The sequence below is a fragment of the Pagrus pagrus genome, assembly GCF_965226575.1.
Source record: "Pagrus pagrus genome assembly, chromosome: 3".
NCBI lineage: Eukaryota > Metazoa > Chordata > Actinopteri > Spariformes > Sparidae > Pagrus > Pagrus pagrus.
This window is the reverse complement of record NC_140187.1, coordinates 26,212,975-26,498,833: the sequence shown is the minus strand read 5'-3', so window position 1 is coordinate 26,498,833 and position 285,859 is coordinate 26,212,975. Positions and strand designations below refer to the sequence as shown.

General features: G+C 41.8%; 16 protein-coding genes and 2 long non-coding RNA genes across 37 annotated transcripts in view; 6 read left to right on the top strand and 12 right to left on the bottom strand.

The window, feature by feature from the left end:
- dnah1 (dynein, axonemal, heavy chain 1) overlaps positions 1–23,969 on the bottom strand; it is a 30,097-nt gene extending 6,128 nt beyond the window's left edge. Inside the window, 71 exon segments of the mRNA XM_084348666.1 lie at positions 476–634; positions 928–1,108; positions 1,110–1,153; positions 1,156–1,170; positions 1,173–1,370; positions 1,476–1,627; positions 1,767–1,962; positions 2,099–2,324; positions 2,455–2,588; positions 2,674–2,823; positions 3,176–3,295; positions 3,457–3,582; positions 3,951–4,082; positions 4,650–4,841; positions 4,977–5,144; positions 5,260–5,451; positions 5,537–5,722; positions 6,016–6,126; positions 6,227–6,418; positions 6,558–6,729; positions 6,869–7,077; positions 7,308–7,443; positions 7,796–7,992; positions 8,179–8,409; positions 8,559–8,737; positions 9,024–9,053; positions 9,146–9,319; positions 9,481–9,638; positions 9,726–9,886; positions 10,073–10,213; positions 10,303–10,404; positions 10,528–10,686; positions 11,054–11,173; positions 11,277–11,471; positions 11,562–11,739; positions 11,831–11,985; positions 12,128–12,219; positions 12,314–12,500; positions 12,620–12,706; positions 12,916–13,065; positions 13,154–13,267; positions 14,214–14,319; positions 14,430–14,618; positions 14,694–14,807; positions 14,947–15,110; positions 15,282–15,422; positions 15,526–15,705; positions 15,814–15,919; positions 16,293–16,414; positions 16,531–16,695; positions 16,807–17,019; positions 17,328–17,581; positions 17,690–17,888; positions 18,034–18,189; positions 18,393–18,534; positions 18,663–18,745; positions 18,852–18,971; positions 19,166–19,391; positions 19,493–19,686; positions 19,832–19,982; positions 20,211–20,509; positions 20,909–21,120; positions 21,237–21,394; positions 21,501–21,756; positions 21,885–22,046; positions 22,146–22,278; positions 22,372–22,522; positions 22,745–22,919; positions 23,073–23,151; positions 23,270–23,446; positions 23,886–23,969. Of these exon segments, the coding sequence (XP_084204792.1) occupies positions 476–634; positions 928–1,108; positions 1,110–1,153; positions 1,156–1,170; positions 1,173–1,370; positions 1,476–1,627; positions 1,767–1,962; positions 2,099–2,324; positions 2,455–2,588; positions 2,674–2,823; positions 3,176–3,295; positions 3,457–3,582; positions 3,951–4,082; positions 4,650–4,841; positions 4,977–5,144; positions 5,260–5,451; positions 5,537–5,722; positions 6,016–6,126; positions 6,227–6,418; positions 6,558–6,729; positions 6,869–7,077; positions 7,308–7,443; positions 7,796–7,992; positions 8,179–8,409; positions 8,559–8,737; positions 9,024–9,053; positions 9,146–9,319; positions 9,481–9,638; positions 9,726–9,886; positions 10,073–10,213; positions 10,303–10,404; positions 10,528–10,686; positions 11,054–11,173; positions 11,277–11,471; positions 11,562–11,739; positions 11,831–11,985; positions 12,128–12,219; positions 12,314–12,500; positions 12,620–12,706; positions 12,916–13,065; positions 13,154–13,267; positions 14,214–14,319; positions 14,430–14,618; positions 14,694–14,807; positions 14,947–15,110; positions 15,282–15,422; positions 15,526–15,705; positions 15,814–15,919; positions 16,293–16,414; positions 16,531–16,695; positions 16,807–17,019; positions 17,328–17,581; positions 17,690–17,888; positions 18,034–18,189; positions 18,393–18,534; positions 18,663–18,745; positions 18,852–18,971; positions 19,166–19,391; positions 19,493–19,686; positions 19,832–19,982; positions 20,211–20,509; positions 20,909–21,120; positions 21,237–21,394; positions 21,501–21,756; positions 21,885–22,046; positions 22,146–22,278; positions 22,372–22,522; positions 22,745–22,919; positions 23,073–23,151; positions 23,270–23,443 (11,025 nt within the window). The 5' untranslated portion in view covers positions 23,444–23,446; positions 23,886–23,969.
- A 167-nt stretch (positions 23,970–24,136) lies between these two features.
- Positions 24,137–37,691, top strand: LOC311254729 (netrin-4; the record flags this gene model as incomplete). Of its 4 annotated transcripts, XM_084348651.1 has the most annotated exons (11): positions 24,171–24,240; positions 25,346–26,124; positions 33,607–34,097; positions 34,470–34,790; positions 35,095–35,221; positions 35,341–35,529; positions 35,744–35,960; positions 36,087–36,214; positions 36,816–36,884; positions 37,030–37,200; positions 37,344–37,691. In XM_084348651.1, 10 exons carry the CDS (start codon positions 26,106–26,108, stop codon positions 37,478–37,480), a joined length of 1,869 nt encoding a protein of 622 aa, XP_084204777.1. In that variant the 3' UTR covers positions 37,481–37,691. The 4 variants fall into 4 exon arrangements, with proteins under 4 accessions (XP_084204775.1, XP_084204778.1, XP_084204777.1 ...); XM_084348649.1 differs by lacking the exon at positions 25,346–26,124 and having other exon boundaries at positions 24,137–24,251; XM_084348652.1 differs by lacking the exon at positions 25,346–26,124 and having other exon boundaries at positions 24,151–24,240.
- A 496-nt stretch (positions 37,692–38,187) lies between these two features.
- On the bottom strand, positions 38,188–40,555 carry chchd4a (coiled-coil-helix-coiled-coil-helix domain containing 4a). Its single transcript, XM_084348665.1, has 3 exons — positions 40,397–40,555; positions 39,824–39,922; positions 38,188–39,394 (listed from the first exon to the last, which is right to left on the bottom strand). The coding sequence occupies exons 1-3, from the start codon at positions 40,416–40,418 to the stop codon at positions 39,033–39,035; spliced, it is 483 nt and encodes a 160-aa protein (XP_084204791.1). The 5' UTR covers positions 40,419–40,555; the 3' UTR covers positions 38,188–39,032.
- Positions 40,556–43,658: 3,103 nt separating this feature from the next.
- LOC311254728 (protein NLRC3-like) lies at positions 43,659–58,936 on the top strand. 3 transcript variants are annotated; one of them, XM_084348646.1, is made up of 11 exons: positions 43,659–43,950; positions 44,701–44,884; positions 45,034–45,153; positions 46,246–46,448; positions 47,370–49,218; positions 51,768–51,938; positions 52,590–52,763; positions 53,120–53,293; positions 54,989–55,162; positions 55,554–55,720; positions 56,883–58,936. In XM_084348646.1, the coding sequence occupies exons 1-10, from the start codon at positions 43,863–43,865 to the stop codon at positions 55,717–55,719; spliced, it is 3,303 nt and encodes a 1,100-aa protein (XP_084204772.1). In that variant the 5' UTR covers positions 43,659–43,862; the 3' UTR covers position 55,720; positions 56,883–58,936. The 3 variants fall into 3 exon arrangements, with proteins under 3 accessions (XP_084204772.1, XP_084204773.1, XP_084204774.1); XM_084348647.1 differs by having other exon boundaries at positions 43,864–43,950; positions 44,735–44,884; XM_084348648.1 differs by having other exon boundaries at positions 43,864–43,950; positions 44,705–44,884.
- A 699-nt stretch (positions 58,937–59,635) lies between these two features.
- On the bottom strand, positions 59,636–65,076 carry LOC311254733 (protein transport protein Sec61 subunit alpha-like 1). The gene is made up of 12 exons (XM_084348663.1): positions 64,955–65,076; positions 64,020–64,087; positions 63,849–63,914; positions 63,656–63,734; positions 63,298–63,429; positions 63,038–63,147; positions 62,550–62,703; positions 61,538–61,698; positions 61,221–61,418; positions 60,898–61,089; positions 60,732–60,808; positions 59,636–60,633 (listed from the first exon to the last, which is right to left on the bottom strand). The coding sequence occupies exons 1-12, from the start codon at positions 64,959–64,961 to the stop codon at positions 60,447–60,449; spliced, it is 1,431 nt and encodes a 476-aa protein (XP_084204789.1). The 5' UTR covers positions 64,962–65,076; the 3' UTR covers positions 59,636–60,446.
- A 12,936-nt stretch (positions 65,077–78,012) lies between these two features.
- On the bottom strand, positions 78,013–100,405 carry LOC311254732 (inositol hexakisphosphate kinase 2-like). Of its 5 annotated transcripts, XM_084348659.1 has the most exons (10): positions 100,307–100,328; positions 99,631–99,698; positions 97,513–97,580; positions 96,275–96,427; positions 83,831–83,976; positions 83,092–83,569; positions 81,436–81,670; positions 80,583–80,764; positions 79,960–80,135; positions 78,013–79,452 (listed from the first exon to the last, which is right to left on the bottom strand). In XM_084348659.1, exons 6-10 carry the CDS (start codon positions 83,348–83,350, stop codon positions 78,811–78,813), a joined length of 1,494 nt encoding a protein of 497 aa, XP_084204785.1. In that variant the 5' UTR covers positions 83,351–83,569; positions 83,831–83,976; positions 96,275–96,427; positions 97,513–97,580; positions 99,631–99,698; positions 100,307–100,328; the 3' UTR covers positions 78,013–78,810. The 5 variants fall into 5 exon arrangements, with proteins under 5 accessions (XP_084204785.1, XP_084204786.1, XP_084204784.1 ...); XM_084348660.1 differs by lacking the exon at positions 83,831–83,976 and having other exon boundaries at positions 83,092–83,572; XM_084348658.1 differs by lacking the exon at positions 83,831–83,976.
- Positions 100,406–113,683: 13,278 nt separating this feature from the next.
- On the bottom strand, positions 113,684–130,459 carry LOC311254730 (G-protein coupled receptor 22-like). The gene is made up of 2 exons (XM_084348653.1): positions 130,145–130,459; positions 113,684–117,763 (listed from the first exon to the last, which is right to left on the bottom strand). The coding sequence occupies exon 2, from the start codon at positions 117,650–117,652 to the stop codon at positions 116,099–116,101; it is 1,554 nt and encodes a 517-aa protein (XP_084204779.1). The 5' UTR covers positions 117,653–117,763; positions 130,145–130,459; the 3' UTR covers positions 113,684–116,098.
- A 2,059-nt stretch (positions 130,460–132,518) lies between these two features.
- Positions 132,519–138,382, bottom strand: cidec (cell death inducing DFFA like effector c). 3 transcript variants are annotated; one of them, XM_084350014.1, is made up of 6 exons: positions 138,274–138,382; positions 135,760–135,828; positions 135,523–135,667; positions 134,662–134,811; positions 133,762–133,952; positions 132,519–132,946 (listed from the first exon to the last, which is right to left on the bottom strand). In XM_084350014.1, the coding sequence occupies exons 1-6, from the start codon at positions 138,309–138,311 to the stop codon at positions 132,766–132,768; spliced, it is 774 nt and encodes a 257-aa protein (XP_084206140.1). In that variant the 5' UTR covers positions 138,312–138,382; the 3' UTR covers positions 132,519–132,765. The 3 variants fall into 3 exon arrangements, with proteins under 3 accessions (XP_084206140.1, XP_084206142.1, XP_084206141.1); XM_084350016.1 differs by lacking the exon at positions 138,274–138,382 and adding an exon at positions 136,000–136,162; XM_084350015.1 differs by lacking the exon at positions 138,274–138,382 and adding an exon at positions 136,040–136,162.
- A 125-nt stretch (positions 138,383–138,507) lies between these two features.
- LOC311255493 lies at positions 138,508–142,959 on the top strand. Its single transcript, XR_014622377.1, has 3 exons — positions 138,508–138,597; positions 140,591–140,623; positions 141,885–142,959. It is a non-coding gene; the product is annotated as an uncharacterized lncRNA (long non-coding RNA).
- LOC311255492 (uncharacterized protein) lies at positions 140,637–141,877 on the bottom strand. Its single transcript, XM_084350017.1, has 2 exons — positions 141,748–141,877; positions 140,637–141,192 (listed from the first exon to the last, which is right to left on the bottom strand). The coding sequence occupies exon 2, from the start codon at positions 141,176–141,178 to the stop codon at positions 140,801–140,803; it is 378 nt and encodes a 125-aa protein (XP_084206143.1). The 5' UTR covers positions 141,179–141,192; positions 141,748–141,877; the 3' UTR covers positions 140,637–140,800.
- A 1,671-nt stretch (positions 142,960–144,630) lies between the features above and the next one.
- Positions 144,631–156,849, bottom strand: LOC311254965 (tubulin monoglycylase TTLL3-like). Its single transcript, XM_084349058.1, has 27 exons — positions 156,759–156,849; positions 156,314–156,485; positions 155,998–156,162; positions 155,162–155,248; positions 154,973–155,076; positions 154,703–154,874; positions 154,560–154,615; positions 154,328–154,456; positions 154,123–154,237; positions 153,912–154,007; positions 153,637–153,829; positions 153,401–153,549; positions 153,081–153,324; positions 152,222–152,481; positions 151,906–152,081; positions 148,894–149,034; positions 148,709–148,795; positions 148,194–148,323; positions 147,734–147,932; positions 147,373–147,452; positions 147,148–147,263; positions 146,734–146,877; positions 145,883–146,043; positions 145,693–145,778; positions 145,511–145,599; positions 145,275–145,350; positions 144,631–145,179 (listed from the first exon to the last, which is right to left on the bottom strand). Exons 3-27 carry the CDS (start codon positions 156,104–156,106, stop codon positions 145,115–145,117), a joined length of 3,264 nt encoding a protein of 1,087 aa, XP_084205184.1. The 5' UTR covers positions 156,107–156,162; positions 156,314–156,485; positions 156,759–156,849; the 3' UTR covers positions 144,631–145,114.
- Positions 156,826–159,673, top strand: hmces (5-hydroxymethylcytosine binding, ES cell specific). 2 transcript variants are annotated; one of them, XM_084349055.1, is made up of 7 exons: positions 156,826–156,897; positions 157,537–157,745; positions 157,954–158,097; positions 158,210–158,422; positions 158,737–158,891; positions 158,996–159,188; positions 159,302–159,673. In XM_084349055.1, exons 2-7 carry the CDS (start codon positions 157,557–157,559, stop codon positions 159,488–159,490), a joined length of 1,083 nt encoding a protein of 360 aa, XP_084205181.1. In that variant the 5' UTR covers positions 156,826–156,897; positions 157,537–157,556; the 3' UTR covers positions 159,491–159,673. The 2 variants fall into 2 exon arrangements, with proteins under 2 accessions (XP_084205181.1, XP_084205180.1); XM_084349054.1 differs by lacking the exon at positions 156,826–156,897 and adding an exon at positions 156,904–157,383.
- A 2-nt stretch (positions 159,674–159,675) lies between these two features.
- LOC311254964 (ras-related protein rab7) lies at positions 159,676–166,673 on the bottom strand. Of its 2 annotated transcripts, none has more exons than XM_084349057.1 (6): positions 166,306–166,673; positions 163,441–163,503; positions 163,106–163,232; positions 162,157–162,375; positions 161,439–161,567; positions 159,676–161,301 (listed from the first exon to the last, which is right to left on the bottom strand). In XM_084349057.1, exons 2-6 carry the CDS (start codon positions 163,491–163,493, stop codon positions 161,206–161,208), a joined length of 624 nt encoding a protein of 207 aa, XP_084205183.1. In that variant the 5' UTR covers positions 163,494–163,503; positions 166,306–166,673; the 3' UTR covers positions 159,676–161,205. The 2 variants fall into 2 exon arrangements, with proteins under 2 accessions (XP_084205183.1, XP_084205182.1); XM_084349056.1 differs by having other exon boundaries at positions 166,310–166,673.
- Positions 166,674–168,692: 2,019 nt separating this feature from the next.
- rpn1 (ribophorin I) lies at positions 168,693–174,844 on the top strand. The gene is made up of 10 exons (XM_084349617.1): positions 168,693–169,054; positions 169,783–169,847; positions 170,547–170,853; positions 170,947–171,156; positions 171,245–171,437; positions 171,633–171,732; positions 171,832–171,970; positions 173,224–173,343; positions 173,487–173,732; positions 173,813–174,844. Exons 1-10 carry the CDS (start codon positions 168,815–168,817, stop codon positions 173,993–173,995), a joined length of 1,803 nt encoding a protein of 600 aa, XP_084205743.1. The 5' UTR covers positions 168,693–168,814; the 3' UTR covers positions 173,996–174,844.
- Positions 174,845–176,292: 1,448 nt separating this feature from the next.
- Positions 176,293–256,343, bottom strand: LOC311255219. 5 transcript variants are annotated; one of them, XR_014622341.1, is made up of 4 exons: positions 256,220–256,343; positions 255,843–255,957; positions 218,485–218,513; positions 218,272–218,321 (listed from the first exon to the last, which is right to left on the bottom strand). It is a non-coding gene; the product is annotated as an uncharacterized lncRNA (long non-coding RNA). The 5 variants fall into 5 exon arrangements; XR_014622338.1 differs by lacking the exons at positions 218,272–218,321; positions 218,485–218,513 and adding an exon at positions 176,293–176,742; XR_014622339.1 differs by lacking the exons at positions 218,272–218,321; positions 218,485–218,513 and adding an exon at positions 204,296–204,341.
- On the top strand, positions 183,743–197,040 carry gata2a (GATA binding protein 2a). Of its 3 annotated transcripts, none has more exons than XM_084349512.1 (6): positions 183,743–183,997; positions 188,320–188,750; positions 189,492–190,064; positions 192,622–192,767; positions 195,049–195,174; positions 195,828–197,040. In XM_084349512.1, exons 2-6 carry the CDS (start codon positions 188,522–188,524, stop codon positions 196,122–196,124), a joined length of 1,371 nt encoding a protein of 456 aa, XP_084205638.1. In that variant the 5' UTR covers positions 183,743–183,997; positions 188,320–188,521; the 3' UTR covers positions 196,125–197,040. The 3 variants fall into 3 exon arrangements, with proteins under 3 accessions (XP_084205638.1, XP_084205637.1, XP_084205639.1); XM_084349511.1 differs by lacking the exon at positions 183,743–183,997 and adding an exon at positions 187,978–188,061; XM_084349513.1 differs by lacking the exons at positions 183,743–183,997; positions 188,320–188,750 and adding an exon at positions 189,236–189,412.
- A 1,647-nt stretch (positions 256,344–257,990) lies between the features above and the next one.
- On the bottom strand, positions 257,991–281,699 carry LOC311254868 (uncharacterized protein). The gene is made up of 48 exons (XM_084348866.1): positions 281,566–281,699; positions 281,204–281,233; positions 280,544–280,567; positions 279,531–279,691; positions 279,265–279,369; positions 278,977–279,139; positions 278,748–278,858; positions 278,429–278,557; positions 278,125–278,241; positions 277,187–277,355; positions 276,963–277,088; positions 276,668–276,849; positions 276,364–276,549; positions 276,108–276,247; positions 275,048–275,208; positions 274,793–274,819; positions 274,618–274,686; positions 273,665–273,778; positions 273,278–273,479; positions 272,986–273,158; positions 270,827–270,938; positions 270,567–270,699; positions 269,560–269,784; positions 267,467–267,502; positions 267,323–267,346; positions 266,548–266,705; positions 266,361–266,465; positions 266,120–266,282; positions 265,787–265,897; positions 265,065–265,193; positions 264,711–264,827; positions 264,456–264,624; positions 264,091–264,216; positions 263,715–263,896; positions 263,404–263,589; positions 262,072–262,211; positions 261,773–261,933; positions 261,605–261,634; positions 261,452–261,496; positions 261,176–261,208; positions 261,027–261,071; positions 260,801–260,830; positions 260,675–260,698; positions 260,180–260,293; positions 259,900–260,101; positions 259,160–259,335; positions 258,939–259,050; positions 257,991–258,830 (listed from the first exon to the last, which is right to left on the bottom strand). The coding sequence occupies exons 1-48, from the start codon at positions 281,677–281,679 to the stop codon at positions 258,689–258,691; spliced, it is 5,733 nt and encodes a 1,910-aa protein (XP_084204992.1). The 5' UTR covers positions 281,680–281,699; the 3' UTR covers positions 257,991–258,688.
- Positions 281,700–282,539: 840 nt separating this feature from the next.
- On the bottom strand, positions 282,540–285,424 carry mustn1b (musculoskeletal, embryonic nuclear protein 1b). Its single transcript, XM_084349572.1, has 3 exons — positions 285,271–285,424; positions 285,015–285,138; positions 282,540–282,948 (listed from the first exon to the last, which is right to left on the bottom strand). Exons 1-3 carry the CDS (start codon positions 285,277–285,279, stop codon positions 282,833–282,835), a joined length of 249 nt encoding a protein of 82 aa, XP_084205698.1. The 5' UTR covers positions 285,280–285,424; the 3' UTR covers positions 282,540–282,832.
- Positions 285,425–285,859: the final 435 nt, after the last annotated feature.

The window sequence follows — 285,859 nt, the reverse complement described above, 5'->3', positions numbered from 1 at the left end:
CTGAGTTCAGTATAGATCTAAATTGAGGACAGGGTGATGCAACAGCTCAGCATGAGCCAGTATTCTAACTCCTATAATTGCAAGTAATGTGATAAACACACGCTTACACTTATTGAGCAGCCACAGGGGTAGTGTGTTGCCAGGAGAAATGTTTGATCGGCCACTGGGCTTTAGGTTTATGGAGGATGAGACTGCATTTATCATAAAACCTGCACATGATGTTAATGTGATTGTTTTCTGAACTCATTTACAGTGTCCCGGAATCTAGCATCTATGATCGTGTTATGGTTACATTGTCCTTGCCCGTGGTCAGAAAAAGAGAAAACAATTCTCACCGAGGTGGCCATTCTTAATGAGACAAATGAGAATGGCCTGGTTCTGCAAGAAAGTGATTTGCAGTGGCTTTTCTCCAGAGTAAGACAGAAAGACTAAGAGAGAGTGAGACAGAGATCCCAAACATCCCCCCGGCCCTGACCTGGCCTTGGCCCAGAGAGATGGCACTCATTTTCTTGGAGAACTGCATGACGTCAGCAAACTTGTAGAGGTCAGCAGCAGGGTCAGTGCCAGGGGACAGGACGAAGATGAGGGGGGTGGAGGGGGACGACTCCTTGAAAACCACAGACAGGTCTGACGCCTGACGAGGGAGAGATGGAGAAAGAAGGCGTGACAAGCCATGACTACTGCTGTCACATACCATACAGTAGAGCAAACAACCAGGAATTATTTTCATCTTAGTTAGCACAGTTAATTTTGTATTCATTAAACAATGTTTGTACTGCTGCAGTGACCCAGCCAAAACAAACTGAATCATCATTGCCATGGTAATATTACCATACTTCTAAGCTATTGTCACAGACATTAGAATAACTATTGTGTCACAACATACGTATAGGCTTTAACATCAACATTAATACAAGAGGAACCCACCTGAGGTTCTATGAAGCGCTGACCCAGCTGAACTGATACAAAGTCCTGCAGGCCTTGAATGAGACAGTCAGTCCTCAAACAGCGCAGGACCAACAGCTTCTGGAATGAGTCCAGCTTTGTGTCCCAGTCTCCTGGGAGGGGCTCCCTATAGGCAAACATACATGTGCACACCTTGTCAGTTATTCATGGCGTCTACACAGTACAAATGAAGGAAGGTATTTTCACACAGTGGTTATTTATGCGTGCCTGTGAGGCTGGTTGCTGTCAAAAATGCTCTTGAAACCCTGCAGATGTTCGGTGAAGCTCTCTGCCAGGTTGCTGAAGTTGTCCAGAGCGCTGAGGCCCTGGATGTCCTGCCAGGCACGCTCAGACAGCCAACTCCCTGCTGGGTTTGACAGCTCTTGGACGGGCATCCCTCCAGATAGTAGGTAGCGCCACTCAGCCTGCCACAAAGACACAACATAAATTTCAGCAGACCCAGATGAACTTAACTTCATACGGAAAACTAAAGAGAGGAGGGACGGACTTCAAACTCCTGTGTTGCTCACCATATCAATTTTGTTCTCATTCATCATGATGCGAGCACACAGGAAGAAGGCGAACATGAGTTTGTGCTTCTCAAACAAGCTGAGGCACACGTTGCTGTATAGGCTGAAGGTGAAAAACTCATTGATGTTGGCGATTCTCCTCTCCACTGTGTCTGTGAGGCAGAAAAAGTCAGTGGAAGCAGAAAAGTATTTTTAACATCTGGTTACAATGTCATAAAACAGTCCAAATGATTTTTCCTCCTGCACAGGCAATATTTTGTATATAAGCTTTCATGTGGAATGTTTTTCTACCTGCTCTCTCAGAGTTGGTGATGCCAGCCATGAAGATGCCAAGGAACCATTCCAGGGAGTACTGGTACATGGGGTCAACCTTTGACAGTTCTGCTACACAAAAGAAGAGGATCTGTGTGCGCACAGCCACAGGCACATACTCCAGACGTGTGGCATTAATGTCCTGCTCTGTCTGCTCTGCCGCCATCACTTTGGCCTGCCAATAAAAACCAACCTTGCGTTAGTAGAAAATCCAACAATAGACTTACGAGTCTCATGGCACAATGTATAATTATGAACTTCATGTAAGGCCATTCATGATATTAGCAGTAATAGCCCTCCCACTGTCTGACCTTGATTTCTGCAGCTTTGGTCTTAGAAGCCTCCAACACTTGGATGATCTCCTCGTTGTCCACAGGGTTCCCCTCTGTGGAGCTGAGTCGGAACAAGATCTCATCCTCAATTTCTTTTAGCTCCTGTTTCATCTTGGCGTTGCTGATGATCAGCTGGTTCTTAGCCTCCTCCAGGTCTGGACGTTCTTTAGCCACCAACTGGCCCAGCAACTGGTCCTCTAGACCACTGGGAATGCACAAAATGCACATTGAAAAAAAAATAACCGGACATAATTAAATAGAATCAAGTTTCTCACCTCGATTGATTCTATCCGGTACACAGTCACAACCAGTTTTACCTGTTTTAAATGTGTTACCTTGGTGACAGGGTGAAGTTTATCAGTGTGACATTGGTGGAGACCTCCGGAGAGTAGTGTGGGTTCGGCAGTCTGGTGGTGATGTACATCTTAAAGCCTTCATGGTAACGGATGACTGAATTGCCCTTGAATGTCTAAGGGCCAAAATGTGTAAATTAATCGCTGATGTTTGTGATACTTGATGTTTTTTGTAATAAACGTGTGTGTGTGTGTATTCACCTGATGCAACAAGATAGGTCCTAGAGCAGGATCTAAATCCTCTCCTACATTTTCCAAAAGGCAGGGTTTACCGAAGCAAATGGCATTCTCAAGGCTGCGGAGGAAGTCCTGGTCACTTAGCTTCATCACCTCCAATCCATTGTCCCGCTCCTGGGTGACAACAGGAAGCAGGTATGAATGACTAATGAATCAAATATAGCTACAGACACTTAGACGCTTTACAGAGGAGTTGTTAGTGCTATGGTATAAGATATATCCACTGTTTGCCACACAGTCAAAGCAGGCACCTGGGTATGTGTTAAACCTTGTTCAGCAATATGAATAACATATGAAAGTCTGCTATGTCTACTTTTAAAACTGGTAACTAAAGTACAGTTACAAGCTATGCATGTGATGTGAAGAGGTTTATTAAAATCTTGATATGGCCTCTTCTCATGTCTTTTTGTCTCACCGGCACCCTCTGCAGTTATGGTCGGATCAGCACACAGAAAAGTGTCCTCACCATGTTTTTGATCCACGTGTTGGCTTGTCCCTGAGGATCAATAAATAGAGCCCAGCGCAAAGAGTGCTGGGCAATCACACCATTCTCCACAGACAGGTTATCCTTTGGCAAGCCTGATATCTGTGCACACAGGAATGACAAAGTATGATGCCAATAATGGTACTAAAGTTAATCTGAAAAAGTATACAAAAACTAAAACTGATGTTCTGAATATTAACAGTTCAAATCTGTCTTAAGAGGCTGTGACCCTGAAGGTCAGCTGAACACACGTTAGTTCTGACCTGCCAGGAGTGGATCTTGACTGGATCTCCGAAAGTGTTGATCAGGTTGGGTTCGTCAGTGTGTGGAACATTTAGCTCTTTGAAACAATGAAGCCACTCGTCTGCCATGGCTGCCCTGTACTCTCCCTACAAGAAAAATACACAATGCACCTTCATGCAAATCATACAATCATGCGGCAGATCAGATCAGCATATATAGGTTTAAGCGTAGGAATACACAGACGAACAGTGACACACCTACTAAAGCTTTGGGTTTTTTCAACAATTATTTAACGGTCAATTAACCATTATGTTTAAATTTCATGACTGTAAAGGGTCTGAGTTTAAGTTGAGTTAACTGGAACAAGAAAAACAAAAGCTGACAACTTTCCACCAGGAAAGCTTAACAATATTAAATCTTTAAAATGCGTCTGATTTTGATCGAAAATATGTGTACATGCAATCAATTATGGGAAATGTAAATTTATATTATGTATTCATGCTCATGCACTTACAGTGAAAGGTCCCAGGTATGCTACATATGCTGCAGATAGAAGCACATCGCCCGCCACGTTGTTGACCATATAATCCAGATGTTGCACTGTTTGCTTCCAACGCACCTTCTCATCTGCCAGTTGGCCTATAAGCTGGAGAACACGAATCCATCATCAAGACATGACAATCAAGATTTAATTAAATTATTATTCTCATTAGACATTACACTACATTTGACACTGCTTATACAGTATATATTTATATGACATTATGTATGTATTACATGAGCGCGTATGTCATGTTATTATAAAGTTTAAGATGTATTGTTTGGTTATATGTATATATTTCTATTTGTACTTAATGCCTGATTATATTCATTAGCCATGCATACTATTCTGCATTTATTTCAAATATAGTGTGTAAAAAACTGAAATAGTTTTTCCTTTTTGATAAATTTGCAAAAATGTCTAAAATTCTGTTCCGCTTTGACATTATGGTTTATTGAGTGTAGATTGATGAGGGGAAAAGACTAATTTAAACAATTTTAGCATAAGGCTGCAACATAACAAAATGTGAAAAAAGTGAAGGGGTCTGAATACTTTTGAACACACTGTGTGCACACTGATTTCGCGTAACATACTCCAAACTCTCTTTTCTGTTTCCTTCCCCCTGGAGATCAATGCAGTGTTGTTTTATTTTATCTTATCCCTCCTTCTGACCTTCTCTGTCAGGACGAGGCGGGCCGCAAGGTGTTGATACTTGTTGTCCAGCTCGTCTTTCTTAGCCACACAGTCCTGGAACTTGGCCTGCAAAGTGGCTCTGACACCCTCCATCGCTGCCAGCTGCTCTTTGGCATCCTCCAGGGTGCGTTCAGTCACCACTAGGTCCTTCTGGGCCTCCTGGAGGGCTTGCTGTACAAATATTTACATTTTTAATATTTAGATGACTCTCTTATTTAAAAAAAAAAAAAAAAAACATGTAAGTGCATTCCTGGCCTACTGTACATGGATTTTCAAGACAACTCAAATGTGAACTTCAGTTTTTACCCTTTTAGGCTCCACAGCCTTGACCACAAAGTGATATACATGCATGGCTCGCACCCACTGGCAAATGGAGGCACAGGCTTTGGAAACCTTGGCAATGGAGGCTGGCTGGAATTCCTCATTATCCATGTAGGGCTGGACTGAACTGATCACGTTATCTGGGATGTTGTCCTGCAGAAATTGTTAGTGGGAACTTAAACTCAAATCTCAAAGAGACAATAACAACATACATTTTACATTATACATATAATGATACAGCAGTAAATCTACTAGATATGTGTTCTACCTTATCATACTTGAAGAGGCTATCCAGAAATTTGCCAGGATCTTGTAGCAGACTCATTCCAGGTTCCCAGTAGTCATCGACCTCGGTGCCAGGCTTCTCTCCTGGTACCTTTTTGGGCTTGATGCCCTTCATAATGCAAACTGCCTCAATAACCAGCTGCACCCCCTGCGGAGGTTGCTGCATGCCTCGCACCTATGGGAAAAAAACGATTGAGGAAAATCAACAATGTAGTACTATTTGAAGGATATCTTACCCAATCATTATCAGAATCCCTGACCTCAGTGACATTATTCCTGTTGAGTGACTTGAGGCTGGCGAGGGCAGCATCCAGTACTGGCAGAGCCTCACCCAAGTCTCTCTGGGTGTCTGCTGTGATGGCTCCTACAAAACGGGCTCCCTCTGAAGCTTTGGCTTCCTCTGCCTGCACAGACTTCCGGGTCTCCTCTGCATCCACTGTGTGTTTCTAGCAACACGAGTGTAAACCAAGGTCCATAGGTTATAAGCTGGTATGCTTCCCAGACACACAGCTCATGTCCATATATGGGACATTCATTTTTGTGGGACATTCACTATTTTTGTATTGATTTTCTGATTTTCTGTATTGTGGTCAAGAACACAAAATCATCAATATCAACATTTGTAAACTAAAATAAGGACACTTAATGCAAGTCATATCAGTGTCTAGTGAATTCAGAGACATACTATACATTTTTTTTATGGCTCAAAAAATGTATCATTCTATTTAGTTTCCCTTACTTTGATGGTCTCCATAGTGTCTTCAGTGTCCTTAGCAGCCTCCTCCAAGAGAGCCCTCATCGCCTCAAGCTCCTCCTGCATCTTACTCACATCATCTGCTGTGCTGAAAAGCTAGAGGATCACAGAAGAGCAGATGGTTCCATTAGTGCACAAATTAATCATATGCACAAATTTAATTTCTTTGATTTTTTTCCCCAGTCCAGTGGCTTGCCTTGTCCAGGCCAGTCTTCATGCGGTGGCGAGCGCTACACAGTTCTTGCTTCTTGCGTCGAATGAGATCTGAGAAGATTTTGAGCAGTTCCAGGTAGCTCTTGGGTGTGACATAGTTGTGTCGAGAAAGCTCAGCCAGGTACTGTTCACATTTCCTGGCTACCATCTGATGGATCTTCACACACATCAGTGTCTAGAAAAGGCAATCGATTAAGGTGAGGCCGTGCTTAACATCTTAACGTATTTTAGATTTTTGATTATTTTATTTTTTATTTTTAAACATTAATACCATTAATACCTCACTGACACACAAACACAGACATCATCCTCACCAGTCCCTTCATGGCTGTTGGGCTGGCTTCTAGCTCAGGGAGCTCATTAAGAAATGATGTGCCCACAACCTGCAGAGCCTCCTCTGGCCAAGCGTTGAACCAGTCTATGGTACAACATGTCACCAGCGAGGGAAACTGCCTCAGCCGTGCACGGAATACCTCACCGATAGGACTGTGGAGGAAGAAATGAAGAGATGTGTGAGTAGGGGAAAGGGAGAGAATAGGCTGAAATACGATGAAAGAAGAAGCTTCATCCACTTCTTTTAATTTGTCTTTTTACAAAGTGAACAAAACTTTGTACAGTTACGAACCTCATGCAAAGTACAGTGTGGATGTTGCTGCGGACCCGCCTGATGTAGGCAGCCATAAGGTTGGTTTTAGTTGGCTGCTGGCCCAGGTCTTGCACCACTGGCTTCATGGCTTTCAGAATGCGCTCCTGCTCGTCTGTTGCATACAGGTAGGGAACATCCCCAGAGTTCAAAATGTTGTTGATATCCTCCAGGAATGACTCACTCGTAATCTGGAGGATTAAACAAAGGTACTAATGTGTAAAATGCTTCCTTGTCCTCTGGAGAAATACATTATTTTAAACTTTTAGATCACTTAGATCTACATTTAGCTTCTTTGTTTATGCTCTTATTCGAATTGACTTACAATAAGTACCAGCAGTAAAACAATATTCCAGTGATGCTGTTAACCTATCACACACAGAGTATACTGTAGTAGGTGAAAAGAGAACACTATTGATACCTGTGTGTCTACAAAGAGGAAGGTGATCTGCTTGTCCTGAAGGCCAGCCTTCAGCATGACGCTTTTAATATCTTCTCTCCACTCTGTCTGACCATAGTTCTTAGCCAGGTCAATCTGGAAGCACTCATAGTCTGACCTGGATAAGAACAAAGGCATGACGAGGACCAGGTCACAAGATACTTAAGGGACCATACTGATGTTCCTGTATGTTCCAGCACATCAACGATATATTATACGGTTGAAAAATCTTTATAATCTCTCTATAATGTGCTGAAATGAATGGAAAAAAGATGCTGCCTTTAAAGTAGGACATCAATTTAAAATGTGTGTATACTTTGGAAAAAGGTCAGCAGTAACATAATATGTTTTGAAAACATGCAGAACCCAGCAGTGAGATGCTTTAAAGGAAATATTTGGAGATAAAAACTTTTTTGAAAATTGTGTTCAGCCTGCAGAAATGAGAGATGTACAAGGTGTGGGAATCTCACATATGTGAGGCCAGCTTAGTGAGCGACTGGCGCCCGCTTCCACCCACTCCAAGCAGCAGGGCATTGCCCAGGGGCTGGCGCAGGATGCGACTGATACGGCAGACATGCTCAATGGCGTCCATGAAGAGCACCAGCTTCATCTTGGTGGTACTTCTCTCGTTGTAGTCTCCCATGTATTCCTCCACCACTTGCTTCAACTAGATGATATAATACAAGAGTAAAAAAGTTAAACAAAAAATGTTTAAGTACTCAGTTACCCTCTTATGCTGTAGAGTAGAAAAAACTGATTAAGAAAATGAAGCACTTTCACAAAGTACAATATGACTACTCATAAGCCAACTGCTCATATGTTTAGCATCAAAGCACTGTCTGTCGCCACTCACCTTTTCCTTGTCTTGTATAAGTGTGTAGACTTTGTGTTGTGCCTCAGGATTCATGAAATCTCCATACAAAACAGGTTGGCAGAGCACCACCTCTTCAAAACTGCAGTCAAAGTCGTGAATGCAGTCCTTCAGGAGACTGTTTAACCAGTCCCTGTCCTCCGCACACACCAGGCGGTCCTGGAAAACCCGGCAGCTTTCGTGGTACCACAGCTGCAGCAGCTGCAATTTGTCCTAAATTTACAGAGGTAACAGGACTTTCATACTGGGGATTTTGAGGTATGCCTTTTAATCCCTCTAACATTTCATGTCAGTTTGAATTTGAATTTGAAATTTTTATTTCATAATGGTAATGTGATTATGTCAAATTAATTTGATTCTACCTCTATCACTCCAGCCTCCGCCATGAGTATGCCCTGAAAGACTTTTGACAGGTCTCTGAGGTTGAAGGTGTAATGGGACTTGGCTGGAGTTGGGAGGAGCTGGGAGGTGATGGTAGAGTAGACTCGGATAGTAGCGTCTACAAGAGACTCATTCAGTGGCTGGATAGCTGGCACAGGTCCTGATGAAAAAGAGCAGGATAAAGGAGAGAAGTGATAACATTAAAACATGAAATTCATATGAAAATCTATTTACTGAGCCAATGTTTAATCAGAAGACACTTCTACAACCTTTGGTCAACAGCTGTTGTTTTTTAATGTGCTCTATGACTAAAATGAATTATTCAGATGTGTTTTGTATCTTCTTATATCATGCGAACTATACTAACTCATGCTAATGCTATTTAATGACATTTTTACACACTTTGCACTTTTTATCTACTTTGTTTCCCTGTGTCCTTGACTTACTGCCTGGTTCCTTTTTACTCATATTTCCATCTGAAAGAGAACAAACATTCAGTGAAGTAAGTTTTTATTTTCAGAAACTAATGTAAGTGGTCTGTACCCTTCAACACCTGTCTGAGACTCACCCATCCAACTGCCCAGAATGGTGGAGAAAATCGTTTTCTTGCTGGCATCCTCCATTTCAGTGAAGGACAGGAGATTGAAGTGGCGCGTGAAGCGCTGGGTGATGGGGCTCCGGCCTCCATCTGGAGGTCCCATGGCACAGGCAAAATTGATGTCCACGATGTGCTTGAATGTCCCTGTGGAGAAAGGACAGGAAGACAAAAGAGAAGTTCAATCTAATTAAATGTTTTGCAATTTATGAAAATTAAAAGTCCCGAGGTATTAAAACAGGAACATTAACATTAACAGTAATATGTTAGGCATGAAGAAACAACCCCTAACCCTGCAGTATTCTCACCTATCTGTTTCCTGTCATACCAGCCTCCATGGTCCATCCACTGCCTCAGCAGTTCAATAGGAGGCTGAGCACCATAGGTCTCCGACATGGGCATGTTCAGGTCATCAATGAAGAAGATGAAATACTTCCTTATTGGGGGTCCAAACACACCTTTCCACCTGACACAAAGGCACATGCATCATGACTCACAAACAAACATAAATAATGTGAAGCTGGATTGACAGTCTATAATAAAGCATGCATACCTTTTGTCTAGTTTACTGTCAATGTAATCTTGAGTCTGGTTGGCTGAGGTGCGGGCAGAGAACATGAGGAAGTGTGTGATGTATTCGGTGGGCATGTTCCTAAGAAGCTTGTCTGACATGGTCAGGGTCTTTCCTGTGCCAGTTGGACCAATACACAGCACCTGGATCACACACACGATTATAAATCATTCATTTTCAAGCCTAATTTAGTGTCTTTTTAAGTGCTTCAGTATAAAATGTTTACAGTTTTTACAAACAAGCGATACTGTTTGGATATCTTCTTAACTTTTAATTCAAACCAAAGTATTTGTAGACGTGTGAAGATCAACTACAATCAAAGTACTCACAGGTTTTTTGTTGGTCAAAAGCATATCCATGAGGAAGGACATTCTCACTGTGTCAGCAGTGGGAACGATGATGTCAGCATAATTTGTCTCGGGGGTGATCACAACACTCTTTGCAGATTTCATCCAGCTGACCCACTGGACCTAGAGCACAAACAAAATGATGAATGAGAGAAAAGCAGAAATGCATCTGATGGTCTTTGCTGCATCAAAGATCTGTATGACATGATTACTTTTCTTTCCTCATCTTCATCGTCATCCTCGAAGTTACTAATCCCTGCATCATCGAGCCTATAGTCATACACCAGGGCCTCCTCTGGAAAACACAAGTGAATCTGAAGGAACAATGCATTTAATTAAATGATATCACTGTCAAGAAATAATCCAGCTGTCAATACAAATCACATTGGAAATATTTTGGTATTTGGATGCGATAAAAGGAGAGATGATGATATGACCTTTTCTTCTGCCATCTGGTTCTTGAGCCAGGCACTGAAGCGCTTACAGCTGGCTGCATCTCCTGTGGCGCCTACACTCCACACCAGAGAGAAAAAAAACCAGGGCTCGATCAGGTCCTTCAGCTGGTCCAATTTCTTCTGTGGTGGTGGCCTCTCATCCTACAAGACGGTAAAGAATTGTTTAGGGATCACAATTAACAAAATTAACAAGCACAAATTTCTTTGAAGTTTTCATCCCTCTAAAGGTAAAATTAGTAACTTCCTTCACATTAGTTTACACTTGTGACGTTGTTGTTGAAATGCAGTGAGTTTCACCACGTGACCACTTAGATGTATCATTGAATAAATTCAACATATTTATTAATGCAGATTAAAAGATAACGTTGTATTTTAAAGTAGCTTGTACTCATTATTTCTATATACTGTAATAGCAAATGTTCAAGTTGCTAAAACCAGCATAATTGCAATAAAATCCAGGTATATTATTTTATTGAGATTCTTTCTAACACAGAGAAGCTGCACACACCTCTTTAGTGTCAAAAGGACTGAAGAAGCAGTCCATAAGTTTAAGCAGACTGCAGGTGAGGTTGCTGTCCAGGGATGTGATGACCTCCTTTACTGATGTGCGGACAAATGTTATAGAATCCTGTGTAAAAGCACAGAAAAATAAAACAAAGGCAGTACAGTCTTTACAATATCAGAATCTAATCCTTAAGATTCCCTGCTGGGTTTTCTCAGTTATGTCTCACCTGCAGGAACCTGGAAAACAGGGAGTCGAGCTGCTCTGTGTACGGTTTCAGGGCTTCAGGGACCCGCTTCAGCCAGCATTCTGTATGAGGGACGAGGCCCAGAATACTGGGCTCCAGGTAGACCATCCCGCAGCGTGACACTGTGGCGGGAGAGGCCACTGCCAAGTCTTGCACCTCAAACATCACGGTCATCGCCTGCAGGAGGAAGACACAAAACGTCTGAATGCACATGGGACAGAAGACGATAAAGAGACAATAATTAAAACCATGAAAACTCAAGCTTACATCAGTGAGCTTTACGATTTCCCCGGAGCTGAGGCACAGTTTCTTGTTGTCATCCAGCACAGTGTTCATGTTCTCAGTCCATACAGCATCCACTGGCCCATCAAACATGTACCACTTTTTCTCTTTGTCCATGGGTGCTGCACCTCCGCGAATAAGAGATGAGAGGATACCGTCTGTCCTATTGGGTCAGAGAGAAACTGTGAATGTATAGTATAAGTCTGACCTTTTTTGTTCGCTCTCTAGTGTGTGTAGAAGAAATCATCACTTACCACTTGTGTGTGAGCAGGTCATACTCCCCATAGAGCTGTCCCATGGTGATAGACTTGGGGTTGAGGACATATATCTGCACTGCCTCATACACCCCACCACTTGTGGAGGGCTGGCCCTGTAGAGCTGTTATTGCCGCACCTAGTACCTCATAACACTAACACACACACACACACACAAACACACACACACACACACACACACACACACAACAGTAATACTTAAAAACAGGACTATACACTGGTCTGGATAACTGTGAATAAATCTGTAAACAACATAGTGACAAGTAAAAGACTCACCTTGGTTTTACCTGATCCAGACGGTCCCACCAACATCAGGCTGTGTCTCACCACAGTGGTCTCATACAGCTGAATACACTTTTTAATATACCCTGCAATCACGACAATTCTGTCATCCAGTCATCCTAAGAATACAGGAAATTGCTTATCTTAAAACATATGCTCTGTACATCAAGACACACTAACCATCCACATCTTTGAGGTTCTTCTTAGCGCAGACATTGCGCATGGACTCTTCCAGTGTGCCATATTTGATTGGCTCCTGTTTTGTCTTCAAGAAAAGATCGGACACGATGCCGTTGAAAAGCTTCAGGTCATCTTGTAAAAACTTTGGTACATTGACATCTTGAATGGCCTGCAGACAGATTGACTCCTGGGAGACGAAAAACGATGAGAGGTCGGTTTAGAGGTTTTCAAAATGTGTCAAAAAAATGTGTCAAACATGTTTTCTTTTACTTTATTCCCATCAAAAGCAAAAGAAACATTTCTCACCTCATTCATGTCGGGATTTTCTCTCTTCAGGTTTCCAGCAGCTGAGATCACAGTCTTCACAGCTCTCATGCCAAAATCATAATGATCCTTCATGTAAACAGGACCAAAAGTCAGCACAACTTCGTTATTCTTATATACACACATGCACACATTTACACATCTTTTCATCTTCTCAGGAATATGTTCACTTCTTAACTGTATTTTATGCCAGTATTCTACACTCTTATTCTGTAATATGATAATATGTGAAGGTCAAACTAATTCTTATTTTGACCTCCTCTGAATCCACCAAGTACCTGAGAGCTCAGCTGTTCAAGGGAGAGCTTGAAAGTGGTGGTGATCTTCTTTGAGAGGACTTTGGCATCACTGAAGCCAAACGAATAAAGGGAGATCTCAGCTATCATGGCGTAGTCAGGTACCATCATGGCCACAGGACGAAAAAGAGCCTGCAGATGATTTAATCTAATCTGTTGAAACCCATCTGCTCATCATCAGCATTACACAGTTATTTAAAACTCAATTATGATTTAAAACCTTGAGGTTGTCGGGCAGATCAGTACGTCCAGCGTAACCAGGAATCATAGTGATGAATACAGCACAAGAAGGGACAAGAGGGATCTCTGTCCCCTCAAACACAAACCGCTCTGCCTAAAAGCACAACATACACACAGTTATATTAGAGATTCATAGACTGCTGGTTTATGTGTTGAATACAGTGTTCTAATAAAGTCTTTCCTTACTATTCTGTAAGTAAAAGCAATACTGCTTTTGTTATTCCAATCTTTTAAAGGCAATTTGTTCAATCTTAAAACTATATATTGACTAACTTTTCATTTGTTTTATTGACTTTCAATGCAATTTTTAAAAAATGTAAAAAAAAATTGAAATGTCTTAACTTGGTGGAACAAACTGTAGATGCACTACTTGCACTACTATCAGTTGAAAATAAAAGAAACGTAGCCTTATGCATTTGGGAGTTTTTGTTATATCTTTCTTGTTGTACCGAATGTGTACTGAACCGTAACCCCAGTACCGAGGTACGTACTGAACTGTGACTTCTGCGTACTATACCATGGCAACTCTATTGGTACAAACATTTTTCTAACTTCATAATAGAAAAAGTACTCAATTATAAGTAAAAGTTGATTCCAAATTTTACTTGCAGCACCTGGCCAATTTCAGAATTTAAACTATTGACATCATTGACTTATATTCTTTAAAACTTATTTCACCTTTCTTTATTGGTGAATAGTGTAATCTCCTAAAATGCTAAAATTAAAATGCAACTTTAATGAAATGATTGTATTTTTTGCATACAATAATCGATTCTGTAATTCATGATATTGAACTTTTTTCCTTATATCAAAGAGAACTTACTGACACATTTCAGCAATATTTATCATTTCGTAGTGATATAACCATGTGTGGCGCTTGATTCAGATGCGTAACATGCAGATTTTTCTGGTCCCTGTGTTGGTTTTTACATGACACTTATAAAACATCTCCAATTTACGAAAGCATTACAAACATACTTGTTCTGTTCAGAAGTACAGTAGGTACCAATGTGTGAACTTCTATTGAATCAGCTTCTCACCCTTTGCTGTTGGGCCTTTTGTATAGTGGTGATCTGTTGTGCCACCACAGCCAGCACTTCCACATCAATACGATAAAACTCATCAAAGCATGCCCATGCACCAGAGCTGCAAAATGGCAGACAAATAAAAGGCAGCATGAATGTGATTGATGGAAGATTTGTGATATTTAACAGCAACACTGACTTGGAAGTCACTCTTAAATAACTGCCTCTCACCTGGCAAGTCCTTTGAGAAGCTTTCCCATAGCAATGAAGTCGAGCTGATCAGAGCAGTTGAAAACAACTGTCTGGATAGCCAGAGCCTTTCCCAGATCTTTTATGGTTTCTGTCTTTCCTGTACCTGCTGGACCTGCAGGAGCCCCTCCAAACTTCAGGTGCAGAGCTCCTGTTAGGGTCAGGTAGCATCTGAAAGAGGCACAAAGTAGTGTGTTCAAAAGAGTATATGACATTCAGGAAAAATCAGGGTGGTGAACTGACTACCTGTCAGTGAGCGGGGTGATGACCAGACGTCCAGAGTTACCAAGGTACTCATATCCATACAAGAACTCTGCATTCACTGCACGGATGTACAAGTCATCTTTTGCCCAGTAATATCTACAAACAGTATCAGATCAGTATCACACTCATTCTGCTCCCACAGTATTGCAAATGAGAGGAAAGAATAGACTCCAATATCAGGATTGACAGAAGTAAAAAGTGGAAAAAATGTAGAACAACAAGACAAACAGATAACCTGAGCTGGCTGATCCACTCAAAGTCGTTGATGCTCGACACCTCCTGCTCCACCAGTTTGGCCGTGACATCCTTAGCATGGACCTCTATGACGATAAGGGCAGACAGCACAGCTCGTTCCACCTTTGACAGACCTCCTCTCACTAGCTGCACCAAGTCACCCAGCTCCAGACACAAAATGGAAAATGTTAAGCATGTCAGTATACAGTTTTTTTTACAGTGTGCACAATGTTCAGAGCAAATATTAATAGAAGGTGTATATTTTTTCAATTGATATTGAATTATTAAAGTGTTATTTAGTTTGAATATTACTCTGCCCTTATACAAAGTGCATACCTGTGTCTGTAGCTGGGGATAAAGGCGGTTGGCCAAGTTTCCTTGCTCTAAAGCCTCAGACACCGCCGCAGTCCAGAAGACCTGACAGCCAGCTATCACCACTTGACCAGGCCACGATAATACCCACTCAGCATGAGGTTGCTGAGGGGTCAAGACAACAAACACAGATCTTACAAAAGCTGGACAATTAAATATGGCTAGAAAACACATCATGAATATTAAAATGAGAGTCAGGGTTGCAGACCTCAGGGTAGACTCTGAGTGAGCGGTCAATGTTATCCCTTAATGTGGCCTTCATAGATGTCTCGACGTCCCTAAGCCAGTCTTCCACATTCCCGGTAGGCAACACAGGCAGAAACAGCTTCACCTCCTCCCCCTCTCCAGAGTACATATGTGTGATCTGTAGATCTGACTGGAACTGAAGCTAAAAAAGTTGAAACAGAAGCCTCAGTTGCATGTGGTATGCATCTTACACTGTCAGCAGTATATGAGCAAAGTTCAGAAACATTGTGTAGAAACAGTCAAAACAAACCCGTGCGATGTTCTCAAAGCATTTGAGCAAGTGCGGTTGTATAGCGGAAGGATCTTTGGTCTGGGACAATATCTCCAGGAGCTCATCATCTGACAGGAAGTAAAACCTGCAAACAGATATACATTGTACAGTACATTGTACTAAGTCTTAAAATAGACAGAGTGTAATAATTTAGAAAGGAATCTCATTCCTGGTCAGAGTTCAACCACACACCACTGATGGTCTGGTTATTATACATATCATCGATGAGTAGCCCTTACTTTTTTAAGAAATGTGCTTGTTTTCCTTTTAGTATCATAGCTTCCCCCACCCACATCAACTAAAGCAAGTTTCTCGGGCCACTCAGTGTTGGTTAGGAGGTGGTATGATATAAAAAAGTTGACATCAGTGCACACCCTCCACAGGGAATGGTATGTGGAATTAAAAGAGGTCAATCTGTCAACATCAGAAATTGAGAGCCAGGGGAATCACAGGCTCACCTGGGGAAGGACCCTTGTTTTGTCTCCAAGTACTCACTGAGACCCTTTTGCACCTGTTCCAAGAGTGCATTGCACTCTTTCAGTTTGCGTAGTAGACGGACATCAGAACAAAACTCAATCATCTAAAAATAAACGCAGAAGCACACATTTATAGTTTACGACAAGCAAATGAGCATCATCATCTCACTCAGAAAAAAAAAAGTCATCCTTTAATATAAAGTGTTTTGGAAGCTCTGACCTTTCTATTATTAAAGGCATTTTTCATCACTCTCCTCCATGTTCCTTCCATTTGCTGGTATCTTTTTCCTTCCATAGGCAGCTGCTGGTTAATATAATCAGAGCTGAAGATGGGCTCCAAGTTGAGCCAGGAGCGCTGGCATGTCAGCCACTCCTCCAGTACATCCTGCAAGCACCAGAGGAGGGCAGTAGCACAACATCAGACACTGCATGATAATCATACAAGACTCAAGACCTTTTGTGAATTTCTATGGTTGTGTGTATTGTGTGTATGTACTTGAGTCATTTTGAGCTTGCTTTCCCAGGCGTTAATGCGGCTCTCAAAGGTTTTTTGGAAGGGAGAGTTGGACATGCTCTGCGTCATGACAATGTGGTCATCTAGCAACTGGGACATTTCATTTGGGCTCTTCAAGATGTAGGTGCCTGTCTCTTTGTAGGGCAACACATCAAAGACTACTGCCGACCACTGTTGCTCTATCTTTTCCAGGGCCTGAGTGAGAAGTTGTAAAAAAAAGATGCAGCCACATATTCACACAATAACAGTGAGCATTAGGAAGAAAAAGTAAGTAGAGATGCCTTGAACCAAAAAAACACTCACTTTGCCTCTGTTTCACCATCTATTTGCTTTCATCATGAAAATTGCATTTTCAACCATGATGTTGACACAGATAAAAATAAGCTGGCAAAATTCTGTCCAAACTTTGAACTTCGACAGTGACACTAAATTCACTGCACAACCTATACCTAACACAAAACTTCATATACTGTTTTCAGAATGTGACTCCTGTTCACAGATACCTGTTCAATGGTGTACTCTTTCCAAGCCATCTCGCTCACATGAACTATGTCATCCACGTGGTTCTGTAGGCCAAGCTCCAGGCAGCGGGAGAAAGGCACGTTGGCTTTGGGCTTGGCATCCATCTGAATGCGTTCTGAAAGCATCTGCCAGTGGCGGCTCCTCATCCCCGGGTTCCCCAGACCACGAATCAGAGGGATGTAAGGACGGAAGTCTTCAATCTTGCTGCAGATTACAGCTGCTACCAGCTGGCAGTCTAGTGTCACGTTAAAATAAAGAAAGTGGGCCAAGAAAAAAACATGTCAGAAAAAAAAAATCACACTTCAAGTTGTAAGGTTTAAATGGTGATCAATGTGTCACCTACTGGGAATGTCCTTGAACTGTTTAACACATTTGTGCATGGTGTTGTGGGTGTCTGTAACTTTGCGCTCAAGCTGCTCAGGATCAATAGAAGACAGCGGGCTATTGAGCCAGCTCTCATGCCAAAGTAGCCAATCAGAGGTGGTGGTCCACAAGTCCTTAAAAGGCTGAAAGTCCTTCACCAGCTTCTGCAGATGATCATACTGTAATAGACATTTACATGTCAATTTCATAAAAAGTATGACAAATGTATGATCTTTCCCAGTTTGTTCAGTTCATAACAAGGAGGCATCTAGTGATAAAATTTATCTCGACATCATTTCACTTGATGGATGCTCTTTCACTTACATTAGTGACAGGAATACCAAACAGACGGTCTCTGGTATTGTAGGTCTGTGCCATTGTCTGGTACTCCGTAAGTGTCTCGCATATGCGCCTGACCTCGTTGGCCACCTCTTGGGCATGATCAATGTTTGCATGGCCCGCAAACTCAGCAACCAACATCTACAACAATTTAGCACCAAATAACATACATTTACTTTGCTGTTCCTTAAAAAATCGAATTTCTAACATTCCTAAAAAAATACAAATCTTCATGGAATTGTACTTTCAGATGCATCGAAACAAGGCTTCAAGTTCAGGAACTGTTTCCGAAAATCCTCTCAAACTCATCTCTGACAAAAAAATAACTTGTTTTCTCAGCTGACCTTTAGAGATTCGAGGCGATCCTCAAAGTTGTTCTGATCGACCAGCTGGATCTTATGGAAGCGCTCCTCATCTTCCACATGCTGGATGGCTGCTGCTTCCATCTGACTGACAATTTTTTGAGGCCATCCAATAGCTGTCCATCTGGGCAGATTAGCAACCATGACAATCACTAAAAAACTATACATCACTCTGCATCCCAGACAAGAACATACAGATTAAATTTCAGATATGTTTTCACTTGGCACTTGGCATAATGATTTTCCACTTACTTTTTGTTCATATCCTCATCTGTGAGACAGTAGTAACATCCTTCTAATAGCTCATAGTCTGGCAGGGTCTTGCCAATAAGTTCCTGTTGTGAACAAATTGAAAAAAATGTAATTAAATCAGAAATATTGACAGAGTAACACTTCACATGACACTCACAGAAAAAGCCAGTTCATGCCTTCAATGTGCACCTTGTAACTCTTGATCTGCTCTGGGATTTGCTTCATCCAGTCCCTCTTTTCAGTCAGTTCCTCAATGCTGGTGGGCTTCTCACGTAGCTTTCGACTCATTATGTTAAACTCTTCACATGCCTGCACAAACATACGCAAGATATAAAATGTATAATTCAATTTAAAAAGGCAGGAAAAGGTTGCTGTCAAACTGAAGTAAATGTAGGTTCCATGTAAAAAAAAAAAAGATCAAAACAACACCTATATACAGTAGTATACTGTATACTGTATAATCAAATAGTGAATTGTTTTGGGCCTCTGAACAAATGACTTACATCATCAATCTGCTTGCGTAGCCTAACAGCAAGGTGATCCAGCATTGTCTTGGCTAAAGCCTTTCTTTTGTTAGAGAGAGCCTGACGTACAGCTTCCACACGGACAAAAAATGGACCAATGATGATGGAGGATGGCAGGGAGTGTTCTAGCTTCTCCTTTTCTTTGAGATGCTGCTCCACCTCTTCCTTCACTTCTTGGGATGTCTGTTCCGCACGCGTATGAGATCTGGCAGAGGAGATATAAATGACTCCAAAGCATGCTGAATAGTACATAAATCTGAGTGACCTGCATCTGTTAACCTGTGGGAGAACTTTAAGCAGACTTACTCGAGAAGGGTTTTGATGTCCGAGTTGTGTAGCTCCAAGTGTTTCTCATACTCAGCAGCATAAGCCCTGAGAGGTATGGCTGCTTGTATCAGAGCATTGCGGACCTTCTCTCTTTGCTCATTTACTTCTGGTTCCCACAACCTCACTGACTCAAGCAATGAATCACCAACGATGGACAACTTCTGCATCACAAACTGGAACAGACAAGAGAGGAAGAGTGCACTTGTCAATATCATCTTTCATGGATGGGGGAACTTATCATGAACAAATTTTACATCCTTGTATTCCCATTTCTAATTTAATCCTTCGTAACTCAGGTGACTGAAGATTTTCTTTTACCTTATCAAGTTGCGGTATGTGGTACGTGGCCATAATGCCCTTATCAAACAGGTTAACAACAGATGTCTCAAAATTCTCCAGAGGTGTGCTGTAATGAACCCCAGTCTGATCCAGAACCAAGTCCAACAGGAACAGAGCATTCCTCTTTGGCCTAATTATAGAGAATGCACTTATATTAACACAAAGGCTTTGTCACACTCACTATCAAACACTCATTTAAACAGAGCAGAGTGCATAATGTAGAACTGATTTTCAAGATCGAGTAACAGAAAAAAAATATACAAAAACATATGAGCACAAAAGTGTGTGAAGAGGTTTATATAAATGTGAATGTGCACCCATGTGTGCTTATATTTGCAAGAAGTGCGTGTTATCCTACTGGTAGGGGCTAGTGATGAGATTATTGCCCCAGACTAGTTCCTGAGGACACGTGAGCACACTGTGACAGGCGTCCAACAGCAGCTGGGTCAGGCTGGCCAGCGAATCCTGCACGAGGAAGCGCAAGGAGTTCTGCAGGTTGAGGTGCACCGCAGCCATCAGTCTGTACAGCTCGGAAAACTTGTACGACTCCCAGTTAGACTCATTGATGTTGTAGGAGCCCTGGCCTAAACTCCGCAGGTTGGAAATGATGATGTCGCTCAGTGTTGCTATCCATGTTTCCCTGAGAAACAGGTTAATCTGGAGAAGAAGGAAAAGATTTGATGTTACTTTATTCAAGTGAAATTCAAGTGTCTGCTTTATCTGCAAGGATTGTCTCTCTGGTAATTCCCAGTAAACATTATCAAAAAAATTGATGCATGGCTTGTACAGGACTCTTTTCCTAACAGTACCAAAAAAAAGTAAAAGTAAAGCAAAGAGTAAGAGTTGACATTGTTAATCTTTTTTTAAATGGTTTGTCCATGGATAAACCACAATTGCCCTGGCCGCCTGTTTTAGCATAAGTAGCGATTCAATTTTGGTGCTACGTGAGCAGTGATTACCAGGCAGTCAGACTATGCATTCAAATTGCTATTAAAAAGAACTGAAAGCTACTAGCCAAGTGTTGGCAGAAGAAAAGCTACTCAAATACTATAATACCTGAGTCTGGGTTTGAGACTGCATGTTTTCAAACTCGTTCAGTCGCAGTGGTGTAATCGAAGTGATGTTGAACAGTCTCATGGTTTCTACTTTGTTGCAGTCAGCCCATATTTCAGATAACACACGGATCACCTCCGGCTTTGCTAGCAGGGAATTGTTGATAAAAGCAGCTTGGTTCTTCTTAAAGGCAGGGTGAGGAACGGGAACGCACCCTATGAATAGATGAAACACAGCAGTGTGTAGATTGTGAGGGTGAATGCCAGGTATACATTTCTTTGATTTTGACCCCATTGACTCAAACAAATATAGACAAGGCTAACTATGTTACCTTTTTGAGGAACAAAGTCAGGATCCTTCTGTGGCAGGGTGATGTGTGAAAACTCCTCCGGATGGCTCATCACTAATTTGTCAAAGCTCATGCGGTTCATTGTACAGTCATACTCCAGTTTGACCTCCTTCTCCAGGTCCCCTATACACTTCTCCAGACTGCACACATTAATAATCCCTTTATTCAGCCCAGTTCAAATTTCAACTCAGACAAATCTATTACAAAACAGATCATAGTGTACAAGGAGACACCAACATTACTTACATTTCTAGCCTGAGGCCAGGGGTTGAAAGGGCATGTCTTTTGATACGCTGGAGACTGAGGGTATCAAGAGATGGGGTTCCCCTCCAGATGGGCATGCAGTCCACAGACAAGTGGTAGAGAAGCAGAGCTTCTGTGTTCTCCCTCCAGCGCAGGGCAAACTGGATACGTTCCATAAAGACACGTGGATCCTCTGCACTGAATAACAATCTGATCCTGGGTACCCAGTACTTAGTGCCTGGTAGCATGTCATTCACTCCTATGCAACAGAGGGAGATGGAAAGCATACATACATGGTCAACATGACAAACAGAGGGTGACAGAGATAAGAGGAAATTATGAGACAAAACTGTGTCATGCAGAGAGTGCAAAGACATAAAAACCAACCAGGACATTTGCTCTTTTTGTGTTTGTCAGTTGGAACAGGATTTCCTTCTTCATCTGTCAGTTTGGTGTTTTGGTGAACCTTCTGTACCAGGTACTGGCATTTCTCCTTACTATAGTCAAGAACACCAACTAAATGCCAGCTGTACTCGTGGGAGGAGCTTTCTGAGTCCTCTTCAAATGAGAAAGATGAGAGTAACCATTAAATAAAAGTAACTATTGTCTATCCACTGTTTACACATTACATTTTTGAGGATAATTTACCAGAACGAATTTTGTTATCTGTAGGTAGCAGGGCTTTTGCAGGTATAGGTTTTCGATCTGGAGATTGTTCAGCATAGCCCAGGGTGAGCCAGTCCTCTGGTGTCCAGCAGTCATAATCCTCATTGTCAAATATCTAAGGGAGAAAAACAGGAAAGATTAGTGTGGAGTGGTTTGTGAACCGGGAACCCAAATTCAACAGAAAAGATTGCAGCAGTAACAGACTCACCTCCAGGGGGAGGTAAGGTGACACAGGAGTGTCAGGTGTAGTTGCATGCTCGTCACTACTGCTCTGATGTCTCGGCATCAGGAGATTAGAGTTTATGCCTTTTTCTGCCAGGAGTTGTTCAAAATCTACATTTAAGTATTCCCTTCGACATCTATAAAAAACAATACAGAACAGTATACAGTCTTAATAGCAGGCTGTCAAATAAACCAATTCATGGACCCCATTAAACCAGCTACTGTACAGCAAGAGAATATTGCTCACTCCGTTACTCAGTCACATGTGACCAGTAAATCGGGCCAAAGAACAAAAAGCTCCACAGCACTAGATGAAGTGTCCTCTTCTGTCATACATGGTGTACACAAACAGTGCATACCTCTCTACTGCTAACTTGCGAGGAATCTGGCCAGGAACGGTTTGGTAGGCGATCTGGATCTTGGGTTTATCTCCACCCTGGCAGAAGTAAGAAGTCTGTGGTTGCTTTGAGGTTGCTCCTTGGTTATCCTTTTCAACAAGATTGTACTGTTCGGATGGAGTGTTAAAGGTAGTACCTAGGAAAAGATTTTATGCACAGCATATAAAATAAAATGTTGTATTTTAGAAGAGCACAATATGCTCCTCTTATAAATGCGTATTTAGCATATCAGAAAGAATGACTGAAAATGCCTGCATCCCTAAAGATGTCATCTAGCACAGTATCTCACCTTTTGTTCTCTTGAGATCACTGAACTTGGGGATGGGTTGCTGTGACCTCTGCTGTATCCCAGGACTCTCTGTACACGACTAATGAATAAACAGTTAGTCTTGGTTTTGGTCTTGACATAACAGAAACTCACACATTGCTTCATGATAAAATGTCTGTGCGAATTTTTAGATGTCTGATTTGCATGAGCTTACGTACTTTTACCTGAAACTTGGATGAAGTGATGATGTCTGAGTAGATGCCCTTCTGTTCATTCAGATAGCATTTTCTGATTGGAGGCAGTTTGAACTTGTGAAGAGTTGGAGACTTGGGATCTCGAGGTTTGGTGGGGGGATGAGGCACCAGCAAACCAGGCAAGTGTTTCCTGTCCATCTTCTACATCAGCAGGAATAGAATAATTTATGTATGAACAACTAAGCACGGATGCAATCCTGTTACTGTTTCCAAAAACTCTTGACTGCATATGGACTATTGCCTCAACGTGCTTTAGCTTCATGCAAAATGTGTGTAAAAACTTTAATTAATGTTTCTTTCTGGCCAAGTAGCGCTTAACCCAACTAGTTCATAATCTGTAAAGGAGAATAGGAGATTAACAACATCCAGCGGTTTCTGCTTCCGGCCAAATTACTACAAAACCTGCAATAATAATTCCGCGTTAGCTAGTTAGTATGTTAGCTAACAGTGGCTGAAAGCTGTTCCGACCGTTTGAGTTTGCCAGCTAATTGTTTGAATTGGTCCCATTAAACTATTAAGTACGCAACGTTTGCTGCCAATGAATTTTTGTAAACAACAGAAAGCAATTATTTTAACATACCTCACTGTTAATTTTCTCATAAGTTGTGGCCTTTATGACGTTAAATACTGACGAGCTGAACTTTTCCAATCTCAGTTTCTTCCAAGTGGAAGTTAACTACCGGTATGTGACTGTTGTACGCGGCAACGGTTGTCATGGAGACGAAGATGTGTAGCTCCGCCAACGGCAGAGAGAGCCAGAGCAACACGACAGAAGAAAGTAGTCCTTCACCGACAAGAAGGAAGAGCTTTTAACAAAACCCTCTCTGTTTAATGAACACAGTTTCTGGGAAGCGAGGCGAGAGGAAAAACAGGAGAAAAGAACCAAAAGAAGGTCAAAAAGACGAAATGATAGCAGAAGGGAATCAGAGAAAACTGTACGTAGAAGGTAAAGATAGAATGTAACTGGCGTTAAGTACAGTTAGTTACTCAGGTAACCAACTGTAATAACGTGAAGTGGGTAACGATATTTGTTGATAACTGATTAGACTATTTCAGTTTTGTGTTACTACGAACAGTGTGCTATTCACTCCACTACATTATTTGACAGCTGTTGACACTTTAAACACAGGTTTATGCGTTTAATAGCCTACAGATCATGCTACGAGTTTATAAAGTAGGCCTATATTTTAACTGTTGCTCATAGTTAAGCCTATACCTCCAGCAGACACACCATAAAAATTCTTCTAATAATTAATAAGTAATTCATCAGTAATCCAGTCACAGGTTCTGATAATATTCAACAGTGGCTGATACCTTTGACAGTGGATAACTTCATTTTGCTGTCAGTACTTTCATGTCTAGAGATTACAACAGTGTTTTTATACTAAAAGATCTGCATACTTCTTTTACCAAGTAAGAAAACCCAGAGTGAAGCCAGGCAGGATGGAAGATGTGAGCAAAGAGTAACCCTAGAAGTTAAATTCATAAATTCCATTAGTAATTAAATTATGAGCCTATCCCTGTAGAAAATCACTCTTCTTTTCTGTAGTAGTTGTGATTCATTCAGTAAAACCATTTCTCATTCAAAGCAGTCGCACAATCCTGGTTGTCCTCTGAACAGAAAAGCTTAAACTGGATCTGAAAGAAGAGATAAAAGTAGAATAGCTATACATTTTTTGGATCATTTGGATTGATATGTACATATATCTTAGACATTTTGAGCCTCTGGGAGATTGGTACCCATACTGTGTGTACATTTACGTAACCACCACAAAAAGTTCACATGACACTGTTCTCCACAGGTCAGCACCAGAACAGTCACATCCCATGCTGTTACTGGTGAAGATAGTGATGCTAATGGCAGTAATGATAAGCTAACGGAATTTGATCGGAATGCACACTTTTCTGTTCCTCCATCTTCTCCTTCCACGCTCATGACAGCTTCAATGTGTCCACAAGGGGGGAAACCCCAGTGACCCATGCGATCTCCACACTCCTGGGTCACAAGGGCATCATAACCTCGTCTGTTTCCCATGGCAGATCACAGGCATCATGCACTGCGGCCCCTGCTCCTGGCCCCAGCCTCTTCAGTTGAAACCCATCAGAGCAGCCTGAGATTGGGTAGCCAAGCACAAATGAATAGTCTCATGTGTCTCGACCCTCACGTGTCACTTTCAAAGGACATGCTGCCACAAAGACAGGGACAAATTAAGGTGAAGAGGGCACTGATGAGTAGCTGAAGAGGTGTAGTCTGTGGCTGGGATCGTGAGGACAGGAGGGTCGAGGTGACGTCACTGTAATTGGCTGTGTGAGACAGTCAGGAACAAAATGCTTTACAGTGGAGCCAAGCACACAGAGGGACTTAATGTAGATGCAGCGGTCACTACTCAAGAAAGGCCTGTTGAATTGTTTGGTTAGAGGTCTTCTGCTTCATTGGCTTCTTCTCTATGGAGCTCAGTCAAAGCGATGACATCACCCACTGAGGAAGCCCAAACCAAATGAAAGACTTCCCCAAGGGTCCAAATAACCCACATCTAAAAATGACATTATCATATCAGAGTGGTCTCAGCACACAAAGCATCCTGCAGTCTATTAATCACTAGCACATGTCTAATGGTATCGATTAAATGAGTGAGGAGATGCGGGCCGGAGAGGTTCCAAAGAAAACCTCACAGGAACCACAAGTCTCTGATGAGGTGGTGGTACTCAAAACATGGTCGCCTACCAATGTTTGGTTGGCAGTGCTGCAGCCATCTCTGGGGCCAGGAGCCCACCACAGTGATGGGACTGGATCGGACAGATGTGGCCAGCAACTCCGGGTGAGTGGAACTGATTAAACCCTAACAAGCTTTGTTACAGCTTTGATCCGCCCTGCACTCGTCTATCCCTCACTTCTCGCTCTAACAGTCCAGCAGGAGATAAAATGCTGACATGAAAGATCTGGCTCGACATCAATTGTAAAGAACATCAATATTAGTCACTTGTATAATCACCCAGATGTATAATCCCTCCTCTACCCTCTTCATCCTGAGATCTTCATATTAATCATCCACTCCTCTTCCTCCCTCTCTCCTACTTTTACAGTATCAGGATGTTGTGAGGGTCATGCCTTTGTGAATACAACTCCCATTTTACGCTAATGACATCAGCATGTGCTGCTAACTTTAGCTCCTCCTGAGGGCCAGATGTTGGCTCATGTGATCAAACACTGGCTTCCCTCTTACTGTCACATTGTTGGGCAAGCCAGGAGGGCTTAGCTGTCACACATATTTCCACATACCTCTTTTCTCCTGCAGAAACCCACAATCCGACCACAAATGTGGGCACACCCTTGAGTAGCAGTTTGATTTTATTTTTGCATTTGCGCCACAGGAAGGGAAACATACGAAGGAATGCTATAGTTTCCAGTAAAGTCTCATTAAGCTTTCGTGTGAATAGAGTGTAATTTTTGCTTAGTTGTGGCAAAAAAGTGTGAAAAACATGCAGGGAGCTTTTGCCACAGAGCAATAAAGTCTTCCTCCTGATTGGACACTATGGAGCTAGGAACAAATAGAGCTCCTGGACACATTGTAAGAATCATCTAAACTTACCACTTACAACCTAAAGCCCATCCCTGCACTCCATTTTCAAAGCACTTTGTCTCATTTAAAGGGCATCTGAGGCGGGCGACAACACCACTGTGGTCAATAAATGTCACTGGTGTAAGTCCATAGATGAAACAGAACCACCACGAGGGCAGCAAATGTCACGTTAACATCACAGTGTTTTGTGGCAGTACATTTTACAAGAGCAAGAGGAGACATTTCGTACGAGGCTGCAGATTTGATTTTTGTCTGTCCGGTCATACGAGGTACGGTTGTTTAATGGTGACCCCTGTGCTCGGCTATACATTGAAGTTGCCGTCATGGCTCGGGTGACTCACAGGTGGACTCTTGGAAGCCCAATAAAGACTTTTTTAATGAGTTGAGAAGGGCCTCAAAGCAGCAAAATGGCCAGACATGAGAGACAGACTGGAACCCCCAACCTGTGGAACAGGACCTCAAACAGCTGCGTTTGATTTTTCCTCTCATTTGCTCCATTTCTCAGTGTGACTTTTAGGAGGGGAACCAAAGTCAGACAGCACGGGCCATAAAAATATTCAATGTCGAGGAAGAATCTCAATGATGAAGAACTAAAACTGTTTGTGTGGGCAACCCTGACTCAAAAAAAGGTGGGATGCTGTCTAAAATATAGATTAAAACAGGTCTTTTGTTGCCCATGTGTCAACTTGTTTGAAACGTGTTGCTGGCATCAAATTCAGAATAAGCATATTTACAAAAATCAAGGAAGTTGATGGCGTCAAACATTACAAAATATTGTCTTGCTGCTTGATCTCTAACTTTTTTGGAAGCAGGGTTGCATTTATGTGAGCACAAACACGTTTGTGGCTCCCTGCATCTAACTGAACTCCAATCAGTGTCCAACATTGATCCCAGCCTCATTGTGCTGACGTTTGACCCCAAGCAAACTTGATGGCGGTTAGCTTCTTCCAGCTAGTTTGCCACTTTTTGTACGGCACTTTTCAACGTGCCAAACTACAGTTTCTTTGAATCCACTGGAGGTCTTTGAGACGTTTCAGATATGAGCTGGAAGAGTAAGAAAGCAGCAAGCGGAATCTGTAACACATGTTTCTGTGTGTTTTTGTGGTACAAAAACCAGTGTGTGTGCTGGCATTCCAGTTTGTCTTATGTGGGTGGTCGATGCAAAGCCAAGAAAGAGTTGTCAAGAACTCGTGTCTTTGCATGTGTTTGTGTGTCAGAGTGACAACGTGTTTATGTGAGCGAACCGGTGATGCACAAAAGTAAATCTTGAGCTTCTTAGCTGATGACATCATAAACAGATTTAAAGGAGTCAGACAGGGATGCAAGACTGGAGGAGCCAGTAGTGAGAGCGTATGTTTGCGAGTGCGTTTGTGGGTGGGAGGTGACGTTGTTGTCCAATATTAAACAGGAGTTTCAGCTATAAATAAGTCATCGCCTCTCAGCTGAAGCCACTCTTTAAAATTCCGGACATTCCTCCTTGTTAAGAATTAATAAAGAAAAAATGCTTTGGCATATTTTCCCGTCACTTACACACACGTGAGAGTATATGACCAAAATTATTCCATGAACAAACACCCACAAATCCACACAAGAGCTCACAGATGCAAACATTATTGGTTTGGCGAGCTGCCTGAGTGCCTCAAGGAGGCCTTGACTTGTCATCCTGCCTCATCTTGCCTCTATCACTTTCTGCTCTGACAGTTTAATCTGTGTCATTCATCCTCTCACATCAAAGAGCCAACATGCAATCTGAACCTAGCATGCCGGCAGATAAGTGCACTCACACACCAGGTAGATGCCCACATGCACATGTGAAAGGGGCACTATGTAATTTTGGAGAAGAAATTCAAACTCAGAATTTTAATATTTACAAAATCAATGAGGTAATAAAACAAACTCATAAGTATTTGTCTTTTCCATTACTGAATAAACAAGTTGTTCTCAGAAGAAAAAAGTGTTTGAATCCGGAGAGCTGGCAGGGTCCGCCAAATATAAACAAAGTAAAACAGTGTGAAACTGCGTTGACCTTTAATGATGATATATCAGAGCAACAGACCAACTCAAACTATCCTCAAGAAATACAGTCCTCTTGGCTTTATTGGACTTGAACTAGACCTTTGCAGTTGACCTATGACCTTGGCCTCTAACCTCAAACTTTGGCAACCAACACACTTAAGGGTAGTCGAAGTATTTAAGAATAATCATTGTATGATTTTGAAGTGTGCGACTGTGTTTCTTGGATCAATATATCACACATTGTGCTGTAAACCTGTGAGTCTTTCTTCAAATATTCGACAGGATCACACCCCATTAACCATGGCACTTACTGGTTGCTCTTGTGGCCAGTAGATAACGTCATATGAGATCCTACTGCGCGTCGCCATTACAAACTGAAACACATTAAAATTAGACTGGCATAATCTTGATCGTTGCCAAATCCACATCCACTAACTGAATAGATTTGGAGAACAAACTGAGGCCTGATCGTGTTGGCCTGGGTCATTTAAGGAAGCAGCCTAATCCTCTTCATCCCCGGAGGAACCTATATGAGCTGACATGTAGAACACAAAGACCCAGGGAAGACGTGGAGATGGCAAAGTGTGGAGAGACACTGTGTGCTCGACACACACACATATGAGCAGCCTGGACAAACACTGAGGATTAGAAGGGCGGGAAGGGGGAGTCCCTGTTCGTCTGACCCCGGCTCTCTAACCCCCGGCCCCCATTAAGCCCTGTAAATGACAAAAAGAGGAGCAATTAGAGAGGCAGTCATGGGGCAGGTAGGAGATCCCGGTGACCTTCTCCTGGCTGGTATTTGACCTCTCACAGCTGGGGGCCATGATGAAGATACATGCTGAACATTGACAGAAAGTATTCGCTAGAAGGAATAAAAAGAAGTTTCTTTCAGCTCTGGGAATGTAACACGTGTTGAGAACTGCGGTGTGGATTCTGTTGTTTATCCTGCTTGATATTCTCCAAACAAGAACTTTATTGGATGCGGCCAGCTCTGCATTCCTACATCACAGAAAATTACCCTTAATTACAATTTACTCAATTAAGAATCCAATGTGTTTTGCATTTTGGAGCCAAAATGAGCGACCAAACGTAGTTTATTTGCACTTGAGCTGCTCTTAAAATGGTTTATGGCTCTGCTGCAAACCTTGACCTCAAACCTCAAACACTTATATTTACTGAAACCTGCAGTTTTGCTGCCCTTGCAGAAATCAGATATCACACATACAGTAAGAACTTCTCCCAGAACCAGCCCGATTCTCTCAGTGAAAGCAAAACCACAGCTGGACCACACTGATGATCTGACTCTATGTTTTATCCATTATCCCTCCTCCTTAAACACACAAAAGCACACAGGTCCTCCCATCCTGCAACCTGTGAAAAGATGGGAATCTCATTTCCGTGTGTTCCCCTGAGCTGGAGCTTGACTGTAAATCAGTTCAAAAGCAGTCACAAACTATGTATGCCTCTAACATCACCAGATAACAGCTAATCCCTCATAAACGGCATCGCCCTAATCTCCTATAAAGCTATTCTTAGCATATACTGCACCACTGGAGTGAGACGAAAGGAGAAACTGTGAGATGAGAGAAGATGGAGCAAAGCCTCTGGGGTTTTTATTATGTGGAGGCCTACCAGACACTATAGCTGGTGTTAGAGCGCAGAGCAGGAGGATGAAAGGAAATACCAGCGTGGGGTGAATGAAGACAAATGTACAGCGGATGGAGATGGAGTGATATATGAGTTGAGAGATTAAGGAAAAGGGGATAAAAACTTGTGAGATATATTTAAAATCAATACAGATGGACAAACGTCAGATTAATGAGGATTGATGACTGGGACAAACACTGCTGGCTGCTCCTTCTAAACACCATATTGTACTTTCTGTTAGAAACACGTAACACACATCATCGGCACATATGTCATCCCTCAGTGATTCTCTTTTTGTCCTCCACTCTGGGGAGAGCTAGCAGGCAGGTCTGTAAACAATTTGTATGGCATTAAAGACATTTATGGAAACCAATCCAATTCTGTGCGTCTCTTCCAATTTTCTGAGCCGCCTGTATTTGAAGTTGAGCCATAAAACTGAAGAGACATGTTGTTTATCCTCCAACTCTGAGGTGGGGGGGAATACATCAGGCTCAGCGAAGGGCCTGACATGTGTGGTTAAAAAGAGTCTAAAAAGAAAGACTGTCGTGTATCAGGCCATGTGTTTATTTTCCACTGTTATAATGAAGAATGGCGGAGCAGACAGATGGGTGAATTCTTTCCTCCTGTCCTAGTCATTTGCATGAAAGTCCAAGCTGTCAGATTCTTTTGGTGCCACAATGCGCCATCAGGCTGCAAATAACTGCACTGAGGACTATTTTTGTCTCCCTGCTCAGGTTTCTTCCTGCCAGACTTCAAAGAGACCTGTAACTTGGAATTACTGCCGCTGAAAAACAGGAGGGCAGGAGCAGATAAACTAATTTCCTTGGCCTATTACGAGGCCCTGGTTAGTGGAGGGACCTGGTGTAGCTGGTATGCGCTGTGCGGCTGGTACACATTAACGAGATCGTGCAAGGCGCGAGTCTGTCCTCCTCTGCGCACGAGACTTTACAGAATCCCGGTGGATGAAAGTGTGGAGGAAAATCTTCCGTTTGGTTGAGTGTTGTTGTTGCAGTACAACGTCCTGACAGTGTGTGTGTGTGTGTGTGTGTGTATGTGTGTGGGCGGGGTGGACCGTGGATAAATAGAGCGCACACTCCTCTCCTGTGCGTAAACGCGTAGAGCGCTGGACTTGGCCGGGACACGGAGCTCTCGGGTTGGCTGTGAATTAATGGAAACAACATTAATTAATTAGCAAAGCAAAGGGTCTATCAGTTTCATCTGTTCCGCCTAAAACACAGATGATTATTATTGCGCAAAATGGAAGAAGACAAGCATATGTCAAATGGAGATAAGTAACATTTCGTTCGGTCTTGGACAAACCAGTGATCCATATTTTGCTGCAAAGGGAGCGCACAAACCACGTCAGTCAGAGGGATGTCCTAGCTGCTCCTGAAGATGCTCTGAACTTCTCTCAGCGAGGATTTTTTCAACATTTTTCCTTGCAGGACATCGGACAAATACGCTTTGCGCATTGCGTAATTGGCAGGGAAATGCGCTTGTCCGTTCCATAGGCTCCACATAATGTTGGGACTAATCTCTGCTGGAAGGCGTTTATCGCTCCGTGTATGTTGTAAACACAACAGGAACAAGGATGAGAGTCTTTAGTATGCTTGGCAAAGGTCGACATCAGGTGCTGGTGGTGCTCTGTTGGCTGTTTGTGGTTGTGACGCGGAGCGGAGCAGGTGAGGCGCACCGTCATCATCATCATCATCATCATCATCATCTCTGCTGCAGTTGATGATGTTTCTCTGAATCAGTTGCGTCACTGTGGCTAAACTTGCCTTCTCGTTTGACCTCTCGTGGTTAGGCTATAGGATCGATTGGGCAGACGGAAATAGTGACTCATTATTCATGCAATTGATGACCTAATGATTTCTTACGCTTCGTCATTTGCAAGGTGACATTTTATTTGTTTTTGGTGACCTAACAGTGAAGTAAAGGTCATTCATGATAAACTCGATAGTGCTGCTGCCTTGTGTCCATTACATGTAACCTGAGAGTATCAATGCTGTCAGGGAGGAGAGAACAGGATTCTGTGTCACATCAGAACAAGCATCAGTGGCACAATGGTCAGGAAAATTAAATATTCATGGCAGACACAATGAAGAGGACTCCAGTTTTGTCCATGATGCAGGCATGTGACTCGAGTCATTTGGTCCAAGTCTCAAGTCATGTATTTCTGAGGAAAGTCAAGTCACAGGTTGTGTCAAGATAACCGTAACCTGTCTAATGATGATATTATTGGCAATTGGTATTTGACAATGAATTGAATTTCATGTCTCATGTTAGGTCAAGTCTTTAACGTCCAAGTCGAGTGTCAAGTCTTTTATTTTCTGTCATGTTGTGAGTCACCAAAACAGTGACTCAAGTCCAGGCCACAATTACTTGAGTCCAGTGTTTTACCTAAAAGTCATACTTGAGTCAAAGTGAAGATATCAGTATAGTATTACTTTGGTAAAAGTGAATGTCACCTATATGAATAGTACTTGAGTGAAAGTCCAAGTCTAAGTATCTGATATTTAATGCATTTAAGTATCAAAAGTACAAGCAAAAGTAAATACATATACATACATATATGTTATCATTTATGTTAAGTATATACTGTGTACTGATTATTGGTCTGGTTGATTATAGGATCCAATATTCAGCATCTTCTGATCGGAATCAGTGTTTCATTTCTTATTCAACTGCCACTAAAATATACATGTACTCTCTTTGGCTCTGATGCAGCATGCAATCTGCAAAGAAACTAGCAACTAAAGTTATCAAATAAATGTAGTGGAGTCATAAATACAATATTTGCCTCCAAAATTTAGTGGAGTGGAAGTATAACGTGGCAGAAAGTAAGTAAGTAAAGTACAAATTCCTCAAAATTTGATTTAAGTACAGTACTTGAGGGAGTGTACTTGAAGTTATATTCCAGTACTGCTCGAGTCTGCCACGATGTAAGTGCTGGAAAGTGCTTGTTTTAGAAGCCTTTTTATGTCACCCGTAATAAAACTGGTATAACACTGATCTGAATGCAGATATTTTCTCTAACATCACCCTCTGCATCAGTTTCCAGATGTGTGGACCATGCCTGTAGTCCACCCATAGGGAACCTGGCGAGTGGCAGGACCCTCTTCACCCTCTCTAGCTGCTGTGGGAACAGCTCCTCCAACAGGAGCTCTTGCCTCCATCCTCCTGTGACCCCCCACCTCTGTCCCGAGGACACCCACCCTTCAGCTCACATGACTGATGACCCTTTCTTGCATCCGGATACCTGGTGGGCATCAGGTGCAGGCACCACCACGCAGGAGCAGCAGGATGAGATCCGGTTGGACCTGGAAACACAGTTCTGTCTGTCCCATGTTGTTTTGGTGTTCAGGTCACCTCGGCCTGCTGCCATGGCTGTCGAACGTTCAGCTGACTTTGGAAAGACCTGGGAGGCCCTTAAGCTCTTTGCACACAATTGCAGCATGGAGTTTGGTCTACCTAATGATTTTACTCAGCCAGGCTCTTTGTGTACAACCAGATACACCAGCGCTACACCCTGCAGTGGGGGAGAGGTACAGTAAGAGAATATGCAGAAAGATGCAATTTATTATCTTCAGTATTTGATATAGTGCTGACAAGTGCTCTTTATTGTTGATTAATACCCAAATTTCTTTCTCATTAATCAATTTGTTATTTGGTCTCTAAAATGTCAGAAAATGGTGAAAATGCCTAAGATGATGTCCACAAATGTCTTGTTTTGTCCACAACCCAAATATAATCAGTTTACTGTCATAGAGGAGTAAAGAGACCAGATAATATTCAAGTTTAAAAAGCTGAAATCAGAGAACTTGGACTTTTTTTTAGCTTAAATCGATTGTCAGAATAGTTGGTGATTCACAACTAATCAATAAATCATTGCAAATCTACTCTTTTTCTCCTCCCAGGTAATATTACGGACATTGGACCCCATCAGTGTTAAAACACTGGACCTGTACAGTCCGGAGGTCCTCGCCCGCCTCACCATCACTAACCTCCGCATCAGACTGCTAAAAGCTCAAACATGTCGGGCACCTGTAAACCGCCCTGTAGAGCAGACGAGCCCCACACCCTCAGATCTGACCTCCACATCCACCACAGAAAGCGCAGCCTCAGCACCTTACGCTATTTACACTTTACTGGCTAGAGGAACCTGCCTGTGTCATGGACATGCAGAGTATTGTGTACCACACAACAGCAGCCAAGACACAATGAAGGACAGTAACATGGTGAGTGTTTTTTGTGTGTGTAGGTGTGCTTCTAAGTTAAGAACAACAGTCAGTGATAAAGAGACTCTGAGTGAAAGTCTCTGTCAGTTTCCTTTGGCCTGTGTTCTATTACAGCCTTGTAAAACACGTGTCAGGATGTCAGGTGCAGATGTAAAATGTACTTACTAATGGAAAAGTCACCACTCTTTAAGGCTTTTGATTGACCTGCTGGATCTATTTTAGATTTATAGATCTAGACAGCAGGTGTCTGTAATGTCTGCTAATGTAGGTGAAGTAACTGAGCAGCCCCAGATGTGTCTTCCAGGTGTCTGGCAGGTGTCTGTGTACTCACCACACAGCAGGGGAGCACTGCGAGAAGTGTGCCCCGCTCTACAACGATCGTCCCTGGAGGCCTGCCAACAGCAGCAGCGGGGAGTCCAACCCGTGTCAGAGTAAGTGAGTCAGTGGATACTCATGTTGCTGACTCATCACTCCTCCTCACCCTGATGCCCTCACTTTGTCTCTCTCTCCTCTCTCTGACTGCTGTCATGTCACTCCTCTGTGATTTCAGGGTGCCAGTGTCACGGTCACGCCGATAGCTGTCACTTCTCTCAGCGGGCATGGCTTTCCTCCGGTGGCACCAGTGGGGGCGTTTGCGATGACTGCAGGCACAACACTGTCGGGCGCAGGTGCCAGCGCTGTCGTCACGGCTACTACCGCCACCCATCCCTGCCCCTCAACTCCCCCCACGCCTGCACAAGTAAGACACAAAAAAGGAGAGAGGCCTGGATTGGCTAATGTGTTTTCAATGGGTCAGAAAAGCAAAATGAAGGGGCTTCCAATTCATTCAAAGTTAGGGAAAATGAAACAGAACCATAATGTCTTATAGCTCCATCTGCTGGAATATGTTTGTAAAGTCATAACTTGAAAAAAAAAGAGGAGAAAATCTAATGTCTCACCTCTCTGTTTCTCAGGCTGCTGGTGTGATCCACAGGGATCTTTGCCTCCTCGTGCTGGAGAGGAGGGACCCTGGTGCCACCCTAGGAGCGGGCAGTGCCACTGCAAATCTGGTGTAGGGGGCACAGCCTGCAGCCACTGCCTGCCTGGCTATTGGGGTTTAGGGGAGGAGGGCTGTAAACCCTGCGCCTGCCCTCACAGCTGTGATCCAACCACTGGGCAGTGTTTGGACAGGTTAGTTATTTGCTTAATCCACAGCCAAATTCTTAACACATCAACACAGAGGCTAAAAATTAAACTCAGTGTGGTTAATTACTAACAGTGAACTTTGACCTGATGGGTTCCATTCTGCTTTTGCAGCTACTCAAATAATCAGGTTTTCAATGTGCCCATCGGTGGAAAAATCCCTGATCTGGATCACATGTTCACAATTGAAGAGGAGGTACAGTGGTCGAAGGAGCTTGCAGTCTCTGCTCTGCATTACACAGGTGAGTGCTGTAACAATACACTTAGGTCTGTCAGGATAATTACTTTTTTTGGACGATAATTGCGATAAACAATATTATTGTCACTTTAAGACCATTTTATAACACTGATATAATGACAACATAATAGCTTCATAATACGTACATCCTTTCAAAGAGCAATGAACTTTAAATTCTTTAGAATATCCAGATATTGGAATAAGAACGTATAAAACATTCAAAAATTTTAAAAACAACAACAACAAAAAAACATAAATAAAATAAAAACACACAACCAACACAATAAATAAAATGGACTCTCTGGCTTTATTAACATATTGCACAATAAATATTAAACATTTGGCACATGTGTTTAGTCTTTCTAACTGTAAACTGTACTGCCATACCAGTTTGTGCCACTTTTCCTTGGGCCATGTCCGAGGTCATGTCCATATATCATATACATACGATAACATATGTATGATACGTCTGTAACGTTATTATCATACTGCTGTGTCATCCATTACCTGTGACGGCAATCTGATTTGCAAGCCCTCAAACTGTGGGATCACTGTTTCATACAGTGCAATTATGGATGAGAGCATAACTCAGTGTCTGTACGCAGGAAAGTGTAGCTGTAAGGAGAAGAAGCTGCGAAGTGTTTCTGACCTCTGTAAGACCAAACATGATTACGGTGAGAAAAAAAGTGCAATTTTCACTTGTTTAAAAACTGTTTTTATAAATTAACATATATTATATTTATGATTGCTGTGGCTATTGCCTCTAATTACCTTCTCAATCTGCTGTCTGTCTTTTTGTGTCTTGATTACCCATGACAGTAATCAAGGCCAGTGTGCTGTCTGCTCATGACAAAGGCAGCCACGCAGAAGTGCAGGTAAAAGTCCGTAAAGTCCTTCAATCAGGACAAGTGGCGCTCAACCTGGGAACCGTCAGCATCTATCCTTTGTCCTGGACCAGCCGCGGCTGCACCTGTCCTATTCTAAACCCAGGTAAGACATGTTATATATAGTTTGTGATATACGCACAGATTTTGAGCCAACCCAACAAAGTTAGAATATATAATACTAACACTAGAGGGATACATTCAGAATTAGGTTTAAATCAATTTAAAATGTCTTACCTTTCTCACCAGGTATGGACTACCTGCTAGCAGGCCCAGAGGAGGCCGGGACAGGCCGTCTGCTGGTCACCATGCAGAGTGTGGTGGTCCCATGGACACCAAGACTGGGTCTACTTATATCAGAGGGCCTGAGGAATGGATGTCCATGAATTATATAATCCAAAAAGGCAGCTCGCACTTCAGAGGATTTCACATGGACATGTATGCATCAGTGCAAAAAAATACCGAAAAGGGACAAAAAACCACTGGACAACATGTTGAATCATCAGGGGGAATTATCCAGGAGTCACACTCTTGATGAGTCAAGGTACCCACAATGTGTGGGTGTGCAACACAAAATAAAGACAGATTGTGTGGTCATTAAAGGCTTTATTTGCACTTCAGATTAATTTTTCAGGGCAATTAAAGCTGATAAGCATTCTAGGTTCAGGTCTAGTTCCATGTTGGTAAATACCTCGATCTTTCAAGATTGGTGTCTAACAAATTTCTTCATCAATGTTTTATTTTTTATTTTTACTGGCGAAAAGCAATGTACAAAAGATTAAATATGGGACCGGCCAGATTTTCAGTTCAGTTCTTTCAATATCATATATTTGTGTTATAAATTGTAAATATATCACTTTTTGAAAACTAAATCTATATAATTTGGGTTCAATAAAATGCTTACATTCCAAATATACAAGCAATATAATGACACATGATGGTGTGGCTCACAGTCACTCATTTCTGGTAAATCTTGCCAATTGTAGTGATTCAAGCTTTCATAAAACTGAGACTGTCAATGTGTGAAGACAAAAAATGATGGCATAAGAGGGTGTCATGCTTTGACTGTAAAAGGACAAAAGGAAGAGAGAAGTTGAGATTGTTCGATGGTCATTTTAATCTGGACATTGTTGGACAGTGGTTTGAGAAAAACCCATCAAGTCTTTTAAGGCCTGAATGACACCGAATGGTGACGACAGCACCAAACCATAGACAGTAGACAGTGTTAAGACAACATTTATGCAGTGACAAACCACTTTGGTCTAGGCCAGATACAGAGATAATTAATATAAACAACGACCATTGTTCATACGGCAACAGATGCAGATGGAGACCCTGAAGTTTCGACAAACACAGTTACAAACGTGTTACTATCAATGCAATGTTCACTGAACAGAAGCTGTGACAGTAGCTTTGTTTTCTTCCAAATGATCTGTGTTTTGGTCTTTCAAGTGATGGAAAGCAAATAGATTCTACTGTAAGAGTCAAAACTGAGTCAAGGTAGAGTCTTAAGATCTCTGACAAATGCAGTTATTAGTGACAAATCAGTGCCAAGTTGACATTAACAGGACAACACACATAATGATTGTTAACAGCTCTCCTGTTTGATATGAGAACACGCAAATTAAATTAAATTTCTATTGCATATAGAGTGAATTTTTCAGCTAATGTCCCTGCAGCAAATAGCTTGGCCCGCTGTCATTAAAATATATTATTCAATGATATTTAACTGTGCAGCAAACAAAGCAGCCTATACGTTTGTACTACATTTCTCTGCGTTCACAAAGTCCTTGCCCCTGAGGGTCAAAGCTATGTCAGTAAACCCTCTACGTTGGCTTAAACAGGAGAAGAGACCAAACAGAACTCATCAAGGACAGTCTTTATGCTGGGCAGTGCTTGTACTCAGAGAACAAGAGCCTGGATGAGAAATGAGTGAGCTTAGCTGGCAGTCTGGTCATCTGTAGTTGACGTGCTGTCAGATGAGACAGCCGACTCAGGTGCTGAAGAGGCTGGGGTAGAGTCAGTTTCAGGGGGTAAGGCAGAGCCCTCAGTGGGGGCGTTGGAGGCAGAACCAGAGTTAGACTCTGCTTTATCTTCCTCCTGAGGATAGAGCTCTGGGTACCTCTGCATGCACTCCTGCATATTACGGAAGTTGTCGATGCACTCTGAGCCCTTCACCTCTTCCTTACTGTAGTGGAAGCAGGAAAAGGCTTCTTTGAACTGAGAGCCACAAGGTCCGCTGGCCATGCCGCCCAGGCACGGGCAGTTCCAGTTGATGTCTCCATTTGGCAGGATCAGACCTAAAGAAACAGGAAGCCAGACAGAAGTAAATTAACAGAATACATTTATGAGATAAGGAATAGAGACAAAATGATACTGTATTTTTGGGACCAATGCCAATAATAAGGTATCAATACATGGGCCGATATTCTTAAATACACAGAAAATACACATTAATACACATTTTTTGTAATGATCCCTCCAATTTGATTATAGAACATTTGTGAAAAAGATACACATGTCATCTAGGCAGGAATAAAGTTCAGTAATAAACTTATTGTCCAAAAGGACATCAGTGCACTGAAACAGGAAACTTCACTGTCAGTTTTCTTACTGACACATATTGGACAACATATATGCTGATATTGATCTATCTGTGACAGGCAGATATTGGCCAACCGAGATATCGGTCAGATCTACTTTTTCCCCACACAGACTAAATGACTGACCTTGTTCCTCATAAGGGTCATCTGGGTCCTCTGCAATGAGCTCAGCGTTGCTGGGTGTCTCATGGTCTTCCTTGGTCACAAAGATGATGCGATCTTTACCTAAATAACAAAAACCACAACAACAACATGGATTATAATACATTCTCAAAGTACAAACCCCGAAAACCCGGTGCAGGATATCATGTGTAATGCTATTTACTTCTAATACCACAAGTAAAGTGTAGCTGTACTGTTCGCATGTCAGTGACCCCGCGGGACGCAGTATACAAGCACCCTTAACTTGGGTTAACCTGCTCTGCGTTAGCTAGCCCTGACAGTCTCAACAATGCTAGTGACTTAAAATACGTCTCAAAATACTGCAGCACCTGTGTATTATGCCTTTACAAAGCCAGACGCTATTATATACCCATGTTTACTATTGCTGGAGGCTTAGCCTCCCCGCACCTAGCCCGGTGGCTAACCTACTGTTATCTAAATGAACGCTGTTTCTAGAGAGTTAGCCTAGCATGGTGGCTCGCTCGGTGACATTGCTCTGCCATGGAGTAAAAATGAATGAAATAAGACCGTCATTACCTTCTTGCCTGCAGTATGACATGTCTGCCGGTGTTGCTGTACGGCGAGCCTCGTACTCCGCGGTAAAAGATGACCAGTGTGACAGAAATTACTCAACAACTGCGAGGATTTCATTTGACAGGCTACCCGGCGTCCAACAGCCCCGTTATCCCCTCTGACCTGTCCACATGTGGGCGCACAATAGTGACGTCACCCGGTCTTTTGCAAAAAATAAAATTAAAATTAAAAATAAAATTGAAATAAATTAAAAACAAGACAACAGATATATCATAACCGCCTTTAAAGTGTAATAAAAATGTTTTCCGTTTAATTAAACTATAAAATGTCTACAATAATTTCCGCACTTGTATGTTTATATACGTGTGTTTTATGTATATAGGCTACTGTATGTGTTTTAAAAAGGGGGAAATAAAAATGCATTGTGTTTGAGAATAATCTTAAATAAAATGATATGTACCAATTGAAAAAACACAAGAAATTATGTTGCTTTTGAGTCTTTAAAAATGTTTCAGAGCGATGATCATCACAGATTCAATTTATTAGTGTCAGGATGAGTCTCAACAAATAAAACCTGAACTACATGGATTAATTGAGGTTTATGTTCCTTTGTAAAGTATGTGACTTTCATGGTAGAGCAGCAGTAGATCAACTAATATATTGAACAGACAGATTTTTGTTGAATGTAAGATGTACTGCCATCTGCTGGCAGTGGACTTGATGATGGACCTCACAGGTGATCATAGTGAGGATTAGGATAACATGGTGGTGGTGCCCATGTTTTCAGTCCTCTGGTGTTTGCAACAACATGAGCCTAAAACTAACGTTTTTTGTAATCAATGAAAAAGCTACATGTTTCATTACTTTCAAGGCGGACCATTAACACACCTTAAGACATTTCATTAACTGGTCACAACAACAAAGAAAACCCCACATTGTCATTTTACAAGATTCAATATGTAAGGGGAGCCTCTCTTCTTCCTCCTTCGCCTCAGGAGGGAATCTCGTCTGTGATGAGTGCTCGCCTTCCTGATGTTTAAAAGTGTTTTTCTGTGGCAAGTGTCATGTTGTTGCTGTTGTTGTTGTTGCTGCTGCTGCTGCTGCTGCAGATAAGATCCTTAACTTTACAAAATAGTAAGCTGACAAAAACTTGTAAAAAAGAAAATAAACACAACTACTTAACCCACCGATAACTACATAACAAACTAAATAACTTAAAAAACACTTTCCGGCAAACGGGTAACCTTCAGGGATCATTCCCTAAAGGATGTTTCTATGTTCTAGAAACGCTCCCCAAAGGTTCTCTGCAGTTATTTATTTATTTAATTATTTTACCATTTTCACAGAACCTTCCCCAAAGGTTGGCTAAAGTTTTTTTTGTAACTTTCAGAGATCCTTTAGAGAATGTTCCCTGAGAGTTCTCTGAAGTATTTTTGTGAAACCGTAACCTTTAGGGAACTATCATTGTTGTATATTAACTACAAAAGTAGTTCACTCTCAACATTAGTGCAGAGTTTATTTTTGATTGTTAGTATGTTTTATAGATACCGAAGTTCAATTGATTGAATGTAAATCAACTATAACCTCCTTCATAGACAGTTATGGTAACTGGTGAAAACTAATGCAAGAGCCAAAACTGATCTACAGTATCATCCGTGCAGTGTGGAGCTCTCTTTTTTTAAAAGGTGACACATTCATCATTTTATTTTGGGTTACTACTAGAATAGGTTTATATGCTTTAATGCTCAGAAAACACACCAGTTTTCTCTTCTTAGGGTCCTCTCTGGGCCCCCCTCAATCATGGGCCCCTAGAATCCGTCTCCTTTACCCCCCCTTTTCGGCGCCCCTGGTTCTCCCTCTGCCTGAAACGCTGTTATAGCTCCTGCACACTTTAGCTGTGCCGCTTCACACCACAGTGTGCAGGTACCATGCCAACAGGAAAAATACTTTAAGTGTCTGTGATGTGCTCACATACCCCAACATGGACAAGAAGACAGAGCTGATGTGTGTAGTTGTGTCAGCACTTTATCATGGTGTAAAAATAATAAAGGGTGCCATGTTTGGCGATGCCTCCTGAGGGTCCACTTGTTGATGTGTAGCTGTGATCGTCCATTCACTTTATTGACAGTCAGAAATTACACTCCTTCAGCACCTCGTTTGTCCACAATGATTAAACACACAGAGCATCATCACCGGAGACCATCTGGAGCCTTCACAGGCTGCAGATGGTCGAACTGTGGTTCAACCTACTTCTTGTGTCTCCACTGTTGTTGGATGAGCCCAGTAGATCCTTATTAACTCCTAAACCACCAACATAATGGTTCGAAAAGCTTGTTTGTGCCATATTTATTTCAAAACACTGACAAGCTGCAAAACCTGCAGCAGCTGACTGATTGTGAGTGTTTGACCCTCCTCTAACCTCTCAGATAGTTTTATGTTGTTATGTTTTGCATCACAGAGAATGTAACAACGGTTAATACACATTGTACAAAACAAACACATAACCGGGTGAGGGAATTCTGTGTCACTTAAAGCCTTAAAGCCATTTCTCTTATGCTACTGTATCCAAAAAAAGTACCAGAATACATGACAAAATATCTTATCTACTATGTTAAAAAAAATCTTAGGGGGAACCTCCATTAAAATTGTCCCACTGACATTTAAATGTTTCCTACACCTGGACTACAGTCTAATAAATATCTAATATAGGCAATGGATAATACATTTGTTTTAGCTGTGATTATCAGTTATTGAAACAGGTAGTCAACATTTTCTGGGAGGAAGCTTCTCTGATGGTCATTCCACAAGATTCAAGGGTCCCTCCTCAGGGCTCTTGTCAGAGAACCTTTAGGGAGCTTTCATTATTTTATATAAACTGCAAAAGTAGTTCACTCTCAACACTATTGCAGTTTACTTTTGATTATTATTATGTTTTACAGAACTGGGACAAACTTCCACAGGGGCTAACGTTCAAATGCCATTTTGCTGATGTATTCAGTGAAAGATTTGGGGACTGCTGACATTTAATGTCTGTGGGTTAGGTTAGCAGAGGTTGTGTTGTCTCTTGAATCGAACCACCAAATAGCTTCAACATGAGGCGAGTGCGGAAATTCCGACTTCCTACTTGCAATGGAACGCAGCATCGGTCGCGCTGCGAGTCTTGACCGACAGCTTACGTGATTATGTGATTGGCCTCCGCAGCGTGACGTCGGGCTGCGTCTCTGCAAATGTGACTGACGCTTCCAGCGGTACATACCGTCATGTGTAGGTAGAATACCAGCGGCATACCACTCGAGGGATCGGTATATGCCGTTTTTTTCGCCGCAGCTGGCTGCTTTTTTTCGGAGCCCCCTGCGGTCAGCACCGCCGCAGCAGAAACATACTCCTCAGATGCATCTGAAGAGCTGCGTGTCCGCCGCTCCAGCTGATTTGATCCCAACGAACAGGCCCAGGAGAGCAGGGCGTAAAAATGAAACTGAAAGTTATCAGACTGCAGGTCAGACTCCATGTTGAGTGTACAGAAAACGAGGAAGACGGTGGAGAAAAAAGTATGAGAGGTGAGTGTTAATACAGCATGTGTACTATTTTACTGCCGTTTGCTCCCTGTGGACTGTAGAGGAGAGAAATGATAGAGTGAACTCAACAGGTTGATTCATCTGTGACACAAGGTGACACAGATATACACAGAAATTTTTTTGACAAATAGTTTTGTGCTCAAAGTTTAAAAATGTAAAACAAAGATGGAACAATGACGTATGACTATAATGGAATCTGGGAGTCACAGGTTAATTTTAACTGTGCACATTGTGAAATGACTTGTACGTAGGGAGGGGACACAGATTTTGAATTGATTAACTTATAAAGTTAACTGATTTATAAAAAGACAACCTGAGTTTAACTATCTCAGACTACTACTGCTAACTAGCCTACTAATTGTATCGAGGGAGAAAGTTCATGGTTTGCCCAAACTGAATAATTCACGTTTTAAAAATACGTTTTTTTTAGTTAGATTATTGGTGTATTTGTTCAAGGTAAAGTACACATACCATAAATGTCCTAAAATCTTTAGGAAATATATCATCAATATAGGTTGTGGTAACATTCAGAGCCCACTACTGGCATTTTTAACAAGTCCATTTTCACAGTAATTACAGTTTTTAGATTAAACACATTCATTTCAAGGCACATGCACTAAGTGTCAGCACTTGTCATCAGGACTCATTAGGCTATCTGGTGCAACCTCTTGCAGTCTGTAATCTCTCTGACCGTCCCTGTTGAATGCTGGAGTTAATACACATTCTGTTCAGACAGCTCACAGTCAGTTCTACTGTTACCTCTCAGACTGACTTCAGACCAGAAGATGAGTGTTAGTGTGGAGGAAGAGGAGGACAGAACAAAGTCTCCAGTGTCCAGCTGTCTGTCTATGAAGAGTGACTGGTCCAAAGATCTACCTGAACACTTCAGTAATGAACCTGGACCCTCAGACACAAAGTAAGAGAACTGACCAGATCTATTTCATAATCAAGAGTGACAACAACATCACACATCCTGTTGTACAAGTTGCCCGAAAGTGCGATTGTACATCAGCAAATGTATCAAGGATTCATGATATATGAATAAAAACATGTTGGTGTTTGCAGAGATCAGTGCAACAGACAGAGAGCAGTGTCTCCAGTGTCCAGCTGCCTGTCTGTGAAGAGTGACTGGTCCAAAGATCTACCTGAACACTTCAGTAATGAACCTGGACCCTCAGACACAAAGTAAGACACTGGTTTAATTTAAACTGACCTGATGGAAGATGATGAATTGAGGAGTTTATTTTGATTTCCTTATCAAAACACCTGAGAACCACCATTTCAGAACATTAAGAATACGTTCATATATTTGCTCTATTGTTGAAGTTGTTGTAAAACTATTAATAATCAATAATAATATAAATTAATGTAATAACTGTTCTGAGTGAATCTGCTTTGAATGTGTACAGATACACATGGCCGATACAGCAATGCTGCAACAACCTGACATAATGTTTTGGACAAGGAAAAAAACAACGTATCATCATTAAGTTGTAATACAACAAGTCTTTATGACATTTAATGCTGAATTTACAAAATGGCACAAATAATGAGTAATTTGCTGTAGCAGCTGTGCAAAGTTTATTAAGTTTCTTCTCACTCAATAACTCTCAAAATTGAGCAGTTTTTATACCTCTGTGCCAACGACAGTTGTGGCTGAGGCATTATATTTTCTGGTTTTCTGTCCTTCCATCATGAGTGTGATATCTCAGAAACACCCAGAGGTTATTCCGACAAAATTCTACACACTGTCTAATAGGATACAATGATGAAATGATGACATTTCATATCCTAAAGGTCAAAGGTTGACTTCATTGTGACATCATTTTCTGCAAAAACACTTATTTTTTATATTTCACAAGAAAATCATCTGGACTTGAACCGGTGAAATCACTGTTTCATGCTTTGACTGCTTGTCTGTCACAATTATTTTTACCACTTCTAACCTCATTTCAAAGCTGGCTAACTCACTGTGAAACAGTGAAGAACATAATCAGCTCTCTTTCATCGAGGACTTTTACTGTGAAGAAGCTGCAGAAAGTGTTGAGTTTGTATTGATAACAAACTACAGGTACATCACTAGATGTGTAATGAGACAGTCGGAGAGGAAAAGCAGTTGATTGTGTTAATAAAAGCAGGGGAGTTGAAGTAAAAGGGAATTAAAGAAACAATCATTTTCATGATTTTTTTTTTTCTCACTTTTATTGTTCTCTGTGATCATCTGATATTTTTCAACAATCAACAAATCATTTTAGTAATAAAGAAATGTCTTCACAGAGGAAGGAAGAGGAGTAATGTTTCTGTGGAGGAGCAGCCGTCCTGCTGTGTTATGTGTCAGGACATCCTGAAGGATCCAGTCTCTACCAGCTGTGGACACTGGTTCTGCAGACAGTGCATCACTTCATACCGGGACCAGTTTGCTTCACCTGGAGACTCCTCCTGTCCTCAGTGTGGAAAAAGATCCAGATGTTTGTCCACTGGTAGGGGAAGGTTTGGTTCTTAGCAGTTGATAATTACTAATGGTGACTATTAAGACAATAATAAATAATATTATAAATCAATAATTATGGGGCACTCTCCTGGAACCAAGGACCAATAACCAAACAGGAACCTGTCTCAAAGGAAGGATGTTCACTTAAAATGAATATATTTATGGAATATTAACAGCTGTTACCACAACACACATGCACAGATAATCACAGTATATGTGTATGTACAGTGTAAAAATTCATAATTCATACACTAATTCTGACAAAATTTCACATAAATGTCTTATTGGCTAAAATGATGAACTGACAACATTTGGCCATCGTTTAACACAATAACTGATGAACAGGCAAGTTCAAATTCAACTGGTCAGCAGCTAATACTCACTCACACTCGCTCAAAGACCCACACAAGGGAAATCAGTCGGATGCTTTCACAGGGGAACAAGGCAAACTGGCACCACGGGAGAGGAACACTGAAACTAAATACTCGTGACAACAAGGGGAGATTGCAACTATATTTTACATTTGGCCAGATACTGAAATGGTGACACTAATCTTGGGTGCCCATCTTCTTGTAGTTGGACAGTGTGACAGAGCTGTCTATCAGTCCTCTGTGCTCTTCTGTAAAAATAGTCTATAAGTGAAGACAGCATATTTCTTACTGTAATATAATATAATGTATAACTGTGATAACTTCCATTTCCCCAAGAACTACATTTGATACCTTTTTATAAAGTCTTCACTACATATGTTGCCTCCGCTGTGAGATTCCTCAGAACTGGAGTTTGAACACTTTACTTCTTTATTGTATATGTTTATATATTCTTAGGATTGTTTTTTATTAGTAAGGAAAATAATCACCAGATTGTAACATTTTCTTTGTTTTGTCTCAAACTTGTGTCTCTTTTTTAGTGAATGTTGATCTGCGGGAGGTTTTAGATGAACATAAGATCAGTCTGAAGAGGAGATGTGAACGTGTGACTGAAGGAACTGATAAAACAGGAACTGGAACCCTCCTCAACAGGATCTACACTGAGCTCTACATCACAGAGGGACAGAGTGAAGAGGTGAATACCCAACATGAGGTGAGGCAGCTTGAGACAGCTGCCAAAAAGAAGACCTTCAGTGAAACTCCAATCAAGTGCCACGACATCTTTAAAGCCCTCCCTGACCAACAGAGACCCATCAGAGTCGTTCTCACGAACGGCGTTGCTGGTGTTGGAAAAACCTTCTCCGTGCAGAAGTTCACCCTGGACTGGGCAGAGGGCTCGGAAAACAAAGATGTCAGTCTGCTGATTCTACTGTCTTTCAGGGAGCTGAACTTGATCAGAGATGAGCAGTACAGTCTTCTCATGCTACTCCATGTTTTCCATCCAACATTACAGAAAGTGACAGCAGAGAAGCTCGCTGTCTGTAAACCTCTATTCATCTTTGATGGCCTGGATGAAAGCAGACTTTCATTGGATTTCCAAAACAATGAGGTCGTGTCTGATGTTGCACAGAAGTCATCAGTCAATGTTCTGTTGACAAATCTCATTCAGGGAAATCTGCTTCCTTCAGCTCTCGTCTGGATAACTTCCAGACCGGCAGCCGCCATTCACATCCCTTCTTCATGTGTTGACAGGGTAACAGAAGTACGAGGCTTCACTGACGTCCAGAAGGAGGAGTACTTCAGGAGGAGATTCAGTGATAAAGATCTGTCCAGCAGGGTCATCTCACACATCAAGACCTCCAAGAGCCTCCACATAATGTGTCTGATCCCAGTTTTCTGCTGGATCACTGCTACAGTTCTGGACCACATGTTGACTACAGACCAGAGAGGAGAGCTGCCCAAGACCCTGACTGACATGTACTCACACTTCTTGCTGGTTCAGACAAAGAGGAAGAGGCAGAAGTATGATAATGGACATAAGACGAGTCCACAGGAGCTGACAATGGCAGACAGAGAAGTTCTTCTGAAGCTGGGGAGGCTGGCGTTTGAACATCTGGAGGAAGGAAACATCATGTTCTACCAAGAAGACCTGGAGCGGTGTGGTCTTAATGTCACCGAGGCCTCTGTGTACTCAGGAGTTTGTACGGAGATCTTCAAAAGAGAGAGTGTGATCTTCCAGAAAACAGTCTACTGCTTTGTTCATCTGAGCGTTCAGGAGTTTCTGGCTGCAGTCTACATGTACCACTGTTACACCAAAGGAAACACAGAGGTACTGGAGAACTTCCTGGGAGACTGGAGGGAGAGTGAAAACAGCAGCCAGTCTGTGGATTTAATTATAAGGAGAGCATTCGAACGATTGAACTTATCCCTGGATGTCTTTCTCAGGACCACCGTGGAGAAATCCCTCAAAAGTAAAAATGGCCACCTGGACCTGTTTGTTCGCTTCCTTCATGGCCTCTCTTTAAAGTCCAACCAGAGACTCTTAGGAGGCCTGCTGGGTCAGACAGACAACAGCCCAGAAATTATCCGACAAGCCATCAACAACCTGAAAGAGATGAACATGTCTAAGATCTCTCCTGACAGAAGCATCAACATCTTCCACTGTCTGACAGAGATGAACGACCACTCAGTACATCAGAAGATCCAGGAGTTTCTGAAGTCAAAGAACAGATTGAAGGAGGAACTCTCTGAGATCCACTGCTCAGCTCTGGCCTACATGCTACAGATGTTAGAGGAGGTTCTGGATGAGCTGGACCTAAAGAAGTACAACACAACAGTGGAAGGACAACGGAGACTGATTCCAGCTGTGAGGAACTGTAGAAAGGCCCGGTAAGTCCAGATGTGATCAACATTATAGAGCAACCTAAACTGACACATGCACAGTGTAAAAAATTGACATTATCAAAGTTTTCATAAATGAAAATTAATCCTGCTTGTTGAAATAATTATGCTTGTGTTAAACTACAAATGTCTACAATCATAATTTTTGTGCTATAAACAATAAGCCTAAACATTTGACTAGTGGTAGGACTGTATTAATGAAATATACATAAAAAGCTGTTTTCTGCTTATATGAACGCACAAGTGGCTATGACTGGAGCCGATACCAATACTAGGGAGCAAAAAATTCAGATAGCGATATATCAGCCAATTTTCTTATATACACAGAATCTGTACGTAAACACACATTTTTTGCAATGATCCCTCAAATGTGGTTATCAAAAACATATGTTTGCAATGGAGGCAGGCAAATATACAGTTAACAATAAACTTTTTTGATATCAAATCAAATCAAATCAAATCAAATTTTATTTGTATAGCCCAAATTCACAAATCACAGTTTGCCTCAGAGGGCTTTACAATCTGTACAGAGACGACACCCTCTGTCCTTCGACCCTCGATTCGAGTGAGGAAAAACTTGCCCCAAAAAAGGCCCTTTTAACAGGGAAAAAATGTCAGTGCACTGAAACAACAAACTTCACCGGCAATTTAAAAAAATATAAATTAAATTATAACATCATTTAAACTAATTAAAAGTGTATTTATATCAGCACATATCGGACAGCATATATGTCAATATCGATATATCTGTGATAGTCCAATATCGGACGATACTATCAGACTTTTTGTTTTAACAGTGTATACTGTGTCTGCACTATGTTTCTATAATGTGTCTGTTTATTTGTAGCTTTATAAACAGGGACACCGACACCTGAAACTACATAACTTAAAGTTGATGTTTTTTCATTATAGCTTTCAATCAGTTACTGTTATAATCAGATTTCTTCTAAGCAGTTTCTGATCCGTTTCACAATTTATACAATATCTATAATTATTGTTTGATTTAAGAGGATGTGAAGGGAGCCCAAAACACCCCCTCTCAATCCTCATTAAATGTACTGCAACTAGTTTTTTAACAAGTTATGAAGTCTCAATAGTCTCAATGTAATACTAATGCCTCTGTATGACCTACATAACTAATATGAGCAAGAAAATTGGCTATTTCTGTATGATTATTATATCTGGTAGTATTTCAATGGAAAATTCCAAAGCTACTGCAGTGTTTCTTAAATCTTGTCCTATTATATTTCCATCTGACCATCCTAATGTAAGAAATGCGACTACAAACTGTCAGACAATGTGTTTCCCTTCTGCACTATTTCACAAGAGGAACACTAAAGGCAGGATATGCAGAGAAAACAGCAGCACACATTTGCACTGTGGTTTTCATTGCAGCCACAGTCTTTGTGTATTTAGCAGCTGATTTCCTCAGACAGCAGCTGATGACACAGTGAGCTCCTGGGATGGCCTCCAGGGTCATTCTGCCAGTGAAGGAGAGCTCAGCAGGTTCAGTTCACTGGAGGATTCTAAGTGCTGTATTGTAGGCAACTGGAAGTGTTTCAGTTTTACCTCTCATCCAAGAGGCTTCTTCAGTTCTAACTAACTGGAGGGGAGTTGCAGGCTTTTAAACCCTGTGTGGGAGTGTCCTTACAGAGTTGTCAGGGCCAATTGTGGGTCGTTGACCCAACCGGCCTTCATGGGGGTTGCTAGGGCTAGGTGAGCCCAGGTGTGAATGGTTGTTAAGCTGTCTGGGGAGGGAACTCAGTACTGTATTGTCGGTGGGTGATAAGTGATGTCTTAGGCCACCTCCTCTGTTCAAAGACAGTCGTTCCAGTTTGACATAGATTAATTATTTTACTCCTCTTTCAAACCATCTGTCTTTTCTGGCCAAGATGTTTACATTGTTGTCCTCAAAGGAATGATTTTTCTCCTTCAGATGTAAGTGGACAGCAGAGTGCTGACCAGAGGAGTTGGCCCTCCTGTGTTGTGCCATTCGTTTGTGGAGGGTTTTTATTATCACCAAGCTCAGAGAAGGAATTATGTTAAACGGTTAAACTCCACTTGAGAAAAGTTTGTACTGATGAGGAGGCAATAAAACTAATTTCAAAAAAGATAAAAAGCAGATGAGGTGACATAATAAAATCCATCAAAGATGCACAAAATGCAAACAAGCGCATGAGGTAGATACATACACAGTTCTGTGATTTTCATTGAACATCACGTTAAAGTTTAACAAAAACGAATCACAGCATGCTGTAAATCAACATCTGACACATGCTTACATTACAGCTACAGCACTTATGTCCAAAAACAGCAATTTGGGGTTCATTATTTTCCTCAAGGACATGTCAACATGTGTACAGGAGGAGCTCAAGTTTCAAACTACAAACCTTGTGATCAGCTACTGACCAGCTCAGGCTGACCAGCTGAGCTATAGCTGCTCATGTTGTGCTTTTGGATGTAAAATGCACATATTTATTGTCATAGTAAAGAGTTAGATTGTATTATATTTTAAATGTTATTATCTGTATTCCCAGACTTTCTAACTGTGGACTCTCAGAGACTCACTGTGAGGTTGTGGCCTCAGCTCTGAAGTCAAACCCCTCCCATCTGACAGAGCTGGATCTGAGTGAAAACGACCTGAAGGATTCAGTGAAGCTGCTGTCAGCTGGACTACAGAATCCACACTGCAAACTGGAGACTCTGAGGTCAGTTCATGTGTGTTTGTTTGTGTACAGTGTAAATCTACCAAACTTAGATCCATAACAGAAGGTTTAAATTCCCTTCAGTTGTCTTCACAAATCACAACAACAGTTTTAAAGTTTGTCAGTTTGAAGTTTGGTTCAGAATTGAGTTTGTACTCAAATTGGATCGGTGTTCGTGAGGAAACTGTATGATTTATCCTTCAGTGTGCTGTGAAATGTGAAACATCAATATATATTTAAAAAAAAAATAAGTTTCACACTTTGTCTTTTTAAAAACATAATCTTTACAAAAAAGATTTTTGTATATCTATAGGAAACATCTCTCAGAATATTCAGAAAATGACAAATGATTGTTCTACAAATAAACAGAAAGGAATGAAAGGAGCAAAAGTAACATCATGTCTAATTTGATTATTAATTTTCAACATGTTTTTAATCTGTGTTGACATGAACAGGTGTATGAATGTTATGCTGACATTTGTAGAAGGCTGACATTATGATGATCCACTATAACACAATGACAGTCACTCAACTCATTTAAGAGAAAAGCTAATTGATTAGGACACAGTAATGTTGAGCTGCACATTTCAAACCTGAACACATCTAACCAGTTTATAAATGGATTTTTATCTCCATCATTTATTCTTTATTCAGATTGAGTGTCTGCAGTTTGTCAGAGATAAGCTGTGCTTCTCTGGCCTCAGCTCTGAAGTCCAACCCCTCCCATCTGAGAGAGCTGCAGTTGAGTGGAAACAAGCTGCTGGATTCAGGAGTGAAGCTCCTTTGTGATTTTCTGCGGAGTCCACACTGTGGCCTGGAGACTCTGAGGTCAGTTGTGTTTCGAACGCATGATAATATAAAGTACACAAATACAATATTAAATAAATAATTATTCCCTATTTCAACTAGAATGGCACTCAGTAGAGTGCATACCTCCAAAAATGCCTAACAGTCCCCTTTAATTCAAACAAATCAGTTTCTGTGAGGTTTTATTTGTGTTTGGTAGTATTAATATGCTACAGTATTTTACAGTTTTGAACCTGCAACCTGTTGGGTTCAGGGGTTTCCATTTTCTAAACTTATACATTTTAAACGCTCTTCAGCTCTGGACAGATTATTTAACACTCAATGACTGCAAGCAGCAATATTGTCTTCTAAAGTTATATAATATTTTCCTTATTCAGATTGTGGAAATGCAGTTTGTCGGAGATCAGCTGTGCTTTTCTGGCCTCAGCTCTGAAGTCCAACCCCTCTCATTTGAGAGAGCTGGAGCTCAGAGGAAACAACCTCCAGGATTCAGGAGTGAAGCTGCTGTGTGATTTTCTGGAGAGTCGACACTGTAGACTGGAAACTCTTGGGTCAGGCACCATTTTTTACTTCTGTACTCAGATTAACATGACGTGACAATTGAGGTGATAATAAACTGCAGACATATGGCTGATAATATACTGATCTCACTGTGGCAGAGCAATGTTGAGCGGCACATTTAAAACCTTCATATAACAAGAAAAATCAACACCGGATAACACACTCTGAACCTCTTAAACTTTTGATTTTTACATAAAATGATAATATAAAGTATGAGAGACTGAGAAATGTACTTATTTGGAGTTTTTTCTTCCAATCACAAGAGACGTTAATGAGAAAGGAGAATGGTTATTATGGCAGATAATCTGTGATGATGAAGTTTTGACAAAGTCTTTGGTTCTTAGACTCTATGGGGAGATTTGTGTGCGCTACACTTAGCAGCAGCTAGAAGAATCCCCCCCAAGAAGTTCAGACACTGGTGGTGGCTGAAGATTCTGCCAGAAATGGTAGGCTGATGAGGCTGAAGAGCAGCATGAACTAACTACAAGCAGAGTGAAACATATTTATAAAAGGAGCAGCTGCAAGGTGAAAGGATTGGACTTTCTTTTCAACTTCTCTAAAGCTGTAGCCACACAATAACAGGAACTAAACCCTATTGAGCTGTTGTGAGAGCAGATTGACCTAAGAAGTGCCCATCAAGCCAATCCAACCTGCGGGATGTGCTTCAAGAAGCATCAAGTAAAACATTTTCAAATTGTTACAAGTAGAAATCATTATTTCTAACCTTATTTAACACTTGTTTATCTCAGGAAATATCCAGGCTTCTGGCAAAAATGTCAGTCTTTGACCTCAAAATAGTAACTGTCAAAAACCTATTGTTGTTCTTTATTTCCTTATTTACACTAGCTTTGTGCATATGAAATAGTCAGAAACAAGTGCTTAGGTAGAAAAACAGCCTACTCAAAGAGCAAAACACATAAAACTACATAAAGTTGCATAATATCCACATTAAAGGATTTAAAAACTATAATAAACTATACAATACTGAATTTGAAATCTCATTGGCTACATGATGCATCAGTCATTCTGAGGCTGGCATGTTATTGGCTTAGGAGAGAGGAGAAAGACGAGTGAGTGGGTCACTTGTCTACACGATCACTCATTGGCAATTGTAGGCTCTAGGGCGGGCTTAGAAGCTGCTACCTGCTCAAATGAGCTGTCAATCAAACGGCTGCCATCTCAGGATTACTGGTATAGAGGGATAATGGCGTCTACTGTAAAATAAGAGGATTTTTTGACAGATATAAGCATGAAAAAGCATCTGTGATTGTGTTTTTTTGTCATTTGGTCACCATCACATCATGGAATACTGTTTTGTACTAAATATGTTACGGAAATGGATCAAGTGGACATTTGGGAATAAGAGTAGACAGTTTTTGTTGGACTACTGAAACACCCAGATACTTGAGTGAGTTGGCAAAACTTTGTACATGCTAGTTTGTTAGCTTGTGATGGGGCCTCTGGTGGAACTGGCTGAGTTAAAGAGCTGAAGTCAATATGTCCTTATTGAAGTAGCAGCACCTTGTCATCAATATTAATTAGAGCTCTTTTTCACTTTTTGTGTTGTTGAGTTCAGGTGTTTGGAGTTTTGATTTTCTTCTTCAGCTCTGAACAGATTAAACTTTGACTGATCTCAAGCAGGAATATTGTTTTTTATAGTAACATGATGTATTCTTCATATTCAGACTGAGTGGCTGCAGTTTGTCAGAGGTCAGCTGTGCTTCTCTGGCCTCAGCTCTGAAGTCTAACCCCTCCTATTTGAGAGCGCTGCACCTGAGTGACAACATGCTGCAGGATTCAGGAGTGAAGCTGCTGTGTGATTTTCTGCGGAGTCCGCACTGTAGACTGGAGACTCTGAGGTCAGCTCACTGACTCTTAATTAACAATTGAACCTAATATGTGTAAAGACATAGCTCACTGTTAGTTGTAAAGTAAATTAATGTCACATCACATCTGTAGACATAAGATCTTCTGCACTAATATTTGTTTTAAATTGATAAAGTGTTAATGATAAAGGTTCATCTTTGTTGACATGAACAGGTGTATGAATGTTGTGCTGGCATTTGGATGATGTCTGTAGAAGGCTGACATTATGATGATCCACAATAACACAATGACAAAGTCACTCAACTCATTTTAGAGAGAAGCTCGTTGATTAGGACACAGTGATGTTGAGCTGAACATTTCACATTTTCATATCTGACTGGATTATAAATGGATTTTTATCTCCATCATTTATTCTTTATACAGATTAAGTCGGTGCAGTTTGTCAGAGATAAGCTGTGCTTCTCTGGCCTCAGCTATGAAGTCCAACCCCTCCAATCTGAGAGAGCTGGAGCTGAGAGGAAACAACCTCCAGGAGTCAGGAGTGAAGCTGCTGTGTGAGAGAGTCCACACTGTGGACTGGAGATTCTGAGGTCAGTAGAGGGTTGGAGTCAGTTCATGCTGGTTTCGGCAGTATTGTACTTAAAACAGTAAGCAGCTAAGCACAGATCCAGTTTTTATTGTTTTCCCTTAGTGAAGCTTTGAGAGGAGAATGATGTCAGACTAAGATCAGTATGACTGCAGCTTGCAAATCACTGGATCTTATTTCAAAGATCCATCATTACATTTTATAACCACCCAGATAGCAAAATTGTACCAGACGTGTTTATCCGGCTTACATACTGCATATAATAATGGCACTTGGGCGGTCCAATCCTGTTTGCCAGATCTGTGCCAAAAGCAGGCCATACCAGGGCCACATGTCAGCCAAGAGCAAACCAAATAAACCAGAACTGGCCCAAGTCTGGGAATAGAAATGAACTGTGCCCCAGATTTGGGTCAGTTCTTGTTTATTGGGTTAACTCTTGGCTGACTGGTGGCCACAGTATGGCCTGCTTGTGTGACTGATTTTTAACAGCTTAGAACTCTAGAAAAAATAAATGTTGTGGCCTCAAGTTCTTAGTTCCACTAATTGACGTCCCTACCGCACCCATGGACTTGGCATTAATAGAAACACATGCAACACTACATCCATCCTGTCCTAACACACATTTATAAATCTGGAGAATAAAAACACAATAAGTTAAAAATGTAAATAAATCAAAAAACATTTTTAAAATTCTTTTTTACAAACCATTTGTGGTTTAGGCTTAACTTCAGTTCCTTTTTCGCACTCGTGAAGCTTGATGTTTTACTTGAGGGTACACAACCTGCTAAGTAATGATGATCTTGAGATCACCATGTATCAACAACCTGCTAACGACTCAGCATGATGCACTACTTAACAATGTACACCATTTTAGATCCACCACAGGTTTCCCCTGAAAGTGGTTTAACTGAACTGGTGATGTGAATATTTTCTTTCTGACTGACTTCATTTGGCCAAAATTAAATGCATCATGGCACATCCATTTTTTTCACATTTGAATAATGTTTTAATTTCATCATGGTTGAAAATAATTGTCTCTAACTTATGTTTTTGTTTCTTGTACGTACATGCAGACATACCATTATAACTATGCATATACGATTACATGTTAAGTTAGATTTTTTTTATTATTTCTCATGCATTTTACATCAATTTCTTTTCCTCAGTTCATCCAAACATGCTGAGTCTGACACTAACCCAAAGGTCCTGGATGGACCCTCAGGACTTCAACACTGAAGAGTTCCAGTTCCCAGATAAACGGGACCAAGAGGACAATGACTTCACTGCACTTAAAAACACTACACTAAAACACTTGGTTTTAATCTGGATCCTCTGGGAATAATGAGGAGAATTGGTGGCAAAACATGGTTGGAAGCTGGAGAAATGGCAAAAGACACTTTTGAGATGTGAGATATATATACTGTAGTTTTATTTGTTTACTTTATTTATTTGAACAACTTCCATGACCAAGACCAAAACCTACAATGAATTGATCCTCCGAACATGTATTGTCTGTGTGTCCAAAACCTTATACAGTCATACATATATCCACATACATAGCTTATTTCTGTGTGCCATGGAGCTCCACAGTTGTATAACAACTATTAATAACACATCATTGGGCCACATTGTTTCACTGGATGACATGTTCAGTCATTAACACTACCATTATATTTGTTTATAATGACAGAAAAGTATAAAAGATGGAACAGGCTTGTATTAAAGTTCATTATTATTAATGTCATACTTCCAATGTCATTATTTATGTGAGTTAATGGCAACCCTTACTAATAGCCAGAAAACTAATCAGTTGACGATGAGAACTTGAAAGTCATTGCCAGAGACTATATGCCAGTTATATTGACACTTTATTAAACTATAGCCATAATAACAACAAGATTTGGATGGACCATTGCTAAAGGGTTAGGGTGGGCCAGACCCTCTTAAAGCCCTTTGCTTCTGTTACCGAGCATCTACCGAAACACCAAAAAATAAATAAACAAAAGTAATGATGGCTCTTCCAATGCTTTAATTCGTATACACATTTATTTAAAAAACTTTTTTCTACGTGTATAAGAAATGAAGAGTACAAAAAAAATCATAAAAGCCTGACTTACTTAATGGTAAGTATTTGAACACTTTCTCCTGTTAATTTAAAAAAAGAAAAAACAGTTAAAAATATCTTTTAGAAAGACTTTATAAGAAGGCTTCAAGAGGGTCTTAAGAAATGTTTCATTCAAATCTTTTTAAAATCATTTTTGTCATTCTTCTAATTTCATCTTTAAAAATAAAAAGTAGACTGTTACAACCACACTGCACCACAGGACACTCCTGGAAACCCTTCCTTCCTCTGCCAATCAAACTTTACAACTAATCTACCTGAAGTTGAGAGACAGACAGCAGAGGTCTCTTGATCACTCTCTCTGGATTAGTCTACAATCATTACTAATCTATCTACTAATAATGATTTCTCAGGTAATAGTGGGACATAATGTCTAAACTCATAACCATAATGATGAATGTGAACTGAATTAACCATATACACTTACCTGTACTTCAGATTTGATGTGGTACACACTGTGAGATAAATTCTCAAATGTCCCTTCTTATTTTGATATATTGATCTTACCTATGAAACTTAACAATATTAATACATTATTATTCATGTAGAGTGACATATTATTGTTTGTGTTTCCTACATGAGTTCTGTCTTGTGATGTTATGAGTTTGCAGAATATGAATGGATATATTCATGTATTGAATATAGTATAATGTGCCGTGAAAAATAACATAAAGGAACTTAGGTAAGGAGATCATCCTGAAGGGTGTTGCTAAAGCCTCGTCTGTGTACAAGTGTTTTGACCTTAGTTTGACGCAAGCCAAGTATATAAGAAGTTTATGTGTATCATGAGATAGAGGTGGAAATGATTGGAATAGTGTTTTGAGAAAGATCATATGTAATCTTGTGACTGTTACAATTGAATGTATTATTTTTGATTATTACAAATGCTGAGGAAAGACTGCCTTTTCTTTGAAGGCAATATAAAGACACGATACATTCCAGTCATCAAAGAGGCTTATGTACAATACTTCAATTCACTGTTGCTCTTTTTACTTTTTTCATGTTTCATTGTTTTACAACTTTAATCACAGTGGACTACTTAGGCTGCTTTGACTGTAATATGGATGGCATCTTGTGTCTAAAACCTCTTTGAATTTATAGCTTTCATCATGCTTAAATGTCTTCAAGTAAATAGTTAAATATTGTATAATATAATGCTGTTACAGGGTGTGAACAGTTGTTTTTTAATTGCCAACCTGTTCAGCAAGTTTGCCAACTAGTAAATACTATTGTGCAAAAAATAACACTTTGGGGAGGGAAAAAAATCATTAGTGGACGACTCCTTGATGCTGCCTTTATAAGAGCATGCACAAACAAATGCACTCTCAGTGTGAAAAGGTCCTCGGTAGAATCAACTCATTTTCTTATTTCTTGGTCGTGTGATTTCATATTTTTGGAGGCAAACTTCTATTAATTAACCATTGATATAAACATTTAATGTAATTTGAATTAGTTGCTGTCAGAGAGGTATTGGCATATGCACAACTAAATAACCCCTTATAAATGTATGCTTTACTCTGTTGAATTATCTGAAACAAGTTTATCTATAACCTTAGATAAATAGACCTCTAGTGGAAGATACAGCAACTGAACTAAACCACAGCTGAGACATAAACTTAATACACCAGCCCCAGTAAGTTGATAAATGTGTCCAGGCAGGTTGCGGTTTGTTTTAGACCATGTGGTTGCTACGCAATGTTATTCGTCATTATTTGTCATCCAAATAAAATCTTGTAGTCATCACAGAACATGCCAGGGCAAAACACAGCAAGGACATAATAGGAAGCGAAACACAAGTGTGTTGGAAAAAAAATCCTGTTTTTTTTAATAACACAATTATGTCTGTTACATAAAGTAAAAACCAAAATGAGACCCCTTTTCTTCCCTATCAAACCCACCCTCATCCCGACCACCTCGGCAGTATTGTGCAGCGATTCAGTCTGGGAATAAAAGAGCATGACGACACAGACAAACGGCTTCCTTTGAGGGCCCAGAGACAGAGGACAAACACTGTGCCCTACATAAGACTGAGTGAATACAAACATAGTCCGTCATTTAAAATATCAAAATAAATGTAAATAAAAACCACCAACAGCTTGTCTGAGATTACCAGAAACCTTATCAGGAGAACAAGCATATTTTATTTATACTTTTCACATCCTACTATAGGCCCCTACAAACCTCAAGCATGACGCTACCTGTGATTAATGACATGGCTTTCTTTTAACTCCTCCGAAATGTCCAGGCACAGTGCTTTCTGCTTGAAATAAGCACCAACATGTTGTCGCCGTCTCTGTGTTTAGTGAACTTGCTGTGATGAACAATGCCTGAGGCAAGTCAAAGACAGCACCTCACACTTGTGTGCTTTTAGGCATTCTTGAGCTGATATACAGTCTTTGGGATCTGAGGCAGCCTGCAGAGTGATGGGTATTTGCTATTGGAGTAAAAGGACTGAAGAGACACAATACTATGCGCAACCCTGGGAGTAACCAAAACCAATTTCTCAGCATTGACATGCTAGAGATGTATGATGGAAAACAAAGGTGGTAAATAAAATGATTGTGGGTGGATGCCTTGTGTCTGATGTGTGTCAGCAGCTTGGTATTTTCTAGAATAGCAGTGCTCCCATGCTGCCCACTTCGCTCTGCTCCTTCACAAAGATTTCAAAGTACTGGTAGATGATGGTCACAGCCAAGAGGATTCCTGTACCCGAACCAATGGCACCAAGGAAGTCAGCCATAACGGACAGCCCTCCTATGCAGAGGCCGCCAAAGGCAGCAGCTGTGGGGATGTACCTGCAAGTAGAAAATCAATTATACATTGATATTCAGGCAAACAACTTTCAAAATGCTGCAGATAACAAACATTGAACCTGAGACTCTTTAGTTTGTACCTGTTAAGCTCATGAACCATGGAGGTCTCTCTGTGTCCCCTCATTACCATCTGCTGCTCCTTCAGCTGCTTTGCCACCTGAGGCACACAAAGTGAAAAATGCAAGTTATTTTCAAGTGGGACAGGCACAAAGTAAGTTGCAAATACCTGTACAAACACAAACTTACGTCTTTGGCAGAAGATCCTGAGACCTCAATCCAGGTCTTTGAGAAGAAGGCGCAGGAGCCCAGCATGAAGACGATGTAGATAACGGCGTGAACCGGGTCATCAAGAACAGAACCAAATGACTCTGGAGGAGAAAGGTAGTAGCAGAGACCTCCGACTGGGTAAGCCCGAGCTGGTCCGCCACTCGTGGCGTCCTACACAAATAAGTTTTTGTTAGCAAGATGCTGTATATCCATGACAGAGCCCGACTGTACCCTTTTAATGAATGGTCTACTTAATACAATCTCCTGGTTGCAAAGAGGTGAAGCAGCCATCATGTACTTACAGACCAGGTTCCCAGGAGGTTGACGAGGAAGTTGCCGCTAAAACGCGTCGAGAGCATCTGAGAGATGACGTAGAGATTGGAGACCAGGGCAGACTGCAGGATGATTGGGATGTTGGAGGTGTAGAACAGTTTGATTGGGTAGGTGTTGTACTGACCACGGTAGCGTGCTGACTTGATGGGTAGGTCCACCCTGAAGCCCTGGTGAGATGACAATGGTGCCAATCAGTGAGCGGATATTTGTTTCACAACATGTCGTCCAATTACTGCAACAAGCAGGTAAGACACTGGACTGTGTTTATTTGATGTTGCCATCTCACCTGAAAGTATATGACCACTGCGAACACGAAGACGGTGGCGATGAGGTTCATGAGGTTGGGCAGGTTTTGTCTGTAGAAGGCCTCTCTCAGGGCACGCACCTTGTCCGTGCGGGTGGCCAGGAGATGGAAGAGAGCAATGATGGCCCCCTCAAACTCAGTACCTGGATAAGCAACAGGAGTCACAGGGTTAGCCATTACAATACAAATGAAGATTCATAACCAGTGCTAAAATGTATTTGTTCTGGCACAGAATCCAGAAGTCTTTTTGACAGACAGGGTTGTAAAAATCTATTACTATCTATATAATCTATTGTTTTCACAACCACAAGAAGCAGATGAATTACTTTTTATTTCCTGCAGTGACAGCGAAGGGCAATAAAACACCTGCCTTTACAGGACAATATGAATGACACAATTTTATAGAATTAGTTAATTACAGTTAAAAATTCAGTTGACCTGCTGTAGCCTAGCTTGAACTCAAACCTTCCTCTTGGTCCACATGGACTTAAAACCGAGTGCTCGTTTGAGCTCAATCAAACACATCAAGGGAAACTGCTGCAGAGGTGACTGTCATTAGGTTTTGCGTCTTAACTTCAGACAGACAACTTCTTATGGCCATTTTAATTTTGTTGTGAGCTCATGCTCTGTTGCCACACTGGAGACTGGAAGTACCAGTGCCACTTGATTAGAGTTTTGAGGTTTATCCTGAAAGTACTTGCTCCACCTGGAGGAAATCCTGCAGCATACACCAAATCTGCACCAGGAGCACAGCTGCACCCCACTGTGGCAGTACTTGTCACAGATATGCTCCATTGCCTCCAGTCCATGGCTTTTCAACATACTGTCAGGACCCAATCATCATGTACATGTGGTTTGACAGTGTTGCATGTGAATAACTAACGGTTGGGTAGATGAATTTTTGTTCATAATTTTTGACAGATTAGAACACTGAGGGCCAGTCAATGACAGGAAATATTAGGTCAAAGCAACTTCTGCTTCCCAGTACCCATACCTCTGCCAGTGTTGACGGTGGTGGGGCTGAAGGCCTTCCAGACGATTGTCTCGCAGATGTTGGTTGCAATGAAGAGAGAGATTCCCGAGCCCAGACCATAGCCCTTCTGGAGCAGCTCATCCAGCAGCAAGACGATCAGACCTGCAACAAAGAGCTGAAGAAGAAACAGACAGGAGGTTTGTATAGAGCAGATTCAGGCAGACAAACAGCTGTTTATGACAAAACATTATGACAGACACAATAAACCATTCACTTTCTGAATTTTATTTGTGCCTATGTCACAAAGGAAGTTTAATCTGAGTTTATCTGCTTCCTACCACACAAGAAACCTTCAAACCAGATTGGATAACATACTACTATTTCATACATTTGACTAAAAAAAGCATAAATTAAATATTCTAGACTGACAAATAACTTATTTTAGCAGGTTATCCAGACACATGATTACACGTTTAGGCTAGAGAGCAGCAGTGAGAGTTTTTTTTAACCTGGATGATGATGAGCAAGCATATCCCAGCACCCATCTCTGAAGGATCTCCATACATGCCTGTCATAACATATACAATGGCCTGTCCAATGGTGATGATCATTCCAAACACTGCAGAAAGACAGAACAAAAAAATGATTTGCAACCTTGCAGGAACAGCGACAGCTGATGTTACTGTAATCTTAACAGTGTATTATGCGTTTCATCTTCAGTTTCATGACAAGACCTAAAAATAGCAAATGCACTGAGTAGTAGACCTACATTTCTGAGCTCCGTTGAAGAGGGCTCTGTCTTTGGGAGTGTCTCCCACCTCAATGATCTTGGCACCAGCCAGCAGCTGCATGATAAGGCCTGAGGTGACGATGGGTGAGATACCCAGCTCCATCAGAGTACCTGGAGGTACAAGGTGAACAGCATTAGTGTCAGTTAGTACAAAAAAGCAGCAGTGCCTGAAACAATGTGCAAGGGTCTACGACCTTTGGTTTATCACAGGTGATAATGAGATTAGGTCAGGCCTGATAACAACATTAGAATTAGATTATTTCTCCTTGTTGGAGCTGCAGAAAACATAAAAAAACTCTGTAATCACGCCGTTTTGAAAAATTTACAATTCAGGCACCTCTGTTTGAAGCAAGGATTACTCTCATCCAGTAGAAGGGATCTGCTGAGTCTGATGACATGATGCCAAAGAGAGGAATCTACATTAGAAAGAGGGAAGAAACAGTTATACAACAGCGTCACAATCCACTATCATCAAAAGCAGAACCACTGGGTCGGCTGTTTCAGAAGTCTATTCATCAACAGATACTAACCTGGCAGCACACCAAGAAGATGAATAGTGTGATGGCTGTCCATAGTACTTTTTCTCTAAATTGAATCTGTGAAGATTTAAAAAATAAGAAGATGTCATTCATATTCAATCATACACGCACAGTGCAGAAATACTGCTTCTTAATAACATATGTTCAAAGACTAAAGCTTACCTTTCTCTCTGGTTTCTGGATTTCTGGCAAGACCGCACAGAACGGCTTGATCACCTCCAAAAACTTAACTGCAAAAAGAGATTAACAGGTTAAAGACAAAAATAACACTGCGATTACATCACACTTAAGATCAGCAGCTTTTCTCATCAATGTTGGCATTATTATGAGTTATTGGTCTTCTGAAGCCAGGTTAGCTTACATGCTACGTCATCACTAACAATCAGCTGAACAGCTGGCAGCGGTCAACTCTCAAATGCAACAACAAGCAGCACTTTCCTAAAAGTGTATGAACATACAACTATACACTTGAGCAGGGTTGAGCGTAACACTATCCTGTGTGCAGTCATTTTATACCGCTTATGACCTCGCTGCTGCTTATGTTTGGTCTATGTGTTGATCAGCTGTGCCAATCACTGAAATTGACTTTGACAGCAAAGCGATTTAAAGCCACCTAAAGTAGTTCCTGGCCCTCGACTACACAATTTGGCGAATCTGTCAATGTCCTCACATGGAAAGCGAGAAAGCTCTTTCACTTAGTCTTTACAGTAAAGTACCTGAGATGAGCAGCTCATGCGGATGCCGTTAACTACCGTTAGCTTGGTGCTAACTAGCGTTCACTCACTAGACGAGTGAGAAATCACTTAAAAACAGGAAGCTTTGAAGTCTAGTTGACAGACACTAGCAGGATGTTAGGTATGGCCTCTGATTGTGAAACAAATCACAGTGACGTTAATTACTACATTTGATCGGAACAGAAACTTCAAATTAGCTCCCGTTATAAGCTAGCTAACAACTTGCCACCTAACCTAACCAAGGTTAGCTAATTAGCTTGCCGACGAGCGCTTTCTTGCCATTAATTGTTCGAGGTTAAAAAAGGACAGCAGGTATTTTAGTTCACCCTCAACACGTGTAAACAAGAGAAGAATGTCACTTACTCCCCATGGTGTCCTTAGGCCGACTCCTGCCGTGTTACTGGTACCAGTTTGACTGCTCAGTGGAGTCAGTGTGGCTCCATCCAGCCTCTCCGTAAGAAAAGAGAGAGCAGTAGAGACACGTCACCAGAAAGCCGCTAACACACGTCACTTCTCTGAGACACACACGCACACATGCACACACCGGTCACACTACACACTGCAGGTCGTGCACGGGCATATCTATCAAGACTCGTTATTTGAGCTTATTAACACAACATGTCAACTCGGGAAGAGCGTGATTTTAATTTTAAACATTTATAATTCAACAGCCTGCAACACACAGACCTCCCATCCTCCAGAGGGCGCTCTACTGCAGACACGTCAGGCTTCATGCGTGACCTCTCCTTCCTCCTGAGAAACACCTATGAACGTGTGAATATGAGCAATATACAGATTAAGGCCAAGATTTGATGAAAACAAGTGGCGAGTGTATACTGTATTACTCGCAGCAGACCAGATGATCCACAACGTTTTTTATTTTTTCAACTTTTTTTTACACAATGCAAGAAACAACAGGTAGTCCGTCATTTAACACTAGAAACAAGGCTTGCTTGAGGTAAAAACATAAAAAGATTAATAAATAGATCAATAAATAAGCAAACAAAATCAAAATAAAACTAATTACACATCATCGTTATTACACAAGGCTCTAGTTTACAAAGCTTTAGAATGAGTGCAGTATTTTATTGTGTCCAGGCAGGATTTTAAGTAGGATTTGAAGACAGTAAGTTTGGGTTTCTGTTTTGCAAATTTGCTGATGCATATGAAATTTGGCTAATAAGGAAATAAGATGAATAACATACATAAATAAAAATACATTTTAATTCTAATTTACTTTTTTAAAAAAGGTTAAAGGTTAAAAAATCTGAATAAAGGCACAGTCCCTAAAAAAATGAGTTGTTGTTTCATCTGCGTGGTGACAAAAGAGGCAAAGTGGATCAACATTTAGCATATATTTTACATTAACAGGAAATAACTTTTATGTTATATTTTCCGGGACACGTCTTGTACCTTTTTTGCAACAGAAATGGACCAGCAGTACCCAGCAGTTATCTGCCTTCTTCTTGCATCATTAGATTAGCTCTAGATGATTTGATCAAGATACAGCTTGTAATCACATTATGCCTGTGGTTTTAATGACTGTATAGGGTATTGTTCCATGGGGTAATTTGTTTTCTCAAAAGCAACCTTATCTCAACTCTCCAGCTGTGGCACTGCAGGAGCATTGTGGATTAATGACACAATGAGACTGAAAAAATTCGGTCACTGTCCAAATGTTTGTGTAGCTTACCAAGTCACAACAGAGGTGAAGCAGTAACTGAAGAATTGGGTACAGTTTAATTATTGTAATAAGCCTCCTGCACACATGCAGTGGTGAGATGTAACTAAGTACTTTTATCCAAATACTCTACTTTCTACTTCTACTTAACATTTCAGAAGCAAATATGTCATTTTTACAGTACTACATTTATTTTACATATATACTGTAAATATAAATGTTGAAAGTTTAGCCTACTTGTTTAAATGATGTTATATATTGACTTCACAAGGGTATATTGTGGACGTGAGATAAACATATATTACACAGAGTATCAATATTTACTATGTGAAAGTCTTCCAGTATCTGATGACAGGTTATTTTACAGTTTATTGTGAATTGGACCCTGGTGTGTCTAGGTGATTCACTCAGTGTCTGGAGTAGTTGATATATTATTTTTATAGCATTATTACAAATGTATCTAGAGGAGATTAGAGTGTATTCAACAGCAGTTTAATAACATATGGGGCAGAGTATAACTATTTATAAAGATGGGAATATCCATCATAAAAATTGTTCATCACATTGATGCAAAAATCTTGTAAATCCAGCATTGACAAAACATAGTGTACTGAGGTATAAAATAGTGAAAATAATATTCACTGGGGCAAATATTCTGCATAAAAAGGCCTTTAACTTTCGATACTTTCAGCAAATTCTTCTTATAATACTGCTGTAATTTTTTGATGCAGGACTTTTACTTTCATTGGTAGTCATAAAATATTCTTCCAAAAGCAAGAAAACCATTAAAAAACCATAACACTATCTGGTGTCACATGTGGAAAATAGCACACCGGATGTTTTCGTGCTTGTGTTGTTAGAGAGCTGCAGTGATGCAAGTTTCCTGTCTGTTTCACTAGATTCAGTTTCCTTTTTGATCAGGATTGAAGGTCACATATTACATAAATGCACCTTTATCACTTAAAATAAGTGTGAAGTTGGCACAGTAAAGGCCATATGAAAAGTATTTACTGTTAAAGGTTTAAGCAGTTTAAAGTTAAATTATAATGTGAAAGGAAAATAACTATTAAGTGGACTTTTTACAGTTTTTCTCAATTGCTAAAACACAATTTCTGAAACCTTGCTCCATTTTCTGAAAACATTAAACACAAAACCTCAGCTTCAAGCACTATTAACAAAACCTCTGACTCCTCGTGCAGAATGAAACTTTCGCCTCAAAACAGATTTACCTGTGCCCAAAACCAAACACTGCTCTCAAATCATAAACAAAGCGTTCAAAATGATATACACTATCAAGCAGTCAGTAAACAATACACCAAAAAATAGAAAACACGTTGTTCAAAACATATAGTTCTCAGGGAGAAGTACATTTTTAATCTCAAAACAAATTTCATATTTTTCCGTCATTGTCTTTTGATGAATGAAACCATGTTCTATCATAGTAGCTCAAAATTCATCAGAAATTATACTCTGCTTTGCTCTTTGCAATTTTTTTTGTTCTTCCTCCTCCTTGTACCCCTATTTTTACAGTACTGTACCCTGCATCTCACAAACGTGTAATTCTTGTTCTTTGTTGATATGAACCTGCAACCAGTCAAAATCTATTGAGCAGTCAGTACTGTAAACAAATGGAATGGACTTTCTCCGTCCCACCTTCAACAACCTGTTTGCTCTCTGAACTGGCTTATATTGGTTGTTTCACATGATTTGAAACAAGTGAAATCAATTTTGAGTGGTTGTGTTTAATCAATGATATGTGTTCTCTATTTGTATTTGATTGTTGCCACTTGTGTTTACCAGTATGGGTGACATGTGCATTAGAGTGCAGAATGTGTTTTGAGAATGAGAATGTGTTTAGAGTTCTGCTGAAAAGTCTAAGTGAGATCTGCAAATTGGGTTTTACCATGTGAAATGGTTTAAGGTATTGACAACAGACTGCACAATTAGCTAAATGAGTTCAACTGCGAACTTTGTTCAGCCAATGGGTTTTAGTGTTTTAGCAATTGAGAAAAACTGTAAAGTGTGGTGCCAACTTTCACAATGTATTTAGGTTTTTCTCATGCTACCATCTCACCACTAGAGTTCAGTGTTGTTCCAGTAGAGATATTCACCCTGTGTGTGTGTGTGTGTGTGTATTGTTGGTGTTGGTGTGTATGCATGATGTTAAGTGGAATTCAATCAGATGAAAACAAAGAAAAACAAACCAAATAACACAGTCTCTAGGATTAGAGGCTCAATAAAGTACATAAGTGTAATGAGATTTCTTGGACGTCATATTCTGGGACAGTGATTGTATTGAATGCTGATGAGCATATTTGGCCGCACTGTCCCGGTGGCACACTTAGCCACTGACCCATAATAATCAAACAACAGCGTGATGATGACTGGGGGCTCTCAGCCATCTGTACTGTACATGTGATCAACTTCGACCTACTATCATCTATCTCTTGATTTGTTTTTTAGCAGAACTCACACACACATACACACACACACACACACACACACACACACACACACACACACATACACACACACAAAGTGGTAAAGGAGGATGGTTGGGAGTCTGCTCATCTGCCCCCAGATAAAGAGATATTTGTTCATGTGGTTACATAATGACCACAGATCTGTGGGCTAACACAGAGGTGAGGTGATACCACACAGGCCTCCTCCAGTTGCTGCCTTTCACACAGTTTTGAATAGACAGTTATATTCAAGATCTTATCTTCACTGTCAGCCACATGGAGAAAAAAAACCACCAATAACATTTTTGTTATTTTGTGTTTTTGTGTTACACAAATGTCCGAGTGGATGCCACGCATGAGACAGTTAATCTGCAGTCAGTGCCTTAATGATCTGAAGAAGATGAAAAAGACTAATAATGTGCATTGTTTTCACTCAGTATTTTTCTTCAGAAATGTTTTAGTTGTGCGTATTTTTTGCAAATAAGGGAAACCTCAATGATTCTCGAGGCTTAAATAAAGGTTTGAATTGAACTGAACAAAAAAATACACCATGTGCAATCAGTGCTTCAGTGCCAGCTAATGTAAAAATAGTCTGAGGCAATGCTCCGACACATATCTATTATCTTTTTATACAAAAGGAAAACCCACGCAAATAAAACATGAATGCTGATCCAATTCCTTGATGACTCAGTAATGTTTCCCCCTCCAGTATATCTGTTCCTGTGTTTACCTGTTGAGGACATCGTGTCTGTCTGCAACCTTCAGTTATGTAAACGCACAGATGAATCAGTGTACACTTAATACATGGACCCGCAAGGCCATAGAAACAGACCCAGGACTACACTATTTACATTCTGAATTTGCGTAGAGTAGGACATGTTGTGCCTCAGGCTCGGCTGCTTTAAGACAAAACTTTAGTCTGACCTCATGAGTCAGCACTATGTCCTTCAAATTAATATAATAAAGTTTCCCCTTAAGCCAACTCTAAGGACTCTATTTAAATCATGCTATAAAAATATTCTTTATATGATCACAATCATACTAATGAGATGAATGAATTTTTTTTTTTCGCTAAAAGAGAATTATGACAAGGTGATTATTCAGTAAAGTTAATGTGGCACAATGTCAGTAACTCAACATGTCAAATTAAATTAAAGGGTAACTCCACCACTTTTACACATTAAAGTGTGTTTGAAGGTCTGGGGTAGTACTACTGCATAGGTAAATAAAGTAGTATAAAGCCTTTTGTGGCCCCAGATGAAGCTGCACGTAATCTGATAAATTGCCTCCAGTGATGTCACTCATTCGCTAAGTTGCATTCTGGGTAATGTAGGCACCAGGTTATGAAAAGCTGTCCACTCTTCTGGCATTGCACTCCTATTACACTGTTCGACTCATTATGGACAGTTTAAAAACAAATGATCAAAATTGACACAGCAGTACCAGAGATATCATATTTTATTATTCCACAAAATATTCTTCCATTTCAGAACCCGGCGCCTACATTACCCACAATGCCACTTAGCAACTGCTGACATCACAGAAGGGAATTTATCAGATTATATGCAGCTTCCTCTGGAGCCACAAATGGTGGTATACCACTTTTAAAAAAAAAAAAAAATCACTGTCGAGCGGTTCAAAACCAGAGACATGCATCTTACGATCATATAAATCAAAGGAAAGCAGCAAATTTTTAAATTTAAGAATCTGTGAGTCACCACATTTGGCATTTTTCCTTTAAAAATAAAAATATTTGGGGTTTTTTTGGCTGATTGTTATTTGCTCGCTAATATTTGGCATTAGCTTTATATTTCTTTAGAGAAGGCAGAATGTTTTGTTTAAGACCAAGCTGCAAAGTAATTTGTAATTTTGTAATGTAATGTAATGAACTGTTTGACTGCTGCAACTGCATTTTTGGTGTCTTGTCAACCCATGAGGTTTGGGCACTTTATGTGCATGACACGAAAAAAACCCAAAACAAAATCAAATCTTTAGTTTCTTGGCCAAAAGATGATAAAGTTTTATAAAGAAAAGCAAAACAGTGGTTGAGATATTTGAACTACTCATCTTACTAAGACCTTTAGACATAGGGATACTAAAAGATGATTAGGAAACTGGAAATATGGTTGAAACAAATTAAACTGAATGACACTCTTTGATACCACTACTTTCTTTCCATTGTGGCTGACACGCAGCAGAGTATTTAAAAGGCTACTGAGTCAATAACTTCTTTCTCAATGAAAGCAAAGGCACGGCCTTCTTAAATCACACGCTACATTTGCATAAAAGATTTAAGAAGCAGGACTCATTTGATGTGTTAATTAACTTGTGCCACTTCTCACCACAAACTGCCATGAAATACATCACACATCATTTCATCCAATCATATGTGTTCTGACCTCATTTTCAGTAACAAAACTGACCTCTACACATGACCAGACACATATGACTCCACGCAGTGATGTTGTGACATGCAGTCAGCCTGAGGTGTGAGAAGCTGATGTCGGTGATGTCGGTGCACGGCTAGTCGGCGAATGTGCGTCTGTTCCGGATGAGTCAGACTTTTTCTTTCTTATTTTTAGAGATGAGTAAATGTAAACAGTGAAGTGCTCCTGCGGGCGTGGAGGCATGAGGGAGTTTTAGTCAGCCAGTGGGCAGGTGTATCAGCAGAATATGGATCAGATTATCAGGAACAAAATCACACCTCTGTGTTCTGCACCCTTTGTTTTCTTCCCGTTTAATAAATGGCCTGTCAGTGGACACCAATCTACTAGCAGCAAGTGCTTAACATATGTATGCACAGCTTGTGTACATATATAGATGTGTGTGGAGTAAAACTCTGAGATAATCATGCCACAGTCCTGAGCCGTTCAGCAGCTGGGATGAGCATTAACACACATCTAGGCTAAAACACACATACACACAATACTATTTATGTGTATGACCCGCTTATGTAAACCCAACGATGACGATAGAGGCATGTCCACAAGTAGTCGGGGACGGGGACAGAGATCTCAGTTGGTAGGATGGACAGAGCTACGGTTAATCCTTGGCTGGACTATTTGGATTTCATAATACATTTCTCACCATGTCTGGCACCTGTCTATCACTGACACCATGCCAGACTGTGGACAGCAGATGATCTGCTTGGAAGACACGCAGCCAAACTGTTTAACAATGGCTTTATGTTTTCACAGTATTCATCTGTTTTTCAACCCTGAACCCAAACTGTTGTAATCCCAACTAATCCAATCGAGGCCGGGCAGTGTAATGTAACACCCGTTGACCGATTCACGAGGTCAGAAAGTCTTTCTTCATTTGAACTCCATGGCTGAGCTTGAATAAAGTGTGTTCAGTGTTAATCTGTGCCTCTAATGGTTCATTAAAGTAATTAAGAGGTCAGTGTAAATTATTTTGACAGACTGGGCTGGCATGCTGTGGGTACGACAGAGGCCTCGGGCCAGCTCCAGCCCCGACGCATGGTCAACAGCGTCACTGCCACCCTTATGTAACACTCTAATTACATCTTGGCTCCATTTTGCTTTCCCTCACTTGCCCTTGACGTCCATTTTTCTGCCTTTCTGTGACTGGACAAGCAGACAAAGCCTCTGTACACCGTGTCATCATTTGCTGTTCTTATTAACAGTCAATTTGATGATATTTACTGGATGAAGGTCCAGTTAGGATTAACATGGTTTAACTGCAGAGGCTGCAGCATCGGAGAGGGCAGGGATCAAGTGTAGGGATTTTATGAACTGGGTGATTTAGTTTGGAATTGGATAATGGCATGATTTTATCTTCTGGTGAAAAAATAAACATTGGTTTTTGTTACATCATGTTCCAATATTTGTTTCATAAATCATTCCTGGTAGCATTGTAAATTGCCTATGATTCAGTTTTTTTAAAGTGCATTTTAAAAAAATCTTTATGTAATACACTTTTTATTTATTAAAGCTGACCTGATGCTTCAGCTTCAAAGTTAATTCTCATCCTTTGAAACTGAAGAGGACCCTTTTTTTTCTCCGTTTTTCCAGTCCACTGATCCACTATCCAGCTTAAAAAGATTTAACAAAAGAAAAAACATAACTCGAGGTCCACTTACTAATTTTTTTACTCAGCTCTAAACCACCAGTTAAATTGCTTTGAGTCACACAAGTGGCATGTCTAAAAGGATGACAGTATCAATTGGTCCCTCTTCATTTGGTCCAGACTGAAACATTTCAAGTTACATTTTGAAAAACAGTGTGAGTGATTTCAGCAGGAGCAGCGTCAACCTTTATTATAACATTGACATAACAAAGTTAAATATACAGTGACACTTTCAAATTATTGAATTTAACTCAACTGGGGTTGAATGAACAATGCAGATTTAGCTGTTAACTTTAAGATGAATAGTAATAACTTATATGAACCTTTCATCTGACACCATCACAAGGGTCACAATCTAAATTAGTTGAGTACTTTATGAGCTAACACGTGCACAACTAATCACAGTCTCATTAGCCTCAGTGGTAGATTGTATTTCATGCTAATTAGCAAATGCTAGCATGTTTAGATGCTAAACTAGGGTGGCAAAGGAGTTGCTAAACATCACCATGTTAGCAGTGTCACTGTGAGTATGTTAGCAAAGACATGTGCATTTAGCTCAAGGCACTGCTGTGTCTAAGTAGAGCGTCACAGATAAGCATGACTGTAGCCTCTTATCCTTGTTTCATAATTGTAACTCGTGTCTGTGTGAGTTGTGACATGTTGGCCTGATTAGAAGACCCTTGGTGGCAGTTTAATCAGGGCAGCAAATGAGAGCTGAACTTAAAAATAGATATTTTGTACAAAATTAGTATGTTAAATGTCTTTGTTAAACACTTTTCATCATACTGTATGTGTATGGGACAGGACGGAAAACTTGTTTTCCTACCTTAGGGGTGCTCAGAGCTTAGGGTGTGTCTTACGGCTGAAGATGAAGTAATAAACATTTTTTACAATTTAATTTGAGTTATTTATTTGTATCTGATGGGTCCAACTTCTAACAAGGCAGCATTGAGGCAAAACCTCCAGCATGAAATCATATGTACACCACACATTTTGATTGAAAAGCACAGGTGAGGGGATCGATGCGAGTACATCACTAAGTCACTGAGCATCACTTAGAGTCCAGTTGAATTCACGAGTAAGAAACAGAAAGGGTTTGGCACAGTTGTGTGACATCAAGGGGTCTTTTCCTGTTGATCAGTGCCTAAAAAGCCACATTAAATCCCCTTTGATTCAATGCTGAAAGACAGAAAGTAACCAAACCAGCAGTATTTACATATTCCACTCAAACACCATAGTGGAGTGTTGTGGGTGGATCTGTCTCCTCATCACACCATCCTCACACTAAAGCACAGCTGCTGATAATCTCCCACAAACTGACCTACAAACCAACTTTGCCCGAGCAGGTGCACACATACACACCTCACTGGTGGCTGAACTCTAATCAAATCATATACAGATTTTTAAGCAGGTCAGGAGATTAATCCCCTCAGCCATCACCATCTTAATCACATGAGAATTTCTTTTTTTCCTTTTGTAATCTTTATGGGCTCAAGCTGCATTCTCTACATTCAGTCTTTCATCTCCCCCTCATTACATTATCGACCGCTTTATGTAACTGCCTTTGTAGAGCCTGTCACCACTGTAAGCTCAGTTTAGCACCTGTCAGACTATGCATGGCCGTAATTATGATTCATGCAGTTGTCTGTTTATGTTGGCAAGTTTCCTCCTTATAACTAAATATAAACACAATGTACAACATTGTCTCTTTGCCTACAGTACGCTGCTCATTTTGGCATTCATAAATAATTCTCTTTTTCTAATTCCAAGTGTAAAAACTGGAGGCACGTGTGTCTTGATTGGAGGAGGCCAAATTTAATCCCTGCAGTCAATATTTAAAGGTAGACTTTCATCAGAAATAAGACACCCAGAAAAAGACATCCAGTGAAGTGCTTTTGTTATGCCTGATTGGTGCTGTCTTCTATAAATAGGGAAAACTGAATAGCACCCTACGTTGGCCACAACAGTGCTGACTGGTTTCAATCCCCACTCTGTCTTCAAGCCTGAGGCAGCAGCATCCACTGCATGCTTGTACGCTGGCAAATTGTGTGACGGGACAATGGAGCATTTTTCAGACGGCAGTGAGAGGACACAGTGAGACACAGTGCTGGGGATCACATGTGGGAGGCATGGGGCAGTTACATGCACACCATGTAGGTTGGTTATTTCGCTTCTTAATCCAATACATCTATGAAAAATAAAATAGGGCAGACCTGTGTGATATTATTAGGCCGTGCTGTGTGTGTGAGCATATGAAAAACAGAGAGGATGTGGGCGAGTTTATGCGAGAAGAATTAGGCTTGAATTATGTAGCATCTATCAGGAATCATGCAAACATTCAGTGTGAGAAAATTAAAAATAGATTTACACAGGGTATGAAACACAAACAACTGACGCAAGCAAAACGCAAACACCCAGAAATAAAAACAGAAAGCTCATCACTGTTTGTTGTTGTTTGTTTGAGTGGCTGTCAAGGGAAAGTCCTATAAACATGAAATATCCAAGAGGAAAGTGGAGCTGTGGTAGTGAAACACAAATTAGGATCTCCACATGTAGAGACAGTCAACTTCCTGTCAACAGTGTAATAAGTGCAAGTGCTTCACAGTTATTAGATAATCCTGAGTCTGTTGATAATAAGTGAACCGCTGAGAGACGAGGAAATGAGTCGGTCGTGAAAAAACAAGGAAAACTCATTTTGTGTCTCGCATGACCTTGAACCTGACGTCAGAGGACTTTTGCAATGCAAATTAATGGATTTTTTGTTTTTGGAGGTGACAAATACATCAGTCATAATGTGCTGTGGATGAAAGTGTGCACCAGTATTTCCATATGTACGTAGGCGTGTGTGATGTACAGTGAGTGACTGCTGCGATGGAGCAGATATGATGAATGAGCAGAGTAGTGACAGACTGTATTAATATTTTGATGTACAGGGATGTGACTCTCGTCGCTCAAAAAGCTATGACACTATTTCATTCCCAGTAAAAGGCTGCTGTTGCCATAGTGATATTAACCGCTGTTATGCAACTGCTCCACTTGCAGTGGCAACCTTCACAAAGCAACGGGCAACAAGGACGCACATGCACACGCGTGTCACACAGTGGTATGCGAGCACAATGGTAAAGAATAACTGAATCTTCAGTGTGCATGTGGTTTAATATACATGTACATGCACACAAGATGATGACAGAATGGGATCATTCAGATGGTTAAAAGCAGCCCACTGACCCTGAGGCTGTTACGTAACATTGGCTGCCAAAGCAACCCCCTCCTGCTCTTCCCAGCAGAGTGGCGCTGGATGAGCTTATCTTCTTCGTCTCACCTCCTCCCATCTATCAGTTTTTCCATCAATCACACGCACGTCCTGCTTCAGGACTGACTGTGGCTCTGCAGCTGGTCACTGGCAGTTTATTAAACACGGCAAATGTGGTCTGAAAGAGGCGTGTAAATACAGTATGTGCTCAAAAAAGTCCCTTAACCCTGCCCTGACCCATCCTCTTAAAGATTAAAGTGTCTGGGTTAGCCTAAAGGGTTTGACCCTTGATCTTAATGTCCTAAACCACTGCAGGATTACAGAATGAGCAAGCTGAGAATGACATACATTATATAAAGAGCATATGTTTTCACAGTCAACCAATGAGGTCAGTGAGAAAACAGGAGCCTACATGTTACAGTTAAGCATCAGGACCAGTCAACAGCACAGAAGTATTTTAACTCAAATATTTTAAATAATAAAGCCAAATAAAAACTTTTTTTCATAATTTATGGGAAAGATATCTGCAAAGATCATCATACATACCATATTCAGTATACTAAAATCTTCCAAAACTGTTCTGATTACCCATGTTCAACAGGTTGTTTCTGGGCCTTAACACTGATTTGATAAAAATATGGATCAAGTTTTCGGGCCTAAAAAGTGAAGCCAACACAGAAATGCCTTAAACCTGCTACTCTCGCAAAAAATCTGATTATATGTAAGATTATGAGAAAATGACCCTTCTTGTCATTTGAATTATTACCTCAGTCAACAGTTTCCAAATGAGTTTATGGTCTCATTTATTTTCAAGTCAATACAGAATGATGTCCATTTCATACATTATGGTCCCATTAAGAGTAAAATAGACAATAAAGCAGAGTATGTTTTACGGTGTGGCTACGTTGAGATTGACAAGTCGCTATCAGGGCACGTCTTCAGTTTTCAATCAGATCCAATCAGGATATCCTACCCAGCTCCAATGTCTCGTCTAAAAATGGTCACTTCTGGCTCCGAAGAACAAGGATGGTGACGGCCGTAATGCCAAAGTAGTCTGCAAACCATTGGGTGACTTCATGCTGGGTTTACACCTGTGTTCTCAAAGTTTTTATGGCATACCCCCCCCCACCCTCCAGATCCCAAACCACTGCTTCACGGGCAGTATGAGTCTGTATATGTCAGACCACATGGGATAACCTATTCACGGCTGAAGCCCAGCAAGCATGTGACAGCTGAACCAAGCTCACAGGCTCCATAATATGATGAACTCTAACCAAAGTGTGAGAACAAAATCAAGATGAAAAAGCAGTGAAACAGATTTTAACTGTGTCAGGATAATATTTAGGCTCTAATTTAACAAAATAATAAAGTTAGTAGCTGTAAATTAAAACATCAAACATTAGAATATTACTTTATTAGCATATATAATATAAACTGCTCTTTATATTTCAGATACTGATTTAAAATCCGTGTGTCAGATGGATGTCTGTGCCAGTGGTTTGGTACATTCCAGAGAGACAGACACTGAAGTGGTAATGGCCCGTGCTCTCTGTTGACACAAGGTACTCTTCACATCACCCACAGCTTGTGACTCTGAGAGCAGACTGTTCAGCTCTGCTCTGTCTGCCTCAGACTAGTTTGAGTTGACCAGGACTGGCTGAGGCAGCTCAGGGTGGCGTCATCCTCCTCCTGTAAGAACAACCCCCCGGCTCTATTTTAACATCCCAGCAACTAGTATGAGCGAAACCCGTCGATTTGTTTGAGTGAATCTTGTGTCTTGGCTGCACTCCACAACATCAAGTGGTGTATCTCCAGCAGGAATCACATCCCAGATATTTACATGAAATTTGATTGCTGCGACATTTAAATTTCAAGTCTGTGATTTCTTTCTTCAAGCAAATGATTGAAAACCAAATCAGAAAGAGGACGCAGATGCTAGCACAAACCCACGTCTTTAATTCCCCCCAACAGACTGTGGACAACACAAACATACAAGATAGAGGTATCCAAACATGTCAAATAACAATATTAATCCATATCATTATTGTAACATTAATAACATGGAATGTAGTACTCTCCATTCACATTCGTTTTTGAACTTTTAGTTTATTTTATGAAACATGTCAAATAAAGAAATAACTCTATATCATCTGTCTCTGATAGCCTTATGAATATAGTCTCTTTGAGTGAAGATGAACAAGGAGAGAATGATGGCAGAATGAACAGGCAGAAGAGAAGAACGGAGGGTGTGAGCTCACTTCCTCTCCTCCCATGGACTCTGTCCTCAGACACATACGACTCCTGCTCCCTCAGGTAGCCCTGTCTCAGTGTCAACACACACGCTCAACAGAATGTGTTTCAGTGCATGTTTGTGCGTGCAAAATGCTGATACTTTCTTTGGAATCGGACACAAGGAAAACATTTCTACTGTCTCAAGGCTTCAAACTGCTTTTATTTGCTGCCTACCCTTTTTTGTCCTAACTGGGTTAAAGAGAACGATGGCAATGGGTAAATCACTGCATCAGTCACACGGATGGCTCTTCTATGTTACGTGAAAATCTGTTTCATATTCCGAAGACGGAAACACACGACAGGAACATCGAGAAGCACCAATGGCAGAAACAAGGATGGGTCCAATGAAAGGCCAGCTACAAAAAGGTCGAATTTTGAAGGGGAGAGGAAAAATATCTCTCCCCTTCTGTAGTCCTGTCCTGCTCTTTTCTTCCAAAGGTTTTCAGTCTGTGCTGTGGTTCTCCAGCTCAGAGATAATGGTGATCAGGTTCTGGAGACCAAAGAGGTAGCCACTGTCCAGGCCCTCGTACACCACAGTGTCTCCTTGGTAATGTCTGCAGGTGGTGTGGGCAAAGTCTATCATCCTCACATCCACCACGGGGCCGCGGGGCTCTGAGCGCGATAAGCGAGCCTGGCCGACACCCGAGCTCCCCCCACTGCTGCTGCTGCCCTCGCTAGATGTGGAGGGGCTGTGAGGAAAACCAAGTGCACCTGCTACTTCACCCACCTCCTCTTCCTCTTCCATTTCTGGTTCAGCCTCCGGCTCTTCATCCTCATACTCTTCCTCCTCCTCTTCGTCTTCTTCAGAGTGACCGTCCTCTGTGTGTTGGCGAGTGTGTTTCCTGTGAGACGCTCCATCATAGATGATGAGCAGGGAGCTGGAGTAGAAGCGGTATGATTCACAGGCTTCCAGGGCAGCTTGCATGTCTCTGAGCCTTTGCAGCACCGGGGAGAGGAGTTCACGTCGTAGACGGCGTCCACTGTGGAAGAACTGGAACAAAGCCTCCTTGAAGTCTGGCAGTGTCAGCCTGCGGCCATGGAACTTGCTCATGAACATCACCTGGCCCGTATCAGACTGGTATACCTGAAGAGACGGAGAAACATGGATATTAGGAATGGTGACTAGTTTCCTATGTTTGACTATAATCTTGACTGGCCAAATAAAGTTTTATAGTCAATTTACTGTTAATTGTACAACAAATGTCTTCTCAAATAGTTACCACCAATTTCCCTGCCATTTGTTACAAGGTAGATTCCTGAACAATACTTGGTAGTCAGGTATTTAAAGGGATAGTTCCAAAACAAGACAGACAAGATATAATGTGTTAATTAAACAGCTTTAGAGTACTGCTCTGTCGATTTTGTAACTCTTGAACAGACCCAAGCTTTTTCCCCCGTTCCCAGTGTTTGTGCTAAGCTACCCTATCCAGCTGCTGGTGGTGGTCTTATATTCAACAGACAGATATGAGAGTGATATAGATCTTCTTATCTAGCTCTCCCAGAAAGCTAATAACCATGTTTCCAAAAATGCCCAACTACTCCTTTAAGACAAATCCATTAACACTGAGGCCAGTCTTGGCTTGAAGCTCACCTGCATGCCAGCAAGGCAGACTCCTAAAGAGGACGCTGTGCTGCTCTGACACTTTCGGATCTTCACTGCCTTTTTTTCCTCCGTGGCATCGTCTCCATGCTGCTGTGTGCCCATCTTCAGGTCCAAGACACATGGCATCGTGTGCTGCCACGTTAGGTTCTCCAGCAAAATGAATTCTGGAAACTGAGTCAAGGAAGCCAGAGTCGAAAGTCGCTGACTAATCAGCTTACAACTGATAAAGTTAAACTGAGAACACTATGTAGTTTCAATGCACATGGATAGAAGGTTATTATCATTGTAATAGGTACAAGCAAGTCACAGCGATATCATGTGACTAATGGGAGTGCTTTGGAAGCACGACTCCACCAGACAAAGACATTGATAGCTAGACATTGTATCAGCTACATGCTGGAATCACTGATAATCATGTATAGGTTTCAGCTGCCTGTAGTTAGGCAGGTGTCCATGTGTCCTGGTGGCTCAGTTGGCTGGGACACACGCCATGTCCTCTGGCAGGGAACCACTGAACAACTAATCCTGCCTCTCTCCACTGTGATACTGAATGTTGGCAAGAAAGAAATGTAAAAAAAATACAGTGCAGTCCTCAGGCAGTGAAAGGATACTGTACTGGTTGTGATGCTTGGCGTTCTCCTTCATCTTCTGCAGGTGATGCTGCTGACACTTGAGGCTCCAGGGGTTGTGTCTGAGCTGCACAGCGTTACTGTGACTGCGCTCCAGTCTGTAGTATAGCACCTCGGTCTGCCGCAGCCACTCCAGCTCCACGTCCTCCTGCAGCTTGTGAAGACTGGACGACAGAGGGAGGAAGAGACACATCAGTTGAAGGCACAAAAAACAAATTCAGTATCTGCTTGTGTACATGGTTATAGTATGTATGTGGGTAGTAGGGCAGTGATGAACTGTTACTTTGGATATAAAGAGGCAGCCAATGGAGTAAAGTCTTTCACTTTCTATCATCCATCAAAAACTAAAAAATCAACCTCCTCATATTTTCATCCTTCCAGTTGTTAGCTACTCAAGGCCAGGCACCGACCAAGTTTTGTGTTTGTGCGTATGCACAGACTTGCATCTACTGCAGTTATGTAACCCTGAGGCTGTGACTCTCCCTCTGGCTGCCAAGGCCAATGATCAGCCTCTCACAGCATTTAGAGCCAATTTTGCCTTAGGTTGAATGTGTAAGTCAACGTGTGCGTCATCAGTCAGTTCATATCAGTCTTCAGACTACAGCTTCACCATTCATGGAAAACTAAACATCGCTTTAAATACATCCTTGTGTAATCGTTCTGAAGTGATCAATGCATCATGTCCAATTCAATTTACACAAGCCTCGATGGAAGTGTGAAAGTGACTCACTTTGCCCCCGCCTGCTGATGCATCGACTACACCTTCTGTTTTATCATGAGTAACAGGTCCCTCAGTGTACTGCTGTCTCTTTTGGGACATTTTCCCACATCTTACCCCTTCTCTTTGTCTTTAGTGGTGTTGCGGCTTCGTCCATCTTTGCTGTAATTCTTGCTGTCCACGAGCAGTGAGGATGATATTGTCTTCCCCCACTTGAGCATCTCGCTTTTGGGCTCGCAGTCAGCCAAGGGGTCCTTGTTCTCGAGATCTGCTGCTGGGTCACTCTGGAGGGGGTAAGCGATGAGGCAAAGGTTCCCTTCCTCATCCTCCTCGAAGCTCACTGACACTACACCTGTGAGCAAGAGGGAGATAGAGGGAGACAGAAAGACATCTGTTAGACATTTGTGTCGGAGAGCAGTGAAGAGAATATGTCTCACAATAAAGCTGTCAAGATAAAGCAAGCTCTCAAGTGCTAAGAATCTCTTATCCCCATCTTTCTGCTTTTTGGCAGCAGTTACACTCACAGTTAGACAAAACTATGACAGACGAGAGAGGATGGGGCAGAGTTACTGAGCACTCAAAGCAACACAGAAAAGGACAGAATGAAAGAACAATCAATAAATAAATCAATATCAATATGCGGGCATTGTTTTCCCATACACACAAAAACAAATCATGCTACTCAGAGAAAATAGCAGCCCAAACACAAATGACACAAGGCTCCAAATTTAAGTCAGTTCAGTTTATTACCAAAAAATTTATCTCACACAAAATGATGATCATTATACATATATAGCACACAGAAACCACTACACACATGCACAGAAAAATAGATTCAATGCTAGTCAACAGGCTTCAGAACACAATAAATAATAGCCTGTGGAAGCTAAGGTCCAGGAGATTCCCAAAGCCTGTCTGTATCATAAACAGCCTGGTTTCCCATAATATGGCTGAGGGACAAGGCCAAAATAAGGAGGAGAGCAGGACTGAGAGAGTAGTAAAAATAAAACTAAAGAGGTGACAAGGGAAAAAAAGTCAAAATGGCACAGCAAAGGAATGGGGAAATGGATAACATCAGACTGATTTAACATTTTTTGTTGAGGCATTGAGAAGGTGGATGTTATGTTATGAGTTAATCCCTACCACAGTGGACAAAAAACCCCTGAAGAGTTTACTGTGAAATGTGTTAGAAGATATAGAGGTGACATGATGAACTAGTCCAAAAGCCTCTGTTTGCTCTTGCCACTTACTGAGCTTAATCTTTAAAGATTATATAAAGGGTTTGGTCGGGATTTTGTCAAGTTCTGCTTGTGTTGACCTTTTCAGATGACCTCATGGTCTCTGCCCAGCAGCTTGTTAGATTTCTGGATTTGAGCGAGGAAGAATCTCATTTCGTAGCCTTATCATGCTGTTTGTCGTGTGCCAGAAAATCAAATGGGGGGGGGGGGGCAAATCTGTCTTACCTGTGTACAGCCTCCTACAAAGAGCGCATCACAACTGGGTGGCCTGTTTGTAGGAGGCTCGCTTGCAGTCTCAGCTGCAGCACCCTCCTGTGGCAGAATTTGGACATGCTGCTGGCAATCAACAACACTTGGGCAGTTTCCAAATATCTCATAAATCACTCTATGCAAGAATGCAAGGCAGGCCTGCAACAAATCAATTCAGATCTGACTTGCACACATGCACAATGATGAAATAAAGAAAGAGAGATGCATAACAACACACCAAAACACAACAGCTATACACAGGTTAGAAGAGGTTAGTGTGCATTACCTCTGTACTGGGGGGTGAACTTCCTCATTGCAGTAGGCAGACTCTTGTAGAACTGATGTTCTCGGGGTATGAGGGGCTTGCAGACGGTCTGCTCCCCGAAGCGCAGGACGCAGCAATGTCCCCCCACCTGGTGTACAAAGGGCTCAAGCATCACCCCTTTCTCCATGTAGCACTGCTGGTGCTGCACTTGCAGCTGGTGCTTTTGCTTTTGCTCTGCATCCATGGCCTTCTGCGCCTGAGCCTCCACAGCCGGACCCATCCTCCTCTGGCCCTGACCACACTGCCGTGGGCATTAGCCTCCTCACACACGCACACACAATGTGGTGGGGGCCCGATCTGGCAAGGATGCGCACACACCGACTCGCACACTGCAGATCCACAGAGGACTAGTTGTGGTATCTCGCATTAATTATTCCCACGATGTCTTCAGAAGCTGATGTTGTGATGATGATCTGCGTCGCTTGTGCTGTGAGGGATTCTGCTGGTCGAAAACAAAGGACAGGAAGGAGGAAATAGAAGAGAAAGAGAATAAAAAGCCGAGATTTAGTGGATATTTAATTCCTTTTAAGTCCTTGTCTGGCAGTTGTTGTAGCTGAGTAGAAACAGAGAGCCACAGAAAGTCCTTTAAACGCTGATATTTGGACAGGTGCTGCAGTGGCAGATAATGCAAACAGAGACAGATCCTGCTTGTGCCTCCACTGCAGACTGGATGCTCTCTGACAGCTGAGAGCTGGCTCACCACTGGTAAAGCTCTCACAAGCCCGACACTCGGACCGCCCCTATCACAAGCAGCCTACCAATCAGGAGCACCAAAAGCAGGTTGTTGGGTGGTAACCCTTCGAGGGAAAGGAGCGAGCAAACAAAGACTGGGTGGGAGGGGGGAGTCTGGTGGAAGAGAGAGAGAGAGGAAAGAAGAATAAAAACAAGAAGGGAGAGCAAAGCTGAACCTAGCGATTTCTTCTCTCTCTGTGTGTCAGCAGGGTTTGAACAACCTGACAGAACAGGCAGCATTAGTTCCTCATTTAGAGAGAGGTGTAGGAACGAGTAAGGGATAGAAACACAGAAACTGACATGCAACACAAAACACACAGTAGACAAATATAAACAAACACAAAGTAGTCACATATAAAGTTACTGACTGACTACACTACGAAATAAAGACGGCTTCATCTCAATGTTATCACACTTAGTGTATGTAGATGCACTTTTGCAATATTTAAACATCCCTTGCACACAAAGAAATACATAAAACTTATTTAATGTGTGTCCGACAATACCACGTTTAAATCCTTAAAAAACAGCACTTAGTCCTTCTCTCTCACTAAAAATTCTAGAAAATATGAATATGCAAATAATTTTCATTTCAAAAGTTTGTCTGCTGGACTCAAGACGTCTCCTACTTCACTGTCAAGTCCATTTAAAGTTTCTACAACACAATATATGCTGAATATTGGACCAGGATTGGCTTCCAAACTATTTGTGATGTCACAAATCATGCTCATAGGCCCACGTCTTAAAATCAGATTTTCACTTAGCACAGATAAAATTGACACTTTGAGTAAAAAACAGCCTTCTAGTGTCAAACTCTGCTCATACATTAATCTACACAGTGAAGCTCAAACATTCAATTGTAGGGACAAGAAGAAAAACACATTTTTGACTGGATAAGTTTTTTACACATTATGCATTTTACACTGCATAACAGGGTTAGACAGGTAAAACTATTTTTATATTTTTATCTGACTGGAGTAAATATGTAAAATACTATTTGGTTGATGGAAAAATCAACAAGTAAAGCCACACTTATCAGACAAATTCAAACAAGACAGTTGACCAAACTTGATAGGTCAAACAGTTGACTGAAAAAATGACCTAAAACTGGAGAGTGAAGAGGATATCAATTGTACGATTGTCTTTTAAGGTGGCAGGACATCTTCAAACATGCCATAAATATTGGAAATATTGTAATAAAATCCAGAGCAAGTTGTGGTTATTAAGAAAAAAACAACCAAGAGTTCATCTTTGTTGTAAGCCAGAAAATAAAGACAGATCTTTCAAGTCATACCAGAGCAGTACTACAACCTGCTTGAAAAGGTTACACCACTTATAAGATGTCAAAATACCAATTACAGGGACTGCATCTCTGTAAAGGAGCAACTGATGGTCTCTTTGAGGTTTTTGGCAAGCACTACCTATTAGGCAAGCTTAATGTGGTCACAGTCTGAAAGCAAAACACACTGCATGTAGGCAATATGAATGAGGTTACTGCTAATACTGGGCATGAAGGAGGTGTGTTGCTATGGATTGTGTATACTTTATGCCTCCTGTCAGGGCAATTGTCTGAAAAGCACGGCAAACTGACCAAACTTATTCAAACATGGACAAACAAAGATTACACAAGTTAAATCTGACCAAAAATCTCCAAACAAGGACAGAAGGCCATGGCACAGCAAACATAACTCAAACCCTCCACAGCAAAGTTAATTCAGCTCAGTAAGAGTTTAAAGGGTTAATAGAGGTAGTAGAATATGGAGATGTAAACAGCAACAGTGGTCAGGATGTGGTGCTATGAAGATAAGATGGGGTGACCTGAGGTGGTTGCTGAGAGCTCGTGCTGCAGCCAGAGTGGAAACTATAATCCTCATCTCGCACTCTTCAAGCCCTTCTTGACACAGATTATCGTAGCAGCCAAAATAACATCTGATTAAGCCAGTCACTCACTGCAGGCTCCATTCATGTGAGTTAACTGCTAATGGGAAAACACACTAATGAGTGCACGCTGTGTTATAACAAACATACGTATATGTTCAGTGAATGGCTGCATGTTTGCGGGTGTTTAAATATCATCACGTTTTTTGTGTAAATGCAAATGTGTGTTTGCCTGCTTCCATGCATGTTTCTGTACATTATAGTTGGATGATGGCTGGTTGTGCAGGGAACAGAGTCAGACAGCCAAGCACTAATCTGCCTCTAATCCTGCCTCTTGGAACACAAGAGGAAAATAGGCCATGACAAACAAGTAGAAAATAGACATAGTTACACTTAAACGCACGTATGCGTTGTGTACAAACACCTCGAAGCTTTCTATGTGATGGGCACCATAACGGACAGATCACTCTGATAAACATGCCTGCTTGGTCTCAGCAAGATAACATACTGTAGATAAGATTGTCACATTGACTTCCTGTATTACCTCATTTTGTGTTTCAAGAAAGCCCAATACTGGAGCTGGACCAATAAATCAATTAGTTGTCTAATTGAACAAAACAAGATGTTTGAGGACGTCATTTTAGGCTTTAGGATCAACATTTTTCAGCATGTTGTAGACCAAACAACCAATCAATCGAGAAAATAATCAACAGATTAATCTGTTTGCGTTGTCAGAAGGCAGCAAGTGTAAAATTGCGATTTAATTGTGGAAAATTAAAACCTATTAACCCAGGTTAGATGTAATCCCCGAGCTTAAGATCATGTGCCTGTCTTGCAGCGTAAACATACAGCTATGTCAATGTCGCCACCTGTATTGCATGCTATATTGTTGTTGGAAATGACAGACAGTTGGCAATGTCAAGGGGCTTACACTGAAATCAGGATAACCTTGGAGACAGCAGAGTGATATAGCAACAACCACTGTGGGTGTCATTTACATCCACATTTAAAGCAATACGACACATACTATTTGAAGCTCAGAGAGGTCAGACCCTGATCTGATTCACATAAACAAGCTCACAGACCAGCTGGCACAAACACAAACAATCACGAATGTATGTATATCAAACATTTAAGCGATTTACAGCATACGCAATAAACCTTTAAATGTGTGAAGAGGTATTCAACAGGCACATGATGGAACATGAAGCCCAAATTGGAAAGTAACTGAGAACCGTGCAGAGGAAATGACATACTGTAGTGGAGGAGAGACAGGGAAGTGAAAGCCATGACCTTGAAAGAAATAGGCTGAGAGCAGCACGGGGTAGTTAGCAGGGGCTCTTCACAGTGCTGGTGAGGAGTGTGCCAGTCATAAACAACAATGCTTGATATACAGCCAACAGGAAGTTGGAGTCCAGCCCCTCATCTCCACACAGAGCACAACAGGCGTGCCGTTCGAAGAACACCTCCTGACAAGATGAGAGTTTTTCCAGCCTTGACAAAAGCAAGGGGACAGATTTGAATCTGTCTAACGAGGTCAAGGCATGACTTTACAATTGGATTTCAAAGTCCTTGGATCATGTGCTCTCTTCTTCAGTCTGGTAATTGTAGGTCAGTCAATTACAATTTTAGTTGCTTCTGTGACAACTAGGAAGTGAGTCTGTATCTGTATCTGACACTACAAAAAGTGGATCTCGAGAATCACCACAGTTTGTAGGGTGGGTGCCCAAGATTAGACATTATTGAAATATGGTCACAATCTTCCCATCTGTTCCTGAGTTATGACGTTGAATAATGGCCTGAAAAGTGTTTTTGCGATACATTAAGATGTCATTGTGAAGTTGACCATTGGCCTTTTGGATATTAAATATCATCACTTCATCATTTTAAGCTTGACTGAATTAAAAGGGACTGTTGGGCTATTGCAGTTAGTGTTTGAATACTTGACTTAAGGCCAAAAACATGTGTGGAGGCATTAAAAATTAAAGGTCACATGCACAGTTTACTACACATGTATGTCTTTGTCTTGTAGGGGCAACTGTAGCCCCACTGGGGACACCAGCAGTGATGCAAGATTTTATCGCAAAAAACACACAAAAAGGTCCAGAAATTAAACCTGAATCCTTCTTCCTTGCTGTAAAGGTGAAGCGACTGTGGCACATGAAGCCTCCACTGCAATATTTTACCTTAAACGTCTTTGACCTGGGCATTAACTTCTGCTCCACATTCACAGTTATTCAGAGTCATGGAGACAACTGTTCTGCTATCCTCACCATGATCAACACGTTAACGGAGATCAAAGTACTCACTTAGCAAACTTAATCTGGGAGCTTTCATCCATCAACAACAAACGGAGAAGCAAAGGGGACAGAGAGAGCAGGTATGTCACTGAGGTTATCAAGTGGGTCGATCTTTCATTGAATCAAGGCTGCAGCAGCTCCGGAAGGCTTTACAGCACGTTCTGGCATCCTAGAAATGTGATCGGCACATATGACTGTATTAACAGGACCCGTGAATGGAAGGATTGCTGGTGGGGGTGGGGGGGCGGCAGTGTGTTTGCCCTTGTGTGGCTATGCACCTTGGAGGAGGAGACTAACATGGAGGTGCTGAGTGATTCTTGATAGAAAACAAATGTAGGTATAAAGGCATTAGAGGAGGACATGAAGGCACACACACAAATGCATTTGGATAGTACTTCAAGTAAACACAACACAAACAACTAATCATTTATACATAAATGTGTCCAAAAAATATTATGTGTGTTTTTCTTTCATGGCTTTTAAGACATGTAGTAGTTTGTTGTTTGTTTTTGTACTGCTGACCTTCTCGACCTCAAGAGCCTTAAAAGATTTAGGGTGAGACAAATAATCTGAGTGAGGTGGCATCAGTCTGGATTTACCTCGACTTATTTACGCCGAGGGGAAATGTGCATGACACATCGACTCATATTCATGCACGCACAACACTCAGAAGACATGATGATCACACATGCAGACAGGCAGGAACAGAGCAACTAATACACACAAATCACATACAACAACACACACACACACACACACTCTACCTCTGCTGTTTTTCCAAGCCTAACACCTGGCATTGGTGCAGTGGAAAAAGGCTGATCTTATCGATCTGCAGACTGATCAACTCACATGACATCAAACCAGATAAACCTGCTAACCAAATCCCCATGGGTCACCAAACACCTAAGCCCCCCTAAAAATACCACATGCTGTCAGCAATTCAGCTGGGTGGCTATTAATACACCAAGTCTGCTCCATGCCAGACTCAAAAACAAATAAACACAGGGATCACACAGGAGGGAAACAATTCACTGGCGGCCAAGAGGGCAGACATAGAAATCATAGCTGAACACATAGGTCAAGTCTTGGTGACAGATCATGGCTACACCTGCAACGACCCCATGACTGTACAGACGTGTCTACCCTGTTTGTTTACTTTTTGAGCTTGTTGTCTCTATTATGCATGTAAATATACCTAAACAACATGCAACAACGCTGAAAGAAGATGATGTCACATAAAAGCAGTAACAAAGAGTACAGAAATCCCACCTGTCAAAATAAGTTTGCCTTCAAAGGCTGAGCTATTCAGAGCCAGTAGTTCCATCAATACTTCAAATACAGTTAGGCTAAGTTAATGTTGTGTATTTCCTGTCATATGAGTCTATTGCTGAGGACTGTATGTATAATAATGCCTAGATCAGTACCATATAAGGGAAAAAAATTAACTTTGACAGCTAGAGAAAGGGGAAGACTTCCTTGCAGTCAACAAGAATGTGTGTGTACGTGTTTAGTATGGGTGGGGGGTGTCAGTAATGAGGTCATCCCACCCTCACCCATCCTGGACTGGTTTCCTGTCTAACATCTCTAGTCTCTTCCTGAGCAGGAAGGTAAAAGATGCTAAAAAGAACAGACAGAGTGAGATTATGATGAAATGAGTACCCGGGGCTTTTGCCGTGATGATTGGCCTAATTAACTTGTAAATGAGAAGTACAGCACCAAAAATATCCTATTGCCCTCAATTAGTCCTTCACTCCTGTGTTCTTCTCCATAAACTATGGTGAGTGACAACTATCACTGGTAATAATATTGTTAAAGAGTGCAATATGTAGTTTTGGGGAAGACATTTTTATCAGAAGAGAAAGATTTTCATTGACTGACATTTTTATGCCCAAACAAACTAAATAAACAAACATTGTTTTCATGACTGCATAAATTCAATCAACAAACTGACCTTAAAGGACAGGACAATTTCACACTGTTTTACTTTTGAAGCTATTAAGGAGTAAAATATTCCAATGTCTATATATCGGCAGATGTACATGCATTTTTTGCAATGATCCCTCAAATGTATATCTGTCGAGATCTAATCTTAATACAGCTGATAAAGCTGGTCTTATTTCAGGAGCTGTATTACTCCACTGTAAAGTGATGTTTTGATTTGACATGGGACAAGAGAGGTAGTTAAATGTAGTTACAGACTAGGCATGGGACAATATGAAAATTTCATGTCACAATTATTCTGTCCAACATAATTGCTATCCGCTATATTATCCCGCTAATCATCAAATAATCTGAAAACTTTAAGATAACAACTAGAAGTTCACTAAGACATACTGGAAACACTTTAACCTTACATCTTATTAGGAAACAAATATTTTAGCATCACAGGTAGGACACATTTATTTAGAGAATCATTAAAAAGTAGTCGAAAGTCATAAAGTCTTCCTGTACAAATAAAGGACAAATAAATGGTGACAACCTCATCTCCCTGTTGTTTTTTAAGTTTGGAATCTGTAGTATTTACACATATCCAATTTAACTTTTTTTTTTGCAAGGGATATAATGTGCAAGCCTGGCCTTCAGCCATGGTGACTAAGCCTGGAGGCTTAAGCAATCCAAAATAAATCAGGAAACCAATATAGAACTGTATGTCAGTGAGCTAGACAGCTTTTTCTAATCATCCATGTGAGGATATTCATGATGACGATCGGAATCCGCAATAAAATCTTTTATTGTCCCATCCCAATTCAACAGAATTGAATTATTACATCATATTTAATATTAATATTACCCTTGAATTACACAGAGCTGTCATCACAGAAGATAATGCTAGTCACCTACTCAAAGAAGTAGCATACTGAAATAAAATGGATGACTACGAACAGGTGGATGTGTTACGTGTGTATACACCAACATTTAATGGGGACATTGAGCAAAAGACATTCTTGGAGCAGACACTTTGACCTGCCAAACACAGGTATATTTAGCTAATAGCATTGATAATGGCTGTATCCAATTTGGGTCTGCCAGCTCCATGGCCCTGGTACTATGCATGCCAACAGATTTACTGGCACACTGATATCAAATGGGGCCATCAATAATGCTGTTACACCTGCGCTACCCTTGCCATCACAGCAAAATTTCAACACAAGAACTAATATAGGAAGTGGAGATGCATCATACAGAAGGGGGAGTTTGGACTGGCAGGCCAGTGAAGACGATAATCGTTGATAAGGAAGATAGGTGTGGAACTGAGAGAAGTATAACTAGAGCAAGCACGAAGTGGGAGGCAGGCAGGATGAAAGCTGTGGGGGCCCTGAGGAAAGGGACACGGATATTTGTTGAAAAAGACACCAATCTGCTGACTGTGGTAAGATATCTATCATTAATTATACAATTATTTAGATGCACAACTCTGCAAAGGGAGCAAGGGATGTGCTAGCCTTCAGAGTATTGCAAAGGTGATGGATGTAAGAAACCCCTCTGTGTTTAAAACACTTTAGTCTTAACAACAGGACAAACAAAAAGATTGACAATGCCTCTCTTGTAGACCATATAAGGAGGTTTTCTTAGTATGTGATGGTCCAGTCGTACTGCCTAACTTTGTGACTGATGGTGAGTCATTGAATTAAGGGACTGTTTATAAAGCTGTAAAGCTCGGCGACACTGGATAGAAAATAGGGATGTGGACGTCACACACTTCCTGGATTCATGCTTAAACCGTCCACACTTCTCAGAATCATTAGACAGAGACTAAGCTGGCTTCAGTCCATTGACACAATTCAGTTGCACCAGCTCCAGTCTGGCAGACGACTGCTAACTGGCTCTTACACCACGGCTGGATGCCTCAAGCACACTGTAGTTTTATTACTGGAACAAGCTTCAACATTCACTGACAGCAACGCAAGGCGCAACATGACTAATTAATTCGTCAGTGAGCAATAATGCATAAAAAAAATCTGAATTCCTTAAAGATTCCCTTCTTATGCTGTTCTTCTGTGTTTAACGACAATTATTTTCATGTGTGTCACATTTACACAAACTGGAAAAGTGACCTTGTACAGTGATTACTTAAGTTGTTTTGGTTTTGGGACCTTGCTCCAACAAGCCTGGACTGGACTATTTCCATGTCCTTTTGGCTGGTTTGCTCCTCTGCAGCTGAGGAAGGTCAGAGGACATTGGCACACCCACACTCTCTAGTTCAGTTTCTAGGAAGCTTCATAAATGGGACAGCAGAGCAGTGTTTTCTGTCCCCTAACAGCACTATAGCTTATTTGGAAGAAAACCTCTGGCAGACTGCCTCTCATACGGACCACGCTCACACAAAAATCTGAGATTCTGTTCAGAGGAAAACAACAAGTTATTCTCATCACAACAATTGGCCAACAGTTATGCAGCAAATGAAAAAAAGACTACAACATCAGTCATCAGTAACGTGGTTTTCTTAATGTCAGGCAAATTTGGACTAAGCAAGGCTGTGGGCAGGCAAATTTTAGGTCAACCCAAGATATCCATTATAATCGCTCTGAGTTTGGCAGGGACCTTCGAGTTGGGTTACATCGTGTGAGCAAGTGATACCTGTCGACATATCAGTATCACAAGCACCTAGCCAAGGCCCGTGTTCGGTTAATCCTGTAGAGAGGACCATTCATATATTTGCATTTCAACACCTCATCCATGGCCTTTACAATCAACACCATGATGAAGAGTGGACATCTGAAGGCCTGTCAGGAAAGACAAAACACAACATACAGCAGATGCTGCAGTTGCAACAACACGAGCCAAGTAAATCTGTTGATGTTTTGAAGGCAGCGTTCCATCCAACAGTAATTCATCGCTAAAGGTACGTTTGTATGAAAGAACTGAATTGAGTTGCCTTCAAACATGAGTTCCACATCTTAACCATAAATCTCAAATGCATAACCGACAAGGAGCACTTGCTTTATTTGACTCTAATGGCAAGGTCTCCATGTTTGAGATTGTTGAATGTACACAAACAAAACACAAACACATCTGCACTGATGGCTCAAATATCATTCATATGTGGTTTTGCCGTTGTTTTAATATAATCAAATATACTAAATTTAGGAGTTTGACCTTGACAGCACTTGTTATCATAAGTGAAAGTTCTGGCCTGTTATCCATTCTCATGGACATTAACAAAAGTTTTCATTAAAATCGGTAAATATCAATGATTGGATCTAGATGTTTTCTAGAGTTTGTCAATATATTACAGTACCTATCAATTAAGATGTGCGTGATAGCAGTTGCAGATATTGTATTATAATAAGAAGCAATTTGAAGATGTCACTTTGGGCTCTGGAACATTAGCTTTAGCTTGTCTTAGCTGGCCTTAGCTTATAACAAGCACACAGCAATGATGCTAAAATCCTTATTGCCTTCCTGTCACCTGCAGTGGAGATGTAAATCAAATCTGCAACAAGCATAAAAGGTTTGAGCCTGACCTTCCTGCAGATAAAGAGAAAATGCTCTTGTAAAAAGGAAGAGTACATTAAGATGTGCTAATGTGGAGGAGAAATGGTCAAGGATGCTAATCAACACAGGGGACGTGACAACACCTGCTCTCTCATCGGAAGTTCTCATGCTTTAAGCCATTTAGGATGTGTGTGTGCGCGCGTGTGTGTGTGTGTGTGTGTTTGTGTGTGTGTGTGTGTGTGTGTGTGTGTGTGTGTGTGTGTGTTTGTGTCAATACAGTGTGTGAATCCCTGACATTTCCTCACCTCCGAAGTGTGTCAACTCCCACCATCGATCACCTCACATGAGGTGACAGAATGGGTGACAGGATGGACGACTGTGTGTTTCCTCTGGCACGTTGGCACATCTCAAACACTAAATATAAACCCACACATCTCCCTTACCATAAATAACAGCACTTATACACCTTATCGCACACTATTAAAAGCTGGGCACTGACATAAACACAATGGCATGCCCTCAGTGCCACTCTCCAGACCAAAGCCTTTTCCAGACACTCACATTGTTTTGAGAGGCCAAATAGAATTTGGATGAGGCTATTTTTCACCCAAAAAGGGCAGGTTTTTGCAGTGGTGACAGCACACTGTCAAACCATGTGCATCTATTATGTCTTTACAAGGATGGGATGGGAAAGTGCCATACTTATAATAGCAGATAACAAACAAATACAAAGGAAAAGTAAATTGTCTGAGTCAGACTGGGTCACTGATGAAGGAACAAGGACAAATAGGACTGCAATTGTGGGAGAATGAGTGAAGCCTACTACAGCATAGACTGAAGGAAATGTGAAACCATGGCTTGAAACCTAATATCATTATATTAAAAGAAATGGGATCATTGCCGTGAGAAGACAAGCAATTGCTTCGTCCAGGACATGTAATACTTTAAATCAACTCAGCCTGCAGAAGGGACACAGTTTGAGCTCCTGCTGACTGCTATCCAGATGAATATTAATCTGTGGAAAAAGCCCACACGTGCAGAAAAACATAATACGGTAATATAAGGCTCTAAGATGGAGTACAGTTACAGCAACTTAGAGGCTTGGTGCAGACTGACCTCAAGCACATGCTCACATACACACACCACTTCACAACATGGATACACACCGTAAAGTTCGTAAGTCTATTTATTGTGACAGAAATGAGAGAAGCTCTGGGTTATCAGACATGAGTCTTGTGTGTGTTACTCTGCCGGATAGTCTGACTCTGCTGTGCAGTCTACTTGCAGTGCAGGCTGACACTGAACTCCACATCTCAGCAAAAGGAAAATAAAACAGTCCTATATACTGTATACTCACAAAAATATCAAAAATGGAGAAATGTTTACACCTATTTTCGTTCCTAAACAGAAAAAATACAACCACAGCTTCCAAATAATTTTTTTTCTCTTTTACCATAGTAAGAGCTTAATTGCATCATTAAGTCATCATAAAACACGCTTCAATCAAACTGAACATAAACAAAATCACCAAAACAGTCACAATCACAATTGGTTATGCCGAAATTAATCCTCCTTTCACCAAGTAACGTGTGAAGATATCCCAGCTCCACGCAATTCACCCATTGCTGATGCTCGACTCTCTCTCACTCTCTCACTCGACTCTCTCACTTCATGCTCTCCTGCCATGTCTTCTCATCCCTAGTTGCTACATCAAAGATGAACAAGTCCAGTACAGTGAGCAGCAGTAAGTAATTATGCGGCCACTTATAGTTTTGGGGCTGCCTTTGAATTCTGGCCATTTTTTTCCCCAAACATTAAACCATTAAATTATTCCCACAGTAATGTATGCACTTTAACACATCATTAGTAAGACACTTAAAATATATCCATTATTCTTATCCAAAGCAAGCATTAGTGATTTTAATGATGTTATTCCATATAACTTAATTAGAAGACAAATATGACGCAGCTAGTACTGAAACTGTAAGTAGGTCAAGAACAAACCATGAATCCTATCATTACTATGGTCACCCACTGCTATCGTAACGTAGGAAGAATCTCAATTTAATGTGGCCTTATGGTGGAGGTTTTCTGAGGTATCTAAGTAGGGCAAAAGAGGGTGACTGGGAAGAGCCATAAAGCTCCACTGTAGCACAGGTGAGAAAACAGTAGGATGATTTATAGTGCGGTCTGTGATGAAATGCATAGTGTGTTTACAGACTGTGTGGGCAGGGACGTTGGCTGATGATACAAAGCTGAGTGGGCTGCGTTGGCAGCAGTGCAGCAGTGTGTTTCTGTGCCATAGACAGCTCTGCACTGCAGTGCTAGTGTGTGCACGTGAGGAAGAGTGCACATGTCAGAGGATTACAGAAGAGCCCATCCATATCCCCCCTCTAAAGGCACCTCCCCTCTTCAGACAAAATCTACACCCCTTGCTGCACTAATGCAGACCTCATTTCAACCCCTTTGTCATGTGAACATCCAGTCCTAAATCTCCCTCCAAATAGCAACATTTATCCACATAAAAAGCGTTTTATATCCTCAAACCAGCTGTCTACCCTGCCATCTAACATAATGTAGACAACATTCGATTCCCTACAACAGAAAAAAAAAGACACTCACTTTCCCGGACAATATTTTGTCTGCACCCTTTTGTCCTCACATCTCTCCTTATCACCTGCAGTCCACTGCAGTATTCCCCATTACCATCTCATCAATCACTTATGTTAAAATTCAGAAACCTTTTTGACTCTCCTCCCCTCACTCTGTCTCTTTTCCCCTGAGCTAAAGTTCTGTACCTGGATAATGTGCAGTGCAGGTGACACAAAAGCAAGGTGGCAAAGAGGGCGCTGGGACTCCTGGGGTTCGGGGTGCTGGGCCTGATGATGGTTTCTGAGCGGGTGCTGATTGGAAATGCTTGGCCTTGTTCCAACAGGCTGACTGGAGAACACCTGAGTCCCACAGAGAGATAGAAACAAAGGAGAGCTAAATGATGCACAGTGGAAAAATACTGCTGACTCTTCTCCACAACACTGCTGCAAGAAAAAAAAGTACACACCTGCATGCAGAACACATACACACACTCCATCCCTACAGCAACAAAGATAAAAAAAAGTGCTTTGGAGTAGAAGGTCGCTCAAATATGAAATTCCTCTATCTAGGACTGACTGGAACCACTTGCAGATTCCAGGGTTGGTCATTTTTTCGGTTATGTTTCCAGACTTAAATCTGCTGTGCTGAACTTTTATCTCCCCTTTCATGTAGTGAGAGCAATATCTCTGGTATACTACAAAAACATAGATTTATCTGCTGGTAAAAGGCTAAATCAGCATTGTGTGAACTTGTTTGGCTAGGACTAGGCTAGGAGAAATGTAACGGTCAAGTCCCAGACTGCAGGTTTCAAGTTTGACAAATAAAAAACATTTATCATTTAGGGCAACGTGTAGTGATTGGAGACCTAGAGACAGAATCAAGCCCTGTCAGATCACTTCTGATATGATGTAACACATTTCTTATAAGACATGGATGCTTGTTAAACTCTAACAGAAGGTCACATGGCTATAATTTCAAAATCAGACCAAGAATCTACCCTCGATAACTTCCTTGTGAGGCAAATTTACATCGGTCATAAAACAGGGCATTCCGATTTTAGGTACAAATCCATCCATCATGCCCAACCCTTACTTATGTCTACTCAGAGCCAGGATAATACTTGGCATCTACATGGACTTTCCCAGCGGGCTGGTGTTTAGTTGCAATGTAGTGGACCATAAAGGAACAGCTCATTCCCAGCTATATATAGGATACAGTAGCCTATATACCTGATCTGGACTGTATGCCCCTCCAAGTCCAAACTTACATAACACTAGCATGACCTGGCCTATTAACACCACACCTGAGACACACTCAGGGTCAGATGGTGAGGAGGAACCCACAGGGAGGAGATGGGGGAGACTGGTGTCAGAAAGTAAAACACTAGTAGAGCAGAGGGAGGTTAGTTGCAGACATGTGATAGTCAAGAGAGGTCTTTGCCTACCTGAAGCTCAAACACCTTTGGCCTGGCTTGGTACGCTTAAAGGACGGCCCCTGCTTGGTTCCCTCCTCCTCCAAAACACACAGAAACACACAATAAACCACATATGCGCATAAGTTGCTAAACTAAAGGTCAAACAGGTTAAACACACAGAGAGACACAACAAAAACCAAACCAAACCCAAATACAGAAACTGTTGTTTCCATGCCACTGACCTCTTCTTCCCTCGCAATGTTTTCGCCATCAAGGAGTTTCTTATGTGCATTTCTCCAGCAGCCAAACCCAACAACCCAACTCTCAACGAGTATGTGACAAATTAGAATTCATTCTACCTAACTCTCTCATGCCCAGTAGGAAGGGAACAGTATGTTCCTCAAACACAGTGCACGCACACACTCACACACACTGAGTGCAGTTGAGCAAATAAATTTCAGAAAAAAATGGAGCAGTCAGATGCAGGACAATGATGGAAAGACTGAGGCAGTAATTCTCTGAATGTTCGGGTCCTGCACGTGAACCACAGCTGGAGACTGCACAGGGAGAAACTAGGTCCTGTATTGGCAAAAATAGCATAAAAGAATGAATGTAATATCAAGAGAGGGACACGTCTGTGGAATAGAGAGCTGTGAGACAGAGAGGCTGAAAATGTGGAGGGACAGTGAAGGCAGACAGATGCCAGACAGACACAGATATGGAGTCTAAACTAGCTAACAGTGCCAACAACTGCTTCGACAGTCCAGCGATTGTGCGAACAGAGGTTAAAAATACACTCAGTAATCCCTCAACAAAAGGGCACTTAATGAGAGTCTCCCTGGATGGTAGGATGAGAGCTAGAGGGAGTGAGGTGGAGGGAGGAATGCAGCTGGCAAAAGCCCAGGATTGTGCCATGGATACTCGGAGCAGGTCGGCTCCTCATCGAATGGACCGGCTTCATGCATGGTGCCCTCTCAATGACAAATACCACGCTCCACTTCTCTGTCCAACTGGTTTTCCCCGACCTTAGAGGAGAACAATATCTCTCCTTTCAAACTGGGCTCACAGCTACTAATCAGAAAAATTAAGCCACTGATGAGATTATCATATGCCAGTCTCAGGATTAAAACTCATCACACTTTCCATGGCGACTAGCTGGTAAGTCCCAGCCATGAAGGAGAACGATAGCCCTGAGAGTCGCCCTGTTGCATTGGGGTTAGTCCCTGAATTATTCAGAAAGGTCAAAGCTTTGATACTTGGGCCTCAAATGTGGTGCCGGCAGTGTTACTTTTTCTGCACAACACAACCCTAACTCCTAAGTTTTGATCTCAGAGGGAATCTCATCTGTACTGTGTGCCAATATGGACCAATTGTTAATGTAATAACCACCTTCCTTCAGGCAAACAGCCTGGGAGAGGCATCAGGGATCTATTTTAAGGTTTTCTGGACACAATGCATTTGTGTTACTCGATGACTCCCTTCATCAAAGAATGTTTTTGTCATTAAGCCAATGACTGCTGGCCAATTACACATCCCAGTGTGACCTCATCAGCCTGAAAGTCAAGGTAAAAGTATGTGACCACGTGTCTGTTACAACCTTAAGTGTATAGACCCAAAATAGAAGCACTGACAAATGCCCTAAAAAGGTTCAGATACATATACAAATAAAACTCAACTTGTTAAAAGCACCCTGGTTAGTTTCCCAGCTAAAGCCTCTAAATCCCAGTAAGCACAATGCCAGCCGACATGGCAGCATGTATGAGTATGTGTAATATAAGAGCTCTCAGATCAGAGGTTTGGGAGATTAGCAGGAGCTGAATGATTGACTGCAAGAAGCTGCATGCCTAAAGGGGGCAGAGAGTCGATGATAGCGTACTGTGGCTTGAGACTTAGGGTTAAATGAATGAGAAGCAGCGCCACAAAGACAAGACCTGCTGCAATACCTCTGACATTACAGGGAAGGGGCACTTAGGTATGTTAAGCACTGTGGTTTGTTATGCAAACTTACATATTTGCCATAACTTGAAATATTTCAAAGTATATCCAGCTCTGATACAAAGAAAAAACATGTTCATGACTGCATTCAAGAAACAGAAGTTCAATATTTAGCTCATTATCATTTGGTTACAAAACACTTGGATGAGGTACCTTTTTTGCCTTCTTCAGAGACTGACTCTTCATTAGGGCTGAGGCTGGACCCTAAGCACATATGGTGGCTGGGGGGGAGAGGTGGAAGAGAAATTAACAAATTAAATGCTTAAAAGTAAAAGCAAACTAAACAGCAGTCTAGAGCTTTTCACTGCTTTCTGACATTTTTCTTTAGAAAATAACATGAATTGATTAAATAATTGAATAAAAGAAGTATTAGTTTCAGCCCTATGCCAGAGAGCAGGCAAATACTCGCACAAACCTACCTATGTTACCTTCATGTTACATGAGTCATTATTTTGGATAACATTGTTACCTTACTGCCGACAAACTGCTTGTTGGTTAACTAGTACTAACGTCAGCGTTATATCGTTTAATCTTTGCTCCCTTACTTACACTGTAACCAACTAACGTTACACTTTAGAAGCTCGCTGTCAGCTAACAGTATACACCGCGGAGTTAGCTGAGTTAGCTAAATTATCTGTCATCATCTGTCTGACTAACGGTAACCTTGGTTACGCAGTTAGTGTTGTGCCAAAACTGGTTGGTTATGTCGTAAGTAACGTTACGGTGCATACACTTCCCGTTACTTTGAAACTCAGCTTCGGCAAACTATCCGAAAAGTTTAATTTCTAATAGGTTAAAGACTGAAAACTCTGCGAAAATGTAAAATTACCTCTTCATCAAGTCCTGCTTAACGTGGAGCCCTCCTTCGATTTCAAGTGTGTATTTTCCGGTTTTGGCAGATGACTCTGATTGGCCGAGGACTCCGGAAGTAGCCGTTAGGATGGCATGGCAACAAGGGGGTGGGGGCGTCGGATGCCAGTAGTAAAAGTAAAAAAAATGTAAGAACAGTGAGGAGGTTAATAATTAGTACAACATGGACGCACTCTTTCTTTATTATTATTCTCTCGCCGCTTTTTTGCAACTTCTTCCACATTCTTCAACGTACAAACTTCATTCAAACATCAAAATACTCTTCTTAATTAGGAGTGGAGTGCTTTTGTCTTTCTCAGTCATACCTTCCATACTTTCTGAAATATTCAGCGTTTTCCGTTAAAAAAAAAAAAAAAAAAAAAAAAAAAATCAAAATAAAGTCCCACATTTTCATACTTTCACAGCTTTTAAACTCATACTTTGAAACATTCAAATGATTCACATGTCATACATTTTGAGTATTATTCAACCTTTACATCCCTTTACAGCTTTCCAAAAATATTCAACTTTCTTTGAAGCTTAGTTACAATGGAAGTCATTTAGGAAACCCTTCCAACCCACAAATCTTCAACCTCTTCCCACTTATTCCTGCATTCACATGGAAACTCCATTCAAACCTCAAACCTTTCACAATAATTTGGGCTTTCTCACATTATATACACTTTTCCATATCAGCTTTACATTAATATGTAAAGTTATAAATGCAGGCCTCTCCATTGTGGTACTGTTACTTTGTAGTATTTCTGTTCACCACAGCATGAAGAAATCTTTACACAGAATGCGTTGGCAAACAAGACATCACGCCCTCCTTTTGCACTGTGCAAAGTGGTTGACAGAGGTGATAACGGGGGTGATTACATCTTTTATAAGGAAAAGTAAAAGAACCTCTTTTTTTTTCGGTCTAATCATGTTGTCACATCTTTTACAATGGTTGAGGACCACAGTTACATAACAGGTCATGAACTTGCATCTGCAGGGAGAGAGAGTGGGGGGGAGACAAGCTTCCAGGCTCCAGACAGATATCAATAGACAAACGCTTTAAAGGGACACTCAATCCTGCCAGGAGGGTTTGCAGTTTCTGTGTGTCTGTGTGTGTGCTGGTGAGAGAGTGAGGAGGAGGAACCTTCTCATCTGAGAGTGTTTGCTTTCTGGACCCAACCCAATCTCAGTTTCTCTCCCCAATGCATTACTCAGCTTCTATTTTAAATTTCCTAATTTTCTAAGCCTTTGACAGCTTGTGGGAAAACCACAGATGCACCACCCATGTGAGAAGAAACACACACATGCTCAAACACACATGGACAATGATACACATATTCGTGCCAGAGAAGGAAAGAACCAGCATGGCAAACACAGCAATGCTGTCATTGGAAAGTGTGACTGCACTGCTGACACATGTTTGCATGGTGCATTCAGTAACTAGCATAACCTCAGTGACAGTCATTAACCCTTGTGACTTCTGTGAGCCGAAAAGCACAAGAAGGTAATGTGAGAGTGAATGTGATTACGTGTTAGTTTGCAGACTGAGGAAGTCTACAGGCAGAGCTGGAAACTGGACTGGTGCACCTGGTTGTGTCTGTCTCCAGTAGATGATGTCAATGATCCTCATTCGGCTTGGAAAATGCAAAGCAAGGGGTCAGTAAACTGTTCATACCCTTTGTGTGCTGCTACCCTGTGTGTGATCCTCCAGATTCAGTTTTAGAAGCAGAGAACAGACGATAGGAAGATATATTCAATCTTGAAAAAACAATGGGAAACCTTTATTTGGTACTCCCTAATAAAGTGCATGTTTCTAAATGAATTCAGCAGCATGTGAAATGCAGAAATCAGACACGACTTGATGAAGGATTTTATTTTCCAGATTTTTTAATACACAAACACTTGAAGTTCAGCCACAGTGTTGGGCGACGAGAACAATGATTATGAAACTTTATCAAGTGAAGCTTTGATTCAATGACGTAGATCAGCACCCAGGCATTCGCAAAGGTCAGCACAGTGCGGAGAAAGAACAACACCAATCTGAACGACAGCATCTGCACAGATTACACAGAGAAACAAGCCTCCCCACTGTCCTTGGAGCCAGTTCAAGGAGCAGTGAGTGGGTTCGTTACTTTCTACTCAGTCGGTCTGAGAAGACAATGCGTCCTTTTTTTCTCAAGGACAAAAGCGAGGTCATACTCTGTCCCCTCAGACAACCTTCTCTTGTCACACTTGGACTGTATGCATCATGGTGGGTTATGTCACAGGAGATCGGCTACAAGACCGTCTTAGAAAATGTGCTGGCATACTTCTCCCCTGTAGGCCAGATCTCTCCAGTTTAGGGACAAGTTGTTATGCAGCAACCAATAAATATCAATTACTGTGCTTTCTATCATCTTTCACTTTTTATTTGGACTGTTACGCACCACAACGCCAAGGAATTCTCTTTGTATGTGAAAACCTACTTGGCAACACATCTGTGTCTGATTCTTATTCTAATACGCCAAAAATGTCTTAAGCCAAATTAATTTAAAGGGTTACGTGACATGTGTAATCTTGTGTCAACAACTGATGTCATTCATCAACATGTTTGGCAATGTGGTGATGATGACAGTGGGTTGAGGCATCCAACAGCGGTGGATTTCTGGTGACTTTTCATACATTTGTGAGTACACTAGTATGTGTAGAGTACCAGATATTCAAGAACTGTTTGCAGGGCCAAGAAAGGCCGGGGACTCCAGTTAGAAAACTATTCTTAGATTTATACTTGAATGTAGTTGTAAAATAATTTCAACAGCCTTCTTCAGAAAAGATGCCGAGCATTAAAAACCTTGCTTAAGCAGGTTCTTAGTGATCTAATCAACTTAAATTGACAGCACTTGGCTTGCGATTTCCACTTAAATAAAGACAGCAGAAATGAGGGTTAGGTCAGGAATAGTCATGAGGAAAAAGATAAAATATGGCTTTTCAGAAGACACGTGATGGAAGAAGGGATTGAAGCCAGGCACACATATTATTCAGTGGACTAAAATGTGATAGCAAAACATGCAGTTTGGGAATATTGTTGCAGCTGCACTTAACAACAGAGATGGGAATTGTGGAGTCATCAAGTCATCTCCATGCCATGTATTTGTTCTGCTCAGTCACTGAACCAGGTGCATTCACTAATTAGCTCACCTTCCTGGCTGAAGAGCTGTGCTGATTGGACTCAGCTGGTTTAGTTTCATATTTGTCTCTTTTGTGCTTCTAACTTAACTTTTAAATTATTTTATGTCTCAGTGTGCAGCACTTTGGCTACCCTTGTGGTTTTTAAAAATGTGCTATATAAATAAAGTTGATTGATTGATTGATTGATTGATTGATTGATTGATTGATTGATTGATTGATAGTGCATGAACAGAACAAATACATGGCATGGAGATGACTTGATGACTCCACAATTCCCACCTCTGCTTAACAAAAGAGCAACCATGAGTACTAACCATGAGTACCACAAGCATCTTCAAACTAAACCTTTATTTTAATTTTAACTACACAATAAAGTTTCATGACTGCATGTGAAAAGATTATTTGATCCTGTATGTCCAGAGATAATGACTGTAGGTCTGCTAATCCCTCATACCTTTAATTAATCGTTCCCGTCACATTGTTCATAAAGCTCTTGCAAAGTCTACTATGGGCTTGGAGGTATATGGGTCCCAGCCTACAAAGCCCCTGCATAACCAGCAGGATGAGATCATTTAGTTTAAGTAGGTTTGACAAATAACTACTTATACAAGCTTTACTGCTTAAGTTAAGCTGAAGATCAAAATTGATCACAAGTCTGTTTTTTATAAATGATTTTTAAGTTTCTAAAAAAAACCACAAAAAAAAACGCTCATATAAACTAACCCTAACCCACTGTACACTATCTGCTGAGCAGCAAACAGACAGAATTAGTGATTAATTAATACCCATATTGAGGCATATTTCAGTGTAAATATTGGACTTATATTAACAAGGCAGCCAGAAACACAACTCCAAATGAACGCTGACATTGCTTTAAGGACATTGTCTAAAGGGGACTGTTAAAATCACCTTCACAAACTTTATATGGTCCCAAAATGTCAATTTTGTGTTAACAGCTCGTGAAAAAAAGGTAATACAACTTTCATTTGTGGGAAGTAGTGTCCATAGCTGTGGTAATAATATTAGAGAAATCAGCAGTATGGAAAAACTGCACACAGCTGTCTAAACCAGTCTCATCCATCACACAGCATCAATGCAACTATAAATTTAATGCAACTATAAATTTGAAGGCCTCAAGAGAGTCAGACTGTTTGATATCAACAGGGAGATTATTCCAGAGGAAAGGGGCACAATAGGAAAAAGGCCCTGAAGGCAGCTGACTTTTTAACTCGGTGGAGAGGATCTCCATTCTGAGACTGTGAAGCGTGTGATGGGAAGATAAGATCAGACAGATATGAGACCATTTACAGTTTTATACGCCATCAGAAGCAAAAAACTGATCTGACATGGATATGAAGCCAATGAAGTGAAGCTAAGATTGGTGTAATACGGTCAAATTTTCTATTTTTAGTCCGGAGTTGAGCTGCAGCATTCTACTCTATGAAAGATATATATATATATATATATATATATATATATATATATATATATATATATGAAGCAAGGCCCAAAATGAACAGACAGTAATAAGTCATCAACCAGTCTACTACGTAGGGCTCAACCTGTTATGTAAGTGGGACAGAAACGGGGAAATTCTGCTGGGAGGAAGTCACTGCTGCTCCAGTTATGCAAACCTTCAGCCATTGCCAAATAGACTGGGCCGTCTGTGGGAGCAGCTCGGAAGTGGAACTACACTGAATAGGGTTTTGATTAATTAGAGCAAAAACATCCTTTCCCCACAACGGCCCATCCATCCTTCATGCAGACTGGATGGTTCTCCACCTGCTGGTTTCATTCAACCACCTCACTGAATTGGTCCAGAGCTTGACTGGCATCTTCAGGCATTCTTTGGAGCTCTCCAAGAGCAGTGGGAACAAAGCCACCAGGAAACCAAACGGCTGCAGAGGAAACACACAGTGGAGGGACACTCAAAAGGAAGAGAGGGAGAGATCTTGCATAACCAACAGCACAGGACATTACATGGCAACAAATTACATAGCAACAAATGAGAAAGCAGAATGTCCATTAGAGAAAAATGACACATAATTAGTTTGTGATCTCTGCCAAACAGGGGTGGGATGAAGTAGACAAGAGATGTACATTATAACCCCAGCATCTCCCCCCTCAATCAGACAAACACAATTACAGTCTGTTTCTAAATACATGCAATGTTGCATAACTGCATTAAAAAAAAACTTTATTTCCAGGGAGAAAAAGTGTTTGTGTTCCACTTATGTTACAAAGGTCGAGTTGTTTTTTGATATTTTAATGCTGAAATGTAACATATTTAAAGAGGCAAACCAAGTCACCTTTGGCACCTACATTACCCACAATGCAACTTAGCCATTGTATGACATCACTGGAGACAATCTATCAGATTACATACAGCTTTTTGTGGGAACACAACTACTTTTCTCACATATGCAGTAGTGCTCTGTAAACACATTTTAAGGTGTAAAATTGTTGTGCAGTGTAGTTACCCTTTAATTTCCTTCCTGAAAATCAATCAAATGTTATGTTGGGTTGTTATAGCATCTTTTAAAACACTGACTTGCAAAGCAAACGGTTGCAGGAAGAAGTTGAACCAAGTATCTAATTTTGCATCAGGCCCAAACTGTGTGGTCCAATAAGTCCCCTTCAAATGTCTCAGTTCCGTCTATATTGTTATTTCTTTTTCTATCATTGTTCGATTTTTGAGTGTGTATGGGTCTGCAGACATTATATACACACAGTTTCTTCACAACCTTGCAGCACCTCAGAACATTTTGCACCTTTTCTATGCCTTCCTGCGTTGTTAGTTCTCTGAACCACTTTCTGCCCGTTCATTATCAATGCACTGCTGATTAGCACATCGCCACAGAGAGCCGGTTGGCCATTCATTCAGGTTTCAATGGGAATGACGCAAATCGCTGACCTGTTCTGTGCCCCGTGGCCTGGACCTGCTCTCTTGGACGGTGGCTCTCTTGCCTCTACACGTCTCAGCTGGCACTCAGACAGGTCAGAACAGCTGAGAGACGGCCAGGACCTCCAAGTGTACCATGGGAGGGCTCATAAACCTGCTGCAGTCCTGCTGAGGCTCGCCTGGCACAATCTGGTGTTGATATGACCTGAAATATGTAACAAAAGCAGTGTTTTTGTTACATAATTACCTATTTTGCAACAAAGTGTTTCAGCTTGACCTGTCAGAAACCTACTGAAACAAACTATGTCTATAAATGTTTCTGTTACCTCCTCAGTGTTGCTGGGTAGCTGGTATTACATTTTCCCCCTTCAGGCCATACACTACAGGCAAAAACACTGTTTACTCATTCAATGTTCCATTTTGAGTTTCAGGCTATATTGCGTCCGTAACATCATCTTCTGTCAGGCTAGTGGAAAGAAAACACACTAAAATACACATTTAGGTGTTTATTTTAGTTCATATTTTAGTAATCATAGTTCAGATGGAAATGTCTGCAAATAAGGGCATACCTAATTATTGTATGGTATAGTATAGTATAGTATAGTATAGTATAGTATAGTAGTGCATCATTTGCTTATTTAAACACAATTTCAGAAAACTCAAATGTATGTCAAATTTATACCCTGTACAACTGTGGTGTCTTGCCTAAAATGTAGGTGCAGTGTTAAAGCATTCTGATGTTTGTATCTGTATAAGTTTATATTCATTTATTTCTGTACATACACACACACATCACATAAACGTGTGATATCTATCTTGTCATTATACTGGCCATACAAAATCTACGTCCTTCTGTTCCAGTTACTTCTTACTGCAATATTAAAATATCTATCTGCATTTAGCATAGTGAACCTTTAAGTATTACCCTTATTGTTTTTGTTTTTTTCACATTCCCTTTATATCTGTTGTTTCCTTGAGTTGTTGCCATCGACTTTTCAATTATTCATTTTTATTCATTACATCAACTACCTGTTTTCTATTATATTTAAGTCAGCATCATTATTACTGTGACTTTACACAAATCAGATCTGCACACATCTGACTTCACTGAATTTATTTAAAAAAATAATATGCAATATTTTTTATTTTATGATTCATTGTTACAATATTCCCTTTCTTTGTGATCCACTTCTGTATTATATTTTATAATATTATCTATATCTGTCTGTCTATATATATATATATATATATATATATATTTCAAATCCAGTGGTTTAATAAAATAATTTGGGGCTGTTTCAACTTAAAAGTGTAAGTTCAATTGCTGCCTTAAATATTTGAGTTAACTTAATTTAGGTTGAATAGTTTGTTTAACATCTTTTAAGTTTTCTTTTTTTGTGAAACACAATTTAAAGTTAACTGAACTTGAGAATACATGTTCGACAAACTTAAGATATTAAGTTGATATCTACCACTGTTGACACTGACAATCATTACAAATAAATTTGATATCTTTTTACATTTGATGATTTCTTTGAGGAGTCAGTTCCTCATTTCACACGAAGTGAAGCAGCAGTAGGTCTGTCTGAAGTTGACTGTCAAAGGATCAGCACAGAGACATTACATGAAGCAACTTGCAGCAGTTTGATCAGAAGTGTAAAAGTGTGATCATATTTCTTTAGAAACTTATTTCTATGAGTTAATTGAACTCTGTAAATTACAGTCATCCAACTCATCATTTCAAGTCAAAGTAAAAGACCTTACAGCAACACAGCTACTTAAACCTCACACAGTGAAGACTATTTCGGCTTGCACAGTGTTTGTAGGTGCAATAATCCATCTGTACCTCATTACTAGTGCACGTGATTTTGTGGCTGTGGTGTTCAGAGCTCTGTCATGAGACTGAAACTCTGCATGAGTCCTGCCATCTACTGGCTGTCAAATGTACTATTGCTGTGTGTCGTCCCCTGAAAAATAAGACTACAGTGATAGCTCAATAACCCCTTCAACTTGTATAGTAATGCCTACAGTATTTTTGAATAATGTTTAATTAAATTAATGTTTCATGCCCTCACAATATCGAAATAATGTCTGAAAGCTAATGTTCTTTGGATGGATGCTGCAAATTGTGATCCCATCCTACCATTGTGATATCAACACGTGCAAGACACGTGTCTGAAATCATGTCAGTGTACATAATTACATTCATTTTGCCTTTAAAATGTACACTGTACCGTGCATTGCGTCTGCCGAAACCCGGGATCGAACCAGGGACCTTTAGATCTTCAGTCTAACGCTCTCCCAACTGAGCTATTTCGGCTTCTCCTGTACAAGCCACATGGTCTGTAATTGTCGTTGTACCCACCAGAGGTCGTTCTAGCACAGTATATCATCTACTACAGGCACTACTGATAAATTTAAAACACATGCTGTGATTATTTCAACACATTAATAATAATTTCGTGAAGAAACTGAAGAGGGTGTCAAAAACAGTTTTTTAAATACAGAAATAACATATAACATACACTCATATATGGGGGTAGACTCCTGTTGCTCTTGTGGATTTCTGGGAAATTTAAGGTAAATTGTCTCAAAAACAATACATAAGTAGTATGTATCTAGATGTTAGAATGGTGTAGTTATTAAAATGACATCATATGTCTTCAATTTAAGGAAATCATTTTGCTAAAAGTAAGAGAAGAGTCAACTGTCCATCAGTTATGTGATACTCACCAGCATCATGTGCTGAGATCCTGGGACACAGTGACAACACTAAAGGCCACAGAGTCCAACTCGGCAAGAAACAGCAGCACTGGTTATAAACAGATAGGTTATGTATGTGTAGCATAATGACTGTACTTAATTAAAAGTGAAAATGAAGGTAAACCTTGTTAGTGATGCCCCAGAACAACCATTAGATCACATTCGCACATTCATCATATTCTGCTGGGCTACCTCATCGTTGACCTTGAGCTGTACTTGGACAAGTGAGGATGTCCAAATCATTCAGTTCAGATCTCAGGGTGTAAACAGACAGCGCACACACTGGACAGGATATGGCCCAGATGCTGACATACATTTTCCCAGATGGCGAGGGAGCAGGTAGTCCATGATGGAAGAGGTCATGATGCAGATACAGCATGTGTGACAGATGTTAAAGAAAGGGATGAGAGACTCTACTTACATTTGTAGGCATTTCCACTACCTACTAAAAGGTTGAGCAGTCTGGGCTCGTGAAAAGGTTAATCATTCTAATTTTACAGTGTCTGTCGCTCTAACAATATCTAGTTGTTGGGAAGAGCAGCGGGAATTCAGATCAGCAGCAGGATCTGCTCAGCTAGTGCATCATCATATGAGATTCTGTTGTAAGTACTTTACTATACATTATCCTCATGCTGTTTGCCTCACAGTGGGGTTTTCCCGGTTCATTTCAGCACTACATGTACCCTTTTACCTTTGCGCTTTAAAATGCTTTGCAGTTATATAATCAGCATCCTATTCTATACACAAGCGAGCCATGCAGAGAATGTAACCCAAGTATTTGTTCCTTGCAGACATCTTCAGAGTTTATATGAAGGTGTTTATTGCATATTTATATGATTGCATTTTAATTATATGAAAATGTAACTTTATACTAAAAGAATGTAAACTGTATCTATGATAGAGGTCATAGATTTTATCAGGATGTCATGTGAATGAAATTAACTGAAAAAGGGGGGTATCTTCATGGCTTGTCATCTTCTTCTTGAATGATTATTCTGTTTTTTCAACCAAAATTGTGGAGATGTGTCAACAAACAATTCCTGGCAAGATTTCAGATATGAGGTTACTTACAAGCAGAGCCATGGATGTGTTTTCTGTTCTCAGGTCTGGACTGACTTCCAGTTGAGGATGTTTTTTTTAACCAACAGCTGCAAAATAACTGAGTTGGGAGTTGTGTCTGTTTGCTCGAGTGAGCGTCAGCCTTTCAGCATTTTTGCTTAGTGCATCAGTTCCGTAAACTCATGTAAAACCAGTTTCCTTCAGTAAAGACCTCACATGAACTCATGCAGTACATCTTGTGCTTATCTCGTAATGCGTGTGACAGGATGCTGGTTCCAGACATTTGTCAGTAAGCCTGACTCTGTACATGTCCTCATAGCTTAATACTCCCATCGCCTTCGGTTAATATCACTGTATGTTCATTGTACTCAGAAATGTTTTCATATTAATCAGTTTTCACATTGTGGAGCACAAAATACGTTGATGTTATCTATGTTTTGCTGTGGAGAGTTCATGACAACAATTCTTTTCAGCATTAAGTGTTGCCTCTGATCATCATAGTGAGCATCCACCAGATCCATGATTAAGAAGCAGGAGTTGGAAGGCACGTCCTGTTTGAATGTTGTGTTTGCTTATACATATATAGCCTTGTCAGTACAGTCTCTGACTTAAAGGTATACAGGAACCGCTGATGCCCAGAAATGTCCCAAACAAAGCAAAAATAATAAAAAAATTAAAAAGATTACAGACAGAGAGCAGGGTCTCTGCAGATACAAATGCTACACAAGTATTACCATGGATGATGATTGAGAGGGATCATTTTATATGATTCTATACATTGTAGGTTTGGGGAATTCATGCAACATGTATAATTTTGTAAATACTTATTTATACTTGTTATAGACCATTGCTATACCTTTATACATTTTTGATGTTATACCTGTTTGCAACAATCCATTTGACAAGTCTGCAAATTGCATGGTAAGTAGATGGTAATTATGGAAGCCCTAAAGTACAGAAGCCCTAAAGGGCCATGCATTCATACAATTTATTTCCTCCGTTTTCCCGTGATAACGAGTTAATTTCATTTGTTTTCTTGAGATCTCAAGTTATTATCTCGAAATAACAACTGCCGTTTTCCCGAGATGACGGGATAATTTTCTCGAGATAACAAAACTTTGCTTTCCCGAGATAACGATATAATTAATTCGAGATCTTGAGAAAACAAAACGATAGTGTAGTATATTAAATCATTGCAGGAAACATCATTCAGTGTCGCAATGTCAGAGGAGCAGGAGCATATCGATCACCGCGTCACATACCTTTTCAATCAAGGCCTGACACAGGCTGAAATAGCATTATGCCTTGCTATTACAGATAATATACACATTAGTGTGCGTAATCTAAAAAGACGGTGAGCAAGGCTTCAGCTATATCGGTGGCTCAATCTAAGTGAGCCTGACGTCGTCGTTAACTACATAGCTGACCAGCTACGAGGTCCTGGGTGTCTCCATAATCTCAGGCCTATCATATCACAGTCATTATCTTGAGATCTCGAGATAATGAAACTTAAATTAAATGTATGAATGCATGGCCCTTTAGGGCTTCTGTAGTAATCACCAAGTAATTTGAAATTTCTTTGAAATTGCATCAAATTTACCACAATAATTCCCTCAAAATGTATTGACAATAATCCCAACATTATTTGATAATAAAAATGTCCTTGCATGGGTAATTATTTTGTTAATTTGGGGTCAGTTTCAAAGAAATTCTAAATATGTTACTTAGTAATTACGACCTACTTACCATGAAATTTGCTGACATCTAAAGTGTTACCCACGTTTTTATTGCTAATATATATATATGATATTTATACTTTTATGCAAATTCTTTCCTCTATATCTTTATTATTTATTTTAAACTCTTGACTTCAATTACATTGTGGTTCTATTCCTTATCAGTACATTGTATTGCTTTGTACCTTTCACTGCTATTATATTCATTTATTTTCTTTATTAACTATTTTCTGTCGTGGAGCCTCTCAGCCAAAGAATGACACAACAACAGTTAACAGTACTTTACATCGTATAAACATCTTATTGATATCTGACATAACTGTAGAATTTTTTTAGAAAAAAAAGAGGACCACCCTTCCTGCCGAAACCCGGGATCGAACCAGGGACCTTTAGATCTTCAGTCTAACGCTCTCCCAACTGAGCTATTTCGGCGTGTGCGGAAAATGAGTGCAATGTGGCATTATAACGGCAGAGGTCCCCCTCGAGTTGTCCTAAATGTATATATATTATATATATAATACTCTGTCGATCTGAATGGCTAATTACTTTTAACACACTGTGTGTTTGATTTAAATGTCATTTCATTACAACAAGAACTCACCAATAAATGCTAAAAACATTAAAAGTGGTAGAAGTTGTCTGATTGTTTTCGCTCGGTTTTAAGTGATGCAGAATTGCTTTTGTCCTACAGGCTTCATCCCACATAGATGACCTTCTTTTTCCCATACTGCAGAGGTCTGTAGCGCCTCCCTCCCACGCAACACAAAGCCCACGCAAAGTTTGCAAAAGGCATGCTGTTGGCAGCTTTTCAACTGGGAGGAGCATGACATAAACACTGGCAGGTACTGTAGGTGCTCAGTGCCTACTGAGGGCACCCATACTGGACAATGGATGCACCCACAGAAGAAAACAGCAGAGGATGGTTTCTCATAATCAAGCAGTGAAGTTTGACTCTTACCATGCCAACAGCGACAAGACAGGGCTAAAATTAACACATACAAATTGCACCACCTACTCACTATATTACTGGCTGCTTTGTGCTTGTTATAAGTGCGCAAACAGTATATCATACGCAAAAGCAGTCCCTGTTCAACACAGACCACAATAAAGAATGGAAATAGATGTTCAACACCAGTGTTTATTTATTGCAACAATGTGTGGTTGTGTCAGTGAGGACTTTATGTTCTTTAGCTCAGCAGTAGAAAATGTTTGTCCCCTCAGGTACAGAGGGAATCATCATGTGAGCTATACTGTTTATTGTGCTCATGCTGCTCCCATCACCGCAGGCTTCCTTGTAGAAATGCATTTATCACAGCTACACCCGAGGACAGGGCTGTTGTCCGCAAAAAGCCTGGGAACCCCCAGGCCCCAGGCATTTTTCTCAGAAATATATTTATTGTATAATCTGTAGTATTCAGTACCTTCAAACAAACTCATAGCAGACAGCTCACAAGAACAGACCTCAGTATTTCATATTTATTGATATAATTCAACAATGCATGGTGATACATTCACGTAAAAACAACACCATGGAGAAAACCTATAAACATAGCATATTCTTGGTGTACACACAGTATAATATATATCTTTGTCATGTGTTTACATTCAAGAATGCATCACTTGTGTGTGTGTGTGTGTGTGTGTGTGTGTGTGTGTGTGTGTGTGTGTGTGTGTGTGTGTGTGTGTGTGTGTGTGAGAAAAATCACTTGACCTAGTCAGTGTGAGTATTCGAGCAGTGATCACTGGTCTTGTGCGTAATCCCACCAATGTGACAGTGCTCGAGTTGACCCATGGGACCAGATGTCCTGGTGCTGACAACGAGACGAGCCAGCTGCAAGTGAAACACTCCTCTAAAAGTCAGTCTGTAATCACATAAAGACCAAGTGACTTGAACTGTAGATTCACATGTAATAAATTTAAATCTGGACAGTATTTACAGCATGTACATGAAAGTTATTTCAAAAGATAACTGCATGCCAACAACCCAAACTGTACCACAGGGACACCTTTAATATTATGCATCCTAAATTATAGACCTGCAATGACTGCTATTTGTCATGACGCTGTGAGTTTTTGTTGAGAATGTGTTGGAGAGGTGTAAGTTTAACCTATTTTGTTGGTTTGCTTTTTTGAGATTGTGGTCTTTGGTGTCACACTGGACTGCATCATACTGAAAGGTTATCCCAACAGCTTTTTATTCCAGCTAGCTACTACAACAAAGCAGCTGACTTGCCCCATTATTCTGTTAACATTTAATTAATTTAATAAATAATAGAATAGATTTATTTTTCACTACTTATGGGTCAGTTAAACAATTTCGGAACAATGCCTACTTGCTTTCTTGCTAAGAGTTAGTTTAAAAAGTTTAATTCCCCACGTGCACAATGTAGTTTGACGCATAAGTGTCAACATCTGTCGTTATCTCAGCACTTTTTCATCCGTTACTCAGTTAAAATACTTCACTTCTCACAGTTCACTTTAATAACATTGTTAATAGTTTACCGTACGAAAGATAAAACATGAGCGACATAGCAAGCAACATGCTAACGTTGGGTCGCTATGGCTCTTTCTTACACTGGACTTGTAAGAGCTGCCAAAAATGCCAAAGTAACTGACGCACACCATCTTGTGAAGGTGAGCGGTAAAGTCCTGACCTCATTGCTGGATGCACATCACAAACCAGAGAGAAACGTGACTGGTTCTCCTGGCATGTGTAAATGCAGAGACAGCTAGGCTAACAGGCTAACCTCGCTGGTATAAAACATCTGTGATTATCAAAATGATCAAAAATGCTAAAAACACTACATACAAAAACTAATAGTAAACTATTAACAATACATACACAGCAAACTGTAAAAAGTGAAGCATTCTAACTAAGTTGACACTGGAAGCAAAAGGACATGCAGTTCCTAAAGCGGTTATACTGTACATCACACTACATTGTGCAAGTGGAGCACTCTCATGTCTGTATGGTAGCTAAAAATGATACTAAAGTCAGCAGCTAGTTAGCTTAGCTTAGCATAAAGAGTTGGGGAAACAGCTAGCCCTGCTCATTCTGGGTAACATGTTACATACGTTTTTTTTATCTGTAAAAAAGTGTAAAAATTAGTGGTTGTTTTTGGACAGGATTTGTCCTTGTGCTCAGTTAAGCTAACCAGCTGCTAGCTGTAGCTTCATATTTACCGTACAAACATTTAAATATTATCAATCTTTTTTATCTAATTATCTGTAAGACAGCAAATGAGTCTATTTCTCAAAATGCCAAACTACTGGGCTATTTTTAACAATGTGCTCACCTTCTCCCTGCGGTATATGCAAAACATTGATGGGATATTACAGCATTTTATACAAAGTGAGGAGAAAATCAGTTTAATTTATATGAAGGAGCTCAGCAAGATTTTGTATAAACACTAAAACACTGACCGTTTAAAAACTACTCAAGCTGAAGCAAAACTGGATTTAATATTTCACACTAGCCTTTAATTGCTCTCTGACTTGTTCCTCGCCTTGTGTCTGTGGACCTCCCCTCCTCAACCCTGACGCATTTACATGTTATCACCATGTTTCATGCATACTCTCTGTGTTTAGTTCAGAATACACAACATCCCATTTAGCTAAACTTTCAGAGCAGAATTAATGCAGAGACTAAATTAAATACATTCAAGGAGTTTTTTGACAAAGTGTATTGACATTTCTTTAAAGCTGCCTTGGAGCAATTGAGTGGGTGGGAGATCTGATGATCTTCGGTCTAAACACATTCTTTGGAGCCATTAGGTAAACACCACTATATAACGCTCTATCATACAACTCCATATGTAAACAGATTTCACTATTTCACAGAGTGAAGATGCAAATTATATACAATTGTGTGTGAGTTGTTGTATGATTTCCTTCAGCTGCAGAGGCTGTGTGCACCACCACCAGAGACAACAGCCCCCTGCTCCCACTGTTGCCTGAGGTGAATGTTCGCTGTGTTTCAAATGGGCTTGCTGCTGGTGGTTACATTAAAACATCTCCCAGGGGTGGAAATGTGTTTTTCACATTTCTTACACTGGCTTCACACACCAGTGATTTTCATAATGGAACACACCTGTGACTGTATTCTGGGTTTTAATTATACAAGTTGGGCCCTTGTGTGTCAGTCTCACAGGACCTCTGCCAGGCAGCGGTCAGTACCTTCGCTCGCTTCCAGCCGCACCTGCCGGCTGGTTTTTCTGTTCTCCACCCAGGAGTTGTGTATGACAGTGCCCCCTGGAGAAGGGTCTACCTGGAGCAGGGACACTACCCTCTTCTTAACCTTGGCACGGAGGGCACGGCGCAGCTTCTGTCGGGTGAAGGCGTAGAGCAGTGGGTGGGAGACGGTGGTGCCGTAGGCCAGGGCTAAGAACCATAGGCGTACGCTGACCAGGGTGTCACTGGGGCCGATGCCAAGGATTAGCACGTTGGTCACAGAGAGGGGAGCCCAACAGCCCAGGAAGGTGGTGATGATGATGAGGGACATCCTGAACACCCGCCTTTGTCGCTCACGTCGATCCCTGTGTCGCCGCACTGCCCGCCTCAGAGCAATGATGGCCGACACAGAGGCCTGGACGCCCATGGTGGAGGGCATGTGGGTGGCAGCACCCGTGTCAGGGGTGACGAGTGGGGCTGAAGAGGATAGGGCAGGGGGGGAGGTAGCTGTCGGCGTGGGGGTAGGGGAAGGGATGAGGGGAGGGTGGCTGTGCTGTTTTGTACCATCCGTGGTGCACTGCTCCCCTCCCCCTCCTACTTCAGCACCGTCATTCATTCTGACCCCCGCCTTCTTTTTTTTCTGTTTCTTGTGGCGCCCCCCGCAGGAGGGACCCCTGAACCGCTGGCTCTTCTTCATGTGGGAGCCAATGCGGATGTTTAAAGCCCTCAGTATTCTGGAGTAGGTAAACAGCATGACAGCCACGGTGGCGAAGAAGATGGGCACCTGCAGGATAAGATGGTAATACATACCCTGGCCTGTGTAGTAGCCCTGCCCACCAATACACAGCAGCGTCCGGTTGCGCCATGCTGGCACCACTGTGGCACTGATGCCACGTGAGGACAATGTCAAGGGTGTCCCCTGCCCTCTCTCCTCTGCTCCATCCCCACTGGACCACTGCTCCTCCAAGAACGGGATGAAGAACACAGCCACCGAGGTGACCCAAACAGCAGCCAGGAGCAGCGATGCTCTACGTGTCGTCAGCATCCTGTTGGCCGGCCGTACCGAGATGTCATATCGGTCCAAGCTGATAACCAGGATGTTGATGGCTGTGGCTATGCTGGCGAAGGTGACGCAGGCCTCATGGAAGCAGCAGAGCAGGGCCAGGTTTGGTCCTGGAGGCAGCAGAACAACCACCAGAGTGAGCGGCAGACACAGCACACACACCGCCACATCTAGCACGTGCAGGTTGACAGTCACCATATTGCTCACCGAGTCCACTAAATTGGATTGAGAGCAGTAGAGCACCAGTACCGTCAGGTTGCTGCTAAAACCCAACACCAGCTCCAGCATGAGGAAGGCGGTGAGTGGCACCTGGAAGCCCAGCGAGTATGGCATTAACCATGCCGCGGGGCTGCTGGACGAGCCCCCTTCTCCCTGCTCCTGAAGGACTTCCATTCCCTCCAGGCCGGCCACCATTCCAGCCCAGTCAGTGGTGGCTGGGCCCAAGGTGTAGCTGTCAGTCTCCATGACCACCTCTCAGCCCTCATATATTGTGTCTGTCACGCCGTTGATGAGCTCCCATGATGCACCAGGCTGATCCTCCATGATGCAGGGATGAATAACAGCTTGCTGACAGCGCTGGGGAGACAGGAAGACAATCCAGACAGATGAGAAATGAAGTATGGAGGAGGGAATCAAAACACATTTTCTCTCTCACCAAATCTCAACATAAGTTGTCATAACACAGTGATCATTACCCAGATCTATCTATCTGTCTATCTGTCTGTCTGTCCGTCCGTCCGTCCATCCGTCCGTCTGTCTTTATAAAATATGCACATATCAACCCCTAGTGTCTGCAGATTGAACAGGTGCTGCATAATGCATCGATCCAGCCTCCAATCTGTCTCCTTTCAGTGTCTCTGATTACGATTTTGGCTTGGCTACGGTCTGAGACCTGCACACAGGCTGTCAGAACCGCAGGCCATCACAACAGGCCATCACTAATGTGCTCTGCAGCTCAGGGGAATGAGCAAATTGAATGGAGCAAAGTAATCAGACCTGCAGGTAATCAACTGCCCCTTCATTGGATCAGTGAAAACAACACATTCAGCAACTTACACACAATTGGTTATGATCTCTGCTCTGCCAGCTGTAGCAGACCACATGATTTATTTATAATACCTCAAATGCCAAAGGAGCATAAGTGTTGGACGCTTAAAGCCAAACTGATGACTACTTAAGTTAATTCACTTCACATTTGAAGAGTGTTTTTCATTAAAATACTCTGTGAAAGGACCTCGAGGAATAGCTGCAGAGTGAACCAAAAGTAAAAACCAATCTCAAAGTGGATTTGGGGGAGATTTGGATGATTAAATGGCAATATTATCTACATTTAAAAAAAGTTTTACCCAAGCACATTCAATGAATTGCTTTTGGGGATATGCTAACAGCTGGAGTCAGGAGGTGTTTAGCCTAGCCTAGCACACGGACTGTAAGCAGAGAGAAACTAGCTGTCTGCCAGCACTTCTAAAGCTCAGCAATAAACAGGCATTTCGAAACGACAATGTAAACATGACAATGACGTAAGTAAGTATTTGTTTATGAACAACTTTAGACTCCCTGTTAAACCACAAATTGTTATTCTAATATTTCTAATTGTGTGCAGATAAAACACACAACATACAATGTGGTTATTGGTGATGTTTAGAGGTGTTGTAGGCATGTTTTTCATAGTTTTGAAAGGAAAGAGCTAAGCTAACTAGCTATTGCTAAGCTAATCACGTTCTTGCTTCTAGCTTTCTATGTTACACATAAACATAACCAAACATAACTTTCCTCTCTGGCTTTTTTGTGTTTCTTCAAAGCAACCACAATCATCTTGGGCAGTGCAAAGCCCAGCATGCAGCAATGATGCCCTTGCAAAATAGTGTAGGGGGTGAGCGCTTGCATTAAAATGGCAAAATCTCTGTAAAGAAAAGGTAAGCTGCTAGCTTTATCATTTGTTGTACCATTAGTGACCAGATTAAGGTAGTTTGTTATTATCGGTGCGTAGTAAGGGTGGGTGGTTTACTGGTTTGGTCAACATCACAGCTGTCATGCTTGGTCACAACATGTATTTTGCAACACAGTCATTGATGTCATGAATGTTTTAGTGGGTTAAAAATAACATGCTTTACTGTGGCTGCAAAAACATGCAGGTAGAGGTCTAAACACATAATCATAGAACTAAAGTTATATCCAGTAACTACTGTTTTCTGTGCTAATGGCGATTCAGTTCATTATCACAAACATTTTGAAGGTAACAAAGCACCCCAACTTTTCCGTTGTTGGCTGCAAGAACCAGTGAAGTGAAATGAAGAGGCTATATGTGCGCTAACCATTTTACCTTGAACTGCTTTCTCAACATAAAAAGCAGGATGCACTTCAAAACTCAGCTCAAGAAAGGATCATTACCAAGTTCAAACTTAAACCTGTAAGCTTTGCCAGTGCTTCAGGTTACTTTTTTTTATTAACCTGCTGAGCTTAGCATTAGCACATACCCACACTGAAGTGACTCATGTCTATTGTAGCACATTGGAGATTGGAGTATTTAGCGCTCAGCCTTTGTTGAAGTAGATTAAGTTACTACAGTAGTAGGTTAGTTGTGGGAAACTGTTTTGTCACATTGCTTTTTGTGGAACTTAATACTGCAACGAAAGCTCAGCTGGCTCAGTTGTTAACGTTACACGAAAGCTCCTCCTGCTTCTGATCCTGGACAGTGTGTGTGTCCGTCGCTGCTGTATGTAAATGTACTTGGGTCTTCTCCAATGGGTTTTCTCCAAATTAATGCTGTTGAGATGCCTCATCCTACCGCTTGACTCACTGTGAGAATGAATCACATTATCTGGCAGGCTACTCCTCCTCATAACTCATACCTCATTTTTATTCCAAATTCAAGACACTAAATGTTTTGTTTTTGTTTTTTCATTTTTTATTTGTAAAGACACACTGCCAATAGAGTGAACAAAAAAAGCTAGAATCACGTTTGAGTGGAACATCCCTTTTATTTTTGTAATAGTGTGATTTGTCGCTGCAGAAAAACCAAAATAAACACAGTGAAATTTTAGGTTATATCGCCCACCCCTAGCGTGTAGGCTGTAGTTGTTTCTTTCATGTATCCACCTGGATACTGAAAACGGTAACATGCAGATAGCTGAAGGAGAGTGTCACCTGAAATAGGTCGCCAGTGGCAGGCTCATACCAACAGTGTACATCCGATGAGTCAGACTGGTTGTATTTAGAACAAATACTGACGTGCGATACTGATGAGACTGTCAACAGCATCAGAAGACAATTACTTACATTTAGTCTCTGTCCAGTCTTAATCTGTGCTGTAAAGGGAACTTAAAGAGGAGGAGGATGATGATCCAATCCATTGTTTTGAATTTCCTTTAACTCCCTCTGCAGCAACACCATGAATGGCATTACACGGAAGACAAAAAACATCACTCTGTCCAATTTACAAGTACTGACTACACTTCAATATCTAGATCCAAACAGTGTTATCTGCTGTTATTCAATGCTGTAGCTCACAGGTCATTGAGGACTTGTGTTACGGGTTTCTGTGCTATCAGTGAAACGCAGCATGTGGGTACTTGTATGCACTCAGACAGTGGCTCACTGTTGTATCGACAACTGCAAGATTAAAGGCAGTGTCTATTACACAGTCGCTCGCCATTGATTAGAAGATGGCTACCTATTGCACCTGCGGGAAATCAATTGAACAATTAAAATCACAGCTTCTCTACTCCGGAATTCATCAAGAGGTCAAAAATCTCGGCGTCAGCATGGCGTTCGAAACATGTGACGACGAGCCCCCGAGTCAAAAAGGGCACAGAACAAACTGCAAAGAGCACAACAAATCAGATCCCGACCTCTGCACAACTCCACTCTGGCTACGAGACATTCAGTTGAGTGATGGAGTCATTTTCTCCCAGTTTCTGTTGCTACGGCAACCACACTACAAGAGTCTAGATTAATGAGGACACAGGTGCCATAGTATTGAAGTGTGCGTCACCGGGCTCTTTGGTGACACCACGCTAGTGACAGTGAGGAGGTAGAGTAGCGGAGTTAAAACATCTCTCGACTACAGAGCGGAGAGCTTGGAATGTGTCACATTCCCACAGGAGAGGATAAAAACACAACGTACTGCTGCTGGTCTGTTGAGTTGTGAGTCAAAATGTCAACAGCAAAGTGCAACAATAAAACCTTCTGCTGCTGATATATTGAATATTGCCTTTAATAATCCACACCACAGTGTCTGCTTGTTTGTTGACTTGCATGCGTTCCTTCTCTCCCTGGGCATGTCAACAACAGGATGTGGGAGGAAACAGAAGTCCCCGGAGATCAGCAGCACTCTTCTTTAAACTATTCCCAGTAACATAAGCAAATTACAGACTTTATGGAAGCAAGAGGCAAGTTAAGTTTCTGCAGCACTGCCTATGTTAGAGAGGAAGCAGTTGGCAGATGGAGATCGATGGTTTGGTTTAAATCTGTAAGAGCCGCCTCATGGGGGACGTAAGGAGACACTGGGGAAAGTAAGGGAGTCGGGAAAAAAAGCCGGTGAAGAACTGACAGTGTGCATGAGTGCAGCCCTGCAGCCACTTTGCTCAACTCACGTTGGAGGTTTCCAGCTGGTCCGATCGTGAGCGGACTGTCTGATTGGCACCAGAGGCTGGAAATGGGAGAGAGTGAAGATAAGGGGGCAAAGAGGGGGAGTTTGGATGGATTCTGGGGAGAAATGGAAATGTAGAGAAGTATGGATTCTTATTTATTAAGGTGCACCTGAAAGTAGGACATGTGAAACGCCTGCTAGAGAGCTGAGACAGATTACACAAATGACGCGGGAAGGAAGTAGAAAAGACAGGCGAGCCAGCAGCACTGGTAAACAAGATGTCCCAGGGAGCAGAGGTGGCAGATTTTTTTTTACAGCAGCCTTACATCAGCTTCCCCCTAACTGCCGCTGGTTTCCTGGTTTCCGCCAGTTCCCAAAAGACCTCTTCAGTCCCGAAAGACTCAGCTCATGATTGCCTGTGTGAAAAGCTGCATGATGAGCACGCAGGTTAGGTGGACAGATATCGCCAATCTTGAAATCATAGCTGAATAGCAATCTGGCTTTTGCCCGGCAGCTGATGGAGAATGGAGCTCTATATGTTATATAAGTTTTTCCCGTGATATAGGCATTAACGGTTTGGCAGTGCTGAGTTTGTGTGCTCTACTTCAAGGGAGGTTTTGTGTGATTTTAATACACTAAGGGGGAGTTTTCTGTGTGTAGCTACATTGGTTTTCTGTATATTAAATTAAAAGGCTGAGTTGCAAAGGGCATTCATGTGAAGCGGAAGTGTGAAAAACAATCAATATGACCCTGATGTGACCCACAGTGCCTCACCCTCGCCCATTTCTTTATCCACAGGATGGCTATTAAGAATTTTCTCTGCTCTTTGAACAACCGGAGTCCACGTGACCTCTGGGTTAGAGCTTGTAAGGCACTGTTCATTTCTGAATCCAGATAAAACCTTGTCAGAAGGCAGCAGCCCCACTCCTGATAACTAGCTGTGAGCAGAGGCAGGCAAGTGTAAAGCCAGGTGCATTTCTTAAAGGTGGCTTCCTAATTAAGTCGCCTGCGAGCAGAAGGCGCTCACCAGGGAGTGCTCCAGGTGACTGTGTATGTGACCATTTTCTAGCTTTGCTGAGGGCAATAATCTCACTTAGACCCTGACATCCAGAGCACCAGGGGAGAAGTCACATCAAGGTGATGCATTTAATCTACGGGAACACTATCTCAGCAACACCTTCTCCTTTTAGCCTCCGACAATGTAATGAGGTCTAATGTGAGAGCAAGAACACATTTTCAGAGAAAACTAAGTATCAGGTGTTGACGTTGAGAACCGAGTGGACTGTACATGTTGACTCCAGGGTCTGACCTGTTTGTAACTGTTTCCTGCTAGCCTGAAGCTAAATAAATTTGGTTTGGCAGTTAAATACAGTTATTTACGGAAGCCCTAAAGGGCCATGCATTCATACATTTTATTTCCTCCGTTTTCCTGTGATAATAAGTTAATTTTGTTTGTTTTCTCGAGATCTCAAGTTATTATCTCAAAATAACAACTGCCATTTTCCCGAGATAACGGGATAATTTTCTCGAGATCTTGAGAATCTTAGAGGATCGACCCCACTCTCGTATGTAGTCAACATGAAGTTCCAGCAAGCAGCCACTGGGAGCAGAGACACTTTTTGAAATGCCTCATTTTGCCTCCATTTCATTTTAAAAGCAACATTTGTTAAAAATGACTCCAGCCCCTGCTGCTGATTCTGGTGCGAAATTGGGACAAAATTTTAACTTAGGACCTGATAGTTAAAGTACACTTTTAACTAAGATTGAACAACAGTATACAACAAGTAAAGGAAACAGTTATTGTGAAAATCTGTTCTAAAACTATGAAATCAGAATGTAATTAGATCGACTGATTAGCGAGCCAGGTAACTAGCTAGAATAGTCTAAGGTTTACAAACATATCAAGATCATTGTTACATATTTGATGGATTTCACGGCACATAAAAAGACGGTGACTTACAGCACACTGCTGCATAAAGTAGTTTCTCATTTTTCCTCCCCTTGTCCTCTTGTACATCGTGCACTTTGAGTAGCTGTAAATTATACGACTGCACCTTCTAAAAAATGTGGTGCTCGCCACTGTTCTTCTCAGATTCATGATCCTGTCGCGGCCCCTAGTGGAGGAGATTGACAGGCGTGGTATTTGAGTTTAATTGTGTCAAATTAATGAATTACTGTGTGGAAGTCGCATTACATTGCTTAAAATGTTGAAGACTGTTTAAAAAGCCCTTATGTCTGACCGCGTTTCAACACAAAGTGACACCTGCTAACAGGCTGCTGGCTCCAGCTTCATATTGACTGTAGAGACATGAGGGTGGTATCAATTTTGTCATCTAACTCTTGGCAAGAAAGTGAGGAAGCAATAAGTAAATATCCCAAAACGCTCAGTTTGTACTTTAACCAGATGTGTACTGATCTACAAGTCAAAAATGCACCGTGAAACTCCTATATGTACTGTAACTTTTGCTTCTTCTTCTTTTGTTGTTTAACGATGAACCAATGTTATTCTTCGTCACATTCAGTCGTATAGTTGCTCCCTGAAATTCTCACTACAAAAATGATAAAATATACACATACCCATACAAATATTTAAATGCATTTATTTTATTCTGCACAGCACTTGACATCACATCCAGGTCCTAATCTTAATCCTTTGTTTTTCATTCATCTGAGAGGAGTGTTTTGTTTAATCTCATTTAGCTCTATTTATATGTAAAGATTGGTGTTTAATAGGTTCTTTCCTATGCCATGGATTTTGTTGCTTTGTGATCTTGTTGAATGCCAATGTTCTTCAGGATAATCAAGGTTCAGTGAAGCTAATCATTATACATCAGGTTTTATAGGACTAAGAAAGCAAGAACTTTCAGTATCTATCTGTGTTCAACAACAAGGCGCAGAGAAATCAGAGAAAGTGGAACACCAAGTTCAAAATTTACTAACCCTAACCCTAAACAGCCAGACTTGAATGCAACCCCTGGAGGGTATAGAAAGGTTCGTTCAAACATAAGAAATCAATGCAGGTTGATGAATAGTGCAATAAAAACATTAATTACAACACTTCATTACAACAACTCCCAAACACCAGACACTGATCTGATGATATAATGGATCATTTTTCACTTTAACGGCGCATCAAAGCCTCAGCAGGGAGGTTAATTCACAAACTGGTACAGCACATCCAGAGCTACCACTTTCCACGCACACAGATCTGAGTGATGCTCCACAACCTTTTCCCCTCCGGTGTAGGAAGCCAGAAAATATGTGACGAGAGACTGTATAGCATGTATAATTGAACAGCTATAGTCACATCAGCATTTCCCAGAAGCAGCAGCACAAAGATTAAAAAGATGAATGGCAGAGAAGATAATCTCGCTAGTCCTGTGAGACAAGCTGATGTAACAGGTTGTCAAAATGACACATGGTGAGAAGACAGGAATGCAGAATAAAAGTACATGAATAATGAGGGGGAATACATTTTAATGTATGATTTTTATGGGAATACTGTGGGAAATCACATTGTTAACCACATGCCAATAATGATCATGACCAGTGTGTGATTTTTCCTTTTGAACAGGGGCGTGGACACAACCCTAACCCTGATGTAACCCTACAGTAAAAACTACATCTGTAGTCATGTCAGCAGCACAGAAACTACTGAATGATCATGGAAATGTTGGAGGGGTACAGGCAGCAGTGTGCCTCTATGATCCTCTTGCTCCTCTGAGCCGACACATCGCTTCCTGTCACCTTGATCATGCAGGTGACATCACTCCAAAGAGTATATAGGCTACATTATAGTATAGAATTATATAGAATAATATTATAGCTCTGAGACGAAACTGACAGAAGGGAGGGACAGAGAGGACTGCACAATTACAAATCTGCCTGCTACCTCAGCACCACGGACAGCACCATGGATATATCAATGCACACTTACACTACTGATATCTCAAAACCATGATCAGGGCTGTAGATTATAACTTACACAAACTCTCTCTCTCTTTCTCTCGACATAACACATGGGTGTTGACATGAACTCCATATTTTAACATTTAACAATATTTTAAAGCATCACAGGGTTATGGCGGTTTGAAGTACATCAGATTTTCTTCAATAAGATGCAAAGTTACGCATTAAGGTGCCTGAAAATCTAATCAGACCTTCTACTCAAGCAAGGGAAACTGTGGGGAAAGTATGAAGTACTGTCACTAAGTTTCTGCTAGTAGCCGTGGTGGCAGAACAGAAAGAAGCGATGAACGGGGTGGGTATTTAATGACCATATTTTTATTCTAATATATACCGTATGTAATGAGATTGTAAAGCCATTACGGATACCTTAAGGTGTTTTTTGTAATCTGTACAATCTGTACACGACGACGTTTTGGTGTTGACACATTATTTAAGACAAAGGAGTGCAGGGTGAGTAACTACAAGACAGAAAGTCTGGAGTCAACATGAGGACACGGACCATGTACACTCCCTCTATACAATAAACGGCCATCAGAAGAGGGTGCGCACAAGTGAAAAAAGACTCCCCATTGAGACATCAAGCTGGGATTTGAGTGCTCTCTCCAGTCACTGCACCGTGATGGAGACAAAATGTCATGTCAGAGCAAAATACTTGCAGGCCACTGCTCATCCCCGGCGCAGTTGGCCTAGAAAAGCAAGGCACACACATTTATATTACTACACAAACACACACACGCACAGTTACACAACAGGACACCTGCTGAGTCTAAGTGGTCTTGTAGCTGTAGATGAATACAAAAAGGATGAAAGTCTCATCCGAGGCAGCGCTGGAGTACATTACAGGACTGTACGTGCAAGGGATTATTTTCTCTGACAGCAATTGAAAATACAAATTGAACACAGAATTCTCTCCTGAATCTGACTTCCAGCTGCTCGTCTGCCTGTAACACGGCAACTCTCCGAGGCCTGACTTTGACCTTTAAATGTGAAGACGACTACTACAGTGACATTATGTTGACCATTTTCAAGATCAGTATCATCATGTAGACTAAAGCATTATGGACATTCTGAATGTAAATAAATAGTTCAAAACTGCCAATATGACAAAAACAGTGACATGTAATTTCATGCTCCTAACTGTAATGCCCTCGTGGTACATACTGCATGCCTAAAGTTTATTTTAAAAAACAAAACATGTGTCTGAGTTGACAAACATCATATGTGTGAATCATGGCACAATTCAAATGGGATAAAAAATAAAAATTGTCTCTTGACAAACTACTGCACATATATTTTCTGAAATAAGGTCCCATGGTGGTCCAACTGAAGGGGAGGGACTTTGCCTGTCTATAGTGGGAGTACAGAGGTCTCAAATTACGAATGTTTTTTCACAGACATGTATGAATTATGTGGAAAAAACATTGTGTATCAACATCTTAAATGTCAGCTGCTGACAGGGAAAGTGCCCACCTAGCGTTTTGAAGCTTAGATTGCCCATAAATACTTCCAAAACGTCATTGCCCTCTTTTGAAAAATAGAAACATTTGCACAGTAGCTGTAGTATCATTATAGTCTATATTCCCTTCCCTTCACTTTAATTGCTTATGGCCTCCAAAATATTCAAAACTTTGCACACACACAACATGTATGTCATATGAGCTACACAAAGAAATACACACATAGTGCATCCATACACTGTCTCATCCCTCACGGCTGTATTAACACACTGAGGTCACAAGCAGGGTCAGGGGTCTCTGGTCCAGCTGATTGGTTTATTGACACTCTGTCCGCGGCTTTTACAGCCCTTATATGCGGCTTTTGTTAAAGCTGCATGCATACTTTCCATTCAGAAATCTAATTATTACTTCGGTCCAAGTCATAAATATTTTGGCTCATTTCATAATGGAGTTGAGGGGCAGCTGAGAAAAGTGAGCAGGACGGCATGAAATATGGAGAAATACAGAGAGTGCTTTAAGGAAAAGTATGAGGGAGCGTAAAATGAAGCAAAAACTCTTCAAGAGGCTCATCTTTAATGTATGTATATCTTTAAATGACGGCCGAGGAGGAATGTGAGCGATAACGCGCACACACTGTGAGTGCACCTTGCCATTTCAGTCAATGACCAGAATACAGACTCTCCAACGTTGGATGAGGCAAGTCAGGTTTAAACGAAGCATCCAGCCTCTCACTCAGGGCCTTTGTGTTGTCCTGTTACCTGAATTATTTATCGGCAAGCAAAAATGTGGACCTGAAATAGCCAGGCAATGGTAAATCCCAAGCTTGGGTAAGAAAAGATTGAGAAAAGAAGAAATAGAGACAGGAGAGAAGGTGTGTGTTGCCACTGACAGACGACGGACGCAAAACAGGAAAGCACTTGGTGAGAAAAGATGAGGTTATCTAACTTCAGATGGAGGCAATTAGAAGACAATGCATCCATTTGTGTGTGAGCTCGACAGAAAGGGGATGATGATGTTTTAGCGCACACGCACACACACACACACACACACACACACACACACACACACACACACACTTCCTGTCTTCATGTGTCCAGCAGCATTTGGTTCCCCCCCTTCATGTTCACAATCAAAGCCGTCCACAGCAGAACACGGGGACGGCGCGGCGGAGACACAGCTCAGACCCAAGCTCTTTCATCAAGACTTCTCCCTTTTTCTCTTTGCTTTCCTCCACCTCCACACTCTCACAACCAACCCCTCCCTTCTCTGCTGCTCCTCATCTCGCCTGCTGTGTCTTACTGCATTTAGTTTCACTTTTACAGTCTTTATTTGTCCCTCTGTACAGTACATCTCTCTTTCTAGTTGTCTTGTTCTTCATCTATACTCATATTAACAGCACAGTTTTCTCATAGTTTATATAATGGCAGTAGTAGGAAGTACATATGATATAATGGTGTATTATTTATGGCATATAGTATTGGTCCTTTTGCTTGTTTATGGTGCACCATATGGTCTTTTCATCTGTGCTGTGTGCTGTACTGTACACGGTCACAATGACAATAAAGCTCTACTTGACTTGACTTTAACATAAAAAAACTGTTGCTTGTGATGAAGGGCTGAGAGAGAAGTGGCGTGCCACGGGATGTAGATTGCACGACACCATAAGTCTGAGTTATTTGATTCTGTGAGCACAGATTGTTCTGAAATGCCGAGCAGCATATCGCCCCATCTTGAAAGTGGCCAAACACGCCTGTCTGTCGATCTATTGATTTATCTGCCAATTACATTCAAGATGAATCACTTGGTCTAAAACATAAATGATGACTAAATGAAGTGTTTCTGCCAACCAACAGTCCAAAACAAGGAAAAAAGTTATTTAAATTAGCTTCATAGAAGACTAAGAAAACCAGTAAATAATCACAGCTGAGATTAAAACCAAATATTTATTTTCTTGCTTAAAAAAATATTTAAACCATCACTTGCTTAACAAAGTGTTAAGGTGTGAATGTGCACAAAACAATAACAAGTCCTAAATGTTGCTCATTCTGCCCTTAAATTCAAGATTTATGGGTTCAACTCTAAGTTTAAGTTGTATTTTGTTGACTTCTCCCTGAAACTGCTGTGGAAGAAGATACAGAATCATAATTCAGCGACCAATGGACCCTGGAGGTCAGAGAGAACAGAGCACGAGAGGTTTTATGCGTTTTAAAGATATTTTAAAGCATGTTTGGCCCCTTGGCTGTTGGCACACGCAACCAAACACAAATGCAAAAGCATCGCAAACACACACAGCATCCAAACAGACAAGCGCACTTTGATGCGGGCTGAGATGTTTCCAGCGGACTGCAGTGAGGACTCCCTCAGGAGCGTGGGAGAAACACACAGCCTCGGAGCCCGTAACTGTGTCAAGCACCTACTCCCACATGCAGCCCGTTGTTTCTAATAAAACCCAGGTTCCTCTGCTAAATCGATATTTCCAAACAGCACAGGGCGGTGCGCCATGCTCTGCACGGAGGGAAGCCAATGCAATTATTTCATATCAATCCTCGCATCAAATAAACACATACAGTTGGATCTAATATGTATTATAAAAAAAACAGTGTTTCCAGTTTTTTTTTTAAAGATTTCGTTAAATATCCACACTAATGGTTGGAATTGGATAAAAATACGCTGCGTAAAAGTTTATTTTTACGATTTCCAAAGTTAAACGGGCGTGCAAAAAGTGCACGTGCATATTACAGAATATTAAAGAACTGTCTTATTTTAATTGCCAGCTGAAGTTATTGTTGGACTGGACTGGTGGAGGACATCTGCGTGCCGCTGCTTGCCAAGCGGCTGCGCAATTATACACCAAAATGTCTATCAGATAAACGGCTGCACACAAGAAAATAATCACAGGTTCGTAAACACATGCTTTCATCAACAAAACTGCACGCTTACCTCTTGTGACGGAGCCGTGCGCTCAGAGCTCCATGTCCACAACCTGTGTGTTGATGGGAAGCGTCCCTTCTGTCCTGTGGAGGAGCCGAGCACATGCTCAGCAGCAGCAGCTCCACCAGGGGCCACTGAACACGACACAGCTCTGAGGGACGGACCGACGGATGGATGGACGGACAGACGGCTGCACTGACCGCGGCCAGAGCTCCTCACGCTCCTGCTGGATGACTTCAAGGTACTGGATGAGGAGGGAGGTGCCGGGTCTGCTATCAAGGTCCCTCACATCAGAGGTTTTTAAACTCCAGACCGTCTGTGATGGTGGTTTTTGTCTCTGAGGTTCAACTTTAAAGCTGCAGTCCATTTTTTTTCAGGGATACATTAATATTCAAATGATTTCTTTGGGAGCACTACTGATTATGAAAGAGGTTGTATAAAGCCCTCTGTGGCTCCAGAAGATGTGCAAAACCTAATGAATTGCCTCATGTGATGTCACTTGGGTCAGCATCAGCTGCAGCTGAAAGTGTACAAATTCAGAGTCAGAGAGAAGTGATCTCTGCAGCCCACTCCTCATCTGTTTGAGGCTACATATTAAACACTACTTAGCATAACGCTTTCTGACCAAACTGTCTGTGGTTCAGTTGTATTGTGGGAAATGTATGCCCCAGGTTTTAACAAGGAAGAATAATGTATGGAATAAAAAGACAATATCTCTGATTCTGCTGCACCAATTTTGATCCATTTTAAAAAATAAATAAAAAAACGTATCCCTCCAAGTGCAACACTTAATCGGCAGAGTGCTCTTTTAAGAATAAAAATCTATATTTTGAATATTTCTCAATTTTTTTATCATCATGATTACAAGCTGTTTTCCAGCTGTTTCAAAAGACCTGCCAATTAATGAATATTAATGATAGCAGTTTCCAATTATTGACTTTAGTTGTTTTTTTAAAAAGTAGTATTAAAAGTAGACCCTTTTTTCTATATTTAGATCAGAGGTTGTGCCTTCTTATGATGACATAGTATAGCCTACAGAAAAAACTATAATTTTGAGCTCAAACTTCAAGGTTAAATGAGACAAAAGCAGTTATTGACTGGATATTTTCAGCTGAAGCATCTGCACACCCTCTGTGAAGGGAAAGAAAAATGAAACCACTTGCCAAACAAACCTGTTTAACAGTTGGCAACGAGTAGAAACCAATCCAAATGAAGACAATTACATGGCTGCAATGTAATCCACTTGAATAGTGCCATTTAGGAATACTGTGAACAACAACAAATGTAGATTAAAACATGAGATTGTCAGCCTGCGCCTTGTGACTCATTTCAGTGCAGACAAAGAAATGGCACATGACCAGTGTTCACTTTTTATGTCGTGTTTGCATGTGGGTGTTCAACTGGAGTTCATGCATTCATATGAGATGTGATTTAACTGATGAGATGCCAATACAAAACAATAGGAAAATGTGGTCAAAACATTTATTACATTTAGACAACACCCATATCCCGCAATACATTTGCAAACAGATTAGTTTTGTGTGGAGTATTGCATTTCATGTAAACATGGAGCGAATCAAAAAATGACCTGACAATCATTTCTATTTCTTCTCGTCAATATTTTATGTAGAATGAAAATCGAGTGAGCAGAAACCAGCTGAGGACACCTCGGAGTGAACCAAAGTCGTACTCTTCACCCAGTGAGTCCATACCTCAGCCATTTATCTTCTTCACCATTTATCAGACAGCCAATTTGGTTCCAATCTGTCTGCAGTTTTTTGATGCCACCTTCCAAGACAAGATGGCAAAAGTGGCACTTCTGCCGGCAGCTGAAGCCTTCATCTCTCTCTTCTCTCAGTATAATGGTTTGTTTCCGTCCCCTCGCCTCCCTGCAGCTGCCTGCTCTTCCTTCGTTCTCTTCCTCTGGTTTTCTAAGGCAGAGGCAGGCTGCAGCTGACAGGACAGCGCAGGCCAGGGGACAATTAAGGAAGCGTGGGAGAGACAGCTGGACCTGTTGCCAATTACACTGACTAGACCAGGAACCATCCCCCCACACATACACACTTGTACCTCTATACTTGTGAGGCCCCACACTGACATAATGCATTCCCCAGCTCCTTACCCTAACCTTAACAACTAAATGCCGAACTCCAACCTTTAAAAACAGTTCTTGAACCCTCTAACAGCCCTTAGAGGCTCCGTCTGAAAAATGAGGATCGCCAGAAATGTTCTTACTCCAAAGGTCTAAAACTCAAATTGGTTCTCACAAAGATAGATTTACAATTGGCTGATATATCTAAACCCACTTCTGGACTTACTGTACGAAGACTTACAACCCTGATTCCAAAAAGGTTTGGGTGCTGGTCTTTCAGGAATCGGAAAATAAAAAAGTGATAGCTTTATTTATTCATCATCATAGGAAAAAGTTACACAGTAGTGAGTAAAAGTGCTTTCTGAGGAATAACTTTTGGTGTCCACCTACAAATAAAGAAATGTAACAGAGCTAGACTATAAGTGACTATGAAAAGAGACTGTCTGAAATGTCTGCACAGCAAACTGTGACATGAACAGGCAGAGACCTCCTGTTTCTGTGTGTTTTTGCTCATCCATCGTAAGCCTGTAGTTCATCATCAATAAGATATCTTGCCCAGCAGCCTGCTCTGCAGCTGCCTGATCCTGCTCTCCTGTGGCAGAGTCAGGCTCTTCTCCGCTTGCTCCTCCTCATCCAGCAGCTGCTCGATGTAGCAGGAGGAGCCCAGCAGGATGTGGCCCGTGGCCTGCATGGAGAAGACTGTCCATCGCAGAGCCTCCCTGGAAGCACAACATTGAGAGAGAAAGTGAGAAGGCAAATTAAACAGATGCATAAAAACACAGAATTTGAGCAACTTGGGAAATACATATGCATGGGAATATTATGGCATGTCATTTCTTGAGTAATTGTCACAGAAAATGAAATAGACAAGCGTGACAGACCAGCGCCAGCTGACGAGAAAATGACTGACAGCAAATATTCACAACCTCAGATGATTGTTTCTCACATTAACTGCATCTCATAAAACTGACATCTTAGAAACAAACCTCACGTGGTGAAATGTGAGTGCAAAAGCCTCATATTTGACAAGTCTGCAAATTTTTATCCTCTCCAACTGAAGCTTCGTGCCAAAGCTGAAAACCAGTAGATCTCAGCAGCGATGACATAACTCATCCCAGAATTAATCTGGGTAAAATCTAGCCTTTGTTCTTCTGCAATCTGACCATTTCAACTCTGCCACCCACATGGGTATTCACAGTGAAATATGAATTTAGAAATTACATGTTGGGGGTTGTGTGCAGGCTACTGTAACTGGTACTAATATGGTTGAAAAGCAGCTGCTGTACAGTAGAAAATGATTAGTAGGTGGCCGCATCACAAAAAAGAAATCATCCGCTTGGATTAGAAATTCATTAAATAGTCTGAATTTTCATCTCTAACTGGATTAAACTATTTTTTTGAAATCCAAACAGTGCTTCTTTTAAGTCACCAGAGCCATGTTTTGACATGAAGAACAAACATTATGTAATAGCTCAAACACAAAAGCATAAAAATATCAGAGGCTTTTAGGTATTTGGCAGGATCTTTCACTCACTTCAGCATATTTTTGGCAGCGTAACAGCGCAGGTCATAGGACACAGAATAAGCACCGTACAGGGTCGCTTTCACATTCAAGCAGCCAATGAAATCCTTGGGGTTGTTCTTGTAGAGATCTAAAGTCAGCTTGGCCACATCTGTTCGTTGTCGCGACCTGCACTCGCTGAGTTGATCTCTGGAGGGGCTGTTCTGTTAGGCGACAGGAAGAGGAACATAAGTCGGGTCAAAAGGGTACGGACACATTTCACTGGTGCGATTGCAGCGAGAAAACTGGGTCAAATGGCAGCACCCAGCTCCACCAGCACACTGAAGAGGCTCAAGACTGAAGCAATGGTGACGACAACGGCAAATGACAATGAAACAAGGTCAGTGTGAGGTCACTTCAATAAACATTTAGGGTGGAAGAGGGGGTGCAAATCAGTGCATGCATCAATTTCTATGGAAATTAATTTCTTTTTGGGTGCACACAATTCAAATTTGATGATACCTCTGGGTCTGATTAATATTCAAACCCAGCCTCTGATTTGAAGGGAGAAATGATGAAGGAAGAAACTAATCTCTGGTGTTCGCCCCGTGTTCTGCCTTTGCACAATAACAGACATATCACTCCCCTATTCAATTTGAAGGATCAAATATTTGCTGATTAAATTTCACTCAACAGTCAGTGTATTATTCCTCATTCTACAGACCCAAGCTCCATCCATATTCATGGCTGCCGCATTAGAGAAACATATTTCAAATAATACATCAAAGAATCACTGGCATAACAAACGCTTAATACAAGTAGCAGATCAATATGTTCGGCATCACAGTGTGTGATTTTAAAGCAGAAGCAGCTGATCAACACTGTCACCTAGTGGTAGATTTGAAAAAGGTAAAAAAACAAAAAATAACTTACAGGATGTGGGGTCCACTTCTGGTCCTTCTCCAGGACCATGAGGACAGCATTTTCAGGCAGCGTCTGGAAGAACTCCTCTGTGTCGACTCCTGTGCCATCTTCATCCAGCACCAGGGCGCTGACACACGGTACACTCAACGAGTCACTGACCTGAGAGACCGAATACACATTACTCATTAGAAAACAATTCAGATATACATGATGTCAGACACACCTCAGTCTTGTGAACTTTTACCAGCGTGAGCTTAAATCATGCTTGAGCCTCACAGATGGAGAAGCAATAACTCACAGGCCAGACTGTCCATGGTAATTTTAATCCTTGATACACACCAGGATGCCTCCGCACTATATCTTTAGTGTTAAAGGAAAAGTTCACCCAAAAATTTGAATTTAGTCATTATCTACTCACCCCCATACTAATCAAAAGTTGGGTGAAGTTATGTAGTCCACAAAATATTTCTGGAGCTTCACAGCAAAACAGCATTTGCAGCATTTTCTTAAACAACTGAAATAGATGAGGGCCGAATAAAAGTTTTTTAAAAACCTGTCTAAACTTCAATTTTTGGGTGAATTTATCCTTTAATGTGTTTAAAAGCCACACGACTGCCGAAACCCGGGATCGAACCAGGGACCTTTAGATCTTCAGTCTAACGCTCTCCCAACTGAGCTATTTCGGCTACATGGAATAAAGGATCTCACAATCACACACATTTCATCATCAGACAGTCTGACAAGGACCAACATTCAGAAGTATTGTTTTCATTTTTTGGTGAACTTATCCTTAAATGCCACTGTGTGATCATCATCCCCCCTCAGCTACATCACATTTACTTCCTCAGCTCTTCACATCCCTTTTCTTACCTTATTTATCAGGTCTTGGAGCGCCTCTGCCATGATGCCCTTCTTCACACTGCGGTCAGCGTTCGTGACCCTGAAGGGTCTTGGCCGAGGAGCCCGAACCGACAGGAGCTGCTGGGTCACTGAGGCACTGGCTGAGGTCACACACCTGAGAAAAGATATGATAGAGTTTATAACATTATCCTGTCTAATCAACTAACAGTTGATTATCACATCCACCTCACGGAACAGTGCTCTTACTTGGAGAGGGAAGACGGAGTCAAAAGGCTGAGTGACTTCATCGCGTAATCCATCTGAGAGCACCTCCACCTGCAATGAGCCAAAAGTAATATTACTCATAGTATCCAGGCCTCCATGTGAACATCTATCATAACAAAATCTAATGTGTAGGACGAACCTTTTTCTTCTTTAAACTACACTCATTTCACAATAATGTCCTGATAAAACACACCAACAAACCTAAAACATAAATTATCTTACAGTTATAGAAAGGTGACACTTCACCCACTGTTGTTCTGACCGTGTACGTAGAAAACCCCTTCAGTGGTTGTGTGTTCCTGAAGTGCGGCTCCTTATTCCGTTTTCACCACTGAACCTTTCTGATAACGTGCAGTCTTTTCTCTTGTTGCTTTTTCTTGCATCACTTGGTCTCTGAACTTTGTGCTAATGACTGTTGTGCCAGTTGCAAACCGTCAGCTTTATTGGGTAACTCTCTATGAACACTCCCACTGACCCTCCCTTGTGAGAGCCCCAATTACAATTACATAAACCTCAAGGGTCAGTTCACCCACATAGCTAAAACACATTTTCTCACCCAACTCTGTTGTTATGTAGGCATGCAAATAGTTTTGGTTTAATATGTTCAAGTTTTGAGATACCAGCTTCTGTGGACAGTTTTCATCAGAACTACTTTCTGCTGAAGAAACAGTCCCAATAAAAACATGCTGACAGTGCGTTATGTGGATTACAAAATACATTATTATTGCAAGGATTTAAAGACAGTAAATGTAATTTCTCAATGTTTTGAGCAGCACAAACTAGATTTTAATTACCTCCACTGTATTATATACATTTTTATCTGCATGGCTTAATATCAACTGGGGTATGTGAGAATGTATGCTTTGTATAATTTGGGTGAATCAATCCTTTAAAGACAGGACAAAAAGATGCATGAAAGGAAAGCAGTAGTCAGTTTAAAAATGGCTCTTAATGGCTCTTCTGATTTCACACAAACAGACAAGAAACTGACGATAGCTGCCATGATTTCTCCCTTTTATGCAGTCAAAAAAGGAGTTGTGAAGTTAGTCATGATACAAATAAAAAATACAGGTTTTTGGATACTGTATCATTAGTTCAAAAGAGAAAACTGGCTTTTATTAAAATATAGACCAACTAGGTCTTCAACTTTTGAGACAACTTTGACAACAAAAGGTACTATACCTTTTGTCTCCGTCAGAGGTGGAGGACAATATGTGACAGTGACATGAAGCACAATTCTTGGAAATTTCCCAAATTAGGTCATGGTTCAATGTTCACACAACAGTCATCTTACACATTGGTGTCAGCTGATGCAGACAGGGAGTGTCCAGACCTCCTTGTGATATCACGTCATGTTTTACAACTAAAGCTACAGCTAGTCTGAGATCACCTGTGTACACTAGATACAACAGACAAAACGCAGGAGACGAAAGGGAAATGATCCAACAGAGATCTTACCTAGGTGCAATATTAAATCTGATATTTTTATTGGAGTTTGAAAAAGTTGCTCCTTCCGTGTCCCTCAAATGTTTTAAAAAGTAAGACGTCTTAATGATTGTTTCTCCGATTCTGTGGATCAGAAGTGACCTGATGAAACCTCACCTACACTCACACCTGCTGCACAGCAAAGAGATACTGCACAGCCCCTAAACTTTAGTTAAGGTGAAATACCAGAGAGTAAAAACTCGCACTGGTCTCTCACACTATTCATATGCCGTTGCCAGTGGCTGTACTTTACGCCGTCTGTGTCTGACAGTTTACACACAGCTGAGCAGCACATCATTCACACTCAGCAGCCTCTTAAAACAGAGGAACCTGGAGTAAAACACACTGAGCTGACATTATGGCCAAGAACACTGTTTGCCTACTGGACAGGCTGTAATCCTCTATTCATGTTTAATGTCACACTACTAAAATGGCAAAGACTTTCTGTAAAGTAGAAAAGGAAACGTAAAAAAAGTGGATCTGAATAAAAATGGGAGATTTTGAGAGGAGGTCTGAGGTTTTATGAGAAAATCATACAATCAACTCTTCAATGAAGGTGAGGAAAAAAGTTTGCCTTGCTTTCCAGGATAACAACTGTGCAGCATTCAGATAGACAGATATAATTTAATAAAATCCCTAAAGACTGTAAAAATGCTCTAGTATAATCTATATGTGTTGATTTCAAATAATGACTTAATGACTTTAATGTATGAAATTAAGAAAAAAAGTCAATGTAAGTTAATATAGCTAACGACATTAGTGGAAAAACACGAATTGTACAAGTAGGCTGTATACAGAAAATGGGTAAGAGTGGTCAACTTCAGTACAAATAAAGTGAATACAATATCCACGTAGCATATTGCTAATTTAGTAGTAAGCTAATAGAAATGCACTGGTTTCAATAGTGAACCAGCTTGTTTAATGTTTTACAGAATAAACTACGTTAAAATCGCAATTTAAGACAGTGTGACAAAAGTGGACAGAGGCAACAGTAAAGTATTGAGACTTACTTTTCCCCCGTGTGTCCCTGTTGTGCAGAGCCTCCACATGAGCCTCACTGCAGCAGCAGCATGATTAACAACACCTGGAGCAGACTCATCAACGAGCCGCCGCCATCTTGACTCCTGTCTCTGTCTGAATACTCGCTCTGAAACAGTTTGAACAACAGGCTGCCCGGTGAAGAAGTGGCCATAATGGATTTATTTGACGATATCAAGAAAGTTTTTCGCCAAACTTTAGCTAATATTGAAGAGTTGTATTGTGCAGTCTGCGGGCGGAAGAGAAACAATGGGGACATCATGTGGACAAACGACGAAGTGCTCCAGGTTAAGGCAGGTAGGAAACACCCTCTGATCTGTTTCACTGCCTTGTACATCCTCCACTCTGTAAAAGCAGTAATATCAGAGTGTAAAATACATGCTTCAGTCCTGTATTAAAAAATGTACTGAGGCTGAATAAAAGTAATGAGGTATCAGACTGTTAGCAACAAAATGTAGGCTACTTTAACTATCTGGGAGACCAGGGGCAAATGTAGCAGATTTAATCACCAATAATACCTTCACCCTTCACACCCAAGAATATAGAGATAGTTAAAATGATTTAATATCAATTAAAAACGTATAAAAACGTCTAGTTTATGTCTACAGTGTAAGGAGACATGTTGTGCTCTGTCTGAATCACTCTGTTTTAGCTCATGTCTCTTTAAGGCCCCTCCTCCCGAATACCCAGTCTCCTCTGATTGGTCAGCATGCACATGCCTGACCCAGCACCACTAACAACAATGGAGCAGCTGTGCTAAATCAATTCTTACCATTCAAACCAACCTCAAGGCATAAAAGTGTTATGAAATGTTATTATGAAAATGTGTGACTCCATGATGTAGTGTGATGTCACAAAGTCACAGAATTAAAGGCGGGACTACTGACAAGGTGTTTCCTGTGGGAGAGAGGAGCTTCTGTTTGTACAGACTTTGACCTTTTTAACTTTCAAGACCTTTTACAGTCACATGAACATATAAAACACTGAAGGAAAAGATAAAAAGACGAAAAAGCATAATAGGTCTCCTTAAAGTAGGCTACAGTACTTGAGTAAATGCAAACCATCGGCAGTGGAAAATTCTTGGGTCCAAGTTTATTTCCTGTAATATAGCAGCTGTAGCAGAAGTCCACTTGTCAAGGCAAATCTGTGAAACTACTTTAAACCCAGACTGAAAGGGCTGAATACAGACTGTTCTCAGAGGACTGCGCTCATTACATAAAACAGAGTAGCCTCCAGTTAGATGATTATTGTGATAACTGCCTAATGATGATGAGTGGAGTTTTATGCATTTTTTATTTAAACTACAACATTTCTTCTCTACACTTCCCCAGACTATACACAGCTGTAGTGTTGGGAAACAAGGCTTTACTGCTGTATTTTGAATAAACAGCATGCTTTCCCGTATGGTTCATTGCCAGAGATAACTGCTGTAACAGAAGGCTGAGGAAAACCATTTTAGCTACCTAAAATAGATCATTGTTACAATACTCCCGTGGCAATATGAACAACCCTGTGCTCACTGATGCCAGCCAGGGCAACAATCAAATGCTAATGTCTGAATAATTGCTGGATAAATGTGGCTGGAGAGTTTCCTGTGATGCCCAGTAGCTGCTCCACAGTGGCTGCATCATGTTATATTATAGGACTGAAGCTACCACAGCTTTAAGTGATGACATGACCGGCATAAAACATAACAAATTCAAATGTAAATCAGATGAGCATTTATTTCACTCTGTTGCTTCACATTTCATGCTCAGTGCAGGAGCGCGGATGATTCATGCAACAGATATTAGTCTAATGGAGAGCGGATAATGCACAAGACTTAAAATAGCTGCGACTTGTTTGCCAAATGTATCAAGTATTTGTGAACAAAGGTCTAAAGAAAGGGTCTGTTCTTCTTTCAGAGGTCAATATCCTGCCCATGTCTTTGTCCTGTTATCACATATCAGAGCGTGCTGCGGGTGACGCAGGCTCACTTGGCTAAGACCCATTCATTTGTGCTTTATGGGTTGCTGATGCTTGTAATTATACTAAGCGTGCCTGATATCAGTGCAGAGTGGAATGAATTAGACTTGAGAAAAAAAATACGAGTATCATATTGGATTTAATTGAACAACCTTTGCTTTGAACTCAAGACTACACATACAAACACAAGAAACAGATTTGAGAACCTGATCACAGTGTGTGACCCGTGGGTGAGACAAAAGACCCGCTTCATCTTACATCATTTTACATTGTTTGCATTGTCTGTTTGTTTTACATCATTCTTTTTAATTACTTCTGTTTCAAGTCAGTCCATGGAGTGGCGTAGGTGCGGAATGAGGTATGTAATAAAATCATGTAATACAAGTATAAAAGTAAAGCAGATCTAAGCTCTAAAGGACTGCTGAACTAACACTGTTTCTAACCAAGTGCTAGTGCCACAATGTAAGAAGTTAGCTCCTCTGTGAGGTGAGATTTTGTCCATCGAGCCCCTGACAGCTCCCTGGGGCCCCGCTTCTTATTTCCTCTTGCCTATTCGTGCCATCAGTTCTGCATTGGCTGCTGCCTTGGTCCTCATGTCCTGGTTCTTGGCCAGGTCTATGAGGACACTGAGGATGCTGGTGGGAACATCGAGGGACAGGGCGAAGCGGGACCCCTGCTGGGCTCTCTTTGGCACCTGGGAAGCCGGACGTGGGGCTCGTGCTCGCCGGAGCACAGTGTGATGCTCTGATCGGAGCAATGAGTTCAACACACCACTGCGATTCAGGATGTCGACAGCCAGCATGTCCCTCTGTGTGTCTTCATCAAGTTTGGCAAGAGTGGGACTGCTCTTCTGGCTCTGGACACACCAAGGCAGCAGCAGAGCCAGGCAGAAACATACACGCACACTTTTCATGGTCAGGACTCTGTCTGCAAGGCGAGACGAAGGAGAACAGAACGTTTCACAACTGTGACATTGAAGGGCTTCTCACTGTAATGGCATGATTAAGTAATATTCTTCTTTGCACTTTTTGGGACCACAGAAACCATCCGAAAACTACAAACAAATTCAGTCATAAAGTAAGACAACTGATGTAAAACGGGAGGCTTTTAGATAGGAAGTGTGCAGACTAAATTGCAACAGTAAAATTAAAAACCTATTATTTTGCAACCAAGACCAAATTGCAAACCAAGATGTCATATTAATCATCAGGAACATCCGAATAAGATTAAGAATCAGTGGTCCATGCCAGTGCACAAATGAAAATAAATTATCTATCCTCTGTGCAGTTTTTGGTAGATTTGAAATAGCTTCAAAAAAAGACGAGAAGAGAAGAGTTTTCTGCAGAGAATGATACATTTTCCAAAATTTTAGACCGCTTGTCCATAATTAATTTTGTGCAAAATATCTATTAAATCATTTCTGACATTACATATAAACTAGGGTGAGCATGATCAAGTGTAATAATCCCAATCAATACTTACTGTGTGTCACCAATGATTGAAAAGTTGGTAACTTGAAAAAAAGGCACTTCTTCCTTTGGTAAATAGCAGGGCTTTTCTAATGATCTCTTGTCTTTGACTCCCTGATATCCTGTGTTGCTCTATCTTTTGTCTCCCAGCTTCTTCTTGAGCTACTGGAGGAGCGACTTGTGCGGCATGCAGTCGGATGCTCAACTGGACTTTTGCCTGCTCGTCCACGACTTCGTCTTCATCCACGTCGGTCTTCGCCGTGACACTGCCCCTTCCCCGCTCTGTTTATCTTTTACATCTCTACACCCCATCACCCTCCCCTCTTTTCATCTCATTTCCTTTACACTCGTAGACGTCTTTCTCTTTCTAAAAATAACACAACGGTAATCACAATAGTTTATTCGTAATGAATTGGATGGTCGCCCCAGTCAAAGCACAACTGAAACCCACTGTCTCCTTTCAAAAGTCAAGTACCAACATGTTGTATTTAACAAACAAAATTCACTTTTTCTTAGTGTTGAGTTCATGTGTTGTCATCAGTGCAGACTGGGTGACCTTAGTCTCCTTATAACAACAGGGCATATGATTTGTTAAAGGCCAGTGAGAAGATGACCCTGTTTTCCTTTTTTTTTCTTAAACATTCACATTTATTTCATAAGTTTATACATTTAACACAGAATTGCTGATAGCTTCATATCAGCTACTTTAACTGTCATAACTTTGTTGAGACAATCTCCAGTAAAGGGTGAAAGTGTGATAATACAAAGCCATGTGATACATGTATGCGTGGTATATTGCATGTTTAAAAAATAACATTTCTTATCCAATATTCAGACAAATCTCCAGGACCTAAAACAAGCAGCCTACGTCACAAACTCAAGGCAATTCAACATGAGAGAGCAGTCCCGAATTCTTTCACATTCACATGACAGTGATTTAAGTTGCATAATGGGATTTATGTGTTTTGGAATAATTAAAGTAGAATTAAAGCAAGTGCAAATTTGAAATCATTTGCTCGATTGAAGATCTAATATTAGAATGGGCTCTTTTTACTGCTGCTGTCTCATTTTGTGCAATGACAACCATCGCTACCATGTGCACGTGTCTCCTCATGAGGCATGTTGAAATGTTAGCCAGGTATCAGATGGAAAAAATTTATCACAGCGCTGGACACATTGTTGCCACTTAAGGGTACATAACGTATGAGTATACAAATCTTTCTATTTACAGAGCATGGAGGAGAGGAGGGGAGTGATGGGAGGTTAGAAAGGAGAGCAGTCATAGAAGCTCTCTGAGAACAACAAGGAGGAAGAGGCTGTCAGGCCCAGGAGGGAGGCTGAACAAGACAAAGCGTACCTCGTTTCCTGAGTCACCTCCAGTCCGGCCCATCAAGGGACTTATCCTCATCTGACTAATGATATGAATATTACAAGTACAGCCTGAACAGTTGGGCCCTCGGGGGCCCTCAGGATTATGAGCTGTCTCAGTTAACCTCAGATAAACAAACACGGGTCACACAGATGTCATCGAGGAGCAAACATATGTCGTTGGCCATATACCAGTAGCATTATTGTCACAGATGCAGCATGATGCAGGACTGCTCATGGATCTGAGATGATGTCATCGCTATGATTCATGATACAACATATATATCACAGCAGGTCCTGGTTTATCCTTCATGTGGCCTACTGACGTATGTTCTTGATACGAGAAACTAAATTTATCAGAGATTCTCATTACAATTACTTTGATCAGTGACATCAATCTGATTGGTTTACACACTGTTTCAACACAGTTCTACTCTAGTTCTCAATAATCACATGTTGGCAAATGATAGTAAGCACAGACTAACAAAGGACAAAAGCAAATACTGAGAAGACATTAGTAACACTGGCAAAATGCATGTAAGGCACCCATAAATGGCCAACAATTTAAAGCTGCACCACAAATGATAGATTACTGATAAACCTGATAAATCAAAAGACAGAACACAGGGACAATGCTCATCAATGTTATCTTGTGTTCTTGTTTCTAGAAAACTAGAATATTAGAGTAACACTGAAAGTCCAATGGCTTGTGGTCCTGGCAATAATCGTACAATTAAATGTGAAGGATGCAAAATGTGTCTGCTTTTAAAATACAGGGGTCTACAAACATTTTTGCGCTCACAGCTCTTATACTTCTTGTCCAAATCTACATTTAATTTTGTAATGTGACTGATTATGCATCAAAATGAGGTCAGTGAGACGCAACTGAACAGAAAAAAACATAAGGGTTATCCTTGTGCTTACATACTGTATTTTAGATCTTTATTTGAACTTGCACTTAAGTGTGTTGGCCTCTTGTTCTCCACGCTTACAGAATTCCTTTATTAGTCCCGCAAACGGTGAAATTTGTTAACATAGGCTTCCCCCATTATCAAAAACATGTTAGATTAATTCTCCCATCAGTGCCCAGAAGAAGGTGGAGCCAGAGTTAGTCCCTGGGTGTCCACAACGGCCCACTGCTCCTCAGGGGATGGGTTGAATTTGATTACATTGTACTGTGTATATGAATAAACAATTAATCTCAGTTTCATTTTATTAAACCTTTCCAAGAGGGGCAACCTGGTAGCTGCTGGATTGGATTCTGACCCACAGCCTTTTACTGCATATTGTCCTCTCGTCTTGTGCTCTACCATCTCATAAAGGCCCCAAGAAATAATAATTAAAAAAACCCTTTCCCTAATTAAGCAATGACAAAAATATCAGTTTACCCATGACCCTAAAAATGGTGTGCTTAAAACTTAACTTTAGATACTAAAAGTATCTAAACTGTATTGTGTACTTCATATTTTGAGAAGTCTGAAAAGTACAAAAGTAGAAATACATATGAATGAGTCAAACCACACTGGGCCAATGTTTAACAGTATTTTTATTTTGTCGGAATGAGAGCTTCTGTTATGTACAATAGAGGACAGAAACAAGTCTTACAGAATTTATAAATATACTTTTGCTCCTTACTGGTTGTATTCATAACCGGCTTTGTGTGTCAAGTAGATGATTATTATTCAAGTCCGCCCTCTCTCCCCTCCGCTCTTAAACAGTACCAGGTGGACCTGTGTAGTACAATCAAGAGGTAACTAATGCATAACTTCAACACTCACAATGTGCAGACTTGCTGCCCCCCTCACGGCTAACTAAGAGTGACCATTGGGCAGGATAAGAGAGGGAGGCGGAGAGAGGAGAGAGGACGGATGGCGGCCTGTGCCGTCAAGCACAGCGTGTAGACGATCCTCCGGCGTTCCATCTCGCAGTGATGACGGGAGGAAAGCGGAGTGAGGTTGAGGACGAAGATGAGGAGCAAACATGGGACACTCGAAGCAACACAACAACTTGTCTTAAAACCTCAGCCAGTACATGGCACTGCGCACTCTGTTGTAGTCGGGTAGCTGCTCGCAGGGGCCTGATGGAGAGAGGCAGGAGGGACAGATTAGAGAAAATGATTACAGCATGGGCACTGACGTTGCTGCAAACAGAATAAAACCACAAATAACTCACCAACAGCAACCACAGCAGGACACTTGTCGTAGATATATTTGGAGCAGATGTCACGCACAACCCTGGGGGTCACAGCCTATAAGAAGAGATGTGGAGGGAAGTCAGAACACTGATCCTAAAGATAGACTGGAAGACTTTAAGCATATTTTGAAAGGCCCTGCTTTACGTAATCGATTGTTGCCTTTTAATTGTACAAACAGTCCAGACAAGAACTCTACTTCAGAGTGTCCACTCACATCGATCCGAGCATCCCACTCAGCCAGAGGAATACGCCGCCCGTAGTTCAGGATGTGTCTGCCGATGTCATCACAAATTGGTGTTGTTCCTAAAAGACAAACAGGTTTGTTAACTCAGATGTGATTTGGAGGAGTTTGTACTTTGTGTGTTTGTGTAAATGTGTGACAGACATGTAGAGTACCATTGAGCTGTCCAACCAGGCTGGCCTTCAGAGCTTGCTTGCCTCTGGCTACATCACTCTCTGTCACTGTGGTGCACAGGTTCATCCTGATGAGAGCAGAAAGTGGAGGAATTAAGACAAAATATGTGCATTGTCCTATGATAAAACAACATACAGTTTTGGTGCTCTCTGTGTGTCTGTCATTACTGACCAGGCATTCTGGGACCAGTGCATCATGTCTTCGATGTAGTTCTTATCAGCCACAAAGTGAATTCCCAGCAAGCCGGTGTCGCTGTAGGAGGAGTGGAAGGCCTGGAAGCTGTGACACAGTTTCTCCTCCACTGCCAGGCGAGCCAGACGGCTGCTCAGATTCTGAGTGGAAGGAATTCACCAGTTCACAATCAAAGTTATGTTATTAGTGGTACAGCAACAGTGTAAACAGGAAAATATAATCATGATGATGAAACAAGAACTGAACTTTCTTCCATAATTCAACATACAGAAGGGATAATAATAATAACTTTAATTTATATGGCACCTTTCACAGAACCCAAGGTCACTTTACAGATAAAATAACAGTTTGTTCAATTTATTAAAGGTAAAATGTATTATTTTTGAAGAATACATTTTAAAACTATATATGTGTGTGTGTATATATATATATAGTCCAAAGGCCATGGTGAACAGGTGAGTTTTAAAATGTATTCTTCAAAAATAATACATTTTAGCTTTTAAATTCTAATTCTAATAAATTGAACAAACTCCATGACTAAGCCTATTTTGTAGCGGCTACTATGTATTTCAGGTCTTGTTCCTCTCAACATGTCCAGAGGCAGGGGTGAGACCCCTGACCCAGGTTTTCAGAGAGGATCATAGTTTACCCCTCAATAATGGCCACTCAAGGCATCAACAACCTCAAGTGGGCAAAGCGTAAAGGGGATACTGGTGAACCAATGACATGAATTGACTTTAGGAGATATTACAACTGCCAATTTCATCCTTGTTGTCTTATACTAACTGCACAAACTAAAACACGCCTGTACTCATGTATATTTCACAAACCTTTCCACCTCCATAGGTGAGGTCAAAGCTACCGATGATGGAGTTGGCCACCATGAGTGGCACGATGTCTGGGCTGGCAGCACTGGCCCCCTCCACAGCGATGGCTACATGTGCCAGAGGCAAACCATCATCACGCATACGGATCTGAAGAGAGGCAGGAAAGGAATTGATCAACAAAACAATTTACAGTGACATAAAAAAAATCCCTACCCATGCTCTGTTCTCTGTCACAGGCCAGAATCACATGTAATGCATAAAAAACATCAATCTCAAATAGAAGTTTATTAACTTGAAATCAGTCTGTAACTGCTACATTATATGTGATAGATGCAAGATCACATTCAGTGTATTTATTAAATTTTGGCTTATAAAGGGATTCAAAAAAACAAATGAAAAAAAAAAAAAAAATCTCACCTCACTGCCTGTAAATCTGCAGGGTGACAGGACGGGGACGGCATCTCCCTCATACTCAAAAGACACTCCGCTGAAGTGAGTTTTGGCCAAATCAACCAGCTCCTCATGGTTCACACCTGTGGATGAAATGCATTAGATTAACAAAAAGTAATTTCAGGAAAAGTAGAAATTCGCAGGTAACCAGTGTTTATCCTCAGAGTGTGTGTCTGGAGGAAGAGGACGTACCTCCAGCGGCAGCCAGCACCATGCGAGGGGCTTTGTAGTGGCTGTTGATGTAATCCACCAGATCCTGACGGGTCAAAGTCCTGAAATAATTTAATACAATATTGATGATATTGATATTGAACATACACTATGGTGCAAAATTAAGTATAATGTGTAAGAGACATAGTGAAAGAAAATTATTATAATTATATTCTGACAAAGTCAGAGTGTTGGGATTTGTTTTATGGTACTTTTGAAGCCATAATTCATTACATCATTACAACAAAGCAACGTTTTGACAGCAGTAAGCTTTTGACTGAAGCAATTCTGTGATTATGACTAATATTTCAGAGGATGTGTGTGAGCATGTAGTTCCACTTGCCTGGCATTGTTGGAGGGTCCCAGCACGCTGTGTCCTAGAGGTGTGCCCTGGAAGGCAGTGGCATGCAGCAGGTCCAGGCAAACTTCCTGGAGGTTACCCCCGATTTCCTCGAGCTCACGCAGTACCACACCCCTCTGCTGCTCGATCTCTGCCTCACTTAGCGTGCAGTTTTGCACCACCTCGGACAGCAGCTCCACAGCTGGTACAACACAGAGAGAAAGAGACTGTTGTTCACATCTAAGACAGGATACGCTCTCACTTAATGCTAGAAAACAGAGACGATCTTATTTGCTGCTCCAAACAATATAAGGCCAAGTTACTGGGATTCTGTACATGTAAATCACTATAACACCTTAACCTCACAAACATGATCTGTTTAATTTCATCCTAGTTTGTCCTAAAACAGGTTGTTGTGGTTGTTATTAAAACTAAGGGAAGCTTAGTTCACAGGTCATCTAACCTTTGGGCAAGTCTTTGGCAAGGGTCTTCATGTAGTATGCAGTGTGCTCCCTCGAGGTGTATGCACTCAGGTGAGCACCCATGGACTCCACCTGCTGCTCCAGGGCTGTCTGAGGGTGTTTCTTGGTTCCCTAGGTGGTGAGAAGAAAAGGGATTGTGTGTTACTGTATTGTATTACTGTGTAATAACATTGTTTTTTCTAACAGGTAGATATAAAAGTTCCATGAGAGACCTAAAGGCACCCTGTGGAGTTTTTGACCTCCACTACTGTGGCACTGGGGAGCAGTGCGTCCTTCTTTTGTTTTTTCCATGCATGTTAACAATGCACATTTCAAACTTTTAAAAATTCAGCTTGTACAATGACAAAAGTTATGCATTTAAAATGTTTGTTAGGTTTCAAGGATGCACGCAATGTGTCAAAAGTGAGTAACACTGAATCTATTATTACTATTCAATTTTTTTTATAGGAAAACATCTCCAGGTATCTTCATTGTCATGAAGTCTGCTAAAGTCTACCTTGAAAGCCAAGTGCTCCAGGAAGAAGCCTGCTCCATTGTTCTTCTCACTCTCATAGCGACTGCCAGTACTGATCCACAGTCCAACCTATGATAGGGAAGAGAGATGCAAAGAATGTGGAAACTGGCGCTATAACAACCTCCTGCATGGTTGTAAATAGACCCCCTTTATTACTGGATTCTTACAGTGCATGTGGCATGTCCAGTCTCCTCAGATGCAACCCTCAAACCATTGTCCAGGGCAGTGAGGCGAGTTTCAGGGGCTCCCACCAGGCTCTGGGCATAGCTGACTGAGGCCTGTCCACGCCTCAGAGACAGCAGGATGGGCTAGAGGGCCAAGACACAAGGAGTCTTTTTAATATCCAGTACATTTAATATTCTGTGACAGGAATTTGAAAGTATTCTATCATTAGCTGTAGCTTGCTAGCTGGTTCAATTGCTTGTTATTATTCTTGCCAAGATAAAGAGGTTATGTCAAAGGTCCAATTGGTCTGTCTGATAGTTATCTTGTTGCACCAAAAAGTACAAAACAGAGCATTTTTTATGCTCCCCCCCTTCTGTACTGCACGTAATCTGGCACATGTATGCCATGATTGATTACTTTTTAATGTTTGTGATGCACATTCAAAATTTCGTCACATTTTCTATTGTAAAAATAACACCACACACCCTGAGCGCAGTATTTGGGTTAAAAGGACTCTTATGGGGTGTGTAGATTATGTGTAGATTGTGTGTAGATCCACTGTGTGTGGCTCTTAATCAGACTGTATTAAACACTTCAAGCTGACTTGTGTTAATAACATGCAAAGCATGAGGGGAAATGTTGGGTTTAGGACTACATCTTAACTTGACACGACTGCCACCACCTGCTATCAGTCAATGAAAGTATTAAAAATAGACCAGTAGATAATGTCATTAGACATCAGTTCTGTTGGATGTAAACATGTGAAACTGTCTAATTCAAGACATACGTCACAATTCACTGCGAGGTTATGGGACGTTATTCTGGAGAAATTTTAAATCTCAGAGTATTTTCAATATTTTGATTTGTAGCTCTTTCTGAACAAGATGACAATCACCGTTTAGTAGAAAATGAATAAAAGGAGACGCTGTTCAATAATTCAGGACTATTCCAAAATCTGGAAACACAGCTACGGCTAGTGTAGAAGTGGACGTTGCTCAGCCATGTTTTACACATAATCTGACATCAGTATCGCTAAGCAGTTTTCACGTTATTGTTCGTGATGGTGTATAAGTATCTATTCCACAATCAAACGTTTTGACGATAACCAAGTACAGGATTGACAGCATCTGTCTTGACAAAGTCACCGTGCTAACGCTGCTAGCACGAAAGCTTAGCCGCGGTATGAGGGCAACTGAGGACAATTGACAAACATCACAGCTGCTGACCTTGTGTATGACCAAAGACGACTGAAACGATCACCAGCTGGTCTTAGTTACGCATATATAGAAGTGGACATTACACATCAAGTTGTTGTGACAAGATGTACTTCCTTATTTGACAAGTGACCTTGCTTTCGCTGGTAGCTAAACGGTTAGCTAACCCATTCCCCACATAAAGCCCAGTTAGCAATTTAGCAAGTAGGCTATCTTCTTCGATTACCCCCATCGTTCCGCTAGAACAAGGGCAGTAAGGCTAACCTGCTTAGATATATTATTTCTTAGAACGCATTTTTGCTTACCCTTTAAATATATACTTACACTGCGGTTTTTGGCGAGGGCTCGACCCACAGTGCTCCCGACTCGGCACACGGACGCCGCCATTTTTCTCAGTACGGTTACGAAAGGGAGGAGTCTCGGCTGAGCTCGTGAAGCGCTTCTTCTTCGTCGTCATTCAACATGAGTGTTGACTCTTCAACTGGGTATGATCGCCACCTACTGCCCATTTTGTGTTGTTGATGGAGAGTTCTGGAGGTGACAGTCTTTGCATTCCCACTCTGCGCTAGTTTGTGTTGAACACTTTACTGTCATAATAGTAATATCTTGCATTCCGTGTCTAATAAACCTTCCCTCGTCACATCTTAATTTGTCAGGGCATATCATAATAAGACCGAAAGACAATACATGATATTTACTATTTCCCTTTTTCTCATCATCCTGTCATCCAGTATCTTAGGTGCCTTAAGCAACTTGCTGTAGTAAAGGGTTGATCAATCCAATGACAACAAAAAAATACTGTCTCACTTACCCTCGATGGTATCAAGCCATGTAGTTCCCCTTTTTGCCTAGATTTTTGACTCCACAGTGCAATGAATAGCATTTTGTTTCTCATGCTCACAGCACTGGAAATGGCATTTAAGAAATTCAACAGCAACATTCCTGAAACAGCTTTCCTGTTACTCTGGATAATCCACATGTAAACATGTAACAAAACTACTTTCTATCAAATAAATAGTCACTATTAAACAGTTAAGCCTGTTGTGTGGAAAGCCCAAAGTAGCAGTGGCACTGTTGTGTTATATCAAATCACTGAATCTGAAATTTTGAAATCTTTGAAAGAAAGAAAGAAAGAAAGACAGAAAGAAGTGAGTGACAAAAGACATGGCATTCTATCGAATTCTGACTTTATTATGAAGCACAACCCCTATCAAGTGAACGATTTGGTCAACAAACCTTCTTTTGAAAGTTTTTTAGGCACTCATGGTGCTGGTCTGGACTGTTTATCTGTTTATCTCTAGAGTCAAAGCCGGACTTTGGTCTTTCTCTGAGCAGACTTTGGATACCTCTGATCTCCTCTTCTGTAAAAATTCAGGGTAAGGCTGTGCACTTAAGGGCAGGTGGATGGACTTCACGGTCATTGGCAGGCGAAGTGTGAAGGTTTCAATAGGGATGGGCACAGGTGGCTCAGGAGGTAGAAGAGAAGGAGGTGGAACCATGCTGCTGGTGTTTTTGAGCTGAGTCTTTATCTTGGGCAGACGCTTTGTTTTATCTGCAGCAGGCTCCTTCTCCTTGATGGAGCCTCTGCGTTCTGGTGCTAAACGGGTGAAGGATCTCAGTGGAGGAAGTGGGTAGGGGCATTTGACCTTGAAGCCCTCAACAAGCAGGTTGACTCCAACATACTGTGGCACTTCTACTGCTGCCTAGAGACCAAAAATGGCATCTGAAGTACTGTATATCACCCTCACAATATGGGTCATTTCAAAATACGTCATAACCTGAAGAAGAGGCAAAACTTACCTGCTTATACATGAGCTGAAAGTCTCCAGTGTTTGCAGTGCGGTTTGCTCTCCGATCCAGGACGACTCTTAACGTGTCTTCCTGCACAGCAGTGCAGAGGCGGGCTGTCACAGGGGTGGAGGGAGCCATAGTGGGACTGGCATTGATTTCTATCAGCCATGGATGCAGGTCATGACCTACGAAACACAAACTTCCTTATGTTTTCATATTAAAATTACATAAAATATTAAAATCAAAAACAGTGACAACAAATAAAAAAAAAAAACTATATACATTTCCAGCTGCTGCAAAAGTTGTTGCAGTGTTCACATCCTACCTAACATAAAGTCAGCACCATAGAGCTCAAATGTGTTTTTGCGTGAGTCCATAAGATCCTGTGTTGTCTGTAATGCGTGAATCACAGCCTTCTTCATCCCTGGGACGACCACAGCCTGCCACTGAGCTTCCCGACCCTGACTCGACAGAAAGGTCTTGAACTGGTCATCTGACCACATGTTGTCTGCTGGGATACCTCCATGGCGTTGCTGGGAGGGCCTCAGGTGCTTCTGGATGGAGTTATTGCACAGGTGGACAGAGCTGAAAGGATGGGGTAAAGAGAGGACAAGAATGGACAGAGAAATAAGAGGAATTGAGTGAGACAGTGTAATGACATAATGAGAGAAATGACACAAGCCTGTCACTACTTCTACTCTTTAGTTTGCTTTCAAACTACTTCTCAACGATCTTCTAACTTTAATAACAGCTTGAACACCAGGCATGCGTTCTTTCTATAATTCTGCCAGGCTACAACAAGTGAACTGTAAAAAAGAGGGGAGAGTGAGTGGGTAAAGGGCTTACAGAGTATTTCTCATTTGTTGCTTATGAAACTTGGTGGAGGTTGAAGCAATCTTGCGTGTACTGTAAGTGAGCAGGTGTTTTAGAGACAGCTTGAGTTTTTGGTATGACTTGAATGTTGCTAATGTTAAGGACATATTTGAGTATACCCAGAGGATAACAGCTATTTTCATACCACGCACTGACACAAAATCAAATCTCCCGCCACAAACGACAAGCATAATCATACTCTGTATCTTTCTCACACTTCCCCTTTTTCAAATTTGCTGTTCATCTGGTTTCACATCTGCTTCTGCCTTTTATTATTCAGTGCAGTCCCTTCATCAGTATCACTGTCTTACCTGTTCAGTGTATCCAACGAATAAGGCTGTGTAGAAAAGCGCAAGTAGCACTTCTTATAGAACCACACGGTCAGAGGGTTCCAGTCGGTGACCAGGAACCACTGCCGCAAGTCAAATTTGGTGCCGTGGACCAGAAAGGGGCGCTCCAGGTACTTCTGTACCACCCACTTGCTTTCCTTGATTAGGATTGGATCAACGTCCACCAGCCTGAGGATCTGATCCAGACGCTTGGCACATTTGATACCTAGAATGCAGGTTGGCAAGTCAGCCTCCTTGCCATAGCAGATATTATGTGTCTCTGATAGAGTCTGACTTCTCACCTCTGCCTCTGGACTTAGCTCCTGGTTTGATGATCCAGATGTTGTGTATGCCGTCTATGTCCAGCTGTGGACAGACCTCCACCAGCCTCTGTAGCATGGCTTCGCAACAGGCCACAAAGTGATCACTGTTGTGAATCTCTGCTCTGCCACTGAGCGAGGAAACAGACGGAAGGAGAAACTGTAGCAAGTGACAAAGACCCTTTACCACTCATACACCCAACACACACTGTACTCACTGAACAACAAGGTAGTAACTGTCAATGAACTCTGCCCACTCCTCCTTTGTGAGTGTTTGTGGTGTCTCCAAGCTTTTGTCTATGTCACAATGCTCTAGACTCTCCAGGAAGTCCTGGCATACTTTGAGTGCGCTGTCAATCATTTTGGAAAGGACAACTGGTTTGGATCGCTGTTTGCTTCGTTTCCTTTGATCTGATGGTGGAGCAAGAAAGTGACCTCTGTCTTTATTTAACTACACTGAGTACGAACACAGTCATGTAAGAGATGCTCATACCATGAACGCTGTGGCTCGTTTGCTCTCCCTGAACAGCTTGCTCCTTCTCCACAATGTACTTCAGAAGACCGGCGCAGGCTGTTCTCCTGTAGTCCTCTACACAAACGACACAGAGGGAAGTATATTGAGCTCTCTCTGTGAGTGAAAGTATAGGGATGATGGAAATACATATGTGTTATATAGTGTGATGGGCCATAGAGTAAGAGCTGACCAATGAAAGCATGCTTCTCATCCTGTGCACAAAGTCTGTAACAGCGAGGAAAGAAGGTGTCTGGGTCAGCTGAATCAAACCAGTGCAGGTTCCTCAGGTTCACACACAACCCCACCTGACAAGGCAAACAGTGGTAAGTAAGTGTGGCAGGAGAGCACTGTTACTGTGAGAAAGGATGAAAGCATATACTGTAAATGTGCAGTACCTTGGTGGCGAAGCTGCCTGCTTTTGCAAAATGATTGATAATCTGTTCTGCCTGCAAGCTGTTGCTGTTGATGGCGTCTCTTCGGTTTGTCCAGTAGAAATTAACCATTTCATTCCGCACTAGACGAGACTGTATGAGAGCAGGGGAAAGATGACGGTTGATACTGGCAATCTAATGAAGTTTGCTGTTAAGAACTTAACATATTTCCAGCATGATTATCAGGCACTTTTACCATGAGATCATAGAGTTCATCTGGGTCCTCCTCTTTTTCGACACTGTCTGAGTTGTCTGGAAGATGCAGCAATGTTAATAAATGATGGGATGTAGACAGACATCTGATTTCTGTAACAGTCACACTTTCATCATCTGGCTCACCATCATCATCATCGCTGTCACCAGCATCATTGGAGCTCGCTCTGCCCTCCTCGCTGTGACGCAAGTGAGCACGGTGGGTGGGGAGGTGCATACGCTGCTCTACCCAGCCTCGGGCCCTCAATGCTGCCCTGATGACAGGGTAAGGGCCCTGAACAGAGAATACCTTATGCATCTGAGTGTACAGAGAGGAGACACAGAAATGATGGACAACTTTTAAAACAAATTTGACCTTGGAGATAAGTTTTGAATCCTTCCAGTAATGTAACTCACCTTGACAGCTTTGTCCACAAATGCTTTGGCTGTCTTCAGTCTCTCTGGGTTAAGAACAGGTGGGCTGACAAAACTGCGACGAACTTTGCCCTCAGGAGAGGTAGCTGTCAGACACACACACACCTACAACCTGCACTTAGGAGTTAACGCTGCAAGGGTATTAGTTGTTGACTTGCAAAGTATACCTACCTGTTTGCAGGCTTTTGCTTTTATCTTGCCTGCACTGCTGGACCACAGGTGTGACCTTCTGGTCATTAGATTGGCCCTCTGTTTCTCCTGCAGTAACAGTAACATCAGGAGCACTCTGTCATACAACTTACATCAGTATAATGGGCCATCATTCATCCAGAAAGATCCTAACCTACCAAAGCAAGTTTGTACCCGATGAGCAAAAGAACATCTTGTAAGAGGAAAGAGAATATTCACAAATGCATGGATACAGTTTTATCGTAACGTGGAACAAAACATTTGGAACTGTAATCGATCTATCAAAAATGTCTACAACATGGCTGATGAAAACATAGGCCAAATATAACTGATGTTAGTATATACATTACATATACAATGATTAAACAAAAAACAATGTGACTAAAAAGAGCAAAGTCATGCAACTTTAATACATGGCCTCCTGTCCTGAGTGTGACCTCATGATTAATTCAGCACTCGTGATCTATAAGCAGACGCTATGAATACCAAGGCCAAGTCCTCTGGAGGTGTGAAGTGATACAGTAGAGACCTTTCACGTTTCAGTCCATAATTTATTGACAATATAAAATCATAAAATAACAGTAGTGTATCGATGAAAATGAAGAATTTTGTGTGTTTCTTATTGGGTCACAACTGACAATATAGGCATGTGTGTTACAAATACAACAATTGTCAACCCATTTAAAAAATAGATGGTTGCAATCCTCTGTGGGCCAAACTTTGATTAACAATTCAAGAAAATGTTTAGTGATTTCCAGTATTATTTGTCTGGTGTTCAGACAGGGACAGTGTTTCCCGTGCTGCTTTCTGTCTCTCACCACTGTCTGGGCATGATGTGCAGCATCTATCAGAAGCCTGGTGTCCCTCCTGGTCCTGCTGGACATACTGATTGGACCTGGTTTCCTCCATATTAACATTAGCTCTCATTCTTCAGGGGAATCTTTTCTCTCGCTCTGATTCATGGTTTGGTCAGACACAAACTGCTGCAGAGGACACAGCATTTCAATCATTGCAACATTTAATCATCCAGCATTTATTAGTCAAAAATCACACAGTGTAAAAGAAAACACAAATGTTACATAAGTAATATAATTATTGAAACTGTAAACAACTGCTGTTGTCACACAGACACACCTGTGGCTGCTTTTAGATCAGCTCTCTCCAAGTGCAGTGGACTATGAAGTGGGTCAAGTTGCTGTGCAGGAGACTGCTTGGCTACACCTGTCAGGTTTGTATCTAACACCCCAGGTAGGCTGTGATACTCAGTCTGATTTCCTTCAGTTACCTGTTGAACAGAGGGCTGCGACTGGACAAACAACCCAACAAAAGAAATGTTCATTCAAATCCTGCCCTGTGCACCGTATGCACAAAATATTTCTGACATTTTTGCTAAAAAGCCACCACAGATTACAAGTCATTTTTCTTTTGTAAAACTAGCATCACATACTCTCTAAAACAAACCACAGACTTCTTACTGTCTCCTTTTAAAACGTATTGTAAAAGAAGCTCACTATAGGTGTCGCCTCAACCTATTACCGATATTTGTAACAGTAAACCTGCAAGTAAGCCTGTTTCTTACCTGCTGAGGTCTGCAGGTGTACTGACTGTAGTGCCGGTTGAGTTTCAGCGGAGGAGCGCGCGATGCGCCGGACTCTCTCCTTGTGTATTGTTACCATGGCAACCTCAGAGTAGCCGCTCATGCTAGCACTAACCGGGCGGTGAGTGTTTTCAACCTTTTCTGTGCACGCCAAGGTTACAAAACCGTAAAGTTTATACGCACACATTGTTTATTTTTACGTATAATATTTCAGACAAATTCAATAGACTATTTGTTTATCCTGTACGTGTCAGTTACAGTATTTGACTTCTTATTTCTGACTCTAACATTGATTAGTGAAAGAAAAAAGTCAAATAACCTTGACTTGGTTAACTCTTGTAGAATATTTAAATAATTGTGGCGGTTTTTGTTTATATTTTGGATATTTGTCTTCGTTCTGTCGCCATCTTGGCTCCGGCAAACGCGGGGAGGGGCGGGGCTGCTGTACGTCAAGGTGTCACGTGCGCGCCTGCTCCGCAGCCTGTGTCCAGGCAAATCCCCTCAGCAGTGCGTTCACACTCGTAGCTGTGGCTGCATACACAAAGTCTTTACATAATTCACGTAAAAGTGCAACGGTACGCCTCTTACTTATCATCACCCGGAACAGGTAAGCCGAGCAATGTTTTATTTGGCTCCTTTACAGCCAGTGGGAAAAGAAATGTTTTGTTCCTTGAAATAAACTCAAGCTAACATGCTAACACTGTAGAAGTGTACGCGTAGCTAACTAGCTAGTAGTTACTTAGCTTAACTTCTTTTTCAGGCGGCCGTGTCAGCTGTAAAATGTGTGGAAGAACCGCTTGTACGCTTGCTCCTGACGAGGTGAGCCGAGCCTGCTCCTACAGAAGCCGAGGAGGGCGGCGGAGACAGCCCCGCTGGAGGGATGGAGATGAGGATAAATACCGACCCTCTTACAACAAGAGCCCCCAGAGTATGAGTCCCGTCCTGCTGTCCCAGAGGCATTTTGATAAGGTAAGAACAAGTGTACAGTTGTGTGTGCACAGTGTAAACACGCAAAAACACCACAACTTAGTGAACTGAAAGAATGATCCACCAACACATATCATTAACACATACCTGTCCGAACAATATGGGACTTGGACAACAGGATAATTGCATTGGATAGCATGATATAGTGCAGGAGCGCATGTGTTTGTGTTCACACCTTCTGTGTCTGCAGACTGCTCCTGCGGATGAGTGTGTGTTGGCCTCGATGCGTTGGGGTCTGGTGCCTTCCTGGTTCAAGGAGGATGACCCGAGCAAGATGCGATACAGCACCAGCAACTGCCGCAGTGAGAACATACTGGAGAAGAAATCTTACAAGGTGCAAACACTTTAAGGCACTGCTGAGCTATGTTCCCAATGTTTTGTGTCTGTCTCTCAGTGGTGTGTATGTGCACACAGGAGTCTCTAATCACTCTGTTGTCTCCACAAAGGACCCCCTGGTTAAAGGACAGCGCTGTGTCATCCTGGCTGATGGTTTTTATGAGTGGAAGACGCAGGACAAAGGCAAGCAGCCTTTCTTCATATACTTCCCTCAGACTCTGGAGAAAACAGAGGATCAGGTTGACCCCACGACCTCAGCTCGCGATAAGGAGAATTCAGAGACAACATGCCCTCCAGTGGAGGCCTCCCCCGACTTAACAGAGGTTTGTATTGGTTTTTCTATTACAATATAAGCACCATGAACATGTGCTTTCATCCAGAACAGAAGTAGAGAGAGTGCAGCTGTGGCGGAAATTACCACTGCTGAAAATATCCTGTGTGGGAGACGAGCCAAAGCAAAAATGTGTCCACCAGCTGGTTTTGTAGAAATTTCATACAAACTTGATTTAGTTTTGATGTTAGTGCCAGGCTGAGGAAGGTCAAAAACTAATTCTTCCTTCTTCTTTTTTTCCCATAAAATCTACTTATATTTACTACTTAAAAGACACTGCTCCCCTCTGCTCTATGTGTTTGCCAGGGAGAAGAAGCAGCAGGTGAGTGGACTGGATGGAAGTTGCTGACTATGGCTGGACTGTTTGACTGCTGGACACCTCCAGGTGGTGGAGAACCCCTTTACACATACAGCATTATCACTGTGAACGCTTCCCCTAAACTGCAAAACATCCATCATAGGTGAGGGTAGTTAACTGAAAAACATGCTTTTTTTTCCAACTTTACTCATTACAGACATTACTGTCTGTAATGAAATGCTAAATTACTTTGTGGTTGTGTTTTAGGATGCCCGCAATCCTGGATGGGGAGGAAGAATTGAGAAGATGGCTTGATTTTGGGGAGGTGAAGTCCCTAGATGCCTTGAAACTGCTCCAGTCTAAAGATATTTTGACTTTTCATCCCGTCTCTTCACTAGTAAACAACTCGCGTAACAACTCTCCAGAGTGCCTTCAGCCAGTGGATCTCAACAGCAAAAAGGTATCAGATTTAATATGATGTGTTATTTGCTATGTTTGGATTTTAGCGGTGTAGTGCCAGCTATTAGGCGAATAGAGATGTTTCAGTTGACAAATCTGACCCTTTACCCCCAGGAGCCCAAGCCCACAGCCAGCAGTAACATGATGAAGAGCTGGCTGACAAGCAGTGCAGCAGCAAAGAGGAAGGAGCCCACGTGTGAAAGTAAAGAAGAGCAAGAATGTAAGTCTAAGCGCAAGTCTACAGGAGGACTTCAGCAGTGGCTTCAGGGAGCCAATAAGAAACCAAGAACCCACAGAAGATAACAAGTGTGACTGATCAATCCACCTTGTTTCAAAGGCCATTTAGGCCTCAATTATTCCACAATACTATTTGAATGGGTATGAGAAAGATGTATGTTCTCGTATAAACTTTGTTGTAATAAAATATATGCTACACAAATACCATTTGATTTAAAAATGTCATCAATAAATATCAAATAAACACAACGCTTTATTCAAGATCTTTATTACCCTTATTACTTGAAACGCAAAGACATTTTGAAACAATGTAGATGCTATGCATTTATCATATTAATAATATAATAATGATGAATGCCAATACTTCCCCCACATTTTTTTTTCTTTCAAAGTTACAGTATGTATGCTATCTTGTAATCTATAATGCATTTCAGAGTTTAAACATAATACGAACAGACAGATCTGATCGGTTAAAAGAAAAGTCAAGCACTTAAACTGTTTGCCAACACGAGCAACTGGCAGAGTCAGATATGGAGATTTACAGCACAACTATTTGCCTTCCCCACACAATGACTGAGAGGTTTGCAAATATACAAAGTCTTGCAATAATTGACAGTAAAAAGAAATGTACTAGCTAATAGTACTTAGTTATGAATTACATTTATACTCGAGAAAAAAAAATCCCCAGGACTTCCAGGTAGAATGACATGCCGTCTTGATTTCGTTTATTCTCACGTCAAATGTTGTACCAAGAATAACTGATTACAAGACGAACCTTATTTTCCCCAATAGAGGAACAGCAAATACCATGTTAGGGACAGCACTTACATCAAGGAGCTGAGTCTGGATTCTCAGATGTCCTTAACCTGAGCTACAATTGCATTTATTGTGGCTCCAAAATGAGATGTCTGAACAAGTCTTTCATTATTGTGGATGACAGAAAAGTGCCCAAAAAAGGAGAAAAAGATCTGTACACACTGTCTGATAGACCGGATGTTCAATTCTGTGCCAATTAGCGCAAATCAGCAGGCAGCATATTCATGTGATCCTCACATGCAACTTCACACGTTCTGATCCTTCATTTCTGACCCCTGTTTAGGTATCAGTTTGTTTTTTTAAGGTTGCACGAGGTAAAGTGAAACCATGGTAGTAAGTGTTTTTTGAGAGTGGAACAAATTTAAGCCACAACACAAATGAATAAAATGGGGGAGCAGTGTTTCCTCTATTCATGAAGCAGTGGCGGGCTGTGAAAGTAAGAAAACAACCACCACTGCTAAAGAAACTTTTTGATAAAAAAAAACAAAACAAAACAAAAAAATTAGTTTTCTAACTTTACTCATCAACACATGCATGTATAGAGATAATGCTTCGATTTATCACAAAGTATCCAAATAAAAGCAGTTAGAACCAAAACTGGGTGTGAAACCAGCAATTTACATGGAACCGAAAATGAGATTAGCCCAAACCACCACCGCCATGAAAAAGTACGAGGGGAAACACCGGGAAGTAATAAGCATCATACAAGTAAATTCCATAATGTTTCCTTAAGGTGTTCTTTGGGCTAGGAGACTCATATTTTATAGAAAATGTGTTTTTTGTATATATAAGGAGGTGAGTGCAGCATGTCTGTGTGTAGTAGTAGTATACTCTATGAGTGGGATGCTGCTTGTATGTTGGGCATCAGGGATTAACACAGTGGACCATGGGAAAGGGGATATATAGACAAGGCAAGACAGGGTAGTGACAGCGGTGACGACCCCCCCGGAAGATCTTCAGCGTCCTCAGCAGCTGCAGGTCTCCGCTGATGGCTTGGCTCGCTCATTCCGGTCCAGCTTTATCGGTTCTGGGAACTCGTTGTACAACTCCACTTCGGTCTCCTGAAATCAAAGCGCACATTCGAGTGAGAGCCTGGCTCCTCATCTCCCAGCTTTCACAGAAACAGAAAAATCTTTTTCTCGACATCGAAAAGGCTGAGTTAAAGTGCAGGCAAGAATTTCTCGCTGCAGTCCGTTACCTGTTTAAGGGCGTTGCGTGCGATAGTCTGAAAGGCCTGCTCCACATTGATTGCCTCTTTGGCGCTGGTTTCAAAATATGGGATGTTGTTCTTGCTCTGACACCAAGCCTGTGCTCGCTTGGTTGTTACCTGAAACACAAAGGAGCTGCTGTTAGACTTAGAGAAGGCATGAGATAACGACATTGCCATTTTTTAAAATTGTTTCATTACTTGAAAGCCTAACAAACCAGAATGGCACTCAATAGAGCGCATACCTCCGCCAAGGTCCAACAGTGCCCTTTAATTTAATCAAGCCTAATGCAATAAAAATCTTTATCTAGCGGATTTAAATGTTTTATCTGAATTCTCATCAAATTGTACTCACTGATACCAGCCACCTAAATACACCTTATTTTTTTAATCATTCCCTGAGAAATTAACAAACATCTCGCAATGGTAAACAAAGGGAAGAACATTTCCTACATCCATACCAAAATTTTATCTGGTCTATTCTGGGCCGAGACCCATCCTCCATCTAAGTTTCATGAAAATCTGTGCAGTAGTTTTTATGTAATCCGGCTGACAAACCAATCAACGGACACAGGTGAAAACAGAACCTCTTGGCTGAGGTTAATATTTAGTTCTCAAATATAACCAACCACAACTGTACATCTAGTTTCAAAAGAGAAAAAAAAAAATACAATGATGCACATAGTATAGTGTGATTATTTGGACCCACCTGTCTGTTCTCCAAGTCGATCTTGTTGCCCAGGACCACGAAGGGGAAATTCTCCGGGTCTCGAGGGCTGGCCTGGATCAAGAACTCGTCCCTCCAGCTGTCTAGAGTCTTGAAGGTGTTGGGTGCTGTCACGTCGAACACCAGGACGCAGCAGTCTGCTCCGCGGTAGAACGCTACGCCTAAAGACTGGAACCTCTCCTGACCTGCTGTGTCCCAAATCTGAGATAAAGAGTAAAGAAGGCATGGTGTGTTTACTTGCACAAAATAATCAGATTACTGTAGATCAAGAGATTAAGGTAATACTTTGACTGTAGTGTTAACATGGATCACATTAACCACATCTCCCTAATGTGTTTGTGCTATCGGCTGGATGTTTTTGTTGCCTTTGTAAAATTTGGTTTAAATGCAGAAACACCAGCTATAATGCTGTTTGTGCAGAAAAATGCAGCTTTGTACTCAGTTTGTTCTGTCTCTCTGTGGACCATGTGTGGAGTAAAATACTTAACAAGACAACATACAAAGTCAAAGTAAGCATAATTATCCAGCTCTGGAAATAAAGTTACTCTTTGGATTTTAACCAAAACTCAGCAAACTGAACTCAACTAGGTTGAAATAAATATGACTGTTATAAAAGGATTGTGGTTATAAAAGGTAGACATCTAAAGTTAAAGCCCCAAAAATGTGTTTTCCTTAAAGGAAATATACAATTTTGGGGGAAATGACATGGTGATGAAAGCAAACATGAAGAAACAATTTTAAAAAACTCAAAAACAAAAATGCTTCATTTCTCCAGTGTTACACCATTCAAACCATTGTTATTTTGACCAATAACAATTTTTTAAATATCAAAGCATTTCTATCAGCTTTTTAGTTATTTAGATGTGTTACTTGTGTTTCAATGAGAGAGAAGTCAGTGTGACATTTGTGTGAGTGTTAAGTTCCTCGTTACCTGCATTGTGACAAGTCTGTCATCCACCATGACTTCTTTCGTCAGGAAATCAGCACCTATTGTGGCTTTGTACTGGTTACTGAACTTCTTATTCACATACTGGTTCATCAATGAGGTCTTGCCAACTCTAGGGGGGGAAAAAATATCACAAGACAACATTCAGAGAGCATGAAGGGCAGAAACAAGTGAAACAGGAAAAGTCACAGTGATGAATTGATTGGCGAAGCACAAAAATGCTTTCTCGCTTGCTGTATTAGAGCGAGCGTCTTATCATTAGACTCGATTCAATAGACATATCTAGTGTTTTCTTTACAATCAGGCTCAACAACACTCACCCGGAGTCTCCGAGGATGATGACTTTGAGTAGTACTTTCTTCCTTGACGTCATTGTCCCACAGCTGTAAAGACAAAAAGGTAGATCAGAGGGGAGAGCAGATAGAAGCAGATTCACACTGGAATTGCTAAGACAACACGGGTAGAGCCATGCCATAGTGATGACCCTTCTGATATGGGCCAACAGGTTTCACTGAAAGATGATAAGCTCAGTGTGTGTCTCTAAATACACTCCGAAGAAATGGGCCAGTTCTCGGAATGAAACTGAGTGTAATGTCTCCCATTTTGAGTTTCCTTCACCTCGTAAACAAATAAAAAGCTGTTATATGGGTTAAACAATATGCTACACTGCGTTGTAGCGTATTGTTAACAAAATACAGTCGAGTCAAACAGTCTAAGACCACTAGAAAAATGTGCACTGATTTCAGAATCTCTTTGTTTATCACCCCTTTTGCTTCAATAAAAGGATGCACTTGAACAAGTATGGACTCCTCAAGTTTGAGTAAAACCTGATGACTCATACTATCCCAGCATGATTTGACAGAGTTCCACAAAGCATCTTGTGATGTCACAGAAATCTTGGTGTTCGTCTTCAAATGCCCCCATAAATGTTTAATGGGGTTGGGGTCAGAAGGGAAGTCAATGACTTCTCGGTGTTCTTTGACCTTCGAGTAGTTCTTGCATTATCCTGCTGCATTATGAACCCTCTCCACAAATACCAAACCAGAGGGTGTAGCATGTCTCTGAAGAATGGAGTGGTACTTCTCCTTGTTAAGGATGGAGTCATTTCTGTCCAGGTGTCACTGTGGTATCTCTCTCTCTCCTGTGCATCTTCTTACACACAACCTTGTGTTAATGCCATGAATCTCAAACTTGACTTCATTAATAAACAGGACTTTTTCCAGTCATCCACTGTGAAATTCTGGTATTTTTTAGCCCTCTTGAAGTGTTTCCTTGTTTCATCTCCTGAGAGTAGTTTCAAAACTGATACACGTCCTCTTAGACCTGTACCAGACAGCCTTCTTTTGACAGATCTTCTGCTGATTGGAGTCTTGCGTTATTCATCTGTGATGACAATGCTTTTTTATCTCTCAGGAAACTAAGCTTGACATACTGATCTGATGGTGGGGTCATTGTGGGTCTGCTTGATCTTGCTCTGGATGCAACTGATCCAATTTCTGCAAAGCATTTTAAAGTTCCATGCACTGTCCCCTAGAAACTGTTACTCCAGCCATGATTTGAGGCGGAGAAAGGCCCTGTTTGCTTAGAATAACAATTGGACTTCTGACACTTTTGCTTAGTTCTGATGCCATGTTTCCCTGCAAGTGAACAAGCCTGTGATGAGTAAACTTCATCCACCTGAGTGCTTTTTATAACACATGCTTCAACAGAAGGGATACAATTCTTGGAAATCTGACCTTTTGTACAAAGAGTTAAGTTGGCCAAACCACATATTTGCTTACATTTGTTACCGACCTAGAAATAATGCAGGATTTCAAATATATCTTCTTCATTTTACACGTCATAACATAATTGTGTATGTAAATGTTTCTAAATGCTCAAGATTTCATCATTTCCGGGTTTATGTAAAAGTAAACAGATCTACAATGTGGTTTCAGACTTTTGGACTCCACTCTTTGTTTACCAAAACAGTGCTAGGGTTGTTGAACTAATATGATTGACATCTTCTATTATTGTCACCACAGCTGGTTGTTTTTATTGTACTGTAAAATGCTGATTTTGTGATATCAGTGCTTCTGACAAACCATTGAATGGAAAATAAAGTTTCATTGTTTCAGTCCCAACATTACAATAAACTGAGAACAAAAATGGGACACTCTCCATTAAAACATTCAGGATGGAACCACAAACTGTGTTAATAATTACACGTTCATACTGTAGTGTATCATTCTGAGTTAGGCTATGTTAATTAATGATCCATATCATCTGAAGTACGGATTATTTGTATACTAAAATCCATGTCTGATCAAACATCCTCTTCTTTGTGCCTGCTCTAGACATCATCAAGCATTTCAAGCCTTGGCTGACTGTGCTATGTAATAATAAACGACCTCATACAGTTGTTATGACCAAAGTCCAAACACTGTTACCGGTGGGCTTTGAAACCATCATTCCACTTGAGACAGACCTTGGAGAGCGCATTATTGAATAAAAAGATTATTCATAGGTTTTATCTACAGATCGCTTCACGTTCACAGCCACTTGTGAGAAAGAAAAGACACGGTTTGAATGCATATCAGTGCTGTTCTGTGGCAAACTTAGCATAGAGCTATCGGTGCGGCTCTCATAATCTGCACCCCATGACACTGTGTCAGGGACTGATCACATGGTTTTAAAACACAGGACTAACGGAACCATGACTTGGCAAGCATGATTAGCACAGCAAATGCTGTAGTTTCAAGTCAATACACAGACCGGTATAACCCACAGCTATAATAAACCTGTCATGTGAATACTTCCACTTTATACACCGAAGTAAAGTCCTTTCTCAACATTTTATATGACGATCATAAAGAAATCACACACACTTGCAAAGGGTTAGCAGGGTAGAATAAACATTACATTTGGACATCAAATGCTAATTAGCAAGGCAATAAAATGCAAGAAAACGATATGAAATAGGTTGGGGAACAGAAAGATTATCAAATGGAGGATCTTTTCAAAACAACTACCGTTATAGCCAGTCGCTTTAGATACCGTGTCCACTAACAATTACCATATCAGTGACACTTCTTATTTTAAGCTAACGTTTAGTTAGCTAACAAGGCTTATTAACAAATGTTAAACGACAGCTATATTGTTAACATATGTGGTTAGTGAAACCAATAACTTAAGTCACCACATACCGACCTGGGCGATGATCCTGCGGTAAAAAATATCAAAAGTGGACTTTTCCTCCGCCTCGGTTGGAAGCGTTAGCTAACGCTCAGGCTAGCTAACAGGCTAACAGCTCCTTTAAATGTCTGCTGTAAAAAAACAACTCGTTTCGAGCGTCGACAGCTGAATAATCTCCGACAGCTAGCCTCGCAGCTAACTCTGCTTATCAAAATCAACACTGCCACCACCGATGTATAGCTCTCTTCGCGATTTGGTACAATAGTCTGTGTCGCCCTGTTCCCGTTGACGCTGGCTTTTCCTGCCAAGCTAACGCGCTAGCTGCTAACCGAGCTGTGTGCACTTCCTCCAAAACAAGCTCTGTCCGTGAGGGCTGACGTCACGCGCTGGGCACGCCTTGTTCCACAGGACCTGAGATGTCACAACAACACAACTGACAGCGGTTATAATATTCCCGAGATTTTAATGACATCTATCCAGCAGATCATATGACTGCTTACGCAGCATCCAGTCCAAAGTGCGTACAGCTAAAAATGTCAATTCATATGGGATCAAATTTACAAATGTACGGAGGACTGAGACTGCCAGAAAGAAAGAAAGAAAGAAAGAAAGAAGGAAAGAAAGAAAGATGTGGCTTTGTTTTATTCATTCATTAACCATTTTAAAGTTCATTATTAACATATTTATCTGGGTATCTTTTCCCTTTGCACTTTGAAAGATAATAAATAAATACATGGATGAAAAAAAATGAATGTATGTGAATGGGGCACCTTTTGTAAATTAATTAATGCCTACATTTATTTTCATGGTAAATTTACTATTCATTGAGCCATTCATTTATTCCTTTATTGACTTTTTAATTTGGCAGTTTCAGCCTTGATACTGCTATAATTTAGAAAAAATAAAAGCTACACATCTGATGATCACATTATAGCAGACATATTCAATAAATCTGCCCTTATTGTGGACACATTCAATAGACCTATTGTCATTGTGTAGAAGAGCAGAAAACTAGTATGTGAGAATTAAACTACATGCTGTCCATGCGTAGTTATAGTCTTACTTAAGACTTGTGCCTATTCTTTAAGATACAGAACATCAAAATATGGGCCAACAGATACTCTCATCTACAGTCGTTCTGCACATGGAAGAGGGTGTTTTGTTTTAGTAATGTCTGATTTATCAGAATAACAAGAGAGCCTGGGGCAAGATGTGGCCTTCTCCCCAATGCTTCTATGACTAGTGCCTCATTTCTATCCTTCACTCCAGACTTTCCTAGCCACAGATAGGATGTCCTGATGTCACCTGTCTTCACTCTCTGTAAATGGGGCCAAGGAGGGTGTTGGCTTGCCATGGCTCATTTGCAGAAGATCTGAATTCACACACAATGTCTGCAGTTGTAGTATTTTCTTTACACTTTGATGCTCCAGGTCTTTCCAGGTCTCTATCAGCTTCTGTTAGCAGCTTACATGTAGAGGACATTGGCCAGCTCACTAGACTTATCTGGATATCTGATGATGACTGTTATGTGATGATAACTTTGATTTTGTTCTTGACATTGAACTGACAATAGATTATTTTTCTTATTATATATGTAATCTCATGCTGCTCTCTCTATTAATGCCTCCTTGTGACGTGATCACTTAAATCTTCACTGTAGCTGCTAAGCTAAAAGCGCTAGCATGGGCCCTGTCTGAAGTGGTTGCACAAGATCGACCTCTCATCAATGGTGTAAATATCGTCTTTTCTAATCTATTTGGGATCTCAGGGCCTCCAGAGACTTAGATGACACCAAACGAGCTGTATGGAGCCATTTCATGTATTTTTTTCCATTTTCAAAAAAGTCTCAATCAAAACAAAAGTTGTTTAGGAACACTGGTTTGCTGTGACACTGGAAATTATTTTGTGGCCTAGAAAAACCTCACCAGCCTTTCTGCTGACATAAAAAACCGAATAGATGTCTTAATTGTCATTTGAGGGTGAATTTATCCTTTAACACAATTAAAAGTCACCTTCGACTGCCGAAACCCGGGATCGAACCAGGGACCTTTAGATCTTCAGTCTAACGCTCTCCCAACTGAGCTATTTCGGCCCGTTCACACGGCTAAAGTGTCACAATAATGCACCTGTACAACATCAGAACAATGTCTCATGATATAAATCTGTTATTGAGATACTGACAGTAGACGGGAGCCATCAGCAGGCCAGGAGAGGTGACTACAACAGACATGTCATGGTCAGACAGTCTGAAATGGGCCTAAACGCGTCAGTCAGAAGCTGTATCGTGTGAAACCCTCATGTCTATGTTTGTTTTTTACGTTTGTGTCACATTTCACAATCGCTCGCTTTCGACGCACGGCTCGTTGTGAAGAGCGCGCCGTGACGTCATCACGCCGGGCTGAATGAAGCGTCATCCTTTCTGATGTAGAGCGGCACGGCGGCCTTTCTTCGCTGCTCTACATTTCCCCCAATCTCTCCGCTCTTATCCCGGTATTTCAGCTCTTTTTTGTTTCTTTAACCATGACTCGAAAGTCGCCACTCCTGGCCGCTTGCCTGCTGCTCGTGGCGGCTCTGAGCTCGGAGGTTTCAGCGGACGGTCTGGTGAACGAGGAGGTGAAGAGGACAGTAGACTTGAGCACTCATCTGGCCAAGATCACCGCGGAGATCGTGTTGTCCAACCATGGACACACTGCCGTCCAGAGCTTCATGTTGGCGGTAGAGGAGGACCTGACCCCGCACCTGGCATACATCGGAGCCTCGGTGAGCCGAACATTAGTGAATGAAACCCCGCCAGCACCTCTGTCTGTACCCGGCTCGCTAGCTTTAGCCTGTTAGCCGCTTCATAGTAACTCGAGCTACACATATCGTGGCTTTGCTAAATCTGGCCGCTCTCATGTGTAGCATCTTTCTTTGTTAAAATGACAGCAGCAGTAGTGCACAGGCTAATAGCATGCTACTATATGATGTTACTGTTTGTTCACTGAATGCATGAAATCACAGCTGTTAGCTGGGGTTGGCTGTGTGATGTGATTCAGTGTGGTCCTGCGGACAGTGAGCTCTGCAGGCTCGGAAGTCAGACAGCTACCGTTAGCCAACGCTAGCTACCACTTCAAGATGGATGTTGCTCAGTGCGAGGTGTTTGCATCCGCTCCTGTAGTGTGAGCAGATATAACTGGACAGCTTAACCTGGATCCGATGAATTAAATTTGTATTGTAAAGGATGTGGGTAGCAACACGTTGACTTCCGCAGCGCTGCACGCTCTGTCAGTGGCTGAATGACACGTATGCGCTGGGCAGCTCACTTCCGTGTGTGACTGCGCAGACATGCCCCTTCCACAATGAATGGAGCTGTATCAGTGATCTGTTTTAAACACAATAATAAGATATACATGGCTCCTTCAAGAACCTATCATGAATTGCATTATAAACCTCTCACTTGTCCTGTATTTGGTTTGTATGTGTTTGCTTAAACCACCATGTCTCCACAGGTGAAGGGTGATGAGGAGGAAGATGGCACCCTTGAACTACATCAGACAACAATCCCAGGACAAAGGTAAGAGATCAGACTCTTACATTGTCTTCGACCAGGATTCTCAAGCCCAGTCGAACAACTAAACTGATGGAAACACAGAATTGGTGCATTCAAATTAACTTTTTTATTACAGTGGTTGAAAACTGAATTATCTAACTGATTTCCGTCAATATTTGGCAACTTGTGAGATGCATATGTGGAAAAAAGTACCATACAGCCATTTGTGGATCCAGAGGAAGCTGCATGTAATATGACAAATATCCTCCATTGATGTCATTCAGTGGCTAAGTTGCATTGTGGGTAATGTAGTTGCCAGCTTCTGAAAGCAATCCACTGGTCTTGCATTGCACTCCTGTAACACTGTTGGACTCAATATGGACAGTTTAAAAAACAAATGTTCAAAACTGACACAGCAGAACCAGAAATATCACCTTTTGTATTACATGCATTCTTCTTCCTTTTCAAAACCTGTTGCCTACATTACCCACAATGCACCTTTGCTACACATTGCTATCACTGGAGACAATTAATCAGATTACATATAGCTTCCTATGGAGCCACAAAAGACTTTATAGTACTTTTTTCATATATTTAGTAGTGCTTCCCAAGACCTGTAAATGCACTTTAATGTGTAAAGTTGGTGGAGTTGCATTGCATGATCATGTTGAAGGGGATCTTAACCTTTCTCCTCTCTGTCATATCTCATCTGTTCCCACACAGTGGTCATTTCTACAAAGTGCAGCTGCCCTCCAGCCTAGCAGCAGGTGCTCAGCTGAAAGCAAAGGTGGAGATGACATTTAGCCATGTCCTGAAGCCCTTCCCCACACACGTCACCCAGGCCGAGCGCCAGCTGGTGGTCTTTCAGGGGAACCACTACCTGTACTCCCCATACCCCACCCGCAGCCAGACCACACGTGTCCGCCTGGCTTCCAAGACTGCAGAGAGCTACACCAAGCTGGGTAACCCCAGCAAGAACGATGAGATCATTGAGTACGGACCCTTCCGCGACGTGGCTCCATTCAGCGAGGTACGGCTCTGATCTGATTTAACAAGCTTCCAGTAAAGCTGCAAGAAAGTTGCTTAAACATATTCTGTGTTTTGTGTGTCCTCTGCTATCCAGGATACAATGAAGATCCATTATGAGAACAACTCCCCCTTCCTCACCATCAGCAGCATCACTCGGACCATCGAGGTCTCTCACTGGGGTAACATTGCTGTGGAAGAGACCATCGACCTGAGGCACACAGGAGCCGTCCTGAAGGGGCCTTTTTCACGTTATGATTATCAGCGTCAGTCCGACAGCGGCATCTCCTCTGTCAAATCCTTCAAGGTGGTGTATTTAACACAGACCACAGTTGTCTGACCCGTTTGTACTGTTTAGGTGACGATAATGACTATATATGCATTCTCCTCAACAGACTATCCTTCCTGCCTCGGCCCAGGACGTCTACTACAGAGATGAGATTGGCAACATCTCCACCTCCCATCTGCAGGTTCTGGATGACTCAGTGGAGGTGGAAGTCAGGCCTCGCTTCCCCTTGTTCGGAGGCTGGAAGACCCACTATATTATTGGCTACAATCTACCCAGCTACGAGTACCTCTACACCCTGGGTGAGTTGATTTCTGATGACACTAACTAATCCAAACACAGGAGAAAACTGTGATTCCTCCCCATGTTATGAAGGCCCCAGGAGGATGAGCACAGATGGATCGATGCAGACAAAACCAGAGTCTCACTCATGTGCCACCTCAGCGGGGCGGACGCTTGTGTTTGTTGCTAACATGTCACATCGTTTTATCGTCTAGGTGACCAGTATGCACTGAAGATGAGGCTGGTTGACCATGTGTATGACGACCAGGTCATTGACTTCCTCACTGTGAAAATCATCCTGCCAGAGGGAGCCAGGTCAGTGTCTGTAAATGAAATCAACAGTTTGTTGTTGCACAGAGAGTTTTTCAGTACTTGATGTTGATTTCTCATATTTTCCCTCTCATGTCCCATCAGAAACATCCACGTGGATACACCTTACAAAATTGATCGCATGCCAAACCAGCTGCACTATACATATCTGGATACGTTTGGCCGACCAGTGCTGGTCGCCACCAAGAACAACCTGGTGGAGCATCACATCCAGGATGTTGTGGTAAGATGATTTAACAGCGTATTTATAGCTACCACAGTGTTATTGTGTCCACATATATTGGAGCCAGATAACCTGCAGAGCTTTAGACAAGTTTTTATTTTAGCTTTGATAAATGTTTTTTTTTTTTTTTTTTTTTAAACTCATCTGCACTAAATGTATTAGTCATTGTACAAACTGACAGTTTGATTCCAGCAAAGCAAAGTTATCTGGATCAGGGCCTCCCCATGTGGGGCCCCTAGGCAAAAGTTGGTTGCCATACACTTCAATTTGGCCTACCAGATGTTCTAGTGAAAAACAGTTAAAGACAAATTAAAATAATTGTAATATACATGCTGTTTTTATTTTGACTCTGTAGGATCCCTCATAATTAATTATTTTCATAATCTTGGCATGGCCTGTAGAGTGACACTGTGTGCAGGAAATCAGACAATTAAGGAAACTTGGGATGCTAGTGACCTATTGCATCTTAACAATATTATACAGTATGTTTTTGCTATTGGCTCATGTCTCACCATTTAGTTTTTGCCCTCCAAGGGGAAAAAAATGGCGACTCCTGATCAAGATGAAACGGTCATATTGCTTTTTGAAACAAGGCTCAGAGAAGCTTCTATGTAGCTAAATTGCCACTAGGACTACTAGTGGGGATTTAGATGCTTCGTACCATTAATGTTATTAATATCTTCATGGCTACACTTTACTTTCAAAGTACACTCTTCACAGTACTGTAACCTCACAGAAGAAGAAATATTACAAAGAAATATCATGCAGTACCTCATGTTTGACAAGCTTTAAGCAGTACATGTTTTGAATAAAATAATTGATTCAGTAGTAATTGATACAACTTCTTATATCAACTAACTGATGAATCTAATATTTTTTAAGCACTAGAAACAGGGTCATGTAGTGACTCCATGGTCATGTTTCAGTCCAGGGAAAAAACATTTCTCACGGCGGCCCCATGGCTTATAGGTTAAGACACAGACAACTGACCCCAACATTCCTGCCTCCAGTAAGGCTGTAGACCTTTGCAGTCGTTCCTCATTTGGCTCCTTTCATTTTCTCTCATCTCACTGACATTAATCTAATAAAGGCATTAAATGCCAAGAAAAGAATAACATTTAAAAATGTAGTGTTTGTATTAAACCATTCATTTATTATTATTTACTGTGATGGGGGAAAATCCTTGTGTGAATTTGATGAACTGTGAAATTGAATTCATATCTGTATTAATAAACCTATTTTGTGTTTAACAGGTTCATTATAACTTCAATAAGATCCTGATGCTGCAGGAGCCTCTCCTTGTTGTGGGAGCTTTCTACATCCTCTTCTTCACTGTCATCATCTATGTCCGCCTGGACTTTGCCATCACAAAGGTATGACAACCTTCAGGAACCTCTAAACCCGCATTTATCCTTTGTGTCCCCCTGTTTGGCAGATATTTTGGATATTTCTGTCTTCAGTCAGTTCTTGTCACTTCACTCACATGCGTTTAAATGCGTCTTTCTTCTTTGTCTAGGACCCTGCAGCTGAGGTGCGTATGAAGGTGGCCTCCATCACGGAGCAGGTGCTGACCCTGGTCAACAAGCGTCTGGGTCTGTACAGACACATGGACGAGGTGGTCAACCGCTACAAGCAGTCCCGCGACACAGGGGCGCTCAATAGTGGTCGGAAGACTCTGGAGGCCGACCACCGCGCTCTCACTAACGAGATCAGCTCTCTGCAGGCCCGCCTCAAAGCTGAGGGCTCCGACTTGGCTGATAAGGTGAGTGATGCACATTTCTGAATCGCTGTTAACTCATCTGGATGTGCAAGCGAGGCTCACTCTCCTCTCTGCGCTCTCAGGTCGGGGAGGTGCAGAAGCTGGATGGCCAAGTGAAGGAGCTGGTCTGTCGCTCCTGCCAGGAGGCGGAGCGGCTGGTGGCGGGTAAGGTCAAGAAGGAGGCTTACATCGAGAGCGAGAAGACTCTGACCGGCAAGAGGCAGGAGCTCGTCAGCCGCATCGACAGTCTGCTGGACGCCCTCTAAACAACTCCTGCCACACAAGCACACAGAAACAGACAACACCCACGCTACAACATACATCCGACTGTTTGTATGTATGAGAATTACATTAAATGTGACACACATGCTTACACATTTCTTTTTTTACCATCCTTGAAGTCAGATATGGACTGTTAACATGTCATCTTATGGTATTCATGAGTTTATCTTGCGCCTTTGTGCCTTGTGATAAACTCACTGTGTGCTCAGCTCTCCAGCAGCTACATCACAAGTTTTTGATTTTCTTGTTTGTCTGTTTTTGAGTTTGTTGATCTACACTTAAACTTTGTCACACCTTGCTCAGACTTGTCAGACTTGACTCTTCATTTTTATGTTCAAATCTGGACTTTGTTTTATCCCCCCCCCCCTTCTCTTATGTATGTATGGTTATGGGACTTTTTTTGAAACCAATAGCTGAAGGGCCCAAGTGTTTTCAGTCTCATGTCTTTGCTCACATCTGCCGTATTCTAAGATCGAATCATCTAGTTCTTGAGTTTGAAGATGAAAGTCTCTTCCAATCTTTTCTCTGTTGCACTTACAACTTTTTCTATTTGCCCCTGACTGACATTTATATTTGAATGAATTTGAAAGCTCTGATTCTGTGTCATCACAAATGCTCTTTTTTGATGTTCATCAGTCACATTTTCTACATTTTGTATGATTTCTTTTTTCTTCTTGGTTTTGTAAGTGTTTTTTTTTTGACCATGAGATTAGTCAATACATGAGATTAGGTTGTATGCGAGAAAAGACATGGGAGATGGGACACAGATTGTTTGTGAAATGGGCAATGACATGAAAAGCTGTCAAATTTGAAATAAAGTTTTGAGAAACTCATCATTTAGCATATTTTTTAGTTGTGAAGCTGGAAGATGGAGTTGATATAGTTCTGGTTGAAATTTTGGGGACGCAGTACCCATAGTTTATCAAAGGAGGGCGCAATTGTGTCAAGTACTACCACTTAACCATATTGGACACTTTTTTTCCCCTCAAATACAACTGTGCTACTTTCTGACCCTGTCAATGCCTTTGAATACCCTGCACACATATAGATAAAAGTGTCATCCTAACATCCCAAAATAAAAATCGGCTACATTTGCTCTGTGACTGGTGCCCCCTTTTAAACTGGCACCTCAGAGGGATTTTCCAGCACATTGTTGCACTCCTTGTTTCAGAGAACCCCACCTATCAGCCTCTCCTCCCCAGCAGTCGACCTGCCTCGAACACAGTCTGAGCCCAGGACAAACATCAGGGTCAGACTGAGGTCATCGCTTTCCCTGTGAGGTCACCAGGGGTCCTGGCAGGTCATTTCCTGCTCCATAATAACAGGCCCCGCTGCCCTCACAATGATAATGTTAACATATTGTATGTGCCATACAATAATCATTCTGAAAATACACAGCAGGGGGAAAGCAAAGACAATGTCTGTTAGCACTGATGCTCGGTGCTGGTGAAAGGCCACACAATGGCATTTTTGTTAGGGTGTTTGGACTTGAGTAGAGATTTGGAGCATTGAGAGTTTGGAAAGCCACAGAGTCTCATTCTCACAGCAGAGCACAGCAGGCAGACTGCTGTCGCTCACACACGTCCACCTCGACACCAAACCACTGAGCTCACGTCTGCTCGCCACTCAGTAATGATGCTATCAGGTCAGTCTGTGGGTTTCAGTGTTGGACTGACTGGTTAAAGGCTTCCTTTGGGGACTGGAAACTCATTTAAAATATGTGGATTTGAGAGATTTTATAGAATGAATCATTGGCTTTGAAAGTACTTTCTTTAAGATAATGGAGAAATTGAATTCTTATGCTTAAGCTCTCTGGCCCTCTGTCCAACTGAGGAACAACGCTGTGATGGAGACTCGCAGCAGTTTAAAAAAGTGTGATGTCACCAGGATCTTTGGACACTACTTGTGTCTATCAAATTACAAAAAGATGAAATTTTGGACTAAGATAAAAGTAAAATCTGCCGTTTTTTTTCTTCTACTCACAGTCTAAATACATAGAAAGATTAAAGAAAAAAAGCTATCGATCAAATTTCTTTCTAAATTAAATTTAAGACGGCACCATCAGTCTTGAGCTGGTTAAGAGTAGGTGGCTGCAGTCTAGAGACAGAGCTGAGCATTCAGCTTCTGAGAAATGATTTGGGATGACTGTATAATATAACGTTGATCGTGACGACCAAAATGTCATCTGATTCTAAAGGAAAATGTAAAATTTATAAAAAAGTAAGGAAGAATTACCCATATATTTTCTCTGGTGTAGGCCACCACCTCTATAAAAAGCATCGAGTTCTTGTATTAAAAATAATTCATATTTTAAATAATGATAGACAGCAGTCACTTCAGAAACAGTGAACTTAAGAGACGTGGGTTTGAAATTTTAGGGCTTTTCATCAAACTGAGTGACAGATATTTCATATATAGATAGATAACCAGATACAGATTAAATTAAGCCTGTTTATAAGCATTGTCACAGTCCTCACATAGGACCTTAAAAGCTTTGAGCATTTTATCTAAACAGTACAGCATAGGAAAAACACAAAATACATTCTATTTATTTCATCAACTCTCTCATCCATACGAGCAAATGAACTAGTTAAATAAGTTTGATTTATTTATTTAAAAGAGACATAAATATCACCTTTTGGTGCACCTTACCAGATTAGCTTCAGGTAATTCGCATCTATTCGGTAGTCCATTGGCAGGCCAGGGTGGAGAAACAGTGCCCCAACAAACACTAGAGACTAAACATAACATATAAAGTTATACGAAAAAGAACAGACAAGACACACAGTACAAAAACTACAGACAAAATAAATCACTTTTTTATTAAATATATTAAGAAATGTGATTTGCAGGGAGCTTAATGAAATCAGATAAATTCCATCTAGAGCGCAGTTAGCCTACTGCTACTCTGCTGAGCTAGGTTTGTTAGCTTTTAGAGGGACTGCTTTGTCTGGTATTAGTATTTTCATCTATTATGATTTTGCTGTTTAATCTATATGGTACACCAAAGTGACTTAATAAGATGTTGGAGCATCAAAGTTCACGATTCAGTTACAGGAAAAAAGACAATGTGGGTAAATCAGCTTCTTAGCCAAGGCTGTCTCACCAGCTTACTTTTACTAGCTTGACTTTAGTTAGTACAGTCTGTTATGTAGTTCTTGCTAATAAACAAATAGATACATGTTTCTAAATGCACTCCTTTGGCATATGGTAATGTATTTTAATATGGTAAAACAGATCTCAAAAAGTCTGATAATGGACTTAAATTTAACCAAATGTGTTTGTCTGTTTTCACCAAACTCATTTCTCTCCTGTCATGTGTTCCACTGCACCATGCACACTGATTTTGGCATCACGAATGGTTTGATCCCATCACAAGATGGTCTCTCGTAAATCAAGTGATCATCTTTAAATAGGAGAGAGTCACTTTATGAATGTGTCTTTCAGTGATAAACTTGTTTTTGCTCCTTAGCTGTGTCTTTGGTGTGTTCTTCAGGTTACTTTCTAATGGTTAAATAAGCCAGAGAAAGGTCTGAGCCATTCAACTTCATGAAGCCACTGGGAAATGTTAGAATGTTAGCGACTATCATGCTGCTGGACCTGCTTCACGAAGGGCATCACTGAACATGGCTTGACCTTAATTCTTATGTCATCACATATGGTAAGTTAATGCACTTGCTTCTGTGTCTTGTGTGGTACTTGTGTTTGGTTGATTGGCCTTTCAGTCTCTTCAGTTCCAGCCCTGCCCTCTGTCCCAGGATGTGATTACCCGTCGCAGAAGAACTGCGGTTTATCTGTTGGCGTAAGCCGAGCAGAATACTGTTTAAACCGGAATTCATGTGCAGCACTGTATCCTGATGTGGCAAACCGTGTGTGCGAGTGTGTGTTTGAGGTGGATGAGGGGGTTTGTGCAGGGGTGCTGGACTGGTTGGGCCATGTGGTTGAGCTGTCATGGTCCCCACTCAGGCATGAAGTTGATTATTATCTTCCTTTCCTGAAGTATAGTAAAGATGCAGAGTGTGTTCTTTCTTTATCTGCCAGGAAAATAATGAATATGCAAAAAAATGTGGAGTCAAACCAGGTATCAGTTGAAGGGGTAATCCACAAGCCCTGGGTCTTGTGACGTGGTGGTGATTGATTACATTGAGGGCTCACCTGCGGTACTCTCCCTCTTAATCTTTCTCGCTCTAAAATACACACACACATACACACAAAGAGAGAGGCAGAAGTCACCAGTCAGGGAACAATATCCTGCTCAGAAGACCCTTCACAGCACACTCTCATAAATCACTGAGACAGAGCCACCACCCTCACTGTCAGCATGTTATTATGCACGCACACACACTCAGGTCCACGTTCCCCACGGCAGACATTCATTCAATCCTGCTTCCATAAAAGGATGTCATCGAAAAGAAGAAATCTAAACTCAGAACTCTTAAACACACCTCACCTGCGCTGATTCCCTCTGGCTCTGCTTAAAACACACACATCCTCCCAACAAGCCGCTCTGTGTCCCACTCCAACCTGACCCTCCGCACCGGCCATTCCTCAGTGACAGGGTGCCAGGATGAGGGGATGAGAGGCTCTGAAGGGCGAGGTGAGAGATGGATGAAAGCCTCGGCGGGTAAGGTCCCGGGGCTGCGTCCTGTGCAGGTGGCAGGTGTGATCTGGCCGGGTGCAGGGGCGTGAGGGTGAGGAAGAGAAGGACAATGAAGGCGTCTGTGGCCCTCGTTGCAGCTGCAGGAGGCGGGGAGGAGCGGGGCTGACAGATAAGACGGAGGAAGGGAAGGACAGTTCAGGGAGCAAAAAAAGATGGAGATGGGACTTCAAACAGAGGATTGGGCCACGGGTGCAGAGAGACACATTCTTGTCTGGCATGGACGGGGTGGGGACGGAGGGAGAGCAGGAAAGATGGATGGCACAAGAAAGGCGAGCATCAAAGTCCCCGCTCGTACCCCTCTCATGCAGATGTTTACATCATGCACACTTTTGCTGTGTGTGCGCTGCCTATATCTGTGTGCATATTGATGTCAACCTCCCTCTCTGTGTGGATTTGTATCGATGAGACAGTAATCCTCTTCCCTTGCCGCCCTTGTGTGCAACTGTCCACAGCTCCCACTAAGACCCACTGATCTCTGCCACATGGCGCTCCATCAAAGCACTGATGGTCATGCCTCTCAGGACAAGTTTTTGCCAAAAAACGCACCAGCGTGGCTCATATATGTCCCTCATTGCAGAGGATCAGCGGCTGATGAAGGTCTAACGCTACTTTAGACTTTGTATCATCTTGGATCACATGAAGGCGAGCGAAACAAAGCTGCTCTCTGTTAAAAAGCTCTCCCGTCTGAGCGCGCACACGGACACGCACACACATTTCCTACTTTCTCTATCGGACCTGATTAGAGTGACAGGGGCACTTCCCATTGGCTGTGAGAGTGGCCCTCTCCTTCCCAGGGCAGCCAATTTCCCCTGCTCCAAAGCTGATAGGAAACTTTGATTGTCCACTGAGCTCAGGAGAGACAAAGAGATTTTTCCTCCTGCAATCCACGTATCACTCCATCACATCTCCACCTACAATCTCTCTCCCCACTTGCTCCTCTCCTCTCCTCTGCTGTCTCTGCCTCTTGAATCCTCTTCCCTTTTATTTCCATGCGTTCACTTTTCGTTGCGGGCTGCTAAATGCGAGTCCATTAAACTGGCACTGACTGCTTTGATGGGCAGGAAGTCTCACTTCATGTGGTGACATCTGCATCCTGTGACACAATCCTACCTTGCACACATCATCTACTGTCTTGGCTTACCACTGTCCTCTAATAGCATTCCTATAGTTTAACACAGCGAGCGCAGGCGGATGCTGCCACAAGCATTTTGCATACTGTTTTTGGGTGTGAAGTGAACCGAGAAAGAGGGAGGGCGGACAGAATGGGCCAGGCGTCTAAACATGTGGAAAGGGCCAACAGGAAACATCACCCTCTCTCTCTCTCTCTCTCTCTCTCTCCCTCCCTGAGAACACACTTCCTGTCAGAGCTCCTCTTACTTCCTGTCCAGCCACCGGGAATCCCAGCTGGAACATTCCAGCTGTGCGCTGGCCTCCCTCCCTCTCTGGGCAGCTTGATTAGCACAATTACTTACTTGCTCAATCCCTCATTCATGCAACTATAAGCAGCACAGACACACACACAGACACACACACACAAACACAAGGGGGGCTGCTATTGTAGCGCTATTGCATCTTCTCGTCGCCAGGGGTCGCTACATAACAGCACATTTCCTCCTGCGCCTCTCCTGCAGTGAGAAGCCTCTGCTGAGGATACTGGGCTCCCCCATCTCCTCAGGAGCCTCTCATTTATATTACTAGTGTGTGTGTGTGTGTGTGTGTGTGTGTGTTTTTTTAGCGCAGGAAAAATGCGCAGTGCCATTAGCGTAATGGCATCAAATGAAATGGCACATGCATGTTCATAAGTGCGCCTTGACGCGGCTCCCACACGGCCTGGAAAACAGCAGGTTTGGTGACTTTGTGTATGACCTTTTCGGAAAGAGAGCTAATCCCGAGCTATAATAGACTCCGGGACCGATATGGAAAACTGCTGCACCGTTATCTCGGTTGTCTAGGAGACCATCAGAGCACCGGGGCCGGTGGAGATGCCACGGTATTAAAAGGGGAGTGTGCGTGTGTGCGTGCGTGTGTGTGTGTGTGTGTGTGTGTGTGTGTGTATTGGAAAATGTTCTCTTTTTTTTTGTCACAAGTGTCACTCATAAATACTGCATTGTGGACGTACAACCACTTTTTTTTTTCTCCCCCTGCCACGTTTGGCCCGCAGCGTTATTTCTTTTTTCAGCATGTTGAAATTATAAATTCAATTTTGGAGACATGAGGAAAAGGTCAGTCATGGGGGAGGTGGATGAGGCTCGTTATTAGCGCATTTAAACTGCATTACAATTTAAAAAATACTGAAGGTCTCTTGTGCTCTAAATTATATCAGACAGGCTGTTAACCAAACGCCACAGCGGTTGATGTTAATGATAAGACGGGCCTTAACAACAACTCAACAGGCCTACAACTCACGGTGCGTGTGAAGCGGCTTGTCCTGGTTGTGCGACTGAAGATGATGCTATCATGTTTCGATGTGTTTACTGGGAGGGAATCATGCACACAAGCACAATTATAGTTACAAATGGAGCTTATCGTGTTATCTGTATTTTATGCTGTTATCTGAAGATATCTTAAAAATACGAAGAATAAAAGGGCCCACTCAAAAATGTGCACGTCTGAGTTTGTAAATGTGTCAAAAATACGGTGGTATTTTTTGTAAAAACTCAAAATGAGCTGCATCACACAAAGGCTGGCGCACATTTAAAGGAGGGCTTTACATCCCAGGGCTGTGATGGGACTAATCAGACAGATAGGCATCACGTAACAGTGATGTATGTTTAATACAGCTTGTATTGATATGTAAAGTGTGTGTACCAATAATCAGGCCAATAAAGTCCCTCTAGTGCCAAATATAGAGCCCATATTGGCTGCGCCGCTGCAGCGCGTAAAACGTGTAAATATTTCTCATTCCCTGCGCCTATCTGTCTCTATCAACCTGCGGGATCCCCCCAGCCCTCCCTACAAATGATGCATTAGATGCATTGAATGTATTTGTTGTGCAAGTTTGAAAAGGCGGCGATAATCTGGGAGTGAGAGATAAGGAACACCAATTTATTCAGCAGCACTTTGGACCCCGCTTCCAGCCTCGGTCGGTGCTGACACCCCCAGCAGTTTGCTGATAACGATTAGGCCATTTATTATCTTCACAGAGAACAAAGATTGCGTGGTGCCGATGAAATATTACCCCTGGTAATAATCAGAAGGAGAAGGGCCCTGGCATCTAATGCAGTGTGCATATAATATCGTCCCTGACGAAAAGCGTGCGCGCACGCACACACGCACGCACGGAGTCTCGTGCAGAACATGCAGAAAAAGGGTTCATTAAACAAGTGAACGTAGATACAAATATAACATAAGCTATAATGTTAAGAATTAATTTTACTCAAAGTGATAATCGGATTATTTTTCACTTATAATAATAATAATAATAATAATAACAATACTATAAAATTTGGTGGTTGTTTTTTCAAGTGGTTATTGTTCCCTCACAGTGCCTAAAATAAAAATGTTGATGTAAACATTTTAAAAATAGCATTCACTTATTTGACCCTGTGCTTTTAACGTGATTGAAAGCTGCAGTGAATTGTTGTCAGACGGATCACAAAAAAACACATTGTCATAACTCTCAACTAATTACCTTATTCTTCTTCTTATTCTAACCAACAACTAATTTATAAACTCAAATGCATCGTGTTTGCATAGTCTAGTATTAGTCAACTATTTTAATAGCGAGTATAGAATAGCCTAAATGTTGTTAGTAAATAAATCGACCAAATATTCAAAAGAAAAACTAATAACGTTTCTTTAAAAAAATAAAATAAATCTAAACAAATCCTTCACCGTTCAGACCTTCACAACACACTGGACTTTTTTCACCTCGAAAATCTTGTAATTGTTTCCTTCATGAGTCAGAATTTCTTGAGGGACCATAAAGCACTTACAAGTTATTCGTTACTGACACTGAGCAAACTTGTGTTTCCGTGGCCGTCCATTCTGTGCCAACCAGTCTGAGCTCTCGCATCTTTGCTCTGCTGATCTCAAACACTGAAACAAACGCTATTAATTCAGTCAGACTTGGACTTCACAATCCTTTTTCTTTTCTTTCTCTTCTTTTTGTGTGCGTGTGCACTCTGGGGAGCACGAGCCCCCGAGTTGCAGAGGTCCTCGCGCCCCTTGCACCTGCCTGGCTGCAGCGCCGCGCACGAGCCCTGGTCGCGTGCAGGAGATTTTAGGGGCTTTGCATGTTTTACAAAGTTGTTGTTACTGTGTGGGACATAAAGGGCGCAGAAAGACGAGGGAGGGGACCGTATTTTTCTTCTTTAACACGTTTAACACAGGGGGCGGGGGAGGAGCGGGGGGTGAGAGTCACGAAGCAAAATCTCCTTAAGTCAATTAGGACCCTGGCTGTCAGTCTTACACAACAATTTAGTGGAAACACAACTGAGAAAAAACACACACGGATGACAAACATGATAAACAAGGTGTGGCTTTGCTATTATGTACAATATATAACTGATGCACGATGAACTGGACTGTTTTCGTGTTGTAAACGACAAAAGTTGGTCGTTTCCAAATGACTTCTGCTGCCCACAATGATTGTGCATGTATTATCTTGCACCTGGGGCAAGAGGAGACCAAGCAGGGACACCCACTGGCCCTTGAAAGACCCCAGGGAGTCCTCAACCAAACGCAGTTCCTTGGTTTCTTTATTATTTGACACAGAGAAGTGAAAGACGTGCGTAAAAATGCGCTAATATCACCACTTCTAGCTTGTGTGCTTGCGCAATTCTGCATCCATTGATAACAAACGCTCTTATCAGGAGGGTTTTGCAGCTGACTGTAAAGCTGGATGCTAAACCATAAAATGTTGAGATCCTCTCCTGTGTAAGGGCCACGTTATTGATCACCTCTTGGGAACAGGTATTGCTGCCAGTTTCTGTCCATTTAACCGGGACCCGGAAGACAGGGCTGCTGGCTGACGTGCCATTACGTTGCTGTGTTGCTGCAGCCTCTCAGACGAGCCGCTGAAGTTTTTTGCTCATATTCAGAGAGGTTTGGATACAGCCAGCGAGAGAGGAGACACGGACACACGGAGCGCAGACACACACCGCTCTCTGCCGGCGGATGACACACTGAGTACCGGCTGTTCCTTCCTTGTTGTCTCGGCAGCATCTTTACACAGCAGCTTTAGGTTCAGTCCGGACATCTTTACGCCTCATAGGTCGGTTATTTTGCGCCGTTATTTTGGAGAGAAGCGCCGGGTGGAGGTGTGCGGTGAACCCGATGGAGCCACTTTCTCTGGTTTGACGAAAGCGCAGCCACTCTGGAGCAGGTAAGTGAATTATTGATGTGTTTACACTATCTCCCATTTTTAAATATGCTTTGTAAAATGTAAAAAATAAAATAAAATAACACGCACCAAAATACAGATGGCATAGGTTGGAATAATTCTGCTTATCGGGCGTTATCAACATTAATGAAGGGGAAAAGGTTATTTTTCTGCAGCATTTCATGATCTAAATCGTTCGTGTCTGTTAAGGAATAAGATTTGCTGTTTTTCTTCATTATTTCTGTTTATATTTACCTTCATATTCAGCCTTAGCTCGTCACGGTTGTTTATTATTAACTGTAAAACCTCCATGAGGTCTGACAAGCGGCACAGTAGTGAATCAGACGTGTAAAACACACCAGTATTCAGTCTTGTACAATGTAAAGATGCAGCATTAGATATTTTTCTTTTATTCACATTCCTTTCTAGACCTCTATTATCTTTTTTTTTTTTTTTTTATAAATGAGCAAACAAAAAAACAGAACAAAAGAAAATCATAATTTAAGCACATAGCAGTGATAATACTGCGCACAGGAGACGTACAATATTTCGAAATTTTCGGGAAAATTCACGCGTTCACATAAATACCCAGTTGTGATTAATGTAGTCCAGTTCATGCTGCCGTGGGCAAGGTGTTCCTATTCCTGGGAAGAAGGGAAAAATCCCCGATCGCGAAATGGATTAGTGTATCATCAGCGTGATATTAGTGACGACAAAAGTATTCAATTGTCACGCTTTAAAAACGCATAATGACTCGAGCAAAAAGTCTTTCATCAGCAGAGAGAGCAATCACATGGGCACAATGGTGGAGCAGAGACAGGGGCGGGCCGGGGTCTCCACAGGCATGCAGGAGCTGGAGTCAATACATGGCACCTTTTACACCAACCTCTCCCTCCACCTCTCTCTCTCTTACCTGCATGTGCTGCTGTTGTCTGCTGGATGCTTTAATGTTTGGGCTGTGTGTGCATGATTCAAATAACATTAAATGAGTGTGTGAAGCTCTGTGTGTGTGTGTGTGTGTGTGTGTGTGTGTAAACTGCATACAGATAGATTAAAGGAGTGGGAGTAAGAAAGAAACCTGTGTATTTTGAATGAATGAGTGACTGAATGAATGAACAGATTTTAACACTGCTGGCACTTTTTTTTTTATCAAACTATCTTTTTTTTTTTTAATCAGACTTTCCTTTTATAGCTGAGAGGTTTTGCCTATAAACCTCAGAAGCATCTTGTGTGCAGTTGGTGCTGCTCTATCCTGAAATGTTATTATTCTCAGCTCAAACTGCACAAATGGAGAGCGAGTGCTGCTCTCATCGCAGCATCCAGGCCCCTCTCCCAGCAGTTTTATGGTCTTGTGTCTGGGTGCTTGTGTCTATAAAGCCCCCCAGTGCCCTGGCTCGATCTAATTAGCCGTGAGTAAAGGGGACAATAATGCTTCAGCTGGTTTGTGTCATTCTCTTCTCTCTGGCTCTGCTTATCTTCACAAGCCCCACTGTGGCTCTTCACACTCCCCCCTACCCCACCCCTCCAAAAAAAAAAAGAAAAAGAAAGAAAGAACACACACACACACACACACACACACACACACACATATTCGCACAGCCACACACCTCCACTCTGGATAATGATGGATGACCGTGCCCAATGGAAACAAACAGGTAGATAAAGCCAATCCCATTTAATAACAGCATGGATCGGAATGATAATCTTGTTGTTCATTAGCCGCTGTGGCTGCACGGCGATACAGTTGTTGCTCACAGTTCTCACCCAGCACAGTAGGTGTTGTGAGAGGGATAGTGTTCTCCAGTCTGGGATAGCATCCCTGCATGGTGAAACAATACTGCCGTGTCCTTGAGAAAGACAGAGGGAAAGCAACGGCAGCACCCCTCCTTCCCCACCACCACACTCTCCACTAACACCTCCGTCACATCTTTTGTTCCAGCACAGATACAAATGGGATTAATGAAGGTATAAATTACAGAGGGCTAAATCCTGCTGAGTAATCCATTTGGCAAACATGCAAACAACAATGGGCATGCTGCAGCAGCTAGCCTGGGCCTGACCCTCTCTCCAAGGCCCAGTGGTGAGCACAGCCAGAAACACATGCAAGGCTGACCACTGCAGGCTATGGAGACATGCTCGGGGGGAAAAAAAGTCCCTTCAGAAGAAAAGCATCACTGCTCATCATTCATGCTCAGACAGAGGCAGTCCTTGTTGTTTCAGATTCAAGCAGCATTTATTCTAAAGCATGAAATCGCTTCTTTTTATTAAACATAAAAATAGTGTGTGGTTGATGATTCGTTCATTGTGCATTATAGTACAATATTTATAAAAGGGCAACAAGCATGTTAAAGGTGAGCGCCTTCCCACTCCACCTGAGCTCCTTCTCCTCACTGGAATCTCAGTAATTCAGGTGGCTGCTCCTCTCCTCCTCTCTGCTGCCCCACATGCACTAATTTGTTGATTTTAGGAGTTGACAAGCTCAAAGGGCTGAGCTCATCAACCCACCGCCGCTGGCAACATGCCACTGATTTAATGACTGATGACTGACACACACACACACACACACACACACGTAAATACACACTTACCCAGCAGGTATAACATCAGATCAGAGCATGCTTGTCGCCCTAATGACCTGAACCGTGGAGGATGCCGTGTCATCGGAGTTATGAGGGCACTTCATTTTACCTGCAGACAAGTTGCCCAGGTATCAGAAGCTTCACGTGAGACACCCTGCAACCCTGTGATCTGTGACGTCAGGAGCAGGCGTCAGCGTGGCGGCCAGTCTAGGCTCCGAGCGACCTACCAATTATTCCCTGTCAATCACAAACACACACACACACACACACACACACACGCCAATGCGTGGATTTGCGCGCACGAGGTAATCTTTTTACGCACGCACTGCTGCTAATTCTGCAATTAGATTTGAATAGAACAGAATATAACAGAAAATAACAGAAAATAATATGATTGGATTAGAAATTCTTAACTTTTATTTTGCCCTAAACGCTATCCACCATAATAGCCTTTTTTCTTAACCCACACTGGCTGATAATTACCTGCAAAGGCAACAATATTATTGGTAACAATAATAAAAAACAACACATCAACACGCCTTTGTTTAGGTTTTTTTTTAATTTGTATTGTGTGTTTTTTAAATGAGGGCGTTTGGAGACACTTTGATGATCACCAACTGGTATTCTCAGGTGAGGCCTTGCGCCCATCCCTGGTGCCACCAATTGAGAAAGAGGCGCCATTAGTATGCAAACTGTGTTTGATTGCCCTGTCCCCGAGACAAAACCACTGTTTTCACAAGAGGAATGCCCTGCCAGTAATTAAAGACAATTAGGCGCTCCCAACAATGGGGCCAATTTCGGGGTCATAAATCGACTCCTCCTCTGTTGGTTTTAGAGGTGCTGAAAACGCTGTTTATTTACATAACAGCAGTATGCGAAAAACAACACCTACAATTATTGTTGGTGATGACAAAAGCTCCGCCAGAAACTTTAATTGTTAAAGACAGAAAAAAGGTTTGAAAATGTGTCTCTGGTCGTTTATATTTTTTTTTAAATATTTCTGCAGATGAGTTCATACAGGCGAAAGCGACGTACAGCAGCTTCTCTGTCCACAATCATTATAATAGTAAGCCACGTATTGTGCAGAGTGAATTTCCCTTCATGTTAGATGTCTGTCTTTAGGCTTATAACTGCCGCTAAAAAAGCAGATTATCAGGGCCCGATTGCTCATTCAGTGTGAGCTTCATGAGAGAGAAAGACCCCCGAGAAATTACCCTGCTGATTGATAAGTCTTTTAGTTTTTCGGTGCAGAGAAAATGGAAATTGAAAGAAGGAGAGCAGGGATGCAGCGAGCCAATTGCGGCCGGGTCTGACTGTGATTGGCTCAGAGCGAGGCCCCGCCCCACGTGGCTTGATATGGGAATTTACTGGCGCCAGCCGCATCAGTCTGCGCCACATCTCATTAATGAGCCTGAGCACTGCATGGATCAGGAGGTTTACACATCACACCGAGCTGTATGCGCCGTCAGCTGATCGAAATTGCAACAGGTATCCAGATGAGACATTTGTGTTTTTATGTTTACTTTACGCGGAGGAGGGACGCAGCGCTTCGACACTGAATCAGCTGTGCACTACTTTGTTTTCGGGCTTTAGTCACTAGGAGCGTAATGTGCGCACAGATTATTATATCACGTTAACTGTGATGATTAGATAAAAATACAGAGGATGTCTCAACTTTGCATGGTAAGAGGGGGTGAGCGGTCATGTTGTTTGTGAACTAACGTTTTTGTTTTCGTCTCATTGCAGGCAAAACTGAGGAGAAACAGGAGACCGGCTTATTCAAGGATTCTATTTCTGAAGTAAATAAACAGGCGAGACTTTCACGGCTCAGGAACTATATTGTAAGGAGGATTTAACTCCCTTTACCTCGGAGGTAAACAGAGCCTAAAAGTAGCCCGACAGACAGAGACGCCTTCAGAGGGAAAGCAGAGACGATCACAGCTCAGCCATGGAGGTCGCAGCGGCCGATCAGTCTCGATGGATGGCCCACCATCACGCAGTGCTGAACGGCCAGCACCCGGACTCTCACCACCACAGTCTGAGCCACAACTACATGGAGCCCATGGCGCCTTTACTGCCCCAGGACGAGGTTGACATGTTTCTGAACCACTTGGACTCTCAAGGGAACCCTTACTACGCCAACTCCCGGGCAAGGGTCACATACAGCCAAGCACACGGTAAGATGCGCTCAAGTGTGATGAGATCTGAGAAACACGTTTTGGTAAATTGGCATTTTATTAAGGCATTATTTATGTTTTTATATAGGTTACAATGATCAAACAGAGCGTGCATTATGTGTGTATATATAGCCTGTGTGTGTTGTCTGTGTGTGTGGAATAGGTCTATTAATTAAGGAAGCTACAGAAACTATGAGCTTAATAATTCTTGCAGTGTGCAGTGATGTGCGTAAAAAGTTCGTCTCGACTTTTCTAGGACGTTTGAGCAACATAAAAGGAATTTCTAGCAAATGACAGCGAGAGGAAAGGGAAGTATGTCATTTAACCCCTCAGTGTTGGGGCAGGGGTTTCTGGAGGGAGAGAGAGAGAGAGAGGGGAGAGAGAGAGAGGCACTTCCCGGATATAAAATAAAAACCGCAAATTTACTAATAACAATCTTTAGTCCGAGAGCTGCAGCCGATGAAAAGATACTGGGCCGACGATAAGCTACTTTAGGTGTGTTTCCAGCGGTCAGCAGGCCTTTAGAGCCTCTGTCTTAATAAGACGAGAAGCTGCTGTCATTCATGGACAACATTTTTGGATAATTCTATTAATTTAAATTAACTATTTAATCTGCATCTGGAGCTAAATGTCGGACTCGAGTAATTCTGGGTATTTCACAGGTAAGGACTTGATGTTTTTGCGCAGGCTGTTGTGTCAAGAAAAGTTGAAATATATCAAAAGCATTGTTTTGGGTTCCAGCTCGCCTCACTGGGAACCAGGTTTGCCGACCACACCTCATCCACAGCCCCGGTATTCCCTGGCTGGACCCCGGGAAAGCAGCCCTGTCCGCAGCCCACCACCACAACGCATGGGCGGTAAGCCACTTCAGCAAACCCAGCCTGCACACCACCGGCTCCGGCTACCCCTGCAGCAGCAGCACCGGCACGGCCCCGGTGTCGTCGCTCACTCCGGCGTCCCACTCCAGCCCGCACCTCTACAGCTTCCCCCCTACCCCTCCGAAAGACGTGTCCCCGGACCCCGGCCCTACCTCTCCCACCTCCACCTCGACCAGAATGGACGAGAAGGAGTCGATCAAGTACCAAGTGTCGCTGGCGGACGGGATGAAAATGGAGAGCTGTAGTCCGCTGCGCAGCGGCCTGGCCTCGATGAACGGCCAGGGCCCGGCCACGCACCATCCCATCCCGACCTACCCGGCCTACTCCCTGCCTCCTCACGAGTACGGCGGCAGTCTCTTCCACCCCGGCAGCCTGCTCGGCGGGTCCTCCTCCAGCTTTACACCCAAATGCAAAAGCAAAGCCAGGTCGAGCTCAGGTGAGTCCACAGTGTGTTTATCCCTCATATTGCAGATGACACTGATAAGGCCTAATTAAAAGGTTATGGTTTATGTAGCTGAGCGATGAAGCGTTACACACTATCATTCACCCATTATCAGTAGATAAATGTTTCATATGGTAATATTATCATACCCTGCTATTGTCTTATATTTCGTTTGTGTAAGCCTGTGGAAACTTTATAGCAAACTTCAACGGGGAAAAAAAAATTACGCAAGTGTTTCATTTAGTTTTTTATTAATTTTCAATGCCAGCTCTGTCTCGCGCTGACCCAGTTCCTAAAGTGGAACTTGTTGCTCTGGCGCGTTAACTCTCCAAAAGCGTGATCATTGCCACTCAAAAGCTGACAGCTCTTATCTTTGTCCCATCGCACTCCTCGCCACTCGTAAGCTCCTCCACTTAAACGAGCTCCAACTTTAAATGAAACTCATCACACTAATCGGGGTCAACTATTTACTAAATGCAGAGCCAGGGCCATTACGCGTCCGATTAATGGAAACTCCAAATAATGGAAAGTGGGATTAAACCTAATTGAATATAATCAATAATTCATAGAGGCTATGTCTTTATTTTTTGTTGATTTGGAGGAAAATTAATCTCGATTTTAGTTTAAATATTGTTCCACCATTTTCACAAGAACATTACATCGACCCATTCAGACAGTCACCTGACTTCTTCTTCGTGCCATTGGCTTGTTTTCTTTTGAACGTGGCCTTTATTGCACTTAAAAAATGAAGGAGTCACGACGCCCTGGCTCCTGCCATATCCTGTATACCTCCAAGTGAACAAATCACGACCTCCACCCCTCCCACAGCTCTCCCCAGTACTAACAAAGCACAGGCGACAGAGCCCTGCTGTTTGTGTTTTTAAGCATGGCCTTGGCCCACTGCACCGACACGAAGTGGAGGCAACACGGCAGATCTGCCTGTGTGTGCAGATGAAAGTCTGTTTCATGAAACCATTAAGCTGAATGCATCATCTCAAAGTTTGGAGAAGACTGGAAAAAAAACACATAATTGGTTGTACTCAAAATTGTTTATAATAAAAGGCAGTCTATTAATTGAATGTCTGGACAAGCAGCTGATTCAATAGACTGCATGTGCTGGGAGTGATATTTAGACTTTATGTCTGACATTAATGTGCAGACATTTGAAAAACAACCCAGTCTGGTAATGGCTCTGTAATTTCCCTACATTGTTCCAGCTGTTGTACTTTGAATTAATGGACAAAAAAAATGACAACAAAAAACAGTGTAGGCTGTTAACAAGTTTGCTCCAAACGTAGTCGTGTAATTATCCGTATTGTTATCCATTGTGTGTGTGCTTTTTTTTACTACACTTGGGGAACGCTCAGTGGCTGATAATCTGAGTGAATGTGAGCTGCTGTTGTAGCAGAGAAATGTTATACTGTGACATTTAAAAGAAGCTGGCCAGACTGGGCCTGAATCAGTAACACAAACATATCAGCTCCGGCATTAAAAAGCCTCTTATCTATCAAAGTTGGTGTCCAGTGCCAGTAATGCTGATTGATTGTTGTACCAAATGCCACAATGACATTTCAGCTGTCAGCGCATATACCTTACAGTAGTGTGGCTTCCTGCTGAACCAGCCTCAAAACCAGACCTCCACCTCCTCTTTAACATACCTTTCACATCAAGCTTCCCATTTCTTCTTATTTCAACACCAAACATTGCATAAGACGGAATGCATCAGTCATTGTTGGTGAATATTTTAAGTGTTAATGAGCTCGCTTTAATGTGGTCGCTGCATTGCGAAACGCTTAAGAGGAAGAGAAGGGAGGTGCAAAAAAAATGCGGCGAGGTGCATTTCAAAAGGAACATAGCTTTTTGCTCAGGTCAGATTCCATTGTGGAGCGAGGGTGGGACTGTGGGTGTCGCTGGCATTATAACAGGAATAATGAGATGATGCTCTAGGGAGAGAGGGATACTTGAATTAAATGAATCGGTCGGTTTAGCAACAGGCTGTTTGAAGTCAGTCAAACCTGAAAGGGCGAGGAGAGCGTGTGGGAATAAGTTAAAAAGCAGGTTTTTTTTGTATAGAAGAGCACAAGGAAGTCGATTTCAGACTCAGTCACACTTTAAGGCTAATAGGATCAAAATAATGCTAGATTGATTACTATGTTATTAATTGGCGCCAACTGCCATGCAAGCTCGTCATTAAAGGCTGCAACACTGGTCGCCACATTTAATACCAACACCACACACTTATGTTTCCTCTCATCGGTGCCCACTGAGTCGATGAATAATGTAGTTCTAATTTGATGGTGTGTCTCAGTCTTCTTGTTGGACACCTCTGGACATGTTCTGGCTGTCTCCGGCCTCCCCACTCTGGATCGGTTTACATAGAGGTGTCTGTGTCCATGACAGCCGTGCACACACCTGCACCCTGATATGAGACAGATTTTGACTTCATATTACATACTGAGCAGGACAGCTGCTATGTGTTGCATCTGACGGAGTGTGAATTTTTTAATTATATAAATTTCTCTCTCCTCTCCCCCTCTTGAACTATATGCAGAGGGCCGTGAATGTGTAAACTGCGGTGCCACCTCCACCCCTCTGTGGCGACGGGATGGTACCGGCCACTACTTGTGCAATGCCTGCGGACTGTACCACAAGATGAACGGCCAGAACCGACCGCTTATCAAGCCCAAACGCAGACTGGTGAGTCCTACTTCTTACTGCACGGCAACACTCTGAGAGAAGGCACCCAAATATGCACAAAGCACAGGCCGGCAGCACAATTCCAGGAAAGTTATATTTTCCCTATGATCTTCCTGGAATTGTTTGTCCCTCTCACCCCCTGATGATCCGCCTTCATGGCCTGTTACAAAACTGCTACTATTGCCATTGTTCCTGCTATCATTATTGCTGGTACTTCTGATACTGTTACTGATACCAATGCCCATGCTGCTTTAGTTAACACCATGCTTGAGTAAATGAAAAGCAGCGTGGACATGTAGCCTGACATTCTTGTGTTGGATGTAGCACTGCTGCAGAGCTGCACAGACACTTCTGACATTAACCCTTCTGAAGCTGGACACATTTATCTGTGTCATGATTTAACTCCTTCTAAGGATTGCATAAATTAGAGTATTTAAATGATCTATCTATCTATCTATCTATCTATCTATCTATTTATCTATCATTATTTTTTTAAGGCTAGCTATTTTACTATAACTGCGGAAATAACAGTTTACTTTTTATTTTGTGTGTGAGGGGTGACACATGAAGGCACTTCTTTGTCTAAAAATTCAGAAATAGCCACGAATAACAATACGTTTGTGTAAATTAAAACTATTTTCTCTGTTAATGGTTCATTAATAGTAGAAATAAAAATAAGCATTATAAGATAGTGACTGGCAGAAATAAATAACAACACAACACTTAACTACAATTAATAATTATAATAAAAATAAAAAGCAGTGACTAGATTAGGAATTAATTTAACACTAGCTTTAACACTAAAAATTAAATTAGTTTTTTGGTAGCGTAGTGCTGCCTAGTCTAACCTTTTCCCTTTAATAAAAAGGGGTCTGTGCTATCTCATTTACCCAGGCTAATTATGATTGCGCAGGCTGTAGCCCGGGTCTAATGGTCTTCATTAACATTAGCTGGTAATTTGGCTTGCAAATAAATCGTCCGCTATCAGAAGATCTTCAAGATATTTTTGGATTGGCTTTTTTTTTTTGTCTCAACACTAAAGTCTTGTATTTTCTGGTGATATTTTGTCGGGTCGTTCCTTGACCACCTCCACGTCTCGTCCCTCCTCGTGAAAAGTCCCATTACATTTTCCACTGGGGTCGGCCCATGTGGCTGCAGCTTTTTGCATTTTCAGCTCAAGTGTTTTTCAGAGTTGTGTTCAAAGGGGCATCCAGTTGTTTCCTATCCGGATATCTGCCCGGCCCAGATAAGGAAGTCAGGCTCCCGGCTGTTTCCGCCTTCAACCAGCGCGCTGCATTCTCTATGGCCAGACTGACATATACTGTAAAGAGATTATCACAACACTGGAGGAGCCGCTTATGTGTGAAGAGACAGAGCGTGAGGGGCGGGGATTGGAAAATAAATGGATTTATGTTCTTCTCTTGTTTGTCATTCTCTGTGCTCCAGCCTCAACGCGCAGCGGCTTTTTATTTTAAAAAGATAGACTCCATTTTTTTTTTTTTTTTTTTTTTAATTTCGCGAAAAAAATAAAAAATGACCAGAGTTACTGAGGCTCTCCGGGTCAACAGCAACGAGCGCACCTGAAATTAATTAAAAGAAAAACCTGGATGCTGCCTGCACAGCGCAGGGCCGCGGGGTTCTCGCATGTAAAGCTAATGTTTCTTATTATGTGTGAAGAATTGATCCGCAATGGGCGCAGGAGCACATTGCCAGGCAGGACACTGGGTCTTACATGACTTTGTAGTCCAGTTTCCCTGGATCAGGATAAATAGAGGGTTTACACAAGTCCTGCTTTATAACCTGTTAATACCAGTGTACTTATTTCTTAATTCATTAAATATGATAATTACCGGAAGGCGTGCACAGCATCAGGCATTCTCCATTAAAATATCCCCATATCTTATTGCGCAAATTAGAAAATTTGATCATGGTTGTAGCGGTCTGCTTACATGCAATTGATTTAATAGAGGAGTTAAGTAATTTTTCCAGTCTGAGTGTCGCTCCTTTTGATGCCTCTCTGCACATGGCGCTGCGGTCAAAGTAGAAACCTCACGAAGTTCCACGTGCCGAAGTCTATTTTAAGAAAACTTTCATGTTTTGAAATCTGACATTCATAACATGCAATGTTACAGCTGTGGCTTCAGTGGCACAAATGTTACATGATTAGCCTCGTAGGTGATGTTTAGTGCTGTTTTTGCGCAGCCCGGTGTCCGCGCTGACCTCTCTGCACAACACGTGAATGGGTCATTATTCATGATGTATTTCTCTCTGCTTCCTTCAGTCCGCAGCTAGACGCGCAGGCACCTGCTGTGCAAACTGCCAGACCACCACCACCACCCTGTGGAGGCGCAACGGGAACGGGGACCCGGTGTGTAACGCCTGCGGCCTTTACTTTAAACTGCACAATGTAAGTATCCTGAAAAAAGACAAAAAACAAGTCAAGTGCGTTTGTTTTGGGGGAGGGAGGGAGGGTGCTGGTCGTTAACTGGTCAAGTGGGCGGACAGCTCGTATCGATTTAGAAGCAGAGGAACTGTGAGAGTGTGGAGGCGAAGCCTGCTCACCCTGTCGGGCAGAACCCACCGGTCGTCTTTTTTTATTAATCCATCGTTGTTTCAATGGGGGGCGTTACTCCCCGGAGAGGCTGCAGGGTGGGACTGTCATTCAGTGTAACGGCGTCGGTTACACTGATGAGGATTTGTCTGAGGCTGCTCCTTTCAGCTCCAGCCAGCCCTCATGCCCATGTATTCATATTGACCAGGACGGTTCTGTTGGGCTTTAAATTAGACAAAAGCTCAAAAACGCCCCTGACTCCCTTATAATGGAGCTATATATGCAAAACAGCTGCTCATTATTTATTGCATATATTTCACACTGGTGTAACTCGTAATATTGAGCTGAGGTGCATGTAAATCCTAACTGGTGATGCAGCTTGTGACATATTTTAAATTATAAGCTGGTAAACAAGCTGGAGCTAACATCAGACCATTATAATGTGCTGTTCACACTGTCAGTGAAGCTTTTGTGTGGTTTGCCTTGAGCTAATGTGCTGCTCTCCACAGGTCAACAGACCCCTGACCATGAAGAAAGAAGGCATCCAGACACGCAATCGCAAGATGTCCAGTAAGTCCAAGAGGAACAAACGAGGAGGGGACGGCTTCGATGAGCTATCCAAGTGCATGCAGGACAAAGCCTCTCCCTTCGGCGGACCCAGCCTCACCAGCCACATGGCCCACATGGGTCACCTGCCCCCCTTCAGCCACTCTGGACACATGCTGCCTACTCCCACGCCCATTCACCCATCATTCGGTCACCCCCACCACTCCAATCGCTCGCCGGTGTGGGCCGAGCCTCACTGAGAGGCCGCTCCACACCCAGAGCTCCTCCGCCTGTAGGAGCCACCACATCGCCATTAACACTAAATGGCCCTCTACATCGCGTCGAAAAGGTGAACAGACTTGTTGCGTCATGTACAGTGGTTGGAGGGGAGAGACTTTCAGTTGGACTTAATGACTGAAGGTCGCATCATGCCTGACCTCACTGATGGGATGCTGCAGAGCAGGACTTTAGTGGACTCTGAAGAGCTAATGTGACGAGGGGGTTTGTGAGTCTCTGTGTGACTGAGGCTTGCAGGAATGGAGTGAACGGAGACGCCTGTCGTTCTTTTTGCTTATTTTTACTAAGTCACTTTGGTACCCACCTCTCCTTGACCCTGTAACAGGAGACTCACGAGAGGTCTTAAAAAGAACCGCTGTTTTCACCTCACGACCATCTCATTATATACTGAGATACGTGCACCCCGTCCATCCCTGGGCTTTCGTCCACAACTGCTGTGGACAGACAGACAAAAGCGCTGGAAGTCTTGCGACTGGCTCACAGCTACAGCACCCGTACCAGAACCAGAGAACCAGTCAGACTACAGTACCCACAAGCCAGTGCTCTCCTCACATGCTGGATTGTACACCACTGCAACGCTCACCTGTTTTTAATAATGGACTTTTATGGAAAAAAGACACAGTAAATAGAGTGTTTATAAATGCTTAATTGCTATTATTGTTGTTATATTTGATGTTATAATTATTGCTACGATAATTTATTTTCACTCTTTAAGCTTTCGTCAAAGACACATGGAAACTGTTATGATTTGAATTTCATGGTTATTACGTAAAGAAAAACACTGACCTATCTTAGATGAAAAGTCCCTGAGCTGTATGTTTTTATCATTTTTCCATCTCACAAAAAGTAAAGGAAATAAAGTTTAATACTAAAGTAAAACCTGTCACTGCCTCGTGAGTTTGGTCTGTCTCTCTTTATCAACCCTGCAGACACACACACACACACACACACACACACACACACAACACTGGACTGAACTCTCCTTGTAATGAAGAGTGCTTGATTATTAACATCATAAGTGATATCAGATGCATCAAGGGAAGCTCTGTGATCCCTTGAGCGTGGTAATGCTTTGGTCAGGCTCCGCCTCTATCTGTGATGGCGCGTTGTTAAGAGAAGGCCTCTTTGTGGAGCTGAGGCCCCAGGCTGGACCATTGTACCCAGACAGCAGGCTCCAGCGAAGGGCTCCGGAGTCACACACAGTCATACATATGTTCGTACCCACATGCTCACACACACTTGGGGAAAAAAACAAACAAACACAAACCCTAATTCACACCCTTATTTAACCAAGAAACTCTTTCAAGCCCTCTAAACAGGCACATTTGTGATGACTTGGTATCTGGCAAACACTGAGTCATGGGTGCAGTTCATGCGGGAGCCTCTCTCGCTTCCCTGTGTCTGTCGGAGTGGCCCTCTCTCTTGGCTATGGTGATTGGAGTGAGAGGAAGGACAGCGGGTCTTTAGTGTGAGAGAGAGGAGGAAGGAAAGGCAATCAGGCGACCTGAGCAAACACGTGGGGGTCTGTTCAGACCCTTCGCACACAGATGTGCACGCAGCTGAGGCTGCCAGGAAGCAGGCGTCGACTCTGCTGCTCCCTCATCTCGACCTTTTTTTCTTTCGCTTTGTTTTGTTTATCTTTCTTCACTCTCCTGCTTTCTGCTCTTTATTCTGTTTGTCTTTTATTCTCCTTCGTTCCCTCTATGTTGGTCGTTATGTCTCTCCCTCCCCATTTGGACGATTACAGTAAAATAAAAAAGGAACTTTGAACAGAGCCAGCCACTAATGAGTCTGCTCAATTAGGGCCAATTTGAGGTCATCATCACCGAGTTCAGCATACCCTCACACACCCACAACACAAACCAGCCGATTAAACAGTCCAAGCTAAAAGTGGACTACTACCCCTCCCTGAACCCTCCACCCAGCTCACATCTGCTGGACTGCTGTGGAGGTTGATCTGCTGGGGTTTCCCAGAGGCTTGATCTGTTCAAATTGGAAATAATATTTGTCCAGGGATAACTATAGGTGCTGTTTTGTTATCCAGTGTGGCTGGAGCACTGTGTCCTCAGCTTATGCTACATCATAGCACCCTGAACAGCACCAACCTGGCTGCACACATGGATACAGTACCGCAGCACACTGACAGAGTGTATGTTTTCAGAGCGGGGGTGGGATCCCCCTGATCCACTTGCTGAACACCAGTGAAAATGTAACGCTCGGCTGCCAATAAGCAGTCCAGCCATCTGTGTGTAGGGCAGTGCCGTGGGTGCTGAGCCGTGTACAGGCCACGGCTCCAGCGGGGTTGTGTGCTGCTGCTGCAGCCAGCGAGCCTGCTCGGCCGGGCTTGGCCCGACTCCCGGAGCCTGAGAGGGGGAGATGGAGAGAGCCAGCGCTCTTCAATGAGGCCCTCCAGAGGGAAGGGGCAGCCCTCCCAAAAATAATACAGCAGTCTGCCAGGCCAGTGACTCCCAGAGCTGCCCTCGCCTAAACACACACATCCAACTACATATATGCAGACATGAACATGCATGTGGACATACAGACGGACAGAAGGATGGTGTGTAACAAGCTTCTCATGTCTGATGCAGAGGCACTGTATGTGGAAAGCAGAGCAGCCTGAAGAGACATTAGGTAGCAGGCACATGACACGTACACTAACTTAATTGTTTTGGTAGTCAGCATGTGTCTTCGTCGCTGCCCCAATAAATTCATACAGACTCTGAATTTTAAGGGGTATGTCTGCATTTTATTTCGCAACTGCTACATCGAAAAAGACACACCCTCCTAACTTGAATCATGAACTATGTGACATGAAAAGAGACATAAAATAGGATGTTACTTATCTTCACTATCAAAGTACCGTTCCTTAGAAGTGATGAAGAGAACTTGGACGAGTCGGTGGGGTGAACATGGTGGCCACCTCGATCAGAGCACCGCAAGTTTTACGACTTCAACCTGGAACTGGATGTCATCTCCACTCCCTACCTCCCTCTTTTTCTCCCCTCTGCTTTTCCGTTTGCACTCACCAGCCTCCCCACCACCTCCATCAATGCTCATTCCCCCTCTGAGCTCCATGAAACTCTCCATCTCTTCATTCTCCCCCTCTCCACAACCCCTAATACTCCCACTCCTTCCTTGTCTCCCACTCCCCCAGTGTATTTGTTTTCCCATCAAATTGAATTAGCGGAATCAAAAGGTATCCCGACCATCCCCTCACAAAGTTGAGTTAGGGAGAGAGAGACATAGAAGATGAAAGGAAGTGGAGCGCAGTTCAGATGCAGGTCTCTTCATGTGTGTGCTGCACTGGGGGTTGACCTTTGCCTTGGCCTAACTAAAGAAGAATCCCCTAGAAGGATATTAAGGCTGTGAGATGGGACAGTATTTAGATAATAAAAACACACTAGCTCTGCTTTTACCCGCCATCAAGTTCAGTCACTCAGTAAGTTACTTGTTTACTGCCATGGAGCAAAAAGAGAACTTGTGCTTTGCAATGCCATGATGAAGCTTCAACTTAACTCTGAACTGTCTGAATTCTAATGATTACAGAGTCATAGTGAGTGTGCTATGTTAAGACCCACACGTGAACTTCCTCTTTTCATGGACAAATTCATAGAAATACCCCTGACAGGAAAAGGTGGGTACATTTAAACACCTGGTGAGCACTATTCACAGAAACCATTTGACACTCGAATAACTCTTAACACTTCTCAGATTAATCAACCATACCACGTAGTGATGATGCGATGATGCGACGATCTGATCTGCACAGCTTTGACAGGAATAACTGTCACTCAGTGAGAAGCAGAGCTGACAGCAGATAATCAGTGATGACCTCCGTTGACAGGAAACAACCGCATCCTGACCTGCCAGAATGCCAAATCTCACTGATGATCTCTCCAAATGTCAGAAATTACCCAGAAAGAGTCAGAAGTGTTTTGATCTTGCATCATTTTTGTCTCCCCCATGACCTATGTGGACCTTGAACGGCCTTCTGCTAGTTATAGCTGCATACCAAACTTGACTGAGGACATGGCTTTTCAAAGCAGTGAAAAAAAACAAAAAAACAGGAAGTGAGAAGTTCAAACAGGAAATACTTATGTTGTGCTATTAGGAGCAATTGAGACCATAGAGGTCTGACAGAGACAGTAAAAAGAGATTGATTGCGGGGTTTTTACAGTATTTAAGTGTAATTCTCTGCAAGGTTTCATCCTGTATGTAGTAAGAGCTGCCACTACTGAAATCAGTAACCACTGGCTTTGTTAATGTTAATCATTTGTTGAATTATTTGGGCTATTGCAAAGAAGGTCACGTTTTCATCTTTGTCTGTTTGTTTTTTTGGTGGTTGGTTTGTCAGCATGACAAAGAAACTACTGAATAGATTTCCACAAAACTTAGATGGAGGATGGGTCCTGGCCCAGAATAGACCCCTTTAACTTTTGGTGCGGATCTGGATGAAGGACTTTTTCCTCACTTTATTTAACACTGTGATGTATGGTGTTTTTGACACTTTTATGAATTTCTTAGGGAGTAATGCATGAATCTTGAAAATAATCAGGCACGATTAGGTGGCTGACTGAGTATAATTTGATAAAAGAAAAATCTGGATATAGTGAATTTGAATATATTTTAGTTGATATTGGCGGTCACGTCTGCTCGGTGAACACACAGAGAGCATGATCCTCCTGTACTAGTTCCTACACCGGCAATAGCAGAACAGGGAAAGCTACCAATTCCAGCGCTCCAGTGTGACGGCTTATACTACCAAACAGGCCAGCTGATGAAAAATGCTTGAAAAAAAGAAAGAGGCAAACAGAGCTGCCTCGAAATAAAGAAAGGAGTCATGCAAGTGTGACGACGTACAGAGGAGATTGCTAACTGCAAACAACAACAGTGCTTACAGCAGCTTCAAGCTTGATTGAATTAAAGGGGACTGTTGGGCCTTGGCAGAGGTATGCACTCTACTGAGTGCCATTCTAATTACTTAATAATAATACATTTTACAAAAAAACTTTTAAAAAATATAAATGTCAAAAAACTTAATTTGTCAATATGTTTTTACCTTTAGAAAGACTACTGTGAATATTTTACCAGCATCAATGGGATAGCGAATATGAAAGTAGAGAAGTGAAAGAGGGAAAGAAACAGGGAGAGTGTTTCATATTAGTCATCAGTGGCTGTAGATATACCTCATTGCCACAGTCTGTGGTTTTAAAAAAGGTTTCTGGGTAAAGTGTAGTAATAATGAAAGAGATTTATGAGTGCATAGAGTTACAGGTATTTGTGGCTGCTATGTTGTACTCCCAGATGATTACGTAACATTAAACTAAGACCATTATGACTTAGCATCACTCTTCTGGCCGGTCCACACGTTCTTTTCTACGGTAGTCAGGGCATGATCTGCTAAAGAAGTAGCTGTCAGACACAGGGTGTGGACATGCAGGGCACCCCTCCCTCAACTCACCCTGAAAACGAGGTCAGTCTCCTCTCACCTGGGACAGGGAGCATTCAGGATGTTCACCTGGGACAGGTAGTGTTCAGCTCTCATTCATGCCGTGTTCTGCCGGGCTGAGGCCCTCCTGCTCACCTGCTCCGACAGACAAATTCATCCCCACTGTCTAAGGACAAATGAGCCCATTCATCTGGAGGCTCCCATTGAAAAAAGCGGGGGGCAAGTACAGTACTAATGCCTGGGAGGGCTCAGGGGAGTGGGCGTCTGGACCTGCCATCCTCTTCCGCGCCCATATAATGTCCCTTGCCATTCCCAGCCCCCGCCCCGCTCCACTCGCTTTCACTGGCAGGTAACTGGAGAAAGGCGTGAGTGGGGGAGTCAAGGGCACCTTGGCCCGTGGCCAGGAGTGAGAGGATGGGGCCCAGGTGCCTACCCCTGGATGGATCCTCTGGACACTCCCACAGGGACTGATGACCAGACAGGGAACAGGAGGACTGTGGAGGACAGTAGAAGCCCACAGAGACCTGCCGAGCCCTGCTCAGAATCTCAAGCTGTTCAACTTGCTATTGTAGCCTGACGATGGTTGCTTCTGCGGTGGATTAAGTGACAGCGTTGCTCTCTGGCTGTCCTGAATTCACGTTGAAGTCTACTTAATTCTCATGGACCAGGTTGTTCACACAACAAAGCATAGCTACTCTTAATGCATTGAGGTATGTGCTAGATCACTTGCTTGCAGAATACACTCCTGATTATAACAAGTTTGCCTGTATGCGGAGGTACAACAGAGAAATGCTGACATGACTGCTAAATCTCAAAGAAGGAGCCAGCTAGCCAGGCCTCATTTCACTTCGGTGCATCTCTTCACTCATGCAGAAACAAGGCATGAGGTGAGGGCATTCCTAAAACCCTTTTCTCAGTGTTTATCTCCAGTAGGAGTTTTTGTTGTGTCTGGCTTTGTTTATCCAATACTTGTCAGGTTACTACAGATAGGCCGACACACACACACACACACACGCACACACACACACACACACACACACACACACACACACACACACACACACACACACACACACACACACAGAGGACAGTTTTAAGGAGAGGAAACAATAAATGAAACACAGTGAATTGCATTTAAAAAAAACCTAATATGGTGAAATTATTAAAGGACCACAAGGACATTTCAGAGGGAGATGAGAAAGATGATGATGATTATTTATTTTCTGAGGGGCAAAATTGGGGATGTGAGGAGCTTTATTAGATCCAAAGGGCTGATAAAAGAGAGAAAGAACGTTTTTGTTATTAGTGAATCAATGTTTTATTCTTTTCTAAAAGTAAGCAGACAGTTAGCGCTTTGTAATTGAGCCCCTCCTATTTTTTGATTACTAGGTCAGTAAAATCTGTTGCATGCATTACCTCAGTCACCTTAACATGCACGCCAGGAGAGACAACCTGCCCTTCGACCGTCCCTCCTTATTTAACTTTTGTTTTACTTTTTCAGGACAGGAGACATGTGCAGACCTGCAACCATTACACAGTAGATGCCAGAATTCAGTGGAGACAGAAATTATCAGAGACATCACACACGCATACACTCGCACACGCACTACAGGCCTATCTGTTGAGGATCGGTATGAAAAAGGCGTTGTGCTCACTCATTGGCTCGGTGGGATGTTGCAACCCCAGCGCCTAACTGGTCCTTATCTCCCCTGAGCAGACTGCGCAGCTTGATATGCATCTGTCATATTTGTCGGAAAGAAAAGACACCGCTGTGAGAGCACGATGAGTCAAAAAAAACGGGCCAGCGACATAAACTCACTTCCCTGCGGTTTCTGCATGACCGTGATCATTTGCTTGACGACTCCCTGGTTGAGGAGACAAACACGTCCCAACGTAATTTTACGAACGCATGATATTACGAACTTGTCTTAAAAGTGGATATCGTAGTGCACCTGATCACTCTGTGCTTTACATGCCTGAACAGGTGTACATTTTTATTGTCCTGTAAAAAATACACAGCCAAGAGCAGATTGTCATCATTCCATCATGACGACAGATAAGGCCCTGTCCTTTCGTCGTCACAGCGGCCTTGCATCGGCTCCATCAGCTGCTGTGGCTAGCGGAGCCTCTGACTGTGCGGGTCGGAGTGTCTATCTGAGGGCTATCTGACCTGATAAGAGCTGGAAAGAGACGGCAGAGCGACACGTTCACCACCGAGCTGCTCACAGCACTAAAGGCTGCGAAGAATATAGACAGAGTCCATGGTGAGAGGGTTGAAGTGTCAAAAACAGCTTCAACGTGCAGTGAAGATGCAGGCAAACAACAAGCTCAAAGTGATCCTTACCTCTCCTTCCAGTGGCTCTGGCTGTTAAAGGGGCCAAAGGTCATGTGGACAGGTATAATCTCTGTTCTCTTGCTCTGGTTGTGTTGAATCTCTTTCTCTGTGCTACGTTTATGCCTCTGATTGACTTTTAGCCTGCCAAACCATCATTAATTGGCATCGCACACACACACTCATACAAATGCATTATATACACACGCACTGATGCGTGCACACACACACAAATATAGAGCATCTAATCCAGCTAATCCACCCTGCCAGTTGAACAACTGGTAACATGTTTAATCACCCATGTAAAAATAAAGACAAGACCAAATTGACTGATAGAATTATTCCATTTACCCGTCTGATTAAAACATTTCACCACTGCCATGGTTCACTGGAGATCATCTGGAAAAAAGAGAACAACACATGAAAATTAATTAAAAGTCAGCGATGTAAACGGCTTCATTCAATTACTGGTGCAAGTAACAAGCTCTGTGGCATGATAACTGGCACGTACAGACGCATCAAATTAGCTTGGAAGAGAAATAGGAAATTGGGGAGCCACTTTAAAAACTTGGGGAAACTCTTTAAAAGGCCAGGAAAGACTTCTTGAAACAGGAGACACTTTCTCCAAACAAGGGAAGCACTCTCTGAAAGCGAAGAATGAGAAGTTTACGACACCAAGATATGTGTGCTGGACACAAGCCTGTTCAACCCTGGGTCATTTCCCAACAGCCTTTGCTCTCGATGTGACATCATAGGCCGTGAGGGGGGAGGTCAAAGTGAAGTGTGCTCAGACAGTAGGGTGCAGACCGAACTACGAGCGGACGGAGGCAGAGAAAGGCAGAGTGAGACAAAGGAAAAGTGTGGTGGCTGAGAGAGGGCTCTCTGATTCGTTTCCTTGGCAGGATGACAAAACCGTGCGGAATGCAGCGGAGAGGGGAAAGAGAAGTGATCAAGAGCTCAAGAACGAAAAGAGGGGGAAAAAATAGACGACAGACGAGGGGAGAGAGGCCTGCTGAATAAGCCTGGATGGCAGGGCCTTCCATTGATTCATTTCCCCTTTCCCACCCCATTATCATTCTCTGTTTCTCTCTACCACTCTCTTCTGTAACCATACAGCCATTAACTACAAACCTACTGTTCCTTTCGGCATTAAAAAGCATCTTTCTGACCTTGTCCGGGGGAATAAAATCAAGGTGAGTGGTTGCTCTCCTTATATCGACACATAGAGGTCTGTATATTGAAGACAGAGGAAATACGTACGTGCCCACATGTCAATGAAACCTACAAACAATTTAGACACACCAAAGGAGTGCACAGACTGTGCACACACACAAAGACACACACAATTACAGTGGAGAGGGCAACAGGCTGCCTCTGTCAGCCACATTTCACAGTGGCGTATCATGGCCAGGCGTACCAGGCCTGCGGCCAACCGCTGCTTATGCTCTGGGTAAACACTACCACCTCGCCTACATGGAGTTGTGCACACGCACACTCCCAACAGTGCCATCCAACACGCAAACCCAGTCACACACAGGATGTGTGATTAATGGAGTGTGAGCATTAGATATGACAGCATCACTAAGCCTCTGTGATAAAGAGCCACACACAGACACTGTTTCCTTTTTGTGCCCATCGCTTGTGTCCATCCTTTGTCCGCCGACTCTGGACTCCTGTCAAGCCACCTAGGGCATTTTGCTCACAAATACCACCTTGGCATAATGTTTCATTTTTAATTTGACAGTGATGAAATGCTCTGCCTCGGCAAAGTATTTTTAATACCTCCATTATACTTTACAGGCACCATACTGAATACTGGCAGCAGATCTAAATTTCGAGGACACACACACACACACACATAGTATCAAAGGACAGTGAGAAGTTCAAAATCTGTGTCCAAATTCCTCAGTGTGCATTAGATTTTTAATGGGTGCAACTGTTAAGCTCACATCGATATACTCTGTTCACAGCCCTGCCAGAAAAGTTTCCTCTGATATGTCGGTTCGCTCAGAAGACTGAACATTAGCTCCATGTTTACACAGTGCTAAGTCAGGTCATGAGTCATTTGCAGAGTTATCCAACTGTTTGAATGTAGTTTGGCTTCATTATATGCCCCTCATGTGACAGCAGTCAGCCAGAGTGCCCCCCTCTGCGGCTCCATAGCTCCTCTTCCCTCTTCTGCATCTTCTCATGCCCGTGTCTCGCCCCCACCCGCCCACCCCCCCACCTTCCACTGGCGCCTGTACGGTTAGTTAGGGATTGCCACAGGACATCATGTGACAAACAAGCAAACACACACAATCACGCCGCTGAGTGTTCGCGCACGGGCACGCACACACACAGCAGCAAGCATACAACCATGTAAACGACAAGCACCCACACATCCATTCGTCATTCTCCCTTCCATTGACTTTCATGTGGGCTAAGTTGAATGAGCAGTAGAGCGCTCCAACAATAGAATCCATTCTACTGGCAGCGGCGAGGCTGTGCGTCCATGAGTGTTAGTCCCAGCAGTGGCCAGACACACCTTGAGGCTAAATGTTATCACTTACTTACTGTAGTTATAGCCTTGCCAAATCTAGGATTTGTGACTTGTTTTTTTTTATGTCAGTTAATTTATGCTGTAATGAATCACTGTTTCAAAAGTATTTTTATGGTTTGTCCTTTAACGACTCCATTGCCATTAGTATTTCTGAGAAAGAAGACAGTTCAGGCTTCAAGCACTTTGATTTATTGGGGGAATTTCTCCCCTTTTTGTGACGTATGGTTGTTGGAACAACAGGAAATATTAATATCTTGAAAGGAAGCCATTATGAGGATAACACCCCCTTGATCCCCACACTCATTACTCGACCTCCTTACCTACAGTATCCAACGCGGCCTCCACCCACCCACTACCACCACCCCTCCTCACTTTCCCTCCTTGTCTGGCAGACCTCCAGCGTCTGAAACTCTAGACAGTGCTTGTTCTGCCCTTTCTACAAAATTTAGGAAGCCATTAGCAACATCAAATCATTACTTCAGGAAAAGGGAGAGAGCAACGACGAAAGGGAGAAAGAGAACAAGGGAAAGAACAAGACACACACACAAACGGGGAGAGATATCAGATTTCTCCTGCTCTCTGTCACTCCATTACAATAATGTGTAGGGACCCATTTTACTAATACATAATGGAATGATACCCATAAAAAACAGTGAACGAAAAATCCCTGACTAAGAGAGTTACTGCATGGGTGCAACAACACACACTCCCTGAAGGTAGGCCACATGTACAAAACTAAAAATAAAGTCACACAACTCAGATGTTTTAACGGAGTAACTGCAGAAACAACATCCTCAACCTATCACAACCCTGTGAAACACAAAAGAGATTAAAGGTGCAATTAATTTGAATTAATCTTCAGCATGATCGCTAACTGCAGCTCACTATTTTTGGCTGTAGCTAGCTGCTGTTAGCTCATTAGCTATGGAGCTAGTGGCCTAATTAGCTGACTGCAGTTTGCCTGGGCAGTGACCTTGGATCATGGGGGAGTCACCACAGGCAACAGGAATCAGCTTATCTGGGTCCAGCCACCACCCCGTGAGCGCAGCTGGACATCGAACTGGGACTGAACACAGCCTTGCAGACCAATGGATGCCAGTTTGAAGACAAATGATACAGTAAGGAGGTGATTTACAGCAGCTTGGATCAGGACTGTGACTCCTAAACTAGCAGTGATTTTGGGAAGACAAACCAAAACTGTTTTGGTGAGTTTTATTACCTCTACCAAGGAGGTTATGTTTTCACCTGTGTTTGTTTGTTTGTTTGTCTGATGGTTTGTCAGCAGGATTACACAAAAACTACGGAACAAATTTCCACCAAACTTGGATGGAGGATCGGTCTCAACCAAGGACAGACCCCATTCACTTTTGATGCTGGATGAAGGGACAGATCCGGATTTTTTTGTACTTTCTTTAACATTGTGAGAGAAGACATTTTTCAACATTTTGTTAATTTCTCAGGGAATAATGCATGTATATTCATTTTGATGGAGGTATACGCTCTACTGAGTGCAATTGTAGTCTTTTTTAATATTTTAAACTACATTTTTGGTAATTTCTTTCACATTACCCCTTTAAATAAAAAGGTAACAGAAACACAAATGAAACACAAAGTGATAGTACCACCTGTTACATTTACAATAAAGGCCACTGATTCCTCTTTTCAAGCCCTCCAATACTTCTGCTTTCCCCGACTCTCACTCTCACTCTCACTCTCTCTCTTTCTCGTTACTGCACTGTCACCCCAACTCTAATCCAGTTCAAATGTAAACAGGCTTAGGTCTTCATTCCTCACTTAAACCGTATCAAATGTATCAAAGCAGAGGCTCAGTGGTGTCCTTGGCTACAGAGGGGTCAGACCGGGGCCACACGGGGCCACACACTCTACTCAATTAGTCCGAGAGCCAGTTAGTCTGACTGACCGACACTGTGTGCGGTTCTGCTTGTGTGTATATGTGTGGTACACGGATACAGTACATGAACGTCCATAACTCTGTGTGTCTACATAGTGCAATATATAAGTGTGTAATCATATGTGAGTGTGTGTGACTGAATGTAAATGGCGCTGTGTACTGGGTTAATAGGTCAGTTCACGGTTATAAGGGGCATGAGTATGTGTATATAATCGAGTGTGTGTGTGTGTGTGTGTGAGAGAGAGACTGTGTGAGTGTGTGTGTGAGAGAGAGACTGTGTGAGTGTGTGTCGAGCAGAGACATGAAGTCTCAAAGCTGCATCAACCGAAAGGGGAAAATATGTGAAAGGTTGTCTGCAGGCTAAGAACAATAATGCAGTTTGTGTCTGCAGCAACATTATTTCTCTGGTTAAGTCAGCAGCCCTGGAGGAGTCCTCGATGGCCTTGAGAGCACATCGCCTTTGTTTTCCAGCTAGCCTGATTATTCTTCTTCTTTTTTTTTTTTCATTTTAAATATAATGCAGAATACAATCCCCTCTCAGTTGAGATACACATCATTTTACAATCTGATTACATCTTCTGCCTTTAAATTACTATTTAAAACAAGTGTCTTTAAGTAGGAGAAACCAGTTAATCACAAAGCCACAACTTGTTACCAGAGTTTACAAGTTTGCTTAAGATGCATAACCAAAGTAGTAAATATTCCATTTTGTTTCTGATTAAATCTACCATTGGTGACTCATTTTAAGAGATAATTTGGCCATTTATTTATTTTTCCTCAAGGGTAATTCTCGCTTCTCACATGAAATGGTTTTCCCAAGATAAAATCGTTGCATCTACCCTTTGACCCTTCTTATAGCATGTTGATGCATCCATGGTTGATACATACGTGGGAAAACTCTCATTATCTTGTTTTATCGTGGAACAGGAGGAGGAGAGGAAGGGTCCCAGGGGACTTTAATTACAATCAGTTTCCTTGTCAAGCTGCGATCTCATCGGCTACAAATATCTTATTGCTCACATCCACAAGCTTGAGCCAATTGGATACAATCAAACTAATTAGCAAGAGTGAAACCACAGTTCTGCCCCTCAATCAAATCCGGACTCACTGAATAAAAATAAAGTCTACATTTTTACTGAATCGTCATCAGAGCGATTTCTCCCTAATAAAATAACCTGTATCACTACACTCAACATATTTTCTTGGCTCTGGAGGTCCCTGAGGGGCCCTCTGGTATAAGGGACCCTCCTCCCAATCTCAATCCCAAACCCATCACTCTTCCTCAGGCACTCAACTGTCAATCTGACCCTGATCTGGGAACCCGGTCTTATCTGATTCCCCAGGGCTCCCTGGGGGGGGGGCAGGGGTAAAGGTGGGTCGTCCCAGCCAAGCCAAGCCAAGCCATGTCTACATACCTCCCCATAAACAATTAAACAGCTACCGCAAAACTTTGACCCGGAGATGTGTGCGACCTAAATGTGAGAATGTGTGTTTAATAGATAGTATAAAGTGGAAACATCACACAAAAGATGGGCACAGGGACCAAAATATGCTGCAAAGGTCAGAAAATTGGTGTAATTTTGTAAGAAATGTATTAGCTTCTAGCCATTTATGCCTATGAACTACAGACGACAATTATTAACCTGACGTATGACTGTTTAAACCATGAAGAGAAAAGAAGCAGCATCATAAATGTAAAAGTGGACCCCCTTTTATAGATAACAATACTTTCAGAACCAGAGGACAGGCATTTATCTGCTGCTTCAGAAGTAGAAACACATTTTTGATGGTAAAAATTATTTAAAGCGTTTTCTTTTTGAACGAGTGTTTTTGTTTTTACTCTTTTCAGCAAAATAATAATGCAACAACAATTCAATGACATTCTGAAACAGGTACTGATACTTCAATGCACCAGTGACTTCAGATGTGTCAAATTATTGAGACATGACTGCTTGTATTTAAAAGGGAAATTTCTTGAACATATTTTTAAGTTGCTAGCAGTTACCAGGTTAGATTCAGAGAAAACAGTCTCATCATATTAGATTCATTCTGTAGCTTTCAAATGTAAGAGGATATTCCTCAAAGGTGGAGTTTGCTGAGCTGTCGGTATCTAAAGTTTTGTTTTCTTTCATGTTGGCAGCGCATAGATTACATTTGTTTGTAGTATTTTCATGAGGGATGAAATGATATGACAGGCATAGCAGACACACACCATGTATTTGCAATGCTACAAAGTCATCTTCCTTGTTCTCTTTCCCCATGTCTCCGATCTCCTGTATCTCTACCATCAGCTGTCAAATTGAGGCAAAAAATAATCTTAAAAAAGCTGTATATAGAAACTATTCTCTTATATGATATTGATATTTGTGATATCAGGTATAGAGCATTAATCTTTAATTGAATGCTTTGTCAGTGTGTTTGTCCGCCTCTCAGTGTGTATGACATTGTATCAGTGTGTTGACTTGTCTCCTTCTCCTTTATCGACAGACTCCATCATGCAGAAATAAGCTCTGTCAGGTCTTGTAGCTAATCGTCCCGAGGCTCGTCCATCAGACACAGATTCAATTGGAGCCTTTTAATTAATAATGCCGTTTATCGGGGGGGTTGGGGTGGGGGCTGTAATTGGGACGTCTGATTAGGCTCCGGAGGAAGCTTTTAAGCCAGCAAGGTTATCAGTGCTCCTCCCTCCGCCTGTCATCATCTCCTCAATGTGGGCTCCCGTTTTCCGTCGCTCTTGTCTGATCACTTTTATTTTATTATCTTACCCTGCTGGTTCCTCTGTCTTTCCCTATTCCTATCTGCTCTTTGCTGCCTTCAACAGGTGTCTGACATGAAATTCCTTCAGTGTATTATACAAATCAATACATCATTTTTAGACATCATTTTAGCGCTTCCCTGCAGTCCCAGCCTGAGTCCGACTTAATGCTGCAGAAAGTGAGGCTCAGCACTCAGAGAGCTGGACAGCTCCTGTCTAGCCTGATGTGAATGGAGACTTATTGATCCCAGCAGGCTGTGGTTAGGGGGCCCTAATGCATTTACACCCTGCTATACTCCCTCTACACATTCTGTTTGTCCCTCTTAATTACAGCGACACCATAACAGATCTATACAACTCCCCTGATACTCAATGACTTTCTCAGAGCTCTCCTTTATTCCCCCCCACCCCATCCTATTCTCTCCCATTTTTCTCATTTTCTCCCCCGCCCTCACTCACTCTGTCCTCTGGGCTCCCTGGGGTATTATCTCTAACGGTAGTGTTTGTAAGGCCAGTCTGCTGTTGGCATGGCTGATGTATTTTGGTGTGCAACGATGTGTTCTTTCAAATTGATTCAAATTGACCAATAGTGCATGGCGTCAATGAGGAAACACCCACAACTGTCAACTGAAGCTCCAAGTTGTTGTGGGCTGACTGGTTTTTACTAGGTAATAAACAATATTAGATAATATGATTCATATAACAGGATTCGATTCAGCGTCTATCACATTTCACTACCATATCACACATCTTCATTTATAAACTGGTCAAGATAAGTGAGTTCAACAATCAATACCATAATTTAAATCATCTGAATTTCATCGTATAGACATTAAAGCACCCCAATGTAAACTGTGCCTAAATTCAAAGGCTGCTGACCTCTAAAGGAACGTCAGCAAGGGAACTAGAGAAGATCTATTTAGGTATCAAACTAAAAGGAAAGCGGGGCGAAGGGAGATGAAACTGTGCTTCAGTTTATTATTGAGAATTACTGCTTCTGACAGATCAAACAACATTTTTGTTAGTATAGGACTAAAGCGTGCCTCCCTCCCTCCCTCCCGCCATCTCTGTCTTCCTCTCTCTTGGTATGCTGTGATCTCTGAGGAACGTCCCACCCTGTCTCTGTCTCCGACTCTTAACCCCACCTTTACCTCCTCGAAACTTTGTCTTAAAAACGATTTTCTGTGCTGCCCTGACCTTGCTTTTACTCCCCTCATCAGAGGAGCCCTGTAGTGCATTTACGGTGTAGCTGAATCAACAAAGGGAGAACATCAGGTACACTTGGCGAGAAAAAAGTCTGATCGTTGAAGTTAGTTCTTCTTATGAAACCAAAGGCACACATTCAGATGACTAACAGCAATAACAAATGAATCATTGTGGATAAAAACAAACTAAGTTTCTTTCCATGTAATAAAACACTTTAATGTCCCATGTGACTAATATCTAGCAGGGAGATAATGGTGTTAGGGGTTGTGCTGGGGAGATCTGTGATCTTTGTCTGCCTGTTTAGAGAAGACATGTAAATCATCAGAGAATAGTCTTAAAATGTGACACAAGAGAGAGCCAGATAAGAGAGGTAGGGAGGGAGGTAGGGCTGGGACGATGAGAACTTACATACCAGTGTGTTTATGACAGTGATCATTCAAACACTTAACCTGACACTTTGAAATGGCTTTAATCCTCTGTAACACCCAACTCACATTGTATATAAATGCATCATTCTGGTTCACTATAACAAAGTGCTTGTAATAACTAAAAGTCCTTGTCAGTACGTTATGTACTACCATGATTTTCATGACATGCTAACAAAGAATTTCTTTATGCATACATATATTACATTATGAACTGGCAAAATGATCTTGGTTACACTGAAATGTGACAACTCTGAAGTAAAGACCAGTTTGGATTACACATACTTAAAGTTAAGAGAAAAGGTTGTATTTTAAATGGCTATAAATTTTGGTATTTGTTATTGTTTTGTCTATGAGGAAGTGCACTGTGAAGAAAAAGAAAAAGGGGCTTGTAAATCTAAGGATGAAGAAGGGGTTTTCAGGTGCTCATTTCTGTGGTGTTGTTGTACTGCACTTCCCTGAAATCATTTGCCATTAAATCATTTTGTCTAGTAATTTCACAACTTTGGGTTTTTGTGTCTAGCACTACGTTCTTTATCTGTTGAGTCAGTAGATCAGTAAATTAGATTATCTCAACTGTTTTTTTAACTTTTGTCAGCAAACTAAAATCAATTTGAATACATATAAAACTTTCAAGGCCCTGACAACCTATTTCCTCAATCAACTTCTTAATATGAGTGATGAGGTTCCAACATAAATTTTGGTTATTTCATATTAAAAATCTCTGTATTTGTGCTCGTCTCACTGGTTGGAAATGGGCAAGGCACAGCCTGAACTATGTCACACGCACCAATCAGGATTCAGGAACATTTAAGTCAGAGGATGTTTTGTGGCTAACTTAAACTTCTGATTGTAGCTGCTTTAGCTTTGAATATTTAATGGATTGTACGTTTTCTCCTGTGTAAGTCAGTATTTGTTTATCGTTCACAATCATACATAGGCTGCCCCTACCCACTTTACTTTAAAGTATGCTAACAAGAAAGGGGGAAAAAAAGTGAAATAGAGAACAAAAATAATATAGCACCTTTGACTGTATGCCCAGAGGGATTTGACCAAAAGTCCAGGAAGATAGTAAGTATTTCTATGAACTCCAGGGTGATGTATGAGTTGGTGGAAACTCATGCTACAGTATTAACTCATCTATTTTTCCCCTCACATCCCACTTCTCTGTTTTGGTGTGGTGTGGTCTTAAGTGGTTGGACCAGGGAGTTCTGTCCCGCGGCCCATCCGTTGGCTGGCTCTTAATCCAGTTAGGGCTGAAGGGGTCTGGCGTTTCCCGTCTTGGCTGAGCAGGCTGCGCTAAATGAGGTTTTTACTTGCCCTGGGGGAGCCCAACTTTAATGGACCCGTGTAAATGAATACATGAAGAAGAGAGGCAGAGCAGTGTGGGGAAGGCTGCTCGGACCAGAGGAGCAGGAAGGACAGTGACAGTAATTAACAGGTAAAGTGATCAGACAATCCACTGATCAATCACATGTGAGTTTGTCTCTCAGATAATCAATGACAAAACTGCATCTTAAGGACAAGGAAGCAAACGAACATACAATCTACCGGCAGCTACGGTTATTAAATAAGTTAAATAAGGCTGCGAAGATGCAGTAAAGCTCTTAGTGACTCAATATGGAGGCAGCAGAGGTCCATACACTGCTCAGCGCACTTCCCCTCTCCCGCTACTGGAAAAAAAACTATTGTGTGTATGAATGTATTTATAAGCTGTAGCCAGTGTTGCTGCTGCTCTTTGGTATAGTTAGAAAATAGCTCCATCTATAGCCCTGCACCCTTTCTCCCTCACACATACACAGACTCACAAACAAACAGCCCTCTACTCCACCCTTTCCCACTGGGTCCATGGGATGGGCAGTGGACTCAGGGGAAATGAGGTAACACATACACACCCACACACACGTCGAAAACACAGTGGCAGTGTAGCGCCATTCAGGCCTCTGTTCTGCTCTGTCCATCAGAGCTGTCAATCTCAGGGCATTTCTCATCCCCCCCACTCCACCTCCACAACCACCTCCAACCAACCAGACCTCGACCCACCTTTTAAGGCCCAGAATATTTGGTCCTGTCGGTTGCCATGGGAACCATCCAGATGTTGGCCTCTGATTAGCTGGCGACGGTCAAATGAAATCAGAAGAGGTGTGATAAGATCGCAGGGCGACAGAGACTGGGAGAGCGGTGGCCGCAAGCGGGAGAGGGGTGAGGGGAGGGGGGCAAAGGAAGTCATAGAAAAGGGGGGAGATGGGCATTAGTGAGGGGTTTGCACACACATTCACACACTTTAATGCAATTCACTGGGGAGTGCTATTTTTTCCCACCAAACACTTCCATTTTCAGTCAGTGTAATCTCTGCTGCATGTAAAAGATTTTCACTCACTCAAAACCAAACAATCACGCTGTGTGTTTGTTTTCTGAATGAGAATGTGTCAAAAACATTTGTGCTGAGGGACAGCAGAGCACCTTTGATTCTTCGTATTTCTTCTGAGAGTAAAAAACAGATTGGGATACAAAACATGTACCAGGGCGATATGTCGCTGGAATTGTAGCCGATAAATACACCTGATAATACGTAGCAAAGCTGCTTTCATTCACTTAAGCGCAGCATCTACACACTCTGATACAGTAGGTGGTGTATGCATCTTTAAACTGGGTTTGTGATCCACCAAACACAGAGAAGAAGGAGAGGGGGAAGGAGAAGGAGAAGAAGAGGAAGAAGAAGAAGAAGAAGAAAAGAAGAAGAGGAGAAGAAGTGCTCATAGTCAAACTGCTCCAGCTGGGTAGAGCCCCACAGTGTAGACTACAGAGCCGAACATGTCATTGCCAGTGTGGATGTTCTTTTACAGTTTCAGAGTAAGACAACACGATTGCAATTTACAATACATCTTTTCAAGGGTTCGGAGAGGAGGGAAAAAGTCTTTGAGTCTTTGTTTTGACACAACAAATCTTATTAGAGCTATGGAATATTAAACCATCCATCTTCACTGTCTACATTTTAAGCCCTGTAAAGACCAAATATTACCAACGATATGAGTTCTACCTTGAGCCTACTTGCTTTTTGCCAGTCTGCAAAGTTCTGAAAACCTTCTAGTTCACACAAATGCGACTAGACGAGACAGTGCATCATCTCCATAGGCAAGGCAAGTTTATTTGTATAGCACAATTCAGACACAAGGCAACTCAAAGTGCTTAACAGGGATATAAAAAGGACATTAAAAGAAATTAAAAATTGCATTTAAAATACATTAAAAACAAGTAGGAAGACATCAAGAAACAAAACATTAAGACAAGTTAGAAATAGGAAAGTAAGCTTAAATAGAATGGGTTTAAAAGAGACAAGACTAGAAAATAAAAGTCACAGTGCAGTTCAAAGCCTTGAAATTGCTTCAGTGAAAAGCAGTGGCAAACAGAAAGGTCTTCAGCCTTGATTTAAAAGAGGTGAGAGTTGGAGCAGACCTGCAGTTTTCTGGGAGATATGTGGCGCATAATAACTGAATGTTGCTTCTCTATGTTTAGTTTTGACTCTAGGGACTGAAAGCAGACCTGTACCTGACGACCTCAGACGTCTGGATGGTTCATAACATAGCAGCAGATCAGAAATGTATTTTGGCCGAAACCATTCAGCGCTTTATTAACTAACAGCAGGATTTTAAAATCTATTCTTTGACAGACAGGAAGCCAGTTTAAAGATCTGAGAACTGGAGTGATGTGATCAATTTTTTGGGTTATGGTTAAGACTCGAGCAGCAGCGTTCTGAATCAGCTGCAGCTGTCTGATGGATTTTTTAGAGAGTCCTATAAAGACAGCGTTACAGTAGTCGAGTCTGCTGAAGATAAATGCATAGCTGTTTCAACTGCCAGGTTTGAGTTGCATTTCTAGCCTTGAAGGAAAAGTGTGCAGGAAGTAAGTGTGCGGTTGAGTGAGTGAGAAAATTGACAAGATGACAGTTAGTAAAGCACTGTTCAGACCAAAGATTCCTGATGAGTTAAACTGAAACTTGCAACAACTTTCAATATGCCATGCTTGCAAAATGGTTGGCTGCTGAAATAGTTGACGTGCATTACGTTCTAAAACCAGTCGCCAGCGACTTGGCAAACAGAGTTGCAGGCAACATCATCATCTGCATGAGTTGCACTGAGATGGAAGTTCACGCTGCTCTTTTCCCCTGCAGCCTTCTTTAACAGTTTTGTCCTGTCACAATTCTTTGGTCTTAACTGGGCTTAATTCTTTCTACCCTCAGGTGTGCATAAACTACAGGTTCTGAAGTTTTTTTTTAAAAATACAAAAATTATTTGTTGTCAGTATCAGCCATTAGAGGCAGGTAATTATTCGTTATAAGCATCAACTGAAAAAACTCCCTACAAACAGCCTATTAATTCTACAGAGAGGTTGATGTTAAGTGACCTATATGACTTTGAATTGGCAGTCAACTCTGCTTTCTCTCCAGTGAGGCCGATTCCACTGATGATACGAGGGACACGAGCTGCACAATCAAATGGCTTTTACACAAACTCCAAACAGCACTTCTCTTCTCCCCTACCTGTCCCGCAAGTACCTAATCGCATCCAAAGTCCCATTTCCTGTCAATGAAATTACATTAAACATCTCCCTTTAGGTCCTTGTCCAAAGTGACCCCAAACTCGCTGAGACTGATAAGGGTGCTAACTAGGTAAAGGCTGAAGCACTTCCCAGTGTTCGCTCAGTGAAAAGAGCTACAGTGAGGGGAGCGCGGGGCAGGGGGAGGAGGGGGAGGCACTGCCCCTGCTCGCTCCATTTTCCAATAAACTCCAGCAATCAGATCAGCGCTGCTTTAAATGGACGACTTGATGGCAGCAGGCTGCATTAGCCGCTGGTGTCCTCCCAATCCGATTAGACGGAGACAGTGACAGTTTCCAGCCAAAAGAGACAGGTAACACACACACACACACACACAAACACACACACAGCAAAGACTACACTAACTGCAGTTAAAATATATAAGAGCTCACACATGCTGAACTTAAGTTTGAATGAAATAGCAAGTTGTGAACATGAATGGGGATCACACACACATGCACAGTGACACATGCAGGCAGGACCTCTTGTGGCCATTTGTGGTGCTAATTGGATGGTCTGAGGCAGATGTCATTATTGTTGAGCAGTCAGCCACTCAATGTTTCCAAGTTGTTGGGCAGTTATTTGGGCATATTAGCAGCTCCTTCAGTGCAGAGGTCACGCCCTGGGGCTACATTTCGTGTCTGTGGGTGTGCTCTTGTACGGGTGTGTGTGTGTGTGTGTGTGTGTGTGATTTATGCATGTTAAAAACTACTCTCTCTCTCTGTCTAATGGCTCCCCTGCTATGAGGACCTGCCTTTTACGGTCACATAATTACCCCTGATTGTCTTTATGTCCACAATGGGTTACTTTTCCACTGTGCACGTGCCTGACATGAGAACCTGGCAACAAGCTGCTAAGTGCAACAGGCAGTGTCATAAAAATGGTTGCCATACCTCAGATAGCTAAAAGCTCTTTCAGGACGGCTGCTCCTCCTCCTCAGGACCTACGGCGGAGAGAATGGTCCCTCAGTGTGCTTATCAGGTAAAATAAACCTCAATGATGCAAAGTAATGGCTGGGTTATATGAGAATGCATGTGTGAGGTAGAGACTGGAAACTCTGCTCCTTATCACAGGGCTAGACAGAGAGGAGTGAGACTGTACTTAACAGATTTAGACGGTCAGTGAAGCCCAGCACCTGGACAGACAGAAAGAGGGGAGGAGAGTCTTACTCAGGTTACAATGCAGACAGCCCAGCCTGAATCGGGGAGGTACAGAGGAAATCTGGACATGTCAGGAGTGGTCAACGGGTCAACTATAAGTGAGAAGGCAGGCTGAACAGCTGTTGGTATGTTCCCTTCGCAGTCCGCAGTTTCTGTCAAATGAAAAGCCTTTTGGAACAAAGTGCCACAAAACACAAAAAAAGGTGGATGAAGATGGAAAGATTTTAAATGAGTTTACTCATGCATAACCTGCTGATAACAGCAGACCACCGGCTGTTTTTTAGTGTTTTATGTTGGAAAACACATTTGTGCAGCGCAGCACTACCTGACGCCTTCTGATCCCATGGCTGATGATGGACTGCGGATCAGCTAGTTAATTTAGGCCAGATAAAAGCCTCTCATCTCCGCCGAGGTAGATTACTGTAATAGCAGCCTTTCTCATCTTTTGATCTTTTTTACTGCTGCGTCGGTTCATTTGCATGTGTCAGAGATACAGCTTTATTTAGGGTGCTTATTAATGGGAACAGGAGGGATTCTAGATACTAAAACCTGAGGCAGATTAGTACTGACCCCCCTGGATCTCACATGCTGTTTCTTCACATACATTTATGAGCACATTATCTGTGCGTGCAGGTACACATTCGCCTTCTATAATACTGTAAATACTCACACACGAATATGTGAGTAATCTAATAACGCTGTGTGCACACAAACAGTGTACAGAGAAGAACACAAACTCATACACACAGCACAACAAGACACACACTTAAGACAAACACAAATATTCCTTCATGCCTGCCCCTCACTGACAGCATGTTGGACTTCTAAGAGTTCTCTCAGGCCTCGGTCTGTCATCCTCCTGTCTCTCCCCGGCTGCTTCGCTCCGGCAGATATGGTCGATGTGGACGTGTACTTTGTCCAGATCATCCGTGAGATGAGATGAGAGGAAGTGGGAGGTATTGTTCTTCCTGTGGCGCTAAGCCCCTGGGCGATTACCCTGTCAGGAGGGAGAACTCAGCGCCGGCGCCGACTGCCACAAACCAGCGCTAAATCCCAACTGATCGCAAAAGAGGCCGATTTTACACTTTAGATTCCTCCCATCTCTTAATGCGGCCGATGAGGCAGAGGATCTTCGCCTCTCCCTCATCTTATCCGCTGCTGCTATCCTCCTCAGCCGGTGGCGTCAACCCCTAAGCTTGCGCTGCGGGGATAAGACTCAACGCCTTGTCAGGCCAGATCAATGTGATTTTACAATGCAGTCCGAGAGTGGGGCCCATATAGCCAAGCATGGCAAAACAACAGCACGTAGCCCCTTCCAAATGCTCGAGCACTGCTCACAGTGACTCTTACCACCTCCGTGTATCTAACGCGCTCAAATAAGATACCACAATCTAACAACAATGTTGTACACAAAACCTGCCAACTGCATCTCCTAAATCTGACTACCTCACACATACCTGCACTATCTCTCCCCTCTCCTCTCACTATCTTTAGGTTTATCACAGGGGTTGATCTCTCTGAATGCCTCATTGAACTCCTGCATCGGTTTATCTTATCTGTTTTCTCAGAAACACTCCTCAGGACAGTTCTTCAAATTCCTCCTCAAGTCGTCAAAGCATTTCTTTTTTTTTCGGAGTGAGATCTCCTGAGGACACCTCCCCTGAAGATGACACGAAGGATGACACTGGGATGTTTATGTTGGAAAAGAATTAAAAATGATACAGCAATTATGGTATTGCACAATGCAGACAGTGATGGGAGTCAGTAACTATTATTATTATTATTATTAAGGTTTTCTTATTGAATTTCCATCTGTGTAAGACTGAAAAAGAAAAAGGTTTGTTGTTGCAAAAAGGCTCGGGGGCAGATTGACTGAAGGTGAAATGAGAAATAACAGAAATATCGTTCCCCATCAGAGCATCCAGCTGCATGATGACATCCTCCTCTCTGCCAAGTCCTTCGACTGATTTCCTGTTTGGGTTTGATTATCATATAGGGCCGCGCTAGTATATCATCCCCTCCCTCTCTTCTGCTCTCCTCTCCTTTACTTTTACGAGTGACAGTTGGGAATAAAGTAGAGCGTAAATCTCTGGCAGTAATAAAGCTGCTCAGACCAATGTTCCTTCCTAATGCTGGTTCGTCTCTCCCTCATCACAAATTTGTTCTTTTTTACAAGACGAGCACCGACTGCCTTTCATTGCTCCCACTAAGTCATCCTCAAGTGTCAGCTCTCCATCCAGGTTTAAGAGTATTGGGAGATCCACAGTCATGCATCTGCAAGAGTAGCTACACTCATTTAAACACATATAAATGCAGAGAGCGCTCACAGGCTAGATCCTACACACACATTCACACCGTACCCTCTGCCTGACCACATTCCTGTAAAGGGCGATCATGAATCTTGGCCAGGAATCTGAGTCCCGTGCTGGTAAAGCAGCCTGTGGCAGCACTCCTCCTATCCCCAATAAAGTCATCCCTGGGTGGGCAGGAGAGCCCCACACCTCCCTGATCTCCATCCATCAGCCAGGAGGGAGTGCTCGCCTCTGCTCACCAACTAGAACCTAAATCCATCTCCCGGCATGCAGCACCAGCCTTCTCACACACACACACACACACACACACACAAACACACACACACACACACACACACACACACACACACAACCCAACACATGCCCTCCAGCGGCATCTAACCTGTCCTAAGCCCACAGGTGTCAAACATGCCCTAACAGCTCCAAACACACAGCCCACAGCCGTCTAATCAGTCAGCTGTTAGATAATGCTGTCAAGTGGTCAGCTATTCAACGCCTGGCTTATCACTTACAAATCCCCTTTCTACTCCTAATTTATAGTAACAAATAGGGCAGATTGCTATCCATTTGGAAAAACTTAACAGAGATCACAAGTGAAGCATGTGAATGATCTTAAAAAGCAAGTACATCACATGCACTTAATGCAAAAATTCTGATTCTTGGCCGAGAGATACACAGGCATGCCCCTGCAATCAGAGGGAGCATCAACAGTCAGAGCATCCGGGTGCCAACAGGTGGGACCGAAGTAATTCCCCAATCACTGCAGAATATAATTAATAGAAAACTGCAGTTAGATTGGTGCTAAAATGACTCACTGCGCTCAGCATTATTAAACAACACAGCAGGGTTCACTTCAAACCTGAGTTCAATTGTTCCCCAAGTCCCCAGTCGTCCTTGATCTGTTTTTCTTTGATACTTTTCATAAGTCTGCTGATCAGCAAGTTTCGCTTTAAAATTTGGCATTAACAGTGATTCAGTCAAATGTGCCAAAGTATATTCAGGGAAATGGAGAATAATACACATCTTGTGTTAATGGCAAAGAACCAATAAAAGAAGAAAGCTGTCATAGGTGCCAGATCTGTTCGCTCTCAGTGAATAGGCAGACCACTCCTTCATCTTTCCCCCCTTAGTTTCACAGGTTATCAATCTGGGTGTTGGGAGCATCTGTTTTTTGGTGTGGTGTCATTTAGCTAAGGTTTTATGTGTTTTCAAGGGACATTTGATTTGTATGTTAATTCAGTGATTTATTTGCATGATCTTATGGTTGGACAGAGGAACTCTGTTAGCTGAGTAGAGTAATATACTGTTTTTGATATGGTGACCAGGCGTTAGGTATTAGCCAGGTGTTGATTGGATCATGGCAGAGACTGCTTCATTCATAATTTCATTGCATTATTTTTGGATGATCGGGTTTGTTGTTAAAAGTGTTTAAAATGTAAACCTTTGGGGGGGTAGCTTAAGGACAGTTTATAGTGCAATTAATAATCAGAAGAGGTTTGTAAATGTTTCATTTGAGTTTGTGATATTCCCGTAACATTAGCTATTATAAGCCCTGTCAATCATTGTAAAGCAGCTCGAAATATAAAGGAAAAAACAAGGGATAAAAAATACAGATTTGGCAACTTTTTTTTTATTTACCAGGGTGAGCATTTCCATTTGACTTGCCCTACTGTAAAGTATGTCTATGATCATGTTTAGGTAGTATTTGGAGACCAAAAGTAAATAAACTAATGCACCAATTTGGCAAAATCTATCTTAAGTCTGTTCTCTGAAGTGTGTTCTTTCATTTTGTATAACCATTTCTTCATCGAAGGTCATACGGCATAGATATGTTGGGTTTTAGTCTGCTTGTCAATGCATCATTGACTACAATAGAGCTGGCACCTAAAATATTGGAATGATAATGTTATGTCCCTTCCTTCTTATATAGTTTCCTTGGTAATGAAGATGTTGCTGTTATTATTATTATCAAATGTTGTATAACAAACTGTGTCAAAATAGGTGATCACAGAGAGCACTCAGGGACAGAATGGTGGTTCAACCAGCTGTGATTCAGTAGAATAACCAAGGTGGCCTGAACCTTATCAGGTGTTTGGTGTGATGTATGCAAAGAGGAGGAAAGAGAGACTTGACTATTTCCTTCTTATTAAGAGGTTTGTTGACAGGTTCTGAAAATGTTAGTATTGATGCATGTTGTTGTTGTTGTTGCAACATGCACTGCATCGATGAGGTGAGGTCACTGAAACTAGCACACGACTAATCACAATGTTCGTATTAATCTTGCTCATTACTCCATTTTGATGTGTCACTATTAATGATATCAAAATGACTCCAGAAACACATGGACTTGATAAGCTTCCTGAGTGGGTGCAGACTACCTTGTTGATTCAAACATTGCCACAGTTTTTAACTGAAATCTGCAAATCTAATTTATCTAAGATAAATTAATTGTAGTACATTTTATTTCTTCCACATATACATAGGATCAACCAATGCCACACACCACAGCACATATACGATTGGTGCAATAGAGCCTGATCAATATATTAGTTGGCTGACAATATCGGTGGATACTGGCCTATCACAGCTGCATTGGTATCAGTTGGGCTCTAGTTTGTAATGCTTTTCTCTCAATGGAATTTCATTAAATAATACACACATGGCATGACAAGAAAACACATAACCAACAACACAAAACAAAAACACAAATAAATTTTTTTTAAAGTACTATAAATCTCAACAAATGGCACCTGATGTCTCGTGATAACATGCTTCCTGACTCTACAAAACCTGGGAACTTCCTTGATTCACAGGCCCTAAACAAAGCCCTCACATTACCAAACTGTGATCTGGCCTAGATCACCAGTGAAAACTCTCTATCACAGTGGTGTCCCACAGTGGCTCATGCCCAGAAAACCTTCTTTAATTTTGGGAGCAACTCGAGAATTAGTCTAATTTCTGGCCCAACCCCAAACATTATTGCCCCGAGCCCCAACAGCAAACAACATCTCACTAAAACTAGACAAAATCAACCCAGGGCCTGACAGGATTCTTTCAGTAAAAAATGGATCCCTGGAGTATAAGCATGAAAAACACAGTCTGATGGTCATTTGGCCAGTTAGAGCATGTTAGGTCAGACAAACACAGACCCCGAGGCTGCCACAATGTCAGAGGCCAAAGACCGAGAGTCCTAGTGGTGTGCAGGAAAACCCTCCCTCATATACTTACAAATCAACAACAGAGCGGCTCAGTTATATGGGGTTTGAATAAAAAGGAATACATAACACACACATGAAGACAGACAGACAGACAGACAGACAGACACACACACACACACACACACACACACAGACAGACAGAGATGTCTGTGCTCCCCTAGTTGATCTGACTGTGTTTCTCACAGGGGTGGGACTGTGGGAACCATGCTGTCACTTCCTGTGCCCGCGGGCCTCGGCCAATCGTCATCAGATAAGAGCCACGGCTCTGCCAATCAGAACTCGGCCACAGCTTCACATGATGGGGCAGGGGACGCGATAAGGACATAACTTGCCAGGGAAAATGTCTTGATCTCAATTGTACCCCCCTCAACCCTACCCTCTCCCCCCTTCCCACCAAAATAGTTGTTTGGAGACAAGGTTTCTTTTTGTCTTTCGCCCATAATTACGCTCCCTTTCATCTTCCTCCCCTGTTCCCCTTGACCCCTACTCTGGGGTCAGTGGCCAGGATATCCCACTCTCCTCGGGCCAATAATGTGCCTTTTAGGGTGGATGAAGAGGGGCATTCATGCCAGGGCAGACAGGAGAGCAGCGAGGAGAGTAATCACTCCATCACACTCTGCCCCCGTCTGTCCCAGCTCCTGCCCAAACACCCAAACAGCTCGCCTCGCTCCTTACATCAAAGACCTGGGCCCGGACTGCAGCCTCAGCGTCAGCCCTGTGCAGCACAGAGGGTGACTGTGTCACCGAGCAGGGAAAAGCACAGTGGTTCACCGATGGGTCTGTAATCACAGTGGAAACCCCCCTGAGAATTTTTACAATCATAGTTGCTAAAGTGGAGACGAGTGTTAAGATTCAAAGAATTTAACTCACACTTGTTTTCATGGAAGCACACTTACTGGACACACATACTTGAACACATATCCTCATCAAGCAACCTTTGATGAAAAGGGTCTGAACAGCCGGAGACCTGCACAATGAGTCATTAAGGAAGTTTGTGAATCTTGGGGAATTTTCCATTACCAGACGTCAAGCAGTCAGACCTTACATACATTAGCATTGTTTCTGAGCAGCTATCACAGGTGGTGGTCTGGCTTATGAACTGGTCCCTGGACACTGTCTGAGCTACACTAGCTGTAGTCAGGTTATATCAACATTACAAATGTATTTTAAAGTGGAGTACCGCCAAAGGAGTGTCACCGCATGTCTGTGTGTATCTGTCTGCTTTTACTTTACTGTAAAATGTCGGAGGGCCTGTCTTGACCCTGCATGCAAAGAACAATAAGCAAAATGTGGGACAGTATCTTAAAACATTCCTCAAAAAGAGCTGAAGAATGACTGGAATTCTGCCAAAATCTTCCATGTTGTCAAAAGCCCCGCACCCTCACTGATACATAGACCAACTGTACTGAAATACAGCAAACTCAACTTTCAGGTTTTACACGGCACAGAGCTAATACTTGCTTTTCGCTGTTGCATAAAAAAAACAAGTTTTATGAAGGAGATTTATTTTCTATTTTAAGATCATCTGCAATATTGTTAAGAAAAGTCTAAATCAGAAACGGAAATAAAATACAACAGAAAGGACCACCGCACTGGCCGTGATGCTCGGCTTCATCAGCAGCGTGACCCCATGCAGCCACCGGCCTGAATAGACCTTAACCAGTCTGCCTGCAGCCTACCAGCCTTTTAGAGTTTTACTGTGATCAATAGCTGGATTAATTGCTGAAAGGGCAGGGGGAGGAGGAGGACAGCGAGGAGAAGGAGGAGGGAGGAGGTCGTCAGAGCCTCAGGCAGGGGAGGGCTTCAGAAGGTGGGGGTTAAGATGGTGCTGACAGGCAGGGAAAGCTGAAGGGATTTAAAAGGCGAGCGGAGGGGAGCTGGAGTTGGAGCAGTAAGAGCTGGAGAGAGAGCTTCAACCACCCCCCCAGCCCCTCTCCACCAACCACCCTACCCCACCCCAGGTCACCTGGCAGCGCGCAGGGCGGCGGGCCGTCAGATTAGGATCTGAGAGGGGGAGATAACGAGTTTATTGCCCCCTGGACGGGGCTGTTGGAGCCAGGGAAGGAGGAGGGCAGGCCAAACAGGCCGGGGTGGGAGGCTGAATGGTGGTGGTAGGCGTTTGTGTTTGTTTTAACCTGGGGAGATAGATGCAGCCAGGCAGGGTCTTTATGAAAGAGCATCCCAGCAGGGCAGTAAAACACAGAGGCAGCATGGTTAGAATACCAGCAACACAACTCAACACACAGCCTCGAAACATACACACACACACACTTGCATATGCGCATTGCTTGGAGGCACACACACCTTATCATCGCTGCACGTGTGTGTTTTTCTGTGGCTTAGTGAGAAGTTGCACAAATTGATCGTCAAGTGCTCAGTGAATGACTGACATGCAAATAATTATAATGGTTGCCATTTCCACCACTATCCTAATTTGCGTGAGTTGAGTAAATTCATATCCGAGGGAACGTTAGGAGCTCCACTTTCTCATTGATCAACAATGTGTACTTTCATTTTATCTCCTGAGTTATTGGAACTGGGATAAGCGCGATCCCATTACAAGCAAACACAGAATAACGTATGAAATCTATATGTATTTCACACCGCTGTGATCTCTGGTCACTGAATTCTGCGCACGTATTGGGAGGCTGTATTAGCTTTGCGTGTCTGGCCCAGGCGCTGGAGGAGAGATAAGGGGAGCGGATATGAGAAATATGAAAAATAGCACTGTGATAGGATGATCAGTGAGAATGAGCAATACCGGCTGTGGTGACAAATGGGACAGGGAGCCAAAGAGGAGAGCAATGCAAAAACGGCATTAGAGCCAAGGACAGAATGATTTTCCAAGTCGAGTGGAGATGAAACATACTTTCTTAGAACGAACAGGTCAATAATAACCTCCGGATATCAGTCATTTAGTCATTTATTCTATTTCACATTTTTTCCATTTCCAGTGATCTGTGAGAGTCTGTTTAAAGCTGAAACTGAAACACACTCAGGAGCACAGGTGCTACGATGTTGCTGCATGGATTACGGTGTAATACTCTGGATTTTAACAGTCTGCCATGTAATAAAGTTCTCAAATTAAAAGAATATAAGCAAAAACACTGGCAGCACCAGAAAAGCCCTGCTTTAACTCTTGCTTCTTAATATAATCTCATTTTACAAAGACAAGATTATGCTACATGGTATGTTTGGGTGTTTTTCAGGGAACAATCCAACCAAACAATTGAAAATGGACAGACATCCGCAGCATCAAGAGAAATAGGATGAATAGCACAGATCCTCCTCAAACACACAAACCCCCACTTTCTCCTCAACACTCACTCTTGTACGCACACTCAAAGGGATTTTGGGGCCCTGTGGAGCGGCACGTGAGTGGCCCTCTGTCAGCTGTGTTTGCAGTGAGGCAGGCGAGGGGCACCCGGCACCTCCAAAAGAGAGTAGCGACCCAGGGAAATGGAAGAAAGGAGGGGTGCCCTGTGGAAAGGCCAAGGCCCTGAGTGGAGAGAAAAGAGTGGCCACAAAACAGCTTTCCTCCAGAGAGAGAGAGAGAGAGAGGGGGGAGAGAGAGAGACACTGAGACGGAGAGGGAGAGAGAGGAGGGGGGCTGTTGGAACAATGCCCCTTCAGCTGCAGGTGCAATGGCTAAGGCCGTGTGTGTGTGTGTGTGTGTATGAGTGTGTGTGCAGAGAGCACTTTCTTTTTTGTGTTAATTGAGCTGATCTGTTGTCTTTTCTCTGCTGCAAGTTTAACTCACAGCTGATTAACATGTGGCCTTTTGCAGCTCCCGTGTGTGCAGTGCGTGTGTATGCAGAGTGTGTGTATGTGTGTGTGCAGAATTACAAAATGAGCTCAGTTGCCAGTGTGAGCAGAGTAATGACACAGGCACTGGGTGTGTAGACACAGGCGAACACACAGTGTTAACTCGATTTGCACTTGTATAGCGCACAGAGCAATGGTTAACACATCTGAATAAAGGCTTTATGTGCTACATGTCGTACAATTGGAAGTGCACAGAGGCGTCACTCAGCCACTAGATTAAATAGCATACTCAGAGGATTAAAGGCTTTATACCTAAGAACAGTAATGCAGTATAACAACAGGGCATTCAGCTCACCTACTGTATTTACTACCGCAGAGTCATATCACTATTATAACACTGCCATACCTTCATGATGCAGTGACTTTGCACTTTTCTGGAAAAAACATAAAAACTTTATATAGGAAGGCCGTTCTGACACAGTATGTAATTTCTGCTGCTTGGGGTCTCTAAATCGACACAAAACAAAAGACTTAACAAGCATGGGATTGTGGGAGGTGTTGTTTTCATTGTTAAACCACTACCATCCATCTACGTGACTCCGGTAGAAATGTCCACGGATGAGGTAATGTACTTAAGTTTTATTAACGCTATGTTTAGTCACGTTCACCAACTTCCTTCCTCATTCTCTGATGCATCATCTGATGCTTTCCCAGAAGCTCCAGATGACTAAATGAAACGCACCATTACCTTGAATAAAATGTCGACACTTTATGATAAAAATATTGTATCTTTAAAAAAAGACCACTTAAATCTTGTTGATCTTGACATCAAAACACTTTTGCGACTGAACTTAATGAGGTCTGGGGTCCTGACGCCAAGGGTCTGTCCCTGAGAGCCTCCCTATGGTGAGGCATCCTGATATTCAGCCCCCACCAGACTGGACGGCCCTGTTTGGACAACTGTTTCCCATCCTACACTAACATGAGGCATTGCGGCCACAGGATGATGGCCCTCAGGCAGCTGGGGCCTCAGTGCTAACACTCTGGCAGAAAGGTGCCTGTGTACCACCCGCCAGGTTTAGAGGTGGTCCTCACCTACACACAGGAGCAGAATCTGCGTTCGTACACAGTGGACACGCACATGTCGGTTCTAACTCACACACACTTAACACAGCTCAAAGTGAGAGCCCCGGGGCCATCGGCGGGGCGCTCATACAGCCCCAGTGAGGCAGAAACACAGAAACATGTGTAAGGCCTTAAAGAAGACACTTACTTCACAGAGGAGTGTGTCCCCTGTTCCTCCCCCATCCCACACCTCAGCCCATCCCTTTCATAGGAGATTATTGGGAGAGAGAGAGGAGCAGAGGGTAAAGATGGGGAACCGTGATATGGAAGAGAGCGAGTGAGAAAGATGAAGACAGAAACAGAGAGATTTGCTCTCCACCCCTCTCCGCAGATATTACTGCTTAATTAAAAGGGCAGCATGTGCTAAGTATTATTCCAGCTGAGATCTCTATCTTCAGCCTATGTAATAAGATCTTCAGCAGGCTTACAGCTAAATTTTCGAGCAAATTTCCTTCCTATTCTTTGCCCTTATTTCCTCTCGGCCTACGTCTGTTTTGTGCTGTCGCTGCAATCTTTTTTTGCGTGCCTGCGTTGCGAGTATGTGTATGTGTGCGTGTGAGCCGAGCGGGACTGTTTTGCATGTTAATTAATGTAATATTTTGTACACCACTCGGGAGCGTGTAAGTGTTCTCTTGAATGTGTTCCAATTAAGAAACATCCCTCAGGCACAAATTGGTTTGGACACACTGAAAGTGTTCCCATATTTTTACATTATTTGGGAGACCATGAAGAACGTGAACAAAATGCAGAGTTTACATGCCGTGTAAGTGTTGAAAAGATGTGTGGTTTGTGGAGTCTGACAGAGGAGCTCTCTTCTCTCCAACTGTCAGAGCAAAAGCCAACTCTCCTCGTCTCCATCTGCTCTATATCTCGATGATGATTCACGTCTGCTGCTAATGCTGCAAATCCAGAGATGGTGGCGGGTTGAGTGTCAGACTGCCTGCTTTTAAATGAACATTTTCAAAACCTTAGTTGTGAAACAAAATTTAGAAGTATTATTAAAAACAAGTACCTAAAATGCCGAACACCTTCAAATCAGTTCATCAAATGAGGAAAAAACTGCAGATTTACATAAAACACAGACTCGCATGTATGTACACACACAGTAAGCATGATTGCCAAGTCATTCATGTATCATGGCTACTGGAGAGGTGGGCCGTGAGCCCCTTTTGCATTTTTTCCAAGAGAGTGGCTTTGGACTCACATTCAATCATCTGGTAAATTAGTTTAATCCTGCAGCAAATCTGTCCCTCTCCTGGGACGTTTCCAGAGGTGTCAATCGGAGATAAGGCCTGTGTGACAATAAAGCCACCAAACCACAAGGTGGGGAGGGGGGCAGCAATGCTCTTTAACTCTTCCATACATTCAATGCAATTTGATTTATGGGATCAGAAAGAAAGACAGCCATTTTCTTTTTCATTAACCTGTTAAAGGAAAGATACGATGTGGACAGTCAGTGTTACCTTTAACAAATGAGCTTCTGTCTGCCAAATGTCAGAGGAAAATCTGTTCAATTAAAATCACTGTAATACTGCCAGAATATACCTTTGGAAATATACTGAGGGTCTTCATAAGTATTTAATAATTAATTAATAGGGGCCAATAGAGTGTTTTCTTATTTTGTAACTGTATTTGAATGGTACCACTGTAGATTAATACTGTTTCTATCAATAGATCTTTACACTTAACCACTTTACATTCATCAAAGACTAAATAGGCATATGTATCAGACCCCAAAATGACAGGCAGATGAGCACACATGCACACTGACAAGGTTGAACACACACACATATACACTTTAACTGTCTCTGTCTTCCTTCCTATGAGGTCCAGCCTCTGCAGATCACTTCTGCCCTCTATTGACTATGAATGGGACTGCAGCTGCAGAGATGTGGAGTTGGAAGACGCTGTAAAGATTAAGTTTTAATTCAGCGTGGCTTGAAATACAGTATCAAGAAAGTCAAAGCACAACCCCAATAACTGCTAAATTAGTAACGGACACCTGGTATTGAGATCATTTTAAAAGAGGAACAGAAAGAGCAAATGGAAGTTGTCTGTTTGAGCATTAAGTATTACTGAAAGCATTTACATTTATTATTGAAAGTGTATCATTTTAAAAGTGAACTGTCATCACCCTTGTTTAAATTTTATATTTTTACATTGAAAATATGACCGACAACCAAATTTAATTTCAATAATGAAACTGGGAGGCAATTCTGAAGACAGAGACAACAGATATTTAATCATTAATTAGTATTATAATAAATAATATGGATACTCACTTTCACAAAATGTTGTGTTATTAATCACAAATCAAATTGTTCTTTAAACTACAAGGTTCACATTACTCATAATGAAATCAGAATTTTGGTTCTCTTAGACTCCAGTTTTCATCATCACAACAAATCTGAAGTAGTTACTCAAAATACTCTGAAAGCAATAAAATAAAACTCAAATCATCAGCCACTGCATTTTTTTTGTATTAAAAAAATTATTTAAAAAAAATATGTATCCTGTAAGTTGTCTTCACCACTACTTCTGCTGAGTAATCCCTTATGGAAATTTTCCATGGGAATTCCTCATTTTCACACATTTTCACACAAAAACTAAAATTTTAATATATGAAAATAAAATAACGTCACATATGAAGTGGGCATTGTCCCAAGTGATTGGCTTTTTTCACATTGAAATTAAGATTTCCATATAAGGAATTACATTTCCACATGTGAATTACAAATGTTTATATATAATCAGCTTTACTTAACATGTAGATTTGAATTTTCACATGTGGACGCCATCAACCTCAGTGTTTCTCATCGCTCTCTAGGATGTATACAAGATCACATCTTCACAATAAAAATACTGTATTCAAACATGCTCTGTAAACCTATAAAGGTTTCCACAAACAGTGAGCGGAGAGCTAATGCGATGCAGAATGGCATAACGGAGCGGGGGCGAGTCGACCGGGTGATTTAATGTGAGTCATTTTAACATTAAAACAAGTGGGACACAGAGGAAACAAAAAGAGCAAAAGAGGAAAGGAAACTTCAAAATGCTCTTTGAGGAACATGAGATCACAGGCTGCAATTATATAATTCTTGTCAAGTGATGGTGGCGATAGCCTAAGAGGAATGCACGCACGCACACACAGACACACATGCACAAATAAACTCCAGTGGGAGAATAGCCTCCTTGACTGCATTTTTAAATGTTGGAAAGTTATGGGGGTCACATGTGGGTCAGATACAGGAAGAGTGTGTGTGTGTGTGTGCATGTGTGTGTGTGTGTGTGTGTGTGTGTGTGTGTGCGGGCGCGCACGCGCGAGCGTGTGTGTGTGTGTGTGTGTGTGTGTGTGTCAGGCCCTGAACACTGGGCCCCTGATAAAAGCACTTCTTCTGATTTCCTCCTTTGGTTTCTCTTTTTGTCCATTTGGTCCCTCTCTTTCTAGTTATGATGAAAGTCAAAAAGCCAAGCGTTCCCAAGTGTTCCCTGATGCCAAGTGCAGATTTGAAGTGGGAGCATGACTTATGGAGTGTGTGTGTTGTATGTATGTATGTTTGTGCGCTTCAGGGTCTCTGTGCTTTGAAAAACAGTCAATCTTGATATGAAACCATCACATGGACTACAACACAACCACATAAACACCAACATACATAATGAATAGTCAGTAATAGTACAGTGTGCAGCTTCCAGATGAACACTCAGAATAAACCAGGCATTCATGCTGTTGCCTACATATCATGGACGCTACACATCTCCATATCTCCCAGTTTACAAAACCCATTTACAACACTGGAATACAAAGGTTCCAGTCTGAGCCCCCCGTCATTCACATGCACACACACACTCTGACACACACACTCTGACACACACACACACACACACACACACACACACACACACAAACACACCACAGACTGGTGGTGGGGCCAGGGGGTCTGCTGCTAGGTTCCCAGGGAGCCTCACTGGTCTGATGGAGGCACTTTGTCTGAAGCCGGGGCAGACTGCAGCAGACTCCAGAGGAGATGCCTATCAGCTACTGGCTATGCTACGGCCTGGAGGAGAGCGGGAGGGAAAGAGAGAGAGAGAGAGAGAGAGAAAGAGAGAGGGGGGACTACAATACAGGATGCTGAATGAAAAAAATGTCAGCATCAACACAGAAATCAAAGAAAAACCTAATTGCGCACTTAAAACAGAAATAAAAATCCCACATCAGCTTGAATTTTGAAGGCGTTATGAGGTTGAAACAACTCACAGGAAATAAACATATCCGATGAGCTGTGTATGCCATATATTGACATCAGCGTTTTACTGTGCCGGTCAAGCGATTGAGATAAATCCCTCAACGGGCAAATCAAGTTAAGGAGCCCAACTGCTCTCCATTGCAGATAACGGTAGCAGTGGAGGCCATATGCGAGTGTTGACAGGCAGAGTGATGTATAGTGAAACTGAGGGTGAGTCAGGTCGGTGGCACACTAAAGGTCAACAAGGAGCGCAACCTCTCCAGGTGTGGCCTCCTTGCTCGGATCCGACAGAGCACACACACCTTCACACTTTCTTTCTTCGTCCCTGTTTTTATCCTCCTAAATGATCACTCACTGGTTTAAATATATATGCAATATACAGTTAGTCTTTCACGCTGACAGGAACTCTGACAGGCATTGTAAGGTGCTGAGCAACGATGGGAACAACAAAAAGCGGATACGAGGATGAATGCAATTCCTTTCTGTCGTCTTTTTTCTCTAATCTCTCACTCTGATTACCAAGGCAGTGCAGGGATATGGATCGTAGTGGTAGACAGATCTAATGTGCGCTGTCTGCTGCATGGCGACTTCTTAGTTAGAGCGTGAGGGCGTAGGGTAGGGGGGCTGGAGGGACTTGCACCGTGACCCAAGGATCTCCACGGTCTCTGTCAGCGGAAAATTAGATTACAACAGTCGGACCAGGGGGAGGACCTGAGGAGGGGGCGTCAAGAAGTCTAAATATGGAGGCCTCAGTATGTCCGTAATCACTTTATACAAGTTATATGAATCAACAGACTTATCTCCTTCTCGCTGTCCATACTGCAGATGCTGGTGTCAAGCACATGTGTGTGTGTGTTATGAAACCTCTCTGACACAGATCCGTACATCTGCGGTGTCCTTTTACAGCGAACTGGACAAAAAAAGTGTACAGTGGAGCATAACTGTTAAAAGAAATGTCTGAATGAAAGGCAGCCAAAACAGGCCAATTGAGATGGTGCCATTCTGAGAAACAGGCACAAAACTTAGCAGTACGACCACATGGATTAACACTCAACATAACGAAATGATCAACCCGAGTTGAAAAAAAATCTAGTTGCTTTGTGTGATCTTGAAAGCCTCAGAAACTTTTTGTTTTCACTAAGTCAGCAAAGGATAAAAAGTTGTGGCTGTTTATGTGAAGAAAGATGATCAACTTTTGCTTTGATATGAATCAGTCACAATCCAGACAGAGACAGAAAGAGGAAAAAACAGGAAGGAAAAGTCTGGTGGACAGACACCAGCAGTGACTGTGAATGGTGGCAGCAGACAGCAGCGGTGACGAGAAAGGGAAGGAAAAGAGCGGGAGGGGGGGGAGAGGGGGTGATGGACAGAGACAGAGCAGAAAATTGAAGTACATGTAACATGACACAAATGGACAAAAGTATTTAGCTAATGATTTATTATTAAACAGAGCAAGCAGCCCTCCCCAGCCCGATCCCCCCAGCCTTGCCCAGGCCCCGGCCCTATTGTAGGGAGATGGAGAGGCAGATAAGCAGGGCTGTAATGGTAGTCAGATGGCAGGTGGGCCGGCCGAATCCGGGGTTAATCACTGCTAAGTGCTGTGGAGAGGGGAGGACACGGGGCCTGGCTGAAACACTGTATCCTGGGGGGCATTGGGAGGACAGGTAAGTCAGCCCAGGTAAGTCACCTCAGAGAGACAGCTGGACTAATGGTGTTAACTCAGGAGAGTCGCCACAATGATATGTTACATCAATACGCTCTCCTCCGTCTCACTCTCTGTCTTGTGCTTTCAAACCATGTTAGGCTCTTTTGTACGTGCTCCATCCTGCCTTATTGCTTGGAGCATTTCCGAGTAACACAAGTGATTTAATCTTTCGGAGAGGAAGGAAAGAACACTTTGTAACAGAGGAACAAAACACAAAGGTCTGTGGACCTCTAGACGGAGCTCATCTAATGCAAAATGAATTTAACATATTTTAAACAGGTAATTTTATTTCACAGATTGATGAAATGAAAGGCTAACATTTTGCATGTGATATTTTGATTTATAACGTGATGATGATGAAATCCTCAGATTTTCAATCATACAGACAGACCAAAAACAACCTCAAAACCAACATAACTATGAAAATCATCATCTCTGGTTTCAGTTCATTCATGTTTTTCACTGAGAGTGGCCCCTATCGGCTGCTGTCTACACTCTGAGCTGCGCTCGCCTCCAGCGGAAATCAAACTACAGTGGCCTCTCCTGCCACAGCATGAAATGCGGCCCGTCGTGCGTCTAAACAGCGGATGACAAACCCATAATGAAGGCAGTAATTGGAACAACATTTTAGGTCCACTGTGCACGTCTTGCTCTGGTATCCCTGCCGCCATCAGGCCCTTCTCCTAAATCATTCCCAAACGTCCGGCAAATCAAAACAAAACACGGGGAAAGGAACACAACTTTACAGAGCAGTGACTTCTGATGGGCCATTTCTGCTGGAGACTCCAGTCTGCGCGGAGGTGGGCCTTACTTAGCCCTTAACGTGAAACAGGCTGCTACTCTGGGCTACATTCAGCTGGAGCCATCGGATGTACCGGTGCACTGTTACTCCAACACACATGAGCTGTTGTTGTGTTTGAAAATAAAAGCTACGCAAAATAGAGTCTGCACTACACGCAATCTGCCCTGCAATAACAGATGTGAGGAGAAACAAAATGCGTACATACAGTACATGGGCCCCCACAATTTCAACTTAAACACACACACACACACACACCTTAAAACACAACCATCAACCATATAGCTGAGCTTATTCCTCTGCCTGCTCCCATAAAATGGAGTCGTCGTAAACAACAGATGAAGTCATCTTGTTTTAGAAGAAGAAAAGAGGAGAGGTCAAGTTGAACAGAGAGCCTTAGTTAAATCATCTGCTTGCAGTAAACAGTTGAGAGGAACATCTATCAGCCAGGCACGTGCTGCTGACAGTATAATAATAAGGTAGCAAGAGCTGGAGCGTGCACTGAAAACAGATGAAGAGAGCCACTTCTCTCCAGAGACAGAGAGCGAATGAGGAAAGAGAGGACAAATAGAAAGAGAAAAGTAGCTCATCACCTTCTCCATCAGCATGGCGGGTGGCGCTGCTGTGACTGAACACAGTAACACTGTTCATAATCACAAGGTTACTGTTCATTGTTGGATGTGACCTGGTGGACATGAGTGACAAGGTGGGCAGCCGGGCTCTGTGCTACTGTGCGGATAATTAGCTCATGACGACAAAGTGAACTTTGATGTACAGTCTCTCTTCTGTAACGCTTTAATGACCTTAGAGCTGGTATTTGTGCACGTCTGTGTATGTGTTTGTGTAGAAAATGCCTGCACACACTCAACACATGCACACTAAATGAGCACACACACCCTCTCTCATACACACTCGGTTTCAGCCAGCCAGTAGGCTTGATGTCAATCAAGTGGGTGTCTAATTAAAAGTAACAGGAGGAAGCTGCTGGGGACAGCAATCGCTATCGGACTCACATTTTCATATGAATGGCCTTTTTTAATTAAACTCAACAGCTAATAAGCCTCAGTATCCAGACCATGTAGCAGTTTAACAGACAAAGAGCCACAAAGAAAACACACACATACACACACACGTGCATAGAAAAGAATGGGGGATGAGAGGTAAAGACAGAGGGATGAATAATGACAAGTCAGAAGCAGAGTGATGCATTGCCTTTGAACCTGTTGGCTCTCCTTTGTTTGTGCAGGCGCTTTGCCAGCAGCTATTGTTGTCAACAAAGTTTATTTAGCGTTGATGGTATTAAAGAACACAGTCGGACAGAATTTGCCTTTGCCATGAGACGGGGAGAAATGAAAAAGAGGTACAAGAAAGAGCACAGAAAGAGCACTATCTCTTCCTCAGATGAAAAGGAAGAGTCTACAAACAATTTGGGCACGTGTGGGTGTGTTATTCTGTCCCACAGCTAAAGGGTAATTATAAATGTATTTGAGTTAGGGTGACTGGATCAAACAGCAACAGGACTAAACCAGCTGTCTTTATTCAAGCCAAGACAGGCAGAACAATAACAGCATTTTGCTAAATAATTTGGGGTATCATAAAATGAAATGATACAAAAGTAAAACGACAGTGTAAAATCCAATCTTATTTCCATCAATGGATTTAGCAGCTATTGAATTGAAAAAAAAAAAAAAATCCTGACAGCATAATTCAATGACATGAATTTAATGCTTAGCGGCATGGTTATATGATGTTCAGAGCTTTACTGCCAAGCTCTAACAATTACATTTAGCAGCTCCAAAAAATTGCTTTGTTCATGAGCCAGACATAATTAATGTGTTGATCCTCCTCTATGTGAAATTAGCAAGACACTCAAACCCGGTAATTCTGAAAAAAAAACAAAAAAAAGGACAGATTTTCTTCCTCGCCATCCCTCCCTTCTCATATCAACGGTGTGTCGGCAAACATACATAATCACACCAGGTTGCCAAACATGTGTGCGCAGAGAGAATAGAGACAAAAGGCTAAATAAATGGGATGTATGATTCCCATACTGCTAAAATTTCTCTGTGGAAGAGATTATGGTTCCGTTCTAACAAACACGACAAATCTCCATTTTCCCCAACCTTTTACAGCAGATAAAGGGCCTTGGATCCCTTTTCCACACTAAATCCCAGATCAACTTCTCCTTAGCTATTCAAACCACCCAGCAGGTTGTTTCTAAAAGGCTTGAAAGTGAGCCTAGAGATAGCCAGCTCTGGCATCTCAAATGAGCTCTCCGTGTCGCCGTGATGTACGCTCGGCTCACTAATTCTCCCTCTTTCTTACTTCTTCAGAAACTTTTAACATCATGACCCCGAGAAACATTTGCAAACTATAACAATAAAATTAACTTGTAATGAGCAAAATAATTGCACATCAAACGCTGCTCGATGGTGGAGCGCGAGCTTGGAAGAAAGAGCCCAATTTACAGATTACATGGCTCATGACTACCGAAGTTCAAAACACAGAAAAATTGGTTGTGAAGTGAGAAAAAAGGGCCCTTCCAAAACGACTCCGAAGCATTCTTTAAACTTGTGTAATGGATACGCTGCGGGCAACTGGGCAAATTCACCATGCAAAGAATCTCCATTCTGCACGCAGCACTTCAAAGGCGAAAAGGAACGGAGTTTCAGTGAGCCAGTGGGCACAGTGAGAGGGGGGAATGAACTCGAGATGCACATTTGTCTCCCGGAGTGACAGAAATTGGCGGGGGGTGTTCAAAATGAGAGATTTAGCTGATCTAGGGCAGAGTAGTAGCTCAGTCAACACCACAGTGCTTCCTCAATCTTCAAAAACAGAGGAAAATCATAATACAGAGAGGAGAAATGCTGAGAAAGTTAAAATGGATGGCAAAGACGCACATCAGACTCGGAGGGGACTGTGGAGACGTTTTTCTTTCCTCTGCTGAGAGAGAGAGCAACAGAAAAGAAATGAGAGATGGAAGATAGGGAGATAGATAGTTGATGTGTTATATTTTTCTCTAAGAGGCAGCACCCTTTTATGTTGTGTTGGTAGAGGAAGTAGAGCGGAGGAAGAGATTACATTAGCAATGATAAAGTGACCAATGCCATGCCGTGTCTTACCATCAGATACACATACACACAACACGGCAGATTACGCCGAAAAACACCTAAAACCCAGATACACTCTGGACTGCGGTGGACAGCTGATATCACCTCTACAAGTCCACATGTGGAGAGAAAATGTCTGATTTACCAAAATAAAAGCCTGGTGCAAAGGGCTAAAGCTACACGGTCATCTTCCTTCACAACCAAACTGAGTAAATAGTGTTTTTTATTCCTATGAAACTTAAAAATACTGAAACAAGGTCACAGAAGTTTTATGCTAAATTGCTTAAAGGTCAAATAAAAAGCCACAAAAGCTCCTCAGACAACAGTGTTGCTATTTATTTAGCTGTCACAAAATGTTCAAAAGAGACATTTTCTTGGCCAACATGTCTCGTGCTCATTTCTCACATTGCCTTGGCTCTCACCCCTCACTCATTCTGTCTCTCCTCCAGCCCTCTCTCCCTCACAAGGCACTCTCCTTCCCCTGTTCTGGAGCCTTATCTGATGGGAACCCCGCCACTGTTTGCATAAAACACTGTTTATAAGGGGTTGCATATGTTAAAACATTAAAACACACATTAGAGTGCGTGCACACACACACAGATGCTGCACACATGCGCACACTGACAAGTTGAGCTGTTCTGACCTTGGTAAAAAGCTGTGCAAGTGACGTGCAGTGGATTTGTTTAAATAAGGATTTTCCTTTTACATATCATGGAGAAGAAAAAAAAAACTAAACACACACACACACACACACACACCACATTTAAGTTGTTTAACTGCAGTTTGATAGCATGACATACACATTAATAACATGATGTATTAAGCTGTCATCCTAATGTTTTAATGGTTTCAAGTTAACTGATTTACTCAATTATTATTAAGAATAACATGACAATCCCTAATATTTGTTATTAATTGGTAGGTATGATTTACTAGCAATATGACAGAATAAAAGAAACAGCACTATAAGAAGTCAACAAAGAAGAAGTCAAGAAACCCACAGTGTCTTCTACAACTTTTTCACTCACATGTATCAAGTTGATCAGGCACATATTACAGGATTTGTAACTACCAAGAGGAAACCATGTTATCATAAATAACAATCAGCTTTTTATTCATGTTTATTTATTTTGCCTTTATTTTATCAGGAAGTCCCATTGAGACCAAAAATCTCTTTCACAAGCGAGACCTGGTCAAGGGAGCAGCCGTAGAAAATCACAACATATTAAAATGTAACAACATGATATCAAAAAATCCCAAGTAAAACAGAAGAACAGCAGCTATTCAAACACAGTGGCCTCTCAAGAAAAACAACTGCATGCCTCCTTCACCACATTCTTTATGATGACCTTTTGGCAGATTAGGGCTGCAACTAACAATTTTCATTGTTGATTAATTTGTCGCTTATTTTCTCTATTAATCGATTAGTTGTTTGGGCTGTAAAATGTCCATCAGTGTTTCCCAAAGCCCAAGATGAAGCCCTGTAATATCTTGTTTTGTCAACAACCCAAGGATATTCAGTTTGCTGTCATAGAGGAGTAGAGAGACACAAAATAAATCACATTCAAGGAGTTTGAATTAGAGACTTTGGACTTTTTTATTTAATTACTCAAACAGATTAATCCATTATCAGAGTTGGCGATTAATTCAATAGTTTACAACTGATCAAATAATTATTGCAGCTCTAGATTATTTGATGCCCAAGGTGCGTAGTAGCAAAATGCAGTCAAAACCAGGGATAAATTTGAAAGAAACCGCTTGGAGGAGCATAGTTGATAACTACCAGAGCCTAGACATGTAGATAAGACAAGAGTTTATGAAGCATTTCCAGCTTGTCGGCCCCTCACAATTTGAAGAATGACTCCTGTTCATGTCCCACAGTACTCCAAGCAAAGCTCTAGCTGCTCTGGAGGCAAAGCCATCATGAGGTCTGTATGTTCTTTTGCATTTTTATTTACTATCATACACTATTTAGATACTTATCTGAGATTTAACAATAGGGCATAGCACTCTTCCTTTTCATCTCCACTCCACAAGACCATCTTTAACAAAGTAAAGTGTAGTGTGATAATTGCTCTGGCAGCAGCCTACATAAACCATTAGTCTTTCCATCAGTCTCGCTTCATTTCTGCCTGGTAACTTGGCCACTATTGTGCTCAGTAAAATCCTGCCATTTGTTTTCTCAGAAAATTAGGTTACTTCTGCAAATTTACACTAATTTACTTAACTTACCCAAACCTCAGACTCCAGCCATTCAAAAGGCCACGCTGTTTGTTTAACATGCAACTTGAACTCCGTGACTTTTACGTCAACCCTTCCTCCACCCTCAATGCTCCACTTCTCCATCCCTCTCTATTCTTAGAGCCCAAAACATTGATCAATGGTCCACGTGGTTCAAGCCAGGGACACCTTTCCCTGTCTGGGATTAAAACTGTAAACCACAGGGGGGTTTTGACCTGCGAGATACATCAAGATGTGGTTTCGATTAGTCCACCAGCACTTCCTGGGGGAAGTTTTCCTCTAAGCTCACACCCCTAGAAAATGGCTCCTTGATATCCTAATTCTGAACAATGGCTCTCTATTCTTTGGTCAGTCACGTCAGCATGTCTTTTCCTGTGTGCACAGAGCCCTTTAAACTGAGCAGCCGGGGAGTACGGTTCCCAGGAGGTTGAGGAGTGAGAGTTGTGTATAGATTGGAAAGGGTGCTGTCAACAGAGACGAGCCTTTTGCCCTGACACATGACCCGACTACTTCCGGGTCATGTCGTGATAGCCTTCCTGAAGGTTATTCAGAGTGCCAGCGGTGTTTCACATGACCTCCAACACATCACATTCCTCAGCACTAATATCACGAAGCTCTTTTCCTTCCTCTCCCCGTCTCCCCACACACACTTTCAGACACCGCTTGCCCACCCGCAGCCCTGATGTCATATCCCATCATGTCAGTCTAACCACACAGTCTGAGTGTGTCAATCGTGGACGTTTAATGTGTGAACATTAGACTAGGATGGGGTTGGTGTCAACAGCTGAGTCATGGGGGTTAATAGAGATGATGGTGAGTGCAGGGGTCTTAAATGCAGCACGCTCTTTCTTCGGCCACGCATGACTGAAGATCATCATCATTAGAGCTGAAGGCACACAGTGATGAGCTCATCACAAAGAGATGATGGTGCTCATTTGTCATGTCTGTGAGGGGGAATAACTCATTCAATCCAGGAAAGTGTTGCAAAGGTTGTGAAATACATCAGGCTGTACATATTTATAGAGAAGAATGTTTTTGAAGTTGACTTCTTAAAGATTCAAGAAGTGTCAGTATCTTGTCTATGCATAGAAATCAAGTACTTTGCTGTCAAACGGTCAAGTGGTGTGACATACAGATGTATCTAATAACTAATTTTGCTGATATTTTAAGGGGACTCCACTAGACTAAAAGTGAAAAACATTCAGATGACAGTCATAATCGAGCCCAATTTTATCTATAAGGTTAAATGCTGTCCCAAAAAATAGTGCGCACATTACATCTTAGACTTATTGGATGCTTGTTTTTTAATAAAGCAACATTTGACTAGGAAGACAAGGCATTTCAGTGCAAATAATGTCAATATGTACCTTAAAAATGTAGATCAATAAAATAATATTAATCAAAAGTTTAACCTACTAGTATTTGTGGTGCAGAGAGGGTTAATGGAAGCAACATTTAATCAACTAGTCGACACATTACTAGTTTAAATATGGATTGGCAAGTCCCCTGTCATGGTATGTGTAATTTTGTATTACAAAGTGATAGTACTGTATACCGTAATAGCAACTTTTCTAAAAAATTCAATTGAAAAAGTCTTTATAGATAAAAACAAAATGATGTCTGATTTTGATTAACTAATTGAATTACATGAAAATCAATACTTAAAAAAATCCTGTAAATCCAGATTTCAAAAGCTGTCCTGCTCATTGATTTTCAACATGTCCTAGCAAATATAGAGATATTAAAATATACACATGAATTGTAATTTAAATAAAGAGCTCAGACGATTAAGTGATTTATCGATTAATCAGCCAACAGATTATTTTGACGATTATTTTTATGATTAATTAATTGTTTCAGCCATTATTCAAACAACATTTTCTGGTTGCAGCTTCTCCAGTTGAGGATTTGCTCTTTTTTAATATTTTTGTAAACTGATAATCCTTGGACTGTGAGTCATGTACTGGAAACCATAAGAGACTATTTTCACTATTTTGTGACATTAAAAAATTAAATAAAAGACAAGTAAAAATAAAATACTGTTTTTAAAAGGCTTTCTTTGTATAAATGATATTACAAAATGACACCTACTGACAAATCATCTGAAGTTATATTACTTTGTCAATATTGCCTAACAACAAATAAAAGCCATAGGACCATATATTGGAGAGGCAAGCTGACAAAAGGAGCATGTTTTTTTTTTTAACAAATTATGGAGTAACCAGCTTAAATAAGTATTCAGTAAAATTAAAAAGCCAGTTTCTTACTGCAAATGTATCAATAACATTCTGTTCTATTATATCACACTACAAAAATTACATTATAGCACTTACACTTACGTATACAATGATATGTGACTCAACGTCTGCCTGTGTACATCAAGGTGCTGGATTATTTATAGTTTCAAACATTTTATACCTTAATCTGCTTCCAGACTCGCACAGAGCCTTTAAACCTGTGAGTGAACCCCGGCTCAGTACTCAACTCTCTGTGGATACAGGGAGTTGTGTCTGGGCCCATTAGGGCAGGCTGGGGGTATTCAAAGGGTGCGCCGGAGTCACGTGACGGGTTCCCACAGCTCAGAAACTCTGCTTCCCTGTAGCTACAACAGGAAGCAGAGTTTAGGGACAGACTAATGGACAGTCATTATGCTTTCTGGCTCCGTTCACTCTCATTTGTTCTACTAGTGTGAGAACATAGAGCCTCTCACCCCGCGGCGCAGAAAGACAGTGATATCTGCACTTTGTTCATTATGCCGCACAAGTGATAGCCCATTTTCCCATTTCTTGGCTTTTATTCATTTTAATTCATCCTCTAGTTGAGCCATTTCCCCGGCCGTCCTGCTCTGCTCAGTCTCCTGGTCTCTACTCTATCTCTTAATTCCCCTCTGATTGGTGGAACTGAATGAAACACTGAAGAAATACAAAAAAATGCCTCTCCAATGTTTCCTCCTCACCAGAAGCATCACTAAATTTCACAGTCTTTGAAGCAAAAATCCTCATTCATTCTGCATTGCTAGAATCTCCCTGTTTCCTTGTGTTTAACATGTGGAGAAGCGGCGTTCACGGAGGGGACTAATCAAAGCATGTTATTCTTCAAACACAAGACAACTTTTACTCCCACCGTTCTCTTGTGAAGTTAGATAACCCAATATTGTTTATTACAATGGCTGACAGCATTCTGTCTTCCTGTCTCAGCACCTGTCCAGTCAGACTCCAATGGGCCAGAATGGATAGAAGAAAGGATGGGGCACAGGCAATATGGCTGCAATTGTTAAAGTGTGCTTGAGAGACAGCCAAAAGAGACAGACCCACCAAACTGGGCCAAAAGGGAGCTCGCTGAATGGTGTGTGCACGATGTGTGTGTATTTAGGGGGCAGCAAGGATGGGAGATGTCAACATTTTTTCTTAAGAGTGCCCATCTCCATTTGCATAATTTCCATTCCACATGGGCAACAAAGAAAAGAAGGAGATGCTCATACAAAAACCAAATTGACGAGGGAACAATGGTGGCCTGAAGGGTCATTTTCAGGGGGCTAAAATTTCCTAAATCATGGTTTAATACTTTGTCAGGCTAGTTTTGGAAAATACTATTTTGCCAAAGCTCAGTCAAACCTCTGCTTTGTATGATTTGACAAGCAAAATACATCAAACCCTGAATAGTTCTCAGACAATCAAAAAGGAAATAAAAAACAATGTCTTTCATTTCACTTGTCAGTATCCTTTGACTTTGCTGCAGACTAAAATTGAGCAGATAAAGGCACAGAGGATGGTGGACATATCAATGATTAATGCTCGTTGTTCCAAAGTTGAGTTTGTGATGCATAATTCACCACTAGCCCACAGGTCACTTTAACAGAGTGGACAAGTGGCCAATAATCCAAGAAACTACAGCTTGGATGGGCGGTCGCACCAGCAGCATGTATGTTCACCAAAGGTTTGAGTTAACTGGAGATATTTACAAACTAGGTCAATATATAAAGGAGGTAATGAGAACCAGAGATGCAGATAGTTGTGGTTGCTGTATTAAAAGTTTTGTGAAAGCTCTGATGGGTAAAGGCGCACACACAGCTGGCAGAGGGGCAGGTGTAGGGAGTGAGAGGCCTAACGTGAATGAGCGGGCGAGCAGGCAAAGATGGATGATGGATGGTGTTGATACAGGAGGCAGCAGCCCGGCTTTATCTTAGCAGCACAAGCCAGACCTGCCGGGGTGATGGGTTGGCTGTCAGCCCTTTGTTTATGGACCACCACCCATCTCCCATCTCCTATATGCCCCAAAAGCCGAGATCACTCAAAAACAGCCACTTCCTCACCGCTCTTTGTCTCTCCATCTCTGACTCTTGTCTTTTTTCATTTTCCTGGCTAACAAATGATATTTTGTCTTCCCAACTTTGCTTCAGATGTACAGTAGCAAAGGAAGAACCTTATAAAAGTGTCCATTTAATTTGTCTCCATTGGTTGGCAAATATGAAAAAATAAATATTACATTAATTGTAATAATTTTAACTGTTGATAATGAAGTGTGTCTTCCAGACATTTAAGTCCACGGAGGAGGAAAGAGAAGAAAGAGAGCAGAGGAAGACGAGACAGAGAGCAAAAGGGAAGAAGTGAACCTAATCCAACCATATCCCCACGAGTTGCACGCTTCCAATTAACGACTGGTTGGTTTATCAGTCTCCGACGGCTGATTGCTGTTTTTAATCATTTTCTTTCTCTACACGGTTTCTCCCTCTCTATCAGTTCTTCCCACTCTTATCATCTAACCCCCTCCTCGCTCTGTCTCGCTTCCCATCCCTTCTCTGCTCAGCGCTGCCTCCGTTTCATCATGTTTCTCATGGAGCTGCACTCTCACGCTGTGTCCGGCATTAGAGCCCCTTCTGTATGTTAAATTAAAACTTTGATGTGCATGTTTAAAATCCATCCTATCCTATGGTCGTTCTTCGACCACTGATATAGCGCCTTCTACAACAGATTATCTAGATCCACGCACCAATCTGAATTAAAACTCCAAAATTGTTGTTTGATCAAGAAACAAGAACACTAGCCCTAATACTAGACAGTAAAGTCAAACGAAGTTAGATAAAGTTTGAGTTTTTGGGTCAAGACAACAAAGGGTATGTTTAGGCCTTTTCTCCTGACTCATCCAGGAATGCAGCTGTAGTCCTCTAGAAAAAAAAAACCAACCACCTCCTTTTTCACCTGCCTTTGTTAGTGTGATTGATTTGGAGACCTGAAATGTGCCTGTCACATTGATCGATCTGTCCACTTGATGGGAGGGGTTTATTCCCCCCGCCCGTTGGCATGGTAATAAATGGGGGATGACGGGCGGTTGACGGAGCAGCAGTTATGGCTTCTTTAATTTACCCGACGCCTCACACTGACAGAGACTCATAACAAGGTGACACGGCGCTGTAATGGTTACGCTCAGTCACCTCTTTGTCGGGCGGAGAGAGGGAGCGGGAGGTGTATGATGTGTGTGTAGATTTTTAGGTTTGTGTGTGTGGAGGCTCACTGATTCGATGTTGCCTCTCCTCCCTCTGGTCAAGGTGTTATTGAGAGTGGGGCTGTTATCTCTGTCCATGAGGTCGCCCGCTGCCTTACTAACAGCAGTACACCGTCCCTACCAATCCCAGCGAGCTGAGCAGCGTGTCCGGGTGGGTCGTTGCTAGCCACATCCTCCTGGGTGGGCTATAACTCATCTCCAGACGGGGATAGGGCCTTATCTCAGTCCCCCTCCACAGGCCTGCCCCTTGCCTGCTCTGTCTTAGGGAAAAGATTTTCTGGTGCCCCAGTGTGTGAGTTATAGTCGGGGTTAAGGTGACTGAATAGGCCTGTCTGTTTGGGTTGTCTTAGTGGATTTATGTCTGTGTGGCCAGAGGAATGTGAAGGTGCATGTGTGTGTGTGTTTATACACTATATGTATGTCTGTGAAACTGAGATTTATTTACCATGCAAACTAGCTGCGTGTCTGCTCATCTTAATGTATCCTATCCCATAAGGCGAAACACTATTGTCATAAGTTATTTAATCATGTGAAGGGCATCGTTACAGTTGCATCTGAGGGTTGCCCCCCCACCTCCACCCCCTCCTTGCACACACACACACACACACACTCCCCTCCACCCACCTACCCCATCCACGCCGCCTCTCTCTGTCATCTCGGCCTATCAATCAAAAATGTATTAAGTCCAGAGTCGGGGCCGATCAAAGGCAGAATTCCTGGGAGGAGAGCAGATAAGGCCTATCTCATTAATAAGTGCTTTACCATCGTAGGGGCCCGTGCGCCTCGCCACACCCTGCCTGCCTCCCTTTGATATCTAATTATCCATCCGTTTCATTCTGTCAGAGAGGGAGGAGAGGGACGACTCGTAGTGTCATCACAACCAAATACTGTTGCGTGTGTGTGCGTGTGTGTATCAGGATCTGGGCAAGGGGCTGCACCAAAACATTATGACATGCAGCAAATCCAAACGTGCAGAGAGTGGCACATGTAAACAAATGCAAATAAGATGTTGTTGCAAAGGCAACTGGGTTCACATTTGTATGGCACCACTCCTGAAAAGCTGTCATGCATATAGTGTGAGGCTGAGATGGAGAGAGGGATCTATTTTACAGAGTGTAACAGCCAGCTGCTGCTGCTGAGACTCAGTGGCGGCTTACAGAGCTACCTTTTAACAATCTGTAGGGGCAATGAGCTCTAAGAGTGCTGTAAAGAGCTGAAGACGGATAAGATAGTAGAGGGTGAGGAAAGAAACAAGATATTAAAACATCAAGGTAAGATATTGAGGGATGGGGACAATGGAAGGAGTGCAAGGGTTAAGAGGATTTTTAAGAAACGCTGGGTAAGGACTGATGGACAAAAGAGGAAGAAGAAATGAAGAAGGAAGGTAGAGGCAGACAGAAGAAATGAGAGAATGGGAAATGGGAGGGAGAGAAAGAGCAGGGCATTCTTTTCCCTTCTCTCCTTGGTTTTCTGTAAGAGTAGCTCAGGAAGATAAGGCTAAAAGGTCCGTCAGTCTGTTGTGGAACAATCCATTCTGTGTCTCTCTCTCTCTCTCTCAAGATACTGCTTTTCACTCCGTCTAATGGCACAACTCAGATTTCTAGCGATGCCTCTCGTGATATGGCTCATCTCTGGTGGCATGGTTTACTGACATCACTTGTCCAATACAATACACTCTCATCCCATAAAGAGCAAACCAGCCCCAAGTCTAATGCGGCAGTAAAATTCTGCAAACACTTTGGGCTACTTCTCTTTTTAAGAACAAACCTTCAGTGTGGCTAATATTCAAACCAGTGTCATTTATTGATATAAAGAACGACTATTCAAAGCCACAATAAAGGGCTGAATTATGTCTTCATTTAACTGAGCTGTTCAAACCCTCGTCCCTAATCGCTCAAAGCAGAGCTCGGAGACAAACACAAACCGAGGAGGATTTAGAAGAACAAAACCCAAGACAAAACACAAGCCCACGTGCCTAACAAAGACTCCAAAGTCTGCCTCCCCATCCCATGTCCCTCTTTTAAAAAGAGACCTTCATCTCTTGGCGTGCCTGTTATGTAGAGACTTTCTTCAAGAGGAGAAAGGAGGTGTGTCAAAGACATGGGTCACAATGTTTACGAAGACGACTTTTAATCCAATCACAGCATCCCACTGCTTTTATTTCCTGTTTCATGGGATTAAAAATTAAATGAAACATAATAAAAAACAAAATTAATTTATGGCTGAATAACACATTTTTCTGTTTTAAAGGCATGGGTTTAAAGACTGAGAGGAATCTACAAAGGCAATAACTAAAGTCAAAGAAGCTAATTAATTTCTTAGACTTTAAATTTTATTTTGTATTTTTATATTTCTAAAGGAAATTTTGATGTAAATCCAGCAAACAATGCCCAACATTCATTGAATATTATTTTAAAAAGGCTTCACAAAGTCTCAGTTCTTTCTATTCAAAAGTAAAAGTCCACCTCCCCCATATGACGCCAAGACACCAGTTAATCAGTAAATTATCAGCTGAGGAAACATCTCTCTCTCTCTCTCTCTCTCTCTCTCTCTCTCTCTCACTCTCTCTGTTTCTGTCTCTGACCTGTAGTGAAGCTGCCTGAGGGTTTGAATAACTGTCTGGTGCCAGGCTGCCTCACCCCAAGGCCTTGTGGGAGATGAAGAAGAGGTCAGCAGAGGTGGGGGTGCTGTGTGTGTGCATGTGTGTGTGTACATGTGAAGTTTTCTGCCCTTGCCTTTCCAACGAGCCTGAGAGACAGATACAAGGAAAGGCAGAGAGATGGGAAAAGTGTGTCCGTGGAGAGACATGAAAATAGGTGGAAAAAGAGAAGAGTGTGTTGCAGTCATGGGACCTATAAGGCTACACAACGGAGCACAAACAGAAGTAGAAAATCATGTGGATAGGACATCCAACTGGCCACTTCAGCAGGATATATTTGGATCTACATTCAAGTCAATAACAGATTCCCAATAATGAACTAATTTTAATCAAATTTAGATGCCACGCACACGAGAACAGGAGCAAACCTCTTCCCTTAGCTAATATGTTGCCCTTGCAGCAGTGCTGGGTGTGAGAGAACATCTCAGACCCACGATCAGATGAAAGAGAGGTCAACCCGCTGGGATGAACCTCTTCTACGGCTGACCAGGGCTAGAGGGGCTGCCTGCCTGGGTGGGCACTGCCTACACCCCCGGACGAGCGGGTCTGGTTGTGATTTGGCTCTGCGGACACTAAGACGCAGCAGAGTCTTCCTTCATTTTCTTTCTTGTTCCCAGGATGCCTTGGCTAACGTGGGTTAGGAAGGGGTGACAGAGAGGTCAGGGGGGCTCCAGTAGACTGTGCCCTGAGGGTGAATCCTGGGGAGGGATAGCAGAGTGATAGTTGAGAGAGAAAGAGAGAAAGGGGGGTATCCCTCAGGAGCCTTGCCTCTCCCAAATCAAAACAAACAAACAGAGTGGTCCTCTGATCTAATCTGGCTGGACTAAAGCCCTCCAAACAGACCGCCTGGAGCTGCTACTACACTGGACTGTAACTTGCCCTGTCCCTCACAGTAAATTAGAAGTACTGTAACTGCAATGACTTCATTTTACAGGATACTTCCATCGAGAGTTAACAAGCAAAAATGTAATGAAACTCATTTACATTTACATTTACAATATTAACATATTGGTGGGTGGCTGCAATATTTTCTGCTCTGAAGTGGAGATAATAGTTAAGACACAGAGCATGTTCAACTTATTTACAGATGTCATATCAACTATTACTGTAAGCATTGTACTGGATACATGAGTTTATATTTACTGACATCCATTTTACACACCACGAGGGAATTTCATTGGCTACTGCCTGGGAAAGCCAATATGTTTGGCTCTTTGAATTCTCGCCCTAAACATTCCTTCTGTCTCTGTGTTTTGAAGCTTTGCTTTGGTTTAGACAGTAGACTAAACTTCTCACTGGCTAACTGTTACCCCAATACAATGCTAAACAAATTCCTCTTCCTCAGCAGTGCACCCACCAATCGTAGTGCGGCGTTCTGTCAGCTGACCAGCGAGCGAAGATGAGGGCGAGATTAGCCCAATCAGGGGTCAGGCCGAGGTTATCACAACCACTCCAAAACTAAAACAGATGGAGAACGTAGTGCGGCACGACTCAACATCTACTGTCGGCCTCATATCTTCAGGCCATGTATTCTCCTGCTCCGCCGGACTGGAAGAATGTCAGACTTAGGTTTGAATTCTCAGTCATGTTGCTTTAACAAAATAGACTGTGGATCGGCAAGTCTGAGGCGTACGATACGACACATGATAAGACATGTTAATTTCACACATGCACTGGTTAAAGCTCTCTGTCCCTAACAGGAACAAACAGAAACAACAAAAGAGGCTTAATAAAGCCCACACACGAACAATGCTCAAATGCCTCATGATCACGTACATACATTTTCAGATAATTGTACTGAGGTGTATTATCATAACCATAAGACACACCTAAAACAAGTTCACTCATATTTAAAGTAGACTGGGATCACCCACCTCTTTGGGTTGAGATTAACATTAGGGGCCTAATTTATGAAATACTACATAAAAAACACCACAACAAGGTTATCTGAGAGGAAAAACATGTTCTAAATAATTGCTGTGCTTGTGGGTGTTTTACCCGTTTTTACATTACTCACTGATTTTATCTTGAACTCTGTTTGGGTGTGTGCATGATTTTTATTGTCTGCTCTGTTGACCTTGTTTTGCCTATGTTTGTAAAGCTCTTTAGTCTACTCATGTTATTTAAAATGTGCTATAAAAATATATCTGACATGACATTACTTATAGTTGTCAGGGCTATCCACTGTTTTTTTTAATTAGAGTCATACAAACCTGCACCCATTATTTTCTCTTGCTTTCTGTTGACAATGTAGACCTGTCTTGAACTGGCCTCCTCAGAGTACAAATAAAAACTTGTATTGCACGAATATAAAGTTTGCCCCAAACATCATTTCTGTCGTCTGTCAGTCTGCTCTCGTTTTTTTCTCCATTTTGTCTATTTTTGCATAATTGTTTGCTTGTTTTCTTCATTATCTCTCCATCTGGAATTCAACTCCCTACAGTGATAAACATGCAGCCCCTCTCAGTCTCTTTCCCTGTCATTCTCTCTCCAACTCCTTGCACCTAGATGAGATGTAATTGTGATTAACAGCACCGTGACAGGAGGACACAAGACTTTAGTCGTGATGGAAAAACAAACAAACAAAACCGACGAGATAAAATGATGGAAATATGTACAACGTCTTATCACAGATGCTAATTGTTTCCGTGTGGGAGGGGAGGGTGGCCAACGGTGGAGGGGAGCGGTGCACGTGAGGGAGGGAAAGAGGAACTTGAGAATATCCTCCCTGTGCGTTTGGCCTGCGCCTGACTTCAGAGCTAAGCCCTCTCTCAAGAGAAGGTCAACACCAGGTTCAACTTTTCACCTCGGCAGCCTGAGAGAACACACTAAATACCAAGGATTACACCACAGTGCGCTGCAATATCCCCTGGCCTTCACTGCAGAACCGATCTACACAGCACATTTCAAAACCACAATTCAATATTGCATATTTCGATGCACTATAAATACCACAACAAAATGTCTGTTGCAATAGGGTGAAACACAATTGGAACTTATGTGCTGAAAAAGCAAAAGTATAATCTGCCTCAATATTAACTGCAGCAGTTATGCAACAGTTGTATTTTTTAAATCATATATATCAAAATGTTTAAGTCACAATAATTGCAAACTACATTTAGATTAAATATTGGTGACATCCATCAACTCATACAGTCAGCAGAACATCAAAGGCGACACCACAGCCACATGTCAACCTACTGTACTGAGGGGACCAGTGAACAGACTACAGTGGTCAGGAGTTGATGAACCGAAACTTTTGGGCATCATGTCTAGTGCAATGTATATGTCAGTGTGTATATGTGCACGTTTTTCTACGTGTGCGTGTGTGGGTATGGCGATGTCAGCGTCGGTCAGGTGTAACTGCACAGACAGAGAGACGGGCAGGCGGCCGGCTGGCGTCAGCAGCCACACGCCTGTCACGACACACCACACGCCGGGGAGCCGCATACCGCAGCACCCACACTGTGTACACACAATGAGCGCTCAGTCCCCTGCATCACGCACCAGCGGCAGCAGCAATGTGAAATATTCACACAGGGACAAAAGGTAGAGGGACAGGCGGGGGAGGGAGGGAGACCTGGGAGGTATGGCCAGAGGAAAGGGTTCAAGAAAGTGGGGTTGAAGTATCACAATGAAATAAGAACTTGTGACAAACTTGAGCGTTCAGACAAATGTTTCACTGCGCAGCTGTTTGAGAGCGGGCATTTTTGCATTGTCTTGCATAAGACAAGAAAAAGGTTGTGGAACAGCTGTTTCAAATCGCAACATTAATTTTGAGATTCACCACAAAAAATATCAAAACATTTTGTCGCTAGGAAGATGACATTCGTAATAGGACTGCACAATATGATAAGAAAATCATATTGTGATTATTTTACCAGCTATTATGATTGTGCTATTATTAACGATTAATGGGAATGATCATTATAATATAATATAATATGAAAATCATAATGATGTGACATTTGTTGGAGTCTGCACAAAAAAACATGTTTTCTTACATCTGGAGAACAAAACTTGTAGGACAAGCAGAGCATTGCTGCAGCACTACAGTACTTCATTATAATGCTGTTTGCCACACATTACCATTTACCTTTATTAAGAATCATTTAAAAACTACTTAACTTTCATCTAATCCTTTGCAATGATCATAAGATAAGAGGCAACATTTACATTTATAATTAGTCAACTGGCATCAACAATTTGAAATCAAGTATCAAGCAGTAATCAAGCAATCATTCTCAGATGTGAGGATTTCCTTTTCTCCTCTCTTCTGCATGATTTTAAATTAAATATCTTTGGTTGCTGTCTGTTGGTTGGACAAAATGACCAGTTACACAATGTCACTTTGGGCTCTCAGGACAGTTAAAAAAAAACGACAACTATTTTCTGACATTTTATAGACTTAATAATATTTTAAATAATTAAAAAGGGATCAAGAGATTAATCAAAATTGAAAATAATCCTTTGTTTCAGAAATAATCACAACTTCAATTCAGTCACCTCCTCAAAATACTGCAGTTGTTTCTATGTAGAATTGTCTAAATAAACTATTTCTCTTTCAAATGTAATTTCAACACAGTAATACATTAATAAAACATGTGATGATGTCCTGCGCTTTACATGAACTGAAAACTGCAAAGATCCTTGGACAAAATTATTATCCCACAGTAGTCAAAGCTGACAAGACTGTGGGACCTCAGATTAGAGACAGGACAGATGTTTCACAGCTCTCTCCCGCCCTCTGGTGGAGCAGCAAGAGACCGACATCCACTCCCTGCCTGTACAGCACTATCTCCTTATTAAAACTTCCTTTAGTTCAGTCTGACCTGATGTTTCTAACCTTGTGGGGTTCTGAGGGATGAACAGCAAAGATATTAATGTCAGCCATGTGTGAAGAAGTCGCTGGAGCATTTTCTGCAACCAGGGCCGAATGGAGTACAGTGGGGCCCTCTCAGCTATTGCCGACACCCTGAGCCCCGCACATCTGGTGTTAATCAGCAAAGCTTACACAAACACACATATATACACACATACAAAGAGACAGACACACATAGGCAAACACTTCAGCAAAGATCCCCTTAAGAAAATCCCTCTCAACTCCTGAACTTCCGACATGACTGGGGTCAACACACTTGCCCTGGATCTATTAGTACACACACCACAGCCATGTAATAAGAGCTGGTGAGTTGTTACAGCACAAGGAGTTCTGACACACATGCATGCACACACATACATAATACATTTCAGACTCACGGTATGGGGCAAGTGCAGCACATAACTAGCCAAGCATGCAAAAACACACATACACTCAAATGAGGGGTATAAAAGGGGGACAGAGACAGAAAAAATGTACGTGCTGAGCTGTCGATGATATAAACTTAAAGATAAATCACACCAGTCTCTACTCCATAATCAGAGGGACTATAGTAGAGTTGCCCGAATAGTTTGAAGCTTCATTCATAAAGTTGACATTCGAAATGTAGATCAATGTTAAAACTCCAGACTGCACCTTTAACTGGCCAATTTAGCAGTCATTTAACAGTGTATGCACATCAACAACAAATCTAACAAAAAAAGAGGAATTCTTTTAGTTTGGTTGATGACATCATGAGATATGATGACTGACATCCATGAACATCAGTGGAAATGGTGAAAATGAAGTTTAAAAAAAAGACTAGATGTCTAGTGAATGCTGAAATGCTGAAAGCTATAGTAATCTGTCAACAATTACATACTAGAAACCCAACAATAGTAAATGGTGTCTTAATATTTAATGGTCATTATGATTGGATGGATGTCCCTCTCAGGTGTTTTCATTTGGTATGTAGAGAATTTGATAATGTCACCATACTGTCAGTACTAACAAGAATGATAAAGTTGTATTCAATGCAGCAGGCAAAACAAAGCTAACAAGGAGAATGAGGAAGATGTCAGAGGACAGCAGGGATAGCACAGGTGTAAACAATACAATTAACGATGGCTGAATTCTATCTAGCTTCGTTAGTTTCAGGGTCCTGGTATTGTGCATGCTGGCTCACTTTCAAGGTGGACCAGTACACTTGAGCCATCATTAATGTCATTAGTAACACCTGTGATTTTCCCACCATTTTGAAATATAAGCTGTGAAAAAGGCCACAGTCTGCAGTCTGTACAAGCCACACACGTCCAGAGGAGACTAATCTAACCAACAGCAAAGTGAAATCACCCAACGAGGGCTTTATATTAAAACACAGCAGATCTGTTGCTTGGTTTTGAAAATAAATTAAAATAATACACTGAATCTATTTTTTATTAAGCACCCAGATGACTTTTTTTTTTTTTTTTTGAAAGAGAAAGCATCTGTTTCCTTTCCTGACTAACTGCATGTAGCTTTATCTGTCAAAATTTGACATTGAATTTACCACCTTCAATAATATGTACACATGTAAAGTAACATAAATGAACATACGTCTCATTAAAATAGCATAAAGGCAAGCTTAGTAAGCATTGACACAAACAAGCTGAAGCTTACCACAGCCGAAATCACTGTAGTCCTACACTACTGTATAGTTACGGTATATACAGTATACTATTTAAAGTGTACATTATCCAGAGTACTACTTGTGAAAAATAACCTACCTCCGTCCACACAGTAGAAGCTCGTTATTACACCTGTCCTGTGTCAGCTTCATGTCTCCCGCCTCTGGTCTTCTCTGTCCAGGTGAGGAGCAGGTGCAGCTCTGTGGGCGATGACCTGCCAACAGACAGTTCACTGACCCATGAAGGTGCTTATATACATGTAGGACTGCACATACAGTAAACGTGAGGTCACTGTAATATTAACCCGGTATGAGGAGTCAAAGTCATATATTATGTTTAGCTTATTTTAAAATTCGGCCGTGTGTTGTTGTGTAAGTTAATTAACATTAGCTAGCTAGCTTGTGCCGGATTAATGTTAGCTAGTAGCTACAGGATAATTGACAGTTATCTTATTTATCGCAGCTGAAGAAGTTTACCTTAGGTACATTTTCCAAACTCATTGGTTCGTACTCTTGTAGTGTTTTCGTTTGTTAAAGGGAAAAGTACTGCAGAAAAAAGCACAAATTTCGTCTAAGTGTTACTTGTCAATATGTTTTCAACGGCGGCATCTTCTTTACGTCGGGTTAATGACGCAACAAGCCGTAGAGAGCTCACTGCTGCCCCCTGTGGCCATGAAACTGTGGACAAGTCCCCCTCTACACCTGCCATTTCATTAAATTAACCATGTGGAAAAGGTAGAAATACTCAACAAAATAAATACCAACGTGTATATGTTCAATACTGCATTTAAAGTAGTAATATGATTTCCGATATGCTGATATTTTCCATCTTGTTTTGGCTGATTGTCCATGCCGATACCAATGTATGAACATTCCACCTCATTCCAGAGAAAAAAAAAGTCTCTCCCGTTGCAGAATTAACATATTATTTTGCCTACTGTTATCAAGATGGCAAATGCTTTTTAAAATGCATGTACACTGGGCAAAATAAGAAAAACTACTACTCAACAGTTAGTTTTGCTAAAGTATGCTTAAGGTATCATCTTAAACAGTCTGTAATATAAGCAGAAATGTTCATTTTGGACCGATGCCGATATTTCATTTAAAAGTTCTGCCCCACACTGATGACGAGCTAGTATCATTGTGCATCCCTAATTTAAAATTTTCTAAAGTAAACGTGTCAAAGGCGCAAACCCTTGCCCTCAAGGTACCAGCTCTCACCATGCTGTTGTAAATGGGGATGGTGTTGTTGCCAGCTGTACTAAGAGACATCTGGCAAATACTATGATGTCGGAGAGAAAGAGAGAGACTGGTACCCAGCAAGAGAATTAGGACTCAGAGTTCAGTCTCTGTGCCTCCGAACAAGGCTGCTTCAGTAGGTCATCAACCACAAAGCCTCAAGCAAGTCAACCCACTGTGCTTACTGACGCATTACTCTGACCTCACATTAAATCCTTTTTTAAATTATATTATATTGATAATTTTACTTTCCCTGAACTTTACATCAATCGAACACAAACTTGTGCGTTTATTACAGTCATGTACAGAAGCCGTGTAAAAGCAAGTATTGTTTAAGTTCAAACCCCTGTGGCCATTTGAATCTAAATGGCTGCTTTAATTTCTGCTTTGAATCTAATCTTGTTTAGACAGCGTGCAAATTGTCGTTAAGAAAATCACAAGATGTACATCCACAGGGTGATGTTTGTTGATATCTATCTCTGTGGTGCAAGGCCTCTTTTGGGGGGACACCACAGTTGCACAGTATACTGTAAATATGCCAACTAGTGATTGTTCAACTCTTCAGACGTGCTACCTGGAAGTGAACCAGTGCAGGGCAGTAATAAACTGAAGCGTAATAACATTACCTTCTGTTTATAAAAAAAAAAACATTAGGGAAATACTTCATGCAAGTCTTGTGTGTTGGTCAAAGTCTGTGTGGGCCCTACAAGAGTTCCCAATTACAAATAGGGACGCATTATTCTTAAATTTGGGACTGGAGTTAAAACATTGACAGAAATAATCACAATAACAAATACATGCACAGAGAGGAAGAAGATCATTGAGAGTCACGTATAATCCTGTGTGATATTGGTTTCATATAATAAAATTATATTTTATGCAGTGCAAAATATGAATATGAGACAGCTGAATTTTTTTTAGATGAGTGACAAAAAAATACAGTTCTTGAAACAATAAATGGACTCATCTACAGATAATTTGTTCCCCTGTTATGTTATTGACTCCAAAAGAAGTTACAATTTTGTATTAATGACACATGTATTGCTGTGAAACACATTAAACACAAGTCAAATTGTACTTTACATAAGACATTAACATTAGCAAACGATGAATGTTTACTTCTGACACTTTGAAATGGCCTAGAATGTTATGTAGTGATGCCACAATGTTATAAAAATGTTTTAGAGAGTTATTACTGAACTTTGACACCAAGCATGACCATCACTGCACCACTATTTTACCACAGTTTTGCACTCAAAGTTCACCCAGTTTCCTTCCTGCTCTGACAGAAAGCAACCATTCTTTACAGCAGAGCATTCATTTAATAGTAAAGTTTAAAGATGGTAATTTGGCCTGTGAAGTTTGCAGACTTCACTAATTCTAATTCAACAACAGCCTAATGTTGGAGTGCTTTACCTTCCATGTTATGTCAACAGTAAACACACATCTTGCTTTACCATCCACCAAGTGCACACAGTTATCTAAAAATACGAGACATATAGCTGTCACTTGAACCATAAGCTGTTATCTTCTATTGCCATAATATAAAAATGACATTATTCTGGTTATTATGATGTTTGTTTCTGCATGTATGTAAACTTTGAATGAAGACACTGCAACTTACTATAATCTGCCATCTCTCGCCGCACACCATTCTCACATAATGATACGGCCCTTGTGCAATTAAACATTTTGAATTTTCACAACTTAAAAAACAGTCTTAAAAAGTCCTGACACAGTGTAGTCTGAGGCTCTCCCATCGATAAGGCCTGCTCCATCATTGTTGATAAACCAGCAGGGAATACTTTCTCCATCCTTCACATGGCTGCTGAAGTCCTTCTGCCAGTGTCTGCCAAAGAAATAAATTTAAAAAATGATGAATTGCGTATATGCCAAAATAAATGCCCTTTGCACGTTGCATGCATTAAGTGTGTTTAAACTTTAGAGGCATGTGCACCTGGTCACGTTGAGTGTTTGTCCCTTCACATACATGGTGGCATCTAGATTCTCCAGGTGAGGACCTGGACGCAGGTCTGTCACCTCAAACTCAACCCCGTGGTAGAACTGACCTGGAGGAAAACCGCTTGCTTGTTTTCTTTTAACTTATCAACCAAATAGGAGTTGTCGTACATGAAATTGCTACACAATGAATGCATCATGATATGAAACTTTCTCTACCTAGCAGACCATGAACCGAAGCAGACATGTGGTGGCTGTCCAGGGTGTAGAAGCCCAGGTAGTCTTGATGGTCCCGGCGTCTCTTCCAAACCTTTGTGTGTCTAATGACCTCAAATTTAACGGAGTGCCGCAGTGTCACTGTCAGGCTGCAGTTCTTAGTCAGGCTCAAGTCCATACTGGAGAAGAGACAAAAAAGTTGTGACCAATAGCTGATAGCAAAACTACGGAAGCCCTAAAGGGCCATGCATTCATACATTTTATTTCCTCCATTTTCCTGTGATAACGAGTTAATTTCATTTGTTTTCTCCAGATCTCGAGTTATTATCTCGAAATAACAACTGCCGTTTTCCCGAGATAACGGGATAATTTTCTCGAGATAACGAAACTTTGTGTTATAATATAATAATAATATAATTTTATAATAATGTGTTATTTAAACAATAAAGCATATAAACCTATTCAGGCAGACTCCCAAAATAAAAGTCTAGACTTGAAAAAGAGCCTAACAGGGGACTTTTAATGTATAACAATAGAACTTTATTTTAGATGTTTACTATGGTTACTTTATTGTGTAATAAACACACAAACACAACAAGTTAAAAATGATTTTTTAACAGCATTTTTAACCCGAGACAACACAAATAACAAAATACCTATTTGAATTATTCAATCGTTTCAGTTTAAAACATGTGTTGTTGTCCAGTTATTGTAAATAATATTTTTAAAGAGGCATTACTCACTTGGTTTCTTTGATAGAAACTGCGTCAGACCACAGCAGGTTGACCTGCTTGCCATCATAGAAGACCGAGATGTCCTGAGTGCTCACCTCCAGCCTCAACCCGAGCTTCCCGTGGATGATGCCAAGACGGCCAAAGTAGGTGTTAATTTTCCCATCAGGAACCACTTTCTTCTTACCAATGATTTGGCCATTCACCACAAAACCTGAAAATAATGACAGGTCTGAGTTTGTTGTCTCTTCACACATTTCCTGAAAAAAAAAAAAAAAGACTCCAGGCTGACCTGATTTTGGGTCTCTGACCAGGTTAAGAATGGTTCCTGGTTTGTCGTTGATGTTGAAGCACAGAGCGTCATCTCTCTCTGGCAGCTCAATCATGAAATGAGGATCTCCATCCACTGCACAAAAATTATAGAGTATCATGTCAGACAGAAAGCATTCATAAAAGTCAAATGTCATTACACCAGTGTAACAGGTGTGTTAATATGACGTTTAAACACAATCTGCAGCAACAGTAACACTATGTGGTGTGCACCATCCCTGAGCACAGCCATTTAAGAGCCTACCCTGAGTTCTTCAGTATTAAATAAAATAATCTAAAAAACAATCTAATTTAAAAACAACTGACAACGGAATAAACTGAACATTCAAAACATCACTGGCATCATAACATGATATTGCTGAGTCTAGTAATCTGTCCACCAATAAAATGGCAGCATGAATGAATGATAAAATGATGCATTAGTTACACTAATGCTGTGTGAAAAAGCTTACAGTACCATTTGAACTGGACTGGGAGTATTCTGTAATCAAAAATGAAGAAAGCATACATCAGTTAAGCTGTTCAGGTCCAAATGATATTCCTAAAGTATGTCATATAATTAAGTAAAAAGAAATGTTCGTACCCCTCTGTGTCTGTGCAGTCTTTCGCTGGCCTGAGAAACAGGTCAATAATGTAACAATGTGCAACACATTTGAAAAGAAAGACTAGTCGATTAATATTCAGTTGAGCAGGTCACTGTCATTTTTTTCTATTCTTACAAATTAAAAACAAACAAAAAACATTTTAAGAAAAAGTGGCAGGAACAATGCATAAATATGATAAAGATTATGCTGTATGAAAGAGCTTACTATTTGACTGAGTAGAGGGTCTAGCAGCATGTGACCCAGAGGATCCTGTATTCAAAAATAATGAAAGCATGCATCAGTAAAATTGTTTTCAGCCCAAAATGAGATTCATAAAGTATGTCATGTAATTAAGTAAAAAGAAATGTTTGTACCGCTGAATGTTCGTGCTGCTGTCTTTCGCTGGCCTGAGAAACAGGGCAACAGTGAGAAAACACTCAACTCAGTTAGTTTAGCAAACGTACTTACTGATTCAACAGGTCATTAATGTAACAATGTGCAACGCATTTGAAAAGAAAGACTAGTCGATTAATATTCAGTTGAGCAGATCACTGTCACTTTTTTCTATTCTTACAAATTAAAAACAAAACATGAAGTGGCAGGAACAATGCATAAGTATGATAAAGATTATGCTGTATGAAAAAGCTTACTATTTAATCGAGTAGAGGGTCTAACGCCACGTGACCCAGAGGTTCCTGAAATCAAAAATAATGGTAGCATGCATCAGTAAAGTTGTTTTCAGCCCAAAATGAGATTCATAAGTATGTCATGTGATAAAGTAAAAAAAAAAAAAATTGTTGTACCGCCGTGTTTCTCTGCTTTCTGTCGCTGGTCTGTGAAACAGTGAAACAGTTAGTTGGATGTTTGCAGCACGTATCCTTAGGCCTACTGATTCAACAGGTTTGTGCTACACTTTTTGTCAGCTTAAGTCAGTTTAACAGATAACAACGATTTGGCTGCATTTCCCTTACCCTCAGTCAGTTTATCTGCGATGAGAGGGCTGCTTGGTCCGTCCTCAGTTTCAGGCTTTGTCACCACCATGGAGGTGAGAGGGGTGACAAAGCTGTATCGCAGGGACATGTCAAGGGCCTTGGCTGTCCTGCTGTCTTTCTCCTGCTGAGAACCAATGTCACTATGAGATAAAAAAGAAAGAGGAGTTAGTTGGTTGGTTGTTTCTTTATGGCCAATGACACAGTAATCTGTCACAGTTCACAGAGAAACCTCCTTCAAATACCTATAAAGCTGACAGACACAATTCAGAAGATCGAACCTGTTCTCCAGTAGCTGTTGGATGGTGAGGTAGGCCCACAGACGCTCTGAGAAATTCCCAAAGATGTACTCCTTTTCTGGGTAGATCACATCCAAGTTTAACATGCGGGCCTTTCCCTGCACCAAGAAGTCCTCCGCAGGCTAAAGAAAGAGGAGAGATGAAATGACAGATATTACAGACAGGATCGGAAATTAAACATAGCATTTTATAAAAATGCTAAGAGTCTACAGCCACGCTAACAGCTCTTTGAGCCTTCACTGAGCTAAATGCTAACATCTACATGCTCGCAATGACAAAACTAACGTGCTTAAGCTAAGCCAGTATAGTATTTACCACATTCACCATCTTAGTTTAGCTTGTTAGCATGCTAGCATTTCCTTATCAGCACAAACCACAGCTGAGGCTGAGGGGGATGTCATTAGTTTAGCAGGTATTTGGTACCAAATGTCAAAGACAGGAGAAAATTACTTTTTGACCAGATGATGAAGCCCGATGATAAGATCACTAAAGCCATCAGAATTCATCCCCTGGGGACCATGTGCAAAATTTCATCACAATCCATGTAATAGTTGTTGAGAAGTGATGGACCAACAATCCCTAAAAAGAGTAAAATAGGAACATCACGGCATATTGATTTTATCCAGGCCGCTTTTATCAGGAAAACAACCATATAGGTTAACCATGAAGGCAGCTTATTACAGCCCTTACTTACAATTCTTGTTAGGCAGCAACATCTAGTGGCCATAGTAATTATGGCAGCAAAGGAGGGAGTCAGGTAAAGGAGTATAAAGAGCCACAAAGTCTGAATCATTTCATGAAGGAGACCACTGTTCGTGCCCAGGGTGAAACCAAGAGTTAATGATGAGTTATTTTAACTTACTTAAGTAGTTACATCACATACATAACATTACTGAAGTTACGTACATTACGCACATACGTACGTTCTGAACTGAGGTTACATATGTAGCTGTAACAGTTCTTCAAGCCCAAACAATGTTTACTAAACCTAACCGAGTTGTTTTCTTGGCTAAACCTAAGAAACTGCAAGCGTATGACAAAGGTCTGACGGGCCTGTCGCAGGTAAACTGCAGAGGAACAGTTGTACATGAAGCTTTGAGAGTCACTGGCAGTTGAGCTTTTCAGTCATTTAGGTATGAGGGTGTGTTGATTTTATCCCCACTAAGCTCAATTCAGCCATAATATCCTCTTAGCATTCAATATTCAGCCAAAGGATATGTCGATTATAAGCGCAAGTACATAGTTGTCTATTCACCACCATGACTAGATGCCATTTTATCCATGTTAATTTACATATTGCTGTTTATTTTTTACCCCTTTGCCAAACACTTCCACCAAGAAGTTATCAGGGTCGTTGTTTGTCAGCTGACCGGATACAACTATCTCTGAGCCGTTAAACAACTGGCTGTAGTGGTTTTTGGTCAAGAAGTCCACTGCATTGTCAGGATAACGCAGGTCCACCTCCAAGAGCAGCGGGCTGGACACCTCCTCATAGAAACCCTAAAACACAGACACACATCAAATCATGCAATGACTTTTTTACCAAATGTTCTCAGAAGTGCAAATAAATATCACCGAACATGCATAAATTTCTTTTTGCAGTAAATCAGTATTTTTCACTTTACCTGAAGTTGAAGTGTTGCATCTGAACCCACAAAAATTCTGCGGGCCAGTCCTTTGTTTTGTCTGGCCATCAAGTCCAGGAAGGAGTAAGCCACATCATTACCAAATCCAAGACAGAACATAGACATCTTCCCCTCAATAGCAGAACGCACATTGTCCTGGATCGTCTGGAGGTCAGACACTCCTGCAAACACACATACATGCAGGCATACATGTGTTATATATGGGCAAAGCCTTACAGTTTAAGAAGACAGTTACTTGGCATACTACTTAGATTTTTTAAGAGCTTGAAAACGTATTATAATATATTATTAATTATAAACTGACCTCTGACCTTTGAGAATGAAATATTATAATCTTAAAAATGAGACAGCTCACCATGGTTTGGCATCCCGTCTGTCAGTAAAATAATCATATCTGCACTCCTCTCTGGAAGGTTGCCATCTTCTCTTTCCTTCACCAGCATCCTCACTGCTCTCAGGAGAGCATCATTCATATTGGTGGCTGAGAGGCGATGAATTAAAGAGCAGATACACATGAACATTTCTTGAGATAACATCGTAGAGGGAATCAATGCCAAATATGCTTTCTTGTCATAAGCTAGATGAGAAGATTTCACTCTCATTTAAGCTACAGCCATCAGCGGTTATTTTAGCTTAGCATAAACACAGCAGGCGGAAAATACACCTGAATAAGGAAGTGCAAAAAACACTTGGCGTAAATACCACTTGTTCTCCTCTAACCTCCTTTGTCCTTTAGTTTCTTCACATAGGCAATGGCTTGAGACACATTTTCCTTTGTTGCTTTGGTGAGAGAGTCCCTCCAGGTGACAATGTTACTGTCAAACAGGATGAGAGCAAAGTGGTCTTCCTCGTGGAGGTCTTTCAGAATGGCCTTCAATGCATCCCGGGTCTGCAAAAGTTCCCAAATTCACACATGAAGACGAAGATACAGTGATGCAGACAATATGAAGCTTACCTACACACAAACTCTTTTACCTGTTCAATCTTTTTACCACTCATTGAGCCGCTCCTGTCGATCACAAACGCCACATTCTTTGGGACTCTGGGCAGGTCAGATGGGGCAAAGAAGTGCACAAAGTACCCGTTCACAATCTGAAGGGAAATACAGCATTTGATAAAGACTAATATGGAAATGTAGCACAGCGATGCACACCTTCAAACAGCTAGTGAAATACAGCTCAGGTGGAGTAAAATACTATAGTTGAGCGCAGAGTTAATTTACCAATGTTGTAAACTACTACAAGAGCATATTTGCGGCAGTTAAAGAATATAACATTGTGCTTCGCGTAAGTCTCGTGTGCTGCTGCAAAGTCTTTGTTAGGCGCTGACCTGAATTTCCCCGAGGCTCTCTTCTCGCTTCACATCGTACTTGATGATAAAATCTCCATCAATTATGGTGTCTTCACAACCTGGACATTTCCTCTGTTGCTCCAGTGTTGGGGAGAAAGAGATGTGTGCCTGAGAAAGAAGAGAATAATTTGAAGTGAAAAAAAAAAAAGAAATCAGGAAAAATCATTCTTTCAAAAACAAAAAAAACAAAAAATGGCCAGAATTTTAAGTGCTCCAAAACTACACGGGGCAGCAACGCTTACTGCTGCTCACTATATGCTTTGCTGTAGCTATGTTTGGCTGCAGCATGCTGTTAGCAAGTAGCTCAGTTAGCCATCGAGCTAAGTGACACAATGGGGCTCAGCTCAACCAAGACAGTTTTGATGAGTGTGTTTTTCTTAGTTTGGTCTAAGAGGGAAATGTGAATTCAGATGGTGTACATTTTTTTTTTTTCTGTTTAAAAGGGAAATAGGTGTAAAAATATTTCCTTTCTTGACACTTCCTGACCTGTTGAGACTATTAGGGCTATTGGACTATGGCCTCCTGAGGTACAAAATGGTATAAGGAGACAGGACAGGCCGGGGCTAGATGGTTACTGCTAACTGCAGTAGATATCTCTGCAACACAGAGATTTGTTCATTTTATGAATGTTTTAAACTCAAATTCTCAAATATCTTACATATTTGCTCCTTTAAACAGAAGATGGATAGAAATCTTTTTACCTTTGCGTCTGTGACAGTTTTCTCCACCAGGGAGAGCAGCTCATTGGTGAGGAATGTTGCAGTGGCGTCAACAAAAGCAATGCCTTGGGGCTCATAGATGTCTGCCACAATCTGTCTCCACACGCACGCACGCACACACACACACACACACACACACACGAATCCACACATAATCACAGAGGCAGATCATGTGTGGAATCATTGCCACATAAAAGTCTCATTAATGTGGACACAAATTCCTCACAATTAACACTGGGGAATCGAGCAGTTTTTCAGGCCCGCCTGACCAGTATGTCTCTATACAGAATAATAAAAGAGGCGAGTGCCTTCAACCTGAAACTCCTGCACCGGCTGTTTGGCTTTAACTCGAGTCAGGATCTCATACTGGCCCAGTTTCCTCTGTAGGAGCTCCTCGTAGGTCAGAACGAAGGTCACATTACTTTCGGCTGCAATGTTGACAGACACTGAAAACTTCTCCATCTTTCTTCCAGAAGCCCTGTAATGATGGGCATGAACGACTTTAATGTGATGACCACACCACCAACATACTGTCACATTTTTAAGTCCAACATACTTGACCAGTCCAGCAGTCTGTCCTGAGGAAACAGCCTTCTCATACTCTTTCTTAGCTTTCTCTTTCCCCTTCACCTCACCAACATACACCTGGCCGTCAATTTTCCTGTGGGGCACAAGGGAATTTGTCAAACAAAGAGAAAGACGAGGTCTATGCTCACTGTCACAAGCACTGAGTTGTGACTGACATGCTGAAGTTGCTGATGAAGGCGGTCTTGGGCAGCTCCACTTCGAAGAAGATTTCCTGAGAGGTGTTTGCTTTGTTCAGAGCCTTGGAGGTCGTGACGGTGTGGGCGAAACGAGACGTCACAGTGCAGTCCACCGTCACGCTGTACACCTCCACCATCTGAAAGGATGCATGGGGAGAGAAATTGGGGCTGCAACGCTGATAAATCACAAATTTTAAAACTTGTCAACAATGTCAAACGTGTCATATTAGATCAGACAAGCGAGACCAGTGGCCGAGAGGACTGGCAGCCTGTTGTTGTCTCTACTGAATTCTGGATCAGATGTCGTGAGGAATGTCCCTAAATGATTCATGTCACAACACACAGAGAGGTCACTGTTCTGCAAACACATTGTCAAATGAAACTTTTAGTGGTTGTCAAACAGAATGGAAGAAAACACAGATGGACAAATCACTTCCAGGATCCACTTCCTGTTTATTGTCCCCAGTTGAGCGAAGAGAAAATGAATGCATGCCTGTGGACACCAGGAAGGGAAGAACGGAGTGAGTGCCATCTGGAAGCAATGAAGTTTAAAGAAAATGTGGTCTTCATTCTGCAAACAAAAACAATACCACTACTGTGAAGGAGAAACTACCAGTCCTCTTTACCATGGCCTTGTGTGTGTTGGATTAAGACATCCAGGCTTCACAATTAACATGCCAATGATACATTGTAGGAAGGGTCATACCTCTATTTTGCCTATCAAATGTTACATCAATATACATTTTTCCCTTACATTTGCAGAGTTTGTGCTTCTTTTCTGTAGAAAAAAGAGACAAAAAAATGCATTTATTTTCACAATCAAAACTGTTCTTTCTGTAGAATAGAGGGACCAAAAGTGCTTGATATTGAACACACATAAGACAGTATAGTAGTTTACCTTTATTGACCTGCTGCCCGAAGCTCCTTTGGTCTCCTGGAACAGAACATCGTATGACTGCATGAATATTTAGGACAGGCAGTATTGGAAAGAGATGTGAACCTAATGTATGACTATTTGCCATCACTACACTTGACATTTCCCTTCATGATTATTATAAGTTACATCCTGGCATGAAAAACGCAGATCTTCAAACAATGTTGTACCAACAACGCTTGAGATGTCCCTAACTGCAGCATTCATTCCTTTGAAACTCTTTTTACGTTCCACCTCTATGTTTCACAAAATGTCTTTTGTTTTCATTTTTCAAGCAAGCTTCGCAGTGACACGTCTTGAAAGCAAGGTGTGACCCAGAACGAGACGTAGGACTTAAACCAGGCGTGGGAAAAGAGTCTTGGATGCACAGGTCACACGGCAAATGAGCCAACAGGAATTAACAGGCAGCAGCAGGTAGACAAGGGAGGCTGTTAAACTGGGTTAGGGTTGTGATTAATCACTGATAATGGGATTATGTAATCAGATTACAAAGATAAGTAACTATAATCAGCCTACATTACATAACATTTGATGTAATGTAGTAATTAAATTATAGTGACATCATCAAGGGTTACTTGACTACATTTTCATTACGTCTTTAAATTATAGAAATTTTACAATCATGAACATTTTTAATGATAACAAATGCCTCTATTAAATCCAGCATGCATCTGACACACTGGGTTTCTTAAACAAATGCTGTCTCAAGGATGTGTGGGTACTGGAGTTTTTATTCCTTTTTATTTACATTGAAAATGTAAGATGAACATCTTGAGTATAGGTGCTCCTCTTACACAACCACAGTCCTCCATGTGGCCATTGATTAAAACACTGCAGCAACAAAAACGGACACAAAAGAAACATTATTCCACATGATGTAAAATACACACAGTACACCCGTACCTGTACTGCTTTTGTAAGGGTAATCTGATTTGACCAACTGTGATATTTGAGTATGCAAAATGCATGGTTTATGCATTAAAAAATGTTTTGAGATGCTTAAGAGAGAAAAAATAAATATTTGCGGAATCATTTTTAGTCTAAGTTGCAATATTTTCAGCGTTTGATTGTCAAAGTAATCTAAAAATAATCCACAAGTATTCAGATTAGGTTACATTTTATTGTGTAACCCTGTGGATTACATGATAACTGCAAAAATTGTCATGTGATTTGTATTCAGTAACTAACTACATTTGAAAGTAATCTGAAACAGCCCTGGTAGTAAGAAACCTGTGGAAACCAATGCCATACTGGAGGAGTAGTGAACTGGGCTTCTTTATTTACTAAACAAGTGGAGGAGTGGTTTATGGCGAGGCAAACACTTTTAAGTCAACAAATCTAAAAAAAGTTGATAAATAAGTAATAAGAAGAGCACAATTTGTCGCACAGCTTTAATTATTAGAACTTGGTCTCAGCTATGAATAAAATCCTTGACAGTGTACAGCACTGTGACACCTGATAGACTTGAATCTTGACTTGCAATTTCCTTGTGGATACACAACTCTGTGGACCTGACTTTAGAGGTATGCATTAACAGGCTTAACATGGACTTGTTTGGACTGACTTGATTGGCTTTAGAAATGCTAGCCAAATCAGCTTGATCTTTTTTTGAACAGTTTTAAAGGATATTTCTTCTCAGCTGTCAATGCTTTAAGAATCAGTATCAGCATCAGAATTCCTTTATTTGTCCCGCAAATGGGGAAATTTCTTCTTTCATCTTCTTTGGTGTTGCCGGAGATGACCGGGTCACCATTGCTTTGGCATTTAATGTTCTATGGAGCTTTTCCATTTTTCAGCACAGCCTTTGTATTTATACCCTCTGCACAGATCTTCTTTTATTCCCTTTTCAGGGAAAAACACTCTTGCTGCTGCCAGACATGCAAAGCACATCGCCATCCTGCATGCCTGGAGATTTTTCATGGGAAAGATCAACACAACTTGTGCCAACTTTTATAAACAGTGTATAGACTGATCACTAATGAGCTGTCAGCTGACCATAGAAAATAACAAAAGAGACATTTGTTTACATGAAAGTTCTGCCCATGTAGCTGAAATACCTGTGTCAAAACATCTCTGCGGGAAATGACCAGAGCTCCCTGGGCCTGAGTTGGAAGCCAGATGCAGACGCAGACCCACAGCAGCAGGACTCTCCACACCGCTGGCATGCCTGGGAAACAGAAGAGCCTCTCCTTCAGCATGGCTGAAAACAAAGTGTGGAGGGAATTCGAGGCATGTGGGGATCTAGTCTTCCCATAAGAGTTGTACTCCGCCCACACTGTGTGCTGCAGGAGGAGGGAACCTCTGCGACTCCTGCGTGATGTTTACGTGAATCAGTATGTGTGGTTTCCCGTAAACTGGTGTGTGTATGTGTGTGTGTGTGTGTGTGTGTGTGTGTGTGTGTGTGTGTGTGTGTGTGTGTGTGTGAATTACTGTTAAGTGTTCCTGTGGTAAAACAACAATAACAGTCTTTAGAGGACTTTTCCTTCTGGACTGTTTGAGCATGAAGAAAAGTTTCACCAATTTGTCACCACTCGCTAACATTTATTTGGTATCATGTGGTTCAGGAGCCCTACAGTGGACACAACATAAACTCTTACAGAGCTTTTCATCAGAGTAGATCTTGAAATTAGTAAACACTTAAATGTGTCAAAAGTGTCATCTTTTGGGAAAAAAATAGGAACAATCAAAACAGACATGAAAAACATGAATTAACAGTCTTTTTTGACATTTGAGACGATGCAATACTAAAATGAAATCAGTAAATCTGGATTCAGTCAATCTTTAAGAACTGTGTCCCATTTATTTCCATACCAGTGATTGCTGAGGCTTTCTCCGAGCACTATTTTGGGATGATTCTACATCCAGTTCTTATAATTCCAGCTACCACACTGATAGAAAAACTTGGAAATTGTCCACACAGTACTGTGAATGAAGCCTGCTTTCCTGTGCGTACATGATGTTAGAATATTCTTGGTGTACCTACAGGCAGATTTGAATATTTATTGTATGAGAGTGATTTGGATCATTTCTGTGGTGGACATCGATGTGTGACCTATTTCTAAACAGTCTTGAAAAGGCCTGACACAATGTAATCAGTAAAATCTCCATCGAGCAGCCCTGTTCCATTACTGTGAATGAACCAGCAGGGAACGTTTTCTCCGTTCTTCACATCCCTCCTGAAGTCTCTCTGCCAGCCTCTGTGGACAGAGACAGACATGTCATGTAGACCAAGTGATATTTTAAGAGCACATATTAATTTGCATGCACATTGCATGAAAACTCTTGACTGAGACTCTCAGACTCTAGACTCTTGACATAGTGTACCTGGTCACATTGAGCTCCCGTCCTTTCACAAACATGGTGGCATCTGGTTTCTCTGGGACTTCACCTGGACGCAGGTCTGACACTTCATATTCAATCCCATGGTAGAACTGACCTGGAGGACGAGTCACCAATTAAAGTAAATATAATTTTAAAATATGATCATTCTGGCCCTGTGTCTCTTCACTAGTGATAACTGCAAAGTGCAGTGAAATAATCTGAGCTACTATTATATTGTGTGGTCAGAAATAGTGTATGTCCTTTTTGTTTAAGTATCCCTCTATTTATACTATATGAAGAAAGATGATTAACGGCTCATTTCCACACAGTTTGGTTTTGAGTCCGTAACTACAGACATACGCCCCTAGTGTTCAAGGCAAGGAAATGCATTTTTCTTGAAGGATGGATAGAAACACTACCGATAACATGAAAGGGAAGCAAATTTTCTGTTTTAATATGCGCATGGAGCATAAATGAGACAAAAACAGGACCAATAACGCATGGTGAAATATCAGTGAGGAGGTTGGTCTGCCAGTTTTGTGAAATATTTTGTTAAATGACGTATTAACCAGTAACGTTATGCATGCACTCTTTATGTTATACACATAGCATGCCAATGTTAGCTAAATATGCTGCGAAAAATGTATAAATAGAGCTGTATCACATTAATCAATCAGTCAGCTAATCTGTTTATGACGACTTTCTGTGGCACGCAGAGCCTACAGTCGGTCCGAAATCCACCCAAAAAAGAAAAACGAAGGAGGAGTTTCGCGAAAGTATTAGAACTGTTGAACTGAACATTAGGGTCCTCTCTCTCTCCCACCCTCTCGGTGATAACTTACAGTGAAACCTTGGATCTGTAACGTACTGCTAAAAAGTTAGCAGTAGCTGTCTGTTTAGTGGATTACATCGTTGGAATCTGTTCTATTTACAATGGACGATGTGCTGCTCTGTGACTGAACTGGCCAGTATTATTTCTGTTGTGCGTCCCGTTACAATGTTAAATGCCACTGTTACAAACCATCAATGTTTGTGCATATTCCCACAGTAAGGAGAATAGATGATTTCATTTCATGAATGGATGGATAGTTATGTGGCAGAAGGGTTTATTTTCCTGCCTGCCTGGCTGTCTTCAGTGCCCTGTCCCTATCATGGACAAGGTGATGGTATCGCGTTATATAACGCAATGACTTAATGGTAGCCCATATTTTCTAACCCAATCGCCAGAGTAATGCGTGAAAGGTATATCATGGAGTGGAGAAATACTTTATGGAAAAATACCTCTGATGTAACGTTAGTCTCTTTTAGTCTACATTGAAAAACGTGATAGAAGTGGCCCTCAAATGATTATGACTGACTCAGCGTATCCTGCAAAATGGTGACGTAAGCCCCCACGTGGTCGGTGGAGGCTGCACAACCACCGGCAACTCTCAGAGCCAAGTTCAGCCGATAACAATAGTTTGTAAAAGGTCTCATTGGTTTAGATGAATTGGCCAAACCTCTACTTCGTACACAGAGATATGTGAAAATTAGGTGAAAGGCAATTATTAAAATCTGGTTTTGGTTTAGTGTAAAGTCATGCTTTCATTTTATTTAAAGAATATGAAATCTTATCCTGTTTTGTGTTATAATAATGGCTGACACTGTGAATGGGGGTACTTGAGTAGAGCTCACCAAGCTGTAGACATTGACATATTATCACAGCTATATGTTGCCTATTTAAACATCCAATAGAGATGGTGCAACGTTTGCATTCATTTGGAGTCCTGTTTCTCGCCACCTGATGAATGTGTGTCCAATTTATAAGTTTTCCTCTTCACCAACTCATGAGAGAGTTGTCTGCCTCTTTAGATACTTGATGTGTCCCTTTCTTGCTGCTTAATTGCTAACTTTGTCTGTCTCCCATCTGGTTTTGAGCAGTGTACAGTGGGTCGGACAGCTAAACTATGAGTTCAGCTCTGCATGAATCTCTTTTCCCTAAGTGGGTACAGGATGAGGTTTAATTCTGCCTGGGTTGGGCACTGCAATATGCAACTTTTACATTTTCACGATTATTATTTACCAAGTGTTTTATGAAGAATATAAGGTACTCCTGTGAGCATGAATATCAAATTGTACTTAACAGGCAGGACACTTAGTCTGACATGCGTGTCATGTGGTACCTAGCAGGCCGTGAACAGATGGGGACAGGAGGTGGCTGTCCAGGGTGTAGAAACCCAGGTAATCCCGGTGGTACGGGTGATTCTTCCACACTTTGTGCAGCAGGATGACAAACTTGACTGAATCTTTCAGTGTAACTGTTAGGCTTCTATCCTTGGTCAGGAGAAGATCCACACTGCAGGAGAAGATGTTAATTATTCATCCTGAACTAGATGTTATATTTCTCATTACTCATGTTAAAGGATAGTTCTCTTTGACTACAGGAGATAAAAATGTGATGGTATAGCCACTCACTTGGGTCCTTTGAGACCAGCTGTATCAGACCACAGCAGCTTCACCTGCCTGCCATCCTGCAACACCCAGATGTCTTCAGTGCTCACCTCCAACCTCACCCCCAGAGTCTTGTGGACGATGCCAAAACGCCAAAAGTAGGTGTTAATTTTACCATCAGGGGGAATCATCTTGTCTCCGATGGTCTGGCCATTGACCAAAATACCTGAGGACACAACATAGGATTAGGAGATCAGGAAATGCTCAGTTGGCAGGGTCAAAAATCTTGGTCAACAAGGAGTATACATACTGTATGTAACTAAGACAAGGGTTTAAAGGACACCACGAACTGCATCAAGAACTACTCAAGTAGTAAGAAAGTCATGCTGACAATCAGAACTCAGAGCTCACCCGATGTTGGGTCTCTGACCAGGTTCAAAATGGTTCCTGGTTTGTCATTGATGTTGAAGCACAGAGCGTCCTCCCTGTCGGGGAGCTCTATCATGAAATGAGGATCTCCGTCCACTGCAGGGGACATCACAATATAATGATATGGGTAAACGAAGTGGACATGGAAAGAGCATCAGAATAGTTTTATGAACGCACCCGTAGTATTGGCTCAATGCTGATGACAACACTTCCACAAGCCATGCTCGCAACTCTGTGAGGTTGTAGCGTACTTAGGCACAGTGTTGCTTCCAGCGAAACGCTAACATCAGCATGTTAACATGTTCACATTACAGTTTTAACACGCTAATGTTTCACAGGGGTTTTGTTTACCACCTTCACCATTTCAGTTTAGCATAATAGCATACGCATCTGCTAATTAACACTAAAAACAAAGTACAGCTGAAGTTAAAGGGAATGTCATTAGTTTTGCAAGTATGTAGTCATAAACTAAGGTACTGGACACATGATGGCGCTCGATAAAAAGTAGGACCAACAAATCAATTCAATTCATCCTGAGGGGGACGGAAAAGTGTGTACCAAATTTCATGGAAGTTCACCTTTTGTAGTTGTACAGAAATTCAATCTAAAATGTCAACCTCATGGTGGCGCAAGAAGAAAAGTTTGGGGAACACTGTGGGATTTTGGGGACCATGAATATCTCTCCAAAAATGTGTGTCAAACTAAACTGTAGATGCTGAGATATTTGTCTGAAAAGGTAGAGATTTTGATCTGCTGGTGGTGCTGACTGAAAAGTCAGAGGATCAGCAAAGTCATTAGGAGTCATTCTCTGAGGACAATGAATGTCTATACAAAATGCACTAATATAGATATGTTATATGTTATATGAAAGACTAATATAATAAACCTGACCTACAGACTGACGCTGCGATGCACCTAGCATTGCTTGTACTTACCAAAATATGTGGGTGCTGGGTAATGCCGTGCCGGGTAATGCTGTGCGGGCATTGGTACATAACGATGTGCTGCATAAAGAAGAGAAAGAAATATGATATTCAAGTAAAAAATACAGTGAATCAAAAAATCATCCTTTTTTATGCTACTGTATATGGTAAAAAACAGGTGTCTTACCCATTTTTTCTGCCTGTTGTCTTTGCTCTGTCAGAAAAGAGATAGACACAAACAACTACTGAATTCAAAACAGTTGAAACACGAGCAACAGCCCCTCCTGGTGCAGTCGGGTAAAGAGAAATAATAGGCTGAAATGATGAATTCAACATTGAGTGCTGCTTGTGAATGTATCACTGTAAGATTCGGTTTTGGAGGCTTGACTGCAGCTGTGTTCACACTAGCCTTGCCCTTTTAAGCCTCTCTTTCCTCCCTTACCCTCTGTCAGCTTGTCAGCGATGAGAGGGCTGTCCGGACCGTCCTCAGTTTCAGGCTTGGTGACCACCATGGAGGTGAGGGGGGTGACAAAGCTGTAAAGCAGAGACATGTCCAGGGCCTTGGCTGTGGCGTTGGCCTTCTCGTCTGTGGTACCACTCTTGCTGCAAGAAAGAAAATGCGCAGCCACATATGAAACTGGCATTCAGAAAACTACCAGGAAACCTATTAATCAATATGACAAGATACAAGCTCCTCTCTCCCACAGAAAACACTGCTCCTGAAATGCCTCTTCAGCAGTCCAACTGTTAATTCTGTGACTTTGAGCCATCATACTACATCACAAAGTCACACATTTGCATAATTTATGCCTAGCAGCTAGTTTGGCACGCAAAAGTTGATTGCTCTGTTGTTGTTAGTGGTGTGCATCAGTTGTGTATGTGCTGACCAATCAGAGGACACTAGGTATTCAGGAGGGTGGACCTTAAAGAGACAGGAACTAAAACAGACAGAGGGGGAATACAGCGCTGCAGCACTGGACAGTAAGAGAAAACTAATGTGTTTTTTGAGCACTAAAGCATGTACACCTATTCTAGTAGTAACCAAAATAAAATGATGAACCTAAAAAATTTGTATAGTATATCTCCTTTACTAATAATAAGCCATCAGTAAGATATAGGTCGGTAGCAAGGCCAACATAAAAGTTCATGTTATGTACCAGCTGCACTGAAATATCTACTGCCGTACCACCAGACTACAGAGCAGCTACTTTACTCAGGCTGTGAGACGCTTTAAATCATCCTCAGCACTCCCTCATTAAAAAAAGGTTTTAATTTCCAGTCTGGCAGCAGGCATTAAGATGAGCTATATAGAAATAGCTATAGCTATCTTTTCGCTGATAGTCTCATAAAAGCATCAGTTTTAAATTGAGACTGTTTCATAACCAGTGAAAAGTTCTTTGTAAGACTTTTAAGAAGATTTTCATGAGACCAATGGGAAATAAAGATTTAATGATGCTAAAGGCATTCATATCTCAGCTTGAGTGAAATTTAATCAAACCAACCTCTTGTCCAGCAGTTGCTGGATAGTGAGGTAGGCCCACAGACGCTCTGTGAAATCCCCAAAGATGTACTCCTCTCCTGGGTACATCACATCCCAGTCCACAGCACTGGCCTGACCCTGCACATTGAAGTCCTCCTCATACTACAGCAGAGAGAAAAGAAGGGGAAGAAGAGATGATATCGGAAAACAGTTACAAACACGTGTCTTCTCTCCATTGCAGTGTTGTCTCTAAAGTTCTGCTATTTCCTTATCCTCACCCCCCGGCCGTACACTTCCACCAGGAAGTTATCCAAATCACTGTCAGTCAGCCGACCGGCGACTATGATCTCTGAGCCGTTAAACAACTGGTTAAAGTGACTGGTGGTCAGGAAGTCCACTGCATTGTCAGGATAACGCAGATCCACCTCTAAAAGCAGAGGGCTGGAGACCTCCTCATAGAAACCCTGGAATAAATGCATACAACACACATTGTGATCACATATTTGTGGAAGAATATGACATAGCTTTTTACAAAAATCTCATTGTTGAGTCAAAAAACTGTTCATATCCCAGATCCTCAACCTGAAGTTGAAGTGCTGCATCTGAACCCTCAAAAATTCTGCGGGCTAGTCCTTTGTTTTCTCTGCTCATAACATCCAGGAAGGAGTAATCCACGTCGTTCCCAAATCCGAGACAGAACAGAGACATGTTTCCTCCAATAGCAGAGCGAACATTCTCCTGGATCTTAGGGATGTGGGACTCTCCTTCAAACACAATTTGCAGAAATTGAATGTTAGACATAAAGAACATTGATCAAATGTGTCCTCACTTAAATATACAGTATACCCTTCAGTATGCACAAACTCTGCATGCTCACCTGTATTTGGCATTCCATCAGTCAGTAAAATTATCATATCGATGCTCCTCTCCGCGAGCTTCTTCTCCTCCCTGTCTTTGATCAGCATGTTCACGCCTCTCAACACTGCGTCATTGATATTGGTTGCTAGAAGAAAAACACAGAACAAATGTAAAAGAGAGCATATTTCTATCATTCAGGAAGTAAAGAAAAACACTTCAGTTGTCACTTGTTTTTCTGTTAACCTCCTCTGCTGTATAAATTGCTGACGTATTGTAAAGCTTTAGACAAGTTTTCCTTGGTTGCTTTGGTGAGCGAGTCCTGCCAGGACTCAATAGAACTGTCAAACGGGATGAGGGCAAAGTGGTCTTCCTCGTGGAGGTCTTTCAGGATGGCCTGCAATGCCTCTCGTGTCTGCGAAGAGTTACAAGGTCAGAGGTCCAAATGTGTTTATCAATGTAGAGAGTCAGACACAAGAAGAGTTTCTTCCTGCAGTCCATCGCTCTCATGAACTCATGACTTGCTCAGATACTTAAATTGTATATACTTTTTATGTATAAACGACAAATATGATAAAAGTACAAATAAATAAATAAAGACAGAGATACATACACATAACATCATGTATTTATATAACACAATAAAAGGAAAAAATAAATACATTTTGGGAATGGAAAAGGCTATTTCTGTGTTTTTACATGTATTCATTTCTACATTATTTATGCAGTTATTTCTGTTTGTCTTCTACATTTATGTATGTGATTTTAAATTTCTACATTTATTTACGCATTTCTGTGTCATTATGTTATTTAAGTGGGTGGTCATAACGAGGCTTGGCTGGGTGAACTGTGACCCTGCGGGATCAATGTAAAAGTTAAAAGTCAAATTCCTTGTATGTGTACATGTGTTTGGCCAGCAAAGCTGATTCTGAACTGCATTTAAGCTGCTCTCAGTGATAATTTAGAAATAAAACACACATTTAATAGCTCTATATTCCAACAGTAATCATTTTATCCAATCAGGACAGAGAACTCCATAGAGAGGCGGCCCTGTCTGCTTGTGAACATGCATCATGTGGTGACGTAGAGAGGAGGGAGGGGATTGCTAACTGCAAAACTGCTAAAACAATGACGCTATGAAACAAACACTTACAGCAGCTTTAACAGTCTCAACATCTTCTCACCTGATACATCTTGTTTCCACTCATTGAGCCGCTCCTGTCAATCACAAACACCACATTCTTTGGGACTCTTGGCAGGTCAGGTGGAGCAAAGAAGTGCACAAAGTATCCGTTCACAATCTGAAAGGAAGTAAATCATAGTGATACACATGAAGAATGAATGGGCAAAATGAGAATTGCTAAAATAGTTTTCCCTGAAATATGGTTGATGCATTTCATGTTGTTGGGCAATCTTATCACAGATTCCTTCATTTTATTTTAAACTCAACATGAAAGTAAATCTGTATAGTTGAATTAATTTGGTGACCTGAATGTCCCCGAGGCGCTCTGCTCGGTTCACATCATACTTGATGACAAAATCTCCGTCGATGATTGATTCATCACAACCTGGACACTTCCTCTGCTGCTCCAGAGTTGGTGAGAAAGAGATGTGTGCCTGACAGTGGGATACAATATCATCAGTTTAGCTTACACTACATTTTTGGGTGAGCAGTTTTATTGAATTTGCAGAAAAAGGAAGTGAGACGATGAGCATTTTGAAAATCGATAAAGGGTTGGGATTTGGAAACTGCAAGACAGGCAGAGAATCAGAGACAACTTCTTACAAGGCCTGTTTTCTCATGTACCTTTTTGTCTGTGACAGTTTTCTCCACCAGAGGGAGCAGTTCATTGGAGAGGAAGCTTGCATGGGTGTCAACAAAAGCAATCCCCTGAGGCTCATAGATGTTTGTCACAATCTGTCTCCACACAGGCGAAAAACACACAGACACAAGATCATTTGTAAGGTGAACAACTCTTTTAGAATACCTGAAATCACCAAGAGCCTTGAGGATTTGTACATGAATATGGATTCACCTGAAACTCCTGCACCGGCTGTTTGGGTTTAATGCGAGTCATTATCTCATACTGGCCCAGTTTCCTCTGTAGGAGCTCCTCGTAGGTTAGAATGAAAGTCACGTTACTTTCGGCTGCAATGTTGACAGACACAGAAAACTTCTCCATCTTTCTTCCAGAAGCCCTGTGATAAAACACAGACATTATTGACAGCCTCTAATGGAAAGACTGAAACATGTAGATACAGTATATACCTTTGAACGTGCTTGCAATACTAGGTTTATATATTTTTCCTCTTGATCTACTCACTTGACCAGTCCAGCTGTCTGTCCAGAAGAAACAGCCTTCTCATACTGTTTCTTCGCTTTCTCTTTCTCCTTCACCTCCCCAACATACACCTCACCTTCAATTTCCCTGTGAGGTACAAAGATGCAGAACATCATGATGCAACTTAAGGAAACTGCTAACTGTTTTATTAAGAAAAATCTGGCAAAGGAAGCAGGGATAAACACTGTCACAAACAAACAGTCATGATGCAAGTGGGAATGTGGAGATCAGAGTGGAGACAGACTGACATGCTGAAGTTGCTGATGAAGGCGGTCTTGGGCAGCTCCACCTCAAAGAAGATTTCCTGTGATCTGTTTGCTTTGTTCAGAGCCTTGGAGGTCATGACGGTGTGGGCGAAACGAGACGTCACGGTGCAGTCCACTGTCACGCTGTACACCTCCACGTCCACCTGAGACAGAAAGACAGAGAGATGAATAAGTGTGAGATCTGTTATTTTTATGTCATTTCAGACTGAATCGTGTTTTGCAGTTGGGCCCTGTCCATAGTGTGCTGTCCTGACTGGTGCCAAAGAAAACTAACAGCATGGAAGAATGTTTAAAAAGACATTATGTCAGTTCCTCCACTTTGGGAGTGTTGTGATGAGACAGACTGGGTGTCAGCCTGGGTGCTGTATACAGGGACAGTGTGAGAATTTGAAAAACTAGACTCTTCTTCAGTCACTTCAGATATTCTCAATCTTTTTTTCTTATCAATTCTTTGTTGAGAGTTTATTGACCTTTTCTTTTCTTTGCTGATTCCACAAATACAGGCATGATTGTGTGTTCCAAGATTACTTGAGTCCTGCAGATTGATCTTTTTGTGACCAAGAAATCATCAGGAAATCAATGAGCATGTCGAACCAAGCATTCCCTCAGAATGTCGCAACCTGCCTGCTCATGTACCTGCTACTTTAAGCTCCCTATTCCCTCTGATATCCAACTTCTCAAATCCTCATAGGTCATTTTCTATGCTTTTGTACACCCTACATATAGTTTCTAGCTTGTTTCTTATATAATTATGCATTTATTTATGCATTAATCACCCATTTTAAAAATGTTTTCCCAGTTTATAGGCTTTTTAGTTGTTTGTTTGGTGATTAATATGTTGAAATATGTAATATTATAATGAATGTTTTTTCTTTTTTATACAATCCATTGTGTGTGTGTTTGCTGATCTTCATGCAGAGTTCCTGCATGAGTTAAATTGAACTGAATCATCATTATCATCATAAAGAGATATATTAAAAGAGTTATTTCCTTACCTTGAGATTGTTGGTACTTCTTTTCTGTAACAAACAACAAAGAAAAAGAAGATGACATTCTTTCTAGACTTGGAAAATCTCAATTTAAGAGTGAGTAGAACAATGTTGAGCTGCCACTGTTGCTTTGTGCTATTTAATAATATAAAGGCTTGGGGAGCATGTAATGTATATACATGTAACAGCATTACGTAATCAGGATACAAAAAAAGGTAACTGTATTTCAGTAAAGTTACATAGAAAAAGATATAATTACATTACAGATACATTCAGGAAGAAAGAGGATTAGTAACAGGATTACAATTTTAAAATAAAGAATGATATACTACTGTGTAACCATGCACATGTGCAAATATGACAGCACTTCACAACATCACTCTGGTCTTAAATGAAACCAAATACACAATTGTGTTAGTAACTGTATAGGAAGACATTTTTAAAGTAACCCTCCCAACCCTGATTATACGTACCCTAAAATACCTTTATTTATTTTATTTCAAGAGGATTTTACGTTCAGTAATTGGTAATGAATGATGTTATTCGGCAATGAACACAAGTTTGGTGATTAATGCACAAGCAGACAGATGTAAGTTATTTATAAACAGTATTTTTTCACCATAACATGAAAGGACTGTCTGTCTCTGAGAAGTTTCTACCAAATACCTGCAGTGATCTGGCAGCTCCTCCTGTCTCCTGAAATACAAATACAGCAGGGTGAACCAATATGGTGCCAGGATATTAGGGGAAAAAACACTGGCATAATACAGTATTAAATATGTTGAAAGAAAAAACTTTACATTCAGTGTCACACACATGTACATACAAAGAGGAGATGTAAAGGTAAAAGCATTTAATTAAGCACTGACTACATCAAACAGATTATTCATATGAAAAGAGACTGAAGTGGCTAAATCCATAACCACCAAATAAAATGAATATTGGCAAAGTTAGACTAAAATTAGACTATAAAATGATGAAATTTCAAATTAAGATGAGGGTACAAAAACGCCAGTGTGTGAAGTTACCTGCAGAGCTTCGTTGGTCCCAGAGATGATCAGAGCCCCCCTGGCCAGGCCGGGCAGCCAGAGGCAGGCGCTGCCCCACAGCAGCAGCAGTCCAACACCCAGCAGTCCAGACATGATCAAACTTCCACTGAACAGTGACTGACTTCACTGCTGAGAAAACAGCTCTCTGCCCAGGGGGGAGGGACAAAAAGTGTGTGTGTGTGGGTGTGTGTGCTGTCCTGGAGTATTGACCAACAGACCTGAGCTCAATGTGTAGGAGGCAAAGGAGTACAAGTGCTTGTAAAGCTCAAAGAAAACATCTGTGCTCAGAATGAATGTGTGTGATTGTTTGTGGGACCGATACCAAATTTAGGTAGACATCTGGCAGCATGACACCACAGTGTCAATTCCAATGGGAAATATCACAAAAGCACCAATTAGTGATACTATAATTGTTATTTAGTGAAGGAGATCATTCCTGCTTCCACAAACAATGTCACATTAGTCAGTTCATATTGCAGCTATATATCTGTGTGGTTCCTCATTATTTACACTAAAAATATAAAACCTATCAGGTGTCTATATGTTTAAATAATTATTTCAGTTTCTGCAACATAGTGGTGGATATTTTGCTACTGATGAACATTTGTTCACTGCTCTTTGAGTGCCCTTCTCCTCTTTTGGACTCACCAGCCTGTGCTGCCTCACTTACTGTGCCTGTTTATGTCTTTTCTCGCTTACCAAGGAGCAAACAGGAGGGCACTGTAAGGAAATCTGAAAGACTCTTGTATGTTTTTTTTTTAGTTAAATTATCCAAAAAAATGAAAGCTGATTTGAGCTGAATGTAGTATTGAGTGGACAGGTTTACTTGATGAGGTAAACGTACATTTACAGCAAACCTACCTTTCAAACCCTAAATATATAATGCTACGTAGAAGTGACTCTCTTGTGTAATTTGCTAGCTAGAAATAATTTTAAAAAATAGATAAATTCAATACAGGAGAAAATAATTTATTTAGGAAAAACAAAGTACAAAATGAACAAACAAGCAAATGTTTTTCAGTCTTTGGAGGCACTGATAAATCATTAATTTACTGTTCATCAGCCACATTGTGCCAAGTCTGATTCACTGAACAAACTGCAATGTGCTTACAGAGCAGTAATGTCAACACACACAGCTTCCACAAAATCAGCCCATTTAACCCTCTTAAACCCCACTTTATTTAAAAAGAACATAAAAACTACAGTGTGTGCTTCTTCGGTGCTGCCATTTTATCCTGCAGGGTGTCTACTTGCTGAACACACTGGCTCCAGGAGCTTTGGCAGGAGCAGACTTGTCCAGGACCGTCTCTGTGCCCGACCTCACCCCGCTGAACACAGAAGGCGCCACTTTGCCCATTCGTTCTAAAAACAGACACAGATATGTCTCGTTAGAAAAACAGATGCTTGAACCAGGTGACTGCTCATCATAACCAAGTAATAGGAACTTCATTCAGGTGTCTTTGGGGGAAATACGAGAACAAAAATGTCTGCAACAAGTGTTTGTGTTGTATTAAATCACTTTACTGGTCTTGTGTTACGTTTCCAGCTGGCTCTGGTCCGATTCCCAATTTTAGAATTGGGATTTTCATGTCTTTACAGTAAACACTGCCTCTTGATTCCAGCTCACATGATCCCTTGAAACCATTCAACTGAGCAATGTTTTTTAAGTTTTGTGAATTATCTAGAAGGTTGGAAAAAGTATACACGTGAATATGTCCTAAGTCCATGGGATTCAATTAATGTTGGCTTTCTTTATTGACTCTTACCACACACACAAATATTGACATGTAAGACAACATTTGTGTGGGTGGGTTAAGTTCAAAGGGCACCAAAGCAAACCCGAGGCAGGCGGACAGTGTTAGCAAGAGCACAGTTTTGAAGACAGCTGAAAATTACTCAGCAATCGAGCAATGAGCAAGGAGTTGATTGAGAAATGATTAAATATAACACAGGCAAGAATGCTTTCTGTGTTTGCAGCTAAATTTGTCCGAACAATTCTTCAAAACCCTCAAGGCATTACAACATTAACACAGCAACATTAAATCCTTCCTGGCATGGTCGTCATAAAACAATGGGCTGATATCGAAGCTGCAATAAAATCTGAATGTGGAATATTTCATATTTGTCCAAATACACACACAATATACAATACCCTTCTGTATACTGAAGACCTAAATGATTGCAAAATGGTCATATCCTGGCTCATCTATGTGACTGTAGAGTCCTCACACCTCAGATCACTGGTCACCCCTTCAGTCTTAGTACTATACTGACCCTGGTTCTGTTTGATCAAGGGTTTGGACATAGGGATGGTCACGGTGTGGAGCAGCCTACTGTGGTGGGAGAGGTAGCCTTAAAGTAGCAACGTCACAATGTAAAAATACTCCACTTCAAGTAAAAGGGACACCTTCAAAATATTTTTGAGGTATTATCAGCTAAATCTATTTAAAGTATTACAATTAGGTCAGGGAGGATGTGTTTTATGGTCGTCATACGGTTTTAGTAACTTAACTTGTACATTTAGCTGTCAAATCAAAGGGAGTAAGCTAACCTAAACGTTTAGTTACGACATGTGAAATGTTGTGAAGATGCAGCCAAGTAGAAAGTCAAAGCATGAGGAGTCCATTATTAAAATGAAATGAGTGAGTTAAAGTAGTAAGTGTAAAACAAAACTTCACCTTTGCAGTTGAATGTGGTACCAAACACATCCCGCCTCCTGTCGCTGGGTTAATCATTTGTCTTTTCATGGCAGCCAGAGGGGAAGTTGGATGTGCGCAACTAGCTACAACCAGTTAGCTGAGGTAAAGTAGCTAGCACTGCTGTGGAGCTCGGTACATTATGACCCACATGACACTCTCTCCATAAACTAAACTAAATAGGCTCTAATAAGTAGTAATGTGATACTTTGTAAAGAGTGATAACTGTAGAGCACTTCGACATACTTAAGTGGTTGTGTTTTATTACATGTAAGTCAAAATGGACTGATGTATAAGTATATTCTTGAACTACTGTGTCACTGATTGCTCGCATCTGTCCCTGGTGGTCTAGTGGTTAGGATTCGGCGCTCTCACCGCCGCGGCCCGGGTTCGATTCCCGGTCAGGGAACACTGTTTTGTTATTGGTTGATCAAACCTGGCTGTAATAAACACTGGAATATAAGTGTTTTTTATATTTTTCTTGGAAGAGGCCAAACAACCACAGCATTCTGAAACAGTCACATATACAACATAACACATACCTCAATATTAGATAGAGACTCTTCTATTCAAGTTGCTAAGTTGGACGGTCAAGAAGCTACATGCCAGGACTAAAACCAATTCTCATCAGAGAAAGATCACAAATGTTAGTGTTAAGTCTGACATGACTTTACGTCACTGGTCTTGTGTTTCATGTTAGAGGAAACAACTTTAATAAAAAGCTTTACTCACCACACTCAACCATGACCTCATAGGTCTTACTCTTGACCTCGCCTTTCAGTCCCAGTTTACTGCGAGCTCCCTTCAGGTCCTCCTCCTTCATCGGGGGACGCTTCTTCTTCTTCACCTCGCCTGGCTGGTGTGAAATAAAGAGATTATGAATGTTAAGGGTGGAGAAAAAGTAAATGGTGCCAACTCTCTGTCGTCACACCTAAAGAACAATTTCTGTAAATAACAGAAACAGCAGATTTGAGCTGACGTAACTTACCTGTGACATGGTGATTGAAGTATGTGTATTGATTCCACAGACACCTCTTTCCAGAGTGATAGATTTGCTGGTTGTTTTTCTGGTGTGCCTCTTTGTCTCCCAGCTAGCCTGAGATTATATATAGTCCTGGTCCGGACCCAGTGAGTCACTCAGACCCCCTACCTTCTGTCCCACTCTGCCTGTTGTCAGTGGGTATAATTAGGTGTGACGTGAGGGATGGTACAGCTGGAATGGGTCTCCCATCGTTTACGATAAGCTTACAGGCCAACAGCTGATCATTCCGTACACAACACTAGAGGCTGTCTGCCCCCTCCTCTCCTGCAGACCCTGGCAGAGATACCCTCTTTTTAAAATGTTGGTGGGACTTGGCACTAAAACGGGTATCAGGAGTGTCTACCACCCAGGAGCTTCAGGTTGGGACTCAGCCTACAGACTGATTTAAACCTGAGGGAGTGTCTTTTTGGGTCTTGTAAAAAGCATTTCCAGACAGTTACCACATGAACCAACTAAATGAGGGCTGGACTAAGAGCGGAAAACCATCCAACTCTGTTGTTTGTGTCACAGGAGTGCCACTGGTGAATCTGTATGT

Bases quoted from the DNA above. Each gene is read 5' to 3' on its own strand.
- LOC311255492 (XM_084350017.1), bottom strand. From the start codon at position 141,178: ATGAAAAGTGTGCGTGTATGTTTCTGCCTGGCTCTGCTGCTGCCTTGG.
- LOC311254868 (XM_084348866.1), bottom strand. From the start codon at position 281,679: ATGTCTGGACTGCTGGGTGTTGGACTGCTGCTGCTGTGGGGCAGCGCC. The intron at 276,550-276,667 runs GTTGAGGATCTG...CATTTATTCCAG, and splicing joins ATGCAGCACTTCAACTTCAG to GGTTTCTATGAGGAGGTCTC. The intron at 270,700-270,826 runs GTACACTATGTC...CTCTGTCCACAG, and splicing joins CGGGAGCTCAATGTGACCAG to AGGCTGGCAGAGAGACTTCA.
- cidec (XM_084350014.1), bottom strand. From the start codon at position 138,311: ATGTGGAGGCTCTGCACAACAGGGACACACGGGGGAAA. The intron at 135,829-138,273 runs AGTAAGTCTCAA...GGCTCATTGCAG, and splicing joins ACAGGGACACACGGGGGAAA to GTGGAGGTGCTCTCAGATGG. The intron at 133,953-134,661 runs GTAAGTTATTTT...GTCGCCTAACAG, and splicing joins AGAAGTGGACCCCACATCCT to AACAGCCCCTCCAGAGATCA.
- LOC311254728 (XM_084348646.1), top strand. From the start codon at position 43,863: ATGAAACTGAAAGTTATCAGACTGCAGGTCAGACTCCATGTTGAGTGT. The intron at 45,154-46,245 runs GTAAGACACTGG...ATGTCTTCACAG, and splicing joins CCTGGACCCTCAGACACAAA to AGGAAGGAAGAGGAGTAATG. The intron at 53,294-54,988 runs GTCAGGCACCAT...CTTCATATTCAG, and splicing joins TGTAGACTGGAAACTCTTGG to ACTGAGTGGCTGCAGTTTGT.
- mustn1b (XM_084349572.1), bottom strand. The intron at 282,949-285,014 runs GTGAGTAAAGCT...GTCTGTTTTTAG, and splicing joins TGAGGTCATGGTTGAGTGTG to AACGAATGGGCAAAGTGGCG.
- gata2a (XM_084349512.1), top strand. From the start codon at position 188,522: ATGGAGGTCGCAGCGGCCGATCAGTCTCGATGGATGGCCCACCATCAC. The intron at 188,751-189,491 runs GTAAGATGCGCT...TTTGGGTTCCAG, and splicing joins CACATACAGCCAAGCACACG to CTCGCCTCACTGGGAACCAG. The intron at 195,175-195,827 runs GTAAGTATCCTG...TGCTCTCCACAG, and splicing joins TTTACTTTAAACTGCACAAT to GTCAACAGACCCCTGACCAT.
- LOC311254733 (XM_084348663.1), bottom strand. The intron at 63,148-63,297 runs GTAGGTCTACTA...GTCTTTCTGCAG, and splicing joins CTTCAACGGAGCTCAGAAAT to TGTTTGGAATGATCATCACC. The intron at 60,634-60,731 runs GTACAAACTAAA...TTCTACTTGCAG, and splicing joins ATGGTTCATGAGCTTAACAG to GTACATCCCCACAGCTGCTG.
- hmces (XM_084349055.1), top strand. From the start codon at position 157,557: ATGTGTGGAAGAACCGCTTGTACGCTTGCTCCTGACGAGGTGAGCCGA. The intron at 158,892-158,995 runs GTGAGGGTAGTT...GTTGTGTTTTAG, and splicing joins CTGCAAAACATCCATCATAG to GATGCCCGCAATCCTGGATG. The intron at 159,189-159,301 runs GTATCAGATTTA...CTTTACCCCCAG, and splicing joins TGGATCTCAACAGCAAAAAG to GAGCCCAAGCCCACAGCCAG.
- LOC311254730 (XM_084348653.1), bottom strand. From the start codon at position 117,652: ATGGAGACTGACAGCTACACCTTGGGCCCAGCCACCACTGACTGGGCT.
- LOC311254964 (XM_084349057.1), bottom strand. From the start codon at position 163,493: ATGACGTCAAGGAAGAAAGTACTACTCAAAGTCATCATCCTCGGAGAC. The intron at 163,233-163,440 runs GTGAGTGTTGTT...TTCCCCCCCTAG, and splicing joins ATCATCCTCGGAGACTCCGG to AGTTGGCAAGACCTCATTGA. The intron at 162,376-163,105 runs GTAACGAGGAAC...TCTTTATCTCAG, and splicing joins ACAGACTTGTCACAATGCAG to ATTTGGGACACAGCAGGTCA.
- chchd4a (XM_084348665.1), bottom strand. From the start codon at position 40,418: ATGTCATACTGCAGGCAAGAAG. The intron at 39,923-40,396 runs GTAATGACGGTC...TTTGTTATTTAG, and splicing joins GTCATACTGCAGGCAAGAAG to GTAAAGATCGCATCATCTTT. The intron at 39,395-39,823 runs GTCAGTCATTTA...CTGTTTCTTTAG, and splicing joins TGACCCTTATGAGGAACAAG to GTCTGATCCTGCCAAATGGA.
- rpn1 (XM_084349617.1), top strand. From the start codon at position 168,815: ATGACTCGAAAGTCGCCACTCCTGGCCGCTTGCCTGCTGCTCGTGGCG. The intron at 170,854-170,946 runs GTACGGCTCTGA...TCTGCTATCCAG, and splicing joins ACGTGGCTCCATTCAGCGAG to GATACAATGAAGATCCATTA. The intron at 173,344-173,486 runs GTATGACAACCT...TTCTTTGTCTAG, and splicing joins TGGACTTTGCCATCACAAAG to GACCCTGCAGCTGAGGTGCG.
- LOC311254965 (XM_084349058.1), bottom strand. From the start codon at position 156,106: ATGAGAGCTAATGTTAATATGGAGGAAACCAGGTCCAATCAGTATGTC. The intron at 154,616-154,702 runs GTGAGCCAGATG...TGCATCTTCCAG, and splicing joins TGACAGCGATGATGATGATG to ACAACTCAGACAGTGTCGAA. The intron at 152,482-153,080 runs GTAAGACAGTGA...CCATCCTTTCAG, and splicing joins TCGTTGGATACACTGAACAG to CTCTGTCCACCTGTGCAATA.
- LOC311254732 (XM_084348659.1), bottom strand. From the start codon at position 83,350: ATGGGTCCGGCTGTGGAGGCTCAGGCGCAGAAGGCCATGGATGCAGAG. The intron at 81,671-83,091 runs GTAATGCACACT...TCTTGCTCACAG, and splicing joins GTTCACCCCCCAGTACAGAG to GTGTAGTGTCAGTGAGCTTC. The intron at 80,136-80,582 runs GTATCCTTTCAC...CTCAGTTTCCAG, and splicing joins CAAGCATCACAACCAGTACA to AATTCATTTTGCTGGAGAAC.